At 46.1% G+C, this 288,358-nt stretch overlaps 1 protein-coding gene across 1 annotated transcript; it reads right to left on the bottom strand.

Moving 5' to 3' along the window:
• Positions 1-117,812: 117,812 nt before the first annotated feature.
• TOX3 (TOX high mobility group box family member 3) lies at positions 117,813-221,904 on the bottom strand. Its single transcript, XM_008152339.3, has 7 exons — positions 221,818-221,904; positions 150,826-150,891; positions 145,788-146,039; positions 130,070-130,339; positions 125,207-125,434; positions 122,955-123,035; positions 117,813-118,547 (listed from the first exon to the last, which is right to left on the bottom strand). Exons 1-7 carry the CDS (start codon positions 221,902-221,904, stop codon positions 117,813-117,815), a joined length of 1,719 nt encoding a protein of 572 aa, XP_008150561.2.
• Positions 221,905-288,358: the final 66,454 nt, after the last annotated feature.

The following is a 288,358-nucleotide window of genomic DNA, read 5'->3' as shown; positions in this document are numbered from 1 at the left end:
GAAATGATTTTAATTTAGTGGATCTATGTTTTATGTTAAGTTGTTTCAAGAAAAGGTTTTCAATCTAGCCCCAGATCTCCCGAGAGGTGGCGGATAGTAATTTAAGTACTCAATTATTTGCTCTGATATGAGAACAATGGTTAGAGGTCACAGGCCTGGCTAGGAAATCACTATGTCAACCACCTTCTGCTTTTGTTATTTTATCCTTTTAAACAAATAATATAGTTACATGAGTCGAAATACTAAATCTACTAAATAATTGTCTGCTACTCATCCCCACCCCATAGTTCATTCCTTAAAGATGATTTTCTCAGTTTCTAGATTTGTTTTTTGATCCTTCCAAAGATTTTTTTTTCCACCAAGAACACAAATATGTAAATGTACACTTTTTGTTGTTGTTGTTTTTTTTCTGTATTTCTTTTTTAACAGGAATTATTTCTCAGACCTCAGCTATACTTTGCTTCCATATGCCAAAATAGATACTGAATCAGTCACACTTCAAATGAACTGGTTTTATTAATAACATCAGCATTCATTTGAAAAAAAAATGCTATTATTAGGTGTTTAAAACACCTGTACTACATTGCAATGCACTGCCCCTAAAAGAAAGGAGGTAGATCTACCTGCGTTAGCACTAAAAGATCGACTAGAGAGAAATAAGTTTTGGAGTAACTATTAAAACTGTGATAGAAATTTATAGAAACTGTCCCCAAAATACTCCAAATCCCCCGAGTGCCTCCATAAAAGCATGTAACAGTCGCTGGAAAGTTGCAGGCCAAACTAAGAACAATGAGAAAGGACCCAATTGGACGAGTCAGTGGTGGGTGGTCAAGGGGTCGTGAGCAGGCACACACTGCCCTGGCACAGACCGGTAGGCGGCACTTCTCGCTTATGGCTGGCATCAAGCTGACTGGCCAGTGCCCGTGCCAAACCATTGTTTGGTATTTTATATCACCCCTGGTCATTCGCCTTTTCTTTATTGTTCAAGTATTTTTAGCAAATAATGTCATATATTTCTTTTGAAATTAAATATTTAGATATAAGAAAAGATTCTAGTCTGGCCGGCATGGCTCAGTGGTTGAGCGTCGACCCATGAACCAGGAGGTCAGGGTTCGAATCCAGGTCAGGGCACATGCCCGAGTTCCGGGCTGGATCCCCAGTGTGGGGCATGCAGGAGGCAGCCGATCCACGATTCCCTCTCATCATTGATGTTTCTATCTCTCTCTCCCTCTCCCTTCCTCTCTGAAATCAATAAAAACAAAAATTAAGAATAAGGGAAAGATTCTATGTGCAAGGCTTACGTATTTTACTCACAAAAAGAGCTTAGCACATACGGCTGTGTAGTCCCCATACTCTGACCCCCTGACCCACAACCCATCATTTTCCAAAAGCCAATGGAGGCCTCCTCGGCGCTTCCAGCTGGACTCTCCATGCACCAGGAACCCCGCCCCCGCTGGCCTCCCAGGGGGCTGGGGGGGACTGACTCCCTCCCGGTCAAGTCCTCAGGCCAAGCCTCCTTCTCAACCCGAGCCCCTGGGCGCTGAGAAACCAGGGAGGCGGATCTGCCGAGGGTGCTTCCCACGACAGGCTGCGAAGGAAGCAGTGCTCACGGGACGTTCCGTTCGGGGCTCCGTCCACTTTCCCTTAAAGAACCAGGTAGCATTTCTGGCTTTTGTGGGCCAGATGGTCTCCACGGAAGTCCCTTACCTCTGCCATTGTAGTGCAATGGTGGCCTGGGCGTGTTCATCCCAAAACAGGCCTGTGGCAGGCCATGGTGTACAAACCCCCAAGGCTGACTCCAACGCCCAATCCGTTTCTCTCTAGCTCGGGGGTGGGGAACCTTTTTTTCTGCCAAGGGCCACGTGGATAACATCATTCGTGGGCCATGCAAAATCATCACCTTAACAACGAGCCTGCTCTATGTGGTCACACATTTCATTAACTCACCCCTAGTGCCACGGCAGGGCCAGACCAAATGGTTTAGCGGGCCTCATAGGGCCCGCGGGCGGGATGTCCCCCACCCCGGCTCTAACTCATCCCTGGCTCGAGACAGGAAAAACCCCAATGCCTGGCGCAGATTCTGAGTCCTAGATGAGGCCTTAGAGATGAGGGGATCTGTACAGAGTAAAAGGCTCCAGAGCGATTCCACCCCAACCCTGCCCAGGGACCCCCAAAGATAAAGGGACCCTCTGAGGGTGTGTGATGTTCAATTCCTGCGCTCAAGGAAATACAGGTACCCAGACCCCGCACTGAGCGAGCGCACAGGCGGAGCCACACGGAGAAGGGCAGTTTCCATTCCAGTTCTCCAGTCCGCACTTCCCTCTCTCTCCCTCGCACGCTTGTCTCCTTAATTTAAGGAGAAGGGCAGCGAGCAGAAATGTGGAAGTCAGCCGCCAATCCTACCTGGGTTAGGCGGACTTTCCCCGATAAGACCCTATCTATTGAAAAGCTCCCACATCACACAAGAAATCTATCTTTATCTTAAGTAATAAGCATTATGCCAGTCAATCTTTCCGGGGCAGGTTGACACATCATTAAACCAAGGCATGAGGATTTAAAAAAAAAAGGCCCCATCAAACCATGACCGTTCCCATTGCTTTTATATGTGACAATACAATAAAGGCAGCTCTTAAAATTAAAGGATGGCCCGCATTCGGCTGACCAGGCGGGGTTATTCCAGGTTTTCCCCAAAGATGCCATACCAATTGGACTGCCAATCTCAAAGATGGTATTGAGCCGCTCGAGGAACAGAGACAACAAAGTAAGAAAACATAACAGAAACAATCAATTTCAAGTCCTCCTAGAAACTGCTGGAAGTTTTTTTGTTTTGTTTTGTGTGGGGTTTTTTGTTACTCAATTACAGATGAGGAGAAGTGGTGGGAGACCTACAAGTTGTGATTAGCGTATTATTTTTTCCCCTCTTCCTCCCAATTAAAGAGGGCTTCCTTCTTTCACCAGAGATGCACGGTAATTAAATCATGATGTCTTTCTTTAAAACAACCAAATGACCGCAGAGGGCTCCGTACCGCCGCCCCTTCGCAAGGTTGCTTACAACTGCTCCGTGCCACGCTCTGACTCATTAAATCACACGAGAGATTGTTTCTTAGTGACACACCTGGCCCGCACTTTGTTGTTGGTTTTCATTAAAGCTCCGTGTCTCGGGCCGCCTTGGAGCATGAAGGGATGTTAATCAGGTAAGTGGCCGTTCAAAGTCACAGCCATGTTTGCTGTGCGGGGGTTACTCTCTTAAATCGTGAACAAAGAGAGAAGCTTGCTTTGCAATCTCAGGGCTGGCCTCCAGCCACGGGGAGAGCAGCCGCATGAAATGCTTTGTTTTTCCACCTTACCAAAAAGAAAGAGAGAGAGAGAGAAAGCAAGATGCAAGGTGTGGCAAGAAGTGAGATGACAGTGTCTTTGTTCCACTGGGCTCTGTGGGGCAAGGAGGGACAAGCTGAACGCACGGAAGTTGCTGTACAGCCAGTGGGAAGGACCGACCAGAGAGGCCCCCCAGCCCCCGGGAGAGGGAAGCACCCCACTCCAGGCAATCCCGCTAACGAGGCTGCATTGCAGAGCTCTGGGCAGAAATAAAAACGCCCAGCCAAACAAATACGACTTGCACGTTAAAATGCAAAGGAAAAAATGTCGCTACACATTTCCTTCTGTTAACCGAATCCCTTTATGGTTTCCCCGATCAGGTCTGTGTGTGGACTGGAACACGGTCAAGCAGTTTGGGCCCCGAGTCGCTCTGCCCCCCAGCCCTGGAGCAGCCCCCGAGAATCAATACGTATTTACACCACCTGCCCGGCGGCAGAGCACACATCCACTCAGGCGGGGAAGGAGGGTGGCTGCATAGACCCTGGAAGAAGTGACTCCTTGGCCAAAGGCACCTACCTGGGCCCTCGACCTTCCCTTGTTTCTGCCGTCAATGACCACTTGTTCTCAAGGGAGCCCGTGGCCTCGCTGAGGCTGGGATGAAGGCCTCTGCTCAAGGACCCAGGCTCTGGAATACAGATTCCAGGGCTAGAATCCCAAATCTGCAATGACGTCAACCCTCCGCACCTTGATTTTCTCCAAAAAAAAAAAAAAAAAAAAAAAACCGCACAAACTAACAGTAATAACCTACGATGGTTGACATGAGACTGCCATGAATATTTTTTTTAATTGATTTCAGAGAGGAAGGGAGAGGGAGATAGAAACATCAATAATGAGAATCATTGATTGGCTGCCTCCCGCTGGGGATCAAGCCCACAACCCGGGCCTGTGGCCCCGATGGGGAATCCAACCGTGACCTCCTGGTTCATAGGTCATTGCTCAACCATTGAGCCACACTGGCCAGGCAAGACTGGAAATTCTTATTGATTATAGGGAATTGTCTGGAATTCCTATTGGGATTTGCTAATGAGGCTGATTGTCAAGGAGAAGTTTTGTGTTGATTTCAAAGAAGAGAGAGAGATTGAAACATCGATGATGAGAGAGAACCAGCGATTGCCTGGAATTGAACCGTGACCTCCTGGTTCATAGGTCAATGCTCAACCACTGAGCCATGCAGGCCGGGCACAGTGAATATTTTATATATAACACGAATACAGTCTGAGATACAGCCTAACATATAAATGTATCATATAGATGGTGTGTGATACACAGTAAGCCCTCAATAAATAGTAGCTATGATGCCCTCCACAGCAGCCAAAGGCTTACACAGTCTATGCTTTTATGCAAGACTGAGCGCCCACGGAGGACTCGCAACTACACACTAATTACAGACGCTGTAGCTACGCGAGCTTGACTTGGTTCTCACTCAACAGAAGATGAGAACAAAGCCACGGACTTAGGATTCTCGCAGCAGGGTCCCGGGCCAGAGGCTCCTGTCCCAGGGCAAGCGCGCCAGGCCTGGGCTGCCCTCCAGGCCGCTGTCCGTGTTGTCCTCCGCCAAGAGCACCCAGGGGAGAGCCGGCGCGGAAATCCCGTCTGCACCCCACTCTCCACGCGCGTGTGTGGCCGTGTTAGCCCAGCGTGGGCGCCGTTTTCTAGTCCCAGGGAGCATGTGGGCTGGCTGCGGCTGGCAGGCACCCCTGGCAGGGCCGAGGCCTCTGGGCATCTTCTCCCCGCAGCCAGGCAGGGGACCTGGCACTTCTGGGGGTGAGCGCGGGCACGTCCATCAGAAGCTGCAGGAGAGAGAAAGGCCGAGAAAGGGAGCCTGGGGCCGCCCCCGCTGGGAAGTCCAGCAGTGCGCCCGGCTTTGAACTCAGCCCAGTCCAGCGGCCTGCCTCTGTCCCCCTGGCACAGCCGTGGTTCTGGTTCCTCGCGGCCTGGACCTCGCCCACGAACTCTTCCCTCGGCCTCTGCACCAGACGCCAGGACCAGCGAGCAGCTCCTTCAGAACGAGGGCATCTCTCTCACCTCTCTGAGACCTCGCTCCTCATTGGCCAGGATCCAGTCACGTGCCCAGTCCTCATCCAATCACTCAGTGGCGAGGGGGAGTTCCTATTCTGATTGCCCAGGTCCGGGTTCCAGGGCCCTTCTGGTGCTGTGGGCGGAGTCAGAACCACCTGAGCTTGATGGCTGATGCTTGGCAGCTGAGGGTGGGTGCAGGTGCTGCTGCTAGAAGTGACATGAAGGGTGCTGGCCCCGTAAAGTGGCAAGTAGAGTGGAGAGAGGAGGAGGAGGTGTGCAGGACTGGGATGGGGGATAGGAGGCCTGAGAAAGAAGGAAGGTGATTTCTTCCCAGGTGTCCACCGCCAGAAGTTCTGTTTCAATAGATGGGGTGGGCGTTGAGGCTAGATATGGGTATTAAAAAACAAAAACAAACAAACAAAAAAAACTTCCACAAATGATTCAGTTGGACAGCTATATTTAAGAACCACTGTCCTTGCCTGGCTGGTGTGGCTCAGTGGTTGAGCATTGACCTATGAACCAGAAGGTCACAGTTGGATTCCAGGTCAGGGTACATGCCTGGGTTGTGGGCTCAATCCCCAATGTTGAGTATGCAGGAGGCAGCCAATCCATGATTCTCCCTCATCATTGATGTTTCTATCTCTCTCTCTCCCTCTCCCTTCCTCTCTGAAATCAATAATATATATATAAAGAACAACTGTCCTGGGGCATCGCTCTGTAGTAAACTTGTTTGCACAAGGGGAAAAATTATGCAACACCCTAGAACACTCGTCCTGGCTAACGACCAAACTGAGGGCCAGATTCTAAGGTGAGAGGAATCAAGGTTCTTGGGAGGGGGCTGAGGCTCTGCTCTGTGGATGATGTGAGAATACGTATATTAAAGGGTGCTACACTTTATCTTCTCACTGTTTTTGCTTTCACACTGCTCCCTCAAATATCTTTTTATCCTAGTATCCACAGCAAATGATGTCATCATATAGATTACAATTCAAATTGTTGAAAAGGTGGACCTTCTGGGAAATGAATCTCCCTGCCCACCAGGTTCATTTCTGTTCCTTTTCTCCAGAGAAAGGAGGTGAACTTTTTTATCGATTTCACGGAAACCCCATTGGATGTTTGTTGTATGAGTTCTACTTTTACTAATTACAAGAAGAGTGTTGCCATTTAAGAAGCCACGTGTCTGATGAGGGAGTGAAAATAAATCACCAGAGAGCATATTAACTCTAAACCACTTCCACTGGGTTAGATACCAAGGAGATAGAGCCAGTGCTGGGTTACGGATCTACCTTGATTCATTACACAGCTTTTAAATCTGTTATTTCCGTGAACAATTTAACAGGCTCAAGAAAGGCTTAAATTCATAAAAGAGTGGGTCAATAATAGGTTTGTAAGCAGGAAGCCAACATATGTGTCTTGGGGTCATCACCAATGTAGGCATATTGTACTCACGCACAATAATGCCCCCCTGCCCCGTCTACCAAAGTACTTTTACATTACGTGTTAAAATCTAGAGACTCCTGCAGGTGCCACTCCTCCCCTGCCTTCACACGCTCACGTTTATTCTGTATCTTGAACATTTTAACGTATATTTTGCTTTGTTGTTTGCATCCTCTCTTGTATCTGTAAACCACATTCACTTTACAGAACCCTGTTCTATTTGTTACCCTATTTTGATTCTCACGGTCACCCTAGAATAACAAAAGATTTCGGGGACACAAATGTGGCTAATGATGGCCTTCTTTAAGGTGATGTCTTAATTAACCAATGAGTGTACAATTCCAGAGCAGATTTCTGAAATGCTTTTAACATACGGCCAAGTGTTAATGGTCTTTCCCTGATGGATTTATAACATTTTGACAGAATCTCAAAAGCACAGATTTTTATGACACAGTATTGATTGCCACAGACACCCTCAGCTGGTCTTTGACCCCCACCATCCCATTAAATAGGGATCAAGTTCAAACCCACGTGGGGCCAGGAGAGAAGAACAGGTGCATGAGGAGGGCTGAGTGGGGACGATGGCAAGCCAGAGAGCAGAGTCAGTCCTCTTGTTGCCATGCAAAGGAGGGCATGGTGTTGCCAGGTCCTTTCCTGTCTCAAGAGGAACTGTGAGCTGGGATCTTTGTGTCAACTCCCTACTTCGGAGTTACAACACCTGATCTTTTTCACTCGTCTCTTCTCCACGTTATAAGCCAAATAGGCCATTGCGTTCTGGCTGCTTTCACCCTGGAGCTGTCATCCATGGCTCCTGCTTTTCCCTCACCTTTCCCTTTGCATTAGCTCAGGATTGGCAGTGACAACACCACTTACTCAAAACCACCAAACCGCTGTGTCCCTCCCGGGAGTTCCGCATGGCCATGGCCACTTACCTTTTCTTGTCCCTGAAAATCCTCTGCACCAAACAGCTTCGATACCGTGTCCATCGAGGCCTGTTGTACTTTACATATCATTCCAACACTGGGCATATCCCACCCAAGGGTCGGTGTCTGTGTAGATCAGGGGTTCTCAACCTTCCTAATGCCGCGACCCTTTAATACAGTTCCTCGTGTTGTGGTGACCCCCAACCATAAAATTATTTTCGTTGCTACTTCATAACTGTAATTTTGCTACTGTTAATGAGTCGTAATGTAAATATCTGTGTTTTCTGATGGTCTTAGGCTCTACAGCAGCGGTTCTCAACATGTGGGGCGCGACCCCTTTCACAGGGGTCGCCTAAGGCCATCGGAAAACACAGATATTTACATTATGATTCATAACAGTAGCAAAATTACAGTTATGAAGTAGCAACGAAAATAATTTTATGGTTGGGGGTCACCACAACATGAAGAACTGTATTAAAGGGTCGCGGCATTAGGAAGGTTGAGAATCACTGCCCTATAGGATGCCTTCACCCTATAAGACACATCATGGAAGGGGCTGGAAAGCTCTTTTATAAGGACCCTGCTCCCCATCATCATGACCCCACCCTCATGATGCAATCATCCCCAAAAGGCCCTACCTCCACATACTGTCCCCTTAGGGGTTAGGTTTCAACATAGGAGTTGTGGGGAGGACACATTCAGACCATAGCACAGGTCCAGGTGTAGAGCTCTGTCACTCACAACACAGTCCTCGGCCTGGTCTTCGGCTTTCTCCATGCATTTGCGTTGTAGGCGATGAAGGCCTCTTTCTAGGCTACCAAGGAGGCCCTCCGGATGTCCTCCTTACTTTTTCATTGCCAGTTTGTCACTTCCAGCCGTCTGCGATCTATTTCCAAAACATTAGTGGAGCTTAGCAACAGCTACCCAAGTCCACCGTCCTATTTGTTATGGTTCCCACATGCTTCTCCAGTGCCTGCTATTCCACCAGCATGGGCATTCCCTTCACCGGGACACTCTCTCAGTTTACCACCAGTCAAAACTCTAATAAATGCTCGGCTACCGCAGGCCAAGGGCTGTCTGCAGGCCACGTGCCACCAATGACGCGTCCTCATTGGCCTCTCAGGCAACAGGTGATCCAGCTCCAAAATCCCATCTTAGCATCTGCTTTCTTCAGCCACTTCCAGTACCAACACAGGCAGGTTTGGTTCCTCAGGAAGCAGGATCGGAGGTGGAGGAGGTCTGCAGGAGGTCTGCTGGCACCTTTTTGAGGTCACCTTCCCAGGAAGTGATGTGAAGGAAGTAGGATGCACAGCGGGAGAAGCTGGACTGTGAGGCAGTCTCGACAAAGGCCTCAACCAACTCTGGACAGAGCTCTGAAGTGCGGATGCTCACGATGGAGCGAGGAGGCCAGGGCAGGCTTTGAGTGGAAAAGTGATGTAGACTGTCAGGCTCACCTCCCTGCACTTCCTTCTCTCCGGGATCCTGACCTCACAAATCTTCCTACCTTGGAGTGCCTACAAGGCTTTAAACAAAATATCTTTTTAAACAGTGTTCAGTGGGTCTAGTTGTTCTGAGCAAGAGGATTTGTCTGCTCGCTCATGATAGATGGAGATGGAAATACTCCCCATATTGTTAAAATCAGTGTCTGGCTTATAAATGCAAACTGCATTCAGTACTTAATCTATCTCACACCCAAGTATCATTAGGAATATTCTGTGGGAAAACACCTGTGCATTCTTATATTGCACTCTCTTTCTCCTCTGCTATGTAGCAATCTGCTTAAAGACAAAGACAATGTAACTTTGAATAGAGAGGAATATTTGGATTCAGATACTGAAAGTTTATTTATGCAATTTGAAAAATCACAAAAATTATCATCAGTTTAAGCATATTAGAGGTCCTCAATTAATAGAGTCTACTAGAGGCCCGGTGCACGAAATTCATGCATGGAGGGGGGGTCACTCAGCCCAGCCTCTACCCTCTCCAATCTGAGACCCCTCGAGGGAAGCCAAGCGGAAAGCTTGGCTTCCTCCATTGCTTGGGAAACCTTGCTCTCTGTGGCTGTAGCCATCTTGGTTGGGTTTATTTGCATATCTGCTCCTGATTGGCTAGTAGGTGTGGCTTGTGGTGTAGCAGAGTTAGGGTCAATTTGCATATTACTCTTTTATTAGGTGGGATTACTATCTCTATTACTATAAGTGCATTATTATATTTCTGTGAGACAACCCTTGACAAAAATATTGTCACAGTAATATACACTGAGTGGCCAGATTATTATGATTGCTATTACAGGCCCAGTGCATGAATTCGTGCATGGGTGGGGTCCAGCCAGCCTGGCCAAGGGGAGGGGACAGGGGCGGTTGGCCAGCCTACCTGCTGGTCAAATTCTGGTTGAGGGGACAATTTGCATATTAGCCTTTTATTATATAGGATAGACACTGAGTGGCCAGATTTTTATGCGTTCAGAGATCATAATAATCTGGCCACTCAGTGTAATTGACTGAGAATGGCTTAGCCATTTACCAAATTCAATGCACTTACTTTCATGGACAAAGCAATTGTCATGTAAAACTAAACACCTGATTCCCACTTAACCTAAAAAACTTAGACTATAGTCATCGTCATTTATCTCAATCTCCTTATTAAGACCAGGAATGATCTATGTATAGACCAGACACACATAAAACACAGTATGACAGTCATAAAATACATGTGCCAGGAAAGGAAAGTTTATACAGAATAGCGAAAGCCAAAAGAAAGATTATCTAATAAATCCAAAACTCAAGCAAATTGTCCACGTTCTCTGCTTAAATATTTTAGAGAAAGGTAAAGTTTGAAGGATGTACATTCTCCCCATAAGCTCCCCATAAGTTAACTTCATTGGCTCATTTCTTGCCTTTCTGTTTTATTTTAGGAACCTGCAGTGTCACGCAAGTTCAAGGAGAGTGTATTAGCCCAAATGGCCCATGAGAGTGAGACAGAAGTGAGCCGTGGCCAGTGTCAAATGTAATTGTGTGTAACGCACCGAGTGTCATCCAGTACAGCAAAAAGTTTCGGGTTTGATTCCCAGTCAGGGCATATATCTCAGTTGTGGGTTTGATCCCCTGATTGGGGTGCATACAGGAGGCAACCGATCAATGTTTCTCTATCACATTGATCTTTCTTTCTCTACCTTTCTCTCTCTAGAGTCAATGAAAAGCATATTCTCAGGTGAGGATAAAAAAGAAAGAAAGAAAGAAAGAAAGAAAGAAAGAAAGAAAGAAAGAAAGAAAGAAAGAAAGAAAGAAAGAAAGAAAGAAAGAAAGAAAGAAAGAAGGAAAGAAAGAAGGAAAGAAAGAAAGAAAGAAAGAAAGAAAGAAAGAAAGAAAGAAAGAGGAAGAAAGAAAGAAAGAAAGAAAGAAAGAAACGAAGGAAGAAGAGAGAGAGAGAGAGAGAGAGAGAGAGAGAGAGAGAGAGAGAGAGAGGGAGAAAACAGAAGCGAAGTCAACTGGACCAAACTTTTTAGGGACCACCCTACTTGAAGGAATTAGGAAATGATAGAGATAGCGAAACATCACCTGCTAGTTAGCCTGGGCATGCTCTGCTGGGAACTGCCCTTTGTTAACCCGATCTCTCTATTTAGGACGCCATGACCCTGGGTTTAAGACAAAGGTGCCCCATTCAGAGCAGGCTCTAATTGCTATCTTTCAGCAAAACCACACTTACCAAAACATGCCTTTCAGGACGTGGGACAATTTATCACCTCCTGGGTGCACGACACGCAATTACATTTGTCACAGCTTTAATTGGATATTACATGTCAGTGATGACTCATCAGCTCCAGAATTTATGAAAGATGAATTCCTTACTACCACACTTCTGTCGGCTCCAAAAATAAAACTAAAGAAAAAAAAATCGTTTATTTCTCAGAAAGAATAGAAGCCACCATTTGGGAGAAACATGAATCTCTGCTTTAGAAAAATAACAATATATTTCATTTATTGACAGCAAGATGATTGCATACAGTGTTTCTCATTACCCCTAGATCACAAATGAGTAAATCACTGTCAGACAAATCAAGGTTAACACTGTGCACATTTTAACAAGGTGCAGGGGGGAAAGAAAACATTAAAAAAGAATACACATACACGCCATCACTAGGAGAGAATTGTTAATTCAGAGAATTTTTCAGATTTTGTGATAAGCTCAGCCTCCCAGTCATCACTGAAATTAAATTAGGTTTCAGAAAATGAATATTTCATTTTTAAGATCCTGTTGCTTAGAGACCTGGGAAGAGAAGGCTGGTTGAGCCCAAGATGGGGGAGATGTTATAAGGACCAGCATTTACTACTCCAGGAAAAATCACACCGGGGAGGCGAAACAATGATGATGGGGCAAATGGGTTCATCACCATGCTGCCGCGCATGGCATTTCTTCCAAGCTGAGGCAGTCTCTCTCCACCCTTCGCTCTTATTACTCAGACCTAAATTGGCCAACTTATCCTGATGCCATATACCCAATCTACCTTGACCTGTCACAGTCACCATCCTTATAAAAATGCAAAACAGATGTGGCCTCGGTGGCAACACAAAGGGTGATTCTCTTACCAAGGAGGTTCAACAGGTGATGGGGACACATCAACCCATATCCACCTGTGGGATGGATCTGCACTCGCCTCGCTGCGTTCTAATCGCGCTGCCTACACTTTCATCGCCTTTGAGGCTAGAGCATTTTGCAGACAGCCTTCACTTTGGGGCAACGCAGAATGCTCATTGTTTCCCCGAATCTACAGCAGAACCTCCTCGGCCTTCCCTGGGCATGTGACTGCACATCTAAAGAGTATTTTTTCCAGGCTTCCTAGGAGGCAGGTAAGTAGGTATTCTGGGTTCTTCCATTAGCAGAATTGATTCATGCTGATTGATTAATTAATGCTCTCCACAATTTAACCACCAGGTGAATAAGGTTGTTTGTTTGTTTTGTTTTTATTGACTGAAGGGAGATAGAAACATCAATCGTTGCCTCCTGTAGGCAGCCCAACTGGGGATCGAACCTGAAACCTGGGTGTGTGCCCTGACCGGGAATCTAACCGTGACCTCCTGGTTCATGGTTAGACGCTCAACCCCTGAGCCACGCCGGCCAGGCTCCTTTCTCAGTTCTTTATGGTCGGTACAAAGTGGGGGAACAGCCTAGCTCCCCAAGACCTTGTTGGAGCCACCTCTTTCTTTTGGGGCTGCTGCTAGCCCCTTCCTCAGTCCGACCCAGAATCCTGGCATGTGTTCCAAATGGGACATGTATGCCAAGGTGAGGTGGCCCTGTCTCCGTGACCTCAGCGACACACGCTGGGAAAGCCAAGGAGGACGGCACTTCCTCTCTTGGGACGCGGACGTTCCCTGCCCTGGGAAGCGCCTTTGCAATGATAAAGGATGAGGCCAATGTCCAGAGAGGAAGGAGACAGACCCCATGATTGTCTCCACTTACGCAAGCCAGGAGACTAAACTTGACAGGCCATCGCTGAAAAACACACAGTTATTATGGCCTCGGCCAGTCTGAACTGGGTTCTTCCGTTAGCAGAACTGCTAGTAATTCATGAGGATTAATGATTAAGTAAGGCTCTCTGCAAATGAACGGCATTACAGCAGCACTGTCCCTCTGTGATTAAAATGGGCCTCTGGGTCCCCCCACCAATACCAAGCGTCAAACGGTGGAGGATAAAGAACAGCCAATGCCCTGTGATACCTGGTGATAGAGCCCGATCCTAGAGATAATCAAGCTTTACTTTTCAACCCTGATTTCCTCCTTCGAGGGTAGGCATGAGGCACTGACATCCATCCATGCTGTCCTAATTGTGTGACCGCGTGCCACACGCCACGTGGCTCCCGCAAAGCAGCAGCAAGATGATCAGAGGCAAACGCTGTCCTTTCCAGGCAGCACGCAGCACGGAGGCCCGCCTGGATCAGGAAACACGCACAGCGGACCGCACGCCGTGAGGAGGGCTGCTCTGTTCTGTGCCTCTGAGCGTCAGAACATGAAAAGGTCGACCAGCTACTCTTTCACACAGCGAGGGCCATCTGACGGGCCAGCTCTGATTAAAGCATCCATCTTGGCGGTCTAACGACATCATTTAAAAAAAGAGATGGAAGTGGGGAGAGGCGACCGCTTCTAACGGTGGAGCGGGGCGCTGAGAATCCCACCGGGAGGGACGGGACAGGCCCCATCCATGGTGCGTGGCTGGTTTCTGTATTTGCCAAAGCAGCGACCTGATCATGTAAGATAGGCACTCTCCTGGAATAAATGATGAGCGGCCATTCCTCCTGACAGACAGCGACTTCATTTTAACCAAATAAGACGACTTGCTGAAGAGGGTGCGGGGCCGATCCCGAGGGGTGAGAGTGCGTGGGCCGCATGCATTTCAGGAAGAATCTCTTTCATGTCCTTTGGCACCGGAACTCCTCCCAAGAGTCAAGGTGGAGACTGATTCCTAGGCCGACGCAGAGGGGCCGCCGAGGGCCAGCACCTCCACCTTCTTTCCCCAGCTGCCATGCATCACTGCTTGGCAGAGGAGCCCGGCCCGGTGGGTAGAGTCTTAAAGATGAATTCCCTTTCAATCCAACAGCCAGTAGGAATGTGTCCTCGCCTTTCCCGTGGTTGCTGAGCTCAAGCTAGTATCCCGGGTCCAGCAAGGACTAAGTGAAGCGGGTAAGGAGGAAAGTAGCACCGGGTGAGTCATGGCTTTCATGTTTATTGTCATTCCTAGTTCTATATTAATTACATATTTTTAAATAAATTTTTATTAATGTCAAATTTTTTTTAAACATTTATTGATTTCAGAGAGGAAGGGAGAGGGAGAAAGAGATAGAAACATCAATGATGAGAGAGAATCATGGATCGGCTGCCTCCCTGCACACCCCACACTGGGGATCGAGCCTGCAACCCGGGCCTGTGCCCTGACCGGGAATCAAACCTGACCTCCTGGTTCATAAGTTGATGCTCAAACACTAAGCTACACCAGCTGGGCAATTATACATATTCTTAATTATACACAAACACACACGTACCTCATGGTTCATAGCAGAACTATTTTTCTTTGGATTATGATCCTGTTAGGGTCTGCCAATTTATAAGGCGGGGTCAATACATAAGTCACTGTCTCCTCCGATGAAGCAGTGAGTGGCTATTGTGTAAAGAATCTATAGAACCATCGGGATAGGAAGTTGAGAGTGCCCGACCTTCTCTTCTCAGAGGGCAACGATCCCTTGGAGAGGGAGGCGGGACTCAGAGCAGGAAGCAATAGGAAACCTTGAAAGACAGCAGTCCATTTGCATGTACTTCTGTATGAGTAAAACGGACAGATATGTTTTATATTTCAGTCCCAAGCGTGCTAATCTGATGTGGTTTTTCTTTTGCCAAATTCACAGGCCACCGGAATTATTTACTCAATATTTTTATGTAAATAGAATCTTGTATTTTTTTTCCCTGCAGTAACCCCATAGTCAAAGGAAACTAGATCCCTACCATAAATGGAAACATCATTTTCTATAAATGAGTCCCTGTAAAAGGAAATACACAATGTCATAAAATTTCGGCTGGATGTTTTTGCCTGCTGAAAGCTGAGACCTGCCATGTATCTGGGTAACCACAGATGATATTTCTTTCTCCCAAAGGCATGGCACCATGAGTAGTATGTGCTCTATAAATAGGGAGCTGCTAGTTAGGAAACAACAGTGAAGGGAAATCTGCCCGGCCGGCGTGGCTCAGTGGTTGAGCCTCAACCTATGAACCAGGAGGTCATGGTTCGATTCCCGGTCAGGGCACATGCTCAGGTTGTGGGCTCGATCCCCAGTAGGGGGTGTACAGGAAGCAACCAATCAATGATTCTCTCTCATCATTGTTGTTTCTATCTCTCTCTCCTTCTCCCTGCCTCTCTGAAACCAATATAAATATTTAAAACAGTGAAAGGGAATCAGAAGAGAGATGGATGTGTGCGATGGGTGATCGGCTAAGGCTTCATAGAGGATTCAGCAGTTAGTGGAGCCTGAACTGATAGTCAGGATTGTCCAACTCTTGGGCCCAGGGGCAGAACTGATGTGGGCGCTTACCAGGAAGAGTTGAGACATGGGAACAGTATAAGCGGCACTAAGCTTGCTCTCCTCCTCCACCATCATCTCTGACCTAGGACTTCAATAATAGGAAACAATTTACATTGACTCGTCATTCACTGTGTACCAAGCACTAAGCAAGGCATTCCACCTAGGTTTCCTCTTTTGATCCTAAAAAAACAGAAGGAAATGGCTATTATCCCCATTTTATAGATGAGGAAACTGAGGCCCAGAATAAATTCAAGGTTACAAAGCTTAGAGAGTGGTGGAACTGGGGGTTCCAATCCAGTGCCTTCTGTTCCCGCAGCCCCGGTTCCCTACTTCCCCCTGTTTGCAGTGAAATCATGAATGAAAGCCGTGGGCCATCGTGGGAAAGTCTCGTAAAAGGCCTCTGTTGGGGCGGCAGGCATGCAGAGGCGAGCGTCCCCTCTGCCAAGGCCCTGCGCCTGGGAGGCCATCAGCACCCTGGCAGGTGTGCGGCTGCCCCAGCATCCCTGCTCCTCTGGGGAACATCGCAGAGTGTCCTTCAGTGTGAGAACAAGAGCGTCAGCCCCGCCGCCTGGCCCTGGACCTGGAAAATATCGGTGGTGCCTATCGGCAGCATCGGTGACCAGCGCTTGACCTTGCCGAGTTAATCAGTAAAGAAACTAATCAGTTGGAAACATGCAAATTTGTGTTCCGCACAGAGTTGGAAACTCATTACACCGAGCCACTCCTTCAGTTTAGTGACTGGAAATCTGGGGCAGATAAGGAACAATGGAAGGTGCCAGTCAGCAGGCCGGAGGGCAGACGCACCCTGAATGGGACGCTCTAAGTCACTTGGATGAATGTCTCCGTAGGTTCCTTGTGTCTATAGATCAGAAAATGGCCAACTCAGTTTTCCCTGAAAATGTTTGAGTTTGAACAGTATACCTGCTACTTTCCTCCAACTGGCAAACCTGGATCACAAGTCCCAGACGAGAACATCCATGTGCTACCTGGAACCTCTGCGTCACCAAGTCCGAGAAACCAGAACGGTGGGTTTTTTCAAAATGCCAATTATGGTTTCAACCCATGACTATCACCCAGTACCCGGGTGGGACAGGTCAGTAACATGTGCCATTGTCCTGGCCCATGTGGTGCAGCTGAGTGTCAGCCCATGTACCAGAAGGTCGCTGGTTCCACTCCCCGTCAGGGCTCAATGTCCAGTAGGGGAGCATGCAGGAGGCAGCCAGTGGATGTTTCTCTCTCCCATCCATAGTTCTCTCCCTCTCTCCCTCTCCCTTCTTCTCTCTCTAAAGTCAATAAAAACACATTTAAAAAATTAATAATAATGTTGCTTCATTTTCTTCCTTCACCCTCCTCCAACTGATCAAGCAACTTCAAGACGACGGAGACCATCTCTCTGCACTTTTGCCAACTTCTCTCCCCGTGTGCCTTGGAAAATTCTGTGTGATTGATTTCCAAGCACATCACCTTGGACGACAGCTGCCCAGAAAATGCCAACAGAGGAGAGGGCACTTACAATGCACAGTACGTGCAGTAAGAGGGTCTCGAATTCGGCGCTCCCCTCCTGTGATTCATCACCAATCGGATAGAATGGTCAGGACTTTAAAAGTCAAACGCCTCAGGATTCGAAATGAAGCTCATCTTAACGTACCCATTTCTTTAGGCGCCTACTATGGCCTGGCAAGGGGCCAAGCTGTTGGGGGTTCATTGGTTGATTGGACACAGGGCCTCCAAGGGCTCCTGATCCTGCAGGCGAGGCAGATGAGTTATTCCCAGACAGGGAGGCAAGTGCCAGGACAGAAGCATCCACAAGGCGCAGGAGTAGTGCAGTTTCTCTTCTTTCTCCCTTGAAAGTTTTAAAATTAGCAAGGACTTAGGCCAGACTCTTTATCCGGGAGAAAAGATGATGGGGGAGGCTGTCTCGGATAGTTAGAGAGCTGCCACGAGGAAGGTAGAATGGTAGTTCTCTGGGCTGCTCAAAAAAGCATATCTGGTTAAATATTTATGGGACACATTTTAATGGGACATGATTGGTAGAAAGAGAGAACTTTCTGCTCAGGAGGGTGCTCTCAGAAGAGGCGTGCTGTGCTGTCTCGGGGCTCTGCGTGGCCGGGCCCACGGGCTTTCATCTCCCGGGCACGTTTCCTTGTCTTTGTACCAGCTTGCTTCTCTGGCCATGGCCTTTGTTTCTCCTTTCGCCCCGCGAAGAGACAGGTCCTCTAAGCCATGTGGTGCTGCATGACCCACCCCAGCCCAGCCTGGCTCACTGGTCCTGGGAGACACCCAGAACCCGGGGCCAGGCAACCACTGGCCGCCTAGCAACCACTTGTGCTCTTTCCTCTGAGAATTTTAATTAAGATTAAAATCTTAAACCCATATGGTTGTTTGGCCTGGTGTATGTATGTATGTATGCATATGTACTAGTATGTAAAGACATATGCATGTCTATGTATGTGTATATATATATATATGCACATATATATATATATAGATATATATATATATTCTAGAGGCCTGGTGCACAAAATTCGTGCACGGAGGGGGGTTGTCCCTCAGCCCAGCTTGTACCCTCTCCAATCTGGGACCCCTCAAGGGATGTCTGACTGCCGGTTTAGGCCCGATCCCTGAGGATCGGGCCTAAACCGGCAGTCGGACATCCCTCTCACAATCCAGGACTGCTGGCTCCCAACTGCTTGCCTGCCTGCCTTCCTCATTGCCTCTAACCGCTTCTGCCTGCCTCTCACAATCCAGAACTGCTGGCTCCCAACTGCTTGCCTGCCTGCCTTCCTGATTGCCCCTAACCGCTTCTGCCTGCCAGCCTGATCACCCCCTAACCACTCTGCTGCCAGCCTGTTTGCCCCCAACTTCCCTCCTCTGCCAGCCTGGTCACCCCTAACTGCCCTCTCCTGCAGGGTTGATCACCTCCAACCGCCCTCCCTTGCAGGCTTGATCCCTCTCAACTGCCCTCCCTTGCAGGCCAGGTGCCTCCCAACTGCCTTCTCCTGCTGGCCATCTTGTGGTGGCCATCCTGTGTCCACATGGGGGCAGGATCTTTACCACATGGGGGCAGCTATATTGTGTGTTACAGTGATGATCAATCTGCATATTACTCTTTTATTAGATAGGATAGAGGCCTGGTACAGGGGTGGGGGCCAGCTGGTTTGCCCTGAAGGGTGTCCCTGATCAGGGTGGGGTACCCTTGGGGCGTGGGGCGGCCTGAGTGAGGGGCCTGTGGTGGTTTGCAGGCCGGCCACGCCCCCTGGCAATGCAAGCGGAGGCCCTGGTATCTGGAATTTATTTTCCTTCTACAATTGAAACTTTGTAGCCTGGAGCAGAGCCAAGCCTGGGGCTCCCTCCGAGGCCCGAAGCCATTTCTGTTGGGATTATAATTGAAACTTTGTTGCCTTAAGCAGGTGGGCCTGGCCAGGGTGTGTGGAAAGCTTTGCTTCCCCTGTTGCCGGCAGCAACCCTGGCCTGCTCTCTCATGCTCCATTCTGCCGCCATTTGTTTGAATTTGTTTACCTTCTATAATTGAAACTTTGTAGCTTGAGTGGAGGCTTAGGCCTGCAACGGCTGGCAGAAAACTTGGCTTCCTCTGTTACCTAGGAAACCTTGCTCTCTGTAGCTGTAGCCATCTTGGTTTGGGTTAATTTGCATGCTCGCTCTGATTGGATGGTGGGCGTGGTTTGTGGGCGTGGCTTGTGGATGTGTCGGAGGTGTGGTCAATTTGCATATTTGTCTATTATTAGATTAGATGCACATATATACATATATAGGGTGGGGCAAAAGTAGGTTTACAATTGTTCACAAAAAAATAATACAATAATTAATAAATTACAGCCCAGCTGGCGTGGCTCAGTGGCTGAGTGTCAACCTATGCACCAGGAGGTCATGGTTTGATTCCCGGTCAGGGCACATGCCCAGGTTGCGGGCTCGGTCCCCAGTGGGGGGTGAGCAGGAGGCCGCCGATCAATGATTTTTCTCTCATCATTAATGTTTCTATCTCTCTCTCCCTCTCCCTTCCTCTCTGAAACCAATAAAATATATTTTAAAAATAAATAAATTATAATACAAAAATAAAACTCTGTGTTTTGCCTACTCAACTATAAACCTACTTTTGCCCCAACCTGTATGCATACACAATTGCATCCTACCTTATAATAGAGAAACATGCAAATTGACCGCACCTCCGATACGCCCACGATTGGGCCAGCAGGAGGCTGGGGGGCGGGACTCCGGGTGGCCTATCCGGCCGTTGAGAAGATCAGATGGTGGCGCCCAGTCCTCTTAGTTCCGGGGGTCCCTGGGGCGATCAGCACCCCAGGGGGGCGTGGCCGGGCCCATGCAGCCGCTCCCGGGGGTCCCTGGGGCGATCGGCACCCTGGGGGGGCGTGGCCGGGCCCATCCAGCCTCTCCCAGGGGTCCCTGGGGAGATCAGCACCCCGGGGAGGTGAGGTGGGACTCGCCCAGCTGCTCCCAGGGTCCCTGGGAACATTGCAGGCATGTGGTTGCTGAGACCCAGACCAGGCCTCTGGCCACAGATTCATAGCTTTGCGGAGACCTAGGGCAGGGATCTGCCTCATCTGCAGAGAGACAGAGGTTCTGCAGTGCCCCCAAGACGCGGGTGGGCCCAGCCAGGGATCAAGGGGCATGGAAGGACTCCTGGCAGAGGGGCAAGGACCCTCACCCCTGAGGTGGGGGTTGAGGGGTGGAGCCACCTCAGTGGAGGGGTGCTGCACTGCAGGGTACTGGACTGACTGATGTGATTCAGAGAAGCTCCCAGTGCTAATGGGCCTCGCTCAGGCGGCCTTCACACTTCAGAGGCAGTGACTCCTGCTCCTGCCTTGACTCAAAAGCAAGCTCGCTACACCCTGCCCCATAGCAGAGCATGCCTAGGCAGTGAGTGGGAAGCCTTCCACCTGCTTCGGAGAAGGGGGGGCAGTAAAGAATGGGGGGAGAGGAAAGAATGTGGAGCATCCGCAATGAAGAGGTGCTTGAGAAAGAGGCTCGGAAGCCTGACTGGAAGGTTTGTTCTGTTTGCTGGGCCGCTGCCCCTTAGGAAGCACAAAGAGCATGGCTCTGAGGGCTTCCTGTGTGCTGAGTCAAGTTCCACAGCCAACTGGAATTGGCCTCAGTTTCCTGGTCTGTAAAATGGATTAAGCGTGTCCCAGTGCCTTCACTGAGCTTTGATGGCCAATTGAGATACTATATAAAGAAAATGAGGGAAGAAGTGAGAAAGAAAAGGAAGGACGAGCAACATAAAAGAAAGACTGAAAGGAACCTGTAAACCCATTGTCACTTAAATAGGGAATATAGTCAATAGTGTTGTAATGATGGTATGATGCCAGGTGGGTACTAGAAATATCGGGGAACACTTTGTAAAGTATATGATTGTCTAACCACTATTCTGTAACTAATATAAAACCTGAAACCAATACAAAATAATGTTGAATGTAAAGAAATGAAAATTGGAGTGAAATTTTTATAAATTTCAAAGTTTAAATAAAAGCTGTAAAGGAAGGAAGGGGAGAATAAAAAGTGTTTTTCATTTTGCCACTTCATTAAAAAGACAGTTGTCTTTATATGGTGCTTTTATACTTTTCTAAGTCATTATCTCATTTTAATTTCCGGGCAACTTAAAGACAAGATAAGTATTCCCTCCACTATTCAAAGAAAGGAAATCTTGGTGTCTGGTCCTAATGATTCAATCGTCAAGCCCTTATTGTAAAGCAGGGTTAGTAAAATTTTCTGTGCAGGGTCATATCTATACTAATAAAAGCCTTGGGGGTGATCAGGCCAGCAGGGGAGGGTATTTGGGGGCAATCAGGCCCGCAGAGGAGCAGTTAGGGGGCAATCAGGCCAGCAAGGGAGCAGTTAGGGGGCAATCAGGCAAGTAGGTGAGCAGTTAGGAGCCAGCGGTCTCAGATTGTGAGAGGGATGTCCAACTGCAGGTTTAGGCCCGATTCCACAGGGATCGGGCCTAAACCTGCAGTTGGACATTCCCCGAGGGGTCCCATATTAGAGAGGGTGCAAGCTGGGCTGAGGGACACCCTCCCCAGTGCATGAATTTCGTGCACCAGGCCTCTAGTTGTTTATATAAGAAACACGGGAGATCTGAAGAAAACATGGCAATTTCACTTAACATAATGTTCTCCAATTCCATACAGGTTGCTGCAAATGGTAAGAATTCCTTCTTTTTTATGGCAGCATAATATTCCATTGTGTAGATGTACCATAGTTTTCTGATAAGCCAGTCAATGAAAGAAAAATACCACATGTTCTCACTCATTTATGGATAATAAAGAATATTATAAACTTGAACAAAAAGATAGATACAGAGGCAGTAAAGCATCAAACAGTCTGTCAAATTACAGCAAGAAGGTTAGGGAGAGGTAGGGAAGATAAGAGATCAATCAAAGGACTTGTATGCATGCATATAAGCATAACCAATGGACGCAAAACTCTGGGGGGCGAGGGCATATATGGGAGTGGGGTGGGGGAGCAATGGTAAGATATGTACACATATAATACCTTAATAAAAAAATTGAAAAAAAAAAAAAGAAAGAAAAGAAAACATGGCAAAACGTCCACATTGGTTAGATCCGTCTGGACAATATGTCAGGTCTGGCACTCTCTGATTTCCTGTATGTTTGGAGTACCCCACATTAAACAGTTTTAACAATTTCAACATGGCAAGTCATGAACTCGCTTGTCCACGGGCGTAGTCTCCAGGCGCCTGAGAAGGTCAGTAGCTGCTCTCTCGTGAGCTCATCAGATCATTGGTGTTGCAACTGGTTTTTATGCTCCTTGTAGTTATGCTGACTGTGGGTTATTTTTAAAAAAATAAAGACAATTTTGCAATAAGCCCCAGGTCTGTGAAAAAATATTTCCCCCTCTATCTGAATTCAGCTTTTACCTGAGTTGTCTTTTCGTGTTAGGGGTGGGACTGGGTTTGGCCGGAGAATCGTCGCAAGGGAACAATGTATACACTCTCCCCCTGGTGAAGGGGACTCTAACCGTCCCTTTCCTTGGACTCATAAATGGATTTCTGCTTCATCTTGCAGTCAATCTGAGACCCAAAGAATTCATAGGGCCTCCCTAATGCACGTAATGCAGTGTGACTGATGGGATGTGGCAGGCACAACCCAATATCCAGTTTTCTGAAAACCACACTGAAATGAGCCACCCTGGCCAGAGAGGGAAAACAAGGGGCAGGCGTGGACCACCACCCAAGTTATTTCCCTCGATCCGGTCGCATGCGCAGGCACTTTGCAATTTGGATGACAGAGCACTAGCTGTGTATTCTCTGATGGTGGGTGACAGCTACTGTTTATTCCCAGAAACGCAAATTAATGGTTTTGTTAAATCGACTTTCACCACCGCACACTTAGGTCATCCCCCGGGGATCTGTCTAAAGGTCTAAGCCAGTTTCATGTACTTCAGAATGAGTGCTCTTAAGCGAGCTGCAAGGAAATCGACTCCCTGAATCTCGAGAGTCAATTGAGGTGCTGCCTGCAAGGACACAGGCGGGTCAGGAGCAATAGGTATAAAATAAGAACCAACATCATGGGCCCTTCTCTGGCATAACAATCATGTCAGCAAAATGGACCAGCGGGTCCAAGACAATGGGAAAGGCTGGAATTGAGGAGATTTCGGTTCCAGTTTAGTTCTTTTCCTCATCTCTCTCTGCCTCCATTGCCCTGTCTGTAACACTGGATTCCAGCTTCCTGCTTAGTTATTCCACATATGAAGATGAAATTACAGATGGCAAAGCATCATATGTACATAAGGGATTTGATTACCTTCTAGATAGTCCATTGAAATGTTCATTTCCCAAGTCCACATCTGACTTTTCAGGGCCTGTAAATTGAGTGTATCCATCCTAAGTCGAGCACCTTCTAACGCCACTGTGAGAAGACTATGAGAAAATGGATCAAGATCACATGACAAAGCTAAGGTGATGAGATAAATATCAAGTGTGGTTCTTTTGGATGAGCATTCTGGCTGCCTTATACACAAGCAACCTTTGGGATGTGTTGATGAAAGAAGCAAGGAAATGCACCAGGAAGTGACCAGAGATGTCACCATTAGTCAGATTTGTCTTATTATTTAGATACTAGCGGCCTGGTGCATGAAATTCGTGCACTGGGTGGGGGGATGGTGTTCCTCAGCCCAGCCTGCACCCTCTTCAATCTGGGACCTCTCAGGGGATGTCCGACTGCCAGTTTAGGCTCTGGGATCGAGCCTAAACCAGCAGTCAGACATCCCTCTCACAATCTGGGACTGCTGGCTCCTAACCATTCGCCTGCCTGGCTGCCTGATTTCCCCTAACCATTCTGCCTGCCAACCTGATAGCCCCCTAACCGCTCCCCTGCCAGCCTGATTGACACCTAACTGCTCCCCTGCCGGCCCGATCATTCCCAACTGCCCTCCTCTGCAGGCCTGGTCGTCCCTAACTGCCTTCCCCTGCCGGCCATCTTGTGACAATGTGTGGGTGGCCATCTTGTGACAATGTGGGGGCGGCCATCTTGTGATGTGAGGGCATGAGGGTCAATTTGCATATTACATCTTTATTATATAGGATTTCAAGTAGAAGTTGTGCAGGGGCTTTTTGTGCTTTGATTCTATCTGCATCACCTAGAAAAGTGCCATTGTTCTCGATTTCATCTTCTATTGGACATTCTGAAATGAAAGAGTTGACTCATGGGGGAACTGCATGCTCATGGTTTGGGGATTCTGAAGCGTGCATGTAAAGAAAGCTATAGAAGCTAAATAGCATCCATGGCAAATGTTTCATTGAGGGTGAAAGTGATGTTTCTTTGGCTATAGAAACTTCCCCAAGACTACTTGTCTGAAACATCTACAATCAATATCATCTACTCAAAGATCATAGGAAAGGAAACAAACGGGTTATATCAAAACCATACGCCTACATGAAGTACTTGAAAACTAAAAAAATAAGTCAAGTTTGACAAGGATTTGATTCAGAGTCAAATAAAGCCCTTGTAGCAACAGGAGAATAAGGTCAGGGATCAGCGGCTGAGGGGCAAGAGGTTCATGTGGTTACATGAAGATGATGCTACACTCCCTGCTCCTTGCTGAGCAAGGCTGTAGATGGGACTGCGGTTTCACAAGTACAAAGCCCACTGGAAATGCCAATCATCTTGGGTACACTGATGTACATTTAATTCAAGGAGTTGGTTCTTTTCTTCCACTCTGTGCTGGCCATCAAGGTAATAACATTTTCACATGCAAAAGCAAAATGTAATGCTCTCCCTCACACACACACACACACACACACACACACACACACACACACACAAATATGTATTGACAATACGTTGTGTGCTCAACACAGTGTCTTCAACCAGGTGTCCTCAGTCCCTGTGGAGGTCATGGTTTCACATCAAGTTTGATCAACTATGTCTGTTTATGTATATGTACATCATAGTAAATACGTGTGAGTGCAAGCACATGTGTTTGCATGTGCACAGAGAGTACATATATTTCATCACATTCACAAAGGGATCTATGTCCTAACTGCTTCCTCCTGAGAGGCATTGACTCTTATCTGTATTACGTATATGTCACCTACGTAATCTGTACCTCATTGCCACTGTTCCCATTTTCAAATGGAAGGAAGACCTGCAATGTATTACAACTGAACAGTCTTCTGTCAGACAAGGTATCCCTTCAAGGCATTCATTCCTACAAAGGTTGCCACGTCCTTACATTTCTATTCTGTTTACACTCAACCTCTACCAGGCATTAGAATATTGATATTCCAATGAAGGTCAGGAAGGTGACTCTGAAGGTTAAGGTTCAAAGACGGCGACCAGAAGGTTTACCACTTTGATAAATCCAGAGCCATTCTTTGACGGGAAAACAATCATAACATGGTCAGTGAGAAAAGTAGCAAATTACAAATTTGAAATCCATTGCAGTCTTGTGAACAATCCCTTTCTCTTCACTGACTCAGAACCTAGTTGGTTGGGAGTTTCTTTTTTTAAAAGATATTTTTATTGATTTCAGAGAGGAAGGGAGAGGGAGAGAGAGAGAAACATCAATGATGAGAGAGAATCATGGATTAGTTGCCTCCTGCATGTCCCACACTGGAGATCGATCCTGCAACCCAGGCATGTGCCCTGACCAGGAATCAAACCATGACTTCCTGGTTCACAGGAACCATACTGGCTGGACAGTTGGGAGTTTCTTTTTAATATATTTTATTGATTTTTTACAGAGAGGAAGGGAGAGGGAGAGAGAGACAGAAACATCGATGAGAGAGAAACATCCATCGGTTGGGAGTTTCTTAATAAAACTCAGAACATGACAAACCTCCCAATGACGGCAATGGGCACCTCCGCCATACACCTGCTGGGTCATCAGGCAGCCACCTCTCATTCTGGCCAAGGGCTCTACCTCTGTCACAAACAAGCCCAACCGAACCTGAGGACATGCTATGTCTGGTTCGTGGATTCTCAATTCCATTTTAATGATGTTCATATTCTCCCACCGTCATATACATAACATCTAAATCTCTTTAGTTTCTTAAATTCTAGGAGTGCCATGCTTACTGGCTGCAAGGAGGTGTGTGTTTACTTCTCTTAGCCACTTGGTAAATAATTTTTTTTTCAAGCAAGGCTGATTGCCATGGAAGCAGCTGGACCCAAACCAATCGACCCAGAGCTTGAAATTTAATGATATTACAGATCTAACCAACAACAAAGTACTTCTTGTTCTTGATCACAATGATAAAAACGAACCTTGCCAAAGCTTCTTAAGGTGGAAAAAGCTGGGTACAATTTCACTGTCTGGTTCTTTTTTTCTTTTTTCTTTTTTTTTTTGGCGGGGGGAGAGGGGGAGGGAGGAAGTGGCGGGGAGATTATACAAAAAACTTCCAACTTTTTCTAAGTGATATGTATGTGCTCTCAAAATGTTGCCCCTTGGTGCAATGGAATATTTTCATGATTTTACAGCGATGTTGGTGCATTCAGTATCATTTACAATAGGCATGCATCATCTTTTTCAAAAAGAATTAAGATTTAAAGAAATCTTCTGCAGAATTCTTTTGCCACCAACTTGTGAGTAGGATCAAAGAAAGAGGTAGGTGGTGGTGAATAATTTGTGTGCAAGAAAACGTAATAAAGTCAACTTCCCAACAGTATCTCTAAATAGATGACTAATCCAACTTCTAAGAAAAGAAAGCAGGTCCCCTAGGAGCAGAATCTGTGCCTACACATGGCAATCAATAAAGGGGGGAAGGACGTAAAAATGTGCTTAATCGTTTCTTTCTTGGGCTCCATCGCGTGTTGGTGTTTGGCCTGTAAATACGGTGGTTTGTTGTGGAAATACGACAACCGTATTATGAATTCGTGACCAAAATAGCAAACAAATGGTCATCTTTACACGTTTGAAAGTTTAATCACAGTCTCTTGCTTCACATGCAAATATCTATGTATGTGTGAGTGTGCATACATACATAAATACATACATAGTCACTTGTGTATTCACAGGCACAGATAGATGTTTTCCTCTTGAATCTCCTTTCCATTTCATTTAAAACCGAAAGAGCTAGGCTAACATGTGAGGTTTAAATATCAGATTTTCACAGCCAGAATGCAAACAGCAAGGAGGGTGAAAAGCAGTTGCTTCTTGCCCACATTCGCCCTGAAGGCGTCTTATCTGGAGCTGACCCAACTGGCCCAAACCTTCTTCTCTCGCCCATTGTACTTGACTCGGTGTGTCACCTGTCTCTTGTTTGTCTGTAGATTAGCACAGAAATGTCACTGCAAACCAAGTGAATAGGGCACAGCCTCAGCACCTGCCACTTTGAAAACTCTTCAGACGATCGCCTTGTTTATTTTGTAGGCACCCAGGGGGGCACTAAAGAACCACATTGAGACAAACAATACCGCTGATGATGAAGGAGGCTTTTCACATGAAAATTCACTTCAGGAAAAATGTTTTGCAGATGTACCGAGGAAAACTGTATCACTAAGAACCACTCAACATACTTTGGTGGACCAAAAACACCTTTCTATTCCTCCTGGCAGCCGGCCAAGTTCACTGCCCGCTTGAAAAGAATTCTATAGCTGGAGGCTAGAGCAGAAACTGAAATGATTTAAAAGAGAATTGGCTACAGTAAGGACGATAATGCCCGATATCGTTAAAATGCAACTGGCATCTTAGGCTCCCTACAGCTCTTTGAAAATGTGCTTACTCTTCAACTATTTACAAGGAAAAAATGGGGGAGACGATTGAAATCACAGAAAATAAAAATTATCTCAAAGGACTGAGGAGTACTTGCCAAATGATTTATCATGCATGCTTGTAAAATAATGACATGTTCTCAACTCTTAGATGAGTAAGAAATCCCTGCAGAAATCCTCTATATTATGAAACGCACCCTTCAAACATTAACCGTGTTCAGGATGCCCTCAGTTTGTTCATGCAGATGGTCAACACAAAGACAGCTGGCTTAACAGGAAGTTCTAAAGAGAGATGGACAACATCCTAATGGCATCGGTTTATCTTAACGTTTGACAGAAACAATAATATCTTTGGTTACTTTTTATTTCTGGGTGATTCTGGCTACTGACATTTGGTCTGGCAAGCTCAGGGAAATCACAGAAAGTCCATGGGCCAAATAAGCAGGGCTCTCCGGGGTGTTTGTAGAGAAAACCAAGAGGAGCATCTGCCCACTGGTTCTGATCAACGGGAAGCGGCAAGGGCAAGACCTGGCATTCAGGGCTCAGTTCATTCCCCAACCACCACGGACTCCTTCCTTCGGTAAGAATGAGGGAAACTCTCCTTGCAGGTGCTTGCATCTACCGCCACATTTACATGTACTCTCATGAGGACACACATGTCAACGGGGAAGTCAAGAGTGATTTGCTAGAAAACTCAACACGGGAGCCATGGAGGGGAAGCGCTCATTTGGGCTCACCAACCCTTCCTCGCATCCCCAAACCTCAGTAAGTCATGCACGGTACCTGGCCTCAAGGGCCTTAACTCACAGGGGAAACAGAAGACACATGAATGCATAATAATGCCCAGAGTTAAACAGTGTGTGCAGGCACAATACTGTCCAGGTCCCTCCATGGTCTCACTCACATGTGGAATCTAAGGAACAGAAGAAACTGATGAACAAAATAGACCCAGAGACACAGAAGCATGGAACAGACAAATCTCAGAGGGAAGGCGGGATGCGAGGTGGGTGGGGAGAGATTAACCAGGGAATTTCTATGCATATATGCACAGTCCCCGGACACAGACAATAGTGGGGTGAAGGCCTGGGAGGGGTGGGTGTGGAGTGGAGGGGGTCCATGGAGGAAAAGGGGGGACATCTGTAATACTTTCAACAATAAGATACATATGCTTTAAAAATAGTAGGTGCATGGAGATATGTATCAAATGCAATAGGACCATCAATAAGAAAATATTTTTCTGCTATAAACCTGAAAGTGCATCATCAGGCAAAAGTTGATAGATTGAGGACTTTTGGTCATTCTAATCCAAATTCCCCCTTTCTATCCCCAACAGCCACACCATTCTCTACAGTCCAAACAGAAGGGATCCTCAGGTATACTAATTAGGGATTCCTTCCCCACTGTGTAAACCAAGAATCGCCTGTGAAACATGAAAAGTCATGACTAATATGTCCAAACGCAGAGGATCTAATTTGACATGCATTTACTTGCATTTCTTGCTGGTTCCATGCCCCACCCATATGCTCCATCTATACAGACAGGCAGGATTCGCCTCCCCAGTTCCAGATCCTCGCCTTTGACTTCCTTCTTGGCCTTTCTAGGTGTGTCTCTGGCACCTCCCACTCGACATGTCCCCAGCTGAGCTCATCATCTCCCATAACCAACCCTGAACCCACCTGTCATTAGTTAACGACACAGTTTGTTCATCGAAGGCCAACCCCTGGGCATCGTTTCTAGCTCTCCCTTCTCTCTGACTCCCCCTCATATCATGTCGGGAGAGGCGGGCAAGACCAGAGATTCCCTCTGCTTCCTACACTTTTGTTTTCCACAGAAAATTTAAATTACAGAAATAAATAAAAATTGAGGGCCATTAAAAGGCTGCTTTCTGTTTCAACTTCATTGAGGTATAACTGGAGGACACGAGTTGCTTGGATTTGAAATGCACTGTTTGATCGGTTTGGAAATAGGCATTCCCCTGGGGAACCATCACCACAATCAAGATAAGAAATAGTTGTACTCCACCACCGCCTCCTCCCCCCGCCGAAGGTTCCTCATGCTCTTTTATAGTCCATCCCTCTCCTAACCACTTGTCTGATTTCTGTCACTCTAGATGAGTTCACACTTCCTAGAATTTTATGTAAATGAAATCCTACAGCCCGGACTCTTTCACAAGGCTTACTTCACGCCGCATAAGGAGTGTTGGAGATCCGTCCATATGGTTACATGTGTTAACAAATCTTGGACTTGGCCAAGGGATGACATCTTTTAAACTGTTCCTTCTGCTATCACCATCATTTCATAAGAGGACATTTAACCATCAAAAAGGAGAAAGGCTATGTCTTCCGAAGAAGCCCAGGTACTCTCCAGAATGGACAACTGGCGGTCTTCTGCTCACACGGAGTTGGGGTCCTTGGACAAAATTGTTTAAGCCCCATCCCTCAAAGCCAGCCCTCCTCCTGGTCAGGAATGGGGCAGGGGGCTGCCCCTCACAGAGCCCTCTACTCCTCTTTCAAGGAGGGAGAAAGGCAGATTCCTCTTGAGACCTGTTTCCATGGTAACCAGCCAGCAATGACAATGTGGCAGCAGTTGGGCCTCCTGAAGAGGGAAAATCTTCAAGGGAGACCAGGCCACTGAGAGGCCCAGGAAGGGACAGTGTCTGTCCAGGCCTCTGGAGGGAACCCCAGGAATCGCTGGGCTGTCCTTTTATTGGAAAAGGCCCTAGTCAGTCTCTTCCCCCCCCCCCCCCCCCGCCAAAAAAACAAACAAAAAAAAGGTGGATGGAGAACGGAAGAGGGGCAGCTCCAAATAGGGCTGGTCCATCATATGGCAATGGGCCAGGCGGTTGTGCCCACAGAGAGAGCATGGGACCTAAACAGACACCCCCCTTAGAATCAGGGCAACTTGGCACAAATGCATTCCTCTCTGAAAGGTTCCCTTTCCTTTACAAAATTGGGCAAATACTGGGGCCGCTGCCTGGGACCACTCCAGAGGTCATCACTGAAGGTCTTTTGCCTCCCTTCCTGCCAGGGAGCATGTGCCACCTTCTGCAATGCCATGGGTGCTGACTGGGCAGCGGCATGGGTCTGTGTGGGACGTGTTAGGCCTGGAAGGGATGGAAGCCAACAACACGGGATGAATATGGCAGGTGCGTGAGGGACTTAAATCCAGATGGGTCCCCTCACCCTCCATCCCCTCCAAATCAGTCATCAGGGAGGCAACACATTCCCAGCATCTATGGCTCCAGGGGAGAGCAAAAGTATCAGTCAAGGCCTTTCCCACACTCCTCCCCACCCACCTCCAAGATGGTCCGTCTACCAGAGCTCTGCTTGTTGGTGGTTCCACTCAGCGACAGCCTGACAGCAAAGCGCACTGATTAAGAATGACATTCTGACTGGCTTATTTCGCTTAGCACGATACTCTCCAGGTCCATCCTTGCTGTTTCAAATGGTAAGACTTCCTTCTCTTTTCTTTTTTTTCACAGTCGTGTAGAATTCCACTGTGTAGATGTACCACAGCTTTTGTATTCACTCATCTGCTGATGGACACCTGGGCTGTTTCCAATCTTAGCTATTGTAAATTGCACTGCTATGAACATAGGGGTGCATATATTCTTTCTGATGGGTGAAGATAAGAATCACATGATCTCACTCATAAGTGGAATCTACAAAATAGACCGATGAACAAAATAGATCCAGACACATAGAAGCATGGAACAGACTGATGAGTCTCAGAGGGAAGGTGGAGGTAGAGGGTGGGTGGGAGTGATTAATTGGGGAACTTATATGCATATATATGCACAACCCCTCGACCCAGACAATAGTGGGGTGAAGGCCTGGGAAGGGCAGGTGCAGAGTGGAGGGGGGTCAATGGGAAAAAAAGGGGGAACGTCTATAACACTTTCAACAATAAAGATACATTTTTTAATGAAAAAAAAAAGAAAGAATTACATTGTGGTGGCAGGCACAGCCACATTCACATCCAGCTCTACCTTGATCAGTAGGTAATCTTAGATGGATTATTTAACATTCTTACGCCCCAGTTGCATCAAAATAATAATTGATTTCATAGAGCTGCTGCAAGAGTCATTATGAAAATATAGAGTTGCAGCAACTCTGTGAAATAAATTACCATTATGAAGCCACTGAGGCTTAAGAATGTTAAATAAACCAGAAGCGCTCCATCTCCGTGCAGCAGCCATGGGCACATAGGATATGTTCCATGAATATTTGTTTAAAAACACACACGAATGGAAACCGAATCTCCAAACATCGCTGGAGAACCACACGATGCCGTTCGCTCTCCGGAGCCTCATTCTCTTTCTGGTGCCGCTTTGAAAAGTCAGCGCAATAGTGCCACTGAGCACCCCTCTCCCGGGAGCGCGGCCCGGGGACCCTGGAAACCTGTCCGGAGAGCCCGGAGATTAGGGTACGTGAAGTGATGAACTGAGTGGAATGTGTGGGGGGAAAAGAGTCTCGACTTCGCCAAGGTTCAGAGATAAGAGAAACTCTCCCCCAAACGCAAGGTGACTGCGAACAGGCTGCCTGTCATTGATCTCGGGGACAGCGCGCAGAGGAACAGGTAGACGGGAACAGCGCCTGCAGGCGAAGGCCGGGGGCGGTGGTGGTGGTGGGGGGGTATGCAGCCAGCTCAGGCAGCCCACCGGCCCCAGGGGCACCGGCTTCCTCCTGCGAAACCCGAACAAGGGAGAATGCACAGCTCTCAAAACAATGCAGAGAGAAATGAGCCAATAAACACGGGGAAATGGCCAATTCCCCAGAAATGGCAGCTACCAACCAATGCAGGTGCAGGCGCGCGCCAGAATTCAGGGTCATGAACGTGTGTCAAGAAATGGAAACGTTGGTATTAGCGTGGTGGCGGTGGTGGCGGTGATGGAAAGAGGGGTGAAAAACGAGTAAGAATTGCAACTCCCTCTTTTTACATAAGAGGAAGCAGGACACAGTGTCTCTCTCAAGGCCACACACCTCATTCGCAGCAAATCTTTTTTCACAACCACCTATGATATGTCCCCTCCTGACATATTCTGGCCCCTCCTACTTGAATATCATTCCCATTAAAATGGGACCTGGTCTCTTTGTCCACCGCTGTCTCCTCCGCACCCAGAACAGTGCCCGGCACACGGGAGGTGCTCCCTAAACACGTGCGAGATGAGGGAAGGACTGAACTCTCCAGACTCTTGCCCCAGTGCCCTTGAGATGCCACCATCCTGTCTCCCAAACCTACACGCCCTGGACCACTCAGATCCACAGCTATTTACCATGTCAGGCATTCTCCCTCCGTTTCAGTAAACTAGCGGGGGGATGAGGGAAAGGGGGTGCTAAGAGGGATGAGTTTCCCCCATCACATGTACATGAGAGTACGTGTTGTTGTTATCTTCCCCACCAAGGCCCGGCGATGAATGCTTAAGGCAGAGAGGCTCCCAGTCCAACTTTAAAAACATCGACTAACAAAGATTCTCCCCAAACATAAGAATATTCTCTCCACGTGAAAAGAGTGTGTTCTTTTCTAGCCTCCAATGTTGTCCCCGATATTATTCAATAAATTATTTAGCCTTTATTGAATACAGACTGAGATGAAGTGGAGAGAGGAGAGAGAGAGAGAGAGAGAGAGAGAGAGAGAGAGACTTTCTTACTCAAGCTCAGAGGCCCTGTGATTCTGTGATTTATAATAAGAAATACGTCTTTGGCCTTTGGCTGGAGAATTAGTTCAGTCCTCAGTGGGCAATGACTTTTTCAGGCATCCTATCTAATAAAGAGGGAATATGCTAATTGACCATCACACCCTCACAAAGATGGTGGCACCCACAGCCACAAGATGGTGGCGCCCAGTCCCCTCAGCCCCGCCAGGGCGGCAGGCGCACGGCACGGCCAGGCCCGCCCCCAGGTGGGTCTGGCCATTCTGCGCACCTGCCTCCAGAGCCCCCCAGTCCCCTCAGCACCCCAGCCACCCAGGGCCAGCCCAAGGCACAGGCCAGCCTCGGATGGTGACTGCCCAGCCGCCCAGGGCCGCCCGAGATTCAGGTAACCAGGGCCGGCCGAGGCTTGCGCTGCCAGCAGTGGCAGCAGCAGAGGTGTGATGGGGCATCACCTTCCCCTGATTGCCGGGTCGCTTCCCAGCCCTGAGGCTCCCGGACTGTGAGAGGGGGCAGGCCGGGCTGAGGACCCCCCCCCCAACTCCAGTGCATGAATTTTCATGCACTGGACCTCTAGTGCCTATATAAAAACCCAGAAGGACTGCTTTTGTACAGCTTCCAGACTGGGGGACCCCGTGGAGGTTTGGGGAGAGGGGTTCTCTTGGAGAGGCAGGGGAGACTCCATGTCCTTGCCCCATGCCTTACCTGAGCGTTTCTTCCATCTGGTTGCTCCTGAGTTCCATCCCTTTATAATAAATCTATACTCTGATAAGTCCAGTGTTTCTCTGAGTTCTGGGAGCTCCTCTTGCAAAGTAAACAAACCCAAGGAGAGAATTGTTGGAGCCTCTGACTGATCACCATTCAATCAGAAGCACAGGTGACAGCTCGGCCGGTGTGGCTCAGTGTTTGAGTGTCGACCTGTGAAACAGGAGGTCACAGTTCAATTCCCGGTCAGGGCACATGCCCGGGTTATGGGCTCCATCCCCAGTATGGAGCGTGCAGGAGGTAGCTGATCAATGATTCTCTCTTGTCATTGATGTTTCTCTCTTTCTCCCCCTCTCCCTTCTTCTCTGAAATCAATACAAACATATAAAAAAAAAAAAAAGCACAGGTAACAACCCCGACTTGCCATCGACATCAGGAGCAAGGAGTGGGGCCAGACTTGCAAGACTGAGCACCTAACCTGTGGAATCTGAAGCAACATCCAGGAAACCAGTGTCCAAATTGAGCAGAATTGGGGGACACCCAGCTGGTGTCAGAGAACTGCTTGGTGGTGTGGGAAAGACGTCCACGCTCTAGTGACCGAAATCGGAACAGTTAGTGTCCAAATATAAAGTCAAAATCTCTGAGGGGGAGATCTTAGGCAAGGCCTTCATCCAGTCGTCTTAGCCTGGGCACTGTGCTGCAGCACTGCCTACACAAAGCAGCAAATGAGGCCAAAGTCTATACAAAGTTTAGTGAGGTTTGCCCAAGGTTTGCCGTGTTTTCTTCAACATTGGTATGTCTTCTGATACGGCTGCACATCTGACAAATTCAGGCCATGGATCAAAAGAAGAAAAAATTGGGAAAAAGTTAGTGACTTTGGGAGAAAGAAATCCCCACCTCTGGAGGAGCGGCCCTGCAGGGGGTCTCCTGGCCGCAGGTCAACACGTCATGTCTGTGCAGAGAGCAGAGCCTTGTTGATGAAGGATCTCCGACCTCCGTGGAAGGGGCCGAGTAGCAGGCTCATGAATGAAGGTAGTACATACACACGGGAACAACTGTTGACCCACAGTTTAAGAAGGCGTTAAAGGTATTTCCTTGAGAATTAAGCACGCAATCCATCTTCTCATTCACAAGAATGACCCATGCTCTCTCAGCCTTGCAGCCTATGCCATTTTTCTCACCCAGTGTGAAGAGGATTATCAAAACGTATGCTGGAAATATTATTAAGAGCTGGCCTGCCTGTTTCAAAATTGCTCCCAGGAGGAATCTCCGCAGCAATTCAGGATAGACTGTGCACGTGATGGGATTAATTAGAACCCATCAGAAACATTTCAAGTGGGAGAATATAAAAATTCAGATGGAAACGATTCCCAGGATTGCTCTTAATATATCAGAGCTACCATGTGAGTACTGAGAGAGTGGGGTAATTCACTAAATGGCCTGAGTGTGTTCACAGTAAATTGGTACATAGCTATAAACACATATAATCTACTCATTGCTTAATTATCAAATGCCTATTTAAGGTGTAATAGGAGTTAACAGAGTTTAGGTGCCAGGAACACAGTGGTTGGACAAGCAGACAAAAGTCTCTCCTCATGGGCATACCTTCTAGAGAGAAACCAAAGTGATTTCCCTCGGCCAAGATGGTAGTAAGAGGTTTAAAGAAAGTAAAGTAGGCTCTAACCAGTTTGGTTCAAGGCATGTACCGGTCAAGGGCATGTACCTCAGTTGCAAGTTCAATCCCTAGGGATATATGTGCAGGAAGCAACCAATCGATGTGTCTCTCTCACATCAATGTTTTTTTCTCTGTCTCTCCCCTCCCTTCCACTCTCCCTAAAAATCGACAGAAAAAATATCCTCTGTTGAAGATTAACCACAACAACAACAAAAAAGAAAGTAAAGTAGTAATAAAAGATAGGGAGGTGTGGGGTTTAGGGTGGGATTGTTATTTTTGATAGGGTAGTCCAAAGGCTTCTTAAAGGAAGTTTTCTTTTCAAGAGACCTGCGTGAGGGGAAAAGCTCTGAGAGATCTAGTGGAAAAAATATCCAGACAAATGCACACGTCCTGGAACGGGGCTGAGCTTAGAGGGCTAGGGTGATATGATGGGAATGGAAGACTAAAACAGGCAGTGTGGAGAAAGAAGACCTAGAAAAGCAGGGAGACAGAGTGGGAGGTGCCACCAGGTGGGATGGATCCCCTGGAAGTCACTGGATTCACCAAAAATGGTAAAGATGTGACTATGGAAGAGACCTATTGAGCTGTTTCAATTGTCAATCAATGGGATGTGGGGTGACGTGTGTCAAAGAGGGGTGTGGAATATAATCCGATAGCATGCATCTCAAAGGAGCTGGCATTTAGGGAAGAGGAGATGGACAATGATAGAAAAAGAGCAACGAGGAAAAGATGGAAATGGTTTATGTTCAGACTCCATGTAAAATTATGGAAACATTGTCTTCAAAGGGTAGCCATGTCTCGGAGCACAATGCTAAAGATAACGTTCAAAGACCAGGATACAGGTGATTTTTTTGGTGAGCATGAGTCTCATAAGACACAGGTAGAAAGGTCTGGGGGGTTAAAGTGGGGAATCAAAACAAATTGGAGGCTTTAGCCCAGTCGGCATGGCTCAGTGGTTGGGCATCAACCTATGAACCAGGAGGTTACGGTTTGATTCCCGATTTGGGGCACATGCCTGGGTTGCAGGCTCGATCCCCCATGTGGGGCATGCAGGAGGCGGCTGATCAATGATTCTCTCTCATCATTGATGTGTCTATCCCTCTCTCTCCCTCTCCCTTCCTCTCTATAAATCAATAAAAATATTTTTAAAAAACAAGTTGTAGGCTTTACAGAGTCAAACGTACTAGATTAAGTTCTGAGTACAGTACTCAGTATTATCCTCATTTTAGAGCATTAAGAGAAACAAAATAGAATGGATAATAAAAAATCTGAAGACAGTAGGCTAAGAAAAATAAAGCATTCCAATTTCTTGCATTCCCCGCTCCTTACCCGTCAGCCCAGCATTTAATTGATATCCATCTTTATTAGCTACTGTAACATAAAACGTAGAGGTTGACACGTTATCTGAGTGGACACTGAGATTTCCGATAGCAGCTGCGCTTCCGACGGATAGAAACTGTAGGAGCCGAGAGATAAAACTGACTTCTCACGTCCCCACAGCGCGTGTCAACTTGGCCGAGAGCACGTCTCGGAGATGCGGGTGAAGCGGTGCCAAGGGCGCGTCACCCACACGCACCGAGCTTCCCATTCCGGTGAGCAGGAGGGGGAATGGCACTCCCAGGTGAGATAACTCATGATGAATGCTCTCCGACAGCACGCGTGCTTCCCCAGGCCCGGAGCTCTGAGAGTTCCCTGACGTGGCTGAAGCCCGAGAAATCGGTTCTAACTCCAGGTGCCTACATGATGGGAACTGGGCCGAGCCTCTCCCCTCCCCGGTGCCTCGGATGCCGTGTTCAAACTGATCCGCTTAGATGGCAAAGCGAGCTGACTCCTCCGAGCTCACCGGGTTCACCGGCTCCCTGAACGTCAGAGGTAGCCGTGGATTCCTGGTCAGGGCACATGCCTGGGTTGCGGGCTCGATCCCCAGTGTGAGGGGTGTAAAAGGCAGCCGATCAATAATTCTCTATCATCATTGATGTTTCTCTCTTCTCTCTCTCTCTCTCTCTCTCTCTCTCTTCCTCTCTGAAATCATTGAATATATATTTTAAAAAATAAAATATAGGGTTTTTTTGGTTAACTATCATTATATTTTACAGAAGTATGTGCCATGACATCCTCATTTCTGGCTCTCCCAAAACAACATAAGCACATATAGGTAGAATGCCTTTTTAGGTGATAAATGCTGTTTCCCCCCTGTTTTTCCCACCATTCCCTTTGCCCGTTCAGGTATCCTTGCCACCAGTAGAGGTGTTTGCCATGGATTTCTGGGAAGGACCGTGTTAACCGAGACAACGAAGACTGTACAACAACCCCCAGACAATTCTTGTCTCCATCTGTCAGAATTTAGGGAAAACATGGAAGCGGATCTTCTGAGGGAGTGCATATGCCAATGGAGAACAGTCCAGCTGACTTTGCTGGTTCACTGTCTTTCCTTTGAAACTGAAGGATGCAACAGATTTATGACATCATAAAGGACTCAAAGTCAGCTTACACTGAATTTGATAAGCATGTTACTTTTGTTTTATTTTAAAAGCATGTACAGAGCACCCACCAGATACCAGGCACTTACTGTACGCTAGGGCTTAATGAACATTTACATGTATTTTTCATAACTGTATCACTAAATAGACACAATTGTTTCCTCCATTGTATAGACAGGAAAGCAAAGGCACAGAGAGGTTATCAAATTAGCCCAAGGTCACACAGCTAATCAACGCCAGAGCCAGGAATTCTAACCTGGGCCTGGGCCCATACTTTCAAGCCCTAGTCTATGCAGCCCCTTTGGTATAGGAGGGGCAGGATTGTCTTTCCACATACATTCTAAGGGCAACGATAAATAATATTTAAAACATCTGGAACGTTTCTCCTGGGGGAAGTGAGGCCTGGAAAGGGGCTGCTGGTCAGGGAATCTGTTCTTCATGGAAATCTCCTAGGATCACCACACCGTAATGGGATCTGGCCGGGGTACACCTCCTGCAATAGATGAAATGACATCCCAAGATCCATTTTTATTTCTTTATTTTTTTGCTGCCAGAGGCTGTTTTTCAAGTCACATTCCAAAGCCAGCATTAGCAGGTTCTGGAGGGGGACCCATTGTCCAGTTTTTTAAAAGATTTCAAACTTCTACTTCAATCTTCCAGCTTTAAATCATTTTTCTTTCAGTCATTCTTCTGAGGTTTCGGAGGGATTGCCAATACTTGACTTTGCTCTGACAAAGCCATCCTTGGATATCAGATTAGATTGTGCTTAAGACGCCACAGAAGTTAAAAGCCCAGGAGTTTTAGTGGGAAACTTTCTCAAACACAGTTAAATCCCATAGCTTGCAAAGAGTGGAGGGGCCTGGCTTTTCTGTTAAAATAATCCAATTCATGAATGTTGTTGCTGGGATTACCGAAACCCAGCAACCGGAAGACTGTCTACATTTCTCCCCCCCTCCCCCCCCCCCCGCCCCCTGCCCCAAATAAGCCTGTAAGGCCAGCAGAAATCCCCTTCCTCAGTCACGGGAGGAAAGCATTTTAGCCTAAATGGAAAGCATCTAGATTACAACCAGGGATAACATTTCCATACTTCATAGGTTCTCACACGTGTATTTTCACCGGTTTGCACCTGTGAAACTGGGTGCAGATGATCATGGCTGTTGGCCGGGTGACTCATGATGCAGTGAGGGGTCACACTGCCTGCTCCACACGTGTAGACTGGGGGTCAAAGGCCCACAAGGACATCCTGGAGACAACAGTAGATTCTCTTGAGCAAAATGTTTCTCCCCAGGATTCTAATGGGCATATAGAACCTGCAGGCGAAAACCCAGAGGAAACGCTACTCCAAACATCTTCAGGGCATCGAAATCAACACGTTTTATGTACAGGCTAACTACCATATATTACTATATTTATGTCAACTATATTGTGCTTTCTATGTGCAATGAAGGTGTGTCTAAATGGATTTAAGCCCTGGCTGGCATTGGTTACAGTGTTGGCCCTCGCACCAAAGGTCATGGGTTCAATTCCCTGTCAAGGGCACATACCTGGGTCACAGGTTCAATCCCCAGCCTCAGTCAGGTCTAGTGTAGGAGACAGCCAAGCAGTGTGTCTCTTTCATATTGATGTCTCTCTCTCTCTCTCTTCTCTGTCTCTGTCTCTCTCACACCCCACTCTCTCTCTGAAAATCAATGGAGAAAATATCCTCCAGTGAGGATTAAAAAAATAAAAGAATGTAAGAGAAATATTTCGATAGGTAAGAAGTAGAAGTTCCACGTGGTAAGAAAGCAGGGCACCAGTCTGATTGGCACTGGTTTTCTCCAGTGTCTTAATCACACATAAAATAACGGTTGACTTTCACTGGATTTGAAGAAATGTGATAATGATCAAGGAGGATAAACAAAGCTTACAAACTCTGGGTCTCCCAGCAGGTGGCCCGGGCCCACATGGTAAGCTGGACAACGTATTCTTTTGGTTGGTTTCCTCCAATGACTCACGTTCTCAGAGCCTGAGTAGCTCATCTAGAAAGTGCAGGTGCCTGTTTCAGGGCAATGATGACTGAAAGACAGATACACAGAAGACACTGAGCAGAGAGCACGCAGCCTCAAACACCTGAACTTGATCTTTTAATCTTGACCTGCGTCGGGGAGGCCTCATAACATCCTGTCCTTTTGCCTTTTCCCTTGGAAGCAGAAGGCTTGGAGAGAACTCTGGTTGTGTGAGTGAGATCACAATAATCTGGCCACTCAGTGTATACATATATACATAATGTATGTATATGTGAGAAACATACACATATATAATACAAAATACTAAATGCTCCATAATAGAGGAGCGGTTAAATACATCAGAGGCATAGAACACTGTGCGGCAATTTCTTAAAAGCCTAGGCAGAACTGTACAGTCATGGAAAGTCGAGATTTAGTATCAAATGAGCCAAATGGCCCTCGCACCAAAGGTCATGGATTCAATTCCCTGTCAAGGGCACATACCTGGGTCGCAGGTTCATCGGCAGCAGGAGTTGCCGATGACACCTGTACAGCACTCTTCTTACGCACATAGACTATGTCTGGAAAGATATGGAAGAAACCCTTAGGAGTTTGAGATTGAGAAAGTGGGCAAGAGGAGAGATTTTATTTTTCTCTTTATGTCCTTAAGTTCTAAAAAAAAAAAAAAAATACCAAAAACCTAGAATTTATTACTTTTCTAATTTAAAAAATACTAATTAATGAAAAGCAAGGTCTGCCATGGAAGGACTCCCAGTGAGGCCAGCAAGGAGACTCAGGTCTGAGGCAGGAAGACACGATCTGTAGAGGGAGAGGCCACGGCGGACGGTCCCGTGCTGGGAGCCAGGAGGAGTGTGGACTGGAGTCCCACTTCTGCCATTGCATGTCGGGCATCCCTGGATGAAACCAGCGCCTTCATTACCCCGCACCTGTTACCTCTCTCCTGATCGCTCCACCTGCCCACCACGGTTCATGGACCCTCGTCCACTCCACACAGTTGACTTTCTTTGTGCCTGTTCCCCAGCCCGGATGCCCTCCACCAACGCACGTGCCTGGCCAGCCTCAGAGAGCATCACCCGGCGCGGCCGAGGACCCCTCTGTACTCCCGGCACCTGCCTCACCGCCCCTTCCCGTACTGCCTGCGCCTGGTCCGCTCCCCACTGAGCTCCCAGCTCCCAGAAGCCAGCCACCATGGCTGATGATCTTGGTACCTGGCCACAGGTACACTTCGGTAAAGTACATCCTAACTACATACCTACACTGGGTCCGGCCACCTTCTCTAAGCCAGGAGGAAGCGGAGTTACATTCAGTGCGATTCAGCAGGTGTGTAGCAACACCTTCTCTCTCCCAGGCACTGTGCTTGGTTCTAGAAAGAACAGGAACAATGGGTGTGGTCCTCTAATGGGGAAAAATGATCTGAGGTCCCTAGAAACCCTGTCTTCTGTTTCTCACAACCAGAATTTAAAAAGGTATGCGTTCTGTCTTGGGGCTCTGCCCTGATTGCTGGGTAATCCCGGGAATATGGTGGAAGACACACTAAATAAAGTACCCCGACCTCTTCAAGGCGTGGGGGAGGGAGGTCTATTTACCCGGATGTTACAACAATATACCGTCATAGGCCTTCGTGCGATCTGCAGGATTTACCCTTTTGCAGGGAGCCACAACCCCCCAGAGTGCTTCCCTATCGATAGCCAATGTCAGAGGGGATTTTTTAAGGACACAGTAGCATCCCGGCAACACATTAACCTGCACAAAATCAATCACCTTCCAAGTTAAGCACGGCCCTAAACAATCGCTAATGGCGCGGTGCAGTCTGCACGGGGTGCAGTCAGCAATCATGCATATTGCATAGGGTGATGCTCAGAGCCGCTCCCACGCTCCTGCGATCTCCGTGTAGTGGACAGGGAACTGCTCTTCCAAAGAGGCTGCCGGTGAGCTTCTGGGGGGCCTCCCAGCTGCCTGAGCTCCAACATTAGCTCTGGGTTCGTTCCCCCCTTCTTTCAACGAGTGTCTACGAAAGGCCATCCAACGTTGTCATTGAAAGGATCAACGTTGACTTGGGTCAACTTTCAGGGACTTAGGTCATAGAGATGTCTCCATGCATCTGTGTAGTTCTCTGGGACTGAAATTTTGCTCTCTGTATCTTTTTTTTTTTTTAATTTAAGTATGTTTTTTATTGATTTTTACACCTAGAGGAAGGGAGAGGGATAGAGAGAGAGAAACATGGATGAGAGAGAATCATTGGTTGGCTGCCTCCTGCACGCCCCCTACTGGGCCGTGTACCTTTTAGTCCGAGGGCTTCTACCTTGGGCAAGAGAGTCTGTTAAATCTGGAAGATCAGAGAGTGAGCAGCATCCACAGCCCCCAGGCCATGCCAGAGAGACCCTGTCTGGACAACGATCCTGGAAGGGAAGCCTGCACACAATCAAAGGGACCAGAATCACTCGCAGTGGCTTATCTCCCAGGCACCTACTGAGCCCTAAACAGGTGCTCCCTACCTGACACGATTAGGGAAGAAGACACCTGTGCAAACACCAGTGCACGTACACACATACACATGCACACACACACACGCACACGCACACATGCACACACGCACACATGCTTGGCACATGTAGTTGCCCTCACTTGTGGGAGATACATTTCTATCAGGTGGTCTGACATCCAATCTCCCTAAGCAGATTGCAGAATATCGAAATGCAGGGAGGGACCTCAGTGTGCATTTAGTTTAAGCCGCATATTTTGTTTCAAGTAAATATTGCCAACTGGCTTTGGACTTTGAAAGCCAACCTACGGGAGAAAGCTCAGAAAATGCAGCTTTGGTGGGTGGGGAGGCGGAATGTACAGCGTCTGGATGCGACTGGCAGCAGGAGGCGGGACTTGGGCGTGGGGGGAAGAGGTGCGGGGGTGGGTAGGAATTGTTATCGTGATTTTATGAGTCAAAGGAAAGTTGATGCCATAAGAGACAGGGTAAACAATGTTCTTTAGCATTAGAGAGGCAAGTCATACATATGAAAACCTCCATTTCCAGCAGCGGGAGGGTCTAAAGGGGCGAGGTTGATATGGGCGGGCCTAATCCTCCTCTCCATATTGAGGAGGGGATAGCTATTGGCTCAGTGGCACATGGAGAAACGGAGTCACGGCAGCAGTCACCCAAAGAGCAAGCCCCCGAGACGTGCAGTGGACTCTGTCTCTACAGGAGGACTGGAGCGGTCAGGGGTGCTTTCCCTGTGCTTCTGCATTATTTCCTTTGTTACAATGCAGAAAGCATCATTTGAATCTTAAAAATTTAGCCCTTAGCCCTAGCTGGTTTGGCTCAGTGGATAGAGCATTGGCCTGTGGACTGAAGGGTCCCAGGTTCGATTCCCAGTCAGGGCACATGCCGGGGTTACGGGCTCGATCCCCAGTGGGGGGCGTGCAGGAGATAGCCGATCCATGATTCTCTCTCATCATTGATGTTTCTACCTCTCTCACTTCCTCTCTGAAATAAATAAATAAAAATATATATTTTAAAAAAATTTAGCCCCTAGCTGGTTTGGCTCAGTGCATAGAGCCCCGGACTATGGAACAAAGGGTCCCGGGTTCGATTCCAGTCAAGGGCATGTTCCTCGGTTGCAGGCTCCTACCCAGCCCAGGGTCCTTGTTGGGGCTCGTGCAGGAGGCAACCAATCGATGTGTTTCTCTCACATCGATGTTTCTGTCTTCCCCTCTCTCTAAAAATCAATAGAAAAATATTGTTGGGTGAGGAATTAAAAAAATATATTTAAGTTGGTGCTTCTGGGAAGCTGAGCTGGGAGCAGGGAGGGATAGCACAAAGCTATGCAGCTGCTTCTTTGACAGTTTGTGTAAATCCATGAATATGTGTGTTATGATGCATTATTATGTCCATGTGCCATTTTTAAAAATTGTGAACATGTATACAATAAACTGTTAACAGTAAATACCTCTAGGGCAATAGTGTCCAATATACTGTCTGTGATAACAGGACCGGCTATTCCTGCGCTGGTCAGTACTGCAGCCACTGCCTACAGGGGGACTGGAAATGTCATTAGTGCAACCAAGGGACTGGATTTGTAAGTTTAGCTTATGTTCATTCATCTACATTTAAGGGTCAACATGTAGCTAGTGGACACCATGTCGGATAGCACAGCTAGAGCGTCATGTGGAGGAGTGAAGGAATTTTGTTATTACTCTCCACATTTTTATATCGCTTGAGATTCTTGCAATGTAAATATAACTTTCAAAATTTGAAAAGCTCAGAACTTTTTGACACAAAAATGAAAAAGCCAAATATAATAATAATCTACACTAATAAAAGAGAAAGATGCAAATTGGTCGTACCTTCACAACACCCACCAGCCAATCAGGAATGAGTATGCAAAGTAACCCAACAAAGGTGGTGGGTTAATTTGCATACACAGGCACCCAGTGGTCGGGGGCGGGACACAGGCGTTCCACACCGCCCCAACTGCTCTGAGCCTCTGGGCAGCGTGGGAAGGCGGAAAGGCGGCTCCGGGCTGGAGCAAAGGCTGTGCCTGCAGCCAGGGTAAGGAAGGCCCATTCTGCACGAATCTTCGTGCATCGGGCGTCTAGTAATAATAATAAATAAGCAACCACCAAGTAATGCATTGGAAAATAAGAATTCTACAAAACAGATTAAAAAAACCTGGGAAAACAACTAAGTAGATAAATGCAGACACATATGGTTTGTGGGACGCCTTCAGGGTCTGCACATTTACACAAATCGCCAGAGCAGACACCCCTGCCTTACACCACCCACTCCAGGGTCAGCTCCCTCCGCCCTGCCCAGCTAATGACTAGTCTTCATTCTGCCTCCTAGCATTCAAAAATGCCTTGACATCTGGCATCTGTGGCCCCTCCACTCCATTCCCTTTCCTTGTTGGGATCCATGTAGATGGAGACTTAGATACATAGAAACATCGTGCGGATCCCTTTACTAGTACTCTCTTGTGAGTGAGTGTGTAAACACATGGACATTCTATTTGCCACATTTATTCTAACCCAAGGGGAAGAAATTTACCAAGAATTAGTGGCAACATGATCTAGATTCATCTCATTTCTAACCCGATCCCTCTCCGGGCACCCAGCTGTTCCGCCATCTGGAATCTGATCATCCCTCAATTACTGGGCAAAACAATGACTCTGGCACTTTTTTTTTTTTTTTTTTTTTAGCTGTGGAACATCAGTAAGTTACTTAAACATAAGTACCTTAACTGAGTTATTACTAAATGAATTAAACTCAGTTCTCTCATCTACAAAATGGAAATAATAACTGAACTGGCCTAATAGGACTGTGGCGAGGATGGAAGGAGACGTTGTGCGAACATGCTCAGCACCGGCCTGTCGGACGGGAAGCTCCCAGTACATGGTGCCTGCTGTTGTTTTAAACAAAACTAGGAATTCTCCACCCTGATTGTACAAGGCAAAGGTTTCTGGTCTTCTTGCTCTTAAAGTACCAATCCATCTTTTTTTTTTTTTTTACCTCTCTCTCTTTTTCATTGGGACCTAGCAAACATATTCCTACTTATTATAAAATTAGAGATGCAATTACTTTTAGAGAAGTGACAGATAATACTAAAAAAAATAATAAAAACTACTTTTTTAGTTGGTAGGCTATACTTTTCAATGCAAAATGCTTTACAGAAGTCGGAAATAGCCCATTTCATAGCACCTCTCCTTATAAGAGTAGATGCGACCAGGCCGTAAGAAACCGTACCCATCACACATGGAGGAGGCCTTGAGAAGAACCTCTTATCCGTACTCCAACATGAAGGCCATCCTCAGACAATTCCTTCCTCTTTTTTAAAAGTTGAAATCGCTTTCTTCTTATTATAAAAGTAATACATACACATAGGAAAGAATTATGAAAATAAGACTAAAGAGAAATTTCATTTCTAATCTTACCATCTAAAACACCCAAGTATAAACTGTTAAAATTTGGATCTATAACAAATTTGGAAAGGATATGCATGTATATGCAAATCAAAAAGGTACAAATAAATAAAGATACATACACACTAAGTGGCCAGATGATTATGATCTCTGAATGCATAATAATCTGGCCACTCAGTGTATATCCTATATAATAAAAGGCTAATATGCAAATTGTCCCCTCCACCAGGAGTTTGACCAGCAGGCAGGCCAGCCAACCGCCCATGTTCCCTCCCCCTGGCCAGGCTGGCCGGACCCCACCCATGCACGAATTCATGCACCAGGCCTCTAATATAAATATATTTATATATAAACTGAGTGGCCAGATTATTATGTATTCAGAGATCACATAATCTGGCCATTCAGTGTATATGTGCATATATATGTGCATACACACACACACACACACACACACACACATATGCAAATATAATTAGACATTATAAATTATAACTTAAAATTCTAAAACTATAATATAGACAATATATAACTTCATAAATGAAGACATAAATAGGCTCATATATATAGTCCACAAGGATTTAAAACACCCCTTTTATTTTACTATACATTATGGATCTTTCTATGTTAGTAGGCTTATTTATTTTTACTTTTTAAATATATTTTTATTGATTTCAGAGAGGAAGTGGGAGGGAGAGAGAGAAACATCAATGCTGAGAGAGAATCACTGATCAGCTGCACGCTCCCTACCGGGGATCGAGTCTGCAACCCAGGCTCGTGCCCTGACCTCCTGGTTCCTGGGTTGATGCTCAACCACTGAGCCACATGGGCCAGGCACATTTCTTCTATTAACAATAGTCCATTGGCCAGAACAAGTGACAGGGCCCCAATGTGGCTGCAAAGGAACCTGGGAAAGCAAGGGGAGCACAGGGATATCCTGTGAGCATGACCTGTCTCTGCCATACTTGGCTTCAATGTTTCGGAAATTTCACACGCAGAAGCTCAGGTCTGTCTGTGATCTGGGTCATTACAGTCATCTCAGCCTTTCAGATGAACCAAATAAGTCCAGGAACATTAAGCAACTTGCCGAAGACCACTCAGCCAGGAAGTGGGCACGTGACCTCTCACCGACGGAAGAGCAATGCTGGGCATCCCTGCACACACTCGTGGTAAAGCCCAAACCATCCTGTGCATTTAAAAAAGTAATAAATTGCGCTTCCGATTCTATTAGGAAATTGTGCATTCCTCTCCCGATAGCACAAAGCGAGAATGGCTGAGCGCAGTAAAAATCCATTTTGCTATTGAGTACAGTTTGTCAGACTAGAGAAATGGGATTGAATTTCAAAGCCACAGGCAAGCTGGCTGCAATCTGCGGCTACACAGTGGATGGGGTGGGGTGTTTTGTTTTTTTTTTTTGCTTTCTTTCTCTTCTTTATTTACAACTCTTTTGATAAGCCTTCAGCAAGTTACATAGGTTGTTCTCGCTGTACCTCGTTTGACTGGATTAGAATACTTGATGACAGTTTGGATAAGTTTGAGGCAGATGGCTCTTGACATTTTTCATGGCATCAGTTACAAACCATGCAAGGAACTCTTTCATCCTTTGTTTATCCTCCCCTTTAGAAGCCACTGTAGTCGATCGTTAAACTTTCATTTTTCACCGCGCTGATTAAGGCATTCTACAAGGCAGATGTTATTCCGGGCCATTTTTAACAATTTACACTTAGCACCACCAAAGCCGGCTTTATACTTGTTCCAGTGGATCAATTCGCTTTTTTTAAAAAAACAAAAAAACTTCAAGGTCAATCTCTGAAATGCTGCGACTCCCTGAACAATGAAACGCTGTGTACAGTGAGTTCTCTGGGTGACAGGAGCTCTGCTACTATCGCATTTACAGTGTTTGCTTGTCAACACACACACACACACAGACACACACACACACACACAGACACACACAACAATTCAAGACTTCTCTTCCTCAGTGGGGTAAGATAAGTACAGAAAAGGCAGTTCTTTAAACAGAGATAAATCTAAAAAAAATAGTCAGTATATACACCTATCAGAATATCTTCATATTTACAAAAGCAGTTTCAGAATCAGAGATGATTGGCAGTCTAGAAGTGCAGTTCCCTGCACCTCCCAGCTGAGATGCAGAACAGAGAGGAAGAGGTAGTTTTCTTTTCTTCCCCACGTTTTAGTGGTTCAGTCAATTCCATACTATTCAGTTCACCCGAAGACAAACAAGAGTGGACAAAAGCATCTCTAGACACAATGCGGGGCTGACAAATGAGCTCATCGGAGGCAAATGGTGACAACATGGGGTTGTCCCCGAGGAAAGCGGAGCCTGTCCCTTTTCCTGCTCGGGAATGATTTCGAAGTGCAGCTCCTTTCGAGACAGAAAGGGTGTCCTGCCCAGGAAGACAGTCCACAGCGAACCTGGAAGACGGTCCGCTGAAGTGCGCGCGGACGTGATCCCACCTCGCTTGAAAACAAGGACGTGAGACGGAGTCCATGGGTCGTGCAAACCGGAGTGCTACTTTTTCAAAGAGGAAGGAAATTAAAACACAAACAAGAATAATGGCCTGTGAGTCAACAGCAGCATCAAGATCTTCGTTCCACCGTTCCCGGAACCAAGCCACAAACAAGCGAGCACCTTGAAGGGCTCACTGGGGCCTTGTCAATCATCTGGTCTAAACCTTTGACTACATTCACGGGGCATTTAACCTCTTTCTTCCCCTCGTCATACCTGCAGGGGGAAGAGGCAGCAAGGGGGTAGATAGCAAGTAATTTGATTTTTCAAAATAGTCCTCTCTGAGCTTTAGACCAGCCTCTGTGTGACTCGGGGTACCCCCTCAGAGGGTAGTCTGCTCTCTAAGGAACCCCATTCCTTCAATATGGGAGCCTAACACAGACCCTGCAAGTCATATTAAACCAAGGAGACCTGATGCCGATTTGCATAGTAACAGGCAAGGGAAGCTGCACAGAACAAGTGCACTTACAAACGCGTCTCCCGCCCTATTTTTGGCTGAGATGGGTCTCCGCGAGACAGTCTTTGCTTTGGTTACTCACAGCCTTTCATTCACCCAAATCATTAGGTCAAGTACTGAGAGGTGGTCGTACAGGGAATCAGGGAAGCGCCTGTAAGGCGAATTGCTTTGCTATAGGTTTGGTTATTATTCAGGTGTGGCAAGGCCAACAGGTCAGAGCCACGTGCCATTGAAAAGATAACTATGATATTCGGAGATGACAGGAGGGGAGGACAGGCCCTGGAGGGGAGAGGGGCCGTGTGGGGAAGCAGGGGGAGGAGGAGGGGGAACAATCAGGAGGCAGGGAGCGGAGGAAACTGTGGACTAGAGCCTTAGTGTGGTTTATGCAGGAAGACAGGGGTGAGGCAGGGTCAACAGGTGTAGGGCTGGTTGGTCAGAAGGCCGCGGAGGACAGGTGCCTGGCCCTGGGGCAGGAGGATCCGGGGCCTGGAGGGGAAGAGCCCAATATAACGATGTGGTTGGGGGTGTGGCTTTCGATGGGTCCCTTTGCATTCATAAAGGGCACTCCCGGGAGAAGGGTTGGCCATCGCTAGGAATCCACTAGCCTTGGACGGGTCGTCGTCTGGCATCTGTTAGAGGAGCCTATTTGAAAACCACAACCTGTTGCTTAGACAGTGTCATCATTGTCATGGGGAAAAAAAGTTCATGAAACCTGTGCACTTGACCTTTCAGCCCTCCTGTCTCCGGATCTTTCCTCCCCAAGACGTGCTACAACCCGGGCTTCTCCTTTCACTCGGAGCCCCGGCCAAGAAGACATTTACGCCCGCAGCCCCTCCAGTGCACCCCATCTGCTACTTCCCCAAGTCCGGAGCAATATGGGATTCACATTGCTGGCTTTTGTATGGACCCGTCGTCGAGTTGTGTGTGTGTGTGTGTGTGTGTGTGTGTGTGTGTGTATGAAGTGTATGTATGTGTGTATGAAGTGTGTGTATGTGTGTATGAAGTGTGTGTGTGTGTATGAAGTGTGTGTGTATGAAGTGTATGTGTGTGTTTTAATGCGTTTTCTAGAGTTACAACTTTTATAAGGAAATCTCAGCACTTGAGTGTTCCCATTTGGGCGATAATGATTGGAAATCAGGTTGGGACGATGGCATTCATGACCCCAGACATCGAAATGCACCTTCTCTGCCAAGGTCTGTGACATAAGCTGCCACCAGAAGGCACTCCAGTCGAGCGATGTCACACTGCTACGCTAAGCCAGCGTCCCCCTCCACCTGCACAGGCCGGAACAGGGTCTCTGGAAGGAAGGAGACGTTAGGTTGGCATGCAGCTTGCCATGCAGAGAAGACATGGGCCAGACGGTGGACACCTCGGCCCTAAAGGAGACATCCTACGGAACAATACATACATCATACATCTCCTGGAATCAAACAGAAAAACGGCCCTGCTCACTGATCTTCTGTCTGCTTTGTAAATAGAAAAAAAACATACTTATTTATAGGAAAGGGGGAATCTCACGTATTTTCGTGATAACAGTCTCTCATAATTTTTCACATTCTCCTGAGACGAGTTGCCGTGGGTTAATGAATGGATGCCCGGCTCTTATCGCCTGGCTGGAAGGAGCCTCGGCGCTCAGATGGCCAGAGGAGACATCCCAGGATTTAATTATTCTAAACAGTCTCATGCTTTGGTACACAAAAGATAACAGCTAACACACCGCCAAGCATTTACTGATACACAAGTCAGGACAAAGATAAAAGATTCCCTCCCAAAGGAAAAGTACACTCAAGGAAAAACTGCTGTCATTGGGGTTTTGAAACAAAAGTTAGGAAACAAAACCAGCGGAGATATGAAGGGCCGAGGTAGGTGCGGGATTGGGGGCACAGTTTCTGCTTCCGTCCCCTATCCTCTTGGTCCTTCTTTTTTTTTTTTTTTTAATATATTTTTATTGATTTCAGAGAGGAAGGGAGAGGGAGAGAGAGAGAGAAGCATCAATGATGAGAGAGAATCATTGATCGACTGCCTCCTGCACGCCCCACACTGGGAATCAAGCCCAAAACCCGGGCACGTGCACTAACCAGGAATGGAACCGTGACCTCCTGGTTCATTGGTTGACATAAGCAAGTTATATTCATAGCCCATGCGAATCCTATGTTTACCTTTGAAAAAGGCCCCGTTTCTATCATCTGACACGCCCTCCTAGAACCTTCTCTCCCTAAAAGTGCATCTCCCTGCAATGACAGTATGCACACCTCACCATGGCCAGCTGCCACTGGGGTGCACAGCCCCATTCCCTTTCCCCACCCTTGTCTCCTCCTGGGACCATTCGGGTCACTCTGAACGGATGCTCCAAGACTCATGTGGTTCGATTAAGCAACAGACAGAACAAGAGGTGCCGACGGGGTCCAGGTGGTCCTAGCTTTTCCCTGTATAGTTTATTCTTCCTGACCACAGGCCTGATGGGCCAACAGTGACCCTGGTTCACCACTAGGCAAAGAGATGACAGCCTTCCAGAAACTTCTTTGCCAGATCCCTTTCGTGGCCCCACTCTGGCAGCTGGATATACCAAGCTTCCCAGACTCCCTATAGATCATGGCTGGTCCCCCTGCGTGTGTGCCTTGGGAGAGCCGGGCAGTGACTTTTCTCTAATCCTACAACTCCCCTTTCTGGACCTGACTTCTCCAGCTCCTCCCGCATTCTGGGGATCTAATCCCAAATAAATTTCGTATTCCAGCGTTTTCATCAGGTTCTGATTTCTGGTTACCTGGGTCTAACAATGATTATCCTGACCAAGGAGACCAAGGAGTATGCCAATCAGATCATTTTCAAGAAATTGTTTTCTTTAGGGTAACATGTAGACCAGGCGTCCTCAAACTACGGCCCGCGGGCCACATGCAGGTGTTTTTGCCGTTTTGTTTTTTTACTTCAAAATAAGATATGTGCAGTGTGCATAGGGATTTGTTCATAGTTTTTTTTTAAACTATAGTCCAGCCCTCCAACGGTCTGAGGGACAGTGAACTGGCCCCCTGTTTAAAAAGTTTGAGGACCCCTGATGTAGACTATAGAACATATCTAGGCTATAATCACCTCTCTGTTCCTCCAAATTGAGTTACTGCTATTTTACCAACTTAATGAGTTGTTACTCATCTTGATTTTTCCCAGAACCGCTGAGGCCACAGGGAGTGGTAAGCCCGGACAAGGGACAATTTTGGGGAGACATGAAAGGTGCCACAGCAACAAGTATTCACTAAGATGGGTGACAAACTACATTTCACAGAGGAGGAACTCGAGGCACAGACATCAAAAGCTTGTCGGAGATCAACTCATGTGAGGAGTCATCATTTGAGTCTTCCAACTCAAAGCCCACTTTGTTTTAATTAGCCCAGAGATAAGACATGTTCTTAGGACTGCTGGGAAGATGTCAGAGATGTAGGTTTTGTCTCATTGAAGGTTATGGGATGAAATTGGTATGCATAAGCAATGTCCGATAACCAGAGATATCTAAAACCCAGAATGGTCTTCCTTAGAAGGTACTCCATTCTCCCTCATGGGAAAGATTCATGTGTCAGGGAGACATATGATCATATTTAGAGCTGTTGTAAATAAATTCAGCCTTGGGTAGAGGCGTGACCTCAATGATTTCTTTCTTTTTTTTTTTTTTAATAAACAACTTTTCAGTGTGAGAGAGAGAAAGAGAAAGAGAGAAAGACATTGATTTCTTGTTCCATTTATTTATGCATTCATTGGTTGATTCTTGTATATGTGCTCTGATTGGGGATCGAACCCACAACCCTGGCATCTCAGGGTGATGCTCCAACCAACTGAACTACCTGGCCAGGGCCATTTATTTTATTTTTGGTAATAAACATTTTTCTATCTCCTACATGATTGAACATATTTTGCTTTAAAATTAATAGTCCCGGTTGAAGAAACAATGGTTTATTTTTCTAATCAAGGGTCTGAACTCCTGAAACATAGGGCCTCAACAAATGTTGCATATTCCTATGTTCTTTGAACAAGGAGACCTTCTACTTTGATGACCCCTGGTAAATAGCAGTTTGGTTTCTCCCATGGTTTCCATTTGCCAGTCAGTCATGACAGATGGCCAACATGGCGGCCACTTACTTTCAGGGGATTGGATCAGACAAATCCTCATTTCCAGTGCAACAGCTATTGGCAGTCTTTCATGCAAAGTTCGTCTATCAGGATTCCTCTATCATGGCAGGCCAAGGAGTCCCGCTTTGGCGGCCAGAGCTTCATTCTGTTGAATATTTTCCCAGAATCTCATGGACAGTCTTTGTCTGACTTTTCGACATTTCCATAAGCAATGTTCTGAACAGGTGGTCTCTTCAGGTTGTTCTGCTCTTGTTGTGGAGTCTTTAATACACTCCCCAAAGCAGGTTTCTGTAAGTTTATGGTCCTTCCAACTCTAGGATCCTATGACTTTCCAGAGTGGGCAAGGTGTTTTCCATTTTATTCTGACCATCATATCTTTCTGAAACTATAGGGCTTTTATTTTTTTCCTAATGCCTTAGTTTGAAGATGCTATAAGCCTGAGGGAACACGCAAAGATATTTTCTGGTTTCTGGGTTAGAAAATAAAAACCTTCCCATGCCTCAAGTCCAGACATTAGGGAAAAATCAAGATAACTAACAACTCATTAAGTTGGTAAAATAGCACCAACTCAATTTAGAGGGATGGAGAGCTGATTGTAGCCTGGATATGTTCTATAGTCTACATGCTACACTAAAGAAAACAATTTCTTGTCTGCCAAATTATACTTTCTCTTTCCTTTTTAAAACACACACACACACACACACACACACACACACACAACACAAAAACAGGTGCAAGAGAACACAAAACGGAAAAAGAACTTCCTCTTTAGCAGGACTTTAAGTGATTTTAAATAAAATTTTGCATTAGGACCCATTCGACCCAACCACAGTTGGTGTTGTAGGGGATCTCTCATGATTCACAGTAAAGATCTAACAGGGAGGCAACTTGGAAAAGTAAAACCATTTAAGTCTTGGTTCCTGAAGATCATTTTGGAAATGATCCCTGTGTCTTTAGAGGCCCTGCAGAGTGGACTGATGAAATGTCAGGTGTCTTTGGGGTAACATAAGGGATCTCCTTTCTGCTTTGGAGCTCACAGATGCTTAGCTCAATTTGCTGGTTCCTACTACATGATAGAAAACTGAAAGCTGCCCCCAAACCTGAAAATCAAGAATGTGGATGTAGACATGATAAACACAATGAACAATGTGATAAGCAAACAGAGAAGGATTTCAGAAGCGGAAGAGATTATACATACCCCCGCCCCCATAAAACATTTTTATTCTTCCCCTCCCCCCTCCTTCAACGTGCCTCTCCTGTTTTCCATCTTATGTCTTAGACTAAATGCCCCCTCGGAGCACCCCACTTAACTTGAATATTGATTCATTATTCTCTATGAAGACACCATGTTTACTTTCGTGTTTCTAGCATTCATTACAATTTTATATTCACTCCTTTGGTGGATTATATATGTTCTGTGTTCCCTTTATCATGTTACCTTCAAGAGAGCTAGAATGCAATCTGTGTTACCTGAAACTTCACACCGTGTTTGGGATTCAATAGGCAATCACCAAAGGTTGGATGGATGGATGGATGGATGGATGGATGGATGGATGGATGGATAAGATAGATGATGAACAAAGGAGAAAAGCTTCATGGAGGAGATTTCATACTGCAGGTCTTAAAGGATGAGACAATTTTGGTAACTGAAGACAGTAAGGGCTGGGAAAGAATGCATTCTAAGTACAAAGCACAGCATGAAGAGAATGGCACACACATGCAGGAAATTAGGTCGGCCACCTAGAGAAACAAGGATTCCTACATGATGTGATTCAAGTCCCCTCCCCAATCCACGACCACTATGGCCCAGAGTAGAGCAAAAAAGAAAACATCAATCAATTTGTCATTGGGTAGTGACTTCATTTGTCAATTATAATATTTTTGAAAAATTTTTAAACTACACAAATGATGCATGGATACCTTTAGGCAGCAAAGAAATGAATCAAAAATCTTAGAATTCTGTCAGGCTAACAAGGAGACCCTTTACGGCACTCTGCCCCATTCAGTTTCCCCTTCCCAGGCTTAACCACGTAACCACTAGAAGAAGACACACTCCCCAACTTCTCCCACCCGTGTACACACACTCATGTCTCTACACATGCATTCACACATGCACATACACATTCACATGCACACACATACATTCACACATACACTCACACATGCACACTCACACATGTGCACCCATACTCACACATACGCAAATACATTCAGACATACACACATACACACCTACATCGATGACAAGGCTGTAGCAGGCAGAGAGAAGCTCAATGTTCCTAGGGAGGCATGGGAAGGCTCCCGCTGCATTCACCCTGGAGCTCACCTGGGTTGGGGCTGTGTCATGCCCCTCAGGAAGCAGGACTCCCCTCACGAAGCTCGGAGACCCTCTGCTTGCCTAGACACCGGGGGGGAGGCAGGGCTGAAGAGCTGTGCACTTTGCCGGCGATGCCGTGGGATTGTACTGGCGACAACTGCCCACACGAGGGGCTTTCCTTGCGAGTCTCATGAAGCTCTCTGGTTTCCATCAGCTTCGGGAACGGCCTCTTCCTGGACCCTCGTCCTGTCCTCACTTGGTGCAGACGCACCGATCAGGCAGAAAGAATGGCATTGTTTCCTCAGCACTCAGTGCTCACGAGCCTGCTCCTCAGCAGGCTCCTTTATGGACTGTAACCCCCTCTTCTTTCCCCCATGCTTTGTGCCAGTGAAGAGATTCTGGGCTTAGAGGAGAAAGGGGAGGGGCCCCCAAAAACAGACCCCGCAGGATGGGGGAAGTTCCCGTGAGTTCTCAAAACAGATCAGCTCCACTCTCCACATATCAGCTGCCCAGAACAGACACACGTAAGGCTTCAGAAACAAACCCAAGCTCTTCTATAAAACAAATATGTCACAGTTCGTTTCATCCAAGATATTGAAAAGACCTGCCTGGCCTCCGGGTGCCCATCTCCCCAGGGATGCCGCTGGGTGTGGGTAGTACAAATGCACTCTCCGTCCTCACCCAGCAGCTGCCATACCCACAGCAGCCTCCCAGCTCTTCTGTGTGTTTTCTGGAATCATCGTTAGATTTGATCAGAAGGGGGCTCCAGTGACCCTCTATGGGGGGGAGGGGTCCTCATCATGAGAAGTCATAGTAAAATATGACTGTGGAATAACTCTGGATGCCCAAGAAATTACATATGAACTGTCCTAGTCATTCCCTGTTTCCTGGGCGCCTGCCATGGGCCAGGCGCTGTTCCAGGGGCTGGGGATGCCCCGGGGAGCAACACAGACAAAACCCGCGATATGGTGCAGGTGCCATAGGGAATGAGAGAGACAGCAAATAGGTAGGGAAGTCATAGGGTGGCATATGCCAGTGAGGGCGATGGATACAAATCACTGGGAAACGCTGGGAACTGCAGGGTGGGAGAAGTATAATTTTTTAAAAATATATTTTTATTTAATTCAGAGAGGAAGGGAGAGGGAGAGAGGGAGAGAAACATCAATGATGAGAGAGAATCATGGATCAGCTGCCTCCTGCATGCCCCACCCTGGGGATGGAGCCTGCAACCCTGGGCATGTGTCCTGACCGGGAATCGAACCGTGACCTCCTGGTTCATAGGTCAATGCTCAACCACTGAGCCACACCAGCTGGGCAGAGAAGAACCACCTTTAAATAAGGTGGCAAGAGAAAGCTTCCCTGAGAAAATGCTATTTTAGCAAAGACACGATGGAGATGAGGAAGGGAGCCATGCAGATTTCTGGGACAGGGCTTTCCCAGGCGGTGATGACAGCAAGTTCAAAGGCCTCGCTTGGCAGACACATGTGGTTCGAGTGGCCTGATCCCAGGAAGGATGAACTGGTTAGAGAAGTACAGTAATCCCCCCTCCACGGTTTCACCTTCCGTAGTTGTAGTTACCCACAGCCAACTACAGTCTAAAAATATTAAATAGAAAACAACGGATAAGTTTGAAACTGCATGTCCTTCGGAGTGGCATGATGAAATCTCGAAACATCCCGCTCCATCCTGCCCAAGATGGGAACCATCCCTCCGTCCAATACATCCATGCCGTAGGAGCTCCCTGCCTGCTAGTCACTTAGTAGCTATCTCCGTTGTCACATCCACTATGGCAGTATGGCAGTGCTTGAGTTCAGGTCTCTCTTATTGTCAGAAGGCCAACAGGAACCGAACATGACGTCACAATGCCAACATCACTGACTCACTTCATCTCATCACGTGACCACTGGTCTGTTTACAGTGATAAATACTCAGAGTCATTTTGATCTCCACCCTTAGGAACCAGATTTCCAACCAGTTAGCAAACCTTCTCCATGGTGCCCAACACACGCTCTCTGGCGCCCGCACCAATGTCCGTAGGCGTGAAAAAGTGCCTGATGATGGTTATGTGGCTGAGAAGGGGCAGACACTGCCCAAAGCGGAGCCCAGAGCCGGCTGCTTGTTCACCGGCAGAAACATGACCTGGAAGTACACACCTGTGTCGGAGAGACCCAGCGCGGGACCCAGATCCACGTCTCCACAGGCTCAGAAAGCCCCATGTCTTAGAGAGAACCTTCCAGAAAATTCCTGTTTCGTTTCAGAGTCTCTTTAGCAGGAGGAAAAGCACCAGGGAAAGGTGAGCTGCAGGTGGAGGGGGGCATTTAAAGGCAGGTCCCGCACGTATCCTTTATGTGAGGTGCCCACGTTGTATCGAGAAGTTAGTTATCCAGATGCTTTCCAGATACCAAGATGGAAACAGCCTCACGGGCCTTTCCACAGGGAGCTGGGGGAACAGGTACTTTTTCTGGCTTGGAAAAGAAAAAAGCAATTACCTCTGTGAGTGCTTGTCTCTGTCCCCAGCCCCCCAATTTTATTTTTTTTCTGGGCACTTCTTTAAGGGAAGGCCCCAACACGCACAAAGAAACCCACCTATGCATAGCCAGCATGGCTCAGTGGTTGAGCGTCAACCTATGAACCAGGAGGTCACAGTTTGATTCCCAGTCAGGGCACATGCCCACGTTGTGGGCTCGATCCCCAGTGGGGAGCATGTAGGAGGCAGCCAATCAATGATTCTTTCTCATCATTGATGTTTCTATCTCCTTCTCCCTCTCCCTTCCTCTCTGAAAAATATATATATATACCTTTTCTCAGGTTTCCAGTGAGGAGCCATAGGTGGGGAGTGAATCCAGAATGGAGTTAAGCCCTAGAACTCACTCACTTCTCTCCATTTTCTAGGAGATAGGCAGGATACTGAATCTTGGCGATTTCAGTCTCAGTCCATCTCCAAGCAGCTAAAGCTGTAAGGCCTAAGGCTTGAGTCCTTACTCCTTCCAGAAGGATCTGGGTTAGCCAAGTGACCCACAGGAAAGGACAGGGAGTCTTGTCCCCTGCCCATTTGTTTGCCCACCTTAACCCTAGTTGATGCTTCGATATTAGATTCTAGCATCTGCTCCTGACCATGACTCCGCCTGCCTTTCCTCACCCTTTGTCCTTCTCCTGGCTGATGACCTAAACTACTTATTACCAGAAACCTCCACTGACTCTCCTCTATTTCTCCTCTCTTTCCTCCATGGTATAATCATCACAGCCCCCAAATCAATCCTCCTCACATGCAGTCCTGATTCTCTCCACTCCCCACGTCTCCCATGACTCTCAGGGGCCTATCTATGTCACAAAACCTTACCAGGCATTTCACCCTTACTCCCTATTCCAATGGGGAAGGTGACTGTGTCTAAAGTATTGTCCATACCGGAACACTTTTACCTGGGACAAATGCTAAGGTGAATGGGGTCCTTGCACAACAGGAATAAGTCAGGAATGTCCCAGGCAACCTGAGGTGTACGAATCCCCCCTCCCCGCCCGGACCTGGAGAGTATCATGCTAAGCAAAATAAGCCAGTCAGAGAAAGACAAGTATCACATGATCTCACTCATATGTGGAATCTAATGAACAAGATAAACTATTGAACAAAATGGATCCAGAGACACAGAAGCATGGAACATACTGTGGAGTCTCAGAGGAAAGGCAGAGGTGGGTGGGTAGGTGGGAACAGATCAACCAAAGAACTTGTATGCATGTATGCATAACCCATGGACCCAGACAATAGGGTGGTGAGGGCCTGGGGAGGGGGGTGGGCTAGAAGGGGTCAATGCAGGAGAAGGGGGACATATGTAATACTTTAAATAATAAAGATTTAATATTTTTTTAAAAGAATCACCCTCCTTGTAGAAACATCTTACCTCCAGGAAACGTGAGTGTTCATTCATTCAGTATGCCCTGCACTTGACTGCCTCCCTCTCTGCACATGACTTCCCATAGGCAGAGAGTATCCTGTGCCGTATCGCTACCTCTTCCAACTCTGCCAGCCCTGCAGATCCAACAGAGGACCTCCTGACCCACGAAGTCTTTATAGACGCTTTTCCAATGTGAGGGTGGAAGGTTGTAACCCCCTTTTCCCTCCCACAGAGCACTATAACCTCTTCATGGAATTTTTCTACAATACAGACCCAAAGATGTACCAAGGACTTGAGGGAGATGCCATGACCAATTCATAGGTGTAACCACCTGTGTAATAGGAGTTCAAAAAGGAAAATAGGTGTTCAAACCTAAGTTAAGTGCTTCAAAAGGAATCAATAGCTGGCGAGTGGCTTAAAGAATAGCTATCTAATTGGACTGCAAAACATAAAAGGGGTCAGCATTCAATTGCTTCTTGAGTTCCATTAAGTTCTCATTCCTCTTTCAAGAAGTGAAGTAAAAACATAGCCAATACATCACAGGTGTGGTTTAATGCAACAAAGGCAATATGAAACTCCAATTAGGGAATCCACATCTATTAAAAAAAAAAAGGCTTTGGTCCTGGAGATAAAAACTAAATGTTGTTTACATATTCATGGAGGGTGGAATGGCTGTGTTATGTGGTAAGTAAAAATAATGGGCTTAAGGTACCTAAGGTATCAAATGTTTTAGGATTTCTGGAATTAATTAACATTTTCAATTATCTGAAAAACCTACAAGTCCTAGTTGCAGCTGATTAAAGGGTAAAAACAAAAATCATGTTTTTGTTCTTTCACCAAGGTGCCTAGAATGCTGCCTTTATGTAGTATGCCTTCCATTTAACTAGCCTTTTTCACCCATAATCTAAATAATTTCTCCATCACTAGTTCCATTTGGTAATGAGGGGTTAGGATTTGGGGGTGGGGGGTAAGATGAAATCATTATAGAACTAGTATCCCTCCTACATTTCTATGGCAAAACCAGTATTTCATAGAGATAAATTATGCTTGTTCTAACTCTTTCTAAAAGCAAGAACCTACCAAGTGCAGGCACTGGGATTGGCACATATATGCTTTCATTCCTTTAATCTCATGGAAATGATCACCCTCATTCTGTAGATAGAGGTTCAGATCAGTGTATGTGTTCTTTTTTAAAAATATTTTTTTTATTGATTTCAGAGAGGAAGGGAGAGGGAGAGAGAGAAACATCAATGATGAGAGAGAATCACTGATTGGCTGCCTCCTGCATGCCCCCTACTGGGGATTGAGCTCGAAACCTGGGCATGTGCCCTTGACTGGAATAGAACCTGGACCCTTCAGTTCACAGGCCAATGCTCTATCCACTGAGCCAAATCAGCGAGCGCAGTGTGTGTGTTCTTTAGTGTAGAATTACTTCAAATACATTTTGAAATAGCTCTGTCCCAATTCTGATTGCTGTGTGCAGAGCTACACTAGGACTTAGCACCTTAAAACAACCATTTCCATGTTTCCACATTTCGTGGATCCAAGTCCAGACGGGGCCCAGAGGGAATGATTTTTCCCTGCTCCACGGTGCCTGAGGCCTCACCTAGAAGATCTTGGGAATGGAGGCTGACTTGACGGCTGGAATCTGAAACCACGTGAAAGCATCATCACTCACCCCTGGCTATCGACTGAGTGCACAGGTGGAGCTGTTGGCTGCAGCCTCCAACTTCATGTGGCTTGGGCTTCCCCACAATATGGCGACCTCAGAGTGGTTGACCTCACCTTCAATAACCTACACTGGGAAGGCACAGAGCTACTTCCAGCACATTCTATTGCTTTCCATTGAGTCATACGCCTCTCTGGATTCAAAGGGAGGAAAAAGAGACAAAAGACACAGATTCTTCTTTCAGTGAGAGTAGTGTCAAAAGATTATTGTGGCCATTATTTTAAACCATCAAAAGATAGCAGTAATAATTTTCTAAAGTGCCTCTTAAAGCAATCCTGCTTCAATGATATATTCTTTTACTACTCACAATATTCTAGGTGTTGTTTTCATTAGAAAGACATTTCAATGAAAAAAAAATTAGGACAGATGAAGTATTGAAGAAAGGGTTGTAAACTCCAATGAATACACAGGCCATGCAGCTAATAAATATGAATAAAGGGGGCCACGTTTATTAATAGAAAACTTCCCTTATCAAAGAGATGTGAAATCTCCTGATTCTTAAAGACACTGTGGATAAGACCACTATACACAAGCCACCAGTTTGCTGTTCCTGTAATTGATAGATAATGCTATTTTTATTCAATAAATATCTGGGAAAGTGATTACCATTTGCCTGGGAGTTTTCTAGGCCCTCTAAGTCAATGACAGGCTAATGCCTGTTCTTTATGAGGAATGAGTTTTCTCATATCATCAACAAAATTCCCTGGTTAGAAGAAAATGAATTTACTCTTATCTTGAGCATCGACTTTGTAGAAACAGAAATAACTGCCCATCTGTTCTAAGACTTTACACAATCATTATTTGTTCCATTAGCGCCATAGATGGGCTGTCATCAGTAATTGCCCTGTGTGCTGGGAACATGCTCACTAATATTGTGTCAAATTTAAGTCCCAGAGTTCTGAGAGATTAGTCAATCAACATTTAAACATTTTACAGCTACACTCATACACTTGCACCTTCGTGTTAAAATGCTTCAAAATCGAAAGGTTCTTTATCTTCTGTAATGAATATGCAATGAATGTGCCCTCGCCTACTGTGCTAAGTCAGCCCAAGAGACATCTGAAAGCCAAAGGGATCGCATAGTATGAGTAGCCCTTCTGTTATTAGAAGTCATTAATTAACCAGTAACATTCGGGCTTTCGCTTCCAGCCAAGATGTTATAACAGGGACCTTTGCTCCTGAAATCACTAAAACGCAGGCAAAATATATACAACAATGGCTTTCAAGGCATTGGGCCTCAGTCAAGAAAAGACAGCCTGGTTGGGGTGGCTCAGTGTGTTGAGCGTCAACTTATGAACCAGGAGGTCACACTTCGATTCCCAGTCAGGGCACGTGCCCAGGGTTGCAGACTCAATCCCCAGTAGGGGGCGTGCAGGAGGCAGCCGATCAATGATTCTCTCTCATCATTGATGTTTCTACCTCTCTCTCCCTCTTCCTTCCTCTCTGAAATCAATAAAATATATTTTAAAAAAGGAAAGGACAGCCCTAACCGGTTTGGCTCAGTGGATGGAGCGTCGGCCTGCGGACTGAAGGGTCCCAGGTTCGATTCCAGTCAAGGGCACGTGCCTTGGTTGCGGGCACATCCCCAGTGGGGAGTGTGCAGGAGGCAGCTGATCGATGTTTCTCTCTCATCGATGTTTCTCTCTCTCTCTCCCTCTCCCTTCCTCTCTGTAAAAAATCAATAAAATGTATGTTTAAAAAGGAAAGGACAACAATCCCTGAGGTAGAAAACAAATGAAGGGAGCCCCACCGTTGCTCTAGCTCACGCCCGTCCATGGCACAGGAAGGGGAGACCCAGGGGGCATGAGGCAAATTCCCTGATGGAAGGTATGACGGGGAGGGTCCAAAGAGAACATGACAGCTAGAATTTGCAGGCAGAGTACGGGGGGGTGGGGGGGAAGGGGAGGAGAGTTACCCAGAATAAGATGATAGACTTGAGGAAAGTTCCCTGGAGAATTCAAATTCAGCATATTCGTGGCAAATATCTGGTATCCAATCAAAAATTACAAGGCATACAAAGAAATGGGAAAGTAGAATCCATTAGGAGGAGAAAAATCATTTGAGCCTGACCCAGGTAATAAAATTAAGAGAGATTATAACTGCATTCTAGATATTTTTTTAAATAGAGGAAAGATTGTGTATGTTAAGTAGAAACATGAACAATTTTTTTTTAAAGAAAAACACACTCAAATTGAATTTGGAGAAATAAGAACGATGATGTGCAAGAGGAAAAACATTGGATGGGATTAATGATGGATTAGAAGTCGCAGGAGAAAAGATCAGTGAATTTGAATGACACATACAGAGAAACCATTCCGTATGAAAAAGAAAAACAAGGAAAGAAAAATGGACAGATCCTCGGTGAGCTGTGGCACCACTTCAAGCGGTGTAACAGTGTCAACAGAGTGCTGGAAGGGGACAGCAACAGACAAACATTCGAAGAAATAATAACTAAATTTTTCTAACTTAACCAAAACTACAAGCCCAAGAGTCCAAAATTCTTTATAAACTCCAAGCACAAGAAACATGAAAACAATTATATCAAGGAACACCATAATCAGATTGCTTAAACATAGAGCAAATAGAAAGAGAGAAAAAGAAGCCTCGTGTTCACAGGAAAACACAAAACTAAGAACACTCAGCGAAACATCCCTTTGCTATCCTTTCTCATTAACAACTGCACAGTATCCACCCAGAGTCAAGACCACCTCCCTCACACCGTCCTGACATGCATGAGTACCGTACGTGGTTAGCACCCTGTGGGAGGTACTCTGGGTTCACATTCCGACGCCACCACACATTGGCTGGATGTCAACAGCTTTACCTCTACGACTGTGCATAAGATGGAGAGAAAGGTCAAATGTATTTCCCAGAATTGATGGGAGGATTCCATGAGATGTTCCATGGGAAGGCCTCAGTACGGGACCTTGTGTGTACTTAGGTGCTCCATACATGATACGGGTCAACAGCGATGAATGATTACGATGCACATTGCTGGTGACACCTGGCGTCTTTTCCCATTTTGTATGGAATTCAACATTTTTGAGGATCTGGCTGTGGCATGCATGGCATACGACAAGAACGCCTAACACTAGAGTTTATACTTGAGGGGTGGGGAACCTTGTTTCCTGCCAAGGGCCACGTGGATATGTATAACATCATTCTTGGGCCACACAAAATTATCACCTTAAAAATTAGCTTGGTATACTTGTTCAAATATTTCATTAACTCACCTAATGCCTTGGCCGGGCCAGACCAAGTGATTTCATGGGTCTGATAGGGCCCGCGGGCCGGACATTCCCCACCCCTGGTCTAAAATTTCTAGCTTTGAGAGTCTTGAGAATAGAAGTTCTTGAATTTGATTGAGTTTATCACTTGTTTTCCCTTTATGGATTTTACAGGGAAGAAGGAAAGGTGAAGGGGGCACTTCCAGCCTTCCTTTTCCTCCTCCAGGCAGTCTTCCTGGCTGTTCGGAATATCCACCGAACCACCAACATGAGTGAGGCCGTGTATTTGTGCCACAGGAGGTGCACCTCAGTGCTCTGTCCTCCCTGCATTGCCTTCTCCTGGGTTCCAGGAGAGGAGCATGAAAGCACAGGCACCAAGGTGGGGTTTCCTGCGACCAGGTGCGTGAGCAGACAGCAGAGGGACAGCGGAGCCAGGGCCCGCCACTGTGGGGTCAGGGGCCAGGGGCGGCGCTACCTTATCCTCCGGGGGCTGACCTGAGCCAGAGCCCGGTGCCATCTCTGAGCCAGGGAGGAGGCAGCACGCCTGAGTTCCCCCCCCCCCCGCCCCCATAAGCTTTCTCATGGCAGGAGAAGAAAAGGACTCTGTCAGCTCACACAGCTGAACACAGGAGGTGAAATCGACAGAGCGCCCCTCATTCAAGTAACACGAGACCTGGGAGGAAGAGGCAAGAGAAGCGCTGGAACCCACTCAGGTTCTTCCTTTCTTTCCTTCCTTCCTCCCTTCTTCCCTCCCTCCCTCTCCTTCCCTCCTCTCTCCTCTCTTCCTTCCTTCCTTCCTTCCTTCCTTCCTTCCTTCCTTCCTTCCTTCCTTCCTTTCTTTCACCAAAGCTTCCATGGGGCATGGGGGAGGGCGGAGAGGGAAAGGGTTGCATGACACAAAAGAGACTGCTCAGAGCTGATGCCAACTTGGTACCTTAGAACCTGGAGTTGCAGGAGGTGAGCGAAAATGAGCCTTGCAAAGCCATTTGCTCTGCACACCATTAGGATTGAGCGCAAAGCGAACCATGAGGAATCAATGGCAGGAGTGAGTGTGTGTGTGTGTGTGTGTGTGTGTGTGTGTGTGTGTGTGTGTGTGAATTATTATGGTTGTTTTGTCTCATTTGAGGAAACGGGGAAAGAATACAGGAACGGTAAAAGAGATGTTAAAGAGGTAAACCGGAGAGTGGAGATACAAGTGTAGGGCGGTGGGCAACAGCTTTCATTTAACAGCTGGTACCTGTACTTGCTAGCAATGCGTGTTGCCAGGCCGCTCTGGGGGCGGGCAGTTCTATCAGGAGAGAGTGAAGTCGGAAGACAGGAAACTGGCCTGCCTGGGAAGTTCAAGGATTTAGGACTGGACAGCACAGTGAGGGGGAAGTGAGGACAGCATGGGAGCCGCTGCCTACAGCAAAGAGTGATCACCGAGGAATCCGGGCCGAGTTCACGAATAGTTCAATGGGCAGATGGATAAAGAAGATGTGGCTCACGTACAATGGAGCATCACTGAGCCATAAGAAAGAATGGAATCTTGCCGCCAGAGGCTGATGGTTTGCCAGGATTGCATTTTCTGGGGAAGAACTTTTATTGGCTCCCCGTGGTCAGATGACCATGTTTAGACCAACCAGTTGTGACCATTGAGAGAGACACACCTGTAAAATGGGGTGGAAGTGGAGCAAAAAAAAAAAAAAAAAAGACAAAGCAGTATTTCCGATCTAAAGAAAGCCCTTTGGGACCCTCCCCAGCGCTCTCTCCCTCCTCTGAACATCTATAATAATAAAAGTTTAATATGCTAATTAGACCAGACGTCCTTCCAGACAACCTTCTGGATGAAGCCAGGACTGCAAGGGAAGCCCGGGACCCGGGTGCCAGAGGGAAGCCAGTGCCGGCAGCCAGGGGAAGGAAGGCCTACTCTTGCACGAATGTCATGCACCGGGCCTCTAGTCTTATCATAAAAGCTAACACTGACAGAATACTTACCATGTGCCAAGAACTTGATGCCATTTTTACTTGATGCTCAGTGAGGTAAACATGATTATGCCCATTTCATAACTGAGAAAACTGAGGCACATAGAGAAGATGTAACTTGTCCAAGATCACACAGTTAGCAGGTGATAGAGAAAGGCTATTGGCTGTGACCACAGTACATTGCTGCTAATGTTTTGGACGATGCCCTACAATCTGATCAACTCTTTTAGTATGAACATGCTTCAATGGGTATTTATCACGTCACACGCTTTCCCACTTCCCCAGCTAGACTGGGGGTGGAAACCAGGTCTTCTCACTCTCTAACACCCCCCACATCGGCGCCTCAGACATGCCCGGCCATCAAGGCCCGAGAGTGCCAGGGCCCCAGGTGACACGCAGCCAGCGCGCCTGCCAAGGCGGGAACAGATGGGTCTGTTAAGTGGCGAAATCAAGTCCCTGCCACTGCAATGGCAATAAGCATTCCCCATAAAATAGTTACTTCCAGTTTGCTTGGCAGGCTGGACACAGTCCGAGGGAAGGTTCATTTATCTTTCACAGCCTCGAGCCTTCAAGCTGTGGCTTCCCCGGTGAAAGGGGCCTCTCTTCAATGAGTCCCTGCGAGATCCATTTAGTCATGACAGAGTTTCCTCCTCGTCACGGAATGGTGGAGGCTACTCGGAGTCCCCGTGCCAGTGAGGGACCAGAAGGGAGGGGATTGTTGACGTCACACAGGGATAGGAGTCTACAGCAAAGGTCTATGGTACAGTCAGTAGGATACTAGCGAAGCTTGACGTTCTAGATGCTGGTTGCAGTACCCTGTGAAATCTGTGCAAAAATTGTCTCACCCAAGAATGGGCACAGTAATACCTGGCCACTCTCTTTCAGGACTACAAGGGACATTAAATACGATAAAGGTAACTGCCCTGACCGGTTTGGCTCAGTGGATAGAGCGTCGGCCTGCGGACTCAAGGGTCCCAGGTTCGATTCCAATCAAGGGCATGTACCTTGGTTGCGGGGCACATCCCCAGTAGGGGGGTGTGCAGGAGGCAGCTGATCGATGTTTCTCTCTCATTGATGTTTCTAACTCTCTAGCCCTCTCCCTTCCTCTCTGTAAACAATCAATAAAATATATTTTAAAAAGAAAAAGATAAAGGTAACTAAGTAGAAGTTGGATTGGGTAAAGGTGCGTAGAAACTTCCAGGAGAGGATCCAGGATGGATGGAGCCTTGTAACCTAAGCTCGAATGGCAGAGCTTCGGTCTTCCCTGGCTAACCGGGCTCCTGCCTTTCTTCCTCACTCTGTTTCCCGAGGCGCTGCCTTCCTCCCTTGATGCCCATCAGTTAAGGCGCTTGCATTGGAGGAATCAGAAGGGCCACTGATGTGTGTGTTCTCAATAACCAAACACCTACTCCCATTGGATGGCAAAGGTCTCATCTTGGTAAGAATTTGGTGTCGACATTATGAATATCTGACCCATTTGGATCCCACATATTACTAAGTGAAATGGAAATAATGAGAATATATCCCTTCTAGTGTTATTTCCAACACGTAATGAAGTAAATGTATACAAATGTATACAAAGCAGTTCAACCAGTGCTTGGCATGTTGTGAGTTCTCACTAAATGAATAATTGATAATAATTGCACATGTTAGGCAATTCCTTCCATGTTGATCTCTCATAGGACTGAGCTCATGGCAAGTGCCTAATTAATATATGACCAGTGTATTACGAAGAAGCAGATTAAACCCTGCTGACTCAGTCTCCTATCCCACCGCAGGACTTGTTTTGAGGTAAAGATTCGAGCTGGCTGCTCAATTGTATTCTCACCATCTGTGTCTCACAACATGGCATTACTGTCTCTTCCATGACTGGGATTCCTAAGCACTTTCCCATGGGGCTGACATCCTTACAGCTACATAGGATACAAACTCTTTAAAAAAACAATTTATTTCAGAGAGGAAAGGAGAGGGAGATAGAGAGAAACATTGATGATGAGAATCATTGATTGGCTGCCTCCCACATGTCCCCTATTGGGATTGAGCCTGCAACCTGGGCACATGCCCTGACCAGGAATCAAGCCCTGACCTTCTGGTTCATAGGTCGACCTCAACCACTGAGCCACGCTGGCCGGGCAGGAGACAAACTCTTCATCCACAGGGATGAGGACTCTCCCCCCTCTGTCCTTTGGTCAACCAGCTTCCTAGAGCCACCTCAGGACAGAAGCTGTTCCTGGAATTGCAGAAGAAAACATATTTCCCTTATGGTGATGTAACCACCATACTTAGTTAATGAGTGTATTCCATGAATTTTATTTTTTCAGATTATCTTTAACTTTGTTTTCAAAATGACTTCAAAATAAACTGTGAGTTGTAAAAAAAAAAAAAAATGGCCCCAGTAGAACCTGGGTTAAGGAATAAAGGTTATGAGGGCAGTGAATTGTCAGATCCACTGACAGCAATACTGCATTTATGGACTCGTATTGGTTTTTGCAAGAGAGTTAAATGCAGACAGATGAAGGGCACCCTGCACTCATAAACACTAAGAACCATCCCTGCCAAGTTGACGGAACCTCAAGCAAAGAGGGGGCTTTCAAGTGAGTGTATCTGGGAGAAACCATGTTGAAAGAGCTTCTCTTTTTTCTAAACCCAAATTGTCAACATCATTGAAAAAAAAAAATGGCCTAGCGTTCACCTCTATCTCATTCACCGCTATCTAGTTAGACCTTTTCATTCCACTCTGGTAATAGGTTTTAGTATATCTAAAATGACATTTTTATTTGTATCAGGATCCTTGCGATAGCATGGAATTTCTTGTTCCCCTACCCTCACCTCCCATTAATCTATTCTGTGGCAGCCGACTTAGCCCCAGTCCTACCCCCTTCTAGCATGCCTTCATTACCCTAGAGGGGTACTTCTCAATAGGAGGCAAGGTTTTTCCCTCCCTCTCCTTCCCCCACAACAGGGGACATTAGGCAATGACTGGAAACATTTTTGATTGTCACAACCAGGGATGGAAGGAGGAGGTGCATTCTGATATCGAGTGGCTAGAGGGCAGGGATGTTGCTAAATATCCTACAATGCATGTGGTCCCCATCCCCAAACAAAGCTTCTGGTCTCAAATATCGATGGCGTTAAAGTTGCAAACCCTGCGTTAGAGGCTGGGCTTGCAACAAGAGTGTATGTCTAAGATACCTTTGAGGCAAGATTCCCATAGGTCCTTAATTAGAAAGCAGAAGTGAGATCTCTGAGGCCACGGTTGTGAAGTCCTCCTGCAAAGTTGCTGGAGAAGGTGTGGAGTTCTTCTGCCCAAGGTGTGATTCTGGTTCTAGTGTCTGATCCCTAGACTCTGAGTGTCAAGTGTCAGCTGCATCAAGGTTTCCGCTAGAAGCAGCCCCTGCGTGGCTGGGTTTCCCCTGGGCTCCTTGGCCCCTGGCTTTGTAGCATTCTATTTTGTTTCTTTGGCCCTCCTGGAAATTCTTGTAAGTGACTTAATGACCTATAATAAATCCCTTTCTGCTTAAACTAGTTAGAGTGCATTATTTTGTCTGCAATTAAGGACCTTAAGTAATACAGTAAGTGATTATAGGCAATCAATCTTCAAGAAAATGGGACTATGAGATCGATGCGGATCTGGTTGAGTTTTAAATCAATGCAGATCCAGTTGGCACTGGAAGATTGAACTCTTGAAAAGTGTTGGAGGCCTAAGTGGCTGCTGCTAGAGATTATTACAAGGCACAACAAATGAGAAGCTAGGAAGTGGATTGGTATAGTGAGATGGTCACAAACTCTTTCACTTACCCATCTGTCTGCCTCATTCCCTTGAACCTAGGCTGTCCCTGTAATTGAGTCAATGAATAGAAATGCAACAATAGGAATCCTGAATAACTTCAGAGGCTGGACCTTCCATCTGCAATGTCCCCATTTATCTCTCAGAACACTGTCCTTTGGAATCTAGCCACAGGCAAGCTCCAGCACCCATCAAGAGAGGCTACAGGGAATATCGCTGAGGTATCCTTAGCTGAATCCTCAGCCCACATCCAACATCACCAACCAGCCATTCTTGTCATTCTTGTCATCGATCTTAAAGGTCCCGGCCCCGATCCACCCCCTGATGGTTGCCCCCACAGTCGTTCAGTCAATCCACAAAATTGTGAGAGAGAATAACTGGTTGTTGTTGTAAGCCACTACTTTTTGGAGTGGCATTTTTTTTTTTTTTTAGCAAATTGACAACAAAGTGGTTTACTACTTCTCATTGTGCTGGCAAGCTTAAAAAATAAATTAAGTTCAAGATGTAAATTCTCTACTCAAGGTATAGCCAGAGAGTCAGAATCAGAATTTTTATGCCTAACCTAAAAGAAGATGGCTACAAAAATAAGATGCCGAGTCTAATCCTGTGGGTCACCCAATGTGGGTGGAATCAAGAGCCTTGCTGAGTCTCTGTGCACAAGGTAGAGAAGTGATTGGGAGAGAACAGGGTGCTGAGGATGAATGTGGTGGCGTGTGAGAAGATTTGAGTAACTCTTGAGCAGTTTAAACCTTTCAGTTCTGGCCTCCTTCTCTGTCCAGCGAAGCGGCTCCGCCTGCTAGAACCACCAACACAGGCATTGTGTAAGGCAGGGCCATCACAGGAGTGCCGATCATTCCCTGGACTCACTGCACTACCTCTCATCGGCTCCAGGCCTAAACGTAGAGTCATATCTCAACATGACCTGTGTCGTCATTTGCAGACTGAAACCAGAAAAGAAGGGGTACACTGTAAAAACTGCAAGATTTTGCTCAATTATGTCAGCAAAGCTTAGGAAACATGTGGGCAGATCATCAACTAAAGAGGGCATCGCAATTCTGCACGGGGCTGAATTTAAGGATATGGGTTCCTTTATCAGAGATTCTAAAACCAATGGGCTCACTCAAGCCACTGGGAGTGGTCCCAATGGTTGATAGAAATCTTGACTCAGTGGTGGCTGTCAATAAAGTCAATAGTCATGCAGTTCCTTGGAATGATGTAGAAGGGAGACTCCAAAGAAAGGAACATTGGAGTAAAATCATTATATTCCATTCATTCACCCACCTTTGAAAGGGCTCAAAACACTCTCCCATCCCAAAGCACTGAGAAATACGTGGTGAGAGGAGGGGCAGGAGCTTTGAAGGCAATGCTGTGGCTACACTGCAAGAAAGAAATGCAAGATGCTGCCACTGCAAAGGGCTTCCTGTGTCCAGTGGGGGTGACAGGTGGCACAATCATCAGAGACAACGTGAGCGTGGCTGGGAAAATGGTGGAAATGGTTTGATACATAGGGAACTCTGTCATGGGGTTCTTGACAGCTCACGAAGAGCCAACTTGGCCTGCTTCATTGGAGAACTCTAGACCTGGTCAATGGAAGCATGACTTGTGTCAACATGGCAGAGAATGATGGTTCTTGCCCGATTCTGATAACTGGATTTTAGAACTGACCCAGAATCCCTTTGGGAAAAAGAAAAGAAAGGGCCCTTGAGGAAAGAGCCTACAATTATATCATAAGTATGAGTTGCAAATCTTCCTCCTCGTCTTCCCCACAGGAATATAACGGTCCTTTGCCATGGTAACTGTGCAGTGGGAAAGGGGAGATACACAGGTCTTTGTGGCATCACTGGACTGAATTATTCTGAATTATCATGAATTCCTGGGACCTCACAACACAACTGTGAACGGAGGCCAGAGTGGGGCTGGTTAGTAGAGGTTCGGCCTGTGCCATTGACAGTGGGTTTGGTGGCTACAGGAACCCATCTGGGTCATTTCCGCAGTTCCTGAGCTCACAGGAGGAAAGGGGACTCTCGGAACAGCTTTGGAGTGAGGGGTTATGAAAGAAGGATCAAAGGGAAGCTCCATACAAACACAGTAAACCAACAACAATACCAACCCCTGTAGGAATGCAAAGATTGATGCCACGGACCACGGCTTGGAGATCAACCCTATCACAATCTTAGTTAGTTTGCCTGTGTAATATGCACAGAAGATAGATGGGTCTTAGAGAATCACAGTGGATTACTCTAAGCTTAAGTAGGTGCTGACTTCAATTGCAGCTATCAGTCCAGATGTAGTCTTCCTGGTGGAGCAAATCAATACAGCCTCTGGCACCTAGCATGCAGATATCGATCTGCCTAATGCAATTTTTTCTCTATCCAATTAGCAGAAGATACCAGAAGTAATTATTAAGTAACCCATAGGCTGCCAATTTCGAGGGAGACCCAGAGCAAGAGAATGCTCTCCAGCTGGTCCAACTCAGCCAGTTGGCCTGTAGGAGCCTTCTGATGCCATTATTTGATCTGATTTGATTTGACTGACTTGATTGATTTGATTTGTGATTGACTGGTGCTGTATGAGGCTTGAGGCAAGAAAAGTTAGGAGAATCGTTGTGGTGGCTCTTTGGAGTCGATATGAAAGCCTTGCTCTTTTCAGATAATATGTTGTTTTCTCCTGTTAACAAACAGCCCACAATTCTGGACTTTGCTGATATAAGGGTCTTGATACTCCAGAAGACAAAATCTTCCTCCACAAAGGACACGACTGTTCCACTGAATATGAAGTTGAGACTTCCCGTTGGCCACGTTATGTTCCTCAAAAGGAAGTGTTGGCTGAGACGATCAGTCCTCACTGTCAGAAGGAGGAAGGGAGTCTTTTGTCACATAATAGGAGTGAGGAAAAGTAAGAGGAGAACCCAAAGGCTTCTACTGCTGCCAATTCTACCTTCTGGTGGCATCGTACACTTCATCGCTTACTCTTCAACCTGCTTTCTCCATTTTGGACATGACTTTCCATATTTCTCTTTTATTGGAAGATAAACTGCACAAATTCGTGCACCAGTGGAGTCCCTCGGCCTGGCCTTTGGGATAGGGCCAAAACTGGCTCTCCGACATTCCCTGAGGAGTCCCAGATTGCAAGAGGGTGCAGGCCAGGCAGAGGGACCCCACCAGTGCACGATCAGGGCTAGGGAGGGACACAGGGGATTGGCCAGCTTGGGAGGAACCACGGGAGGGCTCCAGGGGGCGTCCAGCTCATCTCCCTCAGTCCCAATCAGCCAGACCCCAGCAGCAAGCTAACCTACTGGTCGGAGCGTCTTCCCCCTGGTGGTCAGTGCACATCATAGCAAGCAGTTGAGCAGCTTAGCATATCATTAGCATATTACGCTTTGATTGGTTGAACAGACAACCGGACACTTAGCATATTAGGCTTTTATTATATAGGATAAACTCCAGTAGAGCAGGAAGAGTGTCTATCTTGTTCACTGCAGAACTCCCAACACGTAGAAAAGTGCTTAGCACCTAGTATGTGTTCAAGAAAGATTTAGTAGATGAATAAAGAATTTTTCCTCTAAGAATATTGGAAGCTTCAGGGAATACCTTATAGAACAGATATTCCTTTTATAGTCACTTTTCTGTGCCTGGGAGAGTATTACTAAAGAGATAAAGAAAAGAGCTGGCAATACATAAATTCCATGGGAAATAATACCGGCGTGTGTGTCCATCCTCCCTCGATTATAAGCTCCTTGGGGACAAAAGTCATCTCTTTCCCTTCTAGTGTTCCCTGTGGTGCCTGGTAAGCACGGCGAAATGCACATGTATCCTAAGAGCTTAGCTATGTCAAATGGAATGGAATAGAATCGCACGCAGGTCTGCAGAAACGTTCAAACTCAGGCAAGAAGCAACTACAATAAAACTGCACACTCACACCCGCTCCCTTGGCAGCATCGGCTCGGGTCTTCGAAAAAAAACGAGCTATAATTAGGCATTTTGCTCTTTTTATATCAGAGGGTTGAGAAAAGAGCGCCTACTTTCTGGGTGGCTGGGGAAGCAGAAAATAAACCGCTGCCTGAAACAGAAATGAAGATGCTTCCATTCCTTCGGTTTTATCACCAGAACCCCGAAGCCAGCCTGCATTTGCTCACTGTTGAACGGGCCCTCTTTCTAGTCTAACCCATCATTCCTGGCTCAATATCGCTCTTCATGCTGGAAGCCTGGGCTGATGAAACAAGACGAGACACATTTCGTGTCTAGGAGACATCATGTAGCTGCTGTGGCTAGAGACCTTCTTCTCATTAACTCAGATATGAATGAGGAGGAAGGGGGTGGCTTCCATTTCGGAGTGAATATTCCATGGTCAATTATGTAAAGTGAGTCATGTGAGTTATGCCCTGTAGTCCTTACAAAAACCTTGTGGAAGCCCTGACCGGTTTGGCTCAGTGGATAGAGCATTAGCCTGTGGACTGCAAAGTCTCAGGTTCGATTCCGGTCAAAGGCATGTACCTTGGTTGCAGGCACATCCCCAGTAGGGGGTGTGCAGGAGGCAGCTGATCGATGTTTCTCTCTCATCAATGTTTCTAACTCTCTATCCCTCTCCCTTCCTCTCTGTAAAAAATCAATAAAATATATATATATTTTTAAAAAACCTTGTGGCTAGGTATTATATTGTTGTTGTTGTCACTAATATTATTTTGCTATAACAAAAAGTCAAACCTGGGACTGGTGAAATCTGAATTTGGCCTATTGGTTGGTTGATAGTATTGAAAAATGTCAATGTCCTAGTATCAATAATGTCCTTTGAATCTAAGGCTTTACCTTTGGGGGAAGCTGGGGGAAGAATGGGAGAGAACTCTGTATTATTCTTACAACTTTGTGTGGGTCTAAAATTATTTCAAAATATATATTTTTAAATAAAGAAAGCTTTTTTAAAAGAATAAAGACTCCTGGAACATGGGAAGTTAAATAGCTTGCTCAGATTGCCACGTCTATATATAAAGAGGTCAATTGAACCCGCGTTTACCTGGTTCCAGAGCCCAGGTCTCCCCCACCAATTACACTGCTTACAGGCCATGCTCCCTGGCTCTCCACCCTCCCTCCTTTCAGGCAACACAGCGCTTTGTCACCATGTTGCCCTTCTCACCTTGGCTACTGGGAAGCTCAGAGCTAAATGATGCCAGATGCACTTTTATTACTGGAATCTGTATCACCTTCCTCTTAGATCAGTTTCTTTCCAGCATCCACCCACCTTCGTCTTTCTTAGATTCATTTTTGTTGTTGTTTTGGTAGGTCACTTAAATCCTTTGGCAAAGATCACAGGTTATAAATAAAGTTAAGGCTCTTTCTCCTCAAACTTCAAGAAAACTCTTACCCTCCCGTTTCTGAATGTAGAGATCCATTCATACCACTGCCCAGCACCCCACAGTCCAGATCCTAAGACTAGGGAGGCCCCCAGAGCCAGAGAGGAGATAGGAAACAATGGCTTTGGGTGGCAAGGGGGAGAGGCCTTCCTTATCTTTATTTTATTTTCTGAAAATTAAACACTTGGCAGGGTTTTCCTGAACTAATTAGCATCACTTCTTAACACTCTTAAATAACTGCTCATTTAGAGTAGTGAATGATTGCGGTGAGATGAGAGTAAGAGGGAAGATCTTTCTGTTGGGAATAATCTCCTTGTACCTGTTTGTTTGAAGCTCAGATAAACAGAGATTTTTTTTTTTTTCCTTCTTGACATGCCAGGCATAAGAGAGAACAGGGTGATTAATGAAACTGCTTTTCACCAATAAATTTCTAACTTCGGATACAAGCTCATAGTTGCTGAGTTTTCTGGGGATTTTTTTTTTCTTTCTTCCTTTCCCTTTTTAACCCACATGAAAGAGAAAGTAGTGCCAACCTGATTCTAGAGCCCATTTGAGTCTGTCACATGGTAAACTATTTTGGGTTCCTAAGATGATTTAGGTAATTTTTCATGGGCTCTACAGGGAATGCCACTTTGTGCTCCGTTATTTATAATCTGCAGAAATTAATTATGCTGTTAATTAACAGCTTGCAAACAAATTATTGCTCGAGGAGTTATTTATTCAGGGACGAAGGCCCCACTTCAGGATTCTACGTGGACGCTGCCTGGCAGCTCTGTGTCTCCTGCTCTGGTTTCTGCATTGTTCTGCTTCTAAGGCTCAGCGAGGGCCGGCATCGGCGGCTGAAGAGTCTGATCTCAGTAGCCGGGAACTGGGTCAGCGGCTCCCGCGGGTGGAGGAGAAAGCAGGAGGGTGGCAGAGTCTGCCCAGTGCACCCTGCAGTGATAAAGACACCTCTTAGATCAGTGGTGGCTCTTGTGACCACCACCACAAGACTTCATCCCTTCCCCACCCCCACCCCCATTTTATTTTATCCCCCAGGCTCTTAGTAGATCCTGGGAGACATGGCTGACATCAGATGGGGAGGAAGGCAGGAATGTAAACACACACCATCTGTGCTACCATGCTCAGGGCAGACAGAAGTAGCCGATCGCAGATTCTCCTTCAGCCTTGGAATCATTCTCTCTTATTTATTTATTTATTTATTTATTTATTTATTTATTTATTTAGAGCGGAAGGAGCGGGAGAGATAGAAACATCAATGATGAGAGAGAATCATGGATCGGGTGCCTCCTGCACGCCCCACACTGGGGATCGAGCCCATAACCCGGGCATGTGTCCCTGACCAGGAATCGAACTGTGACCTCCTGGTTCATAGGTCGACGCTCCATCACTGAGCCACACTGGCTGGGTTGGGGGCCTGAATTCTCATCCACGGAGGCTCTCCACGGGGCAGTTTGAGGTGCGACCACATGGTAGCAAAGTTTCAAGGAGTGTTCCGAGTGGAAAAGATGGAAGCTGTCCGTCCATCTCCTAAGTTCCAGCCCGAAATGACCGAGGGTCACGCCCACCATCGTCTATTGGTCAGACGCCAGGGGAGGAAAGTAGGCTCTACCTCTTGAGGAGAGAACTGGTGAGGATGGGTGGCCGTCGCAGGCCCCCACCTGGACGTAGGATGACTGCAGGCAAGGCGCGCTGGGGGTCACGTCCTCTCCCGAGATAGTCACTGTCCCCTCATCCCAGTCTGCAAGGAGCCCTGCGGGAAAGAGCGCTATTTCCCTTCGTTTTTATAAAATGCAGCTTCTCTGTAGTCACAGCTGTACATGGTTTTCATTTAGAGCAACCCAGAACCCAAGGATCACACATGTTTGCGTTCAGGTTAGAAAGTGACTGTTCTAAATGAAGAACATTTTGATGGAGTTGCCTAAAGCAGAGTCCGAATGACAGGTGCCTCGTGTTCTTTGGCGGGGGGAGGGGGGGAAATGTTCTTCTGTGTAAATCAGAGAAATTAATAAACACCGTGGCTTCGTCTGTGTGACACAGCCCAGGCCTGAGGCAGGGAGGGCGCGCCCGGACCACGAGGTGAGGGGAGGGGTCTGGGTTCCGGCACCCGCTGGGCCTCCCCACAGCGTCAGCGTTTCCCTGTGCGTTCCCCTGGCCCAGGAATGACAGCCTCTGGGCCACCAGAATAAAAAAAAAAACCCGGTCCCCTGCCATCACCCTATCATGCTACCACCGCCTGGGCGATGGTCAGGGCTGAGCTGCTGAGGGACACGGCAGACCGGAGCGCCCGTCTTGAACACCATCCAGCCTCCAGCCCACGGGCTGTGATGTTTGGCGGCCTCGGCGGCCGTGTTACAATCGAATTACAAGAGAACGCAGCTCTGGGCTGATTTCATAATTATCATGATCTACTATTACGATCCATCACCCGAAGAGCCCCCGTAAATCACCATTATTTATATCGCAACAAATCACCAGGAAGCATCCCCGAGAATCCCAGCTCAGGCTGGCTTCAGACGGTAATGCTCTGTGTGCGACTGCCTAGGGGCGCAGCAGGCACGCGGGGGGGGGGGGGGGGGGGGGAACACCTGGAAGCCAAGCCTTGTTGAAGACCTGGCTTTACTAAGCCAGCTTTTTTTTTTTCAACCCTCCCCCAGGGATATTTTTTTTATCATTGAACTTTAGAGAGAGAGTGGGAGGGAGGGATAAGAGGGAGGAGGAGGGGGAGAGAAAGGGAGGGAGAGAAACTTCCATGTGAGAGACACTGATTGGTTGCCTCCCACACACACCCTGACCAGGGCTGGGCATCAAACCTGCAACCGAGGTACCTGCCCTTAACTGGGCATTGACTGCAACCCTTTGGTCCACGGGCCAACGCTCCAACCACTGAGCAAACTGGCTAGGGCCGCTAAGCCAGCTTTTCAGCTTGGCAAGGAAGGAGAAGACACACCTTGTTGTTGCTTCCCCCACAGATCTCTCCTGAGTCTCCCCAGATAACAACACAAGTGGGTGGTGGTGTTCTAGGGTCTGCCTTTAAGATGGAGCTAGCCAGCCCTGACTGGTTTGGCTTAGTGGATAGAGCGTCGGCCTGTGGACTCAAGGGTCCCTGGTTTGATTCCAGTCAAGGGCATGTACCTTGGTTGCGGGCACATTCCCAGTAGGGGGTGTGCAGGAGGCAGCTGGTCGATGTTTCTCTCTCATCAATGTTTCTAACTCTTCCTCTCGCTTCCTCTCTGTAAAAAATCAATAAAATATATTTAAAAAAAAAAAAAGATGGAGCTAGCCAACTTGACCACCTCTTGGCTGGATACCATGTCCTACGGAAAACAGCTAAAAAACCGGGGGCGCCTCTGCTTGAGGAAATAAGGCCCAGGGGCCTGAAACACGGAGGACTGTCCCAGAGCGCCGCGGCCTCCTGAGGAGTTTAATTCCGCCCCATGGTGTTCCAGTAGAGGCTGGCCAGCCACGAGCTTTAGGCCAGCTTAAGGCCCAGATAAAAGGTGGATTAGAGAAGCCATTTCCAGATGCTGTTTAGCCACCCAACCTTCAGGCACCGTAACAGTGCTGTGCTGGCTGTGTCGGAACCCGAGGCAAAAAAGGAAAAGCAGTGATAAGGATCCTGTTCTTTTATTTTTAATTTTTTAAATTTTTTATTTATTTTTATTGATTTCAGAGAGAAAGGGAAAGGGCGAGAGAGAGAAACATCAATGATGAGAGAGACTCATTGATGGGCTGCCTCTTGCACGCCCCCACTGGGGACGGAGCCCACCACCCCGAATTGAACCCAGGACCCTTCAGTCCACAGGCCGATGCTCTACCACTGAGCCACACCAGCCAGGGCGAGCTTGAGTTACTTTTAATGTAAAGTGTTACAGCAACTGATCCACAAACAATCTACGAATTGCATTTTTATCACAACCAACAGGTCCCCATGAAGACTCTACAGTTATTGGAGCCAAAGCCCCATGAGGCTTGGACCTCCGTGTCCCCCTCTAGAAGCTGGGCCGGGGGAATACCCTGTAACATTCTATTGGTGTCGGCTGTACAACACAATGATCGACATCTGCGTGTCATGTGATGTGACCCTCACAATGAGACGAGTGAACACCCGAAACCACAGAGTTACACCACTGCTTTTCCTTGTGATGAGAATGTTGAAGATGGAGTCTCCAGTGATGAAGTTTTATAGGTCACCAAGTCCCAAATTCCTATCCTAACCTCACTGAATGTATATAGGAACCAAAGTGAGGCTCAGAGAAATTGTTACCTTCCCCCCCACCCCCCCTGTCTCACAGCAGGTCACCACAGGGCTGGGGTCAGAGCGCCCCCTTCTCCATGGAGCGGGCAGCCTGTGAGGCGAGCACTCCCAGGGCCACGGCCTGGCTGCCGGCCAGCACCCACCCGCTCTACTAAAGCCCCAGCGCCTGGTCCTCGGATGCTCATGCTTCGAGGCCTCGCCTCCAACTCACCTGAGATGCAAACCCACACCCCCCTCCTTTGCTCGTCCCTTCACATAGGATCAAAGGAGCAGCTCTGGGGAGACCCTTTACAAGGGACGCCCTCTCATTTGGGATTTGGAATGAAATTCTGTGCAATGGACGCCACTCCCACAAGTCTCGTGCCCTTTCTTTCCAGGCCCGATGCCTACAGAATTCCTCTCCGCAGACAAACCTATTTAGCGGTGATTAGTCTTTAAAAAAATAAAGAAAATCTAGCTTCGGAGAGGGCACCGCGAGGCCTGGTCTCAGAGATGGTAAATGATCTCGTTTGGAAATGAAACGGCTTTAGAGCAGGGTTTTCCAATCATTAAATTAGGGGCGCGGAGAGAAAAATGGTGCTGAGGACGGCAGAGCAGGATAGATAAGCGTGAACGGGGTCTCAGGCCTCAAGAAAGAAGAAGAGATTTAACGAGGTGGAAACCCGGCCTCCAACTAAATCACTAAAAACTCAATTTAAGGCGGCAAGGGGCCTTCCCACAGCAGCCTGCTGTGTGTGCAAGCCCGCTGGGAGCCAGACCCGGGGCTGGGCACCCTGTGGGCCAGAGAGGCGTGCGAAGCAGCCACTGTGCTCACGGAGTCTACAGTCTAGTTGGGGAGCTAAGCACAAAATACAGCAACCATCAGCTAGGAGGCATGCCAAATAGCATGTACTAGTGAATGCAATGCCAGCCCTAGCCAGTTGCTCAGTGGTTAGAGCATTGGCCCATGGACCCAAGGGTCACAGGTTCAATTCTGGTCAAGGGCATGTACTTCCATTGCAGGTTTGGTCCCAGGCCCCGGTCGGGGCGCGTTCAGGAGGCAACCAATTGATGTGTCTCTCTCACATCAATGTTTCTCTCTGTCTCTCCCCCTCACTTCCACTCTCTCTGAAAATCAATGGGAAAAATATCCTTGGGTGAGGATTAAAATAAATAAATGAACACACACACACACACACACACACACACACACACATGTGATGCCATTGTTTTAGAGAAAAAGCTACCATCCTGAGTTAAAACAGCCAGGCAGGGCGAGGCCTCCAGTTAAGTGAGCTCCAGACCATCATCTGGAAGGACGGCACTTTACACCCTCCCTCCGGCACCTGAGTCTTGCATTCTGGCGCACTCACATGGTGTCTCCTGGCATCAGGTTCACTCACAGGGTCTCTGTAGTCCATCCAAAGGACAATGCTATGCTAGAAGGCTGAGGACATCCTTCTAGGTGGGACCGCGTATAGACCCAACCAGGGTCAGGAGTGTGTTGAGTTCCTTTTTCAAATTCCCCGAGATGATGAAGGGAACTCAACGGTCCACTGCACATCTGGAGTAGAGAACAGCCCCCCAACATCCTTCCTGGGACTTAAAATGCACCCTCCTCCCCTAGATGGAGACATGCATAAACAAGAGGCTGGAAAGTTATCCACATGAGAGGAGGGTTGGGGCTTATGCCCTCTGTGGGAGGCAGTGACAAGGCGGGGGAGAAGAGAGGCTGGAGAAAGTGGAGAGTTCCAGAGGAGAGAAAGAGTTCAAAGGACAGAGGAATTCCCAGGAAAGAGAAGGGTGGTGGGAGGTCTCCAAAGGGGATGTGCTGGCCCAAGACCATGGTGGTGACCTTGAGGCACGCACCCCAGAGACAGACAGAGTTAGGTGAGCACTAGGAGCAGGTTTTCTCTGCCCTCCCCTCCCCTCCCCCACCTCATCTTGACTCTGTATGACTTGGGTCTTTATCCCTAGCAACATCAGGGGAAGAGCTGTCTGAATCTCTGTTGGTTTTTGTGTCTGTGAGGAGTATGCGGGGCGGGGGGTGGGGGAATGATGAAAACACAATAGCTGAAATTCTTATTGAGTAGAGTAAGCACTTTATGTGAAATAACTCATTTAATCCTCACAGGCATCAGAAAAAAGGAAGGAGACAAATTACTCCCTCTGCCTCCATCAGTGAAGGGAATTGAGATCACTTCGGTTGAAAGTGGGGAAGGTGGGGGTTCTCTCCTACAGAGAACTCATCCACAAACGAAGAAATGCCCTGTCTTCCTTCCTTCCTCCCTTCCTCCCTCCCTTCCATCCTTCCTTCCTTCCTTCCTTCCTTCCTTCCTTCCTTCCTTCCTTCCTCCTCTCCTCCCCTAAACATCCCCACCAATAAAGAAGAGCTGTATCATTTTATTAACCAACTAGAGGCCTGATGCACAAAATTCCTGTAAGGGGCTCAGCCCTCACAGCCCCGGCTTCTTCTGAAAGGTCGTCTGGTAGGACGTTCAGAAGGTCGTTTGGCTGTCTGGTCTAATTAGCATATTACGCTTTTATTATTATAGATGTCACCCCAATACATTCAATTTAAAAAAAGAAAAGCTGTAGAAACCCCATGGGCCAAAAATAAGGAGTCTGGGTACCAAGTTAAACTCACAGTTCACCCACTGCTCCACCCCGAAGCCAGTGTATTTCCCTCTGGTATGAAACAAAGGCACCAGCACACACCCTTGATCAGGACACCAAGACCTTGTGACTATCTGAACCCTCCTGCAGTGACCCTTCCAGTTAGCTTTCGGGTCATGCCAAGGCCTTACCAGACCACTCCAATTCGGAATCCGCCCACCCCATCTCTCTCCCACACCCCAAGACTCCCAGCCAACACTGGCCTGTGCCGTCACAAATGAGCCCAGTGCAAGTGCCCCACCATTGATCCACCATCTTTTTCTTTTTTTTTTTTTTCTTTTCTTTTTCTTTCCAGGCCCGAGGCATGTGATTATCTGCAAAGCTGACTTACAAGATAAAATCCCCAGGCCTCTCCCCACCCCCACCCCCACCCCCGACTCTCCTCCAACAGGCAGACATTGATTTTACACAGAATGTGCATGGCTCTGATGGTGTTATTGCAATCAACATGAAAAATTCCACTGCAGTGCGGATCCCCATGTCTCAGTTGTTTTGCCTCATAGCACAAGTGATTGTTTAAAGAGGCTTGACACTGTTGGAATCTTTTGTTTTATGGATTTTGCAAAGCATGGCTCTTTGTCTCCTGGGCTGCCAGAGGAGAGAGAGAGCTCTTTTTTCAAGGCAACGGGCAGTGCTTTTAGAAACCAGGATCCAAGCAGTGGGCTGGATTGGAGATCCCCTTACTAGGAGGAGATGGTTCCATAGAAAAGGCTGCACCTCGCTGGCCTGTCTGTGCCCCACACTTCCTTCCCCTGGCCAGGTTCCCCCTGAACATTTATCCCATCTGTTTCCCATGGTTCTCCGCCATATTTATTTCACACTGAGCTTAAGTAACTACGTGGGTTTGCTCCCTCTCTTTGATCTCTCTGCCCTTTTTCTCCACATCATATCCAGGCAGGCGAGAAGGCAGAGGCTCAGACCCTCCCCTATCCCTTCTTCCTCTTACCCTGTATCAACAGTCACTTGCACCACCCCATATGCCCACCTCGCCCATCAGAACAGAACCCCCAAAAGGCAGGGATTCTTCAATATGTTTGTTGTTCCTATCTATGGCTTGTTGTCCACTTTAGTGCTGATGTGAATTCTACTGAGAATTATAGGGAGGGGACCTCCTGGTTCATAGGTCAACACTCAACCACTGAGCTACGCGGGCCGGGCTGAGATCATATTTTTGAAGGTGATTGCTAAATTTTCCAGCAGGTTATTAACAATTACAGCACATAGAGATGGGCATTCTTGACATTCTAGGGTGGGTACTTCTTGGTTTGGGGGGACTGTCCTATGCATTGTAGGATGCATGAAAAAGGAGCCACCTGCTAAACCTGGCAAGCTCAAGGGAGGCCAGTATGGCAGCCTTACAAACTCAGAGGCTGAAAGTAACAACCTAGGATTGTTTGATGGCAGGTAGTCACATCCCAGGTCTTAGCTCCCTTGACTAAGGTCAACCTTGACCCTGAATGAGTCTATCTGTTGTCTTTTTGCATCTAAGTTAAGATACCTTTGGAATGTTGGAGTAATCTCCTTTCTCTGGACCCCTCCAGGTATGCCTACCACACCAGAGCATGGGGCCACAGAAGCCCTTATTATTATCTTGTTCCCTGAATACCATCTCCATGCGCTGTAAATGTTCATTGTTAACCATCCTGTACCCAACCAACGTAAAAGAAGCATTTTTCTCTTCACTTATTCTTTACCCCATCTCAGAGTTTTTCCTGCTTTCATTTCTCCCTCCTCCATAATCTGCCACCAATGAACCTCATGTATCCCCGTCTCCTCCTTTGATTGTGACGCATCGAATACGCTGCAAAACTACCATTTTATGGAGCATTTTCGCAGTTCACTGAGGTCTTGCTTCTCGGCAGTGGTCGTCAATTTGGCTCAAATAAACTCTTAACAATTCTCTACAGGTGTGAACATTTCTTACCAAGATAGTAGGATGTCTAGCAACCTCAAAAATGTCTTCAGATGTTACCAAATATCCCCTAAGGAGCAAATCACCCCACTGGGAACCACTACAGAGGTTCATGAAAAGGGGTAACCTTAGTGCAAAGTGAGCTGTAGATATTTAAATTTCACGTCACTTACCCATCCCGCTGTTTCCTCTGTTCTTCCACATTCTCAGCTGGGGCCCCTGTAACAAAAGACAGAGTAACAAGAGAAAAGCATCCAAATGTAATTGAATAATGTTAGTTTGATGTGACTCCAGGGCTTCTGATAGAAGAAGAAGACCTGAAGAAAGAATTAAACTGGAGGGTTTCTATACTAAGTTGGATGAAGAGTGGAGAGCCATAGGAAAATGGAATAAGACAACAAAGGGCGTTGGGAACTGTAGGGACCTGGGGAAGCTTAGCCAGACCCCTCGTCAGGTCCCTCAGTGCCCCCCTGTCTTTGGAGATAAGGACCCTCCTTTGCTCCTACCACAGGGAGGGCACTCCCACCTGACCTGCCTCCGGAGGAGGCCAGAGAGTCCTCCTGCACCTGCCATTCCCTACCTGGAGACCCTGTCCCATTTAACGAGCTGCTTGCTTGCTTTTCAGAGGCAAAAGACCAAACCTGCACGCCCATGCATGCGCAGAGGAGAGAACTTTGACCTCCAGCATCACGGAACCAAAGTCTCACCCTGACCCCCACCCCCACGGAACCAAAGGACGGGACACAACCGGAACTTGAACTCTGGAGCCCTTTCCGGGAAGATCCGGTGCTGACACCTGTTACCATGAATGGCCACACTCCGGGCCCTCAGCCCTCCACACACCTGTTTCCCTAAACCCTGAACCAGCCACCTGACGCAGGAAGCTGGACTATTGATCATTAGCTTCCCGTTCTCCTGGGTTGTGTCGTTCAGAACAAAATGGCCAGTACTGGGTGGAGAACTCTTTCTTGTTCGGTTTCAATTTCTCCAACTGCTTCAGCTTAAACTACTTGGCGTGCCAAGGTGCCTTATCTTGGGGCAGCATGTCCTGAAGCCCGTCAACCCATTCCTCCTCCACAGAACCTTCACGGGAAAGGATCAAAATTAAGGTGCACTTGGGCCCGGCCAGCATGGCTCAGTGGTTGAGCGTCGACCTATGAACCAGGAGGTCGGGGTCCGATTACTGGTCAGGGCACATGCCCAGGCTGCAGGCTCAATCTCCAGTGTGGGGAGTGCAGGAGATAGCCGATCCATGATTCTCCCTCATCATTGATGTATCTCTCTCCCTCTCCCTGTCCCTCTCCCTCTCCCTCTCCCTCTCCCTCTCCCTCTCCCTCTCCCTCTCCCTCTCCCTCTCCCTCTCCCTCTCCCTCTCCCTCTCCCTCTCTGAAAGCATTTAAAATAATAATAAAAAAATTAAAGATGCTTTTGGGAAGGTCTGAATGTAAAGGACATCTGAGAAGGCAGCAGGGAGAGAGGGAGGTGAATGTTTTTATCATCTTTTCTCTCCTCATCATTGATTCCTCTGGCCCAACCCTCAGAGCTTGCTTGGGGCCTATATTCCGCCCCCGCCCCCCCCCCCCCCCCAACTACCGGCAGGCAGCCACTTCAGCCTCCCCCCAGCCCTCCCAGCCCTCCCAACGCAGAGGGTCCTGGGGGCCTCTGACAGCAGCCAGCCCACAGCCACAGCTCTGCAAGTCCCCCTGAGCCCCACAGTGCCCCCGTTTTATTGACACTGCACGTAACACGGAAAACCAGCCTGAGCAGCAGCTACAAAAGTCTCCTAATATGTGACATTTGGCCCTAACCAGTTTGGCTCAGTGGATAGAGCGTCGGCCTGCAGACTCAAGGGTCCCAGGTTCGATTCCAGTCAAGGGCATGTACCTTGGTTGCGGGCACATCCCCAGTAGGGGGTGTGCAAGAGGCAGCTGATCGATGTTTCTCTCTCATCCATGTTTCTAGCTCTCTATCCCTCTCCCTTCCTCCCTGTAAAAAATCAATAAAATACATATATTTTTTAAAATGTGATATTTGTTCACAGGAGGAATATTTTTTTTTTTGGTGGGATAGCTTATAATCCTAAATTTAAATCCTTTCTGAATTTCAGAGGTTCCAGTATCAAAATCCTTTTAGGATTTTCCAAAGTGTGTAATCTGTTTAGAATTAAAAAAAAAAAAAAAACTTAAAAAAATCTTCTCTGGCCCATTCTTTGTCCAAAAATAGGCCTGCTACATTGCTTACCTCCTGCAAAAGAAAGAACGGGGGGAAAAATGCCTTTTTAAAAATTATTTTTTTTCTGTTTATTTGATTTAAGGGGCAACCGTTTCTAAGACACCCGATGAAATATTCTTACTAAAATGAAGTGAAACTTCTTGCACTGACTGCGAATAAACCCAGAAGAAACATTTATTTTAAAGGGGATTAAGGAGGGAGAGAAACCAGCAGCTATGTTAAGGGGGAAAAGCTAGAAGTACGCAAAGAAGGAAGACAAAATCCTCTTATTTCCTCTATACTTCATGCAACCACGGGAAAGAGCAGGCTGGCTGTTTATTATAATTTAAATTAAAGGGTGGAGAGTAAGTGTTCCCTTGAGTCCAAGAGATGTGAATGGAAGGGAGGGGGAGGAAGTGGGGAGCACAGAGAATGGAGCTAAAGGAAGGGGGTTCAAAAGGTATGGCCATGCTCAGCTGTCTGAGCAAGCCTCACGCCTGGGGAGGGCCTGGGACCTTTCCGAGGTCGAATGAAGGTCGAAGTGAGAAGTGCCCCGAAGACAGTGCCCAGGTAGAGGTGCCTCAGAATGGCTGAACCGCCTGGACACAGTTTTCCGTGGGATTTCTGTTCCATTTTCATCATCTGTTATAACATAAAATTTCATCAACTGTAAATGTCAGTCCTTCCCTTTATTATTTGCTAATGCCATAAAAATCAGAATTGTTTGCTCTGTTAAAGGGCTGGCTGGGCATTGACTTTTCCTTATTTGTACTTTACTGCCCCAAATGTGTGGGGTTTTATTTTTATATTTTTATTTTTTAGAAAAGAAACACATATCCTTTTGGAAATGGGATTTAAATAACAGAGCAAGGTTTGCCATTATCATAAATGTATAAAGTGCTTTGTGAGTAATAAAATGGATCATGGATTCAGGATAATTCAAACTGAAATGTTATGTTCGGTATCAAGATTAGATTACATTAATGCAGTTCATTTTAAATGGTTTAAAGGCCATCAGATGCATGTGAAAAGAATCTGTATCATAACTTAGAATAAATAGACTGAGACATTTGTTTATAATGTCAGTGCTAAACAAATCTATTACTACATTTCTGCATGTAGTGTTATATTACCACTGCTATTAAACAAACAGAGCATGAAGATAAATTATAGCTTTAATTATAAACATTACCTTTGCGTATTTATTAATTTAAAATGGAACAGTGTTCAATAACCTTAGGTTATTTATATCAGCTAACATTTTAATTAACTTTGTTGTATTTATGCGTCTTGGTAATTGTTGCTACCGGCACACGGAGTGCCTTGAATAATGGAGGCAATCTCACTTATCCCTGCACATATTACCCATTAATGGGATGGGAACGTTGTAGCTCCTCCCAGAGTCAGACTCTGCTGCGAAGGCTCCTCGGGTGGAGCCTAAGACTCCAAAATGTGCCTCTGTCCTTGGAAACCACCAGTGGGGAACACCTGGAATTCCTGGACAGACTGTGGAGGGGGATCAGGAATTATCTTGGGAATTAAGAAATAGTAAGCACCTTTCATATATATATATAATGTATTTTTTATTTCAGAGAGGAAGGGAGAGGGAGAGATAGAAACATCAGTGATAAAAGAGAACCATTGATCGGCTGCCTCCTGCACGCCCCCTACTGGGGATCGAGCCCTGCAACCCAGGCATGTGCCCTTGACCTGAATCAAACCCGGGACCCTTCAGTCCACAGGCAGCGCTCTATCCATTGAGCCAAACCGGCTAGGGCAGTAAGCACCTTTCAAATAAAGCTGAGCAGGAGAACTATCCTAGTTGCCAACCAAATGCAGCCATCACAGCCATGCCTCTCAGTCAGAAGACTCAGACAGGCAGCGTGACCATTGCGGTTCTTTATTTTTTTATCAAACCAACTTATTTCTTCCTTTAAGTCTCTGTTGCAAGAGGTTAATGGGAAATCCTTCCTCAGTCTTCGTTGCACTGAAACAGCACAGAACGCAGAATACAAACAGGGTGACCTCTGATCCCAGCCCACCATGTTTTCTGCTAATAACCTTTGTCTGTTTTTCTATGAGTCTTTCGAAGCCTCATTGTTACATGTTCTCGTGCCACGAGAGGCCTACAAAGGCTGTGCAGTGCCTGAGAACACCTTCCTTCTAGTTAGACCATGGGCATCTACCCTCCGAGGCCTGGCCATCCCTTGAGGTCAAGGTGCTTACTATTTCTTAATTGCTGGCCCTGAGCGTTGCTTGGGTCAAACACCTTGGTATGTCCACAGGTCTCGCCTCCTATTCAAAACCAGGGGAATCTCCACTTCTTCCCTCCTATGTCCCCATGGCTTTCAACATCATACCCAAACACCTCTTCCTTTTGTATTTTTCATGATAGACTGTGTTAGTCTGTTAAACCTAAAGACCAAAACATTCAAAACACAAAATTGTATTGCCCTGTTCCTGAGGGTGGGGGCTTGGCGGGGGAGTGGGGGGCACCTAATCTTTACATGCTACCCCAAACTCTAAGAAATTAGGTAATATAGTATCATCAAGATACAAAGGCTAGGGAGGATCCAAATACATTTTTAAAAAAGGATAAATGCCAAGTGGAAAAGAATGAGTTCATCCTGGGCATGTTGACTTAGAAATCCTTGGGGGAGATCCAGGTGGAGACATCCAGTAAACATTGGACATATGGATCCAGGAAACATATGGGCATGTGGGTGCAGGAAACATTGGACATATGGGTCCAGGAAACACATGGGCATAAAGCTCAGAAAATAGGTCTAGTCTGGAACCAGGGACTTAGCAGCCATAATGGGTGAGAGCCCTCCTCCTCACCCCTAACCCCCAAGTGGGTAGACTATTGACTGGCTATTTCCTATTCACTCTTATGTCCATTCTCTACCCTTTCCCCGCTGGTTATAGTTCATTTCCCAGGTGTCATGGCCCCCTGGCTTCACCCAGGGGCAGACTTGGAGGAGACAGGAGGGCAGGGAAGGGAGAAGTCAGGCTATGTTTTGCCCCTACCCATGCTTATAGTAACTTCTCCCACGGAGGTCACGGCTCCCTCTGTGGCCCAGCTTCCATGGGCGGCCCTGGCCTGGGGCTTTGGAACTGCCCCCTGCTCCCTAGTAATAAAATGGATCATGGATTCAGGATAATTCAAACCATTTTTTCTGTTATTGTTACTCTCTGCATTGCCTCAGCTTCCCCCGTTGAGTTTTGCAGTGCTCCCAACCCCTTCATTCACAGTTGTCCTCATGAACTCCTTCTGTTGGGAGGAGAGGTCAATGACACCTGGGACGTGAACCACAACCAGCAGGTAAAGGGTAGAGAACGGACCGATGAGTGAACAGGAACTAGCCAGACAATGGTCTGCCCATGCGGGGGTCCTTCACCCACTCACCCCTGTGGGCAGCTGAGTCTAGTCCCAGCCTGGACCTATTTTCTGAGCTTATGTCCACAGGTGCACTGGGCCCATATGCCCAATGTCTACCGGACGCCTCCACCTGGACCTCCCCCAAGGATCCCCAAGTCAACATGCCCAGGATGAGCTCATTCTTCTCCACTGGGCAGTTCTTCTTTCATGTCTCTCTATCCTCCCATTCTGGCCTTGGTTCTATTTCCTGAGTGGAGCTTTGGAGTGTCCACTTCTCACTGCTGAGCAAGAGGGGAAGCATTAAGGATGCCAACTGGGAAGCCCCAACATTCAGGGTGAGCCAGAACAGGGATACAGAAAGGAAATGGAAAATGAACCACCTGTGATTCTTCCTCTTTCCCCCATAACAAATGTAGACTTTCGTTGGTTTCGCCAAGAAACATCATGTTGAGAGCCAAATGGGTACAGGGCAGGGAGCGAGCCTGGGGAGGGTTCTCAAAGTCCTTCCCAGGAACCCTCCAGGGTGCCAGCACTCCAGGCACTGGATGTCACTTGAAAAAGGGACCCTCGGCCAGATGTAATATTTAACTCAGTGGCTGGGCTGGGCGGTGTTTATAGTCTTAATAACACACCAGCTTAATCAAGTCAGCCCTGCTACCTCAGCTATCATTTCATTGCCTGTGGTTTATATCTTGCATATGCAGTGGTTCTGTGATTGAAAACTTAATGATTGAGCCACTTAAACGAGAAAAAAAGATAAATATTAACACGCACTGCATGAGAAACTCAGATTAAATAATTTTACTCATTTCATCAGACTTTTTTTTTTCTTCTCTAAACTACTGAATAAAGCTTGAGACACACGCCAGGGGAGAAGTCTGTGCAGTCTGAGCTTAACTGTGCATCTCCCCACCCCCATCGATAGAGCTGCATAGCAGTGTTTATAGGATCATCCAACTAAACGTGCCTCGGCACCCTATACTTCCCTGTGTGGAGTACCTGTGGGTCCCTGATGTTTCTGGAAGTGATTGTCTCTTTCTAGGTGAGTCTCAAAGAACGCTGGCCTGAGGAGGCTTTCATGTTCACATGTCCAAAGGATTTTAAGTTCCGGTTCCTCTTCCCTGACCACTAGTCCCACCATTTTATTTATTCCTTTGGGAGCTTCAAATCACCCTTTCTTTGCCCCAAGCAGCCACTGTCACCTATCAGGGAATGCTGACCTCCCCAGAGCTGCCCATCAAAGTGGGATGGTGGCCTCAATGACAGATGACACTCACGGCAGTCAGGGCATGAGTAAAAATTAATAGTGCTCTCAGGAGCTGTGCCATGTGGTCACTGAAAGATGGGGAGCAGGCCCCATAGATGGCAGAGCCCATGGGACCCTCGCCGACTCTGGTCACAGCTGCCCACGCTCCCTGGGCAGCACCCATGGCTGGCTTGGCAGGTGTCCATGAGGCAGGGGCTCACTCCGCTGTCCTGCTCCCAGCCCCAGGCCCATAGTAAGTGCTCAATCATTCCACATGTAAAAACGATGACTGGGTGTGTGACTTAGCTTCTCTGAGACTCAGTTTTCTCATCTGTGAAATGGGGATAACGATGATCGGTACACTATAGGGTTGTTGCAAGAGTTAGATGATATAATACGTGTTATATCTAAGAAAAGTGGCCAGCCCTCAGAATGTATTATGGTATTTCCCTGGACTTGCTAAGATTAGGAATAATATACTCTTTAGAATTTGAAAGGAATACAATGGGTTAAATAAATGACGAGAAAAGCATCTCTCAAACAAAAGGAACAGCACATGCAAAGACTTTGGGCAAAGTGCAAATGTGAACTATAACTGAATCAACCATTCTTGGTATTTAATTTTTCTTTTTTAGGTCCTGTGGAAGATCGCCAAAGAGGATGCAAAGATTCTGCTCCTTTGGGTGGTACCCTACTATATGGTCTCTGGACCAGGCCATGTGACTTGCTTTAGCCAATGGGATGATTACAAATGTTTATGCAAGCAGAGACTTTACCAATGTTGTACACGGGGCTTTCTTTCTGTTGCTGCTCTTCGAACCCTGGGGCCAGCGTGTGAACATGCTCAGGCGAGGCTGCTGGAGGCTGACAGACCACATGGAGAGAGAACAGCTGTCTCAGCTTACCATCCATCCTGCTAACCTCCAGACAGGTGGGGGGAGGGAAGGGAGGGAATCCTAGACCATCCAGCTGCAAGCCACACCACCAGCTGACCTCAGATACCACAAGAGACCCAAACAGGAGCCAGGCAAGTCCACCGAGACCAGAAAAACGACCCAGGCAACTCAGAATCGTGAGCTAAATAAAACGGTTACTGTTTTAGGCCACCACATGTTGGAGTAATTGTTGGGCAACAAGAGCTAACTGATGCCGGGTGGCTGGCTGCTGTGTTTAGTCTCAGAAGCAGCATCTTCAGAAATGCCTTTGCATGTACAGCTCAGTGCATCAGGCACACAGCAAGTCTCTAATAAACAGTACCATTGTTATGATTAAGGTACACTGGAGGCCTAACTGGTTTGGCTCAGTGGATGGAGCGTCGGCCTGTGGACTCAAGGGTCCCAGGTTCGATTCCAGTCAAGGGCATGTACCTTGGTTGCAGGCACATACCCAGTAGAGAGTGTGCAGGAGGCAGCTGATCTATGTTTCTCTCTCATCGATGTTTCTGGCTCTCTATCCCTCTCCCTTCCTCTCTGTAAAAAAAAAAAAAAAATCAATAAAATATATATATTTTTAAAAAGATACACTGGAAGTTGCACAGATGAGGAAACTGAGATACAGCTAAATTACACTGAAACATCAACTCACCCGTGGCCGAGGAGATATTTGGGATTCGAAGCCAGGTCTTCACATCTCAATGCGGCATTCATTCCAATCCATCCCAGTCTGATCATGCTAGTGGAGAAAAAGCAATACATTTTTAAAGTCAAAAATCAATGAACGTTCAAATCCCGTTTGCTGGGTTACAACCCGCCTACATTTTTTTTAACCTGTCCCTTTCATCCTGACACCACACTTGAGTTTGTCGGGGTTTTAGGAAGAGGGTAGCAACAAGAAAGAGCCTGGAGGGCTGGCTCCAGTTTCAATAGAGAGATCTGGTGTCCCCTGGGAAGGAAACATAGTAGACAAGCATCTCTCTGGCCTGATTGGTCCAAGGGTTAAACCAAGATTAGGAACTCTCTTCAGCGGGGATGGCCAAGTTTGTTTGTATTTTTGTGGTTGTTTGTCTTTTCTTTCTTCTTCTTCTTCTTTTTTTTTTTTTTTTGCCCCGTCTGGAGAATTACAAAATATTATTTTCTTGGGACTTGGAAGGAGAATTCAGCAGACAATATGAATTTCAGGAAAATATTTTTGCCATTAATTATGTCATAAGCAAAAGAGTAAAATAAACTGTTTATTATCACATATAAAGTGCTTTTGATCAGTCAACTGAAAAACTAATTTCATTTTCTCATTACACTGCCTCGGGCATCCTTTAACGTCAATTTTTATTATAGCCAAAGCAAGGAAATTAAAATGATCAGTGATGGCGCAGAGAGAAACATTTGCTTCAGAATTTTTAAAAGTAAAAATAATAAAGCACAGAGTCCCTTTATCATTCGTAATAATCACAAGCCCTCGGGTGAAGGAGACATACTGCTCCCCGGGTCTAAAGTACCATCGACTACCAGGCTCTCCTTGAGCCCTGGGGGACCCCAGGGTCGGGGGAACCTCAGCGTCAGGGGGACCTCAGCGTCGGGGGGACTTCAGCATCGCGGGAGGCCCTCAGCATCGGTCAGTGGGGCCAGAGATGCTAGGGGTCCTATTCTTGTGTCTACAGGAGATCGGGTTGAATTTCCAGCTTTACTGGCTCCAAGTTGCACAGATGAGAATGGGTGTTAGGGGCTCTATTTCTATGCAGAGAAGCTAAAGAAGAAAGCAGGTCAGAAAGACTAAGCAAGTCCCAAATGAAATAACTTCAGGAATAGAAAACAGTGTGTGTGTGTGTGTGTGTGTGTGTGTGTGTGTGTGTGTGTGTGTTTCAAATTTTAAAAGGTGGGCAATGTTGAGGGGAGGGCAAGAGAGGGGTTGTCTTTTCAGAGGTTTGACTCAAAGAAGGACAAAGCGCGCTCTTTCTAATACACAAGTCCGTGGTGTTGATAACAGTCTCCTTTAATACTTCTGTCCCATTTGCCTCCAAGAAAGGAATGTTGGTCGTACAAGCATCCTGAACGCCATGGAAGGACTTGCCGACGGGCCCACATGCGATGCTTCCACAGCAGGTGTCCTACCTCTCCGCTTTGCTTCCCTGGACACCGGCTCCCGCTTCATTCTCTGGCGACCAGGCGTCCCCATCTCCCCAGTGACTGGGGACCAGGCATTTCCATCTCTCCAGTGACTGGTGACCAGGCGTCCCCATCTCCCCAGTGACTGGGGACCAGGCGTTCCCATCTCCCCAGTGATTGGGGACCAGGCGTCCCCATCTCCCCAGTGATTGGGGACCAGGCATTTCCATCTCTCCAGTGACTGGGGACCAGGCGTCCCCATCTCCCCATGATTGGGGACCAGGCATTTCCATCTCTCCAGTGACTGGGGACCAGGCATTTCCATCTCTCCAGTGACTGGGGACCAGGCGTTCCCATCTTGCATCCTTCTAGCACCAAGAGAAAGCGACTTCTTTTCTCTGACCATTCAAATGCTACTTCTAGCACGCAGTCTCCTTGGCCCTGGATGGCCAGGCGTGGGTCACAGGACCTGGGGCTGAGAGAGGTGGTTTCTCAAGGAAAGTCAACGTGCCTTTCCTGGGAAGTGGTGGGCCCAGAGGCCCAAGTTGGCAGATGGCTCCGTAAGCTCCAACACCTACGCGTTGCCTCTCCCAGGAGTTCATCGGGGTGTGATTTGGAAGGAGGGAGGCGACCGGAGGGCGGATCCAGGTGTCTTCATGCCTGTGGCGTTCGAAGGGCACACGCGGGTCCAGGGCGAGTGCAGGCCAACCCCATGTGCCTCCCCCGAGATCGCCCAGCCCGATGAAAAGCAGGATGACTCCCGCCGCCTTGCAGGACGCCGCCAGCCCATTTGGTCACCATCTGCGCGCCCACCCCGTTCCACAGGGCAGCCCCCACGAAAGAGGCCTGTGTTTGTTTTTTTGGAAAATGTTATGATTTTGCAAGTAAATAGGAGAAACTTTATAAAGCCAGGAGACTTCGTGCAACTGCCAGCGCGTCTGGACTTGATCACGCTGGTGGGTGCTGGTTTCAGTGTGTGCTCCGTCCTCTCCCTTTTCATCGCCATAAACAACAGTTTTTATTTATTTACGTGGGGCCCAGAGTGTCTCTTTATGTTTCTCCCTTATGACTGTATTTGATCCCCACCAAGCCCATGTGTGGGACAAGAGTAAGTGCTATCCTCAGGCCTGCGTTAGGGATGGGGACGCAGGCACCCTCGGGGGTTAAGGGTTTCCAGAACTCAATGCGGTGCCAGAACTGTGGGGCTGGGAGCCCGGCTCCTCGTTGAAAACCGTGTTCATGCCAGTGAGGCCTGTGGCGCCTCGATTCTGCTTACAAACAGAGCGCCACTCGCCTGCTTCCAGCCTCATTCATCCCTGAGCCAATATTTAAAAGAAGGAATAAGTGAAAGAAGCATTTTTGCCCATTACTCACCCTTGGGATTTGTGCCATTGCTGACCTGATTATATTATATTCCATTATCATCAACCAGCAGATTCACGGCTTCTGTAGAAAACAATACTAACCCAAACATGTTGGTTAGATGCACAGATGAACATGGAATATCACTCATCCTCAGCAAGATTGGACCTAGCTCTGGACAACCTCGAGAAATAACTTACAGATGCTTTTGAAATTTTTGTGAACATTTAGATCGATCAGTAGAGAGATGTCAGATTGAAAAGCTTGAGAAAAAATACATGGAAGAGTGGCCCTACGCAACCTATGACAAAATTCCACACAAATTGTGCAGAGGACAAGTGGAGAAAGGGTTCTAAGGAAAGAGTTAGTGCCAGGCCAGTACCGCTCAGTGGTTGAGTGGCAACCTATCAACCAGGAGGCCACGGTTTGATTCCCGGTCGGGACACATGCCCAGGTTGTGGGCTCCATACCCAGTGTGGGGCATGCAGGAGGCAGCCGATCCATGATTCTCTCTCATCATTGATGTTTCTCTCTCTCTCTCTCTCTCTCTCTCTCTCTCTCTCTCTCTCTCTCTCTCTCTTCCTCTTTCTTCATCCCTGAAATCAATAAAAATATTAGAAAAATAAGAAGGGTGAGATGAGTAGTTTGGTTGACCTGAAGCTTCCTCTACACCAAGCATGTCAAACTCGCGGCCCTCGGGCCGCATGCCTCATTTATTTGGCCCGTGTTCGCCTTTGAGTTTGATATGCTTGCTCTACACCCTTAGGATAGAGGACCTTTAGTAGATCTTAGTAGCACCTAGTTGACCCTCAGTGACCTTTCCTTCATGGTCATTTGAACCAAGAAGGGACCTCTTTCCCATGGATGGACAATTCAAAACAGAACTGAAGCCCAAGAACTGTGGGAAGATGCACCTCAATGCGAATTAGCCTATAGGATAAAGAAAAAAATGAGAATCTTTTTATTGAATGCAAGCTCCCCAAACTTGAGCTTTTCCTCCTCCTCTACCCTGTTAAAGGCGTCCACTTGTGCTTGTAGGATGTGTGCTAAAACTGCCTTCATAAATTATTTCTCTTCCCAGCAACAACTGGATCCAGCCTGGTGTTGGTGCATCTGTTATAACACATCACAGCCCCCCATAATTACTCTTTTATTTAATTCCACACATCCTGATGGGCTGTGTGGGCTCCCAGTGAGCACTAGAAGTGCGGTAAGTGCCCTTCATTCAAAAAGAGTTCTTCAGAACAGTATGAAGTGAAATTAAAGTAATTATTAAGTCATAGAAACGAAATGCAATTTCACATTCAGCAGAAGGGCTGGCAAATCGCTAGCACGCCACAGGAAGATGTGTTCGGAGCATCTTTCTGAAATAATTCCTAGTATCTGGTTCTTGGTGATGAGAATAAAGAGGCAAGAACACAGAGCTGAGGACTATTTTAAGATTTAAATTCAACAAAATGAATTGACCAATAAAATAAAACCTGAAGCAGGGAGGCATGGAACATATTGACATACCTCAATGTGGGGTTGGGGGAACGAGAAGAGATAAACCAAAGATCTTATATACTTACTAGAGGCCCAATGCACGAAATTCGTGCAAGAGTAGGCCTTCCTTCCCCCGGCTGCCAGCACCAGCTTCCCTCTGGCACCCGGGACCCGGGCTTCCCTCCAGCTGCCGACAGGCACCCAGGACCTGGGCTTCTCTCACAGCCCCGGCTTCATCCAGAAGATTGCCTGGTCTAATTAGCATAGTTCGCTTTGATTATTATAGACATGCATAGCCCATGGACATGGGCAACAGGATGGTGAAGACCTGGGGGTGGCTGTGGGTAAGGGCTGGGAGGAGGGGGGAAATGGGAAATATCTGTAATACTATCAGCAAAAAAAATATATTTAAAAAATAAAAGCAGCCTTCTCCCAAACCCGATGGAAGCTAGAGAAGCAGGCGTCTCCGAGCAGAGGTGATGTGCATGAGACTGTGGCTGGAGAGACCTGCCTTCTCTCGCTCATCTCTTTAGCTCTCGTGCATGTTCTGTGGGCCAAGGAGCTTTTAGTAGAGAAGAGACAATTAAATTCAAGCGTTTCCCCATCGTCTCTCTTGCACGGGAGTGAGTGGTAGGGCAGAGGGCAATAGACTGAAATTAGATTGTAGCGGAACACGTGTACTGACCTTTTCCAAGAGCAGATCTATTTACTCTAAGCGGCTGTTCCACTTGTAGGCATGGATGTACTCCTAGCTGGAGGAAAGGTTAAGAAATGTGTGCATCTTAATTCATCTGGATCCCAGCTCCCCTCTAGTCTTTCGCTTCCTAGTAAGACCAGTAGGGATGGGCATCAACAAAACCGAGAAGGCAGGGCTGTTTGGAAGTTACTGATACAAGGGGTCGGCTATGGCAGCGTGCCGTGATTCTCAAGTGTGCGACCGTGTTGGTGTGACCTGAGCTCTGGTTGGAAATACGCGTTTTGAGAATCTATGCCAAACCTGCGGGGTCAGAAATAAGCACTTCTGGTGATTTTCATGCACAGGAGTGTTTGAGAACCTTGTATGTGACTCTGTGTGTAAGTGAGTGTATGTGAGACTGTGTGTATGTGAGTGTGTGTATGTACAAGAGTATGTGTGAGTGTGTGTGTGAGAATACAAGTGTGTGTGCATATGTATGCATGTGTCTGGGTGTTTTTAATGCACTCATGCAGTTCATTGTTTCCTAAAAGGTAGAACGCAGCAGAGACCACGTATTCCATGGTAGGTAATTCACTTTGGGTAGTCTAGAGCAGTGGTTGGCAAACTCATTAGTCAACAGAGCCAAATATCAACAGTACAAAGATTGAAATTTCTTTTGAGAGCCAAATTTTGTAAACTTAAACTTCTTCTAATGCCACTTCTTCAAAATAGACTCGCCCAGGCCATGGTATTTTGTGGAAGAGCCACACTCAAGGGGCCAAAGAGCCGCATGTGGCTCGAGAGCTGCAGTTTGCTGACCACAGATCTAGAGGATGTGATTTTAAATGGCACTGGGATGGAATTTTAAATAATATTGAAATTCTTAGCCACAAAGTTAATCCTTTTTCAACTCAAGAAGAATTCAGTTTAGTACTAATAGGCCCTCTGACATCTAACACCTGATAATCTCCCTTTTAAATAAGGACAGATGAGGGCCCATGCTCAGAACCTTCAGTATCAATATAGGATGTGATTAACATCATTCCACTTTATTTGGGTTATCCTTATAGGTTGCTACTTATTTCAAATGATAGGATAAGTTTTCATTATATGATAGTGATATAGATTTTTCTTTCCATTCACTTTTTCTGAAAGGGGAGGAGACCAATTTAAAAAGGAAATGCGAAGTAAGTCATTCAAATACTAGAGTACACGTGACTCTCAGGGACTCACTCACGGGACAGGGAGAAAAGGCAAGTTCCAGGGTAGTCGTTACTCTGTAATTTCCAACACAAGCTCAGCCTGTAGGATTCTACATGAACTGAAGAAACAAAGAGAAAAAAAGGCCAAAAACATCACTCTTATTAAGTTAGTAGAGACCAAGGTGGGAGACCCACCAGGAATGGCAGTCACCTGAGTTTACTCACTCCCTTCCCCCCGCCCACATTGGAAAGAGTTAAGTGTCTAGTCTTATCAGCACTGGGCAAGCTTCCCCACAGGGGAAGGAGAAGCAGAGAAATTAAGCTCCCTGTGGACAGCTCACTCCCAGGAGGGATACATTCAAACCAGAGCCTACTATACCCTGTAATTCCCCTCCTATTTACAATCAATGGGGTCCTTCCCCCCCACCCCCACCCCTAAGCATGGATGAAGAGGGAAGACCAGAGTGCCACATCGGAGGAGTTCCCTCCACCTTGAAGGGAACATCTGGAATAGGGAGGAAATGGTCCCATCCCTCATTATGTTCTCCTACCCACTTACCTCAGTCACCCTAAGGGGCACATGATGGACGGCTGGTCGTCAATGGTGTCCCTTCCATTCCCAGTGATGGAAGAGATTTGGTAGACGTGGGCTGAGGCGACAGCAGACACAGTGTCACTTTATATGGAAACGTCCTCTTCTTTCATTATCTCAGTCCCGGCTCTTTCTCCTGCAGAGTTTGCTTTCTCAGTCTCTTCTCCGTGTTTCTGGGACGAGGCTTAAGTGGAATTTTATGCTTCAAGAAGACAGTGGATGACTCACAGGAAGTGTAATTGACAACGAATTGGCACGTGTTTCACTATTTTTTATTTTCCGCATCAACTGAGTAAGATTAGTGTCTTACATGGATTATTTTTTTAATAACAGGGAAGGCTATGTTGGCAACAAAAACTGCAAAACAGCAACATCTTAAGCTGGCCTAACCACCCAGTGCAAGAGATGTTCAACTTGAGAACACTCTGAGGCCAGCAAACCAAGAACCTGGGTAACAATTACAACTGAAATCATTAAACAGTTGCTTTCTTTCCCTCCTACAGAGAAATGGGAGCCTCTAGGACTCTTAGAGGGAGAAGCAGAACCATGAGGGGAAGACCTTACACAATAACCTTTCTGTAAAGCTTGGTTGGCACCGATGATTTTGTGAGACAGTCGAGTCACATGTCATTAATCAGAAGTGACAGTCTTTATTCACATAGATTTGACTGAAGCTGCATAATTTTAGACTCCACTAGGTCTAGATAAATGACCCTAAGTATTGTACTTTTTCAAATTGACAATGATTGATGATGGAGGAAAAACCCGAATGCTGAAAAGGGACCCTGAAGTAAACACTGAAAATCAGCCACGATACTTTGGGGGAGAAAAAAAAATTGGGAGGATTTTTTTTCAAGACTTTTCTTCTTAGCATTCCTCTCTCTTTCATTTATTTTTTAATTAAATGTATTGGGGTGGCGTTGGCTAATAAAATGATATAGATTAAGGGATAGAATTCTATAACACATCATCTGTATATTGTATTGCATGTTCACCACCCCAAGCCAAGTCTCCTTCCTTCACCATTTATCCCCCGTTTACCTTCTTCTACCTCCCCCACCCCACTTTCCCTTTGGTAATCACCATACTGTTGTCTGTGTCTATGAGATTTTTTAAAAATACTTTCACCTTTTTCACCCGGCCCCCCTCCCCCTCCCCCTCTGACAGCTGTCAGTCTGTTCTCTGTACCTATGTGTCTGTTTCTATTTTGTTAAATGATTCCTCCATTTCCCCACATCAATGATAAATTATTTTGTTCATTAGCTTCCACATATGAGTGAAATCATATGGTACTTGTCTTTCTCTGACTGGCTTATTTCACTCAGCATAGTACTCTCCAGGTACTCCCTTGCTATCAGAAAAAGTAAGATTTCCTTCTTTTGTACAGTCACATAGTATCCCATTGTGTCCACAGAGCTTTCAGTTTAATCCTTTGGGCATCGCCAAACTCTCCATATGACAACTCAAATTTCCATGGAAAACTGAGACCAGTTTACATTATGTTTGTTCACATAGTCACAAAGACCTTTATCTTATCAAATGTGTATCAATAGTGGAGAGTGGGATAATTCATAAAGTCTCTATCAAATGTATTGTGCCCTTTTTTTGTTTGTTTTTGCTTGATAATGTCTGGGAGCTACTTCTGACTACTTCTCCCTGGGGAATACCTTGTTGGCTGACCTGAGAGGAAGCCCCTGATGGCCAGGTCTATCACACAGCTGTGCACTCATTCACTCACTCCACAATGTATTGAGAGGCCACCATGGTTGTAAACACTCGGGTTATAATAGTAAACAAAACCACAAAAATCCCTCTCCTTATGGTGCTTACTCGCCAGGGGAGGCATGTCTCTGTGTCCTAACAACACCAGTTACTTCTCCATGAAAGCTTTCCACTGTGCTTTTGGTCCTCCCTTGTTACCATTTCTTGGGGCGAGGGGGGCGGGGGGAAATATATGTGCTAAATATGCCATGCAGCATCATCATGAAAATAAATTAAGGTAAAACACAATACCCCAAATCCTTACCTGGTAAAAGCGGAATAGAATACATAGTAAGAATGATTCCTCCATTTCCCCACATCAATGATAAATTAACATTTTTAAAAGCATGTATTATGGTCAAAAGCACTAGAAGAAAAGCTGCAAAACATGAATAACACAGAGTACCGGTCCTCTAGGAGCTTACAAAGCAACCAAGGTTTGGGAAGAAAGAACCAAAGCTGAGAAGTAAAAGATCAAGATCTCGCGTAGTTTCTCTGTGTCCAGTCTCATTAGTTTTATGTTCGTGCAGCTTAGAATTTAGCTGTAGACTCAAGGGAACACCTATGCAAGGTTTGGGAGCTTTCTCTAAGCAGACTCCGTCTTCTCCTGTATTCTGCCCAACAAGAACCAGCTAAGTAGGCCTCCCCCATCTCCACTCTCTCCTCAACTCGGGGAGGGAACTTTGCTTTCATTGGCTGCCCCACCGTGTGCTGTAAACCATAAAGGCCTGAGGCAGCAGGTTTGGTTGTCTCACCTCCGTTGGCTCCCCTCTCGCAGAGATCTTGTGCTCTCTGTGGTCCAATCCCTGAGACCACGGTGAAGGGGAAGTTAGGTAGCAACTACTGTCATGGTCAGAAGTGGAAGTCAGCGCCGTTGATACCAGAGAATGGTTTGGAACACGAGGCAAATGCATTTTGACAGAGAAAAAAAAAGTGCATAAGAGGTTCTCTCATGGGAGGCCCTGTATGCTTCTGGTTGGGAAAACGATCTTGGACGTCTGACAGATTTTGGTTCAAATGCTAGATCTGCATTGTAATGGCCTCAGGGGGAGGGGGAGTTATTTATTATTAATCTTAACTCCTTAATGAGGTAAAAGCAGAGATGAAATGTGATCATACATGCTAAGCCCATAGTATAACACTAGCATAGGAACAGGACTCAGTGAACGTTTATGAAAAATAATCATGCAAATAATAACCAGGTAATAACTGAGTCTGTGAGATGTTCCCAATAGTGAGAACATAAAGAAGCCTGCATGGACACAAAAGAAGAGACGGTATAGCACTCGCGTGAGGGAGGACATTACAAACTTGAAAAATCCATCAGCTTTCCCATTGTTACCTCTGACCCTTTTACTGGTACCAGTTAGATATTACTCACATGATGTTTCAATGACAGGAAATTAAGGAAACAACTCACTAAAGAACAAATACTCATTTGGCACAACATCTTACTCTAGAATGGGGATCCGGTAAATTACATGGACTGTAAGAAGTGCACACCAAAAACTACCAAGCATTCATTCACTCAGTAGATGTTTAATGAGCATCTACTTTTGTTCACACTACAGGTTGCCCTTCAACAGGCATTGTCATCCCCCTCAGCCATTCCCTTGGCAGATGCTACAAATGATTCCTCTTCTCCCAGGTTCCCTGGAGTTGGGTATGGTCCTATGATCCAGATTTTTTTTTCTCCTTCCTTGGGTTTTCTCCAGTGAGGATTTGATACTTAGGGTACAACACTCATCTTGAGAATTTGAAGTGACAAGTCTGAAAACCAAGAAACTGTAGCTGGTGGGATGGGTGAAGAGAAAGAGCTATAGGTGTTGTTAAGCCACTAAGCTAACCATGGAACCACTGGCCTCCAGTCCTCTTATTATGTAAGAGAAGTCAACATTTTCATTTTTTAAATCCAGTAAGAGTAGAATTTTCTCTGCATTTCAGGTAGGAAGAATCCAAGACACTGAGCCTTATAGTCACAAAACCAACATCTGGGACATCACTTATGCTACAGAGGGCCAACCCCTCTCCCCAACGCTCAGGCTTATAACCTGAAGTGTCTCAAATTGGAACCCACCCCTTTTGTGCTCCAGGTAAAGCATCAAGTCTGTGTCCAAGCTCAGGGAAGCCGCGGCAGGATTTGGAGGATTGTCTCCTGCTCTCCCCCCAGAGGCCCTATAATGACTGATTTTGCCAAATGATGGCAGCTCTACAGTCTTCTTTGTCCACAAGGTCTTAGTCACAGTGAACATTCAATAGATGGTTTCGCTGCACTCATACTTTCCAATGCCAGAAAAGCATCTCACAGCATTGGCTGTTCGGAGGGCATGTGTTAAGAAAGTTAAGTGCTGTCCCATATTCAATCATTTATTCAGCAGCCACACAGGAAACCTAAAAAGAGGGGGCCTGTGAGGTCTGTGTGTTTGGGTGGGAGTCGTAGAGAAGAATTTCTCTCCTTGTTTTATACATCAAACCAAGGGCAGGCAATCGGAACAATAGACAGGTCATCTGGCTTCACTTGGAGGGATAGACATTGGCATTGACTCTAGGCAATGTCCTTGCTTAAAAGGCAAGTGGAGAGCAAGAGAGAACACATTCCCAAAGCCACAAAACGAATGATGTTGGCTCACATCAAAGGCAAGTTTTCCCTTTTCCAGACTACTGGGAGATGCTTTAGACCAGCCAACTCCTTGAAAGGTTTCTTTGCAGAAAGTATTTTACTCGCACTGTTAATGCCACCCAGCTTCCACTCGCTCTTCTTCTGGCAATGGTACTCGGTTTTCCATGAGGGAAGCCTATCTCCCCATTCTTGGTCCGTGTACTTCTAGTGGAGATGGGTCCATCCTCTCCAGACGACTCGAGCCTAGCCAATCTAAGCAGGACATTACGCTCCTCCACAGTGACTGGCTTATGCTTGGTCACAAGATTCCATCAGAACCAACTAATACAGTGAGATTTTCTGGGGTGGGGAGAGTACATACTTTTTTTCTCTGCTGGGAAGGCCAGCAATAAATGTAGTGTGAGCTGGTACTTCCAAGAGTCAGTGAGCAGAACCTGCAGATGCACATAACACAGTAGAGGGTAGAGCAAAGACAGAGAAAATAAGCCTTGATGACTTGTTTGTGCTCTTGGCAGCAGCTGTGCTTGAAGGCAGTCCTGTCCCTGGACTTTGCAGTTGCAGGAGCAAATAAATTCCCTTATCTTCCCTAAGCCAATTTGATTTGGGTCTTTATCTCCTGCAACCGAGAGTTCTAATTAAAACAGAAATGAACAGAACAATGCATCTGGTTAATTCTATTTCTTTATGAACTATTTTTTGAGCACCTGTTGTGGGCTTCTACAGAAGCAGAAGGCACGGTCCTTCCACCAAGTGTCGCTTAGTCGTGAAAAGAGGAGACGGCGTTCATACACGTACATGGCACAGAATCACTTCTCCTTAAAGCAATAAAATTCTTGAGTTTTGTCTATTAAATGATATCCAAAAGGGTTCAGGCGATGTAAAGAGAAAACTAAAAGTGGAAGGCAGAGGTAGGGTGTTCGTGGAGGTGAGACAAGATGGGTCAGTGTCAAATCTGGCATTTCTTCCCCCTTAGCATGATGGGCCTGGGCCAGATGGTTGAAGCTTAAAACAGCACTAAGAATCTTGGTCAGCTTCGAGATCCTCTCAGTGCCCTGAGAAATCTAACCAACCCAGCTCCCCCTTCTCATGTGCTCTTTGGTGAGCTGGATTTGGGGGCTCTCCCAATGCTCTGGGGTCAGATCAGCTAGGGACAGGGCCAGCCTCCTGCAATAATTTTAGAAAATGCACTTAAACTCAATGTCTTATCGATTTCACATGAAAATTACCTAGAAAGCAGCCAACCAACATCTTTAAGCAGCCTAGAATTTGAATGTTCCCGTACAAGATGTGGACCCTGTATTCCATGAGCTTTCAAATGCACAGCAACCTACACAACAAATTAGATAACCATTCAGTACTTCTTTGTGTATCAACTAAAGTGCAATAGGGGATGGAAGAAGAGGGGGTGGTTAGAATGTAAGTCCGTGCTAAAGACAAGGTTTGCATCTTGGACAGTTTGTTCCCACCAAGTCCAATCCAGGGCCTTACGGAGCGGCACACGCAATGTATAGCAGTGGATTAGACTCAGTTTACTGAAGCAAGTGTCTGGGAGTGATACTTGGAAGATATAGGCCAGGGCGATGGGGGATATTCTGCTTCTACTTGTAAGATCCCATCGAATGGGACAACATGCCAGGCGTGTCATTAAAAAATGGGTTCGATAGGTTTGAGGGGACTTGCAAACCCTTGTGCACACAAGTGGGTGAAAGACGGCTTAAGAGGTGCAAAGTTTCTGCGTGTTGGGCTCTGAATGCATTGCTTCTCTGTAACCTTCCTAGCCTTGCCCTGCTCATTAAAAATCAGAAATCAGATTGGACAAGTGACTGCAATGTACTTGTTCCAGGTAAAGGAAGTCAAAAGTCTTAAAGGGCAAGTGACTTTCTCTTGTTGTTGGATTTGTACTGGGTCATCCTACTCTCTCACATTCTGTCTTCCATCCAAGACTTAAAACACCATCACCTTTCACAGTCCATCATCCTCACAGGGTGTGGGATGTCCCTCTTTGCCCAGAGTGAGACTATATATGCTCAGTCTACTTTTCCATGTGCCCACAATCTATCACAGCCCTCACCGAACTGTTTGTCATTACCCTTGTCTATAATTGCTTGGATCTCCTTGTTTCAGCCCTTGCTGCCCTAGAGTCTATTCTCAACCCAGAAGCCAGAATGATGTGTTTCAAATAGAAGTCCGATTGTGTCTTCCTGCTGCCCAACATACTTAATCCCTCTCTCACTCAAAGTAAAAACCCAGATCCTAGTAATGGCCTAGAAGATCTTATACCAATGGCTCTCACGTGAACGGGAAATTAACACAATCTAGGGAGGCTTAAAACAAACACGAAACAGTATCTCTGCTACACCCCAAACCGTAGACCAATCACTGGAGCTGTTCTTTATTTTTTAAAGGTTCCCCAGGTGATTCTTTTTTCTATGATTATTATGGCAAGTTTTGAACTTAGACAAAATAACACATTGACCTCCGTATACCCATAACCCACCCCCCACACCTCTCAACACACGGCCAACACTGTTCCCTCCGCACCCCCATCCACTGTCCACATCATGCACTGCTCTGCAGCAAATCCCAAACAGCATCTCATCCCAACCATAAATAGTTCAGTATGGAGCTGGGAAAGTTAAGGAACTTTAAAAAAAAAAAAAAAACACAACACAACCACAATAGTATCAACCTAAGGACAGAAATGAACAGCTATTGTGATCCACTGTAACGATGAAGAACCACCACCCGCCACAGCCTGCCTCCCCACTTTCCCCTTGGACCTCATCTGCCTTCTCCCACGCCCGTTCCCCGCCAGTCACACTGGCTTCCCACAGTGTCCCCAACACACTGGCTACCTTGAGCCTTGGCACACACCGTTCTCTCTGGCTGGATGCTCACATGGCCACACAGCTCCTTCCCTCGCCCACTGTCACTCCCAGTGACCTCTTCTTGGCGACTGTGCTCAAACCTGTAGCTCAACACTGTCCCTACCCCCCTTTCCTACTTCTTTTTATCCATTTCACTTTAGTGGGTACCCAGATACTCACAGAATTAATAAAACCATATCCCCATCAGAATATAACTCTATGAAAGAGAAGGTGCCACATAAATATTTGCTGAATAAATGCAAGTGATTGACTCAACATGATTATTATTAATATTATCCCTACATGTGAGCCAGTGAGATAAAGCATAGGAGGTCAAATTAATAAGTACTCTATTTCATAAAGCTCAGAGAAAAATTAAAAAATTTGTAAACAAAAAAAGTGGGAATGGCTAATAAGTAATACATTCACAGTGAGCTCTTAATAAAAGCTAGGGTGTAGGAAATAAAATCCTAACCTCTACCCAGCAGAAAGAACAACTGTTCTCCTTTATTAACAGTTCCTTGGGTTGTTTGTACCATAGCGTAAGCCAAGTTGGTCAAAAGGGGTATCATCATTCATTCAGTCATAAAGAAAGAGTTGTGTCCAACTGGTGTGGTTCAGTGGTTGAGCGTCAACCTATGAACCACGAGATCATGGTTCGATTCCCGGTCAGGGCACATGCCCGGGTTGTGGGCTTGATCCCCAGTGTGGGGTGTGTAGGAGGCAGCTGATCTATGATTCTCTCTCATGTTTGATGTTTCTATCTCTCTCTCCCTCTCCCTTCCTCTCTCTGAAATCAATAAAAACGAATTTTTTTAAAAAAGAAACAGTTGCAATATACTGGTCAAAGTGTGTGCATACATTTTTGGGGAAACCCTCTATAATGATAGTTGTCTGTAGATTGACTCATCCCACCCAGAAACATTAAATTTAAAATAAGCATCGTTTCCCTGTGCCAACTGCCACAAGTTGACCCAACAGAACATTCCTTTGCTGGCTTGGAGAAAGTTGAAAAAAAGTGGGTCCTTTCCCTCTCTCTTTGATTAGCTGCTAAAACATTGTTATCCATGTCCACCTGCTCATTTGCATGGCCTTGTGCCATTGGCTCTTGAAGTCTGCTGGGTGAGTAGAAGATGTACTTGCCAATGGAGCTAAGCAAGGACAACTGGTCTACCTAACATACAAGAAGCAGAACCTGGCCTTGTACGCTTGCAATGTTGCCAAAGCCTCCAGTAAGTTTGTAAACACCATAAACCATATTACGATGTTCACAGCATATGTCTCTTATTGTTGAGAATTCTTGTGCGAGTAGGAGTGGAATCTACTCCTTCAAATATTTTTTATACAATAGTTATGGCATCCAATTATACAATAGTAATTGTGAATAATTATACCAAACCCCAGTCTGTTTTATGACGACTTCGCACGCTGAGCTCATAGACTCTATATAAACACCATCTGCATCAGACATAAAACTCTGGGTTGTTCTCAGAACACAGGCTTTGACAAAATGGAGCTTATTTGTTCTGGGGCTGAGCTGTTTCATGGCTGATGCTGAGCCCCCAAATCGCACGAGTCCAGGGATCTCCTCCTTTGCCAGCTGTGTTCTGGCTTCTTGGACTTGAGGCCTAGTTACCTGTGTGCTCAGGTGCATAGCAGGAATCAGGGACCACGTGGCCAGACCTCAGAAACACTTCTGCAGAGCGTTAGTTTAGCGCTGAGAAGGTGGAATGGCTCTGCTGAGTTCTGTTCATTTGCTCTATGTGCAGCAATGACTTCAGCGTCTGAACTTGGCCAAGAGTGGAGCCTCCTGAACTTCCTTTGGTTATATGCTCCGGAGGTGTGTGGGTCCCAGGCTTTTCCTCCAGAAAACGCCACAGGAAGGTTTCTCATTGATGAGATCTCTCACTTATGTAAAAGGTTTTAACAATTAAAGAGAAGAGCAACTTGCCCAGCCCATGTTGCTCAGTGGTTGAGTGTCGACCTATGAACCAGGAGGTCACAGTTCGATTCCTGACCAGGACACATGCCTGGGTTGCAGGCTCAATCCCCAGTAGGGGGCATGCAGGAGGCAGCCAATCAATGATTCTCTCTCATCATTGATGTTTCTGTGTCTCTCTCCACTCCCTTTTTCTCTGAAATCAATAAAAATATTTAAAAAAAAAAAAAAAAGAGAGAAGAGCAACTTAAAAAAAGATCACTGATCTCTAAGTTTGGGGTTCAAGAATTTAAACCTCTATACACAATTATCTAAATTATTCAAGAATCTGACCTTCCCAATATGAACACAGTACATATTTTGTCCCCAACAGACAAATAAATTCTTCTTCAGCAAGAAACACACTTGCCTACAAATAAATAGAAACTTCCTCAGAGGAATGAAGCCAACCCAAGAGAGAAAATGGGTGTCCATTCTAAAAGGGCATTCCGTTTTGACTGGTTGCTTGTGTCTAGCAGCTGGTTGAGCCCAAGAAGCACATTTTGGGGATTTTGAAGATCTAGAGGCAAGTATCATTGCCAACCTTTCAGTATATTTAAATCTTGAAGATTTCCCCGACAATAGTCCCAAATCTCCTGGCTAACCAAGATTTTAGGATATAAACTATGAGAAGACACACTTTTTTTTTTTTTTGTAAGAAATTGCTACCTCCAAATAACATAGGCAACAATGAGTTGTTTTCTACATGCAAAAGGATCATGCATCTACTCCACGGAATTACGTCCTACTTCCCAAAGAACTAGAGCTGTGCTGGCATTTGTTGGGCCAAAGTATTCTGATCATTATAAAGTCGCACACTAGGAATGCCAGCATTTGGGCACAATTTATAAAAATGTTATTATGGAGAAAATGGTGCCATTCTTTCCAGGTAACTGTCCAAACAGCCAAATGGATGTCTTAATTTGGCATCCAGAAAAAGCCCACCAGAGGCCAGACTCTATGGAGGTAATTTCCTCCCATGCCATTATTTGTCCCCTGGGAGTTCACATACTCAATACCAATGATAGAGGAGAGGAGTACGCAGGGGCAGAAAGGGTGAGGGTGGACCGGCAGGCCTGAATGATCTGGACTAAGATCTTGCATCAACTTCGCAAATGACCAATTAAGACAGGTTTCGAACATGGCATCATTTTCCCTCGTTGTGTCAAACTGAAAATTCAGGCCCTCTCTACATGTCACAGGGATGACATATAACGAGGAATGGTACCAAAAGAATCCTAATTGGTAATATATCCTCAGATGCAAGGAAACTGGCCAGAAACCGAAAGTAGGCCCCACGAGTCTGAAAATAAACCTGAGACCTGGATCGCAAATTAACCACGACTCTGTTGACTCTCGATAAGTCACTCAAGCACCATGACAAGGATTCGTTCATTAGAATGCTCAGGCCTGGTGCTCTGGGTGAATATGTTAGAATTGCTATTCATTTCTATTCAGTCTTAGCAAGTGACTCTTTGCAAGGGAGCTTCAGTGGTCTGCTCATTTGAAGTCAAGACAAGCCCAACCAGCGTGGCTCAGTGGTTGAGTTTCAACCTATGAACCAGAAGGTCACGGTTTGATTTCCAGTCAGGGCACATGCCCAGGTTGTGTGCCCAGTAGGGGGCATGCAGGAGGCAGCTAATCAATGATTCTCTCTCATCATTGATGATTCTGTCTCCCTCTCCCTTCCTCCCTCTGAAATCAATAAAAACATATTCTAAAAATAATAAGAAAGTCAAGACAATAATAAAATCTTGTGCACAGAGGATGAAGGATTGGAGGTCCTCACCGCTGTATTTCCTTTGACAGGTGGCCACCGTGGAAGCACACAGCCCCCTTAGCAAGGGGGTGTGGCCTTGGACATGGAGTGGGACCTCAGGAAGCCGGCCCAGGGCGGCTCCTGCGTAATCCCTCAGGGCAGTGGTCGGCATACCAAACCGCGGCTCTCGAGCCACATGCGGCTCTGTGGCCCCTTGAGTGTTCTAACGCCACTTCTTCAAAATATAGACTCGCCCAGGCCGAAAACTGACCTCTGCGCATGGGCCACGAAGTTTCAATCGCACTGTACGTGCGCGCCCGCACGTGGTATTTTGTGGAAGAGCCACACTCAAGGGGCCAAAGAGCCGCATGTGGCTCCCGAGCCGCGGTTTGCTGACCACTGCCTTAGGAGATGCATCCCCCATCCTGTCACCGATTCCCCATCCTCAATGTGGATTGACCGGACTCCTTAATTAATGCCAAGGAGGTGCACCTACCTGGCGCTCATCCATCCCGATCTTCCTGCAAACCTGCTTTTACTTTAAAAAACAAAAACAAAAAACATGTGAGCACTATTACACTTGGGCACTTTTGTGGCACCTCCAGTCCTACGAGTTGAACACAAGTCAGAGCTGTTTGCCCGAACACACATAATCACAGAGAGGCCTTGTCAGAGGAGCTGCCGGCTGGCAAGTGTTCACGCCGAAAGGAAGTGCCATGTGGCATTCCGCCCCATTGGAGACGCGGGCGAGTGGCCTTCGCTGGGTTCAGCGCCTGGCCGGCCACGAGGAAAACATGGATTAATGATCGTCTTCGCCCTTGCAATGGGCTGCTGTCCTCTCTGCATGTGTAGCACCTACCTCTCTCACACACGTATTTATTGAGACGTCCTGTATACAAACACAGGACAGACGTCATGCTTTCAAATACACGGGTATGTCATACATATGCCAATTTAAGGTCGATGATGTCCCAGGAGACCTAGAATGAGAAGCGTTCCCTTCCAGTTCTGACGGCGCCTCTCCTCAACAAAGAGATACTGGAGCCAGTCTCCATGCTCTCGGTGCCTCAGTTTCCCAATGTGTCCCAGGAGGTGAACTCCTGCCCGATCTCGCGCGGAACCGAGTGAGGGTATCTGCAGAAAACGGCCTGTGAAGAGGACAGAGCACGACACAGACGCGAGGGATAATGAGGTGTTTCACAAAAGAGCATATTCCTTTGCTGAGACATATGCGTGAGCATCTGCGCCCACGTTTCCTGCCTCTGAAGGTTCTTCTTTGAAAGGAAATTGAGACCATAGCCAACACGCCTGCCTGTGCCGCCTGAGGTTCCACTCCGCAGCAAAGCCAGGCTTCTTTCATCACCATCAAGCACCGAGAGGTACTTTCCGCCAGCGGTGAGCAGAGCTTCCCTCGCACCGCAGCAACACACAGAACCATCTCCCTCGCCGTGCGAACGGGAGGATGAGGCTTGCTTTACGGCTGGCACCCGAAAGGGCCTGGATCCGGCTTTGTCGGTGGCCTGTTCTTGCACCACGGCGATGGGAGCGGTGAGAGAGAGAGAGAGAGAGAGAGAGAGAGAGAGAGAGAGAGAGAGAGAGAGAGAGAGAGCATGAAGCCAAAGCTGTAGTTATGCCTGTGAATCATGAAAATCTATATTTTCTTCTTTTTTTCATCTTCACCTGAGGATATTTTTCCATTGATTTTTAGAGAGAGAGTGGAAGGGAGAGAGACAGAGAGAGAGAAAAACATCCATATGAGAGAGACACATCGATGGGTTCCCTTTGAGTCTGCAACCCAGGCACATGCCCTTGACAGGAATCGAGTCCGGGACCTTTCCGTCCACAGTCTGAGGCTCTTTCCACTGAGCCAAACCAGCGAGGGCCAGAGGTACATTTTCAAATGAGAATCTTGTTCCCTTTCTTCTGTCAGCCTGCAGTGCCCAGGGAGCCTCCCTTGTTGGAGGAAGTTAAAGTCCTCTGTGCAGTCACTCACCCTGGTCGACTCGCTACGTTCTCTACCGGTGTCCGATGGTGCCCGTACTTTCAACGTGAGTATTTTCTCTCCTGCTCTGCTCGTCTGGAGACAGTTCCTAGATCTACCAAGAGAGGATTTCCTCGCCTGCTGAAGTCCTACCCACCCTTCAGGGCACATCAACAGGCCAGGAAGTCCATGCAACTTCCCCCAACACTCCTACACTCCTACCCAACTGCAATCTCTTCCCTTTCCAAATACATTTTAATTTTCTCAAATTATATTCACACACACACACACACACACACACACACACACACAACCACCTCCCATCTGTTCTCTGTCTTTTGTTGGCACACGAATCATTTTGTCTGGTGGGTACATGTCCCCACTGCAATAAAAAAAAAAATTAAGGCTCCTTAAGGTCAGGAGGGCTCGTGCTATTATTTTTTGAGCTTCCACGTTGGAAAATTTCAAACATACACAGAGTAAACTGAAGGCCTTGTTTATGTTTGCACCTCCGTTGGTACCGATCACCACGTTTCGCGTGTAGCAGAAGTAAACGTAAGGAATTAGGGCCTCAGGCACATGGCGCTGCCTACGTATCTAACACCAGGCTTCCGGGATGATTAAGCTTTTCCCCAGCCACACACGAGCAACACAACCACACACACACACATACACACACCTGTAGGATCACAATCAACCAGAGTCAAACCCATTCACTGGCTAGTGTCTGTCCTCGAGGCTACTACTTCAGCTAGTCGGCAACACTCACTACAGTTCAAGGAATGAGGAGAAACAGGTAGCGTTGGTATTTTCTAAGAAGATTCTAATCTGGTCTGTGTATGTGTGTGGTGTTGCCAGTAAGGCACATTTCTTATAAACGTGCATTATTGGGTGGATAAACTCCACAAAGGTGAGGGCTTGCTACATCTCAGAATTCATTTTTACCTTCATGGAGATGTGCTCACCTTCCTAACACCTCAGCCTTAGACTCTGAAAGTCTACAATCTTAGACTTTTCAAAATATATTTTTTTATTGACTTGATTGGGGTGACATTGGTTAATAAACTTGACTTGGGATGTGAACACACAATACAATATACGGATGATGTAGTACAGAATTATGCCCCTGAAACCTACATAATTTTATATTAGCCACTTTGCCTACTTAGTCTAGTAAGTTTTGTTATTTGTGTGTGTGTATGTGTGTGTGTGTGTGTGTGTGTGTGTGTGTGTGCCTGTGTGTGTCTACTTCGGAAAAAAATGAAATCCTCAAAGCAAACCAGGAATTCTAGAGTGAGAGACTGCACGCCCAAGCTGTGTCATATCCAATTAACTCAGATTGCCTGGATTATTCGGTCAGCGCATGGAAGATCAATAAATATGGGGGAAACCACCCCGCTCCCCACTTTCCCATCCGAAGCTGGTGGGTCTGCGGCGGATCATGCTCCTGTGATGTGTGCGCCGCGGCCCAGGCAGGCAGGTGGTGCACAGACACCATTCAAACTTGGCCTATTCAATCGCAACCCCTCTAACTCCCCATTCATGCATAGCAAAACACCATCTGGTCCTATTTTGCCTCCAGCAATCACAGCTGACCAAAAAAACGATAATAACAGCTGTTGTGAAACAAAAGCCAAACAAAGACAGTGGAGAGGTGGTTGGGGGGGAGGAGGGAAGGTTAGATTGAAGTCCAGTGCTGAGGGAAAAAAAAGCTCCATGAAGTGAGAAAGGGGAGAGAGACCATTCAGACATCTGAAGCCCCCTGAATGCACGCGGCAGAGGACTTCTGCTCACACTTGAGCTAGGAATCCATTTGTCTCGAAAGCCTTCAAACTCCCGTCAGGTGGTAATCTACCGCAGAAATGATGCCGCAACAAAGGCATTGAGGCTTTTGTTCTTGGGAGTCAGGAACTAATGACCCCGTGTCAGCTACAAAGGAAAACTCCGTAGGTTATTCCATCATACGGCATACAGGTTAATGCAAGAACGAGAACATGTTTAGCCAGAGTAATAAAATTATGTGCCCACGGCAGGGGGACAGAGAAGAAAAGGCATGTGATGGAGGTGGAGGGGGTGGGAGGGCCTTGTTAATGATTGTGGACACGTAAGGGGGAAGGCTTGAAGGCCATTGGGGTGCCCCACTAATCAGCTTCCACATTTCTCAGGCCTACTTTTCAGCACCCTGATTTATTTCTGACCTGTAACCACCACTAAAAGTACACCAAGTTCTTAATTTCCAGGTACCAGGAACACATGTACAAATTGAAATCCAAGTTGATTCACCATATTCTTAGTGAGTCCTGAGAAAAAGAATTTGGTCCCAAGTCTGGGGGAAATTCTTTTCATGATTCAAGCCTTCGGGCGTTTTATAACATATAGTTTTGCCTGATGATTAATTTTTGAAACTGGAGGAACGGAACTATGTTTTCCCCCCTTGACATTGACCATCAGTGGCTTAGCAGCATTTAATCAAATGTGATAAAACCCAAGATTTAGAAAGTCATTTAATAGATGTTACAACACCTGCTTCTAACTGCAAACAGTCGAACACAGACTTCACTTGCAATTAAGCCTTATCACTAGTGACATTTCTTCCCCCCAGCAATACTTCATGGGTTTTCAAAATGACAATTACAGAACTAATACACAATTACTGTCACATGGAGTCTAGCAATTAATTCTGAAGACATTTGTCTAAAGGTTTCACAACAGAATATAAAATGGCTCTTATTGTTCTGTAACGTTCGTCTGGATCCACAGAAAACCTTTCCCCCGTTGGTTCTGCTTCTGATGGATCTGATGCGAGCAGATCCCTCCCATGTGGGGTACAGCTGCCCCCTCGTAGATGTGATGAGGCACCGTCCGCAACCTGCACGGTGAGACCTGTCAGCGCAGGCATCTTAGGAAAAGCTTCCATTTAGACATACATTTCTCTACAGCAAGAAATCTATAAATTTATAATTAGAATCTCTTGCTGTTCAATATTTGTACATTCTACAGAGGACGAGAGGATTATGAAATATTAAAAGGCGGATTCATTATTCATAGCCCACAACATACAGTAAATATTCTTTGAGATGCAACAACTTTGAAGCATCCAGAGTCCATTATTTTTTGAGTGCCTCGCACTCGCTAACTATGGACCCGACTACTCACGCCCTCGTTTGGTTGTGTGTGTTTTTTCCCCTCCAGATGAGAGTCTGGTCAGGCTTGACACTTGCTGTTTTTAATTTTCATTTTATCATAAGCAGGGGAAGACTGTTGCCAGTGGTAATTTGCAATTTTTATCAAGACCTCTTCATTATAGCTTCTGACACAACAGATGCTGTAATTAATCATGCAAGACAACTGGGGATCGTGGTCACAGTGTTCTCCAAGAGGAGCCATCAGGAGCGAGGAGAGGGGGGACGGCGTGGGCACGGAAATCCTGATTTTGGCTTAAGAATGAGCATGGGTTTTAAGAGCAATCACCACACCAGGCCAGCTCGCTCGCGCCCCCTCAGAGAAGACGCGTGCTTTTTCCTCTCTACTTACCTTCCAGGCTTGCCCCTTCACAAAAAGATCACCCCAAACTATTTCCAAAGTATTTTCTGTTGCTTTGTTTTTATCAGGGGCCCTGGTTTGGGGCCAGGCCATCCACACCCTTAGCTCTGACATCCCATTTCCAACTGAAAAGGGAAGATGATCTTGAGCCCCAACACAAGTTGGTGTGTGTGGCCTACTCCCCACTCCGACACGTATTCAAGGAACCAAAAGTGAAACGTGACAGATCATTTTATTTGAAAAGTGAACAGTTTCCGGGTTGTTGCATCAAAATACAGCCCACAGTCTTTACTGAAATGTGTTTATTCTATAGCAAGATAAAAGCATTTTTTGTTTTAGTTAAGCAAAATACAAACAACTCAATGGCTGCTATCGTAACTCATAAAAAAGTATAAAACAGCGTAAAAACACAATAAGCAACGTAGCAATGGATGGTTTGTGTCACCAGTGTTTACGTTAAAGCCTCATTTATGAAAACTTTACAACACATGATAGGAAAACGTACAACTTGGAAAGAAAATATTTACATTGATTATTCAGATGCGGTGCGCCTGTTAAATATTCTACCGGTATTACATCATAATAAAAACTCTCGCTTTTTTTTTCTTTAAATCTTAACTTTTGTAATAACTGCTTTCATTTAAGTTCATTTCCCTTTTAAAAATACAGTGTTTTTATTTTTCGAAACTTGTCACTCAAAACACAGAATATAATATTCACATTCTTTTCCTCTAATTGGAATGGATATAATGGGCTAACAGTGGTCATTAGATATTGTTCGATTTGGAGAAGTCGTGGGTAAAAAGTGGAAATGAGTCAATAACTGAATCTAATCGCTTGTTTTTTTGTCTTTTTCTGGTGATATTTAGGAAAAAAAAATAAGACCTTTGGCAAAAGTCTGTGATTTACATTATTATTTTCTCATGACAAAAAAAATGCCATCGACTATTCATGTCATACAAATGTTTGTATGACACGGGACTCTTCCTATTCAGGTAGTTACAACTGTGCTTTTCATTTTGGGGGTTTCATGAGTCCCCGTAGCCTGGAAGTGCGGTTTAGTCACTTATCGGGAGGCCTGAGGCCATGTCCTGCGACTCAGAGAGGCCCCATGTCGTCCTCGGTAGGTCCCAGGATTCATGAAACGGTTTGATTCACATATCGTAGGTAGAGCCTGAATAAATTAAGAAAAGGCATCACATCAAAGAGCACAGCTTTTCTTGTTGAAAACCCAAGTGGTTTTCGAGTCAGCTAGAGGAGGATGCTCAGCTACGCTGTGGTTCTTATTGCCTATCTAATAGACACTTCAGAGGACCGTGGGATCTGCGACGCCTGTCTGCAGGGCCAACACCGACTGCCGAGTCTCCGCCGTGGGATGGAGGAGTCTCCGCCGCGGGGACAGTGGACCCTCCGCCGGCCTCCGCGCGCCCATCCATCCGCCTGCCTGCCGCTCGCTGCGCGTCTTCAGAAAATACTGACCTGCGGTAACACTGGAGTCTGTGTCTGGGACTGTATCTGCGACTGGTGCTGCGGCTGGGAGGCCGGCTGGGGGCTCCCGATGGCGGGGACGGGGGACGTCATCTGAGGGGCGCTGCCGGGCGAGTGCTGGCGCGGCGAAGGCTGCGACGGGTGCTGCATGTGCTGCAGCTGCTGTTGGAGCTGCAGCTGCTGTTGGAGCTGCTGCTGCAGCTGCTGCTGGCTGAGCTGCTGCTGGAGCTGCTGCTGGCTGAGCTGCTGCTGCAGGTGCTGCTGGAAGTGCTGCTGCTGCATCTGCTGCTGGAGCTGCTGGTGCATCTGCTGCAGCTGCAGCTGCTGCTGCTGGGTCTGCTGCTGCTGGAGCTGCTGCAGCTGCTGCTGCTGCGGGGTCTGCACGGACGGGCTCACCTGCGTGGCGGACGCCGAGCCCACCAGGCTCGCGCCCAGGGAGCTGATCAGCGGCGCCCCAAGGTTCGACGGCATGTTGGCCGCAATGGTGACCGCCGTGACGATCTGGCTCATGGGCAGTCTCATGGGCAAGGGCTTGGGAGCGATGGAGCGAGGGAGCGACTGTTGCTGCAGGGTCTGGGGCGCGGCCGCCGCCGACACCGCTCCGTGCGGAGGCAGCGGAGGGTTGAGGAGGAGGGAGGATGTCAGATTGGTGGACGCCAGGGTCTGCTGGACGGAACGAATGGTCTGGGCTTCCGCCGATTCTGCGGCCGCCTGCATTCCGGGAGGGAAAGCCCCAAGTATGAAAATGCATGCGTAGTTAACACAGGTAAGCATTTTTTTCAGGATGGCCACCATGATGCATGCTTCCCCGTCCCCAAGCCCTTTGCCGGGTGGCTTTTTAGCTCGTCCCCGGGATAGAATCAAATTTCCCACCTCTTGACTGGGGCCGGCCTTGTGCCTCTGCTCTGCTGGCCGGAATGTGGTGGGAGCGAGGTGTCACTGGGCCTTGTACCCTTCCACACACACCACCTCTCAGAACTGCCACTGCCAAGTGCGTGAGGACACGTGCATGACCCAGGTACCCTGCTCAAGAGCCCGCCAACTGCCTGCCACCTATGGGAATGAGTCCATTGCCCCTCACTCCTGACCTCCACACGCATTGCAGACAGATGAGCAGATCTAGCTAATCCTGCCCACCATGCCCTCAATCTGAAGAACTAACCAGCTAACTGGCACTCTCTGAGATCAACCCTTATCTTTTTAAGTCTTGGCCTTGGACCTGCTTGTTATGCAGCTATACTGTAGTGATAGATGACTGACACACATATTGAAGAGCAATGATTCTTCAGCATTTAAGTCGGCACTAACCTCTCCACCCAATACTAACATAGAGTACAGACTGCCTGAGCACCAATCTACCTCTATGACTTAGGATCTCTGTTTTTGGGGCAAATTAATTCATCTGGTTGTTCCTCAGTTTCCTTGTCTATAAAATGGGGTTGTATATCTGCCTTGTGTAGAGGTCATGAGAATGAATTCACTCGTGTGAGGCATTTTAGAACAGTGCCTGGCCCACAGGAAGCATTGAGTAAATGTTAGCAGCTTTTACTAACAACCACAGCTACTGGAAAACACCAAAGCCATGTATGTGCATGATTACTGTATAACAGTGCTCACCTGGACATAAGAACAACATAACTGAATTCCTTAGAGGTACTACATTGAAGTACTTTACAATGTGAGAAATGGTTTATTTTACCAAGTATTTGCAAGGAGTTCCAGAATTTACCAAAGCAGCCATAGATGAGGGAAGAATGTTTAAAACTCATGTGACTGAATAACCTGTTATAAACAACCCATCTGGGGCTCAGCCTAGAGAGAAACTAGCTATTATATCCTGTACCAAAAACACAGAATTACTGCCTCAAACATATATATTTTACTGATGCAACAGGGATTAGAGTGATTCCTCCTAAAGACTACATTTCCTCCTTATCTTCACAGAACTAGGAGGTTTGGGAGAAAGGGTAGTGGGGTCACCATGGAGCCATTGAGCTGATACCCACTCTCTTTAAATGACTTTGAATATCTACTTCTGCATTTTTATCACTCGGATTTATAAAATCTACTATTAGAAGGAACCTGAGAAGTGACCTTACAGATACAGACTAGCGATTTTCAACCTTTTTCATCTCCCAAAACTATTACTAAGAGTCGCGGCACACCAAAAACTACAGTTTTTGCTGATCTGACAAAAAAAAAAGGGATAATTTTGATTCATTCACATTGGATGGCTATTACTGTGTTGGCTGTCATTTTTCCTTCCTTTCGTTTTTTTTGTTGTTGTTCGTCCTCACTTGAGGATATTTTTTCCAAGGATTTTTTTTTAGAGAGTGGAAGGGAGGGAGGCGGAGAGACAAAGAGAGAGAGAGACATCAATGTGAGAGAGACACATTGACAGGTTGCCTCTTGCACATGCCCCGGTTGGGGCCAGGGATTGAGCCTGTAACCGAGGTACGTGCTGTTGACCAGAATCAAATCCACGCCCCCTCAGTCTGCAGGCTGATGCTCTAAACACTGCGCAACCCAACTAGGGCTGTTGTCATTTTTTTTATTTGACAGTCTAAGAGAAAAGAGGTTGGTACCCCTGAATAAAAGCCAAGTATTGCGTGTTTTAAAAATTCTTACGGCACACTGGTTGAAAATCGCTGATATAGTCACTCGGTGTAGGAAAAGCCATCGCTGATGGCGTCTGTGTGAATACATGGTATCACTGAACAGTAAGCCTCCATTAATGTCCTGGCTGTTGTGAAAACTGAAAGTGACAGTAGTCACATCATAAGAGGGTGAGTCCTGGCTCCGAAGGTAGAGACACAAGTTATATGCACATATGACGCCACCCTCCGTGTCATGGCTCAGGGGGAGGCTGAAATCATGCTCCCCATAACCTCACTCCTTGGATGAGTTCTATGTAAGACTCGGAGATGAAACTCCGGCCTCCGTCACATGATGGTCTTCACATTTGAAGACTGACATCATCTGCGTCCCTGTGTCTTTCTATGACTTGAACATGACTTGGTTTTCAGTCCTCATCATCAGCGTTTGAGGCCACCCTCTGGGGGGCCTTCAACAATCGCCATTCCTCTTTAAATCGTGGGGTCCCCAAAACAGAACCAGTTCTTCAGGGGCGGGCTGATCACTACACTGTACAATGAGACGCTGCTTCCTGTGAGATCAGCATATTAGCCCGTTTCACACGTGCGGTCCAGGTTGAAGTTATTCTGAACTTACACCTCGAGGACTATTGTAGCCACCCGCCAGGTCTCTGAATGTAAATTTAGGAAGCCCTTAAACCGCACTGACTTGAGGAAGCTATACACCAATAAACAATATTTTAGATTGATTCTTTTAACATCCCATCTGATTGACTTTTCGGAGTCACTGAATCTCATTAAAATATATATTTCTGAAGCTAATTTCTAGCATCCAATGTGTCACATTTAACGTTTCCCTTGTAAGCCAGCCGCAGAGTTGATGAGCCCAAGCATGGCTGCGATTTCCTCAGTGCCTTTGAGTTAGTTACTGGCTCTTGGCTGAAATCCACCTACGGTCAGTGACTCATGCTCTAAACCACAAAGATCACCTCTCCCTGCTTCTGGGTGAGTGAGTGAATAAATGACCCACTGAGGGAGGAAGTGCGTGCACATCCTTACTCTACTCACTTCTCTCCTCCTAATGAGCCATGGACTGACCTCAATTCTGAATAGCAATGGCCCATATTCAGTTGTTTTCTGCCAATGACAAATCTGAGGCCAGAATAGGTACTAGCTTGCTTGCTTTTTTAAATAATGATTTATTGTTAAAAGTATTACATATGTCCCCCTTTTACCCCATTGATCCCCTCTAGCCCGCCCCCACCCCCCTCGCCCCAGGCCTTCACCACCTTATTGTGTGGGTTCATATGCACATAAGGTCTTTGGTTGATCTCTTCCCACTCCCCCATCCTCCCCCGCGTTTCCTCTAAGATTCCGCACTCTGTTCCATGCGTCTATCTCTCTGGATCCACTCCGCTCATCAGTTTATTTTGTTGCTTAGATTCCGCACATGAGTGAGATCATGTGGGCATCCTATCTTTCAATGTGTGTCTTCCAGAGTCTCAGAAAAAGGTTTTGCTAGTGACCTAAAGACTGCTTTTTCACCTTCTAACGAAGTGGAAAGTGTCCCACCAGCGGCCCAAGGCAGGAGGACTTCTCTTGCTCTGATTCTGAGCAGCTGAGCATGATAGATTTTAACATAAAGGAGAACTCGGAAGAGAAAAACAGGATATACCCTTTCAAATAGCCTTGCAGCCTACCACGCCCTGAGGCCCTACGTGGGACTGTAGGCAAAAACAATGACAAGGAAATGGAATCTCTGCTTGCCAGGGGACATACATCAAGATAAAAACCCTTAGCTCAATTTAATCTCCCCAAAGCCTCTCTAAATTCTAGGGGGGCCTGAAGACAAAGTTAATTAAATGTTAAAATAATATAATGTAATAGCTCAGGCTCCTTTTGGATCAAGGTAATAATAATCTAGAGTGACATTTGCTTTGGGATGTTGGTGCATTTTATAATACATCAGGGTCCATTGTATACTCGATGTATAATACATAGACATGTCTTTATTTTTTAGTACCGGGAGCGTAATTTTATTTTAAATAGTCATGAGGTTTATTTATTTATATGATATGGAACAGTCTGGTAAAAAAATGCAGCCTCCCCTCTTGCAATAATGAAGTCATTGGCGGATTTATGACATGATGTCCCACAATGCAAGACAGACATGCCTCCCAGCTTAAACACAGGGCATGGGCACACAGCTCCGTCTCTGACTTCAATGAAAGACTAAGAGGCTATTTAAAATTTGTTTAAATAGCTTCACCACGCATCGAGAGACCAGTGAATCCTTTGGCAACCATTTTGATTTAGCAGCTGAAATTACTTCCACTTATCATATTTTTCATGCCATCATGCCAGGAATCCTTAATGGAAACAAATAAATGCGTGAGTTGTTCAAGAGGCTTTTTCGGTCAAATCTGAGGCAAGTTGCATTTATGTGTTCAATGCTGGGGGGGCGGGGGGGCGGGGGAAGAAGAGATGCTGTTTTCCACCTTGTACCTCTCAGAGATCGGCTTACCTTAGACACGAGGCTGGCCCTGTATGCGGCCAGCGCCTTCAGGTACTCCTTCTTGGCAGCTTCCGTTTTCCTTTTATACACCTGTCGAAAGGCCACATTTAGCACCACCCGTTCTGAACCACGAAATACCTGTTGTACAGTTTAGGTCACAATGTGACCTAATCACATAACACATAAAAAGCTGGTCTCCCTGGCTTTGATCAATATACACACACACACACACACACACACACACCTCAAAACAAAACCCAGCCATCCTCACTGGAACACAATTTTGATGTTTACTGTGGGAAATGAGAAAAAGATATTTCAGGGTATAGTGTAGATTTTTTTAGAGTAACAGTGAAGGATCTCATACGAAGGCAGTAAATAAGGAAGTAAGAAGAATAACATTTGCTGCAAATGGTTAAAATTATAAAAAGTAACGAGTTTTCTGGGCCAGTGTGGCTCAGTGGTTGATAGTTGACCTATGAACCAGTAGGTCACGGTTCAATTCCTGGTCACATGCCCAGGTTGTGGGGGTTGAGTAGGGGGCATGCAGGAGACAGCCAATCAATGATTCTCTCTCATCATTGATGTTTCTATCTCTCTCTCCCTCTCCCTTCCTCTCTGAAATCAATAAATGTATATTTAAAAAACAAAACAAAACATCATCACTAGGTAGAGTGTGTGAAGACAGAAAGGATAGAGGCCTTGGACCTTGTTTTTCTTTTACAGAGAAGAAAAGCCGTACATAGTAAAAGTGGGGAGATTTCCATTAGTGAGATGTATGAGTTACATAAACACTTCCCAGCATATTACATAAGATCTGGGCTTCTTTTTCTAACAATGACCTGATGGCTAAGTATTAGACCAAAGCTTATCTTTCTCCCCAGAGTTGAAAAGTTGGATGAAGCCGTTAGCCAGACCCTTCAGGTTACATGTCTGGGGTAGAAAATCAGTCTGCCACACACTGCAAACACACAGGCAACTTCTGTAGTCACACCCTCCCAACAAAACCAGCTGGTAAAAATGATATCATGATTTGTCAAGAAAGGAAAAAAATCAAGGGTTTTCCACTCTCCAACACTGAAACAATTAGTCTATGTTCTTACGAATAGGGGTCTATTCTTCAAGTTAACTCCTATTAATGGTCATTGGAGTTTCACGCAAGGAGCCAGGGGAGGACTGACCCTCAGGGATGCCTTTCTTTTCTGCACTGTGTGGAGGAGTTGCAGGGAGGAGGAGAAGAGACCAGGCCCTAAGGAAGTATCTCCCACCAGCCTGGCTAATCTCCCAATACCTCTCACACTGCCGAGCTTTCAAATGAACCTGGCAAAACATTTCAAATGCCTGGGAAAATAATGAGACATGCAGGGACGGCTTCAAAGTTTGAAAACCCACTAGGACAGCATGAGAGTGCAGAAAGATGATCACAGAAAAGGCAAGTGGGATGGACCCCGTGGCTTTGTGGTGCCCTTTTGGAACAAAGGGGGTAAACAGTCCACATTGTTTAAAGTGAAGAGATTATCATCAAAGGTTTATGCTTGCAGGGTACTGCCTGGATTTCCTCCAACTCTCCTCTGAATGGGTTCAGATCACGCATCTTTATAGGAACTGAGGAATCCATATAACCGGAGAATGGGTTGTGTTCATATATTCGTGTGTGTGTGTGTGTGTGTGTGTGTGTGTGTGTGTGTTTTCCATTCCATAGCTTAGAAAGGATTTTGTGGGAAGTGATCATATTTAATGAACATATTCACTCAGAAAAGATATTGCCCTGGCGGTGCAGCTCAGTTGGTTGGAGCATCATTGTCCGATGCACCAAAAGGTTCCTGGTTCAATTCCCAGTCAGGGCACATGCAAAGGTTACAGGCCTGGTCTCTGGTAGAGGGTGTGCAGGAGGCAGCCAATTGATGTTACGCAATCACATCGATGTTTCTCTCTCTCCCACTCCCTTCCTCTTTCTCTAAAAATCAATAAAAAGTATTATTTAAAAAAAAAAAAAAAGATGTAAGGAGCCCTGGCTAGGTGGCTCAGTTGGTTGGAGCATCGTCCTATATACCAATAGGTTGCGGGTTCGATCCCTGGTTGGGGCATGTACAGGAGGCAACTAGTTGATGTTTGCTCTCTCTCTCCCCCCTCCCCTCTCTAAAATCAATAAAAATTAAAAATAAAAACATCCTCAGGTGAGGATTTAAAAAAAAAATAAAGATGTAAGGACCACCCCGGCCACTTTTTAGTCGTGTGGCCACCACGGAGCTCTGTCTTACCTGCTTTTGTTCCTCTCCCAGGCTGTCCCACATGGACGCCACGATTTTTGAGACCTCTCCAAAGGTGGCGTTGGGGTTTTGGCCTTTAATGGCAGCCTGTGTGTCCCTGAAAAACAGGGCATATGCGGACACTGGCTTCTGGGGCTCGTTGGGATCCTTCTTTTTCTTTTTCTTTGGCGTCTTGGGCTTCTTGCCAGAATCTGGAGCCGCTCTTTTCTCCCCAATGGCCTGCAAAGCACGAAGAAAATTCACTGCCTGGAATGTCTTTGCAGCAAGACCTACTCGGGTCCACAATTGCTCTTTTAAGGTTTGGGGAAGCATCGTCCACAGATGAACCCCCCGGCAGAGCGGGGGCGGGGCGGATTTGCTTAGCATTCACTGGACAGCAGGGATTAGCATTTAGAACCTTGATTAATGAGATCTAGAGGTATCTTCAATCTAGTTACAACATATGCTCTAATTAGCAGTTATGAGTAATGAAAAAGGGCCCTCCATACCAGGCAATGCTCTCTCTCTCTCTACACACACACACACACACACACACACACACACACACACATGAGAGGCTACACATGTATACATAAACAGAACATTTCACTTTTTCAGGGGTTTTAAAAGTAAACCTAAATAACATTCAGGATGTCAATCCTATTCAGATATTTTAAATGAGGCCCCTTGCCATAGTCACATGCCATATGTAGGATGGGTCTGAATTGTGTGTTTTTTGTTGTTGTTGTTATTGTTGTTTTTTTGAGGCTGATTTTTTATTTTGCCAGAGTGTTACTTTATTAATGGGCCTCCGGAAACTCAACTACAAATTAGCTGCAACCCCTAAGATTGTACAATAAGCGTAAGGTCATCTTTATTTTCTAAAACAATAACTTTCTAAAGAAGAGGAGAATGAGAAATGCATGTCAAAACTCCTTTAATGGGAGATAGAAAGGAAATGGATACCCTTCACAGAATTAACAACCTGTGATAGAGCAATAGTTGATCTTAAACTCACCAAGGCTAAAAAGAAGACCAAGAAGAAGATTTTTATTATATACTAGAAGTCTGGTGCATGGATTCGTGCACTAGTGGGGTCCTTCGGCCTGGCTTGTACCCTCTCGCAATCTGAGACCGCTCGGGGATGTCAGATAACCAGTTTCAGCCCGATCCCCACAGGCCTGATCCCCACAGGCCTGATCCCCACAGGAGGGAGCCCAATCCCAGAAGGCCAGATCCAGACAGGAGAGAGCCTGATCCTATGCGTTGAGCATCTGTCCCCTGGTGGTCAGTGCACGTCATAGTGACCGGTTGACCGGTCATTTGGTTGCTTAGGCTTTTTTATATATAGATGGTAAATAAGCTTGCCCAGAATAATACTGCTATACAGATGCTCACACAGATTCACAATATGAGCTCCTAGAAATGATACAGATACAGCCCTACAACCATGTAAACCACGGATTTCCAGATTCCCCTGCTACCACCACCTAATTCCAAATATTCTATACTCATCAGACAAGCAGGGGAAATGATGGATCAACCTTGTTTCATCCCCTTAGATTATCATGTGACTACCCTGCGGATCATTTTGCAGCTACTTCCTCAAGAATGCGGAAATGTTTGACCCAACCTTGTCTTAAAAGCCAGCCTGGGGCAAGATCAGCAGAGATAGATTCAAGCTAACAAACAGATTGGCTTTTCAGGGCCCTGAATCTTAAACCTTAATTCAGATTTTCCAAGAGTATCATTACTTTCTGAATGAGAGGCATTTGGAACTTAATCCAACCACTAAAATTCTTGGGGAGGAAACTGGGTAAGTAGCATGTCTTTGAGAGCATGGAACTCCCAAGCCATTGGGAAATCGCTAATCTACTTCCAGGTGAACTTACTGTTGGCACTATTTGAGAGGTAACAACATCCACGCTTTGTACAAGCACCGCACATACTTCCGATGGTGTTAAGCCATATTTCACCTTTCCCCCAAAAGGCAGCTCGGATAACTCACACAATTAACCCAGCAAAAGTTTATAGGCCTCATAGTCTTTTTTTCTAAATTCTCAGAATAAGTGAGACTTGTTTAGCTCTAGTTAATGAATCTGAACTTGCAAAGGAGTCAGATGCCTTTTAGACAGAACTTCAATTAAAGCCAAGTTTTCCTTTAATGAAAAAATATTACTTTAGCCACTATATATATATATATATATATATATATATATATATATATATATTTCTAATTGAGTCAGGCATCTATATTCTTTTCCTGGGGGGGGGGGGGGGGGGGGGGGGGGGATGTAGCATTGTTTGCGCCAACAATAATACTCTGGCCAATGGCAAGATTTAATTAATTTCCAGGGCAGCTTTTTCCAAATAAGAGGCATCTAATTTCATTCTTTGAAAAACAACATTCAAATGTTGACAATTTTTGGCATCTTTCTTGGATAAACTTGACTTGCCCTGATTGCCATTCCCTTTTTAAGAACAAACGAGAAATGAAGAATCTCACCCATTTAAATAAAAGCTCAGAATGAACTCTCCTAAAGAAACTTTTTTGTAGTTGATTCAAAAGGGTTGAGAAAGGTGAAGAAAGAGCTTTATCCCAAAGGCATAATCAACGATAAAATTAATCTTCCTTTCCCAGCTAAGTTACTTAAAATGGAAACTGGATTTTTTTTTTCCTTGTCTTTACATAAAACATAGACAGTCACTTAAAATGGAGCAAGCTTAGGAGTCACAGAAAAATTTCTCTGGAGGCAAAACAATTTCAGTCTGGCACGGAGGTAAGTATGAACATCAGTAGAAACAGGAGTGAAGTGAAAGGTATCCATTTGGCTTATGTAATGACCATCGATCACTCAGCTGGACCCTGACACCCTTTGGTTTCTTGCATCATTATTTCTGACTTCACCTCACTGAAGTCCTGTGTGAGCAGAGACCGTTAGTGCATTTGCCTGCCCTGTGTTCAGTGGGTGCTAACAGGATGCCATCGACCAAGCCCTCCCTCTTGAAATCCCTACAACAGGACTCTACCCGCACCCTGTTCTCATCCTCTCCGTCTTCTCTAACTTCTCTTCTTCCATTTGCTACTTACAAATAAATGAGGCACTGGGTTCTGGCCTTGACTTGCTCCTTGGACACTTGTAGGAATTCTTGATTACTCCCATGTCTTCATGTTTATGTGCTGAGGGGCCCAAGTCCCCAGTTGCACTTCCAATGAGCTGAGTTGTAGACTCAACGATAAGCGTCTCAAGTTCAACCCATCACATGCCAAACTCTCACCTTCCCCATCAGGGGGAAAAAATAACTCTCCTGAGTTTCTGGGGTGATCCTCTCATTTACTGACATGCATGTTGGCTCTTATACTAAACCCCAATATTCCTTCTTCCTTTAACTCCAGTGGGTCATCAAACCCCAATGATTCTCCCTCTGCAGTGTCTCACTGATCTGGCACCTCCCGGCCACTCCTTCCTTTGCTAACATGAAACACTTCATAGAAAGCATCTTCTCATTGGTTTCCTTTTCTCAAGTCCCACCCTCTGTGATGCGTTCTATATATAGCCTAAGTTATCTTTCTAAAGCCTAGATTTGCTTTTACCATCCCACTATACAAATAATTAATCAGCCCTCAACTGCCCACAAGAGAAAGGCTACCATATTTTCTTTCTCTAACTCCTATCTTTCCTCCTTCATATCACACTGTTCATGAGAGCCATAAATTCCAATGTGCTTCCATTACTCCGTCTACCAGAATGCTGGCCTCTCTCCTCTACCTCACAAACTTTTATGTATCCTCTTAGACCTAATTCAAATATCAGCTCCCCAATAAAGTGCTCCTCAGGCTGCTCTCCCAAGCAGAATAGATTACAATGTCAGGGCACTAGGAACATCAATTATTCCGCTAATCACATCTGCAGCTCCTTTTCAACATGGCTCTTCCTCCCCAGTGGGGAGTCCCATAGGTAGTAGCTCTTATCGTTATCTCACCAGAACCAAGTAAAATGCCAAGCACACAGTAGGTGTACAACCTCTAATTCATGAATAAGGAAGGAGTAATTGTGGACCCAGAATAAGTCAATTTAATGAAACAGAACACTTTTCTAGGCATTCAGAAAAACCACGCCTGCAACTAAGCTTTTACTTCAAACTATGTATATTTAAATCAGTGATGGCGAACCTATGACACACATGTCAGCACTGACACGCGTAGCCATTTGTGATGACACGCGGCCGCTGAGGCGGCCGCATGCCGAGGATGAAACATTTGCTGCTCCCGAGGATGAAACATTTGCGAAATAATGTTTTTTCCTCAAAGTGACACACTACCCGAGTTATGCTCAGTTTTTTGGTGAAGTTTGACACACCAAGCTCAAAAGGTTGCCCATCACTGATTTAAATAATATACACTTCCCATGTCAAAAGCAAAGATGTAAGACAATTAGAACTTCATGAATGATAAACACCATCCAAAGTGTAAGGCTGTCAAATGGGGTGGTAGTTCAGCCAATTAACGGGATGAAACTCACCCACATGAACATTAAATCAGAACCAAAGCATGTTTAGAATAAAGTCTACTGCGAGCCCCCCCCCCCCCTTTATCATATTCAGAACATTAGGCCTACCAGAGTTAAATGAACTTGCTCAATGCCTTCCAACTAGTAGGAGAAGCCAGAGCTCCCAAATTTGGATTGAATACATGTTACACAGAAAGTAAGTGAAAGAGTGAAAAAAATAATCATCATACATTTAAATGCCAACACAAATCCATGAAGAGAAAGAAGGTGAAACCATGAATGAAATTGAAAGACAAGAGCATAAGGGGGTTGGGGGGAAGATCCCGAATTCTCTGGGTGGTTCTGTACTTCACAGTGAACTTACCCTGCTGGAGTCATCCCCATCCTCTTCGTTGATGGAGCTGGAAGGGGAGGGGGTGGCCGATTTGCTCGCTGGAGGGGAAGGAGACGTGTGGGGCAAACTGGCTCCTCCCAAGTTCAACCCCAACTGGGCACTGAGCTGAGACTGGTTGATGGTGGTGAGCTGGGCGGGAGGCATGATCCCCGAGCGGGCGGCATCCGTCATGTGGACGATGGACCTCATGATCAAGGACGGATCCTGGCGGTACTGGGACACCTGGGTGTGGCTCTGATCCTGAAAAGGCAACAGCAACAGAGGAAACTCTTTTAGTTTTCCCAAATGTCAGTGGACTTCTGGGGAGTAGAGGGTGGGCGGAATGGGTGAAGGGGGGCAAAAGGTACCAATTCCAGTTATAAAACAAGTCAGTCATCAGGATGTAATGAACAGCATGTGGGGAATCTAGTTAATAATACTGCATTGCATCTTTGAAAGTTGCTAAGAGAATAGATCTTAAAAGTCATCATCCCAGCTCAGTTGGCGTGGCTCAGTGGTGAAGTGTTGAGCTATGAACCAGGAGGTCACAGTTCAATTCCTGGTCAGGGCACATGCCCGGATTGTGAGCTTGGTCCTCACAGGAGGCAGCTGATCAATGATTCTCTCTCATCATTGATGTTTTTATCTCTCTATCCCTCTCCCTTCTTCTCTGAAATCAATAAAAATATATATTTTTTTAAAAACTCATCACAAAAAAATGTTTTTTAACTATGTATGGTGGTAGATGTTAACTAGACTCATTGTGGTGATCCTTTTGTAATATATACTGAGTGGCAAGATTATTATGCATTTAGTGATCATAATAATCTGGCCACTCAGTGTATATATACTATATATTAGAGGCCCAGTGCATGAATTCGTGCATGGGTGGGGTCCGGCCAGCCTGGCCAGGGGGAGGGAACATGGGCGGTTTGCTGGCCTGCCTGCTGGTTGAACTCCTGGTTGAGTGGACAATTTGCATATTAGCCTTTTATTATATAGAATATACACTGAGTGGCCAGATTATTATGCATTCAGAGATCATAATAATCTGGCCAGGTCAATGTATACAAACATTGAATCATTGTGCTGTACATCTGAAACTATTAATAATGATATATATCAATTATACCTTGAATGTATAATGTCTGCAATTCCCTAGACAGAGTTACCAGTTGTAATTTTGATAGGTCTGACTTATCCCAATATTATAGTCTCTATTACTGTATTAACTATAAGGACTCATGCTAAAAAAGTTGAAAAGTCAAAAGCACAAAGCCCAAATTATCCAGCTGAGTCTATTTCACTATAGAAGTGTCAGTGGATGACTTAAAAGAATAATTTAAAATAGACTATTGTCACAGGAGAAATAAACTTCCAACTCGTGCTTTTTTTTATGTATACCTTTTATTGTTGATAGTATACAAATATCTACCTTTCACCCCCATCCACCCCCATTCTCCCAGCCCCTACTCCCGCCCTCCCCCCCCCCCAGGTCTTCACCACCCTATTGCCCGTGCCCATGGGCTGTGCATATAAGTATATAAGTTCTTTGGTTTATCTCTTCTCGTCCCCCCAACCCCACATGGAGGTATGTCAGTCTGTCCATGCCTCCCTGCTTCAGGTCTTATTTTATTGGTCAATTCATTTTGTTCATTAGATTCCACAAATAAGTGAAAATCGTATGACATTTGTCTTTCTCAGATTGGCTTAGAACTCTTGCTTCTTGTTGAGCAAACTGATGGCAAGAATAGAGGTGAAGCTGAGGTCCCCCGACTTGGGCTCACCAGTGGGCCTGCCACCTCCTCACACACACAGCTCTGGTTCCCCTGCACTTGGCACCGTTCCGAGAGGAGAACTCCTTCCCTGCCCAGTCCTCCAGGAATGCATCGGCCATGTGGGCGGCATGGGCTGGACAAGCACCCAGTGAGCATCTGTTTGCCTGAGGGCGTCCTTTCAGCAAAAACCTGTGGTTAGCCAGAGCGTCGTTCCCATTCGGAGTTACCACGTCCCCCGCGTCTGGAAGTCATTCTGCACCTTTAGGATTGGCTCTCTCTTTTTCTTTTCTTTCTTAAACCTGCTTTGTTTTCTCTTGTTCAACCCGCCATGATTTAATGGACTACTGGATGTTTAGAAGCATGTATAACAAGGAGGTCCAGATCATCGAATCCGCTTCTCGGAAAGCCGCTGCTGACCCTTCAAAACCAGCCTCTGTGTTCGGCAGTCACACGGGACGCTTTAAGGGTTGTTGCTGTTTTGTTTTGTTTTAATTCCAAAGAATCAAAAAATGAAGACATGCTTTTCAAATGACTTATTTGAAAACCTGTCATTTAAAGTGAGTCTGTGATTTTATTGAAACCGAATTCTCTAGACGCACAGTGACCAGAATCTAATTGTATACCCAAGCCTGGGAATGCTTAACTGCTCCTCTTTGGAATCTTTTTTGGATTAGGCTAGATTTGTGCTCCATACAGAAACAGATGAATTGTAAATAACGAAACGGGAGCACTGGGTTTTGGAATATGAACTCTGTGAAATGCCACAAATAAGAAGCCACAGCTATCAACAGGAAACTAGTAGAAGAAATGAGATCTGCATGTATTGGCCTAGAGCAGAGCTCCTCAATCTTGACCCTTAACATATTGGACCAGAGACGTCTTTGTGGTAGGGGCTGCCTTTTGCTTCGTAGGATGTTTATAGCAACGCTGGCCTCTACCTCCCTGATGCCAGCAGCAACCTCCCTCCCTCTCCCACCAGTCACTACAATCAAAAATGTCTCTAGCCCGGCCGGTGTGGCTCAGTGGTTGAGCATCGACCTAGATGACCCAGGAGGTCATGATTCAATTCCCAGTCACGGCACATGCCCGGGTTGCAGGCTCAATCCCCAGTGTGGGGTGTGCAGGAGGCAGCCGATCCATGATTCCCTCTCATCATTGATGTTTCTCTCTCTCCCCATCTCCCTTCCTCTCTGAAATCAATAAAAAATATATATTTTTTTAAATGTCTCCAAATAGTGCCCATCCAGTGTGGAGCAAAATGCTCTTAGTCAAAACCACTGACCTAGACTGATATCTCAGAGACAGTAAGTGAAAAAGCAAGTTGCAAAATAATTATAGAGGATAGCCCCCTTTTTATTTAAAAAGGGGGGGGGGGATTGTACATCCAAACTCCTAACAATGGTTACATTACAAGGACTAGGACCGAAGGAAGGAGGGGAGCAGTTTTAACATTTTCCATTTACAAAAACACGAAACAAAATAAATACACTAGAATACTTTAGTGTGAAAGATCTAAAACAAAACAAACAAAAGATCTACAAATAGTTAAAACAGTCTGTAGCTCATTGCTAAGGTTGAGTAGTAAAATATACAATTTTTCCATTTCTTAATAATTTCTGAGTTACCAAGTTCCTGTGGAATCCCAGAGAAATGAGTCACCGTATCAGAACAATCCCACGCTTCTCAGTCTCCCTGACAATCTGCCCTTCCACTGTTCTTAACATACCGCCTTCTACTGGCACACGGCCCCCTGCAGACGGTATCACAAGAGTGGATTTCACATCATCGTTTTGTCCTAATGTTTTATTAGCGTTCTACCACAGCCTTGGCTATTTCTCTTGGAAAACATGAACTGTCTGTCCCCGCTCTTCCACATCCTGTTAAAGCCCTACCTTTGCCTGCTTACGTCACTTCCATGCCCCAACTGCTGGGACTGAAGGTAGCTCACTCTCAATTCTACTCTCCATGTTCACCTCTTAGAACGCTTTTGAAAAGTCCTTTCCGACGTATTTCAATCTAAATATTTTCAGATATCTACAAACAATGTCCAGAGTGCATTTAAGGTAAGTACTTAAATTCTGACGGTATACTAGTAAAGTAGTTCAATTGGCCCGGCCATCAAATGGGACAATCTGATTTACAAGCTCTCTCATTGAGAGAGGAGTTATTTTGCTCTCTTGACCCCAATGCCTATGAAAATCAGCACGTACCGATACTCGATGGACTCATCCCACACCCAGAGCACCTCCGATGGATCTCAAAGTCAAACAGAAGGCCAAGCAGTCAGCTTTCCTGGCTTCCCCAGCCAGCACTCCCTGAAGTTCGCCTGCAATGCATGCCTTTACTGTGGACCTGACCGCTTGGGAGCTGCTGTTAACCAATGGCCAGGGTTCACTGAACCAAAAAGGAACATTTGTTGGATGTTAACTCTGTGCCAGGGTTTGTGCTAAGCCTCACATGCATTCTCCAAGCCAACCCTCTAAAAATCCTCCAGAATTAGATGCCATTATACCCATTCTTAGATCACTGCGATTCTCCGGACCACGGAGAAGCCGCTCCAAGGAGCATGGTGCCTCGATGGTGGAGGCACAGAGAGAGATGCGTGGATCTGTGGGCTCTTCATGGCCACAACCTCCCTTTAATGAAAGGAACTCCATTTTCATTTGTTTTATATATTGAGATTGTCATACTATTTCACTTCAAAAACATAGGGTTCCTCTACAGCAGAGACAAAGTAAAAATTACCCCTGAAAAATACAAGGCCTTGCCAAAACATAGAGCTAGCCATGTAGCTTTCAAATGCAAACACACACACACACACACACACACACACACACACAGAAAACAAAGAACAACAACACACTAGTCCTATCTTTCTTATCGCCCACAGGTCAATACACCAAGAGCCTCTAAAATGTTTTCTAGTAACCTCTGAACCACATAATCAACACATCACATCTGCTAGTGTTTGGCATGGCCCACAGTTATCTGATAATCACTTCCCATGTGTGAAGATTACAGTCTAAGAAGATTCATGGTGAAAATGTCTCTTCAGAGATTCGAGTTCCTTTAGGGCCACAGATTATTAACAACAGCCTTGGGGAACTTGGCAATCCTTAAGAGCGCCCATCATTTTCCATAAAAAAAATATAACCTGGGAGAAACGTTTCCTTTGATCTTAGGGATTTCCAGTTAAAACGAGAAAGACGTCAGCTCAGTTTAAACATATTTATTAAGCACCTACTATGTGCCAGGCCACAGAATCCAATTTATCAATCCTCTTATCTTTGAAAATGACCTTGTCATTCGTTTCAACATTACTCTAATTAAACGGAATTTAGAATGGACTAATAAATTTACTATAACAATGTGTAGCAAGAATAATTCATATATACTCCTTCAAAATAGCTGACAATTTTTCCTACTAGTAATGACATAATAAAGACATGTATAACCATGGATACACATTTCTTACTCCATTCTTAGGATAAAACCTAAGACATGTAATGCCTTTTTGTAAATCCTTACCTCTTAGTTATTAAAATTCAATCTTGAAAAATATTACCAATGATCATGGAAAGGCAAAGCAAGTAGTGAATTTTAAGAGGACGCCCCTCTCCTACCCAACAACAAGGGTTGAACCCTCACAGCCGTTTTCTACTCCTTTCACAATTAGATTTTATTTTTTTTTAAATATTTTACTGATTTTTTACAGAGAGGAAGGGAGAGGGAGAGAGAGAAACATCGATGAGAGAGAAACATCGATCAGCTGCCTCCTGCACACCCCCTACTGGGGATGTGCCCGAAACCAAGGTACATGCCCTTGACTGGAATCGAACCTGGGACCCTTGAGTCCACAGGACGATGCTCTATCCACTGAGCCAAACCGGTCAGGGCACAATTAGATTTTATATGTCGGGTTCATTGCATCGTTTTCTAAACTGTTCATTATTTGGGAAAACCTCATTCTCTCTTCATGGTCTCAGTCCACCCTCTGTCTGGTGACGCTAGGTAAGAGTTTCTCAACCTCCACAGTATTGACATGTTCATGTCATCCATTGTCATTCTTTGTTGGGGAAGGGGCTTTGTTAGTAGCCCAAAGGCTACTAACCCCTCCCCCACCAGGCTGTGACAAACACAAACTGTCCAGACATTTGACAAATGTCTCCTGGGGGGCAAACTCCCGCTGGTTTGCCAACAACTTTCCTAGACAAATATAACGAAAATTGTCTGGAGGTGGGCGTGTGGGTGTGGGGGCAAAGGAAGTACCCAAAGTCTACATCTTGCCTGCATAAATGGGAAAATTGTGCATACACAAGATTCAAATGGTGACAACTACTGTGAAGAAAATAAACAGGTTATTCAAAAAATGCCTCTATTTGTGGGCAGGTGAGGACACTGATTTAGGTCAGGAGCCAAGGCTTCTCAGAGATGACCACTGAGCTGGTGTCTCAAGGATGAGGAGGAGCCAACCGTCAGAGGAGGAGAAGCGTGCTCCAGACGGAGCAAACGGCAGGGCAAAGTCAGAGGTGGAGAGAGCTTGGCATGCTGGACAAGTGGAAGGAGGCCAGTGCAGACGGGAGCAGGGTAGGCAAAGTAAAGAGTGAAATGCAGTGGGACTGGAGAGGTGGCAATAGGCCAGATTATGCACAGGAGAGAAATCAGGGGGTACTTCCCTGAGGAGGTGACCCACTGAGCTGAGGTACAAAGGGAGAGTAGAAGCTAACAGAGCCAGAAAAGAGGGGAACGCATCTTAGGCCGAGAAGAACATGTGCAAAGACCCAGGGCATGAGAAAGTATAATGAAAGGAGAGGCTAGGGTTATGGGGCCCCACAAAGCAACACTGACTATAAAGCTAGAGAGGCAAGGAATGACCGACCATCCAGTGGCAGGTCCTGCAGCCCGTCCCAGGAAGCCTGGGTTCTACTCAGTGACCTTCTGCCACGGGACTTGTTGAAAGGCGTGGTATCTATCTAGTGGGGTCGTTCATTCCAATAAACATTGACTGGTCATAACTCATGGGCAACCCATCTCAACCAACGGCAGACACTTTGATTTATATATAAATAACATGAATGCAAATGTAAACAAGAACACAGAGCTAACATCTGAACCTATGTTTTGAAGAGTATCCAAGGATTAATTTTTGCAATCGCAGGTCATCAGAATGGGAAGGCCATTGGCCTCTAATAAGAAGTACATTGCCTTCCATTTGCTTCTAATTAGATAGTTTGTGGATGCCTTGGTGGGGGTGTTCAGCTGAGGCTCGCTTCTCTCTCCACCTGATGAAAGAGATTGTCTTTTTTTAAAAAACAGAAAACCAAAGAATGCATACTTCTAGTAGCGGTCTTTCATTTTCTTAAATTATCCAAAGCCCAGTCTGAACTTCAATCACGTAGGTGAACTGTTAACATCTGAATCGTTTTATATTAAAAGGAAAACTTTAGATCACTAGCATGAATGAAAAACAAACAAACCTGGGGTCACCAGGGATCAATGGAAGGTCAACTCAATGTCATGGAAAAAAACACAATAATACCCTTCAAGTCCATGTAAATACAGGGCCCTGCCCTAGAATCTGAACCCCCGTTTTGCTTTGTCTTATTTAAAAAGGAGAAAAGATAGGTGTGAAGGCCTTATCAGCCCACAGCCTAGACTTCCTACTTGACTTCATCAAGATCGAAAGAGATCTGAAAGGTGAAAACCGCCCCTACTGAGTCAATCACCACGTTATAGGACCACGGCCACACTCCATAGGTGACACAGGGGACTGGGGGTGGGGCGGGAATGGAAACAGTGTCCCCTTATTTCCTAAACCAAGACAAGTCAGCCTCCTGCGCTAGTATATACCCAAATCCCTCTCACTCATTCTTCCTGGCCCGCGCCTCCATGTGGTCCCCGCAGAGGGTGAGCGAGCATCTTCCCTCCCACCCCTGGCATTGATCTTCCTTCAGTTACCCACCTCCTGTCCTGGGGTGGTGTTTCTTTTGCAAAGGCAAGATATAAGCTTTCAATTTGATTTTTAAACATTTAAATAGCCCCCATTATTATTCTATTCTATCTTTATTTTTTTAAATCATTACAATGGTGCTTACTTCTGGGTTGATGTTATCATTAAAAAAATGTGTGAAATCTAATAGAAAACTGTGTTTAATGTACGTTCCATCTCCTTTTACAAATAATGATCCAATGATAGGTTTTCATAATGGAAGATAATATCTAATTAAGAAGCAAATAACCCAAACATATTAGAGAGTGTGACTAAATACATTTTCACTGTGCTAGTTTTTTAATCAATACTTCGTGAAAAATGAAGTAATTAGACAATGATCAGTAAAAACACAAACAAACCTTGCTTTATATTAATAAATACCAGAGAACTACAAATATGAAATTCAGGCTAGTAATTTTGTGCTCAATTACTTATTTCTGTCCGACAGCAATTGTTAAAACTTTATCTCCAAATTAACAACAATCAATAGTTATGCAAAAATACTGTATTTTCTAACCCAAATAGACCTTGGAACAAATACAGTTATGCCAAAAGCACACCAATGATAATTACAGACCCTACATACCATAGAGTGTAACTTCGTCAAAATCTCTGCTCCGAAATAGATAATTTTTACTTAATAACTACTCTCAGGGTTATAATCAAACATACCGACACAGTCTTCCCAAAAGTTAATTAATAGTTTCTTAGCAAAATAAAAATTTCCAGAGTTTATCATAAAACACTTAATGGTATTTTGCCCTGATACTCCTGTAACTCCTTTGTTTTGCCAAGAAGTCAGCTCCATGCTTATTTTATTCAGTCCTAAATTAATATTTAAAGAGGATTTCCATTATTACATCTATTTCTACCTGAAACCCCTGCCCCTCCAGTTTAATTTAGTAGTCAAGGTAGGCTCCTGATAACAAATTAAATATTCTCTCATCACCCCTTCACTCATTCATATATTCAACAAATGGAATACTTATTGTGAGCCCAGTGTATTCAGACCCAGACAATCTTCCAGACCTGAGGATGGACAGCAGCAAACGAGACAGGTAAGGGACAGGACAGGCAAGAGAGACCATTTCAAAGGGTGACAAGTGCTGTGGACAAAAGAAAATGGGGAAAAGGTCTAGAGAGTAACTCTCATCCCTGAAGAACTGTCTGAGCCACCAGGCCAGGTTCACTCGGGAATCTGCGTGACGGAAAATGGTGCGTCTGCTATCCCTGAACCAGTAGGGAGTACTAGCCATATAGTACTAGAGGCCCAGTGCACGAAATTTGTGCACGGGTAGGTCCCTAGGCCTAGCCGCCAATCAGGGCTGATCAGGTTCCCCGCCTCCCCTTCTCACTGCCTCCTCCTTCCCTCGCAGCCCGCATACCGCCACTGCGCGGTTCCCCTCACCTCCCTACCTCCCCGCCTCCTCCTTCCCTCACTCCCTCAGCTCCCCACCACCGCTGGTCACCATGTTCCATGCCGCCCCCCGATGGTCAGCACACATCATAGCGAGCAATCAAACTCCCATTCTCCAGGTCGAACTCCAGAGGGGACACTTTGCATATTAGCCTTTTATATATAGAGATTGTAGATAACTATAGATTATCTATGTTACGAACAAGGTCCAGGGAAGTGAATCACAGCATCACTTTCCAATAACACTGTTCCTTGACTGTTATACACCAAGAAAGTAATCACACTTCACAACATCTAACTGGGGTTAGAAGTTCAGAGCACACTCCTCCTTTAATAGATGGCCCTAAACATAACTCAACTTAAAGACAATACTCATATGTTCGGGGTCAGTAAGTATTTATAGGCTGAGAATAAAGAATACCATACTTTTCCGTGTATAAGACACTATTTTTTTCTAAAATCATTAGACTGAAAATCAAGGGGCCTCTTATACACGGAAGTCAGCCAAGGAGGGAGCCACGCAGGTGTGCAGCTGCCCGTACCTTGTCAAACAGGCTTCCTCCAATCACGGGCCTTATTGTTACAGACGCCAGCTGATGCCGTAATTGGAGGTGGAGGTGGAGAGTGCGCAGAGGCAACAGGGACCAGAGCGTTCTGAGCCCATGAAGATATCAAAAAATAAAAAGATAAATACTGGTAAGCGATTGTCTTACTCTGAAAAATTCAAACTGAATGTAATCAGCTATGCAAAAGAGCATGGACATAGAGCTGCAGAGAGACCATTTGGACCTCCTCCCACTGAGTGTAGGATCAGACAGTGGAGAAAACAGGAAGAACAACTCCTTAAGATGCCAATAAGAAGAAGGCTTTAAGAAGAAAACCAGCAAAATGTTTAAAATATTGATTTCTTAATTTTGAGTTGGAAAAGTGGGGGGGGGGGTCGTCTTATACATGGGGGCATCTTAGATACGGAAAAACACGGTATTTACTTTAAGCTATGTATGGAGAAGGTTATTTGCTCTACAAAGAAAGAAGAAAGGCCCTGGTCAGTGTGGCTCAGTTGGTTGAGTATTGTCCTGTGCACCAAAAGGTCTCAAGTTGGATTCCCGGTCAGGGCACATATCCAAGTTGTGGGTTTAATCCCCAGTAGGAGTGTGTATGGGAGGCAACTGATTGGTGTTTCTTTCTTACATGGATGTTTCTCTCTCTCTTTCCCTGTCCCTTCCTCTCTCTCTAAAATAAATAAAAACATACCTTTTTTTAAAAAAAAAAAACAAAGGAAGAAGAAAGGTAGCTTGTAAAAATGTCTGTGGCCTTCTCAAGGTACACTAACAGTGGCATTCAAGTTGACTTTTGATGATAAGCATCTTTAACGCAGGAAACAGACTGAATTTTTGTAGAACATGAAGAGAGACACTGGTGATCAAGGAAACAATTTTATAAATAGTACAATCTGTCTCTAATTATGACAAAAATAGATAGCACTTAGTAGGTGCTCAGAAAATACTTGCTTAAAGTTGATACAGCTTTTCAATTTTATAATTTAGACTTTGAACAGATGGGTCCTAGTCCATCCAAATCACGTTGCTTAAGTAAGTCATGCTTTTGCTTTACGGTAAAAATATTTTGACCACGACTTGACCAAAAATAAACATTACTGAAGTAATCATTCAATTTGTTTGAGAAATTGTTGGTCATCTCCCCCTGCCCCCACCATGGCTCAGTAATCATCCTGTGGAATTTCGTTCTGCAGACTCTATCAACGATGGCAACGCACATGTTCATAACAATCATCAGGGCTTGTTTTAATAGAACGTTCCACGCATTAAACACATTAATGACCCATGAAATAACTGTGTTATCTGTAACACATTAAGCAACATTGCTAAAACACAGTATTAATTGAAAGTCTGCTATTTCTCTTAAAGGGAGACTTTTCAGAGTCTAGAAATGGCACGCCAGTCATTTTTGTAGAAACACAAAATAATTCGACTTCAAAATCAGAGCCATACCAAACGACTGTCTGAAACATAAAAATATCTAACATAAGCCTGATCATTTCAGATGTCTTACTTTGGTATATTTCCATTTTCTTCTGGTCGTCAAAAATGACATCTGTTTAGATTATGACTTAAGTGTCTTATGAATATTTTAAAAGCTTATCATTTTCTTCTCTGCATGTTCGTCGCCTATAGGACTTTCTCTCTCTCTCTTTCCTTAACAGATACAAAGCAGATACAAAACAGATATTCAAGTATAACCCCCTTACTTCCATCTTTTTCAATTTTCTAATACTATGTTTGATGTTACAAGAGCACCCGTGTGGCATTTTTCTATAAACATGTGCTACCACAATTAAACCCAGAGCTCATGCCCAACAGAAAATGTCAGTCCTCCAAAGAGGAACTAGAATGCATGAAGAACACGTCTGGGAATTATCAGTGTTTTATAAATTCTTTTTGGGGGCGGGGCATACAAAATATCAGACAAGAGACAATTATTTTCCTGTCTGTTTCTTGGCTATCAAAGGGAATTTTGAAATTCATCAAAGCTAACCTTCTGTTATGTACAACAGGCTAAGCTGAAAAGAATGTTAACAAGTTCAATTTTCATTCAATCAGCACTCCTGCTCTCTGAAATGTTTCATTGCAGGAAAGAAATAAAAATAATCTATATGGTAATTATGAGGATGAATCCCCCAGTAACTTTCAGCTACATGAAAGGTCAGTTCTATTCAAGATATTTTATCAGTTCCCTGCACATACTCCTGTCCTGTCATTTTAAATCTGAACAGCATTTTATTTTCCCATTTACAGCTACCTGCAGAATTAAGTACTTAAGCCAAATAAGGGAAAGGAGGGAAAAAAAAAGAATGTTGAATGCTGGCAAAGGCTATAATAGCATAGAGATAAATCGTTCAGCGGCTCTCTCTCAAGCCTCTAGGGCTGTAGATTTTTCTTCTCCTGGTGCACTGTGGGTATTCAAAACTTGTTCAACATGATTTCATTTCATTTCAGGCACTGCCTGAGAAAACTAAATTACAGAATCAATCATACAGAAGGTCAGAGTGAGACTTCATTACAAGTATTGCATGCTTGCATGAATATCTTTCATTTATGACTGACCCAATATGTCACAATAGCTGTCTAGTAAAAATAATCCACTTTCTGAAATTGATGTACTACTGATGTCGATGCTACTCAGCAGGCTGGGCAGATTATAGAGAGGTGTTAAAAAAAAACCAACACAAAAGCCCTTGGGCATGCTCCTTGTAGATTTTGCAGATTGCAATCTTTTGCAGATTAAAATAATTTCCAGATGATCATCTGAACTGGCAATAATGCGTAGAGGTAAGGAATTTTTTTTTTTAACCAAAATGTACTGTTGATTTCTACTCGCCAAACACACGCTGCTTTGATATACACATATCCACCACAAGCAAATCGAGGTTTTTCTTTGAAGTCACACATGCACCGACTTTCCATTTTTTCAACAATTCGCTTTTGAATACCAGCGCATTATTTGCATATTCTGAAATGCGAATGCTGATGATTGGACTCATGAATTTTTTTTAAGTGTTGTCTTTTTTTTTTTTTTTTCATTTGTATTGGATTTATTGGGGTGATATTGGTGAATAAAATTACATAGGTTTCAGGTGTACGATTCTATAATACATCATCTGCAAATTGTATTGTGTGTTAATCACCCCAAGTCAAGTCTCCCTCCATCACCATGTACCCCCCTGGACCCTCTTCTACCTCCTCCCGCCCCCCTCCCGCTCTGGTAATCCCCATACTGTTGTCTGGTCTATGAGTTTTGTTGTGTATGTGTTTTGTTTGATTTCTGTGGGGGTTTGTGGGTGTTTTTTTTGTTTGTTTGTTTGTTTTGCTTAATCCCTTCACCTTTCCCACCCAGCCTCCAAGCCCTCTCCTCTCTGACAGCTGTCAGTCTGTTCTCTGTATCTAGGAGCCTGCTTCGCTGGATTCATTTTCATCGCCCCCTTTTGCTCCTGCTCTCTGTTTTAAAATATAACGGCATGCATTCCAGGAAGACAAACATGTTGTGTTTGTTGCCAACAAAAGCGCAGCCGATCAGTAACGTGACAAACCGTCCCTCTCTTGAAAGGAAAACCAATGGTTTTCTGAAGAAAAGCGGCTGTAATGCGACACAAACAAGCGGGCTTTGCCTCCTCTAGGATGGTCTTCATTCACCCCCGCCATCCTTAGCAGACAGCCTCTTCATCGGGACACTAACACGTCTGACGTGCACCAGGTATGAAATTTCCATGCACCCGGGGACGCCGCATGCGTGATGGAGACAGTACGATGTGTCATTTTCCCGGTGACCTTCCTGGGGGAAATCTGGCCAGAGCTGCCACAGACCATGATGATGTCGCCGGCCAATTGGGTGCCCGGAGGGAGACGGGGAGCCTTGACACAACCTATTTTTAGCCATGCCTCCAGCAATTCCAGATTGGAGTTTATAGGTGAGCATGTCAAGTCATACATAGAACAAAGCCAACGACACGTTGTATGCATCATCATTTTGTCTGGGTACATTTTACTCCCCCGCCCCTCGCCCCCAAGATTTGTGATCTAAAATGCCATGACATTTCTTCAAGGTGAAATTCTACTCGACTTTTCAACAAGATTAGTTTGTTTCCAGCCCAAATAAATATCAAAAACTTCAGAAAGGCGCCAACGGATGGGATGAGGTCCGCATACACACCGTGACAGCAGCCCGCACTTAGCTAATGTACTTATCCGTTTAAAAATCAATGGGATAATTCAGCTGCGTTAGTGATTAGCAATACATCAGGAAAGCAGCATTAAAAATTGAGTCCCCTCTCCCGACGCCAGCCCGCCAAAGCATCGCTCTCGAAGTGGATGCGAATATCATAATTATTTTATGATTCCATCTTTAGTTCTTCCCAATACGGTAAATGCGATTGACCATGAAATGAAATTTCATAGTCAAAATGCCTCCTTTACACTTTTTTTTTTATAGCGGCAATAACAGGTTTGTGGCTTGAAGGGAAGGTAATTCATCAGATGTTTCACTTAAAGGCAGATTCTTCGATTATTAATAATAAATATTTACCAATTTAATCAAGTACACATGGTAGCACGCATTATAGGGTCTTTTAACTATTTCCGAGACTTTAATGAGCCTCCCTGAGCATCTATGAATAACGGGGAACCCTGGCTAACTCCCTGGAGGACTAAACACCCTCTTTATTTTTATTATTACCTCCCAGGCTCAACGTGGCAAGCCTGGCTGTGGAGGAGGAGACGGGATCCTCCCTTCCTGGGGCAAAGGGACAGACATGTCAGCAAGTCCACAGGAAACAATTCTTTGCGACGGCGGGGAACGTTTATGAATAGTTAATGACCCTTTCCCGACTGTTGGCTGTGTTCTTTTCCGACAAAAAAAGTAAAAATAAAAATAAAAACCCTGTTGTTCAGCTCAAGCACAAAAGATCACAGGCAAAGAAAATGATGCTGCCGCAGTCCTATTTGGGACAGTAATCTTATATGTCCGGGAGCACGCTGGTTCTCCGCACCCTAATCCACTCCGCACTTTGCAATTGTCTGTTGTCATCTGGGGAATTAACCAGGATCGCGGTAAACATCACTGGCCACGGTCCTGGCGTGCACAGAAATATGTCCACAAGCACGAGGATCTGTGTCTTTGTTATACCAACACATCTACATCTATTTCACTTTATCAGGGTTTTCAAAAAAGGCCTTCTAAACGATTCATCTTGCTTTAAAATGCCTGCTTAGTACCTCACCTAGACAGACACAAATGCTTTATATCCTATGGTGGGGAAAAAAAAAATTAAATCCCAGCAGAAGAGTTTAAAATACTTAAGGAGATTTTCCTCTGGCGATTGCCAACTATAATTGCTCACTAAGAAAAATAGAACCAAAACGATTGCATTAGCAATCTTGGCTCTCTGGAGTGCCTTATCCCCTGTTTATGACAATAAATAACACAATTAGGTATATTTCACACAATAACCGAATCTATATTTTCCTCTGCTGGTTATAAGCGATGATTCTTTTCCTCTTTCTCTGTATCACAGCTGGATATTTCGTTTGAGGTAGGAGCAGATCGTGGATCGTAAACGTGATGTTATAAACCCACCGAAGGCAAAAGACCTAGGCACTTGGTAAGGGCTACCATTTCTAAACTCTCGCCTGGGCAACCTTGCAACTCAAGCACCTCTCTCTGCTCAACCCAAGGCCGGGGAAGATGGCTTGCTTCCAAATCAATGAACCTGACTTTTAAAAAATCCTTTCAAATCCGAATGATCTTGTGGGATCGCCCTCTTTCCGATGTGACCATCAACCAACCCCGTGCCCTCCTGCCAATGCCAGGGATTGATCTGGAATCGGTGTTCACGCGGCGGTAGGAAACGCAATCCACGTGTCCCCCCAGAAGACAGAACAGGGATCTCAGAGCTTCCCCAGAAGCACAGAGGATAAAAAGCTCCCAAGCAATCCGCTTGCTGCCTACCATGTGCGACCCACTGCTATGGAGCACGCCGTCCTGTTCCCCGAGATTTCTGGAGATGGTGATGGACGGGAGATCCAGGCTCTGAGGGGGGAACTGGGGTGTGAATTCGCTGCCCTGGGAGGGCAAGGGGTCGCTGAGGCCTTGAAAGGGCAGGAGCACATCAGGGATGCCCAGGGCGGGGTCCGACTCGGGTGGAGGCGTGATTGGGGGGATCTCAAACTCCTCGTCCCCGAGGCTTGGTGTGTGGAACGTCTGCAAGACAAAAGGAAACAGAACACAAGAGGTTTCTCACACTCTGTTCGTCTATCTTTGTTTCCCCCCGGAGAGAAGCAGCAAGGTGTTTGCATGAAAACAACTCCACAGCGAGGCCAAATATTTATTTCTCCAATGGAAACATCTTAAGCACAGATTTCCACATAGAAAGTTTTGCTGATCATTCTGATTAAAGATTTAAGTCTCATTATCATATGGTTTTAATGGAGTATCCGTATTAACCGTTTTTTAATGCGTACTTAATTAGCAGCATCTGTCTCTGTTGTTAGTTGGAGCAGCAGTGACATTAGGCTTGGCTATATAACAAATTGCCACTTTATTGATATGTTAGTGAAACAGCTCAAACCGCTCCCATTACCCACATGCTTCGTAAAACGCTGACGATGTTGCGGCGCGCACACACACCACACGAATCCAGCAGTGAACATCACACGTACTTACTCTCTGTCACAACATATAAAACAAGTCATATTAAATCTGTGGTTTGCTTTTTCAACTTCCTTATTGATATATTCCCAAGCACACACACACAAAAAAAAGCTTCTATGGAAATTGTTACTGTTTTGTCATACAACGTTTTACATTAAGGACTATCTTCAGAGCATCTATTAAAATGTTCCAGTGCTTTTATTTAAACTACATGGAGAGTTATTGGCTTTGCTTATGAAGATTTTGATAGGTATTTATCAGAACATTTTCTGCCCATTTTCTACTTTTAAAAGCCACCTATAGAACGACATATGGCTATAGGTTTACGGAGAGAGAGAAATGGATAGAGATATACTGTTCCCACTGGGGTTGCTCACTTAGGTGAGGTTATTTCTCAAGACCTAAGAGTACATACTGCACCGCTTTCCTCGTTGCTATTCAGATTCTTAACGATGGTGTTATCAACTATGGCCTTTTGATGTAAACCAGGACTAGCCACCTTCTTAAACTTGAACGTGGATTGGGGGTAAGGAGGGTGGTCCATGTTAGAAGGCTATTTTGGCTAGAATGAAAAGGTTGTGTAGCCCCTCAGATTTTTTTTTTATCCTCAGCTCAGAGGGTCCAATTTACAGTCTATTTATTATTAATAACATTTTTGAAGAGTGAACTGATGCAAGATCATTTGAATCTGCCCTCATTGGTTAAGAGAACTCATTTAGAGCTGAAAATCACCATTATTCAAACTAGGAATTGATAATATAATTTAACAACCACTTGAGAGAAAATCGAAACAAAATGAAGGGGGTTGATGGGGAAGCACCACATTCCCTACATACAGAACCGGTCAGCTGTGATTTTTAATCTCACCGGAAGTAAACAGGTCACAAGACAAGGGAGTCAGTCCCATGACAGACCATCGGACATCTCGAGGTCCTTTGTAGATTCAACAGATGCAGAACTTGATTGCATAGTAACGCATTTGAAAGCTAGAAGGAAACTATTAGATTTTCTGACATATTTATTCGAATAATGACCGCCCCCCCTTCAAAGAGCCCAGTTTCTCACGATGGTACCCTGAGTTCTCAAACACAAAGGGATGCGCTGGCCGCGAGTGTGGTTGGCTGATGAATGTCGCCCTATGGCTGCCTTTGCTGTTATTTTGGCACTAATGCGGTGCACTAACAGATGCAACTGTAATTTGTGACTCATTTGCTACCCCATTACTGCTTAATGAAATCTAACATATCACATTAACAATACGGATAAACACTCATTCTTGATATGTGGCATTTGGCTGTTTTCATTACCACTGTAATTAACGCTTGAAATATTATTTCAATAAATATTTAAAGTACTTTAAACATGGTCAGGGTAATGACGACACCGACAGAAAACACGCAGCCAACGTGTGAATTTCAAACTCAGAGTATCCTGGTCCCCAGGGTATTAGCTACGGGCAATCGCTACGTGAGAAGGGTTGGTTTGGGGCACCATTTCGACTTGACTGCATCAAACCTAAAGGCTTCCTGAATTAGTCTGCGCTCATTAAAATGTTTAAAAAACAACCAACAACAAATAAATTTACTTTTAATGTAGTGACTGGGAAATGAGGCACAGGCTCTAATGTAGTGTGTTACCACTTAACTCGGGCTTTACTTTTTGTTAAAAAAAAAAAAAAAAAAGAAAATGTTCTGGGAAATCATTACATAAGATTGCCTCTTAAACTCTAACATAAGCACATCTTAAGCTAGGCAGTCAAAATTAAGGAGGTTTTCATTCTTATTTTTCTTAAGGAATACAGAGATGCCATATGTACAAATACAACATCCTTACAGTATAATTTTATAAAAGACAAGATAATTTTAAAGTAGAATTTAGTATACTACTTACCATATCGTAAACCTAATAAAACCATACAATAAAATTATATTACAGTGCACAACCAAGAAAATGCTAGAATCTTCCACCGCTTTTAAAGAGAGGTAATATATTCAATTCAGGGTTGAGCATTCCTTAGAGAAAAACATAACGAAAATGTACTGGTTATCTGAGATTATAAAAGTAACCATGTAACATCCACACACACACACACACACACACAAAGTTACTGACATTTGGACAATCTGCCTTCTGACCGAGATCAGATTAATCACATCGGGTTTCGAGGATAACTTCTTAGAGATAATGACTTTTCCGTGTTTACCTTGAACATGTTTAAGGAGTGTGTACATGGTTAAATACCATCTGTACTGAAATGTTCAAAACATTTGTTCCTTTTTGATAAAAATGCAAATCTGGAGAACTGTTGTATCAACACATAACAGCCGACGTCTGCCACGGTGAATTATCACAGCTGGAATTAAATTGTCTCCTCGCAGCTGCCGCCAGTGGAGTGTTCATCAATGTTTGATTCCAATGGAGGGAAAAAATCCTACAGAATGAAGCATCGTGCTGTCCTTACAGATGGGGTTTGTGTTCATTACCACAAACAACCCAGCAGCCAGTGCCAAACGCTACTCCCGCATCGGGGCTGTCTTCTCGGCGAGAGAGAGGATGGTCACCGTAAAAAGTGACTCATCTACAATCGCCCTGAAATCTGGATTCTCCACTTTTTCCTAATAATGTCTCCATGTTCACTTCGTTCATACTATTTGCTTCCTTGGACCAAGATGACTGACGAAACCATCATGATTTTCATTCTCGGGGGAAGTGGTGAAGCTCGTTCGGCTTCCTGTATTTGAATATATTTGGAAGCTGAAGGCTTTTTATTGCAGGAACTGCCAAGTGGCTCCATTTGGACCAATTTCACTGTTTTAGCTCATTTACATTAGCTAAGATCTGGAAACGGCCCAAGTGCCCGTCGGTAGACGAGTGGATGAAAAGCTGGGTACATTTACACCGTGGAATACTATGCAGCTGTGAAAAAGAAGGTTCTCTCACCCTTTGCGACAGCATGGAGGGACCTGGAGTATATTATGCTAAGCGAAATAAGCCAGTCAGAGAAAGACAAGTATCACATGTGGAATCTAATGAAGAAAATAAACGGATAAACAAAATAGATCCAGAGACATAGAAGCATGGAATAGACTGTGGAATCTCAGAGGGAAGGGGGTGGGGGGGGGGGTTGGGTGGGTGGATGGGAAGAGATCAACCAAAGAACTTGTATGCATAACCCATGGACACAGACAATAGGGTGGTAAAGGCCTGGGTAGGGGGGAGGGGGCAGGCTAGAAGGGGTCAATGGGGGGAAAAGGGGGACATATGTAATAGTTCCAACAATAAAGATGTAACTAAAACAAATAAAATAAAATCTTAAGTCTCACGGCCTACCATTTTTAGGAAACTGTTTCCTTGGTCTAATCAAGATGGAGGATTTCCTGGAGGGCAGACCAATGGGACCAGACAGCAGCCCTCAGTCAGGAAGGCAGCAATTCGATAGCAACAACAAGGTGCGTGCTCCATTTGCACTGGTGAACCCTCGGCAGACCCGAGTCTGTGTGGCACTGCCTGTGCATTCCATCATTCGGCTGTCCCGGCTGGGACCAGGTCTCGGAGCTTGCCCACCCATTCATTCATGCTACCAATTCTTATTGAGCACCTACTACGTGCCAGGCACTGGACTAGGCTGTGGGGATCTGACAAAAAAACCAGAACTCATTTCACATCCCTCCCACCGAAGACCCAAGAAACAACCCTACGGCTCGGCCACATCATTTCCCAAAACACGGCAACTTAATGAAGTCATCCTCAGAGCTACGTGAAGTTAAAATACTTTCTTTTTAAACATGTGTTTTATTGATTTTTAGAGAAAGAGGAAGGGAGAGGGAGAGCGCGGGAGAGAGAGAAACATCCATGCGAGAGAAACATTGATCAGCTGCCTCCTGCACGCCCCCTACTGGAGATAGAGCCCACAACCCCAGGCATGTGCCCGGACCGGGAATCGAACCAGCAACCTCTTGGCTCTTAGGTTGACGCTCAACCACTGAGCCACACCGGCCAGGTTAAAATACTCTAACCACCTATCTGCTTAGGTATCAATACAGTGTGCATAGCTAGACTGCATATCCTTCCTCCCATATCTCCTTTCGTCTGCATCTGTATTTCTTTCCATCGAGAGATGTGTGCGCAGGGCTCACGTTCTCAACAGCCTTGGACAAGTGAGAGATGTGTCAGGCTATTTTTCTCTTCCGATAGGGTTTTCTCATTTCTCCTCCTACGTCGCTGCCTCGTGCCACATGAGAGAGGTAAATTCGCTCCCCTGTTTTCCCCTTCCAGCCTCTTAAACGATCTAAAAGGCGCACACACCGTGGACAGACACACGAAGGCAGGCACCTACCTCGCTGGCCGCAAAGAAAGCGTTGCTTGCCTCGGCCATGTTCATGTAGTTATGGTTATTTCCAAACTGGAAGAAAGCAGATTGTTTGAGGTTAGTACGCAGCCTGACAGAGGACCTGGTGGCGTCCTGAGTCCCGGGCGGGATTTGGAAAGAAGGCCGGGGTTAGGAGATGCAAGAGGGGTTTACTCGCCGCGAAGGGGAACCGGGTGGTACCCTGGCAGCGGGCTCCCGCAGGAAAAATAAAGCACGGGGTTCCGGGAACTTGACCATCCCCAGGAAAACAGCGCTGGTTCTCATGGAGGCTAATTGCAAAGGAAGGCGATCCCGCTCCCCCATCGATTGGGGGCCTTTGTCAGAGGTTAGAAGGCAAAGAGTGTTTCCCCCCAAAAAAAACACCTCGACACATTTTTAAAACATGTGGGGATTTCACAGCTTTCCTTTTCCAGAACAGATGTCACCGGTGTGGGTAGGTTAAGATGTGAATTAAAAGGAAAAAGAATCCAATTCCCAGGACTCAAATTCTATTTTCTAGCGAATGGGGTGTGGTGTGAATATCAATAAATAATCAGACCAAAGACTTTTTTTTTTAATCTCCAGGGTTTAAAGCCATATCTCTAGCCATCGGAGCTGTTGAAAAGGGTGATATTTAATCTCTCAATGTAACATTAAGTGCAAAGAGGTTTAAAAAATAAGCGGGATCCCATGAACACAGCAATTTTTATTTAATTCCCTCACACAATGGCCCATTCAGACCATCACAAATAAGACTGTATCAGCATTTCAGACATAAGCCCTTTATATCTGGAGACCTGTTATCAAAATGTAAAAAAGTTGGGTTTGGGCAGAAATGGGTTTTCGGGTCCGGACGGTGTAAGCGGGCACGTCTGGTTGCCCTAAACATCCTGTTATCGGCCCGGCGAGGTGGAAAGAGCCCGTGGGCATAATTCGCCGCAGTTATATTATTTTCATGATTTTTAAATGGTGAAAGGATGCCCTCCTTTTTACAAAGTGTATGATTTCCTGCCTTTCATGCATTAAATAACACAGAGGCTTGGTCTCCAAAGGGTGAAATGTGTATATCCATTCCATTCTCCAATGTAAACAGAGCTAGTAATTATTTAAAGCAGAAGGCACAATTTTCCCAAGGAGAGAGAAGGGGGAGGGAGGGAGGGAGAGGCAGAGGGGAGAGGGAGAGGGTAAATAGAACATAGAAATAGAAAACCCACATAAATCCTCTCAATAAACCCACTAACACTTTGCTCCAGGGGGGCTCTCAGCCCTGACTCGGAACCCATGACTCCTGCACAGAAGGGATTGGCACGCTGCACTTTCTCACGTCCGGGACCCACGAACTAAGCAGGATTTATACCAAAGACCCTCATGGTTCCGGAGCGCTGCCAGGGTCCCCAGATGCACCATCCCACCCTGCACAGGGACACCTCCACACACACTCACTCAAGGAGCCCTTGGGTCCATTTGGACAAATGCCTTTACAAGGGTTTTCCCGGAAGATGTATTTGTTTGCGCTTAAGAAAGGCTGGTGATACCAAAACTAAACGCAAACTTATCTTCCAACAACCAAGATGTGTAAGTTCAGTAGGCAGGGTTTTCTTTGGTACGGCCATCATCCCTCAATGAAATGGCTTCAAATCATTTAAATGTTTTGGGGTAGAAAAGCACATGAGTGGGTGCACGCACGCACACACACACACACACACACACACACACTTTCCCCATGTTTCTACGATGTTAAAAATATGCAAGAAAAAGAATAGTTTCTGCATTGGAATTCTTGATGAATCAATGATCTCGGAATTAAAATCGTGGGTCCCCATTCCACATGTTCTTGATATAACTATGTATGAGAACGTGGGTCACGATTGGTGTATTCCATGCACCAATCCCGGCTCCCCAAACAGCCACTAGAACCCACTTTCACGTTATTTAAATGAAGGTTCTGTTGGAGCATTAGAAATCCATTTACAGCAAACAGCTCATTATCGCTGAGTATTTTTTTTAAGATTAAACTCACTTATTATCTAATAGCACCTAAAACAACACAGAAAAAATAAAATGGCTATTAAAAGAAGGGCCCAAACAATTCAAAAAACAAATTAAGCTCCGAGTGAAATAAGAACTGGGTTAGAAATCCTCCTCTGAACAGTTAGCGAGCGAATGTAATTACTGAAGGAAGGACAGCTAATCAGCTGTGAATTGTCTCCATTAATTAGCATCTGCCCCGGAGACATGAGGAAGCCCAGCAACCAGGCCAGCACCTCCACAGAGGATGAGCCACGGAGGATGAGCCACGGAGGATGAGCCATGGAGGATGAGCCACGGGATGGTGGCCCTAGCGCTGCCTGGAGTCAAGCAGGTGGCTCCGTGGTCCAGGCAACGGGCAAAGCTGGCACCTTAAGCTCCGCGCTACAACCACAGGGCACTCCCCGCGTAGCTTCTGCACCTACACAGGCCTCCATGAATGGCTTTTCATTTGGAAACACCTGCCGATCGGGCAGGAACTCGTATCAATCATTTCACACGGAAGCAAAGGTCTGCGCTGTTTGGGGTGAGCGCAACTCCTCCACAAAGATGCTTCAAAGGCTCACAGGGGACGGGCAACGGTCTTCCTCCTGCCCAGGTGGCCGGGCCGCTGGTGCAGGGCGGGAGGGCTGTCAGATAAAACACAGGACACCCAGCCCGGCGGCGTGGCTCCGTGGTGGAGCGTCGACCTATTGACCCAGGAGGTCAGGGTTTGAGTCCAGGCGAGGGCACATGCCCAGGTGGTGGGCTCGATCCCAGTGTGGGGCGTGCAGGAGGGCAGCTGATCAATGATTCTCTCTCATCACTGATGCCTCTCTCTCTCTCACGTTCCCTTCCTATCACTGAAATCAATAAAAATATATTTAAAAAATTAAAAATTAAAAAAACATACAGGATGCCCTGTCCAGTTTGGCTCAGGACTGAAGGATCCCAGGTTCAATCCAGGTCAAGAGCACATGCTGGGGTTTCGGGCTCGACTCCCAGTAGGGGGCGTGCAGGAGACAGCCAGTCAATGGTTCTCTCATCATTGATGTTTCTCTCTCTCTCCTCTCCCTCTCCCTCTCTGAAATAAAAAGAAAACAAAACACGTTTTAAAAGATTTTCTTAAAACAAACAAAAAAAAAATACAGGACACCCAGTTAAACTTGACTTTCAAATTAACAACCTTTAAAAAAAAAAAAAAGTGTAAGTATGTCCCAGGCACTATTTGGGATATATTTATACTAAAAATTGGACCCTTTCTTTTTAGCATCAGACTGAACAGGGTACTGTGTACTTTTATTTGTTAAATCTGACCGCCCTACTGTGGCGGCGGCGGTGACCCGATGGGGCGGAAGGGCTTCACTCCCCATGTGACGCACCTGACCTAGTGATGCTAACGTAGGGTTATTTATCTTACTTTTAAATACAACCGATGGATCCTCCTTTCCTTGTTTGTGTAAGACAGATCTGATTCTTCAAGAAAAAGCGCCTCTGGGGGCCAGGTCTTTAATATAATGCCCTCAGGAAAGTTAACTTCAACGAAATTGTGTACAATTAGATTTATGACCTAAGAGACAGTGACACGGGTAAACACATTAGATTAATAAGAATCCAGGGCCCCCAAGGGAGGAAGGGCCCTCGCTGCCCCCCAGAACACTGGCTCCCCCAGAACAACCATGCCTGGAATACTAAACACACCCCATGATGTACTGAAGGGAGGGAGGGAGGGTGGGAGGGAGAGAAGGAGGGAGGGAAGGAAGGAGGAAGAGAGGAAGGAGGGAGGGAAGGAGAAACCCTACTTTTCACTTCAGTGCCTCATAAGCACCCCTCCCAACTGGAGTAACTCGATCCTGTCTGTTTTTATGATGAGAGTGATGATCATGATGATGGCCATCATCATCATCATCATCATCATAATGTGTTTGCCCAGTAAAGCCTTTTCCACATACATTACTTAACTTTCCTAAGTGCAACGAAATGTAATTTATTTTCCCCAACAACCAGTCAGATACACGTCATTCCTCTCCCCATTTTATCAATGAACAAACTGAAGCTTCTGAGGGTCAACCAACTGGCCCCCAATCGGAGACAAGCACGGAAGCGTGACATCCATCCTGCCTCACAATCTGTCTCGCTGAGAGTCCATTATCCATAAAAACATGAATATTTCACTCACCGATCAATCCATTCTGAAACCTATCCATCTCATCGGACCCAAAGCTAGAATTCCCCAGCGGGTATTGCAAGGTACCCAAGTGCAGTAAAATGCTCGCGAAGAGGGTTCCCAGTCCTGTGTGTGTGTGCAAGGCTGCAGACCACTGCCCTGCCCGATGACTCCCAACGCCAGCTGCGAAGTTCAAGGCCCTGAGAAGTCCTGCAGCTAATTCTTAAGGCACCACAAGGCACTGTGCTAGGCACTGGAGGCAACATGGGGAAGGAGAGGATGAGGTTCCCACTTGGATGGAGCTTGCACGTTTCTTAAGTGTGAGACGGGAACGCCCTCCCCACCCAAAAGAGCTTCCCCGTGGAACGCTTCTGCCTTCTGTTTCCCCCACACCACCCCGTGGGAACACACTTTGGGAAACCTTGTTCCAAACGCTTTCCTGGCGACCTTCTTTTATTTTCTGCGAAGCCTTATGAAAGCGAAGAGTTTCATTTTGTACCATGGTAAAAAGTTGATGCATTTTGCAAACCAACTAAATAAAAACTTCTAAATGAAGCGCTGTTAAGTCACCTTAATTTGGCCTTATTTCCAGCCTTTGTAGATGGTAACTCTCACTGTTGTTCCTTCAGCGGTCTCCTGCTCAACCATATAAGGTTCCTCTAGGAGACGTGAAGAGTCAAGACAAAATACTTCAAATAAGCTAAATGAACATCAGGTGAAACAGGGAGTAACTACTCCAAAGAGGATAGGAAAACATTATGATGCCCTGGCCGGTGTTAATCAATGGTTAGAGCATCAGCCCATAGGCCATAGGGTCATGGGTTCAATTCCCAGTCAAGGGCACATACCTGGACCGCAGGTTGATCCCTGGGCCCAGGTCAGGGCATGTGCAGGAGACAGCCAATTGATGTGTCCCTCTCACATTGATGTTTCTCTCTTTCTCTCTCTCTCTCTTGCTCTCTCTCGCTCTCTTTCTCCTCTTCCCTCCCTCCCTCCTACTGTCTCTTAAAAAAACACATTATGAAAGCAATAGGCATAATCTATAATAATAAAAGGGTAATATGCTAATTAGACTGGATATCCTTCCGGGTGTCATTCCAGACATCCTTCCAGATGAAGCCGGAAGCCTGGGTCCCAGGTGCCTGCCGGCGGCTGGAGGGAAGCAGCCCGGGTCCTGGTTGCCGGAGGGAAGCCAGTGCTGGCAGCCAGGGGAAGGAAGGCCTACTCTTGCTCATGCATCGGGCCTCTAGTCCTATATAATAAAAGGGTAATATGCCAATTGACCCAAAGGCAGGATGACCGGTCACTATGACACACACTGACCCCCAGGGGGCAGATGCTTAACGCAGGAGCTGCCCCCTGGTGGTCAGTGGCTCCTATAGGGGGAGCGTCGCTCAGCCACAAGCCCGGCTGAAGGCTGGCGAGTGCAGTGGCGGTGGCGGGAGCCTCTCCTGCTTCTGTGGCAGCGCTATAGATGTTCCACTGTGGGAAGTGGGCCTAAGCCATCAGTCAGACATCCCCCAAGGGCTCCCGGACTGCTCAAGGGTGCAGGCCAGGCTGAGGGACACCCCATGCCCCCCCAGTGTACAAATGTTGTGCACCAGGCCTCTAGTGTGTATATATATATATGTGGGAAATGGTCACGGAGAGGCAGGGGCATTGCTGAGGTCCTTTCCACCCTGATAGGCTCTGATAGATGTGGTCCCCACAGATACAGTCCCCACCGATATCATCATACGGCAGAGCTAAAGTACTCGGCGTACTTCTGTATCTTCATACTTTCACAAAAGAACATCTTCCTTGTACTTGAAGGTAGGTTTACTTTTCCTGCCTGATGAGTAATTACAGCTTCAGCAAATACCATTGATGAAGGGCATCAATTAAAAAGAAGTACTATAGGATTTTTAAACTAATTTACTCAAGATCACTGTGTTCTTGGGCTGTCTAACCGTGCAAAGTGCCAAAGCAAATTCATGGCTTCGGTCAAGTCTAGCTGGTCCAGCACCAGGCTTGGGAGAACGTGGAGCAGCACAGACAATAACTATCTGTAATCCCAGAACGGACACTTCAGCCCGAGGAGTCCACGCAGCATCATTCTCACTGAAATTACTTTGACACCTGTGTGAAGAATCGTATAGGCTTCTAATAAAGCAGCATTAACCACAGGGTGTCAAATAGCCAAATGGCATACATTTAATCCTTTAAAAAAATGATAATCTTCAAACTCTCTTTTCTTTTCCCCCATTAGATTTGTTAGCAGACCCCATCCAATGTGATGCCTCAGTAAGGACACCTGTCAGGTTGCGTACACAAATGAATCGTGCCATCGTGGGTCAAGTGTGCCAAGCGTGGTCACGTGGCGGGGAAGGCAGTGCCGCGAAGTTATAAAACTCTCCGGGGCTCTGGGAACGACCCCGTGGGAAAGAACGTACTGCAGATGATCAGGTGTTGCCCATTTCCAGCAGTGATGTAATCCGTTTCAAGATATAGATCGCCAAAGAGTGAACACAGGCCCAATGTGGCCAATGAGAATACATAATACCAAGCGTTATCAGGAGTGGACGAGAACCCCCTTCAGGAAACAAAGAATGACTTCAGTGAATAAAGACCCAAGGGCAGGGGTTCCCAGTAGTAACTAGAAACAAAGACATGCAAGGAGTGAACACTGAGCGCACACACACACACACACACACACACACACACACAATTCTGCTGGTTACGTATATAGAATTACACAGAGAGAATTATACACACATATATAATTACTAGAGGCCCGATGCATGAAATTTGTGCAAGAGTAGGCCTTCCTTCCCCCAGCTGTCAGCACAGGCTTCCCTCTGGCACCCGGGACCTGGGCTTCCCTCCGGCCACCAGCAGGCACCCAGGATCCAGGCTTCCCTCGCAGCCCTGGCTTCGTCTGGAAGGTCGTCCAGAAGGATGTCTGGTCTAATTATCATATTACACTTTTATTATTATAGATGTACATTCATATGCACACATACATTAACAGGTACAGTAAAGAAAATAAATTTTCAAAACTATTATTTGCCTTTCCCACATGCTAAAAACTCCTAGATATTTACCTGCTGAGCACCGGAGTCCTATGTAATGGCCACAGCACTTCCACTTGGGGGTCATTAGGCATTTCAATGAGTAAAACTGAACTCCTCCAAGTCTGCCCCACCCACAGGCTTCCCCATCTCCTTTATGGGGAACTGGCTCAATGCCAATGGCTCAGGCCAAAGATCATGCCTGAATCCACACTTTCTTACATGAAAAACTTCCGTTGGTTTCTCTTTCCTATTACACCCAAAGCTGACCACATCTCCCCTCCTCCATGGGACTCACTCAGGCCCAGGCCATGCATGCCCTCCCGCTGTAGCCGCCCTGTAGGTCACAGCCCAGCCACGCACCCCACACCTCCCCCGCTCTGTGCATGCTCAGCACACAGCTAAAGGCATCCTCTGAAAATCTAAGCCAGATCCCATCACTCGTCTCAAAGCTTTCCAGTGCCTTTCTATCCACTCAGGGAAGAAGCCCAAAGCCTTACATGGGCCTTGGCTTCTTCGCTGGCCCTTGGCCAACGTTCTCCCTCCTGCTCATGTTGCTCTGGCCTGCTGGCCTCCTTGCTCTGCCTTCAAGACCCCAGACACCCTCCACACACACACATACAGACCTCGGGGCCTTTCGGCTGGCTCTTTCCTCTGCCCAGAATGTCATCCCTCCAAATGTCCCCATGGATTGTTCACTCCCCTCTTTCTGTGTCCTTCCTCACATGCCACCTTCTCTCTGACGACCCTATACAATTCCTTTGCGGTCCTCTACCTCCAGCACTTTCTATCCCTCTCCCCCTAGTTGATTTGTTTCCTTAACACTTTCCAATGTGTTTACTGTCTTTGTCCCCTCGCCACTAGAATGCAAACCTAATGATATGAATGTCTTGTCCATTGTTTGCACGGATGTCCCAGTGCTAAGAAAGAATGTTTGATAGACAGCAGGCATTCAATACATCTCTATCGAAGTAATTTATAGACGCAAACTGATGCTACATAGAATTGTTCTGCAAGCCAAGTAGCACACAGTGGAAGTACCTGAAAAGGGGAAACCCCAAGCATCCATCACCCCTGGTCCCCCCATGGTGGGGGTGGGGGGGTGGTGATAGGAACAGTTACATATCCTAATAAAATTAGCATCTTAAAGGCTAGAGATACTTAAGCTTGAAAAAAGCATGCTTTATTCTAGAAAATGCACTCACCCTTTTATAGAAAAGACTAGAGGCCCAGTGCACGAAATTCATGTACAGGGCAGGGGAGGGGGGTCCCCTCAGCCCAGCCTGCACCCTCTCCAATCCGGGACTCCTCGGGGGATGTCCGATTGGGATCAGGCCTAAACTGGCAGTCGCACATCCCTCTCACAATCCAGGACTGCTGGCTCCTAATCGCTCACCTGCCTGCTTGCCTGGTCGCCCCTAACTGCCCCTGCCCCCGCCCCCACCAGCATGATTGCCCCTCACTGCCTCTGCGTGCCAGCTGATGGCCCCCAACTGCCCTCTTTGCTGGCCTGGTTGCCCCACACAGCCTGCTTGTTCAGTCGTTTGGTCGTCCCTCACTAACCCCCCTGCCAGCCTGGTCGTAGGCAGCCATCTTGTGAGGGCATGATGGTTAATTTGCATATCACCTCTTTATTATATAGGCTATGGAGGCCAAGGCACGTGGGGCTGGAGTGTCCAGGCTGGGTGGGGCCTTAGGTGGCTGGACAACATAGGTCTGGCCTGCAAGTAAAGGACTGAGAGGAGACAAAGCCAACCACCTAACATCAAGGGGTAAGAATTTGAGTATTAAATTTTTTTTTAATTTTTTAAAAATATTCTGATTTTTTTATTTATTTAAAATATTCTGGTTGTGTGTGTGTGTTAAATTTGCTTGATAGGCTATGTCAGAGTTCCTCTAAGTGTGGCCCTAGGAAGCACAGGGCCAGCACTGCCTGCAGGAAATGCAGATCACCCACCCCACCCTGGCTTTACCGTAGCAGAATCTCTACGCAGTAGGGCCCTAAAAGTCTGTATTTCTAACCAGCTCCTCGGGAACTCTAAAACACACTCCTACTTGAAAAGTACTAGCCTCGTTCACTTCAGACTAATGCACTGGACATTTCTTCTTGGAAATAAACCTCTCCGTCTATCTGAGGAGGAGCGTACTGAAACGCTGCGGTGCAGGTGCTACTGCAGGAACATGTGTCCACTTGGGAGGAGACCATAGGCCCCCTCTGCACCCTCGTGGCCTGAAGGGAGGACAGGAGCTTCCTGGGATGGACCACGTAGGGAAGGCACACTCCACGGTCAGATTTTTCAACAAGTTCTCTGGGCCCACAGAAGGAACAGCAAGGCCTAAACATATGGACTCTCCCCAAACAGGGAGGCCTTTGGATTTCCATGAGCTGGACACATTTGAGTCTGTGAATTGCAGGACCATCTGGACTAGTTAGATGTGGCAAGGAGAAATTAAAAAAAAAAAAACAACAAAAAACTGCACTTGTTTAATATCAGAAACAAATGTTAAGTGGAGGAGAGGATTCTAAGCTTCCCAAATCACGTTTTCCTTTTAGCAAAATATGGAGCAATCTTTGGGATGGGCCCAGCAACGAAGCCTTAAAACGAAAGTCCACCAAGCCTTAAAACAAAATAGAAATGGAAAGTCAGAAGATAAAACCTGAGTTATTTTCCTGGTCCTGCCAGACTTTACAGCTCATGTTGCAACCAAATGACTAAGGACCTTAGAGACTCTCGGCTCTTCGTAAGTCTCCTGGGCCTTGCCTCCTGCACAACCACATGACGTTTCAAATGTAAAAAGGGAAGAACAAACTGAGAAAAATGTTCCTCGGTATTTTTCAATAAAAACATCTTCACTCGTTATTTCTTTCGGATCAGTAAGCAAGCTCTACTAACCAATGGCAAAACAAACACATTCTCCAATTCCGACCCCTCTAATTATGTTTCGTATGAACTTCATCACAACATTAATGAGTTCCTGTATTATCTTCTATTCTTTGACTGCTAAAGTATAAAATTTTATGTTGTTAAACCACATCGTGTTCAGGTGCCTAAAACCAATAGGCTAATATATAGATGCACATAAAGTTATAGGTACACAGATATAAATATATAAGTGTATAGGTCAGGGATTCTCAACGAGGGCCAATTCTGCTGCCCCGTGGAGACATTTGAAAATGTCTAGAGGGATTTCACTGTCATGACTAGTGGGTGCTCTGGCACCCAATGACTCAAGGCCAGGGATATTGCTCAACACCCTACAAGGCACAGAGTGGCTCCCAGAACAAAGAATTACCCTGTCTAAAATGTCAATAGTGCTGAGGCTGAGAAACTCTTAATACAGATCAATCCATACATTAAACAGAAACAAAAGATAAAATGTTTTAACAAAGACATTACAGGATTATGGTTTCCACATGATCCAAACACAACTGGCATTCCTTCTTCAAGTGGGCATTCTGCAAACTTTGACTAGATCTACTGGTAAGATCATTGAGTGTAATAAAGAATTATGTTTAACTAGAGGCCCAGTGCACGAAATTCGTGCACAGGTAGGGTCCCTAGCTGCTGCCGGCTGCAGGTGGGGGCCTCCCTTCCCTGGCTGCCAGCTGTCAGCCAGGGCCTTCCTTCATTCCATGCCGCCCCCTGGTGGTCAGCACACATCATAGCCGAGCAATGGAACTCCCGGTCGGTTGAACTCCCGAGAGGACACTTTGCATAGTAGGCTTTTATATATATACTAGAGGCCCGGTACATGAAATTTGTGCATGGGGGGTTGGGGGTCTCCTCAGCCCAGCCTGTATCCTCTCGCAATGTGGGACCCCTCAGGGGATGTCTGACTGCCGGTTTAGGCCCAATGCCCGGGATTCCTGAGGGATCGAACTTAAACCGGCAGTTGGACATCCCTCTTGCAATCTGGGACCGATGGCTCCTAACCGCTCGCCTGCCTACCTGATTGCCTCTAGCCACTTGCCTGCCTGCCTGATTGCCCCTAACGGCCTCTGCCTCAGCCCCCGCTGCGGCTTCGTCAGGAAGGACGTCCGGAAGGTTGTATGGCTGTCTGGTCTAATTAGCATACTACGCTTTTATTATTATAGATAAATGGGTTTCCAACATGTATCAACTAGTTGGGGTCAGCTATGAAGCTTCCCATTTCCATAAACAGTCATTTGTACTTTTTTCCCCCTGCTGTGAATAAGTCCAGAAATAGAAATAGATGAACACGTTTTTCTCAGGCTAACATTTTAAAAAGATCAATAAACTATAAATTCTCTCTGAAGGATTAAGTGACTTAATTTCAAGCCTCAATTATTTTTATTTAGTTGCTTTTTTTCTTTTTCAATTACAGTTGACATTCAATATTATTTTATATTAGTTTCAGGTGTACAGCACGGCAGTTAGACATTTATAAAATTTACAAAGTGATCCCCCAATGAGTCTAGTACCTACCTGGCACCGTGTGTCGTTACTACAATATTATGAACTGTATTCCCTACCAGCCTCAATCATTTTGGGTAAGCCCAACACTGGAAACCTGCTTAACTCAAAAATCACCAGTGGTCAGAATATGTAATCATTTCAATCAAACAGGATTGCATATGAGGTCTATTCATGTCTATTAAGTCATATCTTTCAATTCCAAAAGTTTATGAGCAAGTCTCTGATACCTGATAAGGAATTATGAGACTTAAGACATGAAAATACTGGCACTGGTCTGGCCATTGAAACATGCCAGGCCCAGAGGGCTTTTGCTCACACTGCAAGAATATCGTTATTACATACATTTTTTGGCGATTTCATGATGGCTTGAACTCTGTAGGGACAACTTTTCACCAGATGGGCGATTGCATAGCTTCCATTACTGCTCTGTCTCTTAGCAGTTATATGCATTTGTTTAGCTAAAGTCTTTTACTAGGAAAGGATCACAGGAGATGAAATCCTCTTTCGGATAAGGTCTTGGGGCAAGAGGGAGAGAATTCACATTCCTCCCAACCCAGTATTCCGAAATTTGTAACTTAAGAATTTGTATCTTACTAGAGGCCCGATGCACGAAATTCATGCAAGAGTAGGCCTTCCTTCCCCCGGCTGCCAGCACTGGCTTTCCTCTGGCACCCGGGACCTGGGCTTCCCTTCAGCCACCGGCAGGCACCCAGGATTTGAGCTTCCCTCGCAGACCCGGCTTCATCCAGAAGGTTGTCCGGAAGGAAGTCCGGAAGGACATCTGGTCTAATTAGCATATTACACTTTAATTATTACAGATATTTATTTTTAAAAAGAGGGGTTCCCCTCCCAGACCTATATTTTAAATAGTTTGAGTATAAGGCTAATGTTTTCTTAATCATAACCATAAAATAGAATATCTTCAAAGCAAGGGCCCTTGGCTTTCATCCTGAAGGCAAACAGTAGCATTCAGTCAAGATGTCAATGCTAATCTGGTGTATATCTCAAACTTATTATAGCATATTATATAAAATAATCGTGGATTTAAGTATTCCTAAATAAGAGAGGCATTTTATTCTCAGAATCCCAAACAGCCACTGTATACTAATACACTCGAGATGACCTTAGCATTCCCTGGTGTGAATTTAAAAAGATGTGATTATACAGCCATTTGTAAGCAGCTACTCTTAAATCATATATCAACTTTCACACACTTCAGCAAAAAACAAATTCTACTGCAGAAGAGCGACTCAACTATACGAAGGCAAATTATATCGAGTTGTAAATGCAAAAGTGACCGAAAAGGCAGTAAAACAGATGCAAAAACCTTAAAAGAACCACAAGAGAACATGGGTGAGGATGCATTTTAAGCTAATGACCATATGTGAATACAAGCTAAAAACTCACTAACCTTCTCCACATGCCAGTTAAAATGCAACCTATTGCGGGGAGGAGGGGATTGGCTTAGAAACATTTAAAAAAAAGGCAAACTACCTGCCTGGCTTTAAAGTAAAATGTTAGCACCTTATTTACAAGGACTCATATAAAATGCACATATTACCAACCTATACTGACTCCATCTTTTCCTAGAAAGAGAGTTTTTCTTTTCTCATTGCTACCAGTGGAAGAATATATATGGCACAAAGGAAAAATTACCCACATTCCACAGTGCTGGTTAATAACTGAGGGGAAAGTAAGATCCATCATAAAGCCTATCTATAAATTACTTTGGCCATAATAAAAATAAGTTAGAGGTATGAATTTTTTTAAGAACTGCAGCTGCCTTCATATCAAGATTAATATTGAAAATAAACCAGGGATAACAGGGCCCCTGGGAGAAGTAACAGATTCCGTGAGGGATGTCCATCTGGCACCGGCCACAAGCCGCTCCCTTCCTCACCGCTCTCTCTGAACACTGCATCCCCAAAATACTAGTAAGGGCTCCCAGAAGACCGAGCCCTCAAACTCTACACATGCCACCCAACCTCTCCCTTTCGTGTTTCATGATGCTCATATGATTATAAAGAGGGAACCCTGAAAATCTTCAGGCTCAATTGGGAAAAAAAACGCACACACAAAAATAAAGGTTCATATGAAAGGAACACTCTCAGTATAAAAGATGCGATTTCTCCGTGAGAAAATAAATCCATTAGTGATAACAGGAAATATTTTGCCAAAGGTCTTGACCCCTCGCCATTGATCAGAAGAGAAGAGCTGAGGAAACAAGAGCTCACCTCATTCCAGCGCTGAACAGGGACAAACTCCCCCTGAGCACACGAGCTAGAAGGAACCTCCCGTGCGTACCCACGCAGCGTCGTTGGGCAGAAATGTTTAAGGCTGCCTCCTTGACCAGCCAGCGCAGTTTTTAATACAAGTCAAGTAACTTTACCGACGAGAGGAGATTCCACTTCTGACGGCAGAGCCTGGAGTTGATGCCTTGTGTGGTCATGTGGAATATCAAGGGTTGCTTTGTGACAAATTCCCACCAAGGAATCCTCACCTTGGCCTTGGGAAATCTGAATGTGGGAAGGTCCAGGTGATAACATGGAATATGACAAAGTAGCAGCACGAAGCAGAAACCATCCCTGACACTACACACAGTGTGATATATTTTCAACAGATCCTAGCGTTCATCAAACCTTGTGGACTCCAATAGTGTAGAGCAGTGGTTCTCAACCTTTCTAATGCCGCAACCCTTTAATACAGTTCCTCATGTTGTGGTGACCCCCAACCATAAAATTATTTTCATTGCTACTTCATAACTGTAATTTTGCTACTGTTAATGAATCGTAATGTAAATATCTGTGTTTTCCGATGGTCGCAACCCACAGGTTGAGAACCGCTAGCAGGGTTGCCTAAGACCATCGGAAAACACAGATATTTACATTTAAAGGGTTGTGGCATTAGAAAGGTTGAGAACCACTGGTGTAGAGACACGTCATGAACTAAACGAGGTCTCCCCAGGAGTCTCATTGCATCAGATATACATATTCTAGAAAGGCTGTGTCTCAGATTTGTCCATTTTACTTATGAAAATTCTTAAGTGGTTTTACTGACACAGAAAAATGGTCATGTGATCATAGAAAAACCATGATTCAAAATCACGTACAGTGGGATAAATTTTTTTTAAATGTTTCTATCCTTTCTAAAATTAGCACCTACTACCTCTGTAATCAGGCAAACCAATATTTGCAATGGAACGTGTCTCAAGAAGTATTTCCTTAATCTCTATCAGCAAATAAGTACATAAAAATCCTGAAAATAAACAAAACTAATAATCAATGTTTACTGTTCATTCATTTACTCATTCTTACAACAAATACATCCCATATCATCTATGTGCCAGGCTGTATGCTAAAATACTGAGAAGACACCATGAGCCAAAAAAACAAATATACTGTATATATGGTTCCCTGTCTTCATAGAGCATATAGCCCAGAGCAGGGAAATCAGGTAGCAATCATATGATTGTAGCAACATGGTGAAACTTCACCTGCAAAGTATGCCATGGAGAAGGGCATAGGGTAGAGAATGAATGAGAACAGGTGCTGGTAGATTAGAAGGAAAATACGCAGCAGAGCAGATGAGAGACGACAGTAGCATGAACTAGGGTGGTAACGGCAGGTAGGGAGTGAAGATGGGGAAAGTTGAGAAGTGGGTGATTCCAGGGTGATGATGAGTTCATAGAGGTGAGGGAGCGGGGGCTGCTGAGGAGGATGGCTAGGTCTGGAGCTTGTGCAACTGAATGGGTGGCAATGCCATGCCTGGGTACGGGGGACGCTGAACAGAATCGGTCTTGGGGATGGGCAGTGGGCTGAATGGTGAATGCATTTTAAACGTGCTGGGCCTGAGGCACCAAGTGATGTCTATGGTTTACTCGAAAGGTCTGGAATAGGGAGACTCTTTTTGTCAGACTCACGGGTGCGGATGTTCAATAAAGCCATCTACGTGAAGGAGATTTGGAAAGGGAGAACCGAAAGGATGACCTATAGTAGGACCTTGAGAGACTCCATTGTTTAATGTCAGGGACACGGATCCCATCACGCAGCCTGTGAACGGCTGGCAAGAGTTCTAGAGGGGCAGCCTGGGAAGAGTGACATTCCTGACGCCAACAGGAGACCTCAGTAAGAGAGAGGGATCAGGCACGTTACATGGAGCAAAAACTTGGAAGCTGAAAGACTGCCTTCACTGGAGTTCCTGATGCCAAGACCCTTTGCCGTTCTCAAAGGCATAGCCTCCAGATACAGGGCAGGGAGATGTGAAGACAAGACAGACAGACAAGCGTGGACTCAGAACCACACCCAGAGGAACTCAAGTACTCAGCTCCAGTTTAGGTCGGAGGAGAGAGAGGTGGAGGAGGGAGAGAGAAAGCTGCGCTATGGAAGAATTACACATAGAAAGAAAACGTGGTGAACACCCATCATGTGATCTTGATTAAGGTGGGGGAAAATAGTAAGCAAATAAATTATCCCTCAATAGATAAGCAGGGTCCAAAGATTTCTATAAAGCAGAATTCCTTAGAACAAATGAACGAGAGAGATTCTCTTATAATAAAGTACAAGATGCATTATTTGGCATCAGTGAAAAGACTTCATTTGCCAAAAAACGGTAAGCACTGGATGTCCCATAAACTGTGGGTCTGGCGGTATAAGCACAGGGCCAGTCCAGGCCCATCACCATTAGCTCTAGAGCCAAGGAAGTAGCTGAGTCATAGATGACAAAAAAGAAAAAGAGACATCTCCTTCATCATTCGTGTGACAAAGGGGGAAAAAATGAGCTTTGCCAATGCCCTTTCCCTGCTAGGAAATGTCACATATTTAAAGGTATTATAGATTGATTTCACCTCAAGACTTAATTTTAACATGGAAGGGGGGGTAGTTCAAGATGAAACATACATGTACTGATCAAGAAATACCTCCTGTCTCCAATTTTATTGACCCACACCCTGTGAGTGTGAGGAATTACCCAGATGTGTTCAGAAGGAAATGACATCTACAAGAAGAAATGATGAACAGGTTGGTTTCTGTCTCTAGAACAACACATTCATTAGCCTGAAACTACCATGGTCACGTGTCCTCTCAATACTGTTTTTAAAAACAAGAGAATCCGAGTAGATTTTATACTTCAAGGAAATGCATGAAATATGAACGGGAAAATTCTAAGAAAATCAGAAACCATTTCTCACAAAAGCAATTTGGTTTTGATACATGTTGAGGTTGGGGCACTTTTCAATGGGCAGATTTGTCTACGGAGCCATGGGAATTCCTACCAGTCTGCAATTTGGGGGAACAAAAATCACATGACTAATCGAGAAAAGTGAGTTTGGCCCCGATGCTGACACATGTAAAGAATGAAACTCACACCCACGTGGAATCTGTGCCCTTTCATTGAGGTCCTGTCAGCTCTGTAAAGGAAGCAAAAGAGAGACACCCAGGTCTCCAAACTTGAAAAGAAATAACCAACCAACTGTTCTCCCTCCCCATCCCTCTCTCCCTCTCTCTCTAGGTGCTGGTATATATTTTCTTTCTGGAATACATCCCACATTTTCCCAACTTCAGGCCGCCTCCTTCATCTGAAATGCTAATTCTTCCCACCTGCATTGCAAAACCCCCCTGCCCCCAGCTATGCCCTCCTTTTGAGATGCCAAATATTCATCAAGACAGTGAACACTAACTCCCCTGCAGGGACCTTCTCAGCTCAAGACACCAGAGTTGCTGGCTCCTTCTTTGGGATCTTCAAAACCCTTCCTTCCCATCTCTTTTGCAGCATGTGCTGAGAAGAATGAATTCTTCCTAAGCTTTATCCCACCACCCACATCCCCTACCCCATCAGGAGCCGCAGTGCAAGGACCATCCTGTCCCCTATGACTCTTGCAGGGCTAGTTGCATGCAATGCTTTATCCATAGAAGGAACATAGTAATCATTTAATTTGTAATTTTCACATGAACTATTTTAAAAATATTATTTTTTTAAATATCTTTAATTTCAGAGAGAGAGAAACATCAATGATGAGAGAGAATCATTGATTGGCTGCCTCCTGCACAGCCCCCACTGGGGATTGAGCCCACAACCTGGGTATGTGCCCTGACTGGGAATCAAACCATGGCCTCCTGGTTCATACGTGTCGACACTCAAACACTGAGCCAGGCTGGTTGGGCTCACATGAACTTTATTTTTTGGTGGAAGAGGAAATATCCACCAAAGGGCGGGAGGGGGGTGGGGGGGGGAAGGTCTTACAAAAGTAAGACACAGGAAAAGGGATTCAAATCCTGACATTATATTACTTGCATCCCAAAAAATCAAACCCCCCCAAAAAAAATTGCTGCAAAAATCTACAACTCATTTATTCAACAGATGTGCGTGAGCCTTCATTATGGAATACACATACACATGCACATATATATAGACACACACACACACACACACACACACACACACAAAGGACTAATAAACCTTGGATACATGAACACCAAAAATATGTATCTCCCATATGCATGACTTTTTTAAATTAAAATACAACTGGCATACAACAGCCTATTAATTTTAGGTGTACATCACAGTGATTGGATATTTACATTACAAACTGATCACCACAGTAAGTCTAGTTATCACCTGTCACCATATAATGTAATTATTAATGACGATATGCCCCAGGCTGTCCGTTACAGGCCCCCAACTTAGTTATAACTGGAAGTTTGTGCCTCTTAATCGCCTTCACCTACCTCACCCACCCTCCACCGATAGGCATGATGTCTTCATAATTAGGTTTCAGATCTCAGCAATTCCTTATCACTCATAGCTCTCTGCTCCAATCCTCATCCACCCCTCCACTAAAGAAATGTGTGCCTTACCAAGAAAAAGGACCATCAGGCAAGGAATTCTTCAACTGTCACCCCAAAACCAGCACCTGAAGTCACCCCTTCCCACCCTCTACGCTAAATCCTATTCCCATCTAGACTTGGCTCCATCAATTCACTTCTCATTGGATTCCCCAACTTTTCCCACTCCACTGCTTCCTCCCTCAACTTAGGAAAATGTTCAAATCACATTCATCCTTGGGGGGAGGAGAGAGCCAAGACCACAGAGCCCCTCTCAGATTATCAGTAATCTCACCCCTCATCCCACTAACCCAGTTCCCATCTACACACCTTGATCTCTCATTCTCTCCTAACCCTCCTGCCAGCTGTCTTCCTCTATGTAATAATCTGCTGTCGTTATGTCTACTGTAGACTCGTCATTTCCAAATCCTCGGAGAATCTCTCCTCTGACACACTCAGCCAGTCCCTGTTTTGAAAGAGTATTTTCACTTGGAAATAGTCGCTCTCCGCCCAATATGTTATCCCCCCGAAGACTTCTCAGTTTCTTCTCAACACGCGCTCCGATCGTTCCTCACATCGGATGCCTCAGCCACACCAACACTCTCCAGCCTAAAGATCTGCCCCGTAGAGAGCTGCAAATCCCCAGCTCCTGATGTATGTGCAGGGGTGTCTCGCCAACAGCTCCAACTCCACACACCCAGCTGCAGGGCAGGGCTTCTCTCTACTATCTCCAACGTGTTCCCTCCAGGAACCCAGGACTATCTGTTAAGTTTCCCACCCAAACATCCCCTTTGATCCTCTCTCATCCACCACAGTCAGGTCACTCAGCTTTGCCAACTACACATACCTTTCTCATTACTTCTCAGGCACTGCCGATCCTAACCAACCCTCAGATTCCACTTTCTCCCCTCTACTCCATCCTCCACACTGTGTCTGCAGTTATTCTTTCCATTGATCTGCTACATAACATTTTCATTCCATTCTTTTTAAAGTATATACATTTAATACAATTTTTAAATGGAAAAAGACATTCCCCAACCATTTTCCTCACCATCACTTTCCAAGATGGGGTTTTTCATAGTTACACAGCCTGCCAAGGCTTGGAGAGCATGACGGACTTACTCGGGTCTCGGCGGGGTCAGCCTTGCAAAATGGAAATCTGATGAAGCATGGCCCTGGCAGGCTTGAAGTCCTCCCGAGATGCCCACAGCTTCATGATTACAACGTCCTTTCTTCAGCAGTGAAAACAGATATTCACAAGTCCACACCCCGCATCTATCCGGCCTCATTCCGTTCTCTTCCTCTTCAGCTGCCAACCTCAGGCCTCTGGCCCCCACCACTCTTCACACCTTGGTTCTCCCTGCCCAGTGCTGCGGAGATGCCCACAGTGTCCCCCACACTGAATGTGATCGGTTCCTTCCTCCATCTCCCTAAGTACACTGTGAGCCTCGGGGTATTAGTCGGCCATAAAAAAATGAAGGGAAATCTTACCACTCGTACAACATGGATGGACCTAGAGTGTCATCTGCTAAGTGAGATTCAGTCAGAAAAAGACAAATACCAAATGATTTCATTTATATGTGGAATCCAAACATCAAAGTAAATAAACCGAATCGAAACAGACTCAGAGAGCAGACGGATGGTTGCAGATTGGAGGGGGGTTGGGGTACTGGGTGGAAAAGGTGAAGGGCTTGAGAAGCACACGTTGCTAGCTACAAAACCGTCATGGGGATATAAAACACAGCACAGGGAATACAGTCGATGAGACTGTAATAACTCTGTATGGTGCCAGGTGGGTACTGAAAAAATCGAGAGGAACATTGTAAAGTATATGATTGTCTGACCACTATTCTGTACACCTGAAACTAATACAAATAACACTGAATGTACACTGTAATTGAAAATAACATTTTTTTAAAAAAAATACTCAGAGCAGCCTTTCAAATTTGTGTTAAACAAATTAAAACAATGGTTTTTATCTGGGTGTGTTGCCAGATTAGTACTTCCTGCATACTACTTGCAAACAAGAGTTCACATGCACTAAATACTAGGTATGTGCCACGTATGATGTTTGAGCTTCGGTTACAAGTTTCATGTATTTGGGGAATCATTTGATTGACGTGTCTGCCAGCCCCACGGACTGTACTAGTAAATGTCACGATGGAATTGCATCTCTTTTTGCTCACTATTTCGTCCTGAGTACTGAACGTGCTATGTGGGATGGGGCAGGTGCTAAATAAATCTTCCCGCATAAATGAGTAAATGACCCTGTGAGGTCAACGACAGTGTTAGCTCCGCCTTCTAAGAGCGGAAACTGGAGCACAAGCACTTTGGTTGGGGTTTCACATCAAAAGTCAGAAGGTCACACCCTGGCTGGGTGGCTCAGGGGGTTGGACACCATCCCATACACCAAAAGGTTGCGGTTCTATTCCCAGTCAGGGCACATACCCAGGTTGCAGGTTTGAGCCCTAGTCGGGGTGCATATTGGAGGCAGCTGATGGATGTTTCTCTCTCACATCAATGCTTCTCTCTCTCCCTCTCCTTTCGTCTCTCTCTCGAAAAATATCAAAGCATATCCTCAGGTAATGATTTTAAGAAGTAATCAGAAGATGACATTGTCAGTATTTGTCAATGCCCTGTAATAAGTTTTATCAAGGTTTCTTGTCTGTCATGAAAGGAAAGGGCCCGTAGCCACATGTCACACCATGCTCAGGGCCATAGGCCACGCAGCCTGGGGCAGTAGGAATTTTGGCTTTTGAAGGACGCCAACCCGAACAGCTCTGCTAGGCCCCCTGGACATGACAAAGGGTGACTCTGAAATATTACTCCCTCACTTATTCCCAGCTCTGTAAATCAGATTCATTTCCCACAATGGGCCTGTAGGATGGATTTAGGTATCCAATGACATTGGCAATATTTCAAAAACTTTTGAACGGAGCACTTGTGGTCCATCACTTTTAAAACGCTAAAAATCCTTCACATTAGGATGTGGAACATTCATGAGAAACTGAATTTCCACGTACTGCATCGGGGACCTGAGACAGATGGCCAATCAAAACGAAGTCGCTTTCCCCCTTCCTGAGTCAGGGCTCCGCGTGTTACCAGGCGTTGTCGGGTATGACAAGAAAAATAAAAGGCCTTATCCGTGCTTTGGATTTGCAAGATGATGAAAAGCATCTTTGCTTTCCCCTCCTCCTCCTTAAGTGTAGACTCTTTCAACTCCCAATTTTGTTTTCATGAGAGGCACAGGTAGATCAGACAACCCAAGTGGAAAACAAACAAACAAACAAAAAACAACAAAATAGTCCACGCTGGCTTTTGTTCTGAGATCAAAAGAATGTTTCTGAAGGCAAACAGGTGGGGTTTTCCCCTTTCTACTTGCACATGGAGGAAACATGCACTTTGTGCTTCCACTGAGCAGAGCCAGCGGACAGAACAGAGCCCTCGGCCTTCTTCATCTTCGCCCCTGCGGAGGGCTCCTGTCCTACAAAACTGGGATCTGACACCAGTGACATCACCGGGGCAAAGGGAGCAGGATCTCAGGAGCAGGATTCCAAAGGACGTGTGAGGGAGACGTCAATGGAAGGCAGCGTTAAGAAATATTTAACCGCCCTGGCTGGTTTGGCTCAGTGGATAGAGCGTCAGCCTGCAGACTGAAGGGTCCCAGGTTCGATTCCGGTCGGGGGCACATGCCTGGGTTGCAGGCTCCATCCCCATTTGGGGGAGGGGTGTGTGTACAGGAGGCAGCCAATCAATGATTTCTCTCATCATTGATGTTTCTCTCGCTCCCTCTCCTTTCCTCTCTGAAATCAATAAAAATATATTTTTTTAAAAAGAAATATTTAACATTGGACACACACTCACATGCCCAGCCAGCCACACTCACACGCCCACAAGTCCACCAACCCTCTTCCTCTCAGAGCCCAGCTTGTTGGAAACGTGGAGAGTAACACTCTTTATTGAAGTGCAGCATAGCCACAAATTGGACCATAAAATAAAAGTAGTAATGGTGAGTTCCTTGGAGAGGTTAAAAATAATAGATGTATAAATAAACTCCAGGATGATGAAAAGCAATAAAGCACACTGTATACCAAATATCATCTGAAGAGAATTACCAGCAAGAATAAAGGCAGACAACCGGTTATAAATATTTGACAACCCTGAACATTCTCTTTTCTCCTTCCCAACCCCTCTTATGACAAGAAAAAGTCCTCAACGTGATCTTCATCCTCATCCCCACCCCTCTCGGAATCTCAGACACTGAGCCTTGTTGAGCGCTTGTGATCTGACTTCATTTAAACACCCCAGCCTTGGCTTCCACCTCTCGAAACCCCATTTTCCCTACAAATCCTGCCCTTGGTTTAGAAGAATGGTGGGAATTACTTCCCAAACTTCTATCTGTTTAAGCGCATAATTACCCAGAAGGCTCTTCAGTCGTTGGCACGCTTCTTACCCTCAATGCCAACACTTCAGATGCTTTTCCAGTGTGTATGCCTCTCCCTGCAGGCCTGTGTTCTTCAAACATTTATCTTCGCCCAAACTGAGAGGCTTGCATTTTCTATCTTAGGAGAGCAGGTATGTCCTGACTGATGATCCACGACGCCCTCTAACCCTTCCACTCATAACTCTTTTAAGAATAATTTTATAATCTGATCTTCCAACTCCCCGAAGAATCCTCGAATATTGGCAGACAGATCTGCTTTGTCTTTTGAAGCAGCGACAGCTAATTATTTCCTAAAAGTCACACTCCTCTTTCCACGGGAGAGAGAGTGACTGGCTGTTTCTAACCCCCTTGCATCTTGGTGGGGCCATTGACTAGCTCTCACCAAGGCAACCTGAGCAGAAAAGATGCGTGTCACTGAGGGGCCAAAGTAGAGACCCAAGTGCGGCTTCTCCACCTTCTATTCCCTGCACCCCACCTTCTAGGTGGTACGTAAAGATGGTTGCTGGCACTTCAAGATGACAACAGGGCCTCCATCAGCCTAGGTTCACCAACAACAAGACCAACCTGGAGCTGAACAGGTGAACAAGAAATACACCTTTATTATGGTTACTTTATTCTACATTTTGGGTCTATTTGTTACAGCTTGTTGGGCTATTCTGACCAGGCCATCATCTCCCATGTATTCATTTCTGCCTCTCATAGTTTTGGGGGCCATCTCAATGGTTCTATATTACTTAGATCATTCTTTGTCCTTTTGACTTTCAAACTTCTGATCAAATCCATCTCTCCAATAAAAACTTGCATCAAAAATCGTCCTCTCAATACTTATATATCGTTTCTATTACACTCACTTGCATCTGGTAACATCACTCTCTGAACCCCTCCATCAATAAATATTTATTCAGTTCTCTTACATCAAATGCAAGGCTATTTTGCCAACCTGATTACGTGATACTAGAAGGAAAGGAGGTTTTTTAGTTTACTTGCTTTCCTGTGACAAAAGCATCTACCTGTGTCATCTGTACGCCAGTGGGCACATGGCCAACAGGGTTTTATTAGCCCACTAATGACAACCCCCTCCCAAGCACCACACAGGGCGGGTGGTTAACAGCATTTCCATGAATAACTTGTTCTCAAAATAGGAATGTTGCCTGCTGGGCAGGCAAGGGTATGGGTTTGCCATCTAGGGGTTATGGGTTCAAATCCCACCCACCAGCTGGGGTTATATAAGCTCATTACAAACTCCTTAAATCCACTCAGCTCCTGTTTCATCGAGAGAATGAGCTGATGCTGATACTGAGTTGAAGGATTATGATTATCTATCAGCTCATAAGAGACTTAAAAAATCTCTGTTGCCTTTCAGACATCATCATCTGGTCTTCCAAAGAGTCAGGAGTCAGAAAGTACATTTGAAAACAGAGAAGATGTTCCTTCCTCCCAAAAATGCAGTTCCCAGATGCCTTATTTTCTCTTCAAAATTCCTTTTTTCCCACAATATGGAGAACAGCCCTGGGACCTTCCACTGATAATTAGCAGGTAATTCGCTGATGAGAGGAAAGCATGGATGCAAGTTACCACTCTGGACCAGCTTTTCCAAATCTCATTAGGTAGAAAGCAGCTAACAGATAGACCATATTAATACTAACGTTTATGGATATTTCAGCACCTTACCCCTTGCTCAGAAGCTCAAGGGGAGTCTTCCTTTCTCCTCAGGTTGCAGCTGCAGCGGCGGATTCTCAGAGCAGTTTAGCATCTTGTTCAAAAGCCACACCGGACAGGCACCCATGGTGGACAGAGGATCTGCAGCCAGTCTGTCTGGTGCCAGCTGGTGCGCCCTTAACGCCCACCGTGGTGTTTAGATGCACCCCTGCCCTTCCAGGGCCCACTGGCACACATACCATCTCCAAATTCTTGCAGGGAGGCACCTGATCCTCACATTTCCCCCCAAATTCATCTAGAAGTTCTCCAAATTATCATGGGGGTAGGAGGGAGGGCAAAGAGTATAAATCTCTATTTCGGTCTAGTGAGACTTGAGTATCACATGGTCTTCCATGGACTCTCACTAGAATGTAGGTTTGAGAACGGTGCCAACAACCCCCAGCCCACCATCAGCAATGGTCACACATCCCCGTCCTGAACCCGGGGCCGATGGGAAGAGGCTCTCTACCCAGTTTTCCTAGATGCTGTTCACACACACACACACACACAGAATCAGATCCTACCTATGACTTTCATTCTCTTCCACTGAAGACTTAAAAGCCCACGTAAAATAGAAACTGGGAGCTTAGAAATACATGCAAAATACCATATAATCAAGATTGTTTAAATGTATAAAACTGTCAAGTAGAATATCCCTCATGCAATTCAAATGAGCCTCGGGGAGGCAGCATTAACCGAGGGCAAACAAGAGCTTAACTTGAGAAGACAAAGAGTTGGCTTCGATCAAGCTGACACTGCCAGATCAGGTACTGACTGCATTATACCAGGTTACCCTCGCAATGGTAATTTCTGATTGGCATATCATTCGCCACTAACTACCGCCTGGCTTCCCCCGAGCACACGCAGCACACTATGAACTGTTATGAAAGGTGTCTCGGTACTGTTCAATATTTACAGGGTGTGCTATTGTATACGCGCCCGAGTTGGCATAAGCATATTAAAAAAAAAAAAAAAAAGGCATTAAAACGTTTTAGATCAACATGGTCCCCTTTGCCTCGCCAAACAAGTGATTTCTAAAGGCAGGTGACAATGCTGCTCAGAACTGTCCACACCGACGCCAAGTCAATGTTCAGCGGGGACAACGGGATGGCTTTGTTCAGCTGCACAAATAGGATTCTACATCGCCTTGATTTGCGTATTCCTGAATATCCTCTTTGAGAACCCACTTTTATGGAGAAGCAAAATCAATTTTCTTTTGGAACGCCCCCCCCCCAAAAAAAAACAAAAAAAACAAAACTGAGATCTGATCTAATGATTTTAATCTTTTAAATAAACATGAACTGAACTTGGGGAACGCACGCTTTCTCTCCCTGAAGAAAAGATCTTTGTTGTTCGGAAAGATCTCTTTCAACCTACCAACAGTTCATGCCAGTGACAATCTAACCTGGGAAAAGAAATGAAAACCACGTATTGATACCAATGTTCTCTTAAGAGAAATAGCGAATGTTTAAACACACACACACACACACAAAAAAAAAAAGAAACATACACACACACAAAAAAAAAAAAACTTGCAACCCAGTGATCCTGCCCCAAATGCAGACTGATGTTAGGTGTAATCTTTGAAGCAAATTAGGTTCCCCGATTCAATTTTAAACAAATAGAAACTGGGAAACAGAAAACTATAACATAAAACTTTTATGGCTACTTTGCTAAAAAAATAAAAATAAAAATCACACACCCAGGTTTATGAAACAGAGTCTCCCTTAGCTTCAAAAGGGGAATTATTCTGGAATCCGGCAATGCTTTAGGATCCCCGCAAACAGCGGCCCGGTGCAGCCTTTCCAGGCCTGCTCCAGCCCTGCTAATAGTTATTGTTTGTACAACTGTAACTAAGTACATTACCAACCAGTTGTTCAATCTATATGAATTTAAGAAACACACATTGCCAAGGAGTGACTCATATATCAGTCTATTATATGCTCCAGGGCTGACTGTATTAAACAAATCACTCTGCCTACAGCTGAAGAATAGAAGCTATATACAGAGCAGAGGTTATTGTCTAATTTAAATCTTGGCTCGCTTCCCAGGGCTGTACAAGATTCCAATTTGTGGAAATGTTGCTCTTTGCTACTGCCAGAGAGGCTGCAGAAAATGGCATTGGGAGCCTTCCAGAAATATGTCTGCAAAATGCCAATCAACAAGTCACTAAAGATTAACAGTATGACTGTACCAAATTAATTTAAATTATAGAAACATATGGCTAGGATGTTTGCTTTGCCCTTAAGACAACACCTACCTCACAAAGAGCTAGGTTTGTTCTGCAGCGTAAGAATAACGTCCCGACGTTTCGATTCCTGCAAAATGTGAGCATCAGCTAATAAATCGGGAGCCGTGTGTCTTTGCAGAGCCAATCTTTTTGCACGTGCAAGGGTCTTATCTTCAATGCAGTCGCAATGTGGGGAAATGCTGTTTATCACAAGGCATTTTTTCCCCTCCCACAAAGATATAAAGAAAAAAGTCAACATTATTCAGCGACTGAAAACAATCGGCTCTACCACATGAAAAAAAATAAATAAATCCTAGCTTTATTGAGATTCACCGTAGAACCCAGAGGATGATTGCACATTCTTCCCAACTCTAAAATATGATGTCGGGTGAAGAATTTAATATATAGCCGTGAGAAATTCGCCAATTATATGACCACATCATGAAAATCAAAAGACAACACAATTTATACCCCACCAGCTGCTCTCAATATATAGCTTATTCATGCCGCCTCCCCATTATTTTCACGAGGATCTTTAATATACACAATCATGTCATCGACCAAAAGGAGGTGGGGGGGATCAATGGCACTTCAGGCCATGGTTCTACAATCATGTGCCCTGTATTTCAACTTGAATAGGAAGGGAACTGTTTTGTGTTTCTCTCCACTGCTTTTCTATTATTGCCTAGCTAATGGAAATACATCAAACAAATGTTCTACAAGAGCCATAAATATTAAAGTTGACCTATCCATCTGGGAGAAATGAGAACAAGACTGCTCACTTTTAGCCCAAATATGACACTGATAAATGAAGCGATGAGATTCCATCACTTTCCACAACCTGGGCCGGCAGCCCCCGCGCGGTCCTGGTACCAACGATGTTCTCCATTCGTCTTCATTAGGCAGTCGCTTGACCTGCCTCCCAACATCCCTGTCACATCAGAACCTTTGGGGGGCTGGCACTATCCAACCATGGAGCCTCCACGTGCTCTTTTTGTATTTATTTCATCACTTTGTTTTATTTTCAGAAAAGCTAGAAGGAGGCCTTGGTGAGCATGGAAGAGAGTGCAAACGATAGCTCTGGAAGCAAAGGGACATCCAATGCTGTTGGTGATTAAAAGGGAAACCGCGGCAGGAAGCTGGTCCAGGCGGCCTCCTGCTCCCCGGCAGGATGGCAGGACCCTGTGGGGCAGCGGCAGGGAAGGCCTCTGAGTGTGCGCCACCCCGAGCCATAAAAAGACAATTACGTATTCAAATGAAGGACAGGCGCCGGCCTTATCACAGATGTGGAAATGCTTTTCCATTTCCTCCTCAATCACGGTTTCAAGTGAGCTGGAACAAGAGAGGAGGACATTCCTGCCCTCACCCAATGAGCGAGTTTCATCACATTCGTCGTTTTTACATTCCAGCCCCATTATTTTCTATTTCAACGGCATCCTAGGAGAGGAGCTGATTTGATTATTCCGTAATGGTGAAAATGAATACCGATGCAATATAAAATTGCTATTCCAACACAAAGCTACTGATATGACTCACAAGACCCTCCCCCCTGGAAATCAGGTTTTACGACCAGGATCACAGGGGGAGCATTAGAAAGCCAGCGGCAAGACGGGAGCCAGGGGCTGCCACGCCAGCCTGGGCGACGCAGACAGCTGCTCCCAGGAAGGAAGCCGGGCGGCGGGGACCCTGGAGCAGGCGACACCCAGTCCTTGGAAGGTTTTCCGAGTCGATCCTTTAGCACTCGTAATGTTAACGAAAGCCGCGTGCGAGTCAAGTATGAACGCATGGCTTTTTTCCTACACTTGATCTTAGCCAAAAGGCCGAGAAGGGGTCCGTGCTTCGAGAGCTGGGTCCCCTGGGAGTGCTCCCCAGAACCGAGAAGGCTGAAGCCCACACTCCTGCTCCCCAGGAAGGGCTGGTCTCCAGACCCTCCCATGCCTACCCCTGCATGGAGCTTCCTCACTTCCTCTTTAGCATGAGCCCCAGGCCCACATCTCTTAACAATAACATATTTATTGAGCACCTTCTGTATGCTCGGCATTATGCAAGTCCCTTCATATTCACTAAGGTGCTCTTCACAGCCACTTTCACAGGTAGAAACCATCACGTTTCATAAATGCTAAGACACGGCTGATTACAAGATACAATCCAACTACATGTAAAAAGGTGGGAGAATGTGTGCCTTAGTCCGTGAAACGTGGTACTATTAGTAGTAGTAGGAGGAGGAGGATGAGTATTGCTATCACCATTTACTACTAAGGCAACAGCTCAGAGAGGTTCAGTAACTCATGCACAATCACACAGCCAGAATAGCTAGATTCAAACCAAGAACGGCTTGGTTCTGAAATCTTACATTCTAAGTAAGTAGGCTCCAATTATTTTCTATTCCACGCCTCTAGTAAAGATGCTCATCTAAGTGATGGTTGGCTAACACTTTCATGTTCCTTACTGTGTTGTCAAGCAGCTCAAAACCCTTTCGCAAGCGGACGCATTAATTCCTCACAAGAACCTATGCGGCAGGTGCCCTCACTACACAAATGCTACCGAGGGCCTTGGCCAAGGACGCGGGATGATGTAGAGAAGCGAGCTCCTGAGTCCACACTCCTGAGCTACTGCACTGTCTCTCTAAAAATACTCGGGTGTAGCCCTGGCTGGTGTGGCTCAATGGATAGAGCGTCAGCCTGCAGACTGAAGGGTTCCAGGTTCGATTCCAGTCAAGGGCACATGCCCGGGTTGCGGGCTTGGTCCCCAGTAGGGGGCGAGCAGGAGGCAGCCGATCCATGATTCTCTCTCATCATTGATGTTTCTATCTGTCTCTCCCTCTCACTTCCTCTCTGAAATCAATAAAAACATATTTTTTAAAAATAAAAACACTTCCAGTGTGTGCAGGTTTGTTCATCTATTTATAAATTATATACAATTACTTCCATTCTGATATTTCAAAAGCATATCGAGTTATAATTTAAAAGGTATGATAGAAAATATAGAATTACTAATATTTTCTTCTCGAATCCTCAAGCCATGTGAACCATACTGGGGAACACTCTTGCCCTAAGCCACTAATCTAAACAGATTCCTTTTTATTAAAAAAATCTTCATTGTGGCGAGTATTACAGATGTGCATCCCCCTCCTTTTCCCCCTTTGCCATTAGGACTCAATTCCCAACCCTCCCCAGGCCTTCACCACCCCATGGTCGGTTCATGGGCAATGCATACATGCATGTACGTCCTTTGGTTAACCTCTTCCCACCCTCCCTGCTTCCCTCTGATTCCTGTCAACCCTCCCATCTAGAAGAATCTATAAAAGACAACCGTATCCCCAACCAGGACCCCTCTGCTTTCCTTCCTGGGGGAACAAGGACTCTTCTCACCCTGCAATTGCTGGTGAGAAGGAAGCCACAGAGGAGGGAAGGATATGATTGTTTCCTGTCATCTGAACACCCAACAAATAAAACGTGGTGTGTCCGTAAGAGAGAAAGTGGCCACGCCTACCGGGCAGCTTACTGACGCATGGCTTTCTGGGACACTGAAATGCCTCTTTTTTCCTGAAAGTTCCTTCCACCCCTACAATTAGACCCACAGTTCCGCCTTTCCTGAGGGCCTCCTGTTTGCCAGCCTGCATGCAAGGTCAGGAGCCCAAACATAAAAGCTACAGCCATTCAGGAACAAGATTTCCAAGTAAGAAAATAAGAGGGCAATGGACCCTGGGTGGACAAACACTGCTCTTCCTTGCTTTGGGTTTAATTCTCATTTCTAAAATGTCTTCCCTTACACATGAGCCTGAAAGCCAGTTTCCGGCAAGGTGAGCAGTAATACATATTACGCAAGTCCAAGTTGCAAAGTCTTCAAGCAAAGGAAACAGCTTTCAGTCAAATGTAAATGTCTACTCTTTACATTTGATGGAGAAAATATTTCAATAGCAAAGAAGGAAAACGACCATTGATCCAGGCTGCCATATCCAATGAGGAGCAGGACGACTTTTAAGGAAGTCTTCAGTATTGAAGTTCAACCAAACAATTACATTGTACGCAGAATGAAGAATTCCGGGAAGATCTCTCAAATATAACATTTTTACACAACTAAGAGCAGAGGAAGAATTTTACAATGACTACCAAAATTTTGAGAGACTAATATAAGAATTCCATGATATTCTGATGAAGACTGAACTCCATTAACTCCATTTCTGGAAATTTCCAATGGTCCAATAATATTGCTTTTTGCATTAAGTATAATTTAGCATTGCCGTGCAGGTAGTAGCATGCTAATACTAATAACAATAGCAATGCATTTTCCCATTTTACTTTAAATCAGGGGCCAGTATCCACTGTGTTTTTTTATGCTTGATGTTTATTGCAGTCTTTCCACCATAAAAATTATGCGTGCTCATTAAAGAAATTTGATAAATTAAAAAATGCAGAATGAAGAAAGAGCCTTGAGCTATGGAATCCAACAGGGCTGGGCTTTAGGACAGCTGTGGGACTCCGGGCAAGTGACTGACCATGTCTAGGTGTCAGTTTTGCCATCTGTAAAATGGAGATAAAGACAGCCTTCACCTCCTATGGTCATCCGTTGTGAGGCCCAGACAAGTGAATGGACAGAAAGTATAACCTTACCACCCACCTATGACAACTTCCTTCTGCCTGATCGCGAATGATATTACCAGAACACCTGGCACCGTGGCGCCTTCAGTAGGTATTCAGGCAAAACTGTACATTCATTTCCAAATTCTAGTATAACCTGGATCTTCTAAGGTTTTATAAAAAAGACAGGCAACAGAAAATAGTGAATATTAAAAGTATTAGCCCTAACCAGTTTGGCTCAGTGGATAGAGCGTCAGCCTGCGGACTGAAGGGTCCCAGATTCGATTCCAGGCAAGGGCATGTACCTTGGTTGTGGGCACATGGTGTTTCTCTCTCATACGATGTTTCTCTCTCATCAATGTTTCTAACTCTCTATCTCTCCCTTCCTCTCTGTAAAATATCAATAAAATGTATTTTTTCAAGTATTAACAGGTTTTCTCAACAAAATTCTATAGAACAGGTTTTTCTCTAATTCCCAAAGAACAAAGACTAAAAAGCAAATGGGAAGAACTTTCCTTTTACATTGCTGGAACCAAAGGATGTGTTTCTGGGAAGAACACACATATTTTACATTAACCAGTTCCAACATGATACAACCATACTCCAAGAGCAAACGCGGCAGATAATTCCACCCTCGCTTCAAAGCCTGCTTTATTGCTGTTTTTCCAATCCAGTCGTCATACGCTGGTATTTGTTCTCCAACAGAATCGCCACTTCCATATTCACGACAGCATGAGATGAGATATTTAATAAATAATAGGTCATGAAAATCCGGGGATTAAGGAGTCTTTCAGCCTCACTGAAAACGAGGGCAGCATATGCCAGCCATGCCTCGTTGTGCAACAACATCGGTGGCTGGGAAAGGAAGCAAAGGCCCCGGGCAGAGAAGCTCAGGCTCCAAAACGAAGAGAAATGAGGAATGGCTGTGCACACGGGGCCCCACGTACACGTGCGTCGAAGACCACGGTCAGCTCTACGCTCTTTCCTGCTCACGTGACATTTCAAAGCGCAGGTGATGTTCCAAAGGGTGGAAGAGATGGGGTCTGTTTCACTGGTGGGATAAAGGAGGCTCTTAAAGACCTACGGGGCTGGACAAGGACAGGATCAGGTAGGAGAGACAGAAGGGCGAGGCGTGGTACTGGATCTAGGGACATGCAGAGTGGAGATGCCAGAAGTCCCACAGAACAGTAGCCCCTGATGATGTATTAAAAGGAGAAACGCGCCCGGTCAGTGTGGCTCAGTTGGATGAGCATCGCCCCCATGCACCAAGAGGTCACTGGTTCGATTCCCAGTCAGGGCACATGCCGGGATTGCAGGTTCTATCCCCACCCAGTAGGGGGCATGCAGGAGGCAGCAGATCAGTGATTCTCTCTCATCATTGATCTCTCTCTCTCTCTCTCTCTCTCTCTCTCTCTCTCTCTCTCCACCCCCCCCCCCGCCCTCTCCCTCTCCCTTCCTCTCTGAAATCAACGTGAGGAAGTACTGGGGTTTGCATAACTAGAACAATATGACTAATGAGTCTCAGGTTTGTTACTGCACATGTTTAATATTTGATCAAAAATATTGAGCACTTCTGATGAAGCACTGTACGCCGAGACATATGCTATCATAGCAGAACTGCCAAAAGTTTGAGAAGTTTCCCTCTGATTGAACTGGAGAATTCATTTGCCATGCACAAAGCTGGAGACGTTATGATGAAGGCTGATCTGGAGGCAACGTTCAACATGGAGACATGGGGGGTGGGAGGTAACTCAGTAGGACCATTCTGGAAAGCAGTTCACTATTACCTCGGCAAACACAAACACCACCCTGACCCCTCTAGGATGTTACACTGGGATACAGATACAAGGATGCCTACAGGGACACTGCTGATAACAGCAAAATGTTGTAACAAGTGTACATGTCCACAACAGAAATGGTACCTTCACACAATGGAATAGTCTACAGCTATGAAAACCAAAGCACAGCCACATGCCCGGTCGGCGTGGCTCAGAGGTTGAGCATCGACCTATGAACCAGGAGATCACAGTTCGATACCCGGTCAGGGCACATGCCTCGGTTGTGGGCTTAATCCCCAGTGTGGGATGTGCAGGAGGCAGCTGATCCATGGTTCTCTCTCATCATTGATGTTTCTCTCCCTCTCTCTTCCTCTCCCTGCCTCTCTGAAATAAATATATAAATATATATATATATATATATATATATATATATATATATTTAAGTACAGCCCCATGCATCATCTGAGATGCCTACTACAAAAGTAACCCTGAGAGGGGAAAGTAAGTCAGAAAGGAAAATGTACAATATCATTCCTTATTACAGAGGTCAGAAATACGCAAAATTGAACCATTGGTGCTGAGGGGGTAACTGGATGTACGTTCAAACTGTTAAACAAGGAAATGACAAATATAAAATTCAGAGATGTGACGACTTCTGGGGGTGGGGCTGCAGAAAGTTGCAACTGGGAAGGACATCACTTTCAATGCAGTTGGGAGTTGGGTCCACAGGTGATTGTTTTATCATCAGTATTCAATGTGCTCATCACTTGCACTCTTGCATATAAAACAGATTTCACAATTTAAATCTACATGCACCATTAGATGTACATGTGTATTTACAGATATGACAACTAAGAAATTTAAAATGCAATAAAAGAGTGAACAGGCCCAAGTCTCTAGCCTACTAACAATCCAATAGGGATTGTTCTTGATAAAGTAGCTCAAATGGGAGCGTTAGAGTATTTCCAGAATTCCTGCGTGTTGCACTGTTCTTTCAACCCAGGATAATGAAGTTTAGGAAAGATCCACTTTGTGTATCTTTCTTCTAAGTGGCAAACATGAATAACGGTTTACTGCGAATTACCTCTATAACCATGCTTGAAGCTAATGTTGCAAGTAAAGCTATTTATATAGCCTCGTCATGGGGTTTGAATGCTTATCATTGCAGTTTTATTATAAAGAACATCTCAAAGATTTCTTTCCAAGCTAAGGGGGGAAAAAAAACCACACACTACTATAATAAGGTATCTTAGAGGAGTGGGTAAAAATACTCCTTTTAGAGAACATAATATAATTAGTTTCTATTCCAAGCCTGTCGGTGTGCAGTTAACCTCCGACAGCTACGCATGAACCTTTTAATTAGCATGTTATCTTTGGTGCAATTAATAACATGTACCTCGTGTTACAAGCAAATTAAAGCTTCCCCACTAAAATCAAATTCTTCAGCCTCGTTCTGAACGTGTTTTGCCATTTACATGAAATTTTAACGTTCAGACCTCTCGCTCCAGAACACACAAGCCATTTTTTTCACCAAGCTAGACAGCTTTTCGCTCTCGACGTTCTTCCAAATATTTTACCTAAGACAGAGAATCTCATATTAAATTCAATTTCACACTTGCCAATCACACCGCCCCCCCACCACCACCACCACCACTAGCAGTTCCTCCAGATCATGCAATGCGGCCTAATGTGCATATGTGGGTACATGTGCACACACGATCATACAGAATGCCTAAGTGCATGCACACACATGAACACCTATTGTTTAAAACGGGCTTTTAGCATACCATCTTATGGTATATTGAGCACAGGGATTGACAGCAGCAGTCCTACTATCACTAACCGTTACATTTGAATTGGTGATATCTCCTTGTCATTGTGATTTGCATCTGTCAGGTGATCAGTGACTTTGAGCATTTTTTTCATATGTCTCTTGGCTTTCTGTGTGCCCACTTAGGAGAAGTGTCCATTTAGGTCCTTTGCCCATGTTTTAATTGGATTGTTTGTCTTCCTTTTGTTAAGTTGTAGGAGTTCCCATCTATATTTTGGAGATTAACCCGTTATCGGATGTGTCATTGGCAAATATGTCTTCCCATAAGTGGAATCGAATGAACCAAATAAACGGATCATCAAAAATAGACCCAGACCATAGGAGCATGAAGACTGTTGAACTTCAGAGGGAAGGCAGGGTAGGGAGGGTGGGAAGAGGGCCACCAGCGAACCTGTAAGCATATATGCATCACCCGTGGACAAAGACAAGCTGACACTATAATGATGGGGCCTGGTATTTGCTACATGAAATTTCCAAGCACCCCAGTCGCATTCCTCCCAGGAACCAGAGATACTTGTGCTGGTAATAATGAGGGTGGAGCTTTCAAGGACAACATCAGCTACCTTCCTCCCATCCATGGGTGCCTGCCCCCTCCCCCTGCACCTCAAAGCAGATCTGTTGCATTTCCGAGAGAGAGACTTGCCGCTTACAAGTTTACATCTTTCACTCTTCTCTTGTGACAAGCATAGACAATCTCAAAATATCTGTGTCCATAAAGTAATTACAATAAAGTGATAGATGAGTGAATTCAATAAAAAATTTAAAAAATTAAATAGTAAAGAAGAGAAAGGAATAAAAGTAATTCTTAGGATGAGGGTCTTAAAATTTACAGTTGAGCAGAAATCTATATAAAAATTTTATATTACAAAATAAGAAATGGATTTAGTAAGGCTGGATGGACATTGGAAATAGCTAGTTGAACCCGTGACCTTAGCAAAAAATGATCTTCCCAGCACTCTCCCTGGAATGACCTCACAGGGAGTCATTCCTTCCTTCAGAGGCACTTGAATGGAGCCTCATCTAAAGTTGAGCCTTTCATGCTTTTCTCTCCTGCAGGAACCAGCTCCCTGGAGAAGAGCTGATTCCACGTGCTGGGCCAGGAGAGCATCGAGATGGACGGGGACCTCCTGTGGCTTCCGGAAAACAAAAGTGCCATCGGGAATGTTGGCAGTGTCACCCAGAGGACGGACGAGGAAACTTAGGAGACTCCCACCGGTCATGCTGTGACCATCCGAGCATCCATAGAATCTATATATATTAAAAGGCTAAGTGACCAACCATGTGTCCATCCATCTGACCGACATACGATGTGCACTGGCAATTTAAAAATAAACATTGACTCATGCATGCGCAATACATATAGAGCTCTCACTGGCGCCAATCACACAAGTGTTTTAATTTTATAATACTATATTACATACTAGTATACTATTTTAACATGTAATTTTTTGCAGTAACGTAATTACTGCACGAATCTTTCCTCTAATTAATTTCCTTTCGATGTGCATGAATCCGTGTACTGGGCCATTAGTATGAATTATAATTCATTAGAACAAAGAGCTTCCTAGAAAAAGCTCTGAATTTAGAACACTAAAATAGCAACATGAATGTAAAATCCACCAAAAAATAAGAAGGTTATCTGTAATACAAAAGAACCGGGAGTATACGAAGATATTTTAGAGTAAATGTGGCCTGACCAGCGTTGAGCCAGTGGTTGAGCATCAACTTCTGAACCAGGAGGTCACAGTTTAATTCCTGGTCAGGGCACATGCCTGGGTTGTGGGCTTGATCCCCAGTGTGGGGCGGGCAGGAGGCAGCTGATCCATGATTTTCTCTCATCACTGATGTTTCTATCTCTCTCTCCCTCGCCCTTCCTCTCTGAAGTCAATAAAAATATTTTTTTTTTTTTAAAGTAAATGTGAGTAGGTTGTATCCACAGATTTGGATGCCATTTCTCCTATCACACAATAAGATCTGCATTTTTTTATCATGTGTGTTTGCAGGAAAGAATGAACACAAGCACTCTGAGTAACCCAAAGAGTTCCAGAAAAGTCAGGACTATTCTGAGAAAACATGAAGGATCCCAGCAGCAGTTGAAAGAGGGAGTCTTAAGGCCTTAAGAATTTTGAAAACTACCAGTCTGTTCTCCAATGAATTTTTAAAAAATTAACATACTTTTAAAAAATTAGCATACTTAAAAATTTTTCAGTGTAAAATTGTATTTGACTTTATAATTTCAGAGAATACTTAAAACCAAAGAAGATAGCTAATGCCAAACATTTTTTAAATGCTAATGCCTTCATACTTCCTTCCCAGAGTAAATGTGAGGATCAAATGTGAGAAACTGACCATCCTTGTGGCTTGTACTTCTTTGATTGTATTTGGTGACTCATCTTTAAGATGGTTTTAATATAAAAAGAATATTTTTATTTCCATACCCCAGAAATCAGGACACATTCTGGGGAAAAAAACACACACAGAAATATTGGCTCAAAATGATTTTCTTTCAAGTGAATTAAAAGGACAAAAATGTGCCTCAGAAATAGTTGTCCAACTGCCAGGAAGGTTTTTTAAGGAAAAACTACAAAACCAATGAATTATATTCAAAATGATTCCAGCCCCAAAATGTTCTATAACCCAGAACTTTACTCCAAAGATAGTCCAACCATCATGAGCCTCTGTTTTTCTATACACTCAAGCATAAAACAAAGGCCATATGTATTTTTATTACATGCCAGGTACTATGCTATGTGTTTAAGAGGGGGTTGGCAACAAAAGAGACCAAGGCCCCTGCCCCTGACAAATGGGAGCAAAGATAAATGACAATAAGTAAGAATCTCAGGGGAATGGCCCTGGCCGGGTGACTCAGCTGGATGGATCATTGTCCCGTACACCAAAAGGCTTCGGTTTGAGTCCCAGTCAGGGCACATGCCCAGTGGCCGGCTCGATCCCCAGAAGGAGGCGGCAGGAGGCAGCCAATTGATGATGTTTCTCTCTCATTGATGTTTCTACTTGTCTACCCCTCTCCCTTGCTCTCTCTCTAAAAATCAATAAAGAACATATTTAAAAAAAACAAACACCTATCCTGGTGAGGATTAAAAAAAAGAATTTCAGGGGAAGAAAATAAAATAAGATTATGCTCCTTAAAATAACTGGGTGGGGAGGATGCTTTTGAGAGGGGAAGTAGAAAGGCTCCTCAGAGGAGGTGACATTTCTGAGCTGAGACATAACCCATGAAAAGGAGCTGGCCTGCCCAGGAGCTGGGGAAAGCATTCCTTGCAGAAGGAACAAGTGTCAAAGCCCTGAGTCAGGAAGGTACCGGGCATTTAAGACAAAAAAAGGAAAAAAGGAAATCTGAGGTAGCTTCAGCATGTGAATGCCAGGGAGCAGGATGGCTTGAGCCTGGACAGGAAGGGACTAGAGAACACACTGCTGTGAGAAAGGTAAGCAAAAAGAATAATGGCTGGTTCAGCTCAGTGGTTAGGGCATCAGCCCTGGAACTGAAGGGTCGTGGGTTCGATTACCGGTCAAGGGCATGTACCACAGTGGCAGGTTCCATCCCCGGCCCCAGTAGGGGTGTGCGTGGGAGACAATCAATTGATGTGTCTCTCTCACATCCATGTCAATTTCTCTCTCTCTCTCTCCTACTCCCTCCCACTCCTCCCTACCTTTCACTCTCTCTGAAAAGCAATGGAAGAAAGTCTCCTCAAGTGAGGATTTTAAAAAATAATAATTAATGCCACCTAACATCAAAAGGCTTATCGATTTTCTTTTTGCAAGGCCAAACACTATGTATGTTCCTAAGGTTGCACTGTGGACCAGAGCAGGGGATCACAAGGGAAGACGGCGAATATGCAGACAGCCAGCCACTGGTTCTTCGAGGGGCTTAAGTGAAGGATGGAGACACGAACAGTCGGCATCCATCGCAGCCACGTCTGCTGAGCACAACACCGCTGAGGACACACACTGCAGAAAAGGCACGGGCTCTCCGTGGCCACGCGTGCTCCTGAGAGTCATCGTGACCAGTAGCACCATCTTCCAAACAACAGAGAATAGAAGGCTGGCCCTGGCCGAGTAGCTCAATTGGTCAGAGCATCGTCCCCATACACCCAAGGTTGTGGGTTTGATCCCTGGTCAGGGCACATACAAGAAGCAACCAAAGAATGCATCAATAAGTGGAACAACAACTTGATGTCTCTCTCTCTCTCTCTCTCTCTCTCTCTCTCTCTCTCTCTCTCTCTCTCTCTCTCCTCTCTCTCTCGCGCTCTCTCTCTCTCTCCCACCCCTTCCCCTCTCTCTGTAAAATCAATAACCAAAAAATATATTTAAAAAAAAGAAAATACCTTGTTACCTCTGTGTTCTGGAAACATTTTGTGTTCTAGTCATCATAAAGATGACAAACGAGCATTTCCTCTCTGTAAAGTCCAGGTATAGACATACCTAGCGCCAGGCCCACACTTCCCAAATATTCATACACTAACACCGTGGCAAGGGTAAAGACATGAGTGAAGCCCTAGCTGGTTTGGCTCAGTGGATAGAGCATCGGCCTGCAGACTCAAGGGTCCCAGTTTCGATTCTGGTCAAGGACATGTACCTTGGTTGCGGGCACATCCCCAGTAGCGGGTATGCAGGAGGCAGCTGATTGATGTTTCTCTCTCATCAATGTTTCTAACTCTCTCTCCCCTCTCCCTTCCTCTCTGTAAAAAAATCAATAAAATATATTTTAAAATTTTTTTAAAAAGACATGAGTGAAAACTACAGAAGCCCAGATGAGATAGAAATAATTGAAAATACACTGAAAACAAGCTCTCTTTTGGTTAAAATGGGATAATATATGCAAAGTACCTAGGATCCTGTAAGGGCTCAGGAAACATGAGCTCTTTTCCAAAATAAAAGTGACATGATGTTTCTGTGTTGCTTCTATTCTAGTTCTGTAACTAACTCCACCGAGCAAAAGCAGAGTGACCTAGAATTGAGATGGAAAAGCCAAAATTGAAAAATCTAAAAGGTAGGACTTTTAAAATATGAGGAATTTCACTAATTTTTTTACCTTTAGTTGAATATGTATTTCTTCTATGTTTTTAAAACATGTTTTATTATTTTTAATATATTTTATTGATTTTTTTACAGAGAGGGACAGAGAGTCAGAAACATCAATGAGAGAGAAACATCGATCAGCTGCCTCCTGCACACCTCCCACTGTGGATGTGCCCGCAACCAAGGTACATGCCACCCCTTGACTGGAATCGAACCCGGGATCCCTCAGTCCACAGGCCAATGCTCTATCCACTGAGCCAAACCGGCCAGCACTAAAACATGTTTTATTAAATGTACTGGGGTGACAGTGGTTAATAAAATTAAAAATGTTTCAGGTGTACAGTTCTATAATATAGCATTTTTACATTTCACTGTGTGTTTGCCACCCCAAGTCAAGTCTCCTTCCATTGCCATTTATCCCTCCTTCACCTTGATTCATTAAAAAATACTTAGGGAACTTACACATACTTTTTCTAGATGCTTTATGTTCATTAAACCTTATATGGATCTGAGGTAGGTATTACTATCTCCTATTTCTGAAGAAATCATAATTCAGAGATATTACATAATGTAAACAAAGACACAAAGCTAATAAATGGCAATTATAGGAGTCAAACTGATGGTTATGAGGCTCCAAATCCATGATTTCCCACACTATCAAAATGCCTCTCCAATACACAAGTTTAACAAATTTCATATTATCGGGGCCTATATAGATACCTTTTTTATTAAACATCGCTAGGTCTTCCTTTATGGGTGCCATCTCAGTCATAAATCGAGAGCCAACACTTTCAAATTTAACTCCACACGACTGCTTCTGAGCAAGAACCCAACTGGTACTTACCCAGTGAACTTCTCAGAGCACACTTTGTTCATCTTCCCAGCAGCCATTGAAAGACAAAGAAAATAGGTATTGTTTTCTCAATGTGGTTGTAAAGTCAGAGATCAGAACAGTTCTAACCGCAGGGCCAGGAAATAGAAGGCTTGTGAAGATGGTAGTAGGATGAGTCTATTGGAAGAAGACTACCGTATTTTTCTGTGTATACGACACTATTTTTTTCTAAAATCAGAAGGCAGCCAAGGAGGGAGCCACGAGGATGTGAGTAGCTGCCCATGCCTGGGCAAACAGGCTTCCTCCAATCACGAGCCTTATTGTTACAGACATCAGTTGATGCTGTCATTGGAGGTGGAGGTGGAGAGTGCGCAGAGGCAACAAGAACCGGAGCGTTCTGAGCCCATAAAGATGTCAAAAAATTAAAAGATAAATACTGGTAAGCGATTGTCTTACTCTGCAAAATTCAAACTGAATGTAATTAGCTGTGCAAAAGAGCATGAACATAGAGCTGCAGAGAGACCATTTGGACCTCCTCCCACTGAGTGTAGGATGAGACAGTGGAGAAAACAGGAAGAACAACTCCTTAAGATGCCAAAAAAGAAGGCTTTAAGAGAAAAACCAGCAAAATGTTTAAAATATTGATTTCTTAATTTTGGATTAGAAAAGTGGGGGACGTCTTATACATGGAAAAATGTGGTAGTAGGTTGAGAATCTAAGAGGTATTTGTAGAAGATACAATCACTTTGGAGGAGGCAAGCCCTAGAAAAAGAGAAAGAACATGTAACTTTATAAAAGAGCTAACTTGATTATCAAAGAACCTAAGAGAGTACAAGTCCCCTAAGAGCCGAGCTCTGGTCTGTCTTGTTTTGTCCCATGGTACATACTCAATAGGTAACTGTGGAATGAATAAATAAAGCAAATGTATAAATTAAAAGTGCAGCTATGAAGAGTTTACACACACACACACAAAAAAGGTTTTAAATGGGGACAGGCATGTCGATGCCTCTGTCCTTGGTCCTGAATTATTGTGTTTGTCTAGTTAGTATGACGGTTTCTTCATCCTAGTTCATGGGTGTCCAAAGGCTACTCATTTTTCTTTGAATTTTCATCTTCGTGAAATAAAGAGAGTCTTTTTTTTCTGAGCTGCAGAACAAATCGTTCCGTGACTTCTGCTCTGAGTTTGCATAGCTGGCTGCACGGACTTTCGACAGTTCTATCATGCTTGACACTTTATTTTTCCCTCCTCCCTTGGGGGATTGGGCTTTCTGTGTTTCTCATCCTCCCCTGAAGTTATACTTTAGTTTAAAAATAACAGTCATTATCACTCCATTATTCAGTGATCGAGGGTAACACCAGGTGCAAACAAAAGTTCTGACAACACTAAAAAAATGCCCCCGTTACTGCGCAGCATTTAAGAGCTGGGCATTGATGAAGCTAGTGGCTCATGTTACTCTATAAATTTGAAGGAGGTAAAACAGAAGAACAGACTAAGCTGATTTTTTTTTTCCTTTTGTCTTTTTTTTTGGTATTTTTCTTGGTATTAAGGATCTCTGTAGCAAAAATATGTTACTTAACTTTCCACCTTCTTCACTGTTCCAACTGGTATAATCAACCTCTAGGATGTTTTTTTATTTTAATCATCTTTACAATAAATATTCTGAAATAATAACTAAAGATAGCAACAGCATAATCACTTTGGATGTTTCCATTTTCTTTTCCATTTATAATTCATGTGTGTGTGAATCTTTATATGCACACCTGCATACATACAAAACACACATATCAAATACACACATGCATTTGTTAAAAAAAGAACTCAAATATTTATATATTTTAAAATGTAAAGGACATCTGAGTTCATCTGGTCCAAAGTCTTAGTATTGCAAATGACCTTAAATGTAAAATAACTTTCAAATTGCACACAGATATCCAACAGGATCATGGATGTAATAATTTTAAAAAACCAACTAAAGATTAATTAACACATTGGGATTTTAAAATCATATCATTTAATAGTTTTATCTATGTTTATATTTCAGGAACTAGGTCTATAGTACACTGTGGATCTAACTAACACTATAAAAGGCAAATTATAATATTCTGCCCATATAAAAATAGACATACAAATAAAAATTTTATTTGCAGGAGACGGGGGCCTGAATGCATCACCTAAAAGCTTTCAGAATAACCTTTCTCATTCACAAGCCACAATGGCGGAGAAAAGTTGGCAATACAGCCAATTATACTTACTTTCTAAGTAACAGGTAGTTTGGGGCATAATCCTTTTCACTATAATTGATGTAAACTTTTTACTCAAATATCTGACATTTCCTCTTTCTGATAATGACTCGACATCACCAAAATTGGGAGAAAGATTGAAAAACTATAAAATATAAGGCTTACTTATGGTTACATGTATATAAACATTCACATACTTATTAGTATAATTTAGTTGCTTTAAGCATAAATGCATAAACTTCACCTGGACAGAGAGCAGTGGCTGTGGGTAAGCAGGGGCCAAGGAAACTTCCTGAGGTGATGAAAATGCTTTGTATCATGGTAGAGTTGTCACAGCTACATAGTCGTCAGAACTTAAAATGCCAAAGCTTACTATATGTAATAATGTCTCAGTAAATCTGACAAAACACACACACACACACACACACCCTGATTACCGTGACCCCTACGAATAATTCTTAGAGTACCTACCTAGAGCCTCATGTACAAACACGTATTAATTATGACCCAACATAATACTGCAACGAATGAATAAATAGTGATTCTCTAATAACAACAGCACACGCACCATAAGAACACGCACACAAGCATGCATACTATGCATTAAGAAACAGCCCCCTGCCGGGTGGCTCAGCTGGCTAAAGTGTTGTTCCCTACACCAAAAGGTGGCAGGTTCGATTCCCAGTCAGGGCACAGACCCAGGTTGTGGGTTCAATCCCCAGTGGGGAGGCAGCCAATCGATGTTTCTCTCCTACATTGGTGCTTCTCTCTCTCTCTCTCTCTCTCTCTCTCTCTCTCTCTCTCTCTCTCAAAAAACAAAAATCTATTTAAAAATTTGAAAGAAAGAAAGAAATAAGTACAAAAATTTACTTACATATCCTACCACAAAACAAAGAACAGATTCCCTCCGCCCTGCCCTGACTACCCCTTACCAATGCTCAGTTTGGTGCAGGGCAGCACTGGGAAATCTCCAGGGATATCTTAACTCCCTTCCTCTCGGTGCCACCATTCAAAGCCTCCCTTGGTTCCATCCTTCAGTCTAGTCTCACTTGACACTCCAAGATTCTGACCAGGAGAGCAGAACGGCCCACCTCCACCAGCACCTCTGCTTCTATACAAGAACTAGGCAGAGAAAGAAATTCAGATTCTAGTGGGAGAAGAAGGGAGTGGCAAAGCCAGGATGGTTTGTTGGGGCAAAACCCTCTCTTGCCTCTGAGAACTCTCTTGCGCTTGGTGGCGGCCTGGCCAGCCCCCAGGAGTGCCTACAAATAGAGAGAAGACAAAAGCACTAATAATGACGAATGTAACGTATTAAATAGTTTATGAAGGATAAAGCACTCGAACCACAGGGGCTCTGAAAGAACAGAAGGGCTGTGCAATCTATCTCACCTACATGTTCAGTATTTAAAATCCTAACCCTCTCCCACGATGCCATCACACCGAGAAAAAAATTGATAAATTGGGAAAAGGGCAATCTTTTCCATCAGATTCAACACACCAAGACCGCCTTGAAGATATGTAGGAAAACACACTTTCAGAACAAAACAGGGTTTGAAAAACATGAACGACGACGAGTCTGAAAAAGGGTTGTATTTAGTCCATCTGTAATCCTTCTACCAAGCCCCAAGCAAAGGAACCCCAATTGTCTGCTTCCAGAAAAAATAAAAAAGGTTCTGCAAACTGTGTAACACGTGTGCTTTCCATTCTATTTCATACAAAGGAAGGCAAAGTACCACACAGGTGCCTCCACAGACTGTGCTGCAACACGTCCCATTTCTGATCACGCTGAATACCCACCCCCTTTCGGAATTGAAAACATCCCCCCCAAAACCTGCCTCTCGAAGACTGCTAAATATTTAGAGTCTAAAAGGATGGGGTTTGTTACTTTGCTCAGTCACACATCTTCAAATAATATTTCAGGCGCGTTTTGAAGAACTGCAATTGATATCTTTTCCATATATACTTAACCGCCTACAGATTTATTTGAGTCTCAATAATTACTATTCTCTGGTAAAAGGCATATGTTATTCCAGTACACTGCACTCCCACAAGCTGGCCGTTCAGTGTCTTTTAATAAATCTCTGCCGGAGCTGTATAAATTTGATCCTGTTTAAATTTAATAAGGATCAGAAAATATCAAAGCGCACATACCCAGGGGAGAAATAGATATTTTGCATAGTTATTGAATGGCCTATTCGGGGGATACAATATGTAAGACCCAGACCATCAACCTTGAATTAAAAAGAGAGATTAATGTGTTCAAAGCTGGCTACTTGTTAAATAACATATGAAATTAGTATTTAATAAAACATCTTCTCTACCTCGCTGCTAATGGTGTCAGTCCTAACGCCGCTTTCCTATCAATATTCCAGCACAGAATTCTAATATTTACAAGAAATCGGCAGCAACATAATTCTTAAATATCTACATTTACTTTGGGGGGAAAAATACGCAATACGGCACAGAAGGGAAGAGCAGCTTACAGCGATTCAGAATTGGGGGCTTCATGGCCATCTGAGTCATATAAATAAAAAAAAAAACCAATCACTTCCTGCACAGATTCCTCAGAGATTTCCAGTACGAAGACCAAGGAACCGCTTTCCCGAACGTTCTCCACCCGGATGGGATGTTTCTGATTTGAATTCTATTCCAAACGATCATTCATATTCTGTGGTCGAGTGAATCATTTCCTTTTTCTTTTCCCACCAAAATTTACACTTGAGTGTGAACACGAAGAACAATGACGAAGGAGCCTGGGTTTAGATGCTGGAAGAATACAGATGGGAAAATGTCCCCTATCAGGACATCCTCCCTCACCCTGAGGACCACTTTGGGACAACTCTTGTCAAGATCAAAGGGCAACAGTACCACTCAAGGCCCGCCCGGAAATCCAAGCTTTCCCAGCACTCAGTGTCCCAGGCAGATGGATGGGCCAAACCATCCTGAGTGATCTACGCATATTCCAGAGGCTACAAATTGTTGAAAGCCCATGACACCTTCATTAGCTCCTGCATGTGGTGTTGGAATCTACACCTCCTCTTCCCAGCCACTTTCATCGTATGCGAACGAGAAAGGTAAGAGTTAGTTCCTTCATCACACACGCTGATAAAATGCAGTGAGCTGGGCCACCATTTGCAACCTCACAGAAATCCAAGTCTGACTCCCAGGTTATCGTCCAGGTGGCTGCTCCCTGAGCCGGGCTGGCCCCTCACTATTCCTTCTGTGAGCATCTCAGTCTTTCTTCTCTGCCTCTTCTGGCTCTACGGCCCCTCTGCTGGACTGGATTGGGTGAAAGAAGGGAGTCCTCACTCAGCAAAATAAGGAAGGGGTATATGATAGTTGGGCAATCTGCCATTTTTCACACTGAGAAGAAGGCGTCCCTAGTAACACCAGCCATCACCAGCAACATGCCCTACACATACCATGTCCCCACAGACGACAGAAACTGGAATGTAAATGCAGGCATCGCGTGTCAGATACGCCCAATATTATGGGGTGCCGGTCTATAGAATCCAAACATAGAAAGCAAATCTGTAAGAGTAATTAGTGTATTTCTTTAAACCCTGAGATAGTATCTCTAAATCCATTTAAAAACAGGCTCTTGGGCATGGAGACATGGAACAGACTGACCGCTGTCAGAGGGGAGAGAGGTTGGGGGACTGGATGAAAGAAGGTGAAAGAATTAGCAAAAAAAATGTATATACATGAGAAACGGGGACAGTGGGAGACTGTGCTTGGGGAATGGGCGCACAGTGCAGATGATGTTTTATTGGGTTGTACACTTGAAACCTGTTCGGTTTTGTGACCCAATGTCACCCCAATAAATTCAATTAAAATAAGATTTAAAAAAATCCAAACGAGCTCTTGATTGAATATCTTAAGTTTTCCAACCCAAGTGTGTCCTTTCTTACACTACAACTTTCCTACAAAGCTTTTATTTTAAAAGATCAGACTAGCCCTAACCAGTTTGGCCCCGTGGATAGAGCATCGGCCTTCGGACTGAAAAGGTCCCAGGTTCGATTCCGGTCAAGGGCATGTACCTTGGTTGCAGGCACATCCCCAGTGGGAGGTGTGCAGGAAGCAGCTGATCAATGTGTCTCTCTCGTTGATGTTTCTAACTCTCTATCCCTCTCCCTTCCTCCTCTGTAAAAAATCAATAAAATATATTAAAAGATCAGACTTAGCAGCAGGACCAGCACCTTATGGTAGGCAAAATACAGTTATAACAGGGATGCAGCCGCTGCACGTGTCCATTAGATGCTATGTACGTCACCTCCGATGACCGCTCTCCACCGGGATCACGCCTGCCGGCTTTCAGGGATTTGTGCACCGCCTTGCTAAAATGTGCCAGGAAAAGCAGGTCCACATTCTGCCTTAGCCAAAATCTTGGGGCCAGATGTGTTTTGCAGTTAAGAGTTTTTCAGATTTAGAGAATGTTCCATCCCTTACATAACAGCTCCCGTGGTCCAGGGCAGCACCCCATAATCAAACGCACGCATATTTCCACAGTGAAAAGCCTGAATGTCCCACAAAGGAGATACATACAGGACAGAAACAGCCTCGCATGCGTCCCGGGACGTTCAGGTTTTACTGCAAGTGGGTTGCTATTAACTTATTTGTTTAACTTGGTTTTCCAGAACTTTTAGAATTTGGGAAGTATGGATAAGGTATCGTAAACTTTACTCTTTTAGTGCAGTCATTAAAATAAGATAAAAAAACACACAAAAAAAACAGTTGTGCTTTATATTAACAAAACAAACCTTTACATCATAAGTGGAAAATGCAGGATTCCTTGACATACATAGAATATAATCACCAAAAGAAATACAATAATAACAAAATAATCTAACTAAATCTAGCAAACTACTAGCTGTAGAAGAGTTTGACATTGAGTCCTGTAACATAATCTAACTAAATCTAGCAAACTACTAGCTGTAGAAGAGTTTGATATTGAGTCCTTGTTCCCTCCCTCTTCCTCCCCCTCTCCTTCTCTCAATTCCTCTGTAGAAAAGAAGAGATAAGCAAGCACTAGGTGTTAAAGACATATTGGCACCCAGCTGAGATTTTTCTCATTGATGTAACAAGAAGGACTGAAAGGGAAAGAGACCTGAAATGCTTTCTATGCGATTCAATGTGGTTTAATGACCTATCTTTGCAGCTAGCAATCCAATCACATCCCAGAAGCCCCTCACCATCAACTTCCTCTAGTCCTACACCAACTCACCCTCCTGTCTGCTCCTGTCCCTGGCCAGACCCAGTTCCTCTGTGGGACATTTGGAAATACAGAGTCTTCAGGATGCAGCTGAAAAGAAACTAAGTTGTGTAGGACTACGGGGGTCCAGGGAGTGCTTCCTTTTCCACAAAACCCATGTTATTGTTTATTAAACCCATGCAGTTGTCTATGGCTGCCCCGGCAGAAGACACTGTCATCACCAGAGTAGGCAAGTCTGACATCAGAGCTCAACTGTGCAGACACAGCTCCAAGGAGGAAGTACGTTCTATCCACTGGTTCCAGATCCCTTCAGTGGCCTTGGGATGGTGAGACACATTGAATCAGAAATTCTGGGTGTGGAGCCCCGCTGTCTAGATTTTAACAAGTCCTCCGGGTGACTCAGATGCGCATTCACATCTGAGAGGCAGGCGGGTAAGGAGCACAGGCCCCAGAACCAGCCTAGGATTTAAATCCCAGATCGATCACCTCCTGGCCTGTGACCTTGAATGAGTTATTTAATCTAATGCGTCTTCTGTACATTGAAACCAGCAGTACGTACCTAATAGAGTTGTTGAGGATTCAATGTATTCATACATGTAAAGTGTATTAAATGGATTAACACACTTAGAATCATTCCTGGTGATATTCCACAGATATCAATACTATCCCCATGTAAGTTACATAAAACCTTGACCTACAGCTAACAATAATATTTCTTGCCTCCAAACAATAAAGACATTTAATGACGATGTCCTTCATTTAGGACTGAAGATTACGGTTCAGAGGCCTTGTCTCCCAAAGAGGTGGAAGCCAGGTCTACTTCAGCCAACGTAGACAGCCCACAGGCCACACACAATCCCGAGACAGTTGTGAATACGTTGCCAACATTTAAAAACTGAAAACATAACAAAACCAAAATGTCTGGTTCACCTTGAAAATTCTGGAGCTCAGACAACACTGGTCTACAACTCCCTAGAGCTGCAGCTGGCCAGTGTGAAATTGCAACCAGCCTGTAGAGAGGCCTAAGTTAAGTTCACCTTCCTGGTCCCTATGAACCTGAGCTTGTGAGCTCTGTCCTCCTGCAAACACCACAACCTTCCAGTGCATTCTCTCTGCAGAGGGTGACCAACCATCCGAGTTGGTCAAGATGAAGGACACGGGTCTTTCATGTTAAAACTAGGAGATTCCCTCCTGGCTGGTGTGGCTCATTTGTTGACCTATGAACCAGATTATGGTTTAATTCCCAGTCAGGACACATTCCAGGGTTTCGGGCTCCATCCCGTGTGGGGCATGCAGGAGACAGCCCATCAATGATTCTCTCTCATCACTGATGCTTCTATCTCTCTCTATCTCTCTCTCTCTCTCCCCCTCTCCCTTCCTCTCTGAAATCAATAAAAACATACTTAAAAACAAAACAAAACTGGGAGAGTCCCAGGAGACGTGAGATGAGTTGCTCATACTATTTATGCAGGTGGCTCCCAAATCTACATTCTAGGTATCTCTCCTGATATTCTGCTCCCCATTTCCAACTACCATGGGGAACATCTCCCTTGAAAATTTCACTTTTGTCTAAAAAAAACAACCACCAAACACTTTCTTCCATTCATCTGTGCATTCCGGAAATACTTCTTGAACTAGCCAGCACAGTTCTGGTCAACAGGGATACGACAACGAAGAACAGAAACAAAAATCTCTACCCTCACAAGGTTATGTTTGAGCAGAGACAGGCAATCCGTAAAACAGAGTGTATCTTAAGACCAAGCGCTTGGAGAAAAACACAGCAGGGGAAGGGAATGAAGAACATCGGGAAAGGGAAGAAGGTTCTATTTTAGATAGGATGGTCCTAAACACCTTCCTGAGCAAAGGGGATTGTGGAGGAAAGATCTTAAGAAAATGAGGGAGACATGAAAATATCTGAAGAGCTTGGGCAGAGACACCAAGGCCCTGTGGTAGGAGTATGCCTGGCGGTAACAAGGACACAGGTGTGTTGGGGGAGTAGACTGAGCCCGGCCCAGGAGACAAGATCAAGGAGATCATGGAGGCCTCCACGCTAAGGCTCTGTGTAGGACTTCATGTGGACTTGACTTTGACTATGAATGAATCGAGCCACTGGAGAACAGAGGAATCACAGCACAATAGGCCCCAGCTCAATTATTTTTCTAGAATAGCTATCGACATACTGTTGTTGTTTTCTTCATATCCAAGTAAGTCAGTTCAACGAAACTGGATCCCACCCCTATAATTTTTTAAAAATATATTTTTATTGATTCCAGAGAAGAAGGGAGAAGGAGAGAGGGAGAGAGAGATAGAAACATCAATGATGAGAGATGAATCATGGATCATCTGCCTCCTACATGCCCCACACTGGGGATCCAGCCTGCAACCCGGGCATGTGCCCTGACTGGGAATCGAACCCTGACTTCCTGGTTCATAGGTCGATGCTCAACTACTGAGCCACACCGGTCAGGCTCCACTCCTATCATTTTAGCACCTTTCTCATTAAAGACAGGAACCACATTTCACATCACAGGGTCCTTTGGCCACAGAGAATGACATAGAAGCTAACAGTGGAAAGGAAGACTAACCTCAGTCATCTGCTGAGATTGATGTACTGTAGGCTGATAGGCTATTTCATTGGAATTATTTGTGTTTATGAAGACATTTTGATGAACAATACTGGTGGGTTTTTTGTTTTTTTTATTTCAGTTCATGAAATTTTCAACCTAAAAGAACCCTGAATTCCTATTTTGAACTCCACTGTGCCATTTTTATTCTGCCTGTATTTTAATATAGCATCAATATTTAACTACTCATTAAATGAAGTGTGACTTTTATAGTGAAAATGTCAGTTTTTGCAGTTCATTAAATTCATTTAAAGTATAGCTGCTTGATTTTTTTTCTGGAAGAATAAAAGGACTAGGAATTGAAGGCACAAGCACTAAATTTAAACATGTGTTTTCTTCAAAATTAACATGCAGGGTCTGAAACATTATTCATAGGAGTGAGGGGCTGTTGGCATCTTCCCGCATTACACTTAGTGGCTGTGTCCCATAGAGTCTAGAGCTGTTTATCACGGCTGGTTATGACCAGTGGAATGTCACTGTGGACATTAAGATGTCACAAGCTATTATGAATCTCTAGAATTCTGCATGTAGTATTAAAAAAACATTATCTTGAACTATGGCATCAGGGAAAAAAAACAAAACCTGGAAGATGGGAAATGTAATGATTTGCTGAATCCAATAGGGCCTACACGTGGTCTGTTTCCATTTTAAAAAAATAACTCGGATGAGACATTAGATGGCCTGAAAGAAAGGGATGTATTCAAGACGGAACCTGAGAAATGAATTCCAATGAAGTTTTTAGATGTTTGCAATTCTTTCTTCCTAAAATTACCATGATTTACATGGAGGGAGCAGGAAATGCAAATGGTTTCAAATCACCCCGGAGACGTGGACATGATTACAAAGTCTCTTAATGAGATTTCAGGAGACTTCGCTGAACAGGACATAAAGGAAAAGAGCGCTCCCAAGGCCTTCCAGGGACTCAACTCCCCCACAAGTACAGGGCCACTCCTCCTCCCCCCTCCATCCAGCCACCTTCCCAACCAGCCATCCAAGCAGGACCTTTGGCGCAGGCTGAGCTTAAAAGCACCAAACAAGGTTAAGGCCCAAAGCCTGAAGCACCCCAAGGCAGACCTTTCCCAGTCCGCCTCTGAGACCCCGTTTTCTGCCTCTCTATGGCACCCCCACCCGGGGTTCTTCTGTTGAGGTAAACTTTCCCAAACAAGCTTCTTTAGCTGGAGAGAGAATTTTTTTTTTTTATCTTCTCTGTTTTATTCTGGTTTCAAAACTCTAAAAGGCAAGACATTTGAGGGGGGGGGGGGGAGTAAAGGTGTGGGGTGGTTTTAAAAAACAAATAAATAAAAATTGCAGAACCTGACCACTCCATGCTTTGTAGGTGCTGATGGCATGGCACCTAATTGGACTTAGTAAATCAAATGACACAAGATCTTTCGGATGAAGGCGAAGGTGGATGACTGGGGGAGGGCGCTATTCACGTATTTGTAATAATGCAAGGGGCCCTCCCCCTGAAGAAGTCTGAGGGGCTGTTCATCTTTTTTCTTTCCTCCTTTTCCCTGAAGGCCGCCTCCTGGAAAAGAAGTGGAAAGAAAACGTATCTGGAGTCCAGAGCACCTCCCTAACTGGCTAAGACAGTGGAGCACATACGAAATAAAAATAATAAATCAAGCCCAATGTCAGGCACCGGGCCTCTTGCTAAGAAGCATGCATCCTGCCAGCGGCAACTTCGCCAGCAACTACAGGGGCAAACTCTCATTTCAACTCCGTGGCTACTGTCAAGCATTTATGAATGTATCTCACCGCTTCGGTGCCATCCGAGATGGTGGGGGCATGAGGTACAAAGGCAGTAACTGAAGGAGGGCCCTTTCTCACGCCTCCGCTGCTTCCCAGCACTGGGTCACCCATCGGAGTCCCACGAGGCAGGTGTGCCACACACACACACACACACACACACACACACACACACCCTTCCAGAACCCAAGAGAAACGGGAAAATTGTACAATGCTTCCCATTGAAAGATCCCCACAGTGGAATTACCGGTTCCTGTCTTTAACGGTGAAAACATTGGTCTGGTCCGCTCACTTGCTGTCACTTAGATCTTCCAGAACTGGCTCTATGAGAACTGCCCCTGTTGCCCAAGGAGCGGCTCTCTGCAAGCATTTCCCACTGCCTCTCAGACATCCTCCAACATTCCCACTGGCTTAAGTCGCCTCCCGCTTTTCTGCCTCCATGTGTCCTTCCTCGAGTTTAATCACCCCCAGCACAATCCAGTCACCCACCACCAACGGAAAGAGTGTGGAATTTTTTTCTCTCCCCTCCAGAAATCTATTCATTGAGATTCCACCGAGCCTGAAACGTGCAGGGAGAGACTCAATAAACAGGGGAGAAATGAGTTGCAGAAACTCAAAGAGAACAGAATGGCCAAGGCAGGAGATTACGGAGCCAGGAGATGAGGGCTCAGTGAATGAAACATTCTTAAGCAGACTTACATACATAATGAACCGGCCAATTCTGCCCCGTGTTTCTGCAAGAGATTACCCTCCCGACAAGCCCAGTGAGTGTTCAAGGATGCTAGCTCGGATGGATTCCCGAACAAAATAAGTGTTAATCACTTTATCTCCCCCATCTGTGTGTGTGTGTGTGTGTGTGTGTGTGTGTGTGTGTGTGTGTGTGTGAAGAAGAGCAACTTTTCATTTCCATAAAGCCTTGAAATCGTTAGCTGACAGGGGTTGGGGGAGACTGGAGGGGGGAGGAGGGCTGGTTAGAGGATGCAGACAATGAAGTCCCTGAAAAGAGGGATTTCCTGACAATAAAACCCGGATCAGAGCCAGAGAGGGGACATTGTTGTCCGAGGCAGTGCGCCCTCCCCTTTGGGAAAGGCAGGCGTGGCAGAGAGGGGAGGGACAGGACTCCCGACAAGTGCTTTGGGAAAGATCAGCCAGGTAGGCTTGGAGATTTGCTGCTGGGCCACCACAGTCCATTTTCTTGGAGTTGGTTTTTCTAAACACTTTGCCACATGCTTCCTTATGATGTTCTGCACAACTCACAGCATGGAAAGCCAAAGCGATTTCTTCAACTTCTAGGCGCCCCTTGCGGTACACGGTAGCCACTGCATACGTATTTGAGGAGTGCATGAATGAAGAAAAGATTTCTGAGCTTGGGGCTCACGTGACTCCAAGACTTAAACGAATAATAATAATAACTAGCAGTTATATTGAGAACAACCAAACACATTAAGTCATCGTGAGTGGGCCCCATGACCTCAGAAGAAGGGGAACAAGACACACAAATCCTAACGTCCAGGTCCCATCTATTCCGCTAACCCCAATCACTGCCCGGCACCAGTCACCGGCGGTGTTTCCACAATTCATCCCAGAGAGCTTTGTGCCTGACTTGGTCCCGGCCCCCAGAGACACAGGTGGGCCCCTGGCTGAGCCAGTTCCCCAGTTCATGGACAATCCTTCCCTCTAACGAGCACAGACCTTTTCTCCTCAACCCACAAAAACCACACAGCGCTGTACATTCTAAGAATATTTTTACGAACCCAGAGAGACCGCCCAACAGAAAGAGAGAGTAGAGAGAAAACAGTTGGCAGGTGACGAGACAGGTGATTCTCTCACGTGGCCCGGCAGCCTCCTTCCCCGGTGACCACCTCCTCTGAAGAGCTGCTGGCCTTCTTAGCTATTCTGAGGAACGGTGACCGAGGCTCCTTTTAGCTCGGCAGGGCCCCAGAGAAAGGACTGCCCTATATTTAGGTAGATGCCCTTTGTAACAAAGGAGGGACTCATCCCCGTGAGCACTTTCTAAATGACAAAACCAGAACGTTTTCCAAAATATTCCTCCAGCTCATTGGCTCTCAACCAGGGGTGATCTGCCCCCCGCCCTCAGGGAACACTTGGAGATGTCTGGAGACATTTTGGGTTGTCATAACTGGGGGAGCCACCGGCCTCCAGTGGGTTGAAGCCAGGGATGCCCCTAAGCATCCTATCGTACGCAGGAAAGCCCCACCACAGAGAACTCGCCAGCCCAAAACCTCGAGAGCGCCAAGATGGGAAAACCTTGCTCAGGTGATACATCAAGAGCAGAGGGCCCAGCATCAGCGTTCAAGGTGTGAAGTCCTCCTGGCGGCTCTGCTAAAATATCAGGAAATCCTAGAAGGTTCTTCTCCCAGAGTCTATGTTCAGCCATCTATCCACGTGTTAAAGAAATTTACCTGAGCTCAGGATAAAAATCTAATGGTGACGACAGCCAACAGTAACCAAGTGCTTAGTGAAGACAGAGCTACAGTCAATACTGACAACCACCCTATGTTGTCAATGCTATGATTATTCCGAGCTTCTTTATTATACACGACCATCCCACGTTGTGGTTGGGTTTATAAATGTTACTATTATCTGTGTTACTCGTCATTGTCTGCCCAGCACCCAGCAGAACACAATCCCCGCTGTAGAGATGAGGCACGGGAACACGCCAGTAAGTGGTGGAGAGGGGTTCGCACAGGGCCTCTGCCCTCCCACGCTACCAGCCTGCCCAACTGGTGGCTATCTGGAGTCGTTGAAACCTATTAGACCTCTTGGGTCTAAGCCTTAGGTGAACAGAACCAACCACCACCTGAGTTGGAATGAGGCAGGATGCTTTCCAAAGTTACCAAAATCAAGTTTTCTGCCTTTCAGGAACCCAGTTAGACAAAACAGGCCCCTCCTCCCTCCCCCCTCCCCCTGCCCCAGGACAATGGTAAAGTACATCAGCACTGCCAGGAGTCACCTCAAAGCAAGCTAAAAGGGTGGCAGGCTGTACAGGTGGCTCACTGCTTCTCTTCATCAGGGCAGGGCTCGAACCCGCACCAGGCAGGCTTCCCACGTCAGGCAGCAGTGCTTTCCCAGAGGGCCACGTCCCTGGGCGAGGGCAGACCCTCTTCCAACTGCAAGGGAGCCAACTCACAAGTCACGGATGCACATGTGGACCAGGTCACGGGATGCATGTGTGGATTAGGTCACAGGATGCACATGTGAACCACTCAACACTGGACAACTGGTCTCGTCCATGGACCCCCAACACCCCGTGAACCTTAGCACAGTCTTCAGGTGACATTCAAACCACATCTTACCTAGAATAAATGACTATGGCATGATGTGAGCTTTCAAGAATTCCTACTATTTTAATAATCGAAAAGTTCAAACATTATTTAAAGGCTCGGGGAGTATAGCAATTTCCCTATTTGCACTATTTCAGTAGATTCCATAATTCTGGGGGAAATATCCTAGAAGTGACAAACTTTAGCTAGTGCTTTAAATTGAGAATTATATTCACCCCTATATAAAAGGGGGGAGGGGAGGGGAGGAAAGGGGAGGGGAGAGGAGGGTAAGAGTTTATTTTTTAGCTTTACAATATTGACGCGACACATACACTTTCAATGTGGAAATGTCTCTTGTAGAAAGATATGGAAAGTATCCTTGACACTATACAAACATATTCATTGCACTTATAAGTACTTAAAGTATTTATTCATAAGCTGCTTTTCTCCACAGAAACTGGGGGTGACTCTCTCTTGAAAGTAAATTTGACTCTAAAAAGAGGGTAAGAATTTATAAGAATCAAAGCAAAGAACACAGAATTAAGAATATACTAAAGCCAACAGGACCAGCACATAGGAATTTATGTCCTATCATCTTGGACAGTTACCAAATGGGCTTTTTTATTTCTACTTTATTTTTCAATTACAGTTGACATTCAATACTATTTTGTATTAGTTTCAGATGTACAGTATAGTGGTTAGACAATCATATACTTTACAGTGTCTCCCCCCCCCCCAATATTTCCAGTACCTACCTGGTACCCTACAGGGTTATTACAATATTGTTATTGACTACATTCCCTAGGCTGTATTTCATTGACCTAAGGGAATAAAAGAAGCCAAGTCATCAAAATTAGTTTTTCTTCTGCATCTGGAATTGATGAAGGCACCGAGATAAATGGTGAAAATATGATGAGGAACTTTGAGGGCAGAAGCAATGCATGTTGCCATAAGGCTTATGTTGGACTTGAACTGATGGCAGACAGCGACGTGGGGCTATCCTGTGGAGCGAGCCACCATAGAGATGAGAAATGCAGATCAAGCTGGAGATGAAAACTGGAGGCCGTGGGGTAGATTGCAAACAGGGCCACAACTCTCCCTAATTCCCTGCACCCAAGCCCCTTTTTCTAAGGTGATTTTGCAACTCCCCTCCCTTCAAGAAATGGAACCTACTAGTACTTCCTCTCTCTTGAATCTGGGCTGGTCTTGGGACTTGCTCTGGGCAGCAGAATGTGGTAGGAGGAACGGTGTGACCCTTCTTAGGCTGTGCTCAAGGGCTCTTGAGCGCTGCTCAGCGTGCTGCCACCATGAGGGCTCTTGCGCTCGCCTTGGCATGTTGAGGTGTGGGAGGACACACGGGAGAAAGAGGAGACCCAGCTGACAGCCAGCCAAGCTCCAGAAGCAAAGCCTCCTAGAGGGCTCGCAACAGACTGGAAACACACAAGGAACTTGCAGAATCAGGTGCAAATACGTTTTGTGTTTTAAGCCACAGAGTTTCATTTGTTACACAGCAATAGGTAACTGATACAAACCCATAGGGGGAACAGCTGAAGGCAGAAAACAAAATGCACATATAAAGTCGGGGGGTCGGGGGAGGGATACAGAGGCAAGAGCCAAGCTTTGGGAGGACATTCCCAATGGCTGGGACAAGGAAGGAAAGAGGCAGACACAATGACAGAGCGAAAGCCATCAAAGCATCCACATACACAGTATTAGGGGACCAGGGACATGGGAGGTGGGGAGGGGAGGCAGAGGTATAAGGGTAGAGATAGGGGATTTCCAGGAGTCATCAGAAAAGCATGACCTCAGGGCTTAGAGCAGTCACTGGCCTAAAGTAGCCATTCCAGATGCTAGGATGAATGAAGTCTCATCTGGCAAAGCAGAGCTCCCTGGAGAGGAGGAAGTTATGTTCAGTGATCCAACAAGGAATAGAAATTGACCGCAAGGAGCTTAGGAGGGCCAGGGTGGGGAAGAGGTGCAACTCCAGGCAAAGATTCCTTGTTGGAGAAGCTGTTCAGAAACATGTTAGAGAAGGTCCACAGAGCCAGACAAAAGTGCCAAAGTATAAATGGTTGCTCCCTAAACTCAACACCTGCAAGCGTGGCCGGGAACCAGCAGTATCAGCACCACCTGGGACGGCGTCAGCAACGCCAAGTCTCAGGCCACTCAGCCTGCTGAGCTGCCCTCCATCCAGGTCCCCAGTTGACCTGGATACATGCCCCACGTCGAGAAGCACTGCTCTGTGAGTTAACAGAGACTGGGAGAAGGTCATTTTGAATCCCTTTCAAGCCTCCAGATAAAGTCAGACACAAAGTCGCAGCTTGGTGCTAACCCGTCTTCAACGCTTTCCTAACACGGGCAAAGCCCCCTCTTCAACATACAGAGAACAGAGCTTGGGGAGGCAAGGTCTCCATAATACCGTTTACCCCCCTGGTGTTTATTCTTAGGATTTTCTTCTAGGTATGAAAAGTGATAGACTTTTCCATGTGTGGTCGTCTTAATTTCACATTAATATATTTAAGGATTTGGAAGAGCGAGTCAAACAAAAATGTGAAGCATATTTATTATGTGGATGGAATGAGGAGATGACAAAAGTCTGACAGGGAGGTGACATTCAACAAACCAGAGACTGGAAAATCTGAGCACATTCAAAGGAGAGAGAAACCAAGAAGGAAAGATGTGTGCTGTCTGTAGAACTCGGAATGTTTAACCATCAGAAAGGGGTAAACACTGCTAGAAGGACTGATCCCCAAGAGTAGAAAGGCTCTCTCTACCTGGGTCTAGGAAAAGAGAGAATTGGACCCTAGGCAAGTGAGGATGACAAATGAGCAATTTATATCAGACTAAAGGCCCGGTGCACAAATTCGTGCATGGGTGGGGTCCGGCCGGCCCACCCCGATTGGGGGAGGGGGGTAGAAGGGACCGATTGGGGGTGGGGCTGGCCAGGGAGAGGGGCCGCAGGCAGTTCGAACTCCCAGTTGAGGGAACAATTTGCATATTAGCCTTTTATTATATAGGACAGTGGTCAGCAAACTCATTAGTCAACAGAGCCAAATATCAACAGTACAACAGATTGAAATTTCTTTTGAGAGCCAAATTTTCTAAACTTAAACTTCTTCTAATGCCACTTCTTCAAAATAGACTTGCCCAGGCTGTGGTATTTTGTGGAAGAGCCATACTCAAGGGGCCAAAGAGCTGCATGTGGCTCACAAGCTGCAGTTTGCCGACCACTGGGACAGGATAATATCAATGTTCCTCATTAAGTGAGAGATCAGAGTTCGCTTCTAAGAATGAGGGTCAGGGTGGTTTGACCCAGACTGGGAAGTCTGGAGAAGACTTGGACTACCCATTGTGGGAAAAGTCCGAGAGAATAAACATAAATTCATGGATTGTGCAGCAAAGGACCCAGGTATAACCCAGCAGCATTAATTTTTAGTAAGAAAAGTGGACACAGTTGTCAGTTACCCTAAAGTTGAACAATGAGACTGACTTGAAGGATGGCACAAAACACGCTTCTGAGGAGGTTGGGAGGGACGGGGGCATGGCTTTGCAGTTGAGCCCGCGTGAAGAGTCAAGGATGAACAAAAGGGGCCCGTGGAGTAAATGAGGCGAAAGAACAGAAAGGACTGCTGGTCCCTGGGGAAGAAGGCTCGGTGGTGGAGGTAGGGGTATGAGGAGTGAGAGGTAAGTGGGTTGGATCAATAAGGAAAAGCATCAAAGTTAACAGAAAACTACTTGGGAAACTGTTGACACGTGCTCAAAACTTTGACTTGAGAAATGGTAGCATAAAAATTCAAGAGGTATTCTGCAAAGAAGAGAAATGTGGGCCTAAAATTCAGGTATAATCAGTTAAAATTAGGACAGGACTTTAGTTCCTACAAAGAATCGAAGCCTTTGGGTATTTTGAGCATGCCCCAAATAAAACCCCCAAACTGAAGAAAGAACTGAAAAGATCTCACAGTGTATCACCAAAGGAGGACCCTCTGAGGAGCAAATGAAGACTAAAATATTGAATGAAGTTCATCAAAATATAAGACTATAGTCTAAACAGAAAAGATCAAACCCATCACTCACTCCCACACACCTGCTATAAACTACTTGTTGTCCCCATCTACCCACTCCCCTCTTCCTTCCACAGTAACTTGAGTGTTTCACTGGGTACATGGCCAGCCACAATATAGACTACATTTCCTGGATAGCTTGTAGTCATAGATGTGGCCATGTGTCACAGTTCTAGCCATTGAAAAACACGCCAATGTCATGGGAGAGCTACCGGAAACCTCCCTCTACACTTGACATGGATGATGGATGGTGCTCTACCTTGAACCATGAGCACCAGGTTTATGTGAAAGCTGGCTCCCAGATGTCTACAAAGCCACCATACCAGCCCCAGACTACTTAACCCTCCACTTCATTAGGGGAAAGAGGGATGAACATCTACCTCATTTAAGCCACGGCTACTCATCAAAGTGTCCACTTCCTTGACCATTTCTTCACCAGCCTGAACACTTGGGTTAAGAACTGTCACTTCAGTTATCTCCTTCACTTTTTTCCCTCCACCTCTGTTCTTCTCTCATTCCTGCCTGGGCAAGAACCATCATTGACTCATCCTTGCTTTCCGCTGCTCCATTCCCGTCACCCATCGACACATGAAACATAGATGGAGGAAATTTAAAATAAAATTTAAGCTTAAAAACTTCTAACTGGGATCATTACAGCTGTAGGCCAAGCTCCTTCAGAACAGGACAAGGGGCTCTTCAACTCTACATTCCCACTGCACAGAAGTGTCTGGCACATAGTAGGTCCAACATATGTTTACCCAACGATTAAACAACAACCAGATCTTCTCAACAATAGTTTCATTCATCTCTAGGGAACTACTTATCATATATTTTTTTACGTGCCAAGCACCATTCCTGATGCTGGGCATACAGTAAGTCATCAAAAGTCCCTAACTCAAGGAGATTGAATGGAAGGAGGTACTGCCATCCCCATGCAACTGGGTCCAGGGAAGGTACTAGAACAAATGGGAAGGAGAATCTCTCCCTCTTGGGGAGGCTGTGACTTGGAGCTGCTTTGGGACATCTGCCTGCCACCTGAGGAGAGCCTGACTGGAAGAAGACGCCAAACTGATGAAAGTGAAGCAAATCCAGGCAGGTCTGGAGGGGACCCCTTGAAACTCCGGATCCAGTAACACCTGAAACAAATGGACAATCCCTTTTCAACTTAACTCCATGGGAGGACTTTTCCCCACTGGCAATCAAAAGGATTTTCACTAATAAAAACTCTTTTAACCACATCCCCATTAAATATTTTTATTAGAATTTTTAAAGTAAGCTAACCAGTACGAGTTGCGTTTCTCATTCAAGACGTAGGCATACAGGAGCAGCAAAACAGAGCTACAGGGTATGCTTTTCAAGTGCTCAATGTTCCTAGATTTGACTCATGTTTCTTTCAAGAAAAATCAACTTCCAACCAATTACATATATATATTTCATAAAAGTTTTCTAGGCAGGGCATCATTTGGGACTTCTACTTTCTATATGTAGAAGCTTTGGAAAAGATCGTGTCAAATGTTGGTTATTCTATAGTACATCAAAACCCCTTGCTCATTACAAATCAGCTGTAGAAACTGCTGAGAAACCTCTCAATATGGAACAGTGACTTCCACTACATCAATTTAAAACATTAAAAAATTCATTCCCATTACCATAGCTAATACAATTCTTCTACATAAACAATTCAGTCAGTGTAGAAAAGGCCATATTAAACTTGCAACATTTGGAGTAGAAAGGCTCAGCTTGAAATCTATCTCCTCCAAAAAAAAATGAATTTATATCATTTAAATATGTATTTAGAGTGAAATCCAAATACTTTTTGATCCTGGCCAATTTGATTAACTAATGGATTATCAAGACATTCAAATTATTCTTTTATAAACAAAGTCAAGTTAAGATTAAAGTCAGTAAAAAAGATTAAAGTCAGAATGTGAGGCACACAGGAAGGGCCATTTTCCAGTAGCTGGTGTGTTTCGCACAAGCATGGAACATGCTAAAGGGAACAGGGCCTCCCCGAGGAAGGGATTAAGGCTACAAACCCTGGAAACAAAGAAAATAAAATGATCCACTACCAAGGGAGACCATAAAACCTGTCAGAAGCGCATGCAGACCTTAAATAAAAGCTTCTAAATCATATTTTATTTTTTTTTTTTCTATTTTTTTTATTAAGGTATTATATGTGTACATATCTTACCATTGCCACCCCCCACCCCACTCCCATATATGCCCTCACCCCCCAGAGTTTTGCATCCGTTGGTTATGCTTATATGCATGCATACAAGTCCTTTGATTGATCTCTTATCTCCCCCACCTCTCCCTAACTTTCCCCCTGTAATTTGACAGTCTGTTTGATGCTTTACTGTCTCTGTATCTATCTTTTTGTTCAAGTTTATAATGTTCTTTATTATCCATAAATGAGTGAGATCATGTGGTATTTTTCTTTCATTGACTGGCTTATTTCACTTAACATAATGTTCTCCAATTCCATCCAGGTTGCTAAATCATATTTTAAACAAGGTTTTGTGTGTGTGTGTGTGTGTGTGTGTGTGTGTGTGTGTGTGTGTTCTTGTTTTGGGAAAGAGCTGACTCCAACTTCAATTTTTTTTTTCATTTATAAGCATACTTAGCAAAAACTGCCCTTCCTTATTGACCACATGCAAAACAGATTCTTCAAATACTTGACATCATGAACATGTCACAAAATCCAACCAGAAACTGCACCTCTTACATAAACAAAAAACAACCCGTAAAGTTTTAATTCATAAATGGCCGATAGGGTTTTTAATTACGTTATTGCAAATTATGCACCATTCCCACTTAATAGCAACCATTTAAGAATGTTTCTTTCCAAATAACGATTACGATGGAAAGGATATGTTATCATGCTAACACATACACACACACTCCTTTGTATTTCCTTCTTCTGATGTGACAGTAGGCTTTCAAACTTTCCCGGTCCCACACATCACTTCCTCTCCAACTGGAAAGATGAACTCGCAAACACCAACCAACCTGCAGGCCCAGGGCGATGTCCTTAGCAGCCCCGTCTCCCGCTCCCGGAGGCGTCCCGCCCATCTCCATCCGCCCATCTCCATCCGCCCATCTCCATCTCTTTACCTCTGGAGTCCCAGTGCCCGGGTCCAAGTGCCTATTCGATATCTCGAAGGGGACAGCTCACCAAAACATCCAAAGTCAGCACTTTCTCTCCTTCAAAACCAGCTTCTCCTCCGATCTCTCTGCTTCTGTTCAAGGTCCTCCCATTCGTCCAGGGCCCACATGCAAACATGCAGAGTCATGTCTGCCTCCTCCTCCTCTCTTCCTATGTTCCAGACATGCTCTGTCCAGTGCCTTCCTCTCCTTCACATCCACATTCACATCTTCTCAGTTCCAATCCTTCCCACCCTTTTAGTTCAATGGGGTCATGGCATCCTCCCTGGTCCCCCCCATCACCTCCTGTCTGACTACAGTCATCCAGTCAAAAGGTCAGATCCATATTCACAAAGTACAACTCCAACCACACCTCTGGTCCACTCAACATTCTTCAAATGTGCTCAGTGGTGGACACTGCTGGGTTTTTTTCCAACAGTCTTCTTCCTTGCTAACAGAGCATACCATCAATTATGCTCACATGACACTGGGCCCAGCCCCAGGTGACATGGGATTGGTCTAAGCCTGTGGTCGGCAAACTGCAGCTCGCGAGCCACATGCGGCTCTTTGGTCCCTTGAGTGTGGCTCTTGCACAAAATACCACAGCCTGAGCGAGTCTATTTTGAAGAAGTGGCGTTAGAAGAAGTTTAACTTTAAAAAATGTGGCTCTCAAAAGAAATTTCAATCGTTGTACTGTTGATATTTGGCTCTGTTGACTAATGAGTTTGCTGACCACTGGTCTAAGCCAATCACTGCCATCTCCTTCTTCTTCTTGGTCAATGATTGGCCTAGGGTGAACATGTGATTCATTTCTGATCAATAAGATTAAAAAAAAAAAGTCTAGGGGAACTGTTTCCAAGAAAGCTTGCCCTTCTTGTTAAGAGATGCACAGAAAGAGAATGTGGTCCTTTGCTGTCACCCCTTACCCCCGCCACTCGCTTGCTCCCCAGTTTGCATGCTATCACGTAAGGATGTGATGCTACAATCGCCAACGTGAGACCATGAGGAGACTGCTGAAACGCCAAAGATGGCAGAACAGGAAGAAAAGCAAAGGGGGTCCCTGAAAACATGATTGAACCATCCAAAACAGCCTGCACTGCCTCCCTGAAGACTTCTAGGTCAGCAAACAAATCTCCTTAGAATTCATGTCACTGTTTGTTGAACGTTGTTACCTGCAGCCCAACGCATTCTAACTGAAAGATAAAGAACAAACTCCTTGCCGTCCCCCTGAATGCCCCCTGTGCCGTGCTACTCACAGCACATCAGCATCACCTGGGAACCCCACCCCACACCTACACTGCAGTCTCCTCCAGGCTAAGGTCCAACACCTGCCATTGGAAGCTCTCCAGCTGATTCTTGTGCATGTTCAAGTTTGAGGGGCAATGCTCTATGATAGGATCACAAATTACGTTTTTCCACGCCATGTCCTCACTGGCAGACTGTAAGGAACACTTGGGCTGTGTTTCTCCCAAGACCATGGCCTCATCTCACCAAGTTTGAGCATCATTTGTCATTCGTTGAATGTCATCTCTCCTTAATCAAAGTTTTCAAGCTAGAAGCCTCCAGGGACCCAAGAGGAACCCAGAATGAGAAACAGGGAGTGGAAAGGACCCCGGTGAAATAGGAAGAGCCTGGCCACCGGAAGGGCCATGTGAGTGAACAGGTCCAATATTGCCAAACTGATGAGTTTTTTTCTAAAGAGAAGCTGGAGATACAGATCTATATGCAAAGATCTTTTTCATATACAGACGACTAATTGAAATACCTACACATACTTTGAAAACTGTAGCCACATACATGCACTGACTTCAACTAAAATGACTAAAATTAACCTTCTGTGGCTAAATGTAGGCTAGCCTCTACTGAGCACAGGATTTCCGTAAACATTCGACTGTCCCGGGTGGCAACATGGGGAGTCTGGGAGCCTCCAGTTCTCGGCAGTAGGATTATTTAACCCGTTAGTCACTATAAACAAGACACTCAGAACGATGAGTTTCTCAGGGGCCTACATAAAACGGGAAAAAAATGTAAGAAAGAAACAAACAACTAATTGGCCACACAACACACACCCAAACTACAAAATTGAAATTAACAGATGCTTAATTAAATGTCTACAAAACGCAACTAATCAACTCAGACAGGGAACCATATCACATGACAGGCAGGAGCGGGTGCATTTTAATGTCTGCTATGATGGAGAGGGGAGCCCCGATCCACCGCGCTTGGAGCCTGCCAAGGTCTGAAAAAGGCCCTGCGTGCCAACCTGGAGCCCACCTTTCTGCCAGAAGTCTTGTCCTCATCACAGCAACCAAACGCCTTGACCCAATTCTCCGCTCCCAAGCAGGACCCTCAGCCTCGATCAAGGCTCTGCAACCATGGCTGCCCATTGGAATCACCGGGGGAGCTTTCAAAACCACGGCCACCTGGGTCCCTGAGAACCTTCCTGAAGTGGTCTGGGGAAAGGCCACGTATTAAGTGCTTTTAAGAAGCTTTCTCCCACTCAGCCATCGCTCAAGCACAGCCAGGGCTGGGAACCCACTGTTCTAGAAGCATTTTTGAGAAACATTCTCAGAGACGGTAATCTTTCCAGTTATTCCATCTTGTGAACTAGTCTTTCTTCTAACCGCCCAGGCTGGGAACAAAGGAAGCTCATCAAGTGCTCTGATCATCCAGAACAGGAGTCAGCAAACTTTTCCTGAAAAGGGGTGAACGGTAAATGTTTTGTTTTTGATTTTTGTATTGATTTCAGAGAGGGAGGGGGAGAGAAGGTTGGGGGACAGGGGGAGAGAGGGAGGGAAGAGACAGGGAGTGGGGAGAGAGGGAGAGAAATATCAATGATGAGAGAGAATCATTGATCGGCTGCCTCCTGCATGCCCCACACTGGGGATTGAGCCCGAAACCTGGGGAATGTGCCCTGACCTGGAATCGAACTGGTGACCTCCTGGTTCATGGGTCAACCACACCAGCTGGGCAAACTGTAAATGTTTCAGGCTCTGCAGGCCATACAGCCTCCGCCACAACGACTCAACTCTGCCCCTGCATCATGACAGCAGCACATAAACAAATACGTGGGCTGTGTCCCAATAAAACTTTATTTATGGACACCAAAGTGAGTTTCCTGTAATCTTCACAGTCCTAAAATATGCTTCTTTTGACTTATTTCAACCATTTAAAGATGTAAAAGCCATTCCTAACTCACAGACCACACGAGAAGGGCCAGCAGGCCACGGGCTGCAGTTTGCCAACCCCTGATCTAGAACTAGTCCAATGACTTGAGACCAGGAAATTAACCAATGGTAGAATCCAAGTGATCAGATTAGAACTCCATTGGAAACGGTTAGACTCTACTGCCTCCACTCACCTAAACTGTCCACAGAGCAGGACACGGGAGTGGAACTGTCCACAGAGTTGAACATAAACCATAAATGACTCACTGAAAATGATTTTGAATCCTTATCTGCCTATGTGTTTGTCTAAGACAAAGTGGCAAAGCAGCAGGACGCAAGCACGTTTTAAGGGGCCCACAGAACGGTTTTAATGACTTGTTCATTCCTTGCCAACCTTTAAAATTCAGAATATTGCACATGAAAATCCAGCTTATCACTCTCTTGAAAAAGTAATTACAAAATGTGAAAGAGACTAGGCCCGCATGTTGGCATGGCAACAATCTACTAATGCTGGACAAGGCTACCCCGGGAAACAGGGCACGCCATCCCTAGACCCCTAACCCTGTCTTCACGGAGGGTAACTGGCTGTCCCCATGGACATTTGAGCTTATGGCCCCTGGTCTAAGGTCCTTAGAAATATCTTGTTTCTCTCTCACAATGTGGCTTCAATCTCTTTTTGAAGACCTGACATGGGAAAATGTTGAAATCTCTCTCACCAGCTCTCAAAATTCAACACCCCCAATACGCCAGACCCTAGAAATGAAATCATTAGTTCTCATGTGCCAAGTTCGCCAGGTATCAACCTGAGAAGAGTTTCGATCTAATCCCCTCCTCAGTATGGTCTCAATTTGAACCACAGTCTCGAAGAAGGTAGACAAATGACAAATGACCCTTCAGGTTCTCTTACCCTTTGAGCTGACCAAGACAGAGAGGCTCAGTGAGATAGGGGGAGAGCACTCACCTCAGAACGTCTTAATTAAGCAGGGTGATCAATAGCACACACCATAATTAGAAAACACGGTTTGGGACTGATGGGTAAAAACAGCACAGGGCCAGTCTACAGAGGGTCGGAAGCTAATAGCCCTATTTTGAAAAAAGAGGGGCAACCCCAAGAATGTGCAGAAAAAGCTGGTAACTAGAGTTTAGTCCGAGTTCATGATTAACCCACTGGGAATTTCACCTCACACCCAGGTTAAATACAACAGTTTCTTTTGGGGTGGCAGACTTCCGACAATTACATGCCAATTGATATGTTGTACATGACCTTCTTACTGGTTAAAAAAAAAAAAAAAGACAAATTGCACCCAGGAAAAGAAAAATTCTAGATATATGGATAATGGGACACCAAGTCACTTGAGTAACATAAGGCCTTTTTGTAAAAAAAAAAAAAAAAATATATATATATATATATATATATATATACACACACACACACACACACACACACACACACACACGTGTGTGTGTGTGTGTGTGTGTGTGTGTGTGTATAATTTGTTGGCTACATCAGAAAAAGAACTGTTCAAACAGATTTCTCCACTTGAAAATAAAATGGAAATTAGCCCTTAGAAAAAAAAGAGATGACTTTAAGTTTATACATCAGTGGCTGGTTCATGAATTATTAACTGATTTTAATGATCCTGGCTATATTTTATTTGAAGTTATTCTGCTACTTGCTAGGACTTTTGAACCCGAAGCACTCTTTCATCCATTCTCCACAGACAGAGCACACTTTCATGGGCACTGACATTTAAAAAGGACCCATATACTGGCAGAATGTAAAGATAATATACACGCAAATAATTTCTACAAAGGAGTCTGGTCATGTGTTAGAGAGAGAGATGAATGAAACCCTATTATTCACGGTGTGTAAATAAATTTCAAGATAAGTGCTAACTTTTCCCTCGTTCAGCCTGGAGCCCAGGAGGGTTCTGTATTGCTTTTAAAGTTTCCCAGATGGTCATTAAAACAAGAAAGGGCAGAGACTTTCCAATCCATCATTTCCCATCCCGAAAGATAATACATGTCACCGAGTTAAGTCTCAAAGAGAGGAACGAGTATAGGTACTTCCAAATATAATAAATGTGTCTGTGGTATGCTGGTTTTCACATCTTCAACAGCACCCCTTCAGACACCCACGTTAGCTGTGAAACAAATGCTATAAACCTTTCATTAGCACTTGCTGTTTTACACCCATAACGTTAATACTTCCTCTTCTACTCCATTCTCCCCATAAAGAAGAAAAAAAAAATTACTGGGAATAAAATTGGGTTTTTCACTCCTGAAATGAACAGTAGGCAAATAGAGTTCTGTGGCTCTGTTTAAAGATTAGTGTGTGTGTGTGTGTGTGTGTGTGTGTGTGTGTGTGTGTGGTTTTTTTAATTTGCAAGGAGTAAGTGCAAACATCCCGTAAAATAAGTATAATTTGATTTCTACCAATACCGACCACTGTGTCTAACTTTCACAAGTTGGGTACCCACAGCACCCCTGAGGATGACCGGCCTGCTGAATTCCTAACAGTGCAAGTTATTTCAGGCAAATCGCTGCACTCAGAAAACATGATAATAAACCAGCAGGCCTCCTCACTCCCAATGAAGCAAGCACCTCAATAAATCATGTCTGTTTTCCAGCTCTCTCTATACATCTCCCTGAAATAAACGTTCTGCGTTTAAATGGACTCAAAATAGCCTTCTTCAACAAAATAAAAATTAAAAAAGGGGCGCGCACGCGCGCACACACACACACACACACACACACACACACACACAACCCCCAGGATGTCCTCCGGGTGCCTTGAAGTCCCCCTGGGATCCCGGGGGGAACGGAGAGATTTGCATTGCAGTGACTGGATGGATACAAAGGGTTTCTATTTTGGTGTCTTTCGAGTGTTGCTGATCTTAAATCGGAGAAAGTAGTTACATCAGGCAAGGTAATGGTTTCCAAAAATAAGAGCCTGCCCAGTCGCCCGGGGCTTGCACACACACAGGCTGGGTTGCACGGAGATAAATAATACCCCACTGGAACAATTAGGTGGAGCCTCAGAACGCTCCATACTTCATTAGGCGGCGCGAGTCCCTCACGGAGCGTGCACTGGGGACTTTTTAAAGCATTTCATAACTCGAGTAAATCCAAGATCAGAGGACAGACACGTTGAAACCTTAACTCTGGCTACAGGGCCTTCTCCCCTTGTTTCTCTGCTTTAAGGTATCCTTCTTGAAATTTGGAGAGCCTGAGCCCCCATCATCAGGGAAGGGTTAAAACCCTCCTGAACAAGGTCCCGCCTTCCATGCGTGTGGGGAGGCCCCTCGGTGCCAGGCACAGGCGCTGGTGCCGCGGGGTAAGGAAGAAAGACCCTGAAGCCCTTCACAAACTTCGGCGCCGGAGTTGGGCAGAGTATAAACAAACAGACAGGAGCACGAGGCTGGATCAGCCACGGGCGCAGCAAACCGCTCCTGGCTCTCCGTGCAATCCCTCCTCTCCCTGCTATTTGTGCCCTAGTCCCGCACCGCACCTTTCTCGGGGCAGGCTCCCGCTTTCCTCCGATTATCCCAGCAATCGCAAACAAACTACGATTTGAAAGAAACGGGGGGGAGAGGGGAGGAGCTGGGGCGGGGGAAGGAGAAAGAAGAACCACATTGAAAAGGCACAAGCCATTCGGGGCACAGCGCTTTCTCCGAATGTCGCTCTCGGGGTGATGTTTCCTCCAAAGCTCGGCCCTGCGGGCTTCGGGAAGGAGAGCGACCCCGAGTCCGCGTGCCCTGGCCGGAGGGCTGGGGCTCCCGCACCCCCGCGCCCTCGGAGCTGCGCTGGCCACCTTCCTGAGACCCACCTTCCGCCACCAGAAACGCCCAGCCCTCCAAGTCGCCCAGAGGGAGGGGGAAGGGGGGGGCCCAGGGCGTGGCGTGCGGGTCTCCCACCCTGCTCTCCCCCAAAGGCAAAACTGACCCTCCCCCCAAAGATTACAGGTGAGAAGTCACCAGGGCTAACAGAGGAGAGGTCCAGGGCGCCCCACCAGAGGGGAAGCAAAAGCCACCTGCAGGGTCCCACCCCTGCCCCCTCCCCCATCAGGGCTCGCTCGAAAGTTTGTTCCCTTCCTTCCCAAGCGGCCGGGGTCCGCTCTCGGGGCCAAGGGGGAGGGATGATGGGCTGGGAGCGGGGCGGCGAGGTCCTCCGACCACGAGACCGGGAACTCCTGCGCCCTGCCCCCCAGGGGGCTGCGACTGCGTTTACTAATAACAACAACAAAGAATCACACGCGAGTCCCCGCCCTCAGGCTCGGGCTGCGCTCAGCCTCTTTGGGGCGGCGAGGAGCGCTGGCGGGCTGGGGGGGGGGGGGGGGGGAGCCGGAGAGGTGGAGGGCAGAGGGGCAGGGAGAGGGGGGTGCCGGCAGAGGCACAAAAGGGGGCAAGGCCGAGGGGGGGGGGGGGGTAGGGGCTAGAGGAGGAGAGGAGGGTTGGACCGGGATAGAGGCGAGTAGGGAAAGGAGTAGAGAGGGGAGGAGAGCGGAGGAGAGCGGAAAGAAAGTGCGGGGCGCGCCCGGGATGGGGAGGTGGCCCCCGCCCGCCGTCCCCGGCCCGGCCCGGTCACCTTGCTGTAGCCGTAGTACCCCAGGCACTGCGCGAAGTCCAGGCCGGCGGGGTCCCCAGCCGCCGCGGGGTAGAACCTCAGATCCATGCCGGAGCCGGGCCCGGGCCGGGCCGAAGCTGGGGCTCGCCGGGCGGGCGCCCGCCTCCTCTACGCCGCTAGATCCACCGTCGAGGGCGCCGGGTCGGGGTTGTCCGGGGCAGCGCGCGGGACTCCGGGCCGGAGGGCGCCGCGGTCGGAGTCCGGGGACCCGGGAGCCGCGGCAGCCGCACACAAAGGCGCGGCCACGCGAGCCGCGGGAGAGCGGGAGGCGGCCCGGGGGACCAGCCCCGCCGGGCACCGAGGCGGCGCTGCGCGCGGGCCGGGCGCGGGGACGTGGGGCGCGGTGCGGGGGCCGGGGGCGGCGCGGGGAGCTCAGGTGCGCCGGGCGGGCGGGCGAGGCTGGGACGGCGGCGCGGCTGCCCGCTCCTCCTCCTCCTCCCGGGCGGACTGAGCCGAGGAGCCGCGGAGACAAGGGGCCCGGCCCCTCCCCTCTCGCTCCCCCTCCTGCCTCCGCCGCCGGTCCCCTCCCCGCGCCGCCGCCGCTCCGCCCCTCCCTCCGCGGGCAGCTGGCGCGCCGCCCGCCCCGCCGGTGCGCTCCTCCGCCCGGACCGCCTCCCGGCCCGCCCCGCCCGGCCCTGCCCCGCGCGGCCCCTCGCCGCTCACCCCGGCCTCGCGCCTCCCCCGTCGCGCGCGCCTCGGCCTCTCCCTCTCCTCCGAGGGCCCCGTCCTTCCCACCGCGCCCCCTTCCCTCTCCGGTCCCCTTTGTCCCCGAGGCTCCGGAGCGCTCCTGGCTCCCAACGCCGCTCCGGCCGCGGCCAGCCCCTCGGCCCCCGTGGCCCTCCCCGCCTTTGCAGCCGCCGATGCTGGACCCCAGCTCCTGCCACTCGCATCCACGTGCGGGCCGCTCCCGTCCCACCCTCTCCATCGCCTCCTCTCCGCTGCTCGTGGGAGCCGGTCCCTGGCTTCCTCTACCCTACTCCCCGCCTAACCCACTCACCCCTGCCTGGAGGCCCCTAACCCGCAGCCAGCCTGCAGCGTTCCCACTCCCGGCAGCCGGCACACCCCCCCGCCCCCATGTACACCTGTGGCGGGTGGCGGGCCTGACCTTCCCCAGGTGGGCAGCCTGGAGGCCTCCTGGGTCCAGCCTCGTGGCGGTTCCCTTCGTGTTTTCTTCGCTCTTGTTTGTATTTTGAGTCCCTGGGTCTAAGCGGATCACTTGCTGCTCTGAGGGAAAATGTCCCCATTTTCCTAAAAGGTTCTGTAACTTCCTCGCACTGCACTCAGCCACCCCCTGGTTCATTTCTTTCTGTTGCTCTAAGCTACATGCCCCCTTTTTCCTACTCCCACCCCCCCACACCCCACTCCACCCCCCCACCCTCCCACCCCCCTCCACCCCACCCCCACCCCCCCACCCCCGCCCTCGGATTGAGTGCTGGTTCAGGAGAGTTTGGCCCCCAGCCGGGCAAAGGTAGGAACTTGGCTCAGAGTGGAGGCGTTGGGTAGGGAGAGGTGTTTTGAGGTTGGCCCTGGCTCTGGAATGTGCAGATTATTTTTAGCTGAAAACAATTAAAGCCCAGCAAACTCAGGACGAGCGTTTTCACCTCCTTCCCCTTACCTGATTCAGATGCGAGTGGGGGGCAAATGCCTCAGGAGGGACCCTTCGCACAGTCACCCCACATATGAAACCCGTGGGCCCACTCACCGGAGGATCCAAGCACAAAATCTGGTCCCTGCTCCATTGTCTCCAGGTGGCCCTGCGAGAACTTGCCAAAAGTTGGCCTACCGCCCCCTCATCCCTCCAAAGTGACATCTCTCCCGTGTTTCGCCTGGCTGTCTTCCGGTCTTCCGTGCTTATGTGAATTCCCCATGTGCACGTACTAAGTTCGTTTTTCTCCTGTGAATCTTTTGCCTGTCATTTGAGTTATGCGACCAGCCGGAAGAACAACGAATGAGGTCGGGGGAAAGTGTCCCATGCCCAACAGCCCCTCCCCAATGTGGTGATTTAGGAGGTACCGAACAGGAAGGGTGACATTTACAGATTTTTTTTATTTTAGCGCCCACTCACTGACACGTGGTCCCAGGGTCACACTTTGCTGTGCATCCCACAGGGGAGTCCTTCCTTCTGTCCTCCACAGGCACTTGGGCTTGGTGACACCTGTGTACGTCCCTTCCCAGGAGAGCGTCTTCCTGGGACCAGGCAGGGAAAATAAACGTCATTAGGCGAACGTGTGTGGACTGGCTCTTAGCAGAAGCGTGTGCCTGGGACTGCAGGGGAGAGCAGTGTGTACTCAGGAAGGGACCAACTGCCCACATTGTCCGGGGGTTGACACACCCCCACCCACCCTCCATACACACAAAAAGCTTTGGTCTCCCCTCCGGAGTCTCCATTTAACACTGACAACCCAGCGGAGCTCCCTAATGGCCCAGCGGGTTGCACAAATGGGCAGGGAGCTGAGATATTATCAGGGCAACACCCCACGGAGCAGGTTCTGGAAGCGCAGACCCGGAGGGCTTCTCTGGGCCACTGGGCACGCCTGGACCTCTCCGCCAATCAGAGCTGGGGGTCGCAGTGGCCACCTGTTGTCTCGCAAGAGAGCATCTTTCAAGTTTCACTGTGAGTGTTTCAGAAGGGTGTGGAGGGCAGCATCTGGCCAAGCAGAGGAGCAGCCTGCTGGCCGCGGGTACCAAGAGAGAAATGAGGTGATGGTTGGTTTTTGTTTTTTTCCCCAGATAGTTGTTCACAGGAGCCCAAAAGACTGGGAAGCAGAGTGTTTTCCTGGCACGCTCGCATTCCTCACGAATCCGAGCTTGATGACTCCAGAGGATGAAGGGAAGGGTCATCAAAGTTACAGCGAGTCTAAGCTTGACCTGCCGTGGCCATCAGACCCCGAGGATCAGGAGTACAAATGTTCGCAGTGGCAACCCCACTAGCTGCGAGATGGGGAATTGCAGGTGGACTTACGTGTCTTTGCCTTGAACCTTGAGCCCTGGAGCCCAGAAAAGGGAAGCGAGGCCCCCAGGAAACTCGGGGAGTTGAGGAGACAAGGTCATGTCCGATATGACCTCTGGGCCATTGTTTTGGGAAAGCCGTCCCCTCAAAATCCCCTCCCTGTTCAGATGCAAATGCCTTTGGGAAGAAACTGTTTCCATGAGGGACTACTGTATGATGGGTGATTTCAGAGGTCCGGGAAGCAAGAAGTCAGAGTGTGCATCTTGAATGAGGAGAAGGGAAAAGGAAACTGATTCGTCATTAGGATGTATGTCGAGGCCCTTAGGATGCAAAAATCACTAGAACAGAAACAGGTCATTTGGGAAGGATGCTGACCTCCCAGGCACTCTGACAGCTATTGGGGTGACTGCTCTGAGCCAGACACTGTTTGAGGCACTGGTGAATGAGAAAGAGGATCCCCAATGACACACGACAGTCCTCAATGGAGATGAATTGGACACTCCACACACACGTGTATGCGCACACTCACGTATACATACATTCACATGCAAACATGCACACGTGCCCTGTCCCATGCAGTCCCCTGGGATCCTGGCCTGACTCAGCTACTACTATTGAGAGGGACAGTCCTGATAAACACATTCACATATTCGCAGCAGCGTGAGGGCTGCCACGCTCTGTGCCTCCCTGGTATTTGTGAAAGGAAGCCCCAGAGGGGAGGGGGCAGGACAGGCTGTTCAAGACCTCACCCCCACCCCATCATGACTGTCTCCTAAGAACCTGGGACCAGGCTTGGTACTTACCAGTAGGTGGTTTGCAATAAATAAATATTCACTTAGGAAAAATAGGAAGGGAGAAAGGGAAGAGGGGAGAAACAATGTTTTAATAGTGGAATATCTTTTCCAGGGAACCTGGCTAAAGTAAGATTTGAGGAGCGAGAACCCAGGACCTCTGATTCAGATATTAACAAACAATCAGGGTGGGGAAGGGTGCGGGGGGCCTTTTGCACTCTGCTGTTTCCCATCCTTTGAATGTGTTCCGAGTAGAACTACATGCCCTTTCCTTTAGAACCGATCGGATGAAACCCTCCATTGTATTCAGAAGACAGTCTCATTTTGAGGGTTCCGGTGGATTTGAAGACCATCCATTAAAAATGTGACAATGATGCTTTTTAAAAATGTCATCAACTGTAAGTGTCATGCTATTTGTCATCCTAAGGGTATCACCTTTTTCAGCCTGTCAGCAATTTTGTCTCTGAAACACCATAGACAAAGGTTTCCTTCGTACTAGGTCAGCCCTGAATTGGAAGAAACTCCTCCAAGAATACATCTTAGACATGCTTTGGATGTATGCTGGACAGTGCGAACTGTTATTGGTTTAGGAGAGCGGCACGAGAATCGGTTATGCAGCCAAAATATAACTCCTGAGAATAAGAAAAAACTCCTGTCGGGTATTTATATGATTTGGGTCAAAACTCTGTCTTTATCTTGGTGTTTCTAACGGAATAGGCTGTATCATCCAAGAATCTCTAAAAAATGAGAGAGGAAAATATACAAACTGCAATGGGAAAGCTATTTTACATCTTGACAGAACTCTGAAAACTTTATTTCTTTATTTTATCTGGCTCCAAATTAAACAAGAAAGTCGCCCACGAGAAATGCTGAGTCATAGAACCAACGATCTTACTGAGACCCCCATGTTTAGGGATCTACGAGCAGTCATTGAACTCCCGTGGCCAGCTTTCCCAGATGAGATGAGGATACTATTAAGCATTAGATACGGTTTAATTTTCTTGAGTTTTTTGGTGATGAAAAGTCCTATCCAAATATTATGATCCCTGCTTGCAATTTGTAATGTAGCCAAATTAACAGCAACTCCAAATGGAAATTAACCAGGCCAGAGCTACTCAAGTTTCCTCTCGTCTATTCCCATAGTAACAGCTAATGCATGATGTTGGTAAAATGTCTTACGCTTGGTTTTACATCTGAATTTGACTCCATGTCATAAAGCCTAGGGTTTCTATCCAGCAGGGATGCTTAGTATCTGCACAACGCGTCTCTGTGAAACTTAAGAGAGTTTCATGTGAGCCCTGGCTGGTTTGGCTCAGTGGATAGAGCGTCGGTCGGCCTGTGGACTCAGGGATCCCAGGTTCAGCTCCGGTTGGGGTCATGTACCTTGGTTGCAGGCACATCCCCAGTGGGAGGTGTGCAGAAGGCGGCTGATCGATGTTTCTCTCACATCGATGTTTCTAGCTCACTGTCCCTCTCCCTTCCTCTCTGTAAAAAATCAATAAAGTATATTAAAAAATAAAAAAGAGAGAGAGAGTTTCATATGAGAGATTCACTCACCCCTTCACATTCATAGTCTAAATCCCATGCAGATAAAATCAAGTCAAGACCAAGGCTCTCGCCCAGCCGGCATGGCTCAGTAGTTGAGTGTTGACCTATGAACCAGGAGGTCATGGTTCCATTCCCAGTCAGGGCACATGCCCAGGTTGAGGGCTCGATCCCCAGTAGGGGGGCATGCAGGAGGCAGCCCATTAATGATTCTCTCTCATCATTGATGTTTCTCTCTTCTCTCTCTCCCTCTCCCTTCCTCTCTGAAATCAAGAAAAAAGAAATCGTTTTTTTTTAAAAGACCAAGGCTCTCATCATAGTGAAGGTCCACATGGCATTGAGGAAACGTTCTGACCTTGGGGCCCTCATGACAAGTCTCCAGCGCAGGCTCAAAAACAAATCGCCAGGAGAGAGTACCCCATAGGCGTTACCGTGGGAGGAAAAATCCCCAAACGTTGTCATTGTTAGTTTTCATTTTCAAATGGATGCCAACTTTTCTGGTCTGGAAATGTGGACTCTTTTGATATTTTTACTTAGGGGAGAAAATGTAGAAACATGAGCAAGTGGGGGGGAAAATAAGAAAATTCTCCATACATGATAATAAATATCTACTCAGTTATGGGCATGAGGTTGAATCTCCTATGACTGCCACTCACTTGGGCCATGGTGGTCTCTGTGCTACCAGGCACAAGAAATGCTCTAGAAAACAAATCATTTTCCCGATTGACTATTACGTTCACTCAGAATAGATATGCCCTTCGGTTCTGACAGATATTTAGTAATTATGGAATGGTAGCTCCCCAAAATCCTAGTCACAGGAAAGTATTGAGCTGAGCATCCCTTTCCAGAAATAGGAAGGACAGCAAGCATCTGCTCGTGACCTGAGTAGCTCTCCAATAAAGCTATTATGAAAACCAATACGCTCAACACTGTCAGGAGGTGTGCAATTTTCCATGTGTTTACACCCTGCCTTAAACACATACATATCCTGCATTCAGGGACATCCTAAGCTGTGGTCCTGGCCGTCTTCTGAAACACATTCTATTTCTCTTAAAGGGGAAGAATGACCTCTTTTGCAGGAACAATTTTCAGAGACAGAGTGTTTATCAAATGGTTTCTCCACTTCCATAAAAACAATTTATTTTCACGGAACTCTCTTCAAGATAAGCATCAAAGCCAGGGGGAGTGTACAATGCTGTTCATAATTACACTCCAGAACACACAAATACCAGGTAGTTTTTATTTTGCTCAAGTGGAAAAGATTTTTTTTTCCCCCAAAGAGAATAAGGTAGTGATGAGAGGGGAGGTTTATACCGGAGTGAACAGCAGGAAACTCACAGGGTTTCCAGAAAGCGGGGCCCTGCCTTGTTGCCCACAAGGTCCACGGGCTGAACAATAAAAGCTGAGGGTCCAAGGGCTCTCTTAGGGATGGGGGGGAGGCAGTTCATTTTTAAAAAATATGTTTTTATTGATTTCAGAAAGGAAGGGAGAGGGAGAGAGAGAGACAGGAACATCAATGAGAGAGAATCATGGATCGGCTGCCTCTTGCACGCCCCAAACTGGGGATCGAGCCCGCCACCCGAGCATGTGCCCTGACCAGGAATCGAATCGTGACCTCCTGGGTCATAGGTCAACGCTCAACCACTGAGCTACCCGGCCGGGCCATTTTTTATTCTTCACCAAGGAGCATGAAGGAGAGAATATCTTTAGGCAGATACTAATTAAACCCTTCTCTGACAGGTCTCTGGACCTTGCACATAAATATCTCTCCCCGTTAGAGCCTCTCTTTGATAAGCACCATGCTCCCAGGCTCATTTACACAGCCTGTTATTTTTAATAACCATAGGACAACTCACTTGTAACAATAATGGAGAAAAAGAACCGAATCTCATAAAGATGGTGTTTCTTAAGAAATGGGAAACAATTGCATTTAATCACACAACTGCCGAGGATGAGCGGCTACATAATCTCCCCTCATTTACATAGATCTGTGCTCGCCAAACAGATGAGTGTTTGCTTTGCGAGTAATCGGCCAGGTGCGCATCCCGCGGTGACGAAATCTCTAACTCATCCAACTCTCCCGCAGGAGTGGGGCATGGCCTGTTCCCTGGACCTGGTTCAAGCTTTCTCCCCAGCATCCCAGCCACCTGTTCACGGAGTTCATCCCCGGGAGTAGATGTGCGCAGTTAGAAACAGGAAAATGAAAATAAATGACCTTGTGTGTTATTTACAACAAAGCAACTCAGCAGAATTAACGTGGTGGGGCTTGACCTCTTGACCCAGGAGAAGGAGCCACCTCCTGGCTCTGTGGCCAGTGAGCACTGGTCCGGTGGTTCCCATTGTCCACGCGGCCTGACTTTTTTGGAGGGTCCTGAAAGCCACATATCTGAAATATTCAATGTGTTAGCAGTTCGATGAGAGGATTTGTGCTTTTCTACAAAAAACGTAAGATTAGTTAGCCAAGAGCTCTAAGGCCAGCAGGTAAAATCATCTCATTTTATCTACGCAGTATATCCTATGTCAACAACATGATGAAGAAAAGAATATTAAAAATTTCAGCCCGGTTGGCATGGCTCAGTGGTTGAGAATTAACCTCTGAACCAGGAGGTCACGGTTCGATTCCTGGTCCAGGGCACAGGCCCAGGTTGCAGGCTCGATCCTCAGTGTGGGGTGTGTAGGAGGCAGCCAATCCATGATTCTCTCTCGTCACTGATGTTTCTATCTCTCTCTCCCTCTCCCTTCCTCTCTGAAATCAATAAAAGTATATTTTTTAAAAAGAATATTAAAAATTTCCAACTAGGGCTCTGGGGCATTGAAGAATCTATAATAATAAAAGCATAATATGCTAATTAGACCGGATAGCCGAACAACCTTCTTGGCGACTGTCTGGACGAAGCCGGAGGCTGCCAGCGAGTGGGGGCCACCTCAGTGCTTCCTGCCCTGGTCCCTGGCCTGGCACATTCGGTTCCCTTCCTGTTCCTGGCTCCAGGCAGCCCTCCATCTCTCTTGAGAGTTCACCTAAGCACCGAGATTTTTTGACTCATCTGACTTATGGGTTAAATCTGCAAATTTAATTGTAATTTAAGTGGGAGGGTGGCCGAGTCGTGTGGCCCATCATTTTTGACTGTCATTCATTCACTGCAGGCCAAAATGAGAGCTGGAAAGCAAGCTCTCTGAGGCTGGAACCCCCTGCTCGCTCCCTGGTTAATTTGCACCTAGCCACTAACCACTCGGCTTCCTTTCCCTCGTGTGCACATGTGAGGGTGGTGCTGAGCCCCGCTAAGCTCTCCCCTCGCTCCCAGAGGCTGCCTGCACGCGACCCCTGACCTCTGCATGCGGCCCCTGACCTCCACACACAGCCCCTGACCTCCACACACGGCCTCTATCTCCGCACGCAGACGACCTTCCGGGCTGCGAGGGCTGAGGCAAGCCGCCGGGGCTTCCAGGGCCGAGCCCCGTGCACGAATTTCGTGCATCAGGCCTCTAGTGGTAAATATGTCACAGACGTCCCATAGAAAGGCGAGGTGGTCTTGAGTAGTTCAGGGAAAACATGTTGCCTCTTGGTCAAGGCCTCTGGTAGGAAAGGAGAATACAATTTCCTTCCATTAGGTAAACGCAGTGTAGACGGCACCCCCTAGAGTTGTCAGTGAAGCAGCACTGCCGTTCCCTTCCTCCAGGGCCCCCCCAACCCACACCCCCCAGAAACCCAGAGCAGGCGGGGCATGAAGACCACCATGGCGGGAGGCTCTTCAGAGCTGGTGCCTCATTGAAACGTCATGAGGTAGAACCTAGTGAAAAGGGACACCCTCCCAGCTTGTGCCCCGGCCCTTAGGCCCTGGCCTCTGCTACCAGCTACTGCCTTCTTTCCCTGCTTCTGGCTCATATGAGAAATAATCCAAAATAAACTCAGTGTTTGCATACTCACAATTACAAACCTGCTTTTGCCACACCCTGTATATATGCACACAGGAAGTCCCCCAAAATGTATACACACTTTGAATAATTATTCATTTCAATGGGCTAAATCTGAAAAGAAAGAAACATCAATTGAGCTATCAAAAAGTGTATGTGTAGACATTTTGGGGACACCATATATATATATTTTTAATTAATATATATAAATTATATATATATATATATATGTATGTGTGTGTGTGTATACACATACATTTATATATTTAAATTTTAATCCTCATGACATCTCTGAGGTAGATGCTATTCCTTTTTTTGAAGTGGAAGCAGTGGGCTCTCAGAGGTTAAAGAACTTGCTTAAAGACACAGAAGTAGCACAGAGGAGAGCTGGGATGTAAATTGAGATCTCTTCTTTCTACTGCATCACTGCAGGGCAAAGAAATAAAAGTGTCACCTTTCTTTAGTATTGACTTGTTATTCTTTATCGCCTCCTTATACCCACAGTCTGAATGCAAGGTTAATATGATACTTTTTCTCCTCCAGCGGAAGCTGTCATTAAAATGATGCTTCTATAACCACTCCTCGAATACTAGAATTTTATAAGTGAATAAAGAAACAAATCTTTATTGGGAGTATTTATTATAATAAAAGGCCAGTAATCATAAGTGTAATGACCGCAATGAACGCTCGACCAGTCGCTGTGAGGTGGGGGGCCAGCAAGGGGAACCGGGTGGCTGGCGGTGGCAGCGGTGGCGTGTTGGGACCCGGGGCCGGCGAAGGGCACTGGCTGGCTGGTGGGGGTGGCAGGGCAGAACCGGGACTGGTGAACGGGTGGAAGATCAGCCTGATCACAGGCTAGGTCCAGGGACACCACCTGTGCATGATTTCATGTGCTGGGCCTCTAGTTTATTACAAAATCCCATGGCAGAGACAGTGACTGTGTACTAAATGTTCATGTGCTGTCCCACCCCCACCATGTCTTTCTTAACCTTTCTTGCCAGTAAGCGAAGGGGTCATGTGACACATGTCATGTCCATGTCACTGAGACAATTGAGCACTGGTATGCTCCATACACACACACACACACATACACACACACACACACACACACACACACACACACACATAGTGTCCCCGTGCACAGATTTGTGTACGTTGAAAGGAAATTAATTAGAAGAAATATTTTAATATCACTATTTTCCCTTTCTCTATAATAGAAGTGTCAACCAAATTCATGATCGACAATAACAGATCAAAATACACGCCTGCAATTGGCACCAGCAAGAGCTTTATATGTATATTGCATGTGTGAGTCAACTTAGCCTTTTACATATATAGAATAAACTTGCTTAATTAGACCTCCTTTCTGATTTAGCTAAACTTTTTCCAGCCTAGTGAAGCACCCCAGCTTCTCTTTCAGGTAATTGTCAGCACCACAGCAGTAAATATCAACATGAACAGATTATTATTGTAGATCACGCAGGGAGAACAAAAGGTAAAATATTTAACTGTAGCAGTGTTTGACTATATTCTGCGCAGTGAGAAAACCTGAAGTCATTTTCAAGTTTCACCATTCTTACTTCTTTTCAGTCGGGTCAAGTTTCTAAACTTTCTAAATCTCCATTTTCTGGCTAATGAAAAGAAAATAGTATTCTAGTGAGTCTCCTATCTACCTACTCCAGGACTTCTGTGAGGATCAAATGAGATGAGGCATGAGAAAACGCTTCACAGACATTTGGTTAAACTGTAAAATGTTTGCACCTGGCTATACAGCAGGTCGTGTTCCTGGGCTGAAGAAACTCCAAGGAGGTTAGTTACTAGGGAGAGGAAGCTGGGTTGCTACATGACATCATTACCTGGTGCCCAAAGCGACCTTTTCTGGGCTGGGCTGCGCTGTGGGCCACATTTTACGCCATGGGGTCTTGGCAGCATTGGCTGCGATTTGGTGGGGTGTCGCTCCGGGATGGTGGTGGGGCCTGTGTCCCACTTGGGGGAAGCTGAGTGTTGGTTTGTTGGCACCAGGTCTGTGGTGCCATTTATTTTTAAATGGCCAGTGCCCATTATGGCAGCTCCTGCATTGAGCATCTGCCCCTGGTGGTCAGTGCATGTCATAACTACTGGTCAGATGCACACTTAGCCTTTTATATATATAGATATCTATGATGCACTTAAAAGGAACTGTTGGTTACTTACTCTAGGTTCATTCTTCTTTCTTCCTAGCCCATCTCCATTTTAAGTAGACCCCACCCTCTTCCATGGGGCCATTGTTCTCCAGGATAGATCCTATCATAATGGCCCTATTTCCATGGCCAGAGGTTAGTTTAGTCTTTGGCTATGATGCATTTCTGGTCAATGAGACATGTGCAAAAGAGTATGGGAGGGCTTCTAAGGGTTTCCTTGTTTGTTGGAAATAAACTCTCAAGAGTAAATAATAATTTCCTGTTCTGGACCATGTCATGCCTGCAAAGTTTGCGACCATCTCGTCAGCATGAAAGGATCTAGCCTGAAGTCAGGGCCGACATGCAGAGATGAGAATGGTGGGGCAGAAACGTGGGAAGAATCGACCCTGGACAATGTCATGGGTCTCTGGATTTACCAACCCTGGAGCTCTCTCCCTCCTGATTTCTAGTTATGAGAACAACATACATTCTTATCCTTCAATACAATGAAATCTACGTTCTGTAACCTGCCCTGAAAGCAGCGGAACCACTGACACTTGCTGTGCTAGTTTGCCTCGGCTGCCATACGAAATACCAGGGCCTGGGCGGCTTGAGCGACAGAAGAATATTTTCTCCTAGTTCTGGGGTCTGGAAGCCCCAGGTCAAGGTGCTGGCTGGGTTGGTTCCCCCAGAGACCACTCTCCTGGACTTGCACATGGTCCCCTTCTTACTGCCTCTTCTCGTTCAGCCCTCTGTGCCCGCACATTCTCAGGGTCCCTGTCTGTGTCCTACTATCCTCATAAGGACACCAGTCAGATCGGGTCCCGGCCCATCCTCCCGGCCTCATCTTAACTTCATCACCTCGTTAAAGGCCCTATCTCCAATACAGTCAAATTCTGAGGTCCTGAAGGTTAGGGTTTCAACCCATAGAGTTTGGAGGAAACCTAGCTCAGCCCATTACAGTTGCTCAAGCCAAAAAAAAAGAGAGAGAGAGAGAGAGAGAGAGAGAGAGAGAGAGAGAGAGAGAGTTTTATTTTAAAAACTACAGAAAAATTCGCAAAATCAAAGTGCAGGTTATGAAGTTAGACCTCACGGGAAGTGAGAAGCCAACAGGCAGCGACTCGCTTCACCTTTTTCTCTCTCTCTGGTCTCAGCTTTCTGTTTCTCTCAGCGTGTATGCCTTGGTTCTTTCTTTATCCCGACAGGGCAGCCCCCACTCAGCCGCTGTACAAGGCCCAATATGGATGGGCTCAGCCTCTAAGTCACATGACCTTAATTTTTGGCTCCCTACAGCTAACAGACTCAGGCTCCATACCTGTTGTGTTTTGTTTTGTGTTTTTTTTTAATATATTTTATTGATATTTTACAGAGAGGAAGAGAGAGGGATAGAGAGCTAGAAACATCGATGAGAGAGAAACATCGATCAGCTGCCTCCTGCACTCCCGCTACTGGGGATGTGCCCACAACCAAGCTACATGCCCTTGACCAGAATCAAACCTGGGACCCTTCAGTCTGCAGGCCGATGCTCTATCCACTGAGCCAAGCCGGTTAGGGCCATACCTGTTTTGTTTTGTTTTGTTTCCTTTCTGGATTTTAATTAATGAGATATAATTAACATACAACATTGCATACCTTCTAGGTGTACAACATAATGACATGATACATGGATATATGGTAAAAGGATTTCCACAATAAATCTAGTTGATATACATCACTTCACATAGTTACAATTTTTTTTCTTGTGATGAGAAATTTTAAGACCTACTCTCATATGAACGCTTTACCAAATTCTTGAGATAGAAAATCTATTCGGTCCAGTTTCTCCATCCTCGGTCCAGTCTAATGTGGTCAAGTACATAAGGACTGGCGCTTGTGGTCTATGACTTCGTTAGTTCACCCGGAAGAAGATCTGAACGGGAATAAAATATTGGGCAGCCCTCGAGGGATGGGGAAAACGTGGATAAGTTTACACTGCTGTCAGGTGGATTTAAAGTAGATTGAAAGATCAGACATGAAAGGTGTTGTTGATTTATAATGGACAACCTGCAGAGAGGCCTTTAGGAAAAGCCTTGTTTTATTCTGCCCTGGCTTCTGATTATTTTTTTATTTTTCCAATATTTTAATAAATAACTTCTTAGGACCTAGAAGACATGCCCACTGAATACTCAGTTGACAAAAGGATGGAAGTGTTAGTTAATGTAGTTGGAGAGAAATTCAGACTCAAAATGACCATAAACATCTAGAAAGCTAAGTAGAATGAATACGATGAAAGTTAGCTCAGAGATGTATAAACTACCAACTTTGGATTTCAGGTTTCACTTGCAAAGCAATGGAATGCAGTTTTCAGAATGAGCCTTTATGCAGACTGGAGCACGCTGTGGGTCTGTATCTCTCTAAGAACTTCTTCTTGTCGTTTTTTAATTAGTTGCATGCTACAGTTAGTTTGGCTAAGTAAATGCTTTCTTAAAAGTTGAAAGATTCCTATAATTATGGTTTCCCTTTTATGTACAGATCAAGTACATAATAAGAAACAGTAAGTAGTGCCCTGACAGGTTTGGCTCAGTGGATAGAGCGTTGGCCTGCGGACTGAAGAGTCCCAGGTTCAATTCCGGTCAAGGACATGTACCTTGGTTGCGGGCACATCCCCATTTGGAGGTGTGCAAGAGGCAGCTGATCAATGTTTCTCTCTCATCGATGTATCCAACTCTCTTTCCCTCTCCCTTCTTCTCTGTAAAATATCAATAAAATATTTTTTTTTAAAAAAAGAAAGAAACAGTAAGTAGCTTTGGGTACCACAGGTAACTCACCAACCTGCGGCTGAGTAAGGGGAAGTGCTGTAAAACAGGGCATGAGTGTGACCAGGAGACACTCTCTCCCTCCCCATCCAGGTGGCCATTCGGTAGGCATGGCTCTCCCAAATTACCAAACAGAGACCAAGACAAGCTCACTTTTCAGCTGCTTTGTCCACTATGCCATTTTTATTTCTTTAATTTTTTAAGTGACCCTATGATTTTCCTCTTATGTAGGAAGAGCTGCTCACTGAAACCTGAAGTCAAATTCTCCCTTTATGTCTGTTAACATTTGCTTTATATATTTACTAGAGGCCCAATGCACGAAATTCGTGCAAGAGTAGGCCTTCCTTCCTCCGGCTGCCGGCACTGGCTTCCCTCTGGCACCTTGGGACCCAGGCTTCCCTCCAGCCACCGGTAGGCATCTAGGACCTGAGCTTCCCTCTGGCCCTGGCTTCGTCTGGAATGATGTCCAGTCTAATTAGCATATTACCCTTTTATTATTATAGATGTGCACCTGTATTTAACAAATGCTATAGCTTCCTCTGGAGTTGAGCCCTTTATTGGTATGCAATGCCCTTCTTTGGCTCTTTTTACAGTCTTTCTTTTCAAATCTATTTGCCTGATGTAAGTTTTGCTTCTCCAGCTTTTTTTTTTTTTTCATTTCTATTTGCATGGAATATCTTTTTCCATCCCTTCACTTCTCATCTCAATCTGAAATGAGTCTCCTTTAGACATCACGTCGATGGGTCACGTCTTTGATCCACTTAGCCACCCTAGGTCTTTCGATGGCAGCCTTTAGTCCATTCACATTTAAAGTGATTATTGATAGGCAGGCACTTATTGCCACATTGTAATTATTTCTTGGTTGTTTTTGTAGTTCTCTGTTTTTCATTTTCTTGATCTCTTTGTGGTTTAATGGTTTGCTTTGGTGTTGCGTTCGGGTTGCTTTCTCTTGATTTTTTTGTGTATGTTTTGTAGGTTTTTGGTCTGTGGCTCTCATGAGGTTTATATATATATATATCAATACAGATAGCAGTCTATTTTAAGCGGATAGGCGTTTACATTCTCACGCATTCTTCAAGTGCTACATGGTTACTTCCCCTCTCCCATGCTCTTCGTTGGAGGCCCGATTTTAGATCTTTTTTGTTTTGTGTTTCCCCTAACTCCGTGGTCGGCAAACTGCAGCTCGTGAGCCACATGCGGCTCTTTGGCCCCTTGAGTGTGGCTCTTCCACAAAATACCACGGCCTGGGCGAGTCTATTTTGAAGAAGTGGCGTTAGAAGGAGTTTAAGTTAAAAAAAAATTGGCTCTCAAAAGAAATTTCAATCGTTGTACTGTTGATATTTGGCTCTGTGGACTAATGAGTTTGCCGACCACTGCCCTAACTACTTGCGATAGTTATAGTTGACTTTGCTACTTTGGTCTTTTCATCTCCATACCAGCTTTTGAAGTACCTGCTCCACTGCCTTTACTAGAGATCTACCCAGGCAGGTCAGAAAACAAAGGCAGGTTCCCACTCCAGTAGGCCCAGGGAAACGCAGAAAGACAAGCTGGGGTTTGTGGGCCATTGCCGTGAGGAGCGGAATCAATGTGTATTCTCTCTCTCCGTGGCTCGGGACACCTGGCTAAATGGTTGTTTGCATAGGCACATCACCCAGCCACTCCCTGGAAGGTAAACAGCTGCTTCCTGCCTTTCCCACCAGCACAGATTAGGGCCCCAACACACTGTGTACCAGGGGAGAGAGGAGGTCCCCTTCACTCGTGTTTTCATGACTTCATGCCAGCAAGAGCCTCTGAAGTACCCAGCACTGTGGGAGATACTGTACAGAAAGCAACACACACCTGACACCTACGAGGAGAGGCACAGGATACAGGGGGTGGTGCCGGGCGGGATTTCCAGGTTGCTCAACTGTAGCCAGACTGCTGGGAAGGGGAGAGTGGAGAGGCTGGGGACCAGCCCTCACACGCTTCTGTCAGGATTAGAGCAGAGGTCACATACTGGTGGATCCCAGGACAAATGTCCCTTAAGAGGTGTTTAGGTTGGGCCAGGCAATAGAGTAAAATAATTTTCGAATCTGTTGCTCCACATTTTCAAATTGGGAAATTCTATGCAAAAATCTGGATTACCAGCTTCCCTTTAAAAAAAAAAAATAATATCTAGCCATCGCAGGCCCATATTTCTGCCTGTAACATGGTAGTTGATTAATAAATATTTACTGAATGTGTGAATCAATGAATGAGAATACACAGACCTATAGTCGGCATGGAGTCCCTCTCGGCCTGACAGAGAATGTGACTTAAGACTAAGCCCAGTGTGTGCTGGTAGATGTTGAAACCAACTCTTCAGGAGATAAAAAAATAACACTAGTAATCCTTATTGGCCGTGTTGCCCGTGTTTGTGCTGTGACTATCCCCACCAAGGCCAATTCCAAGCTGCCAACATGATGGCACGGAGCGTGGATTTGGAGTTGAGCATGAGCAGGTTCATGAGATGTCTCAAGCTAGCTCCAGCACACTGTTCGAGAATGTGAGCCTAGGATGACCTCATTGCTGAAATAAGGACCTTCTGGCACAGTGCCTGGAACACAGCAGGTGCTCAATAAATATTCAGGAAACCAGGCACTGAATGGGTCGAGCCCACAGATGGGGCATCCGTGTGAGACAGGAAAGGATAAGAAGGGGTATAAAGATGGGGGTGCTGACTCGGGGACCATGAGTCAGGGGGGATGTTGTAATTCTTTTGACCATTAGTCTTTCTGATTTTCAGATCTATCGTCAGTCAAATGAAGGGAAAGGGTTGAATGACTTCTCTATATCCTCCTACAACTCCATGACGTAAATTAGTGATTTTCAACCACTGAAATGTAAAATTATCTTTTCTTTTTTTCAAAATATATTTTTATTGATTTTAGAGAGGGAGAAAGGGAGAGATACATCAATGATGAGAGAGAATCATGGATCGGCTGCCTCCTGCACGCTGCCTACTGGGGATCGAGCCCACAACTCGGGAATCAAACCATGATCTCCTGGTTCATAGGTTGACACTCAACCACTGAGCTACACTGACTGGGCATGAAATTATCTTTTCAAACAAAATGCCTCCGATATGAGGGGATGGGCGTCTGCTGGGAGCCCTGACCCGTTAACTAGTTCATTTCTCAGAAAGTCCCTTGTAGTAGTTGATCTGATTGGTGACTCCAGTGACCACATCTTCCTACAGCCACACCCTTGTGAAGTCACTTCCTCTTGAATCTGGGCGGAGCCTGTGACCTGGTCCAACCAGTAGAATAAAAGAAGCAGAGATGACGACAGGCTGGTCTCTGGCCTAAGCTCTAAGGAGGCCCCGAAGTTTCCAGAGCTCTGAGCTGCTGGGGAGGCTGCAGAGTGAGGCTACGATGGGCTCAGGAAGAAAGAGAGAAGCCTGAGACTACGGAGTGAGAGCAAGAGGCCCAGACATCCCATTGCGACACCTGAGCCCCGCCCCAAAAGCACCTGCCAGCCGATGCAGCCAAGGCAGTGACTGCAACCTGTCCACCTCATGGCACGCATAACTAACGGCTCACATTCTGCAGCACGCCAAGAAATATATTTTTGGTCAAAAATTTTAAAAAAGGGTATAATTTTTATTCATTCACATTGAATGGCTATTGTTGTGTTGGCTTTTGTCTTTTCTTTCTTTCTTTCTTTCTTTCTTTCTTTCTTTCTTTCTTTCTTTCTTTTTTTTTTTTTTTACAATCTACGGGAAAAGGGATCAGTGTCCCTGACTAAATAGTCAGGTACTGGATGTTTTCAAAAATCTCACGGCACACCCGTTGAACATCACAGATCGACAGGAATGACTACAGGCAAGAGAGACCAGCAAAACTCCTCAGCCAAACCCCATTCAGATTGCAGAATTGTGAGCAAATAACACAGTTGTTGTTTTAAGGTTTTATGATATATTAGAGTTTAGATTTTGTTAAGGAAGTGCTATCACCTAAACAGCCATCAACATAAAATTGATCCATACAGTAGAGAACTGTACACAGCTATGAAAGAATGAAGCGAGTTTAGGTCTGCTGATACAAATGGTCACCAAGATTTACGGCCACATGTGGAAGCAACATGCAGAATAGTGTATATAATCCATGAGGCTACCTGTACTTTAGGAAGGTAGCATGTGTGCTTGTGTGTACGAGTATGTGCAATGGGTGCCTATAAATGCATAGAATATAGAATATTTCTGGAAAGATTTAAGAAACTAGTAACAGAAGGATAGACTTGCAAAGGGGAGACCTACTTTCACTATGTATCCTTTTGCACATAATTTTATTACAATGTTTCCATTTATTAACTATTCAAGTCATAGAACTAACATTTTGACAAAAACAAAACAGAAACGTGAGTTCTATTAACATGTTGCTGATAATGAGCTGAATACTATAATAGGTCACCCACTATTGTATTAACCTTGATGATTTAGGTCGTGAATTAAATTTTACTCTGGAATGGTATCCAAGAATAGAGGAAAGAAGCAGAAAAGAAGGAGGTAATTACTAGGCCCCAATATCTGTTCTCCAAGAGCAGATCATGCTGCACCAACAGATTTCCATTCTTTATTAAGTTTCTTCATGGATCAACACGGATCTAAGCAAGACGTCTGGCCATGTCACTCCTCATGTTCTTGTGGACAACATTCCAAAACACAGAGGAGGTGACTGTACCATGAAAAAGGGCTTGTTGCCCATTTCAACCAACCACACGGGTGCTCAGCGTGGAAGTTTCTAGAAACAGGCCGTAAGGGTCTATCGTTACCTCTGTCTTGTTCAATAGTCTTTCTTCTGTGATTTGAATGAAGACACAGCAGGCATGCTCACCACATTTATGGGGGGGGAGGGTGAATAAAGACAGAAGAAATAATTGCTATTTTTGGTATCAGAATAAGGATTCAGATGGTATTCACAGTCTAGGTTAGTAGGTCAAAACCAACCCCATACAATTTAAGGGTAACAGTATCTGTTTTTAACATCAGAAAAAGTCAGCTCAGTAAGTGCAGGGTCAGCAATTGAATCAGAAAAGAACGGAGGGTGTTAATGAACCCACAGCTCAATGTGATCCAACAACGGAGCTGCTTTTTAAAAATTACTACTTACAGCAATTTGAAGCCACAGTACAATGTATCCTTTTCTGTGGAAGGGCTGTGATGATCCTAGTAGGTTCTGTGAGGGGCATATTACCCCTTGAGGGTTGTGTGCTCAGTTCTGGGTGAAAGAGTGAGCAATTATGCACAGGGTGGGGGAGGGGGGCGGGGGTTGGAATGCATGTCACACAGGAACGCTTATCAGCACTGGACATAAATGGGAACAAAATGATAATGTTCTCAGGAAATAATAGGGGCCACTATCTCTTTGAAGAGCATTCAGATGTAAAAGGGAGGAAACCTATTCTTTGTAGCTGTGCGTTTACTCGGCTACAGCCAAGTTAGGCTGCGCTGGCTTCTGACCCCATCTCTTTCCCTCCTGGGTCTCTGAAGGTGAACTGCTTTAGTCAGGTCTGACCTGGGCTGGGCTGGGCTGAGTTTTGTTCCCTGTGCTCCGTTTTCTTAGGGAATCAGGAGGTGCCCAGGGAATATGTCTCCCATGGGGATGGAGGAAGCACAAAGGGGGCTTCCAAAGGACACACCTGTAGCATCACAACCACCAGCACCCCAATTGCCCAAGGCAAGCCACCCCGAAGTCCAGGGTCAGGGACGCATACCTCCTCCACTCCCATATTTCTCGGGCTTCTTTTCCCTTTTCTCCAACCACCGGAGGCCCCCCACCTCATCAGCAGGGTGGCTGCACCCAGGCCTCCTTGCCTGAATTCTGCAACGCAGCGTCCTCTAGTCTTGGTTCCGTTCCCAGGGAAATGTTTCGTCTTGTTTAAATGCCCACACACGAACCGCCCTCGTCCGCAGGCAATTCTTTCGGACCGCCCTGCCTCTCGCCTGGGTTTCGGGGAAGTGGACGGGAGGCAGGGAGAAAGGCCCACGAACTCAGCCGCCTTGTCGGCTGTTCTGTTCTCACTCAGGAATCCCCTGTCACTCCCTGGTCCCCTCCCTCAACCTCCCCTTTGCTGGGAAAGACGGGCCTGGTTTCACTCCCCCCCTTCTCTCCCCCCCCCCCATTTTGGCTGCCCTGCACCGGGTGTCATGAATAGCACAATCTCCTTTTCATAGAAGGTCTCCCAATGGCACAGTAGACGTCTGTGCCCGGCCAGAATCGGGCGTTCATGGCAGACCCGTGCACCGTCCCATTGGATCCCCCATTTTCTCCTTTCAGGAAGGACTGGTGTCAGCTGTCACCTGCCTCGTAGGAACCCGGAGCTGATTTCCTCTGAGTCTTGTGGCCGCTGTGTCCCTATCTCTGCCACTTTCCATTTCTGCCTGACATCAGCTGACCGGGATTTGGGTTAATCGATGGTTGGCATTCTCCCCAGAGTCCATTTTGCATATATATATATATTTTTAAATATATTTTATTGATTTTTTACAGAGAAGAAGGGAGAGGGATAGAGAGTTAGAAACATCGATGGGAGAGAAACATTGATCAGCTGCCTCTTGCACACCCCCCACTGGGGATGTGCCTGCAACCAAGGTACATGTGCTTGACCGGAATCGAACCTGGGACCTTTCAGTCCGCAGGCCGGCGCTCTATCCACTGAGCCAAACCCGTTAGAGCTATATACCCTGTATATATTTTTAAATTTAATATGTTTTTATTGATTTCAGAGAGAGGAAGGGGGAGGGAGAGAGAGAGAGAGAGAGAGAGAGAGAGAGAAACATCAATGAGAGAGAATCATTGATCAGCTGCCTCCTGCACACCCCCTACTCGGGATCCAGCCGAAACCTGGGCAGGTGCCGACTGGGATTTGAACCATGACCTCCTGGTTCATGGGTTGACACTCAACCACTGAGCCCCACCGGCCGGGCCACTCAGCATATATTTCTAAAATTCTGTTGGAGTCCTGTCCACCTTCTTCCCTCCACACATGGTGTCCAGTGGCCACAGCAGTCTCTTCCTTCGGAGCTTCTATCGTCTCCCTTGCTCGTCATAGAGGAGCCAGGCTTATTGCAAGGGATGAGAGGTTCCCATGGTAGGTGATCTAGCCCGATGTAGTGGCCACAGAACAGGCTCGAGACATGCGAAGGGATCCCATCCTAAAAGCCCCGAGGTGACCCTGTTTCCTGACATGTGAGCATAGCTAAGACATTTGGGAGGAGAGAGCCTGAGCAGAGGTTCATGGCCGGTTAATTGCATGTCATGGCAGCTATCAGCAACGGAGTCCATAATCACGCCGGCACCCTCCTAGCGTGCTCTGTACATGCTATTATTTAACACGACCAGGACTATATTATTATCCCCCCAGATGTCCAGAGGAAATTAAGGCTAAAAACAGTTAAGCACTTTGCCTAACCACACGCAGCTAGTAAGTATCCGAGAAGGGATTTGAACCAAGACCTTGGCCGATCTCCAAGTCCGTGAGCTTAGCTACGGCTGCCCGGCCCCACTGGCTTTTCCCTCCACGCAGCGCCTCCCTGGCGTTTCCGTGTTTGCCTTCTGGTTAATGTTTACCCCTCCTCCCTAGTACACATGTCAAGGGCGTGGCGCGGGCCTTCTGCTTCCTGAAGGTGCCTCCCTCGGTCTAAACCAGCTTTGCTCCTTCCCAAGGGACACTGAGCGTGGCAACTGTAAGCTGAAGGGAGACGCAGGAGCTGACCCGGTGTGTGCCTGGCTGCGGTGCAGGATGGGGTCTTTCCTTTTATAAAGCTGAAGATTCTGTGATGGCCACATGGCCCAAATATTATCTGACCTTCAGGCACTCCCAGAGGACCTGCAGGCAACCCCCAAACGCCTAGGAGGCAATAAATGGATTAAGGAAAGATCCTGACTTACAATTATTGGTGAATGGGGGAGTATTATAGATTTTTTCTTTCTTTCTTTTTTTAATGTCTTTATTGATTTCAGAGAGGAAGGGAGAGGGAGCAAGAGAGAGAAACATCAATGATGAGAAAGAATCATTGATCGGCTGCTGCCTGCATGCCCCCCACAGGGGATCGAACCCAAAACCCAGGCAAGTGCCCTGACTGGGAATATGCCCTGACCGTGACCTGGGTTCATAGATCAACACTCAACCACTGAGCCACGCCGGCCGGGCAGGACTTTTTTCCCTATTGCAGGGCCAGTCTGGTGAGCGAGGTGGGCTGTGGAGTCAGACCTGGCCGTGTGGGATGAGCGTGGGCAGCATTCCGGGCATCCTAAACCTGTGTCCACTTCCTCCGGGGTGACATGGGGATAGCAACATGCCCTCCTAGCAATCGCTTGTGGATTGTGAGATTTCCTATGTAAAGGACCCAGGAGAGACCTGGCACATGGCCGGTGCTCCCCGATTCTCCGGAGAGGTTTAGGGTGGCTCCCACTGGAGTCCCAAGCAGTCTGGGGTTCACGCTCAGCTGCCGTTTCTGAGCGCTGACTGGCAGCGGGCTTCCTGGTCCCACCCTGGGGGGAAGAACTCACCCTCCCACTCCGCCTGTCCTGTATTCTGAGATATTTTGAGAAGAGTAACTAAGGAGTCGATGTAATAATTTGGAAACCTAAAGTATTCTTTGTTTTCATCGTGAAAAGTGGGAGGTGGGGTGGGAGGGGGGAAGGAATTTGGGACTGATGTTTCCAAATTGGCAAAGTGAGCAAGATTGGGGTTTAATGCTCTTGGCTCTCTCCTTTCTCTGTCCCTTTATTTTTCCTTAAAAAAGAGGGGAGTCACCTGGCTGGTGTGGCTCAGTGGTTGAATGTCGACCTGTGAACCAGGAGGTCACGATTCAATTCCTGGTTAGGGCACATGCCCAGGTTGTAGGCTCAATCCCAAATAGGGGGCATGCAGGAGGCAGCCAATCAATGATTCTCTCTCATCATGGATGTTTCTCTCTCTCTCTCTCCCTCTCCCTTCCTCTCTGAAATCAATTAAAAAAAAAATTTTTTTTTAAAGAGGGGAGTATATTAGAGTGCCCCCCCTCAAGAGAAACAGAAAGAGAGAGGGGGGTGAGGTGCACTCCTTCCCCTGCCTTATGCCCATTGACGTCACCACCTCGGTTTCCTCATCTGTCGCAATGTCTTTAATAACAGCTGCCTTGACACCTGCCAAGCTGTCAGAGGAGCCAATGGCTGAGGCGATGGGGAACCGTCCGGTAGGATTCCAGTTGGGGTGGAGACACTTCCTGGTGCAGGGCAGACGCACTGGGCCTGGAGGGAGCAGAGCTGAGTGTTGTGACTGGGGCAGGTCACCCCACCTTCCGGGCCTCGGGTTCCTCATCGTGCGATGAGCAAGACAGCCCTGGCTCTCGGGGTTGGAGGGCCCGTGAGCGCCCACACGTGAAGGCACCGGGTGAATCGTGTGTACACGACACTCCGTTTCCGCCGCTGTCTGCGGTTCCCCCGGGGTCCTGCTGCCTTTCTGTTGGTTCATTTTCCATCTTTCTCCCACAGGAGGCACAGACATGGCGATGCCCTACCCACAGGCATTCCTAGGAGCGTCCGAGGTCCCTTTGGGGGTCAGAGCTTCCCCAGAAGCAGGATGGGTGTGGGGCAGAGGGAGTGTGGGCTCTGTGGGGGGAATGCACACCCCACCCACAGGGGGCAGCAGATCTCTGAGAGTGCACACTGGCTCTACCCCCACCCCCATGCAACCGCCAGTTGGCATGGGGGTGGGGGTAGAGCCAGTGTGGCCATATCTGGATTTTCAAGCAATGCCACCGATCTTGAATTTTTTAAAATGTAACAGAGACCATCTCAGCACAGATATCACTGTAAATCGCATGGAAAGAGTCCTATTGACTTTTCAAAGCCCTAGTCTGGGGTGTCTGCCCATGTTCCAGGGAGGAGAAGGCTGCTTATCTGGTCAGTCACCACATGGAGCTGGAACTGGGGTGCCAGGGGTCCCCGAGCTGGGGCGGGTGAGCTTGAGCACAGCGGCCACCATCCTTCGCTGGCCACACCGGGTCTCCTGACGTCCTGGGCAGTGCGTGGCCTAGCACCCTGGGCTTCCTTTTCTAGGAGGAAAATGGAAGGAGCCAGAGACAAAGAAGCAAAGGGGAGCCCCATTGGCGTGGCTCAGTGGTTGAGCGTTGACCTATGAGCCAGGAGGTCAGGGTTCGATTCCCGGTCAGGGCACATGCCTGGGTTACAGGCTTGATCCCCAGTGTGGGGCGTGTAGGAGGTAGCCGATCCATGATTCTCTGTTGTCATTGATGTTTCTCTCTTTCTCTCCTTCCTTCCTCTCTGAAATCAACAAAAATATATTTTGAAGAAGGAGGAGGAGGAAGAAGGAGGAGAAGGAGGAAGAAGAAGAAGAAGAAGAAGAAGAAGAAGAAGAAGAAGAAGAAGAAGAAGCAGCAAAGGGGAGAAGGTTCTAGTGAAGGAAAGAGAAGAGAGAAGAAGGTCCCTGACCAGTACCACCTAGGACTGTGGTCGGCAAACTGCGGCTTGCGAGCCACATGCGGCTCTTTGGCCCCTTGAGTGTGGCTCTTCCACAAAATACCACGGCCTGGGCGAGTCTATTTTGAAGAAGTGGCGTTAGAAGAAGTTTAAGTTTAAAAAATTTGGCTCTCAAAAGAAATTTCAGTCGTTGTACTGTTGATATTTGGCTCTGCTGACCAATGAGTTTGCCGACCACTGCCCTAGGGAATGGCTAGCAGGCCTCTCAGGCAGGTCCCCCTTCCTCCACTGCTTCAGCACCCCCAAATGAAGGTACACCCTGGGCAGGGTTTGGCTGTTGCCCCTTCTCTCCCCCCCGACACTCCCCCTCCGTGCTTGGACGAGAGTGCATGCAACCCCAGTGCCAGCTGCAGACTTTGGGGGCTGGGCTGTTAGCCTCCCGCACTTGGACGAATTTTCAAAGCAGTGCTGGCCGAAGGGCCTCAGCGAGGCCGGCTGTGCCCAGGAGCCCTGCCACCGCTCCAGGGGAAGGGGAAGGAGACTGTAAGGCACTCTGGGCCTTTTGAGGGCTAGTCCAGAACAGCCATGCCTCCCCGGATCAGGCCACATCCTCATAGGAAGCAGAGTGGAGGGCGGGGAGTCCGTGATGTCCTCAGGGGCCCTGGCTCCTGGCCTGATCCTTGACCTCCCCCCCCCCACCCTCCCAGCTCTCACTTTCTCGGGGGCAGGTGAGGGGACACAGCTGTCTTTCTGAGTTTCCTTCCCCACTGGCCCACCCACTGCTGCGGAGGACCAGGGGGAAGACTGGGCACTCGGAGCCCTGGCCTTGGTGTCTGCTGGGCACCTCCATCTGCGCCCCAACTCCTCCCCTCACCATCTGAGCACTGACCCCCTCTGAGCCCCACTGTCCTTACCGCTCAAAGGGGGTAACAATACACGCCACGCGGCCCCATGAGTGAAACAAGAGCATGGGTGTCAAGCATTGACCCCAGAGGGAGGCCATGAGAGGAAACCACCAAATGGAGGTGGAGCTGGGGAAGCAGGGTCCCCAGAGCTTCCAGACTGATTCGAACCAGAAAGCTGGAGAGGCCGCCCAGCACATGCCCCGAAGGGTCCGCCCAGGGCCAGGTGCCTGAGCGTGGATACCCTGACCACCACGGAGGCAGGCTGCCTGCTTCGCCGCCTCACCTGTGGCCTCGGGGGCCGTTGGGAAGCTGGAGAGAGCTAACCGTGCTGGGGTGGCATGACAGTCCCGTGAGTGCCGGATGCATGATCAGTATTGTCACCCAGACGGATGCTGTGGGACACGGATGGCCCGTGAGCTCAGCCCTGGTCCCCCGAGAGCTGACCGTCTCAGACGGAATAGATGCACGTGAGGATTTTCACACAGAAGCTGAGGCAGATGCGACGGTGCCCACCCATGGCCTCTCAGGTCTTGGTCGTGTGGCTCGTGGGCATTGCCAGCCTGAGTGCCTCCTCTGTGTCCTGAGCCTGCTCTGCCCGTGTGTTCAGCAGGACAGAAATGTCAGAGGGGTAATGATGGGCAGGAGCTGCTGTCGAAATACCCCAGCGGCCACCCACTTCAGGGAGACAGCCCTGAAGGGCACTGCCCACATGCATCCTGGGAAGGATGGAGCTCCCCTGGCCATGGCTTTGATGAGATCACCCCTGGCTGACTCTCTGCCTTGTCCCAACCCCTCGTCCCCTCTGGTCTTCACTGGAATCACTTCCAAATATATCACATGCACTTGAATCCTTGTCTTGGGAACCAGATTATGACGGATACAAACAGGCGGCACATGGACTCTCCCAATGAGCCAGGATGCGTGTGCAGATGGCCGGCGCCGGGAGCCCCTGGCCGGTCCGGGATAGAGGCCTTTGCCTGGCTTCCCTGGGCGGGAAGCTGCTGTCCGCCTGCACACGGGTCCCTGTGCCCTGGAGCCACCCTCCGTCCTCACTGGGGAGCAGGCTTCCTTAGCAAGGTCCCTGGAGGCGGGGAGCCATGGTGGGGGACGCAAGAGACTGCGATCCATGTCGCTAGGCTGGAGCCATATCTCCAGCTTCAACATAGCATATGTGGGCAAGAGTCAGCACACTCCATCCCGGCAAGTTGGCGTTTGGGGTGAGTGTGTGTGTGTGTGTGTGTGTGTGTGTATGTGTGTGTGTGTTTTAAATGGAGGGAAAATGTAAAAGCTCAAGTCTCTGTGCCCTTTTCCAGTAAAATAAATAAATAAATAAATAATGAGAAGAGGAGGAGGAGGAGGAGGAGGAGGAGCGGGGAGGAGGAGGAGGAACCCCATCTGGGAGAAGTCCATCTCCCAGCAATGAGACACACAGCGAGATAAAAAGTAAAACTTAGAAGTGCTGCTCCTGACCTTGGTAACTGGTGTGTGGCTAAGTCAAGTTCTAGCTTCGTTTTCTGTGAACAATCGGAATAGAGGGGGGGAAAGGTGGGGGGGGACACTCAGAGCCAGCGCTGACACACCAGTTCCCGGGAGGAAAAGCCTACATTGCAGAGGCGCGCTGTGGGCGCAGCATTCCCCTGCCGCCGACGGGTAGTTTGAAACCCTGACTGAAGACTAGCGTGGAGGTGCCCGGGCCTTAGAAGCAGCAAAGAGATGAAAAAGCAGGCTCTTCTTCAGAGAAATAAGATTTCTGCCACGAATTCCGAGCCTGGACCGTTCGGAGGAGGACAAAGTACACCCAGCGCCCTCTCCTCGGGCCCTTCCAAGACAAACACAGTCGTTTCCAGCCACTCACAGGTGCTTTCCCTCCCAAAACAAACACGGAAACCGAGTTAGGAAAATTCACCGAAGGCACCTGGGCGCGAGGTCTCCCCCGCCTGAGCTGAGATCTGCAGCCGGGAGTGTCAACAGGAGGTCACACCTCATGTCCACGGTGGGCCACAAACCCGTGGGCCGAAGAGAATTGGTCCCAGGGTGTATTCATCAGGATAAAGGCCACATCTTTGCAAGAAGGCGTTTGGGGCTGCCAGGGAAGAAGGGAATTTAGGCGAAGACAATGTGGGCGACTCTTTCCTCATCTGCCCAGATTTGCAGAAATGCCGCAAAGAGCTCATGACCAATGGCCTTGGGAATCGATCCGTCACATTGACCCACAGCACTCAGCGTGGTGCGGGCGGGGGTGTTGACCACCTTGAGTGATCTCTCATTTGGTTGTTGGGGGAAAGGCCCTTGGTTGCTTTTGCTCCCCAATATCCCAGGTGGGAACAGGTCTCAACATTAGGAAATGCAGCTGGGGAGTGATTAATGTCAACACTTCCGACTTCCTCCTCTGTCTATGGAGCCAGAGAAGAAGGCAAGAAAAGAAAGTGGGCGTGGCCCAGCCTGCGTGGCTCAGTGGCTGAGCGCTGACCTGAACCAAGAGGTCATGGTGCGATTCCTGGTCAGGGCACATGCCCAGGTTATGGGCTCGATCCCCAGTAGGAGGCGTACAGGAAGCAGCTGATCGATGATTCTCTCTCATCATTGATGATTTTATCTCTCCCTCTCCCTTCCTCTCTATAATATCAATAAATATATATATATATAAAAAAAAGGAAGGAAGGAAGGAAGGAAGGAAGGAAGGAAGGAAGGAAGGAAGGAAGGAAGGAAGGAAGGAAGGAAGGAAGGAAGGAAGGAAGGAAGGAAGGAAGGAAGGAAGGAAGGAAGGAAGGAAGGAAGGAAGGAAGGAAGGAAGATGGTTGTGGAAGGAGGGAAGAAAGGAAAGAGAGAGGGAGGGAAAGAAGACAGAAAAGAAAGGACGGGAGGGAGGGAAGAAGACAAAATGTGGAAAAAAGGAGGATGGACAGGAGGGAAGAAGGGAACAGAAAGGAGAGAGGAGGGAGGGAGGGAGAGAGAGAGAGAGAGAGAAAGAGAGAGAGAGAGAGAGAGAGAGAGAGAGAGAGAGAGAGAGAGAGAGAAGAGGACAGGGAGAGATCTAAGGCTATCAGACCCTCACTGGTTTCCACAGAGGAGCCAGATAATCGCCTCTCAGTGAAACACTGAGATTAAGCTCACAACATAATTTCCATTATGTTAATGTTGCTTTAAAATATATTGCACAGAGTGCCGCAACAATCAAATTATCAATTATAATGTCTACTCCGAGTAGAAAAGTGTTGCAAACAGAGGGCTGATTACTGCTTCAGTACATCCAATCTGCATACTCATTGTTCAGTGCAGGGAAAACAAATTATCTCGTGTTGGCCCCAGTTCAAATTTAATTAAATGAGTGCAAAGCAATTATAATAAAGTACAATAGCTTAGTAATGAAAGGAAAATAACTCATTAACCTATTAATCTTTATTTATGTTCCTCTCAAATAACTATGTAATTTCTTTATCACCGCATCCCCTAAGAAGGAGGGTCTCCCGGCTAGTGGCCTGGTTTCACAGGTCCTATTGGTGCAGACGCCATCCAGCCCAGCCTTTATAACCAACTTTCCTTAGTTTGGGGCCGCACCCCAGACCTCCCACCAAGTTCCCTGGCCACACCAACATGTTTGGGGTTGAGGCTTAGCGCCCCTCTCCCACATTTTTTGGACACTTGTCATTACAGGAGGCAAGTGTCCCTGGAAGCGGGGATGTGCTTACGAAGCAGATGGGAGAGGCATCCTGCCACATCCGCTACGTGAGGCTACGCAAGAGGGACAGCGCGGGGCTGGGAACTGGAAGAGACGCCGAGAGCTCACGCTTCCCAGCGCTTTCCAGCAGACAACGGTTTCCCCTGTATGAGCTCATGGAAGCCTCACAACACCCCCAGGTGGTATGATGACTGTGGCCCGCTTTCCGGATGAGGACATGGAGTTTGGGATGAGGCAAGTGCTGTGCCCAAGCCTCGAAGTTCACCAGCAACAGATCCAAGGTTCTAATTTCTGTCCCCTGGAAGCTCACTATTCAAAGGACAGTCTTGAGATCAGCAGCTTTGGAACCATTGGAAGCCCGTCAGGAGTACAGAGTCCCGGGCGGCTCAGGTGCATGTAAAAGGTTGCGAAGCACTCACGTGCGCCTTTCCTGGAGGGAACAGCGACTCCGGCAAGTCTCCCGGGGTGAGCATTTCCTGAAGCTGTCAGAGCAACTATTTTGTGAAGCATTTCCTGGAAACTCTCGACACCTTGATATGACCTTGACATGGCCTTGAGATGACTTTGAGATGACCTTGAGTGATCCTGGTTGGCTCTGGCTTCCACAGTATATCATCTGAAGACATGGCTGGAGGGAGAGGATGTAATAAAAGCGGAAATGGTTTCTCTCTCCAGCCCCACACCTGACCCTCAAACCCTCACTCCTCCCTTCAAGGAGAATTTTTTTAATGAAGAGGAAAAAGAAAGAACTTGATGAATTGAAGAAGGAAACCAACATTTGTTAAGTTTCTGCTTTGTCCGTGTATTATTTTATCTTCACAATGGACACCTTTTGGGATGAGGTGACTGACAACGGGTTTAAGTGATGTTTCCAGAGTCGCCTACACAGCTGGTTAGTAAGAGATGAGATTTTGCTTGGCTTTAAAGATTATAGCTTCACTGTACTACATTTTATCTAAGAACAAAGAGAGAGGGGGTGTGGAGAGGAGGGAAAGAAGGAAGGAAGAAAGGAAGGGAGGAAGGGGAAGGAAGGAAGGAAGGAAGGAAGGAAGGAAGGAAGGAAGGAAGGAAGGGAGAGAGGAGTAGAGGAAAACAAGATGAAGCAAAAGGGTGGTATAGTAATTATTAGTGCTTTTCACCAAATATCCTTAGTTCTTACTCTTTGAGGTATGTGGAGGATTATATTCCTGCCTCCTTGGGAGTCGGTGGGGGCCACATGAATAGCGTTAACTACAGAATTGCCAACAGAAGTTTCATATTTCATTTTCAGCTCAAACATTTCAATGCTGGTGGAGACATTATAGAGCTCCCTCTCTCTAAGCCCTTGTTTTTCTGAGCCCTAGAGTTTGAGGTTGTTTGTTACTGCAGCATAACCTAGCCTAACCCTTACTGATGCTGATCTGGAAAAAGAGGGGAATATTTAACACATGTACACTGCTTTTTTTTTTTTTTTTCATTTGAGACAGCGTTTACATGAAATAGGTAGGGCATGGATATTATTTATTACATAGTACTTAGTTATTATTGACTTTAATAAAGACAGAAAAGTTTAAATGCCCTGCCCAAAGTCACCAAGGTTATGTGGGAGCTTCGGAACACCTGTCACCTGATGGCTAACCTTTCCTCCAACACTGAATTCTTTCTCTAAGAAAGGACTGGACCTGTCCCCGCCCGTCAATCAACTCAAGCCCAGAGTGGTGCCTCTAGCTCTGGACTCAAGCTTCCTTTCCCCCACCCCTCAGGGGATCCAAGCAATTGGGCAAAAATCAGGCCAAAGGAACATGGGTGTGTGTAGCGGCCAGCAGATGACTGCTGTGCTGGGTTAGAAACCACCAAAGTCCAGAGTGGTAACCCTCCTTGCGATCCACTGCCAGTGGCTCCAGTTTTGGTTTGTCTTTCTTAGGATTGTTTTGAGTTGTCGGAGGATAGAAGGGCAAAGGTCATTGATGAAGGGACCATCCTTTGCAACATGAGCTCAAAAATAGAATGTTAGTTTACATGCAGTAGAATCTCTCTTAAATAAGCCCCATTTAATCAGTTCATCAAATTTACCAAAGCGCTCTCTTCTGTCTACAAAACATATGGTCTCATGCTCCCCGTGGGTTGAAGGCTCAGGACAAGGAGCCTACTTTCCAGTTTCTCCCTGGTCCTTCTCCCATCGGTTGAGTTGCTATAATTTCTACTAGGAACCCATTGTGTTCATCCCCAAACCCACTTACTTCAGTCCTATTCATCATTGTGATATGTAGCACATTAATGCAATGTGAGCAACAAAGGACACGGGGATATTTCTGTGAAAACTATATTGAATGCTTTGGAAATATTTGATAAAGGGAAGCCACTAAAAAGAGTGTTGGCACATCTGTCAAAAATTGAGGAAAATTGTGCAGAACGATACAGAAACAGCCCTGGAATATTCTTTTAGTCTCGTAAAGTTTCATAAACCATTGTAAAGAAAATGAAACTCAGAGAATACACTGGGAATGTGCTTTATGTAAGAAAGATAATCTAGAACCCTGAGCAATGTACTGTAGTCTTAAAAAAAAAAGGGCCCAAGTCCTAAATCAAATGCTTGGCAATTTATACATAAAATAAGATAAACTTAAATACACACGGAGTAGCCAGATGATGATGATCTCTGAACGCATAATAATCTGGCCACTCAGTATATATCCTATATAATAAAAGGCTAATATGCAAATTGTCCCCTCAACCAGGAGTTCGACCAGCAGGCAGGTTGGACAACCGCCCATGTCCCCTCCCCCTGGTCAGGCTGGCCGGACCCCACCCATTCAAGAATTCATGCACTGGGCCTCTAATATATATTTATATATATATTGAGTGGCCAGATTATTATGCATTCAGAGATCATAATATCTGGCCACTCAGTGTATAAGGCATGTGTATTTTTTAATTGAATTTATTGGGGTGATATCTATAATAATAAAAGTGTAATATGCTAATTAGACCAGACAGCTGAAGAACCTTCTGGACATCCTTCCAGACATCCTTCCAACAACCTTCTGGATGAAGCCAGGGCTGCAAGGGCCGAGCCCCTTGCACGAATTTCGTGCATCGGGCCTCTAGTTAGTTAATGAAGTTATACAGGTTTCAGGTATATAATTCTATAATACATCATCTGTATATTGTATTGTGTGTTCACCACCCCAAGCCAAGTCTCCTTCCATCACCATTTATCCCCCTTTGCCCTGTTCTACCTCTCCCGCCCCTCTTCTCTCTGGCAATCACCATACTGATTTCTGTGTCTACTGAGTCTTTCTTTTTTTTGTTGTTTTCTTTGCTTAATCTCTTCACCTTTTTCACCCAGTCCTCCAACCCCCCTCCCTGCTGATAGCTGTGATTCTGTTCTTGGTATCTATGAGTCTGTCTCCACTTTGTTAGTTTATTTTGTTCATTAGATTCTACATGTAAGTGAAATCATATGGTATTTGTCTTCCTCAGACTGGCTTATTTCACTTAGCTCAATTCTCTCCTGCTCTATCCGTGCTCTTGCAAAAGGTAAGAGTTCCTTCTTTTTTCTGGCTGAGTAGTATTCCATGGTGTAAATTGTACTACAGCTTTTTATTCACTCATAGACACTTGGGCTGCTTCCAAACCTTGGCTATTGTGATGTATCTTTTAAAAATCATTCCTCATTTCAACTCTACCTATGTGCCCTAGTGGCTTTCCTATTTCTTCTCTCCATGCTTGTCATTTCCTCTTTTGCTCTCCATCCCAAAGACATTTTGTGCTATTTTTAAATTCAAGGTCTTTCACATACTAGTATTCTTTATGTGATGCAGATTTTATTGAATAACTGTAGGTTGCCAGGCACTAGATTGTGTGTGGGGATAGACCAGTGAACCATAGAGCCTACATTTTGGAAAATAGACTTTAAAGAAATGATTACAGAATTGTCATTTAATAATTATCATAATATGTGGGTAGAGATGGGAGAGTTGACCCTGTCTCTGTATATGTCAGACCTGGGATGCGTCTCCTACTTCTGAAGGGTACACTAAGTGTTGTTGGAATTAACAAGCAGGCAACTTCCCTTCCTTGGATTCCATTGTTGTTACAATTTATTCCCTGCTTCACGAGTATAACTCCCACATAAAAATGGTGTATATTCCAGGTATACGACTTGATGTCTTGATAATGCAGTTTCTTGGGGCTGAATGATCACCCTCACCCTTGCGGTGCCCGGCTGTGACTCAGCAGTGGCTGGAGCCCTTGGGATCTGGAGCAGGTTCTCTCCCTTCTTTTCTTCCTTGTCCTTGGTTTGCCCCCAGACACTCTCCCCGCTTCTCCACGCTATGCTCTCCCCAAGAGGCTGGTGGTTATGGACCCTTTTAACTGGCATCCTGGCCCTTCTCCTCCCAGGGGGATGGGGCCTCTGAGGGCCTGGGAGGCAGGCGGGAACAAAGGCTGTGAGGCTTGCATGCATCTCTCTCTGGAAAGCCAGGCACCTGTCAGGTACCCTTCTTCATAGCGCTCCTCTCTGGATGCAGGATCAGCAAACCAGGCTGAGACGGGGGTGAGGCTAGTGAGGCAGCAACGTGCAAAATCTAAGGAAGTACCGACGCCCATGCGCGTACCTTGTCCCAGTTCTCACATAAACCTTTTCTGGAAAGGACCAGATAATCAATATTTTAGGAGTTGCAGGCTATCCAGTCTCTGGAGCGACTACTCAGCTCTGCTTTGAAATGGGAAAGCAGTCACGGACAATACAGGGTGGGGCAAAAGTAGGTTTGTGGTTGTTCATCTGGAAAATAATACAATAATTATTAAAGAATAATGCAAGAATCAACCCAGTGGCATGTACTCACAACTAGAAACCTATTTTTGCCCCACCGTGTATGTAAGCAGGTGGGCATGGCTGTGTTTCAATAAAGCTTTATTTTCATCAACAGGTCGTGGGCAAGATGTGGCCCGGGGACCACGGTTTGCCAGCCTTGTTCTAAGTGAGTGAGTTCCCCACAGCTGCTGCCCCTGGGGTCCAACACACACCCACGTGGTTCCCTTTAACCCTGCTCACGTCTCTGCAAACAATCTCTTCACCGAGCTCCCCTCGAATTATCCAAATGGAGTGAGCCATCTGCTTCCTGCTAGGACCCTAATTGATATACTTGGCTTCGCGTTTCCCCAACACGGGCTTTAATTGCGAAGTAACAGCAGCAGCAACAACAAAAACCAACAACAAAATGGAGACCATGAACAATGACGATGGGCGAGGACACAGCGCTTGACATGCATTCGCGCATCTCCGAATATGATCGACTCTTTCACCAAGTTGCCCTGCGCTCTGAAAGTTGGCCGGAGCCGACATAAACAAACCCTTCTTTCTTGGGGCCCAGAGTCTCCATCCCACTGCCCTACTTGTCCTCTTCTAATGGAACGGAGGTCTGTTCTAATTAAACAAGAAAACACATCTTTTCACCAGGGGAGAACGGAGGGCATTGTACTCCGTGCCTGAAAGAAAGCCTGCTTTAATAAGAACCCTCTTTATAATCCCTGCTTTTATTTGTTGCTTCCCGAAGCTTTCGCTGGCAATAAAAGGATTGTAAAGTTGACAACTATAAGCAGGGACAAAGAAGTTTGGGGAGATAATGCCTCGGTGAATGGGCAAGTATTTGAAAGTGTATTGATCCCACAACACGTAGAAGATGATTGCAAAAAAAAAAGCCAAAGCTGCCATCAGAGTGATATTTCTATTACAAAATAAAAGCCCCACCAGGCAGGACCATCTATTACTCAGATTGTGTGGAGTTATGCCCAGTGTTGAGAAAGATAATGCGGGCCAAAGTGCAGGATGTGGTATCTGAGGATCTGGATTCGAATCCGGATGCACTGCCCTCCCCCTAACTTAATGCACTATCTATGGATCCAGCAAATGGAGGTTCGGCAAATAAATTGTGTTCTGTTACAGGGATGCTCTGGGTGTCTGTTGACCGCCCACCACCATCACTGTCACCAGCAGAGCCTATTAGTTTGCCTGGAAAGAGCCACCAATTTTCACCTGAGGTCCCACCACTCCTCTAAGCAAAGCCTTGATACTTCTACTGGGGCTCCACCCCCACTGCATCCCACGGTGAATGAGCAAGTGTTTGATGGGTGGAGCCTGTGGCCAGCCTGAACCAATCAAGGCACTGCATCCTCCTGGCCACAGAGACTGGTTTAGGATAGTCACATGATCCATGAGGCTGAGATGCAATGTGATCAGATGGGCTGTCCTTTCTGGAGACTTGAATGTGGGCATTGGAAACCGCTGTCGCCATGGTGCCAATAGTCAACTGAGGCTGAAGTCAACAGAGTAGAATGATGACAATATTCTAACACTGAAGACAGCCTTGCCTGAAGCCGGCCTCAAAGCAACCGATGGGGGGGAAATACAGACAGCTTTTCACCCTTCCCTGTATCCACACCCTTTGAATGTGAGTGTGCAGGTTCTCTCATTGACAGTGTCAAGAGATGGAAACAATCTCCTGCCCCTTGAATAAGGACTGGTCTCGTGACGTGCTTTGGCCAAGGCAATGCAGTGGGAGGGATGGCATGCCCTTTCACTCTTTCTCAGAATTCTGCCAGCTGGCAGCAAAGCCTGGGCCACCTGCTGGAGGAGGAGCGACGATGCGGAGGAGAGCCGGGTATCCCAGCCCACAACCAGAAGCCACACTACCTAGCCCACACACAACGGCAGAGGAATGAGGGCGCCCAGAGGAGACCGGAAGAACCCTCCCACCAAACCCGGCTTAGAGTGGCTGACCCACAGGTTGTGAGCTAAATAAGTAGTTGTTTTAAACTACAATACGGTGAGGTGGCCTATTATTTATCAATAACCAACAGACCCACAGCCCGATTCTGGATTTTTCATTTCTATGAATCAACCATTTATCTTTTCTGTTTTAGTCTGGGATTTCTATGACTCGAAGTGAGAAGAATCCTAATACCCTAGAGATGGGCCTTCGTTTCCCCACCGGCGAGCACTGTCAGGGGGCCTGTCTGTCTGATCTGGAACTAAGGTGAGTGAGTCATCAATGAGTCCGGAATGACGTGTAATACGGGCAGGTTCTCAAGTTCCATTTTGAAGAGCAAAGCATATATTTATGTTTGAATCTCCTAAGTCATCTCTATGGGGATCATGGCTTGCTTGGCTTAACTTATCCACAGGAATCTGGAAGATTTAAGGGGCTTCTCCTCGCATCACAATAGGTGAAAACAGGTCAGCTTGGATAGCCAGTGCATCATCAGGGTCTAAGGGACTACACTGAGCCGTTTTCCTCAAGGCACTCCAGAAAAAAACCCAGGGCTCAATTCTGCCCTCCTGGCTATAGAAACCTGGAACCGCCATCTATTGCTAAAATAAAGGACACGTACTTTTTCTAGGCAAGAAGCCAAGACCACCTGCCCTTCGTTTCCATCCATTCATTGCCAGACTTGCCACATAATTCTGATAATTTATTTTCCTTAAAAAAAAAAAAGAAAAGAAAAGAAACTAAAGCAGGGACTCCATTAGTCATATTCCCCTCCAATAAAAAGATAGAACCCACCTGACCTGTGTCGAAGCGGAATCTAGCAACCAGTGCTTATCAACCAATGACACATTGTGCCACTGTGTGTGTGGGGGGGGGGGGGGGGAATGGAGGGAAGAAGGGAGGGAGGGAGAGAGAGAACACCATTATTTTTACTCTTCAATCAGAGAATAACCAGACTTTCTCCACCCAAAGTGAGCTTATATTTTAAGTTCTTAAATGGTTGCATTTCCCCCATCAAATCCACAGACAAAGGTCAGAAGGAAGCAGACCTCATTGAAGACTGAAAAAGAGAAATAGACTTGGTGGACAGAGATCACTTCCCTCAGCCCAGCGGCCAGGCAAGGGAGTCGCCAGCTGGCCTTTCGCCTTTTCTCTAAACTCTCCCAGGCCTCCGGGCTCCTACCCTTTCCTTCTCCCTCCTCACTCCTCACTCAGAGGCCCACCTAATTCCCCAAGACAGCTCAATGGGAAGTCCAAGGTAATCAATGCCACGCAGGACGACAGGGAGGCCTGGGTCCAGCTGGTTGAATTTCCAACCTAGACAACGGGTAGTGTTTCTGATTCTTGGCCATGGTCAGAAGGAGGCCTGGGGCATTCAAACCTTCCTTCTCACCACAGTGCCAGTCTGCAGAACAGAGAGAACACCGCACTGGGAAACTGGACTCCAAGGAGAAGACATTCCCAAGGCAAATACATGAACAGAGTGAAGGTAGGGCGGGCGGGTAAGCTCTGAGGAGAGGGGGAAGCTGTGGTGTGTGAGGGAGGTCAGTTGAAGCTACTAAACGTCAATGTGGCAAAGCCAAAACAATTAAGGGACAAGGGAGACAGCAGCAACCAGCTCCGATTTAATTCCCATCACCCATCCTCTTGCTGGTATTATAAAATGCAAACTCCCTAACAGGGCTTTATGGACCTATATGGCTGACCACCCCCCATCTCTCTAGCTTCTTCCCTAAATAGGACCCCCTTATTCCTCACTGCACAGGCCTTCTTTCCTTTTTCCCCCAACATGCCAGATGTGTTCCTGCCTCTGAATCTTGCACTCACTGTTGGGTTTTGTGTGTGTGTTGGGTTTTTTGGTTTTTTGGTTGTTGTTGTTGTTGTTGTTGTTGTTTTTGCTGCCATGAAGGCTCCTTCCCATTCTTCAAGTCTCAGTCCAAATGTCACCTCCTCCGAGAGGTCAACCTCGATCACCTTATCCAATACAGACCTGCCCCTGCCCATCACTTTCTACCTCATTACTCTAGAATGTTCCCCTTCGTTGCACTTCATGCTAGCTAAAACCATCTTGTTTATGTTACTTCCTTCCTTCTGCTAACTTTGGGCTTAGCTTGTTCTTCTTTTTTCCAGCTCTCTGAGGCATAAAGTTTAGTTGTTTATTTTTAGATCTTTCTTCTTCTTTTTTGATGTAAGCATTTGTTGCAATAAGCGTCCCTTTTATTCCTGCTTTTGCTGCATCCCATAAGTCTCAGTATGTTGTGTTTTCATTTTCATTCGCTTCGAGGTATTTTCTAATTTCCTTTTGGATTTCTTTGTTGATCCAGTGGTTGTTCAAGATTGTGCTGTTTAATTTCCACATATTTTCAAATTTTCCTTCTGCTATTGATTTCTGGTTTCATTCTACTGTGGTCAGAAAAGATAACTTGATATGATTGCAGTCTTCTTAACTTGGTTAAGATGTGTTTGGGGACTTCACACGTGACCCATCCTGGAGAAAGTTCTGTGTGTGCTTGAGAAGATGTGTGTTCTGATGCTGTTGGGTGGACTGTGCATGTCTGTTAGGTTCACTGGGTCTAAGTGTTGTTCAAGTCCTCTGTTCTCTCATTGATCTTGAGTGTGGATGGTTTATCCATTATTGATAGTGAGATATTAAAGTCTCCTATTATTATTGTACTAGAGGCCCGATGTATGAAATTTGTGCAAGGGGCTCGGCCCTCGCAGCCCCAGCTTTGTCCGGAAGGTCATCTAGAAGGTCGTCCAGAGGGTTGTTCTGCTGTTTGGTCTAATTAGCATATTAGCTCTTTATTCTATAGGATTGCTCTTTATTTCTCCCTTCAGTTCTTGTCTAGATTTGCTTTTGCTTTGTAATTTTAGGTTCTCTGATGTTGGGCACATATATAGTACTTAGAGTTATTATATCCTCTTGATGAACTGGCCCTTTTACCAGCATACAAGGTTCTTCTTTGTCTCTTGTGACAGTTCTTTACTTAAAGTTTGTTTTGTCTGATACAGATCTAGCCATACCTGTTCTCTTTTTTTATTTGTTTGTTTTCTTTTGTTAATCCTCACCTGAGGATTTTTTCCCCATTGATTTTTTTTAGAGAGAGTAGAAGAGAGGGAAAGAGGGAGAGAAAGAGAGAGAAACAGCAATGTGAGAGAGACACATTGATTGGTTGCTTCCGGCACCTGCAACCCAGCTACATGTCCTTGACCGGGAATCAAACCCGAGACTCTTTGATGTACAGATTGATACTCTAACTGCTTGGCAACACTGGCCAGGGTTACCTGCCCTCTCTCTTTTTAAAATATTTTTTAAATATATTTTTTCTTGACTTCAGAGAGGACGGGAGAGGGAGAGATAGAAACATCAATGATGAGAGAGAATCATTGATCGGCTGCCTCCTGCACACCCCCTACTGGGGATTGAGCCTGCAACCCAGGCATGTACCCTGACCAGGAATCGAACCGGAGACCCTTCTTCAGTCCGCAGGCCGACGCTCTATCCACTGAGCCAAACCAGCTAGGGCTACCTCCCCTCTTTTGATTGCTAATATCATAGAGCATCCTTTAGCCTATGTGTGTCCTTAAATCCAAAGTGAGTTTCTTCTAGACGGCATGTGGCTGGATTTTTAAAAATCTGCTCTGTGACTATTTAAACCATTCCGGGTGTGCCTCTCTCCATTTGCTCCCTGTCTGTCCTGTTCTAGAATGTTAGCTCCATGTTAGCAGAGGGTCTACTGTGTTGTACCCTCTCGTGCCCAGCACCTGGCCTGACACAGAGTAAACTCCATAAATACTTTTCAAATGAGAGAGAAATGAATAAGCACAGCCTTGGGAGAGAAAACAATCATTAAATAATAGCTTAATAAAATAAAATATTAATTGACTGTACAACATATGGGACCTTACTAGGTCTCTGTAGTTTGTGCCTCATAAACCTTCACATCCCATGGGGCTAGTAATGGGTGAGGCCAGGAGGGGCAGAGTGAGAAAGGGGGCAGGAAACCAATCTCAACCACACGGGTTAATTGCCCCAAGGGACCCTTTCGATGTCAAATGTGCTGCTCAGTGGCATAGCATGGGGGATGAGGACAGGGGTTTAGAACTGCTGGAGTAAGTTTATATAAAAAAAGGTAAGACCACGTTTAGCTGATGTTGCCATTGTTTCTAATTCCCTATAGACTCTGCACCCTTTGCTGCCCCTGCCCTGGGTGGCCCTCTCTCATCTCCACCAGACCCCTGCCTCAGCACACCAGCGACGTTTTCTCTGTTCCTGACTGAGCACCTTTACTGGGAGAGCAGGTGTCCTTGAAGTCACCTGCAGGGACAGTCCCACGACAGTACACACATACACACACACACACACCCAGAAGTAAGCATGGTGAGAATTAGAATCCTTACTCGGGTTACTGGGAATCCTTGCTCTCGGGCCACTGACCCATCCTGATAGTAGTTCTTTGCCCGCTGACTCTACCTCATCCTGCCCCTGGCAGAAACCCCTCCCCTCATGCCAGCCACTCTCTAGAGGGCAAGCAGATCTCTGTCTACCCAAGTCCATGAGCCATGCCTGCCAATGACTCACAGCCTCCCCATCTCCTTTAGGCCGCATGGACAAAGATACAAATGGATGGGGTGTGGGGAGGAGGAGGAGGAGGTCTGTTCGGGCAATATGAACCTCATGGTGGAAAGAGACCTAAAATATAGTCACATCGACTTCTCATCTCTATGCCGGCCCTTCCCACAGTCCACAAAGCGTGGCTATCAGGACATGCACAATGCTGAGCAGAGGGACCTGCCACCTCAGCTTCTGGCCATTGGACCCATGCTCCCACTCCAGTGGGGCTCTCCTGTCACAACAAGGACCTATTCTTTGTGTCACCTCCTCCCCAATTCTTTCCTTGAGCTCTCTTTTTCATCCCAGTTAGCAATTTTGTATTATTTTTCACTTAGTTCAAATATCTATTTCTTTGTGCACAGAAAGCATCGCCCAGATACAAGTATGTTAAATACCATTGCATGTCCATATTTAAAGACAGTTGGTATAGCCCGGCTGGCAAGGATCAGTGATTGAGTGTCGACCTATGAACCCGGAAGTCACGGTTCAATTCCTGGTCAAGGCACGTGTTCAGGTTTTGGGCTCAATCCCCAGTGGGGGGCTTGCAGGAGGCAGTGAGTCAATGATTCTCTGTCATCATTGATGTTTCCATCTCTCCCTCTCCCTTCCTCTCTGAAATCAATAAAAATATATTTTTTAAAATTTAAAAATAAAAACAGTTGGTATACAGCATTCTAGGGGTGGCAAATGGGTTCATCACCATTGCAATTTCAATGGTTTAGTAGGAGCATTGTTGGCAAAGATTTGAAGGTTCCTGGAGTTCTGTGGAAAGAGTGCTACAATCGACTAGCAATGTCTGCCACTGGCTTGGAATAGACGGGGGACAGGCCTTGCGCCATGAATTCGTCACCCCTGCAGCAAACCCTAGGCATTCATGAATTTAAAATGCATGGGTTTCATTATTGCAGGGAGCCCCCAATGTTCCAAAACACATAGCTGTCTATATTTCGTGCATGGGCTTGGATTTGACGCCCATGTGCTTGGTATCTGGGAAGCAGTCCCTTTGCTGGAGAGCTTAGCAGAATTTCCTCACACCCACACTGTGAAATGACTCTGAGATTCTCACCCTTCTTCCTGTGAGCAATGTTTTTACAGAAATCATGACTTTTATTTTGCTGTAGAAAAACAAGGTAAGCACCACAAAGGGAGAAACATGGACTGTCTTGGTTACTATTCTATATCTGGTGACAAGTAGGTACATCTACACTAATAAAAGAAAAAGATGCAAATTGACCATATCTTCATGACGCCCACCAACCAATCAGGAGTGACTATGCAAATTAACCCAACAAAGATGGTGGGTTAATTTGCATACGCAGGCACCCCGTGGCCAGGGGGCAGGATGCTGGCAGTGGCACCATGGCAACGATACAGGTATTCTGCACTGCCCCAGCCACTCCGGGCCTCTGGGCAGCGTGGGAAGGCAGAAAGGCGGCTCTGGGCCGGAGCAAAGGCGGTGCTGGCAGCCAGGGGAAGGAAGGCCCATTCTTGCATGAATCTTTGTGCATCGGGCCTCTAGTAAAAAATATTTACTCAATGAATGGAAGGCAGAGGGGGAGGGAGGGAACATGGAGGATGGAGTAGCCAGATCCAGGAAAGGGGTAGCGGGGAGTGGGAAAAGAGGGGAAAGAAGGGGAGATAAAGAGAGTGAGGGAGGGAAAAGGTAGTTAAGTTGGTCCAGAAAGCATAACTTTGGTATAAATCAAAGAATGCAATGGCCCACATTTTTAGAATCATTGGGGGCTTGAGGAGTCATCCACCTGTTTTTAAGGGGAAGATTATAACCAAAGTGGTATTTGGGATGAAAACCTCAGTGGCACCAGCCTGACCCACGCCCATCCCAGAGCAGGCACTCAGCTGTTTATGCCTGAAGGCCCAGCAGTGTCTCCCCCTGCCTGGGCTTCCCTGTGTGCTCATGGCAATGGAGGGGCTTCAATCAGGATGCTATGTTCCTGGGTCTCCGATAGGAGGAGGCACTACTGCAGCCCAGGCCAAGAGGAAAAGCGGGGAACAGGGTTGGCCCAAGGCCAGCCAGAGGCGTGTGAAGATGTGGTTAAGGAGAACAGAAGAACTGAGACCACATGACCTGAAGTCAGACACATTTGGGGTTTGGGTCTCGGCTGCACTATTCACAGTCATGTGACTCGGGAAATGACTTCCGCTCCCTCAGCCTCCGTTTACTCGCCTATTGAATGGGAAGAACAACATTAAACAAGATCATGCACAAAAGCTCAGGGTTTGGCACATATTCCACAATCCAGAAGCGTTAGCTATTATAACTATCATGACCACGTGACTCAGCAATCACCTGGGTGAAGCATCTTCTGAGTGTGGATTAATAAGGCGGCTGACACCAGGCCACAGATGTTTTTCACTCTGGCAACATGACCGAAGTGATGATAAGCAGATTTACATACTTAACTAATATGTTTATTTAAAGGAAATTTCCAAATCCAAAATAACCTCCAGATTTCTTCTTTGGCTGCAGATCAAAAGACACCCTATCAATAGAGACAGAATCCAGGATAAGCCCTTTCAACATCTGCTTGAAACCAAACAACAGATTTGAGGGTTTGGGTAAAAACTTAATTGCAGACAAATTTTACTGCCTCTTACAGAAATATATATTTCCGCATCCCCGCAGTGGCTCGGACTTCATCAGTGCTCGTGTTCACAACACACAGCATTGTTCTCTTGCTGGCGTTCCCCTCTCACCGTTTTCTTTCAGATTGAAGGATGGACGGGTTTGCTCCCTCATCGGGAAAGTGGAGCAGGAGTCAGGGGCCTGAGCTGGAGCCCGGAATGTTGTAGAAAAAAAAAAATCTGTCCCTCTACCAACCTGCAAATGCTTTGTTTTTCTCATAATTAGTAAAAAGTCTTGATTTGGTCTCACCCTACATTTCAGGAGATTCTAGAAATGGCGATGTTCCTTGAATATTGATATTGTTCTTGTGTTTTCTTTAAGCCTCACTGGAGGATATTTTTCCCATTGATTTTTAGAGAGAGAGTGGAAGGGAGGGAGGGAGGAACAGGAGGAGGAAAAGGAGGAGATAATGAGAAATACTGATGTGAGAGAGACACATTAATTGGTTGCCTCCTGCTCTGAGCAGGGCTGGGATCGAGCCTATAACCAAGTTATGTGTCCTTGATGGGGAATCGAACCTGAACCCCTTTGGTCCACAGACTGACGCTCTAACCACTTAGCAACTGGCCAGGGCAATAGTTTTCTTTTTGTTTTGTTATTGATTCCCCAAGGGAGAGCTCAGTGCCTGCAGAGCACTCACAGGTCTTGATGCTGGGGAAGGAGATGATAATAGGGTGGGCATTGGCCATAACGGTTCAGATGCCTGTCCTGTGAATTAGTTTTCTTTTCCTAGGTTTTTCACTGCCTGAAACTGGACCAGACACATTTTACTTCCAGGCACTGAGGCATTTTCCCCACCCACAGGCCAGGGCTGTACTTGAACTTGGGATCTGCTTCAGAAACTCCCTTTGCCTAGCAATCTGTTAGGTGTCAGGACCAATATTAGCCGCTTGACCCTGAGGTGGGGAGACAGAGTCAGAAGTCATCCTCTTTGCTTCTGCTCCATCCTTTGAACATAGTCATGTTAACCTTCCGGTCCAATCTCCTCAGAGCCAAGGTTGGAAGAATAGGTTGGTGGAACCAATAAAAGAAACACAAACTAAAACAACAATGAGATATCATTGTTCTCTTCTCCACTGGCAAACATATTTCTAAATGCCCCACTGGATTATAATTCAAATGTCTTCAAGTATAGGTGACACATATAGAACAATTATATATGTATAAAATATAGATATCAAAGCCTTATAATTTATCTAACCTTTGACCCGGAAATAACCAGCTATACCAAGCACACCAAAATATGACCACAAAGGCTTGAAAATTACACTGTCATTGGATGTCTTCATCCCGGGATCATATCTCAGTGCCACCTCATGCCAGCCCACAAAAGCATGCCAGGCCCAGTGTGCAGAACCTATGCAGCCTGCTAAAGTAAAAGGTTTAAATAGGACCCAGTGCCTCCCTCCTACCAATAACAGCCAATTATGTCCCGGACACTATTAAAACCATCGGACCAAGAACCAAGAAAATCACAGGAGTGAGAAGAGACAATCAACCAACACCAGCAACTGAGAGGAATAAGACACTGGAAATATCTGACAAGAATGTTAAAGCACCCCTAACCGATTTGGCTCAGAGGATAGAGTGTTGGCCTGCGGACTGAAGGGTCCCAGATTTGATTCCGGTCAAGGGCATGTACCTGGGTTGCAGGCACATCCCCAGTAGGGGGTGTGCAGGAGGCAGCTGATCGATGTTTCTCATCGATGCTTCTAATTCTCTATTTCTCTCCCTTCCTTTCTGTAAAAAATCAATAAAATATATATATTTAAAAAAACAAAGAATGTTAAAGCAGCCATCATAGCAATGCTTCAACATCAACTATAAAGGCTCTTGAAACAAATGAAAAAAAAAGAAAAGAAAATATCAGTTAAAGTAATATCAGGTTCTTTTTATTAAAAAAAAATAAAAGAACCAAATGGAAATCATAGACTAAAAAGTATGGTAATAGAAATAGAAAGGGCATGTCTCCCAGCTGGGACAGCTCCTTCAAAGGACCCCAGAAAAAAAACAACAAAACACTAAATCTCATTGGCCACTTCCTAGTTGCAAGGGAGGCTGGGAAATGTAGTCTTTCAGCTAGTCCACCAGAGGTAGATTGGAATATTGTTTATTGGGGAAAAGGAAAAACTAAGTATTGAGTTATTAACTACTATGTCCACCACTGACACAAAAGACTCGTACAGTGAGAGTGAGATCAAGGTGCTAGAAGTTTGTATTAGACTTATTATGGATAGGACCAGAGAAATTGTGTGCCCACTGGTGAGGAAGATCAGTCACTTTTGGTTCAGTCTGGCATGAGCCACAGTTACCATAATTCCTAAAAGCCCACATAAGACAACTGCTGTGACCTAATGCCATTAACACCTCAACAGGCTCACCTTCTCAGGAAAGACCACTTAATTACCTGATTAATTTGCTCATCTTAATTAACTTGTCCCTACTGTTGATAACCTTGTATTGATTGCTCTACTGGTAGTAATTAGAAAAATGGTAGACAAGTAAATGGAGAAGCCCCAGGAAGGAAAAACAGAGCATGCATTTCTGTTCCCCTGGAATTTACCCTCTAGGCTTTGAGCTCAACACTTTTGCTTCTCTTTCTGTGTAAATATATTAGAAACCCAAATCATTTTCTCTGCTCATCATTTCTATCTACTTCACATTCCTTCTTAGGGGCCCTGACCTTTTTCTTTTTAAAAAAATGTTTTACTCATTTTTTTTTTAGAGAGAAAGGAAGGGAGAGGGATAGAAACATCAATGAGAGAGGAACATCATCGATGATAGAAGAACATCACTGATCAGCTACCTCCTGCATGCCCTCTACTGGGGATCAAGCCTACAACCTGGGCATGTGCCCTGACTGGGAATCAAACCAGCACCCTCTTGGTTCCTGGGTCAATGCTCAACAGCTGAGCCACACCAGCCAGGTGGACCTGCCTTTTTCCTTTTCTCAAAGACTCTATTTCTGTAACCCACATGGCCTCACCCCTCATCCACAGCTGGCTGGACAAGGAATGAACAGCTAACCTAAATTGGACAATCACAATCTATTTTTCTCAGTCCTTTGAATTGAGGCATGAAGAAACAGTATCAGTTAACTTTGGGTGTGAAACTGCAGGATTATATAGCCTTGCGGGGTGGCCAGAGGAGCTTCACTATGGCAGTCCTCTTGGGCCTTGTTACCCCACAGAGAGAGCTGGTCCATCATGCTCACCAGGCTTCAAATGGCTCTACAATTCTTGGTCCCAGACTTTTGTCCCCTAGCCATACTTCTCACTCTGGGGTTTATAGGACACCTCTGATTCTTTTATAAAAGTTTCCTTGTAGGTGTTGGTTGCCATTTCTTGCAGCCCAATGAGCCTTTACTATAAGAAACTAGAGGCCCAGTGCATGAAATTTGTGCACAGGAGAGGGGTTCTCCTCAGCCCAGCCTGCACCCTCTCCAATTTGGGACCACTGGCTCCTAATAGCTCACCTGCCTGCCTGCCTGCCTGGTCTCCCTTACCTGCCCACCGCCTGCCGACCTGATCGCCCCTCACTGCCTCTGTGTGCCGGCCTAATCACCCCTAACTCCCCCCCCCCCCCCCGTGCTGGCCTGGTTGCCCCTAACTGCCTTCCCCCCAACTGGCCTGGTTGCCTCTTATTTCCCCCCCTGCTGGCCTGGTTGACCCCAACTGCCCCCCTCTCTGCTGGCCTGGTCGCCCCATGCAGCCTGCTGTTCAGTCATTTGGTCATCCCTCACTAACCCTCCTGCTGGCCTGATCGTAGGCAGCCATCTTGTGAGGGAGTGAGGGTTAATTTGCATATTACCTCTTTATTATATAGGATCATTCTCATAACCTCTTTTTATGTTTGTTTTAAACACCTCTGAAAATGCAAATTTAAGGGACCTCTACAAAGTCAGTAAAATGGGAGTTGCTATAAAAAATGTATAAACTGTGAACAGATTGATGGTTGGCAGAGCTGGAAGGAGTGGTGGGCGGTAGGAGAAATGGATGAAAATGGTGTAAAGATGCAAACTTCCAGTTCTGAGATAAGTAAGTTCTGGGGATGCGTTGTCCAGCATGGGGACTATAGTTAATGATGCTGCCTTGTGTATGTGAAAGTTACTAAGGGAGTCGATCTTAAAAGTTCACATCACAGAAGTCAATGAGCTGTCAGAATTCCTAAAAATGTGTGGCTCAGTGGTTGAGTGTTGACCCATGAACCAGGAGGTCACAGTTGGATTCCTGGTAAGGGCACATGCCCAGGTTGAGGGCTCCATCCCCAGAGTGGGGCATGCAAGAGGCAGCTGGTCAATGATTCTCTCTCATCACTGGTGTTTCTATCTCTCTCTCCCTCTTCCTTTCTCTCTCTGAAAGAAAAAAAAAGCAAGTTTGCATCATAAGAAAAAATTTGTAACTATGAGGTGATGGATGTGAATTAAACTTATTGCAGGAGTCATTTTGCAATATGCACATACTAGTATATCAAATCATTGTGTTGTACACCTGAAACTAATACAGTGCTACCTGTTCATTATATCTCAATAAAATTGGGGGAAATGCAGAAGCTGATCAAGTGCTCTGGCCTCCACCAGGACTCGTGCTGTGGCTAACCCTTTCCTTCCCTTTAAACCAGGTTCTGCCTGTCACCACCTCCCACTGACTTCAGTCCTTTTGGGGCGCCCTTGCTCTCAGACCCCACCCAGATTCCCAGAAAGCTCCCGCCTCCCGGAAGTGATCACAGTCAACACTGGGTGCCAGTTATTTGGCGTGGGGCCGTCGCCTTGCGAAGCTGGCATTGAAGTGATGCGCTCCCATCTCGTTTGATTGAACTGCGTGTTCCAGTAAGACTGGTGGTCTCCTCCTTGCTTCGGGGTCCATCCTCCTGGGCAAAGGCTGCCTCACCTCTACAGAAGGCTGCAAATGGGGGCTTGAAAAGAAGAAAATCTTTACAAACACATCTTGCCGTCTCAGAGATTCCCCCAACACCATCACATTGGAGTATGCCGGGAAATATGAAAAGAAACCTAATGGACTCTCCACATAGGCATTTCATTGACGGTTGTGGCATCCAAGTTAAAAAAGAAATGTGTTGCTCCAAACTTTGTTAATTGATGGAGGATATAATGGGAGTGCAAAAGCCAACACAAATGAGAAGCAGCGTCCGCAGGGAGACAGTCATGTTCATCTGGAGCACCGTGTTCCCAACACCTGCATCCGGGGTCTTCACAAGCACTGCCGAGTTTGCACACAAGTCACACTGACAAGAAAAACAGCACTTGGTTGGGAAGAATGGGGCATCTTCACAAGAAGGACCAGTGCAGAGGAAACCCATGTGCTCCCTACAACTCCCTAATGGCTATCCCGTGCCAAGGTTTTCACCAGTCCTGACAGAGCAGAAATCTGCAAGCTCAATTCTGAGGAGCCCCACCACAGCCCGAAGGCCCACCTTAGAAAGAAACGCGCTCCTCTTTTGATAAAGCAACACTTTTCTTCCTCTTTGTTACCTGGAGCCTAACTTAGTCCTCGTGAATACACAGCTTCTGTGCTGACAAATATATTTCTACAACATCATTTAACGGCAGCATGGCCTCCCAGGTTACCCACCAAACTGTGCTTCTAGAAAACTTGCCAGAAGTGGTACATTTACTGATACTCTCAACCCACTGGTGATGATTTTTTACCTTTGATCATTTAATTTATGCTGGGATTTTGCAACCAGCACCAGGATAATGTGTTATCACTTAGTCTAATAATAAGTACCCTCTCACCATCACCACCATCACCACCAGCAGCACCACAGTTTCTCTGTACCAATTATATTCCTACCACACTTACTTGATTTGGGGGAAGAGAAAAGCACAACATTCACCCATTCATTCATTCACTCATTCATCCAATCTCACTGAGTACCTACTTCGTACCAACGTTGTTGTAGGGGCTGATGGTAGAGTGATGGACAAGACGGATAAGACCCCTACCTATGGAGCAAATGACCCCCGTCACCATCCACACAGCAGACTGCCTGGGGTGCAGGATCTGTTCCAACTCAGCACATTGGAAGCAGCCTCCATTCCAGCTCCTCCTCTCTCTCCATGGGCCCTAACTCGCCAGCCACGGTGTGCTTCACAGACATTGTCTTCTTAATCCTGCTGGTCATCATTGGAGATTGTAACCATGGCAACACACTAACAGGCTACTTAGGTGCTGTGACTTGGGTATTAGACATATCAGAGTGGTCTAAACGTGCTAGAGAGGAGACTTGGTCTTCATCTCATAGAATATTATGTTTTCCTGAGTGAAGCCCTTCAACCATAGACAGTATTCTCTCTCTGACACCCAAGTGACTTCAACCAAGTGGACAAACTAGGAGTCCCACCTCCCTTCAACTCCTGAGCCCACGGAGGTCAGAGCTCTGGAATGTTCCAGGAATCACAGAATCTCTAAGGTAGATGAGATCTTAGAGAAAGTAGAGTACAACCCACCTCCCATTCTGGAATCTCTCCAGTGCCCAGCTTTCACATACCCTGCTTCTATCGTAACCATCCATCATCTCTGTAGCTTTCTATGTTGGGTATAGAGGACTACATGACCCAGCAGCCATGACACTTTCCCAGAGGCAGCCTGAGTCAGTCACTGGTTTGGGGACTGCAAAGAAATGCTCAGATGTCCTGCTTTGAGGTACAGTAACCAGACAATGGCTCCAAACAAACTGAGACCTCTCTGGATCCTTGACCCCAGTCAGATCACATGGGTCTTTCTCTTGTAGATTTTATATAAAAATAAATAAAGTATATTCCAGGAAAATTTCAAGTCTAGGAGGATGGTGTGTGTTTGTATGTTTATACACATGAGCATGTGTCACTGTAGGAGGAGGTTCCTTGGAAACCACCCAACAAACACAGGTGAACGTGCCTTACCGTATGTGTGCTTGCAAGCCTTCTCCATGTTGCTACTTTCCATAGAAGCAAAAGAAGGAATCAAAGGTTACGGAGGCCTGCGTTTTCATTGAGCATTCATTGTTTGCTTTTGTCTGTTCCCTGATGGAAGATAAGCTCTATGGGACAAGGGTTCTTATCTATCTTGCTTGTCGCTGTCTCCCAATAACCTACAATGGTGCCTGGCATAAAGTGGGCACTCAACACCCCATGTAAACAATTGCACCATCATATTTCATCAACACAATGACTCTGTGAGGGAACCTCTACTAGTCACTCATTCCTTCAACAGCTTTGTCTGAGTGCCTATTAGGTGCCTGACATCATGCCATCCACAGACCATAGCTCATCATCTTCCTCCTCCCTGCCAGCTGACTCCTGGGGCCTCAGGGTATCACAGGGGATGAGAATGGGCCCTTGTTAGCAGGTTGCACAGACACTTGGCATTTTCTCTCTCCCTTCAAACCCATTTTGGAACAAGGGAATGGAATACAGACATTTGATTTATTGCTGATGATGTGGATTAATTTAGTCCTTTTGGGGTGCACACGCGTGCGCACACACACACGCACACACACATTCACACACATGAGATTCAGTTGAAGGAATGTGGTTCTAATTACTCTACATTTACGTCCCCCTCTGCCCCTCGCGCAGGCAGGCAGGACCCCTTCCAATTCATGCACACCCCAATGTCATCACTTCTCCCCTTGCCCAGACACAGACTCGGCTTAAACTGGGCCTCATCCTCCCTAGGACAAGTCTTCTTCATCCCAAGTGGGGATCAGCCGGGAAGCAGGTGAGAAAGTCAGAAGCATGCCTGAGGTCTCAGTATTCTCAAGGGGTGGGGAGGAGAAGGGTCCCCAGAGGGTGAAGTCTCCTGCAGAAGGCAGGCTGGTGATTGGCACCTAGGTTTAATGGAGCTGGCTGTAGGGCCTGGGATCAGGCACACTGCCATCTCAGCAGATGGGGACATGGGGAGATAGCCAACAGATAACATCCGAGCAACAAATGTGTTTGTCGAGGGCCGTTTTCTCAGGCAGGAGCATCAACATGGGCTCCTCCTGAGCCTCCACACCTGTGCTTCTCTTCTGTCTAAACCTCTGCTGGAGCTGAGGTCCCAAATGCGCGGGGGGGGGGGGGGGGGGGGGGGGGTGGGGGGGTACAACTGCTATCTAAGTCCTGCTGTTGGGAGAAAGAAGTGGCTCTCGGAAACACAGGGGAGACAAAAAGGATGCCACCCCCTTTTTCAATGACGGCAGCAGGAGGGAGTGAGGTCAGACACAAAGACCATCCCCTTGGGTGTGTCTATAGTGCTCCCTCTTAAAGTTGAGAAGTTATGAAAACCTGTTTGCTGACTCTCAAGTAGCCATGATGCATGTTGAGGAAGATGAGAAATGTGCAAACACTGTCAACTGCCCTGGGACCTTCTTCCTGAAAAGGAAGAAGCTGTCTCTTCAGGAGGCATAAATTATGAATATCATGACTGGTGTCCAGAGAACACACAGCCTGTGTGCAGGCAGACACCACCTTATCCAGGGCCCGGGGCAGATCCCACAACTGATTACAATGTATTTAGTATTTTCTCATGAACCCAAGGTAAGATCTCAGACCTTTTCTTAAAAAAAAATATTATTTGAATAGCTAGTACCTTCACAGGGTGCCAATTACAAATGGATATGCTTGGAAAATCACCTCCCTTCCCCTGAACCTCAGATACTCAGTTCCCTTTCTCCAGATAGGAACCAAGGTGCCCAAACACAGACTGTTTTGTGGGACAACATTCCAGGGGCACCTCTGGGTGCAGCAGAGACTGGGGTCCAAGACAGCATATTCCTCTCTCACAGTATATAATTGTAAAATTCATGCTACTACCTTTGGAGTTTATGGCTGGCAGCAATAGCATATTGAAAAGTTTCAAATAACTTAGTAGCCAGTTGTCATGGTAGTATTGGCATAAAAATAGGTAGTTAATTCCTCAGTACACTCCCTTTACTATCTACTGCCACCTTTGAAAGTCATCATAAAATAATAATAGCTAACATTTATTGAGTGCTTACCACGTGTTAGGCATTATGGCACACAGTTTAAATGTGTTGTGAGCCCATTTCATTTTTGCTATTGCCCAATAAGGTAAGTACTATTACCATAGTCACTTTGCTTTGGGGACACGAAGGCTGGGAGAACTCACATGCCTCACATGGGTGGTTCCATATTCCATTACATCGACTGTAAGATGCAACATTACTGTATGCCCCTAAGAGAGAAAAAGGAACTGCTCATTCAACTCTGACCTGATGATGATGGAGAGATGCATCCCAACCTGGAAAAGTGAAACTGGAGGAGAAAATAATGTGTCCTAGATGCAGTGAAATGCGGTCAGTGTTACGATAACTATGACCTCCATGCAGAGTTCTGTTCTTGGTCCTATAGCCTGATCCCTGTGAAGACCAACACAGAAGTTCCAGGGCTGACCTTGGGCATGGGTCCAAGTCAGGGAAGGTTCTAGAGTGGAGAGAGAAGAGGGAGGGGGCCAGGACCAGTGGGTCAGGACCAATGTGTCTAACAAGGAACAGTGTGGCCATTGCTGAAGAGCATGATAGCATCTCTACACTTCAGAAGCCAGCATACAGTCACATGGCCTATTGAATTTCACAACTTGTATTTGGATAGCCTACAACACACTCTCACAGGGATTCTCACATTTCCTTCCACCTCCCAACAGCCCTCTAAGGCAGGCAGGTGAGGAAACTGAGGTTTAGGAAAGTCAAACGCCTTGCCCAAGGTCACATGGGTAATGAGTGCTAGAGCCGGGGACTTGAATACCTTCTCCTAATGCCAAGTCCAGACCTTGCTCCCCACCCAGTTGACTCTGGTGCCTAACCCAAGCTAATTACAGACCTTGCTAATTACTAATTAACCACTGTTTAAAAAAATAGAATTTAAATGAATTCCACAGGTGAACATTCGGGAAGATTCCAGAAAAGTCTGAACAAGTGTTTGCATGCCTTTGAGAGGATTGTCTAACCTCTCGGCTCCTGACTTACCCATTGGATGGCCCCCATTTTTTATTTCAAAGAGCTTTTCATGTAAATGAACTATTGAGCCAGTGGGAGAAAAACTCTGGGCTCCTTTGGGGTTGTGTTTTAGAGCAGTTTGCTGTTTTCTTAAAGCGTGGGGAAGAGTAAGCAGTAATCAATAGTGAAATCTGCCTGAATCTCGGAGGCTCGATGAAGATGCTTTTGAAGCACATCACAGAGCTTGATTTTCTGTTATTTAGTGCCAGAAGTTATTACCTCAGCAGCAGTGCGATGTCTAATTTATAGCAAATTGTTAGCTGAAATCTATTAAAGTTTATTAGCACCATCTCAGAATACAGTAACATCTCACTGGTTCTGCTCCTGTTTAAATTGACCAGCTGGTTTAACTCTATTAGCTTTGAGGCTGAGATAACTCGAGTCCGCAGGAGCCATCCACGGCACCGGGGGGAATGAATACAGATGAAGCTCGGGGTATTCGGGGTGGTAGCTGCTACCAAATTGCTGCAGCCTCCCTCTCTGTTGATGCAGCCACGACCCCCATTATTTCATTACCAACGGAATGGGTATCCAATCTCAGAATTGAGGAGGCAGTTGTCCATGTGATGAGTTTCCAGCAGAGAGGGAGGAGTGCCTGGCATGGTGAGGCTGATAGCCTACGACAGTGACTGGGAAGAACTTGTTGAAAAGGAGACAGACTTTTCAAGATATATCCCCATGGCCAGCAATCCGTGGCTTCTGGGGGCACTTCCGGGTGGATGGAGGGAGGACAACAGATCTAACATCATCCGTAGGAAGGTGCTCTGACCTTGGGTCTATCCCACCTGTCCACAGGGTCAGGACCTCAAAGAAATAAGACCACAAACATAGGGAAGCATTTAAGTCAAGGCTGAATGACCCTCTACAATGGTGCACAATGTTGGGTTGTTTGGCACTGCGTGGGCAGGGAGAATATTGGCCTTAAAAGTAGCCCACATCTGATTCGAACGCTGACCTCATTGCTTACTGTTGGCACAATCGTGAAAGAGTGACCTCAGTCTCCACTTCCTCTTCCGTGACATGTTTTTTTGTGAGGATTCAGCGCCAGCACAGCCTCAGGCACCCAGTAAATACGTAGTTAACATCAGTGTCCTTATCTTTACCTCTGCATAGCATTTTGCAGCCATTCGGTTCATTATATTTGCATTTCACTCTATAGTTCATCTAAGCTCCCTCATAGTCATTATCTTTAGCTCTTTTTTAAAAAAAACCAACACATATATATTATTGATTTCAGAAAGGAAGGTAGCGGGAGATAGAAACATCAATGATGAGAGATAATGCTTAATCAGCTGCCTCCTGCACGCCCCCTACTGGGGATCCAGCCCACAACTCAAGCATGACCCAGAATCGAACTGTGACCTTCTGGTTCATAGGTCCACACTCAACCACTGATCCATCTGGCAGCTGGGCATCTTTTTCAGGTCTATAAAGGACTCAAAAGAGTAGGTGGAACAGAAATGCAGAGTCCTGTTTTACGCAACAAGAAGTCCTTGATTTAGAGCGGTAATGAGATCCACACAACGTCACACTCCCTATTAATGTGGACTAAGGTAAGAAGGCGAGGTTCCTAAGTCCTGCTCCAGCATCCTCTGCACCTCACCCTTTGGTCATTGTGTCACGGAGCTCTGTAAGGGAGATAGGCTCAGGAAAGAGACTCGTACCCCCAACCCCGAGCCTACATTAGGGCCAGAACAGCATTGTCTCACAGGCAGCAGAAACAAAACCCTCAACCACTTAGAAGCATCTAGAACAGTGCTGAACACATTTCAGGTGCTCATTATGTGTTCCCTGAATGAATGAATGAATGAATGAATGAGCCAAGTTATATTATCTCCATCAGGATCTTCAGAATGAAAGTGAGAAGAAGAGGTACAAGAAGCTGTGTGAATAAGAGGCAAGGTGGGAAGACAATAGAAACACTCAGGGATTCCTAGTGCATGACCTCAATCACTGAGCGAGCACTGGTGAAGGACGCTCTGTTCTGAATCAAAGGCAGCAGACCATCATGAGTGGGAAGAGAGGCACCTGGGACACTGGGCTGTTTGTACCCGATTGAGCAGTCCTGAGGGGTCCATCCCCACTCCACACACCCTCCACCCAGCTCTTGACACCAAGCCTCAGGCACTTGACTCTCCTAGAGACGCCTTGAACTTCTTCAAGACACTCTGTGTCCCTGGTGCACAGGGCATGGCCTGACTGTGAAACTGGCTTTTCTGTGTTGAGAGAATGACATCGAGTAAAGCAGATGTCAGTCGCTCTGCCTTACAGCTAAGGAAAGCGATGCCCAGAAAATGAACCCAAGGGAAGGTTTTCAATTCCTTACATAATTTTAAATGGCCTCTGTGCCAGCACTGTCCGAAGGTGGGGGCATTCCACGAGAGAGAGGACACACAGCGTCTCTGCCCTTCCAGGCGAGGAAGACAGACCCAAAGAGGAGAGGACGGGAGAGAGAGATGGAAACATCAATGATGAGAGTCTGTAAAGGACTCAAAAGAGTAGGCGGAGCAGAAATGTAGAGCCCTGTTTGACACAATAGGAAGTCCTTGATTTAGAGCGGTAAAGAGACCCACACAATGTCACACTCACTATTAATGTGGACTAAGGTAAGAAGGCGAGGTTTACACCCCTATATTATGTGTGGGGTCATGAAGCTTAAGAAACGACGAAGGCAAAGAGCAGTGTTTAGGGGGAATTTAACCTCGGTAGGTCATCAGAGAAGGCCTGTCTGGAAAAGTGGGGATACAAGCCAAGATCTAAGGGATGATGAGCAACCAGAGAGAGACGAGCTGACTGACTGGTAGAAGCTGTAAGAGTGCTTGGGGTAGAGGGAAAGCCTGACTTAGAGAAGAGCTGGGGCAGTTTGAAGGACTGAAATGAAAACTCTGGGGCTGGATCCTGCGGAGTGAGAGGAAGTGAGGTGGAGCAGGGACACAGACAGCTTGGTAGGTCCTGGGTCTTACTGTAAGTAAAATTGGAGTCAGAGAAAGACAAGTATCACATGATCCCACTCATATGTGAACTCTAATGAACAAAATACATCCAGAGACATAGAAGCATAACAGACTGTTGAATCTCAGAGGGAAGGCAGGGCTGGGTGGGTGGGTGGTAAGAGATCAACCAAATAACTTGTATGCATATATGCATAACCCATGGACACAGACAATAGGGTGGTGATGGCCTGGGGGCCAAAGGGAGGGTGGGCCAGAAGGGGCCAATGGGGGGAAAAGGGGACATATGTAATACTTTCAACAATAAAGATTTTTTTAAAAACTGGAACCCCAATAGAAGGGTCACAAACAAGAAAGTGACATGATTGATTTACAGTTTAAGAAGATCACCCGCTGCTGCAAGGTGAAGAATGGATGGGGGAGGGGGTCAAGAGGGCGAGCGGGTTGGCAAGTTAGGAGGCCATTGTAGTTGGGACAAGAGATGATGGTGGCTTATCTTGGGCTGGTTAGAGATGGAGACATCTGAGAGAATGCTTGGCCAGAGTTGGACTACAGCCCAGGCCTCCTGATGGTCCCAATGAGTCCTTTGCACAGCTCATGCGCTGATGGTGCATAGGGCAAAGGGAGATGACAGGCAGGACCAGGAAAGGGTCACCTGGAGAGTCTGTCCAGAACACTGCACTCAAACTAGAGTCCACAGCCCCTGAGGGTCCATGTACATTATTCTCCCCAAAGGAAATTTCTATTGTCACATGCAATTTCAATCACAAGCAAAACAAGAAAAATCAATCGAAGCATAGTGTGGATCACTTGGATGACAACATTCTAATTGAGTTCAGCCACTCTCTTTCAGAAAGGGCCTTTGCATTTTTTATTGACCATCCTGCAGGCTCCAAGCGCTGCTCCCTTTGTTCTGGGCAGAAAAGAACAGAGAGGACCCAGTGCATACATTCTCATGAGATGACAAATTCATGCCAAGTGATGAGAAAGAGAAGAGGGACGGGAGCATTGTTAAGCACTTAGTTTCCTGCCCCAGGAGAACTTGCACCCAAGCCCAAAGTACGACAGGCATGTTCAGAGAGGATTTCATTTCAGGCAAATGTATCTATCGGATCCATCGTATGTATTTAACAGTTTCATCTGAATTGTAATGGATCTGTCGTGATGTTTGTATTTCATTTCTAATTTGTTTTGGTTTTATAACTGACTAAAATAATAAGCATAAAGAGTTTATGTCTGCTTTTACATTTATATATTATCATTTTAATAAAAATAATTTAGATCCCCATTGGGGTCCATGATGATTATTGTCCTCTGAAAAAAAGTCTCTATATTACTCAAGCTTGAGAAATCCTTGTCTCAACCAAATGAAAATTAAGCAATGGGCTACCTACTGTATCCTAGACCATATGGAAAATCTTATTCATGAAGGTATGAGGGAGAAGGAACATGAAGGAGTGGAATCATTTGTTCTTCCTGATACAAATCCCAGAAGATGCAAAGTCTGCTGAAAGTTAGGTTTAAAAGAATGAGCCCAAATGCTTTAATGTGAAACTGGATTCCCCCATTCCGGTGGGGTATAGGTTCTGCCTCTTGAGATAAAAAGCAAGTCATTATTCTCACAATCCCTTACTCTCACAATCCTCAGGGGCCATGTCCTATGAAAACTGGACGTCTTTAACTGGACGTCTACACCTTCCGTGCGGTAAAGAGATCTGTGTGTTACGGAGAGGCCAGTGGGAACAGAGACCATCAGACCCTCATTCGCTGTCTCAGCCTCACATCATGTAGAAGTGAGCTCATCGGCACTCTTCCATCTTTCTGTTCCTCCTCCTTTGTGTTGCCTCCTTCTAGTTGGCATCTCCTAAGACCGTATCGGCAAACTGCGGCTCGCGAGCCACATGCGGCTCTTTGGCCCCTTGAGTGTGGCTCTTCCACAAAATACCACGGCCTGGGCGAGTCTATTTTGAAGAAGTGGTGTTAGAAGAAGTTTAAGTTTAAAAAATTTGGCTCTCAAAAGAAATTTCAATCGTTGTACTGTTGATATTTGGCTCTGTTGACTAATGAGTTTGCCAACCACTGGCCTAAGAGACATGTGTTTCATATAATACGAATAAGCTATGACCCGAAGTAGATGGTACATGGGAATGTGAGGTCTTGATGAAGGAGAGAAGGTCAGCGACACTGGGTGCTATTTTCCGCGTGGCACCAAGGTGAGTATGAGGACCCTGGGATTCGGGGCTCGATGTTTTCTTGGGGGGAGAACTGGATATTTTTTAAAAGATACACATCATTTTTACCCAAGACTTGCCCTCATGAAAAGCACCACCCCTTAGCTGTCTGAGTAGGCCTATAGCACCTCAAAAGGTAGAGGTTGCTCCTGGGAGGAATCAGACAAGAAAAGTGAGGCCGGGAGAGAGAACAGATGAGTGCCAAGGTCTTGACGGTGTCCCTTTGCTCCCAGCTCCAGGATGGGGTAGTCCGACCAAATTCAGAGGATGAAGGCCAGGTGCGTTAGCCCAGGGAGTGGGGTGGCTACTGAAATAGATGTCCTTTGCTTTGCTTCCTGCATCACCACTGACCTCTGTCATCCCCTATTTGCAAGGCACACAGAGCCCATCCCTGCCCCATTGCCTTCTAGGTAAACATTAAACAGGGCCGCCCCTGGAGAAGAGCCAGAGTATTGGATGATTCATCAGCAGTGGCCAACCTGAGCGTTGCCATGCGATGCAAATTGCTTTGGCTTCCACGCTGCTCCTGTCGCGTCGCGTGCCGGCGGTAAATAGCCTTCCTTGGGACTCCTATCAAGGATTCGTTTTAACAACATTAATTTACGACGTGTTATCCCACTTTACATGGTGCTACATGGCTTCTTCGCAGCGCCGGCCCTTCGGTGACTGATGTTTATTCATTCTAATCACTGCACTTGCCTGAGACTCTTTAGGTTCCCGGGACCTGCACTGGGAAAAGATGGTGTGCCTCATTGTGGGTGCGGGACTCACTTATGGCAATGGCAGTGACCCCTCCCGGAGAATCTGTGTCTCTCTGGTTGGGTGGTGGAGAGGGAGAAGGCCACGGGTGAGGGCTGAGTCTGACCCATGTCCTCACCTAGGGACTTCATGAGACCAGCACACGAGGAAGCAGCGGTAGCAACAACAACGATACTAACACTTTCTTCGGTAATTGCCATTTGGCAAGACCCTTCCTGCCTATTATTCTCACAATAACCCTGTAAGGAAAATGCAGTAGAAGGTCTAAGAGTATGGGATCTGAGACTGATTGACAACTCAGACACAGACAACAGCATGGTAATGACCAGAGAGAAAGGGGCGTGGGCGGAGGTAATGAGAGTAAAGGGGGGGGGGGGGGCGGGTAAATGGTGACGGGAGGAGACTTGACTTGGGGTGGCGAACACACACTACAATATACAGATGAAGTTCTATAGAACTGTACACCTGAAACCTATATAATTGTATTAACCAATGTCACCCCAATAGATTCAATTTAAAAAAAAGTGTTTTACGACTTCGGAGAATCACACTAATCAGGGATACGGGCTCCCAACCTGGGTGGAAACCCTTCATGGTCATGCTTTTGCCCACTCTCTCCTCACCACAGCCCAGCATCAAAGGAATGAGCTCCTTTTCAAAAAAATCTTCATCAAAAGTGACTTTAAGGAAGGAAATCATGCGGAGTTTATAGGTACAATGACTTCTCTCCATCCCCATTCCCTATCCACCTGCAACCACTAGGATACTCACAGTCCCTACTTTGGAAGGCTTCTGCAAGAAGGAGATAATGTACAGAGCGAGGGGTCAGCAAACTTCCCATAAAGGGCCCGGGAGTAAATAGTTTAGGCTTTCTGGGTCATATAATTTCTGCTGCAACCGCTTAACATGGCCATTGTGGTCCCAAAGCCGCCGTAGATCATGCGCAAATGAATGGACATGGCTGTGTGCCAATAAAACTTTACTTAGGAACATTGCAATTTGATTTTCATATAACTTTTATGAGTCATGAAATAGTCTTCTTTTGATTTTTTTTTAACCATGTAAAAATGTCAAAACCATTCTGAGCTCAAAGGCTGTACAAAAGGAGGCGGTAGGGTGGACTTGGTCCATGGGCCATGGTTTGCTGACTCCATCCATAAATATTTGGCACAATGCCTGGCACGAAGTAAGTGCCCAGTAGCTGTTGTTATTAGCGAAAGAGCATCAAGTAGTGGCTTCCTAGTCCCTATCGTCCCGCAAATACCTGAAAAGCAGTCTTACTCAGGGACTTTACTTTTCCTCCTTGTCTTTTTTGTTAAATATATTTGTTATTGATTTCAGAGAGATGGGGAGAGGGAGAGAGAGAGAGAAACATCAATGATGAGAGAGAATTGTTGATCGGCTGCTTCCTGCACGCCCCCACCTCAGGATCAAGCCTGCAACCAGGGCAGGAATCGAACCGTGACCTCCTGGTTCATAGGTGGATGCTCAACCCCTGAACCACACCAGCCAGGCTTCTTTCTTGTCTTTTAAGCAGCTGAACTTGACCTCTAGGTCCAGTCTAAGAGGAGGGGTCTCTGGGAGGAGGGGCAGGGATTGGGGAGGAGCATTGCATGGAATCAGTCAGTGCCTTGGTTCAACAGCTTCCTAAACATCCTGACTGCTTGGACCACAAACTGTCAACTTGAAAGGGGCTTTATAAATAACGAGGCTGTAAAGCAATTCAGAATCTGATTTTGCTGCAAAAGCATGATTTTAACAGATCTGTAGCTGTTCCCAACCTTTTAACGCTGTCTCCTGTGAGTCAAGAGATTTTGATCTTGTAACTAAATTGACTCTGCCGCAGGTTTGCCATCCTCCTGGGTAAATTCTCTGACATGCATGGCTTCAGACCTAACCCCTCTCCAAGAGGGAGAAAAAGAGAGAGAGAGAAGCGGGGCGGGGGGGGGGGGGGGGGAGAGAAGAAAAAAACTCTCTTCTGTAGCCTGTTATATCTCATTTTCTCCAAATTGAAATATTTTTTAAATGTATTATAATAAACATCAGAATCAACTCTCTCTGGCCCTAGACCTAGTATTCTTTGGGGGTGAGGAGGCCCCCACAGGAGACATTTCTGTTCAATCCTGATGCTAATATTTAGAAAAATGGCAGCAGATTTAAAATGGGGATTTGCATTGTGCCAGGGAGCTATTGTGTTCCCGGGGCCAGTCGTCAGTGCTGGGCGATCTGGCTTTTTTTTTTTTTTTAAGAGAGATTGTTGCCAAATCTAACAAGAAATGGCTTCACAATCAAGCGCTCCAAGAGTGCTTGACTGGGGCCGAGCGCAGCGCCCTGGGAGCGCAGGCTTTTCTGGACGGAGCCGCACTGTCCGCCCGCCTCCAGCCGGAGGCCAGGCCGTGTGTGTGTGTGTGTGTGTGTGTGTGTGTGTGTGTGTGTGCTGGGCGCCAGGCCCCGGGCTGGGCCTGCTCACTGTGATGAACACCGCCCTGGGGCCGCTGTTGTGGAACTGTGTCTCATCTCCGAGAACTGAGAACAGAATATGACCAGGAATGAATACGCTCCTTGGACTGGGGGTGGGGGGTGGGGGGGAGTGGAGCAGGGGGAGAGAAGGCTGTAGAAGGAGGGAGGGAAAGAGAAAAAGAGGGAGGAGGGCCTTGTGCTTCATAGCAAAGAGCTTGGACCTCCCAGGGCCTTTGTGAACCCGCCTTGTTGGAAGCACCGTACACACATCCATCTCTGAGGCGGGCTGATAAGCCTGGAGGAAGATGGAGTGACTGAGAGCAGGCGAGGTAGACGTGTGTGTGCTGTAGAAATGATCCTGAGGTGGTCGAAGTGTGAACTCCTGAAGAAGATGAGGTCCTGGGACTGCTTTTTTGAAGGATGGCATCTAAAATCAGGACTGCTCTGCCCGGCTAGCATGGCTCAGTGGTTGAGCGTCAACCTGTGAACCAGGAGGTCAGGGTTCGATTCCCGGTCAGGGCACATGCCCAGGTTGTGGGCTCGATCCCCAGTGTGGGGCATGCAGGAGGCAGCTGGTCCATGATTCTCTCTCATCATTGATATTTCTCTCTCTCTCTCCTTCTCTCTTCCTCTCTGAAATCAATAAAAACATTAAAAAGGAGGAGGAGGAAGAGGAGGAGGAGGAGGAGGAAGAGGTGGAGGAGGAAGAGGAGAACTCCAAGAAAGCCGAGCAGAGGCAATAAAAAAATAAAAGGTGTCATTCTTCAGTCTCCACCAGCCCGGGAGGAAAGATGAGAACCAGAGAGAGGACAGAAGCCCAGCCCAGTAAACTGGAAGCGGTGGAAGGAAGGTGCCTACCCTGTGTGCGGTAAGAACAGCCAGGCCCTCGGGCAAGCCTTCCCCAGAGCTCCACTCTCGGAGAGGAGAGACCCTCAGAAAGCAGAGCTTGGTGGGTTTTCCGGAATGCCATCCCCCAGACACAGAGAGTAAACGCCCAGCTGCCCCCAGCTCGGCCTTGAGTTGAATGCAACCTCTGCTGCGTGGCGATGCCAAGTAGATAGCTGAGAGAGTCGCTGACCTTTGTCACTGGAGGGAGAATCGAGGTGTGGTTCTTTTGTTTCTCTCCTGAATTGCCACACCGGCCTCTCTTCTTCTGTTTGACTGCCCAACAACCACCCTAATAAGCTCTGGGCCCAAGAGGACTTTGAGGACCTGGGCCTGTCATGGGGTGGTGGGGCCATCAGCCGGAGCAGGTCTCTTCTCTGCTCCACACCTTCTAGAGCTGATATCCATTGGCTCAAGGGAGCAGTGAGTTGACCTTGAGGCAGAAGGGTGTGGACCCCCTACTCCTGAGCTGCCCGGCTGGAAGAACCCATTTCTGTCATCAGAGTGGCAAAGGAAGGTCAAGATCAACGAAGCAGGCCATCATAGGGCATGCTTTTCCCTGCCCCCGCCCCCGCCCCGCCCCGCCCCACTTCTCCACATTCCACCTGCTTCAGCCACCTCGGGCCCCATCCCAGCTGCCAGCTTCTAACTGAGGCAGTGCCTCCGGTTGCCAGGAGATTGCCATCCAAACTGTCATCCCCCTGATCAGCAAAGAAGGAGTTATGACAAGCAACGGACAGCACCTGAGCGATCTCTCATTTGGATTAAATCAAGATCTTTAAATATTTATACAGTTCTGGTATCTAAAAGAGCCAGCCTTTGCCTTGCACACAGGCTGTTGAAATATGGGCTAGTGCGTCCTAAACGGAATACTTGTCTGAACAGCCGTATTTTTTGTTTGTGTATGAGAGTATAACCGTGCGTGTGAGTCAGTGTGAGAGTGTGTGTGTGTGTGTGTTGAAAAACCTATTGCATTATGTTAAATATCCCCAGGGCTCCATATAGAACATGACTGGAATGAATATAGGACAAGAATAACTTTTTTTCTATCTCATTAGATGGTCTGAGTTTTGAAATCTGCTCTGAAAGTGTGGCAAAGGGTGCCATGTTGTAGATTAACGCACTGAATACATTTCTACAGTTCTTGATGTGTTTCATAAAAGGTCCATTTCAAAAGTGTGCTGTATTATAGGTGAACACTCGCAGTAAATAATCTTGTTACAGAAACCTAAGCAATTTTTACAAGGCGTATTTCTGGCTGACTGAACAATTTATTCTCCAGATGTCACATTGTATTTTTCCAATATAAAATGAAACAGCTTTTTTTTTTTTCTTTTAAGGCCGACTGTGCTGCTTTGTCTGAATCTAGAACAAAGGATCTCCCCTTAAGGAGGCTGATGTGGTGTTAAAGCCCATCACTTTAACAGGAACACCACGCTGGGGACGGGCAGGCAGGCCCATGGCGGGCTCTACTCTTCAGGAATGGCACTGGACGATCAGGCAGGACGCGCCCCTGGGGCATCTGGTCAGAGAAAAGCCCACTAGCCTCTTGAAAAGCCAGTGAGAGAGTGGGAGGAAAAGGGTGAGGAGAGTGAACAGGAGAGGGGAGGAGAGCCGGGCACAGTGGGGTCTGGAGAGGGACACGAGAGAAGAGAAGACAAAGGCCAGGGAGGACGACAATAGTGACAAGGAGAGATGGCTGCAGGAGATGGGAGGGATGGGAGAAATGTGCAAATCCTGCTGCCGCCAGAGGCAGCATTTGCCGAGATTCTTGCAGAACATGAAGCCCGTAAAATGCTCGATGAAAAAGAAGAGTCCTATGATCAAACTATTTGGAAAACAGTGAATTTTATATACACCCCCTTCTCTTGGAGATTCACCCTAGCATACTGAAAGCTCTGAGAAGTCTTGCTGGAAAGAAGCCTGCTTAATTTCATTTAACCCAAACTTGTTTCCAAAGCTATTTGAACACCAATCTTTTCTTCCCCCCCCCCCTCTCTCTCTCATACACACACACACACACACACACACACACACACACACACAAAGGGTCTGTGATCATATGGTTTGGACCCATTCTTCTAGAGGTTCCCAGTACATCCATTGTCTATTGTGTCAGAAAGGCTGGATGGTCTCATACTATCCACACCCTCGAGTATATATAAACCAAAACACTCCACAGAGCTCTAAGCTTACACAACGCTTACCCACAGCGAGTCCCTTAGAAAGTTCTCTCTTAACATAGTATCTGATGCTAACAAAGTATGTTCATCAGCGTTGGCTAGCAATGGCTTCAGTAACAAATAGTCCCCAACATGTCCGTGCCTTACAAAGGTTTATTTCTCTTACTCCCTAGGTTGCTGTAGCCAAAATGAGCTCCCACTCCACACGACTTCCACCACCTGAGATCCAGGTCTCATGGCAGAAGGAAAAGAACGCTATGAGAGAACCATGCAATGTCTTAAAGCTTCCGCCCAGAGGGTCCTATGTCACATTTGTTGGCCAAAGCAAGTTACAGGACTAAGCCTGATGTCAAGGGGGCAGGGGGCACACTTCTCCCACAGGGAAGCCCTGCAGGTCACAATGCAGTGCACGGGGAAGTCTAAACCTCTTACAGGAGGAGAGTGAATGAATGAGAGCAAGGAACAGCTACTGCACAGAGGTTGAAAGGAAAACCTAGGGCCTACTGGCCTGTCTTATGGGGCTCCTTGTTTTAGCTTGGGCCTCCTCACAGTCTGAGAAGGTGAAAAAATTAGACAAGGCCTGGTGACGTGGTAGATATGTTAGGATAAGAATAGATACAGGTTGGGTCCCACTTTAAGAATATCCGATATGCGGACAGGAGAATGTATATTAGGGTTCAAGTGTTCACAGAGGACAAGAAATCTTTGCTTAGCCAAACACTTCCCAGCAAAGGTCCATGGGACAGAGTCGTATTTAATTTGATAGATTAGACTGGACCATAGGAAATTGTCTTTTTAATGTTAAAAAAAAGTTACCTATCAGCAATTTCATATAATTGGACCTAATCAAAAATCTATTTGCATGCATGTTATCAGAAACCATCATCAAGGATGACTAAAAGACTTCATCTTGGGTACCACCCATGACTAACTGGTGGTGTGGAGAAGGATGCGGAAGTGGCGTCTAGTCTTAGCAAGAAAGAGCACCGTGGTCAGGAAGTGCCGTCTGACATGCAATCAGGGGACCTGCCCATGGTATTTGCCATCCCTGGTCCCCCGCAGTGGTGGATGGGACACAACCCTCTTTTCAAGCCATCAGCATACCAGCAGCAGCCCCGGGAACCAGGGTGGGGTCACCTACCTCTCCAAGCCCAGTGGGCTTCTGCTAGGGTGCAAACAGTGTCCTATTGAAAGTGGCATCCTGGGCTCACTCAAAATTCCTCTCCTGGGGCGGAACATTAAAGCTTTATTTCTTGGAACTAGGGAAAACCATGAAAAACCATCCTGTAGGATGGGCTGGCCGTGGAGCAGGAAGAAACATGCAGGGAACCGCCCTCTCCCTGAGCTCCCCCTCGGAGTTGCCTTCCACAGCAAATGTGTTCGCTCCTGCGCATGGAACAGGGCTTTGCACTGGCTGTCCCCTCTGCCTGCAAGGTTCTCCCCCCAGATACCCACATATCTCACTCCCCATGGTCCTCGGGACTCTGCCCCATGTTTGCAAAGAGGCCTTCTTAACTGTGCCATATCAAAGAGCTACCCCTGTCACTGCTAGTTCTCCTAACTTGGCATGTGTCCTTTCAGAGAAATCATGACCACCTGACATGAATGATGTGGGTGTATAACAGACACTCAATAAATAACTCTTGAGTGAATGAATGAATGAATGAATGAGATCAGACCCAGGAGAACAGAGACATCTTGGAGAAAACAGTCTTTCTCCTATAAAATTATTACTGAGCACTGAAAAATGTTAAAAGAATTCTGAGTAGTGATTTTTGAATATATATATATTTTTTTTTTCAGAGAGGAAGGGGGGAGAAAGATATAGAAATATCGATGATG

The sequence above is a fragment of the Eptesicus fuscus genome, chromosome 21 (genome assembly GCF_027574615.1).
Source record: "Eptesicus fuscus isolate TK198812 chromosome 21, DD_ASM_mEF_20220401, whole genome shotgun sequence".
Taxonomy (NCBI): domain Eukaryota; kingdom Metazoa; phylum Chordata; class Mammalia; order Chiroptera; family Vespertilionidae; genus Eptesicus; species Eptesicus fuscus.
The sequence above is the reverse complement of the archived record's forward strand: the minus strand, read 5'-3'. Positions and strand labels throughout refer to the sequence as shown.

What these genes read in the sequence shown, in the direction of transcription:
- TOX3 (XM_008152339.3), bottom strand. Translation starts at nt 221,904, where the DNA reads ATGGATCTGAGGTTCTACCCCGCGGCGGCTGGGGACCCCGCCGGCCTG. An exon ending in ATAGCAGTGGGTCGCACATG is followed by an intron (nt 130,340 to 145,787) that starts GTAGGCAGCAAG and finishes TTGCCTTTTCAG; the next exon opens with GATCAGAGCCACACCCAGGT. An exon ending in ATGGGGATGACTCCAGCAGG is followed by an intron (nt 125,435 to 130,069) that starts GTAAGTTCACTG and finishes CGTGCTTTGCAG; the next exon opens with GCCATTGGGGAGAAAAGAGC.